The sequence below is a fragment of the Odocoileus virginianus genome, chromosome 30 (assembly GCF_023699985.2).
Source record: "Odocoileus virginianus isolate 20LAN1187 ecotype Illinois chromosome 30, Ovbor_1.2, whole genome shotgun sequence".
Classification (NCBI taxonomy): Eukaryota; Metazoa; Chordata; class Mammalia; order Artiodactyla; family Cervidae; genus Odocoileus; species Odocoileus virginianus.
The window spans coordinates 37,989,150-38,229,864 of record NC_069703.1 but is presented as its reverse complement, the minus strand read 5'-3'; the positions used below and the strand labels follow the sequence as shown (position 1 = coordinate 38,229,864).

General features: G+C 47.8%; 9 protein-coding genes, 2 long non-coding RNA genes and 1 other non-coding gene across 32 annotated transcripts; 5 read left to right on the top strand and 7 right to left on the bottom strand.

Moving 5' to 3' along the window:
* Positions 1-13,661: 13,661 nt before the first annotated feature.
* On the bottom strand, positions 13,662-14,711 carry LOC110147665 (uncharacterized). Of its 2 annotated transcripts, none has more exons than XR_011484775.1 (3): positions 14,572-14,711; positions 13,924-14,475; positions 13,662-13,741 (listed from the first exon to the last, which is right to left on the bottom strand). It is a non-coding gene; the product is annotated as an uncharacterized lncRNA (long non-coding RNA). The 2 variants fall into 2 exon arrangements; XR_002316945.2 differs by having other exon boundaries at positions 14,382-14,475; positions 14,572-14,703.
* Positions 14,712-21,637: 6,926 nt separating this feature from the next.
* On the top strand, positions 21,638-93,369 carry WASF2 (WASP family member 2). Of its 3 annotated transcripts, none has more exons than XM_020909144.2 (9): positions 21,638-21,818; positions 73,258-73,430; positions 79,532-79,666; positions 80,196-80,349; positions 82,464-82,581; positions 83,612-83,736; positions 86,074-86,229; positions 87,994-88,511; positions 89,480-93,369. In XM_020909144.2, the coding sequence occupies exons 2-9, from the start codon at positions 73,301-73,303 to the stop codon at positions 89,635-89,637; spliced, it is 1,494 nt and encodes a 497-aa protein (XP_020764803.2). In that variant the 5' UTR covers positions 21,638-21,818; positions 73,258-73,300; the 3' UTR covers positions 89,638-93,369. The 3 variants fall into 3 exon arrangements, with proteins under 3 accessions (XP_020764803.2, XP_070315107.1, XP_070315108.1); XM_070459006.1 differs by lacking the exon at positions 21,638-21,818 and adding an exon at positions 22,692-22,856; XM_070459007.1 differs by lacking the exon at positions 21,638-21,818 and adding an exon at positions 71,908-72,083.
* Positions 63,635-63,741, bottom strand: LOC139032283 (U6 spliceosomal RNA). Its single transcript, XR_011484818.1, has one exon. It is a non-coding gene; the product is annotated as a U6 spliceosomal RNA (small nuclear RNA).
* Positions 93,370-100,400: 7,031 nt separating the features above from the next.
* On the bottom strand, positions 100,401-103,603 carry GPR3 (G protein-coupled receptor 3). The gene is made up of 2 exons (XM_020909145.2): positions 103,455-103,603; positions 100,401-102,408 (listed from the first exon to the last, which is right to left on the bottom strand). Exon 2 carries the CDS (start codon positions 102,401-102,403, stop codon positions 101,411-101,413), a length of 993 nt encoding a protein of 330 aa, XP_020764804.1. The 5' UTR covers positions 102,404-102,408; positions 103,455-103,603; the 3' UTR covers positions 100,401-101,410.
* Positions 103,604-105,670: 2,067 nt separating this feature from the next.
* Positions 105,671-106,530, top strand: LOC110147644 (peptidyl-prolyl cis-trans isomerase A-like). The gene is made up of 2 exons (XM_020909292.2): positions 105,671-105,801; positions 105,869-106,530. Exons 1-2 carry the CDS (start codon positions 105,733-105,735, stop codon positions 106,292-106,294), a joined length of 495 nt encoding a protein of 164 aa, XP_020764951.2. The 5' UTR covers positions 105,671-105,732; the 3' UTR covers positions 106,295-106,530.
* Positions 106,531-113,698: 7,168 nt separating this feature from the next.
* On the top strand, positions 113,699-117,669 carry CD164L2 (CD164 molecule like 2). Of its 4 annotated transcripts, none has more exons than XM_020909305.2 (6): positions 113,699-113,916; positions 114,305-114,472; positions 114,573-114,644; positions 115,117-115,161; positions 116,657-116,801; positions 117,069-117,246. In XM_020909305.2, the coding sequence occupies exons 1-6, from the start codon at positions 113,829-113,831 to the stop codon at positions 117,082-117,084; spliced, it is 534 nt and encodes a 177-aa protein (XP_020764964.1). In that variant the 5' UTR covers positions 113,699-113,828; the 3' UTR covers positions 117,085-117,246. The 4 variants fall into 4 exon arrangements, with proteins under 4 accessions (XP_020764964.1, XP_020764967.1, XP_020764966.1 ...); XM_020909307.2 differs by lacking the exon at positions 117,069-117,246 and adding an exon at positions 117,535-117,669 and having other exon boundaries at positions 113,701-113,916; XM_020909306.2 differs by lacking the exon at positions 117,069-117,246 and adding an exon at positions 117,354-117,669 and having other exon boundaries at positions 113,702-113,916.
* A 3,044-nt stretch (positions 117,670-120,713) lies between these two features.
* Positions 120,714-126,384, top strand: FCN3 (ficolin 3). The gene is given in 11 exon segments (XM_070458452.1): positions 120,714-120,867; positions 121,191-121,286; positions 121,601-121,651; positions 122,360-122,466; positions 123,867-123,890; positions 124,951-124,982; positions 124,984-125,033; positions 125,036-125,071; positions 125,184-125,217; positions 125,219-125,241; positions 126,041-126,384. Coding segments are annotated over 11 exon segments (951 nt in total).
* A 1,483-nt stretch (positions 126,385-127,867) lies between these two features.
* MAP3K6 (mitogen-activated protein kinase kinase kinase 6) lies at positions 127,868-141,238 on the top strand. 6 transcript variants are annotated; one of them, XR_011484774.1, is made up of 29 exons: positions 127,868-128,636; positions 130,868-131,007; positions 131,096-131,119; positions 131,400-131,590; positions 131,712-131,880; positions 132,200-132,306; positions 132,711-132,881; positions 132,983-133,095; positions 133,495-133,654; positions 133,854-134,016; positions 134,093-134,212; positions 134,324-134,373; positions 134,456-134,551; positions 134,709-134,793; positions 134,876-135,009; positions 135,383-135,510; positions 135,753-135,889; positions 136,516-136,621; positions 137,115-137,272; positions 137,375-137,567; positions 137,671-137,809; positions 138,110-138,269; positions 138,425-138,601; positions 139,100-139,205; positions 139,476-139,653; positions 139,738-139,850; positions 139,975-140,045; positions 140,115-140,225; positions 140,613-140,690. XR_011484774.1 is itself a non-coding variant. In XM_070459004.1 (29 exons), exons 1-28 carry the CDS (start codon positions 128,294-128,296, stop codon positions 140,191-140,193), a joined length of 3,786 nt encoding a protein of 1,261 aa, XP_070315105.1. In that variant the 5' UTR covers positions 127,869-128,293; the 3' UTR covers positions 140,194-140,225; positions 140,613-140,690. The 6 variants fall into 6 exon arrangements, 4 of the variants coding, with proteins under 4 accessions (XP_070315105.1, XP_070315104.1, XP_020764810.2 ...); XR_002316919.2 differs by having other exon boundaries at positions 127,869-128,636; positions 139,972-140,045; XM_070459004.1 differs by having other exon boundaries at positions 127,869-128,636; positions 139,972-140,045; positions 140,143-140,225.
* Positions 141,239-141,382: 144 nt separating this feature from the next.
* Positions 141,383-150,371, bottom strand: SYTL1 (synaptotagmin like 1). Of its 3 annotated transcripts, XM_020909153.2 has the most exons (16): positions 150,224-150,371; positions 148,523-148,635; positions 147,931-148,159; positions 146,793-146,941; positions 146,521-146,593; positions 146,400-146,445; positions 145,868-145,952; positions 145,141-145,244; positions 144,863-144,976; positions 144,479-144,645; positions 144,113-144,209; positions 143,381-143,539; positions 143,030-143,108; positions 142,811-142,910; positions 141,828-142,033; positions 141,383-141,615 (listed from the first exon to the last, which is right to left on the bottom strand). In XM_020909153.2, the coding sequence occupies exons 3-16, from the start codon at positions 148,119-148,121 to the stop codon at positions 141,476-141,478; spliced, it is 1,710 nt and encodes a 569-aa protein (XP_020764812.2). In that variant the 5' UTR covers positions 148,122-148,159; positions 148,523-148,635; positions 150,224-150,371; the 3' UTR covers positions 141,383-141,475. The 3 variants fall into 3 exon arrangements, with proteins under 3 accessions (XP_020764812.2, XP_020764811.2, XP_070315106.1); XM_020909152.2 differs by lacking the exon at positions 148,523-148,635; XM_070459005.1 differs by lacking the exon at positions 148,523-148,635 and having other exon boundaries at positions 144,863-144,970.
* A 3,173-nt stretch (positions 150,372-153,544) lies between these two features.
* On the bottom strand, positions 153,545-164,372 carry TMEM222 (transmembrane protein 222). The gene is made up of 6 exons (XM_020909154.2): positions 164,140-164,372; positions 158,741-158,825; positions 157,433-157,464; positions 155,900-155,996; positions 155,681-155,811; positions 153,545-154,586 (listed from the first exon to the last, which is right to left on the bottom strand). Exons 1-6 carry the CDS (start codon positions 164,334-164,336, stop codon positions 154,499-154,501), a joined length of 630 nt encoding a protein of 209 aa, XP_020764813.1. The 5' UTR covers positions 164,337-164,372; the 3' UTR covers positions 153,545-154,498.
* A 12,262-nt stretch (positions 164,373-176,634) lies between these two features.
* Positions 176,635-238,087, bottom strand: WDTC1 (WD and tetratricopeptide repeats 1). 8 transcript variants are annotated; one of them, XM_070458998.1, is made up of 17 exons: positions 238,067-238,087; positions 223,723-223,870; positions 222,267-222,350; positions 195,406-195,452; positions 194,839-194,950; positions 191,937-192,124; positions 189,687-189,869; positions 188,893-188,987; positions 188,433-188,548; positions 187,025-187,100; positions 186,330-186,438; positions 185,489-185,662; positions 182,236-182,471; positions 180,654-180,831; positions 179,825-180,017; positions 178,434-178,610; positions 176,635-176,985 (listed from the first exon to the last, which is right to left on the bottom strand). In XM_070458998.1, exons 2-17 carry the CDS (start codon positions 223,768-223,770, stop codon positions 176,833-176,835), a joined length of 2,169 nt encoding a protein of 722 aa, XP_070315099.1. In that variant the 5' UTR covers positions 223,771-223,870; positions 238,067-238,087; the 3' UTR covers positions 176,635-176,832. The 8 variants fall into 8 exon arrangements, with proteins under 8 accessions (XP_070315099.1, XP_070315100.1, XP_070315097.1 ...); XM_070458999.1 differs by lacking the exon at positions 238,067-238,087 and adding an exon at positions 237,575-237,904 and having other exon boundaries at positions 186,330-186,435; XM_070458996.1 differs by lacking the exon at positions 238,067-238,087 and adding an exon at positions 237,575-237,902.
* Positions 195,454-221,865, bottom strand: LOC139032241 (uncharacterized). Its single transcript, XR_011484773.1, has 2 exons — positions 215,236-221,865; positions 195,454-197,516 (listed from the first exon to the last, which is right to left on the bottom strand). It is a non-coding gene; the product is annotated as an uncharacterized lncRNA (long non-coding RNA).
* Positions 238,088-240,715: the final 2,628 nt, after the last annotated feature.

Below are 240,715 nucleotides of genomic sequence, written 5' to 3'. Positions count from 1 at the left end.
CAGAGAGACACTCCGTGCCCATGCCCTGGACATTTGGGCCAGACTTCTCTGTTCCACCATGTCTTCCCGGGACCTGCCTCAAATCCCAGCTGCAAGCATCCCTCCAGTGTGCACACACAGTCACCGTCCCCTGGGCACATACAGAGGAGCTCAGACTCACAGTATCATCGTTATCCTCTTGGACACGATGACAAATTCACAGGGGGCCAACACACCCAGACACAAGGTGAATACACAGACTCAGACACGCATGCTGAGCCTTTTATGCACACACCAATTCCTTGTCACTAACAGTTGTCATCTTGTTGTTTTCCCTCGTGCTTACACAAACAACACAGTGGTTCCCCCCCCTACCCTGGGTCTCACAAACCAGCACAAACTCAACACACACAGCATCGCCTGTGCACACTAAGGCAAACACAGACTCACACCAATCACCCCCAACATGCCCCCACCCCGCTTGCACACACAAGCATGCACGCACCCACGGAAAGACCCAGCTGTCTGAAGCTCACACACAGAACACACCAGCCCCAGGCCCGCAGCCCCAGTCTCCTGGCCTCCCTTTCCTGGCTGGTGAGGGTGGGGAAGGACTGGGAATGTTGGGGGCTGGCTCAGCCCTTGTTCCCTCCCTCTGCCGGCTGGCTCGCTCCTTCCTGTCTGGCAGAGTCAGCCAGCCCAGCCGAGCTCCGGCAGCCCTGGCTGTTCTGGGCAAACTCTCTCAGCGGGCTGGTCTCGGCTGATGCCGTAGCAGCAGCAGCAGCAGCAGGGGCGAGAAGGCTGCGGGCGGCTGCCAACGTGGCAGACGGCGGGCAGGGCGGCAGGAAGGAAGCTGGGCCCGTTCTGCGCCCACTCACTGGGGGAGACAAAAGCCAAGGGGGCTGGATGAGTAGGCAAGGCAGCTGGGCAGGGGGACTTCGTGCCCAGCCCGGGCTCTGGGCCCACATTGGCCCCAGACTCACTGGGTGACCTTGGAGAACTTGATCCCCTTCTCTGATCCTGTTTCCTCCTCCTTCAGTGAGTGAACAGTCTGCTCTGGATGCTTCTTCCAGCTCCCAAACCTTGTATCCAATGCAGGGCAGAGAACTCAGAGGAGGGAGAGGTGGCTTCACTCTGTGGCCTCGGGCTAGTCCCTTCCCCTTTCAGACACTTAGCTTTACAGTCCAGCAGTTAAAAATCCCTCCCCTCTGTACTGCTGTCACCGTTGACAGTACGTTTTCATTCTACAAAGGTAGCAGCATTTTCCAGATAAGAAAACTAAGGTTCAGGGAGGTCAAATGATGCACCCTGAGTATGGCAGGGCTGGGACAGCAGCTCAAGACTTCTGAGTTAGTCTCTAAAATCGATGTTGCCTCCTTTATCTTCCAGACATCCCACACACCCCCACCCTGGCTGCCCCTCTGAGGCCCTCCCACCCATCGTCTTACCCTCCCAACAGGGCCCTGAGCACCCCCCCTCCCAGAGCCACCTGGTTCTGCCCTGGGGAGTCAGGGTGCAAAGGCCAGACAGGCCTCCCACCAGCATTCCAGCTGCCACTGGGAACACAGCTGTCAGCAGGGCCAAGAGAGCCAAAAGTCACCTCCCAAACAGGCCCACATAATTGGTACATTGTCAGCTCAGAAACAGAGCTGCTCTGGGCTCTTGGGCAAGCCCTGGTCCTCTCTGGGCCTTGGTTTCTTCATCTGGCTGCAGTGCATTGGACTAGATGATTTCCAAGGGCCCTCTCAGCTTGGAATGTTGCCTGGGGCGTGATGGAGGAGAAGAGTGGCTGGGGGCAGCAGCTGTGGCAAGGTCCAGGCAGCTGTGGGTGGGCCTCAGGTATCTGACCCGAGGAATCTGGCCTCTGCCTCACCTGCTTGCTGGGGTCACAGATGGGCCCTCCCACATCTTTGCAGGATGGCTGGGTGGACAGACAGATGGACAAACAAAGGTATGAAGGAGAGCGTGGGGGAGGAAGGGGGAAGGAGACCCTCAAGCAGTGCTCCAGGGGCTGAGCACCCCCATGGAGGGAGGAAGACAAAAGACAGAGGGAGCACCCCCAACCCTCCTGGCCTCCTTTGTTTACTGGACAAACTCCTGCTGCTCACTCTGCCCAACAGGGCAATCTGTGGGGAGGACCAAGGTGGGACACACGGTTACCTGCGTGGGGTGAATGCTGTGGAATCAGTCCTGGGGGCCGTGGAGGAGACACCCAGGTCAGCAGTGGGAGTGAAGAAAGGCCTCTAGGAGCTGGAGGATTCACAGGTATTGCGCTCGGCCTCCCAGGATACATCAGAGTAAGCCTGGAGACTTGTGCGCCTTTCTTTTTCTTTTTTTTTAAATTCTACCACTTTATTGCTACCAACCCATCTCCCTCCACCCTCGTGCACACATGCTCAGTCATATAACCCCATGGACTGCAGCCCGCCAAGCTCCTCTGTCCATGGACTTTTCCAGGCAAGAATACTGGAGTGGGTTGCCATTTCCTTCTCCAACGTGTGTGCCTTTCAATGTGAGTCTGTGTGGGGTGCAATTAGTATCCCATTTTACAGATGGGGAGGTCAATGCTCAGAGGTGGCAAGACAGAGCCAGGCCTTACATCCTGGCCTGCCTGACCGCAAAGCCAGAGTTGTTTTTGTGTGTGTGTGTGTATGCACGCGCTGTGCCAGGCAGCCTTCCGAAGGAGTGAATTGCTAATGGTAGCATTTCAGATTTCAGATGTAGTGACAGCAAACTAGAGAAGAGGTTCTGGACAGATGGCTCCCAATCGGGTCCCTGCCTCAGGCTAGCAGAGCAGAGGCTTGTCAGGGCAGGCGAAGCACCCCGTCCATTCCTCTCCTGTGTGGGATGCAGGCCGGTCCCCCCCACATACTCTGCTCACCATCCCCCTGCAGCCCTTTGGCCCTGCCTGGGTGACCTGCATGAGCTCAGCTTCCCAGCAGCTCGGCGGAGGAGTCAGCCAGGGCAGAGGCTGCCTCTGCCCTCCCTACTTGGCAGTGCCAAGAAAGGTGGGGCCGTGGAGGGCGGGGTGGGGATTGCCTCCCAGCCACCAGACCTCCAGTCCTGTCCCCCAACTCGGGCGCCCCTGGGGTGTGCTGCGGCAGACCAGGCTGGGACAGGTGGTGCCGGGCTGGGGCACGCTGGTCAGGCCCGTCCCCGTTGCTGCAGCCTTGTTGAGCTGCCATTAACAAGTGGCCGGAGGTTGCCTTGTCTCCATGGAGACCAGACAGTCAGTGCGGCTCTGGGGTGAGGGCCGTGATTAGTGAGTGTCAGCTTTGCCAGCCCTGCTCTTCCCACCACCCGCCTGCCGCTGGGCTCAGAGACAACAGGCCTGGCCGGGGGTGGGGAAGGACAGGGAGGGGGCTCTGGGGCCCCCACAGACATGGGGGCTTCCAAGCCTGGCCCTAGGTACTGTCTTTGTCTCAATTCCTCCCCCCTCCCTCCCCAATCCATCTTCCACACAGCCCCTAGGGCGAGTTTCCTAAAACACAAGCTGAATCCTGACACTACCTTCCTTAAGAACTTTCCATGGCTTCCCATTCCTTGGAGGCTAAGAGTCAAATTCCTTATCATGGCATTCAAGGCCTGCCTTCCTTCTTTCCTTCACTTATTCCTACCAAAAAAAAAAAAGCTTGTTTTGAGCACCTACTGTGTTTCAGGAAGCCTGCCAGGTACACACGTGGTCCATGCAACAAGGTGACAGAGGAGCTTCCCATCTATTGAGAAAGACGTACTACAAACAAAATCCAAATCAATAGATACCTGATGACAACTCTGCAGAGGGCAAGAAGGGCATGGAGCGGCTATGCGGGTAGAGTAATCTATAGGAAGGCCAGCCTGCCTAGGCGGGCTCACAGTGGCCTCTCTGAGGAGGCACCATTTTGACCAAGCCACAGACATTGATGGGGACCCAGCAGTGGGGAGACAGTGGGGGGAGGGCATTCCAGGGTGCAGCCAGCCCCCAGGGCCCCATCTCCTACCCTGGCCCCTCCTCTTCCCCTACCTACTTCTGATCCCACCCATGTTTCCTCTCTTGGTGAAAGGCAGCAGGCTATCAGAGGGAGAAACCTCTGAGTTATCGCCAACTCTTTCTTTTTCACCCTGTGCTCACTTCTCATCAATCGTGCGTCTTGTCAATGCCTCTCGCTCCTCACTGCACTGCAGGCCCCATCATTTTCACTTGACTCTCACACCTGCCCCCTAACGGGCTTGTCCCTTCACTCACGGGTTCTATCTTTCCTCTGCTCAGGGTTGAGCGCCCTCTATGTGCTGGGCCTGGTGGTCCCTGAGCAGGTGATCGCTCCACCAGAGTTCAGTCACAAGTCCCCAAGAGGAGGAGGAAGACCTAGTCTAGGCCTGGCTGGGGGTGGGGGGTGGGGGGGCCCAGGAGGGCTTCCAGGAGGAAGCGTGGCTAGACAGAGACCAGAGGGAGGATAAGGATTAGCTGGTGAAGGGAGAGGGGAAGACATTCCCTGCAGAGGAGAGGGCCTGGGGCAAGCGGGAAGGAAGAGGTCAGGGCCTGATCTGCAGGCTGCTGGGGGAGCCCCTGGGAGACTTTAACCCCCGGGGCAAACGCTCAGATCCGCTCCCGACATCTAGTCTCTCCCCTTCCGGTTCATGCTCCATCCACACTACAGTTAGAATCATCTTCCTAAAATAGGCACGATCATGTCCCTTCCCAGCTCTTAAAGGCCTGCTCTGTCCCCGGCCTTTTAAAGTGCAAACTCGGGCAGTGAGGCACTGGAGGCCCGTGAAACCGCCTTTCCAGCTTCATTTCCAATTGCTCCTCCCAGCTGACTGTGCCCAGCCACACCCAAACAGGTCATATCCTCCTGGTCTCTGGGGCCTTGTCCCTGGAGTGCCTTCCCCCACTTCTCCAGGTGAAGTCATCCTTCAGAGCCCAACTCGGATGTCCCCACCTCCAAGAAGCCTCTCCTGATTCCTGTTGCCCAACAAAAATAGATTTCTCCTCTCCGCCCCCCCCCCCCCCGCCCCGTTCCACTTAATTACAGACAGCTAATAGTCATTGGATGCTTCTTTCTCTATGCTAAAGTAAAAGTCACTCAGTGGTGTCCAATTCTGACTCTTTGTGACCCCAGGAACTATACAGTCCATGAAATTCTCCAGGTCAGAATACTGAAGTGGGGAGCCATTTCCTTCTCCAGGGCATCTTCCCAACCTAGGGATTGAACCCAGGTCTCCTGAACTGCAGGCAGACTCTTTACCAGCTGAGCCACCAGAAAAGTCCCTCTATATGCAAGCATTTCATGTTCATGATATTATTTCATCCTCATGGATATCTTAAAAGAAAATATCTTCTCATCATCTCCATTTTACACACATGAAACTGAGGTTTGGAAAAGTTAGGTGGCTGACCCCCTTTCTAAAGGTAATAAGAGAGAGAGCTGAGGCTCAAACCCAGGAAGCTGGGGGCCACAGTTCAGTGCTTACTCCTTAGTCCACCTTGCCCTAGTAAGGTTTCTAGCCATGTCTCTGTCTTCCCTTGGAGACTAACAGCACTTAGAGGGCAACGTCCAAGTCTGATTCATCCAAGGTCCCCAGGGCCGAGCATATGGCTTTACGTATGGAAGGGGTGTGCAAATGTCTGTAGATGGAATAAATAACTTCAGTCAGAAAGCTACTACTGGGTCTTCCCTGGTGGTCCAGTGGTTAAGAACTACCTTGCAATGCAGTGGACCTGGGTTTGATCCCTAGTCGGGGAACTTAGATACCACATGCTGTGGGATGTGCCACATCTAGAGATTGGCCACAACTAAAGAGTCCCCCGTGTGGCAACAGAAGATCCCATGTGCTGCAACTAAGACCCAACATGGCCAAAAAAAAAAAAAAAAGAATGCTACTAGAGGGCGGAGAGCAGGCTCACAGGCGGGTTTCTGAGGGTAAATCAAACTGTTCTATCCTGAGTGGATCTGGTCATCATCCTGGGACCACACCATGCCCAGTCTAAATCTGGCCCCTGGTCCAGCCCCAACAAGAGTCTGCTGGTGACCTTGGGATTCCTATCCTTTGGCTGGCAGCCCCCTTGGGATCAGACAGATCCAGCTTTGAATCTCAGCTGTGCCCCCTAGATATAGCTCTGTGACCGCCAGATAAGAGGGGTCTTACCTCTCTGAGCCTCAGTTTCTTCATCTTCAAAACGGGCTCAATAGTGCCTGCTTTTCAGGGCTGTTGTGAAGATAATGGATAGCAGTGATTCTTACTATTTCCCAAGGGACCACTAAAGGATTTGTCATTTCTTCTTAATTAGTTTGATCTTTAGGCCCAGGCAACCAGGGAGGTAGGAACCCCCACATTTCAGAGGGTCTACTTTCGCCTCCTCTACTGGCTCCATCCCTCACCGAACGAAGAGTCAGAGAGAAGTCAAGAGGCCATGCCTACCTGAAGCCCACCTCCACCTGCTCTAGACCACCTCTGGGTACCCAGATCCTAGAAGCCCTTGAACTAGGTCCCAGAACCTGAATGGCCCTAGCCTAGACCAAACCCCAGGGTAGATTCCTAGGCCTTTGAGCTGGCCACGGAGCAGCTGTTTGCTGGGGACCGATGACCAGAGCTTGAACAGGCTGATGGAGAGGTAGGGAGGGGATGTGAGAGAGAGGCTTCCAGTGTACTCGTCTTAGGGGTCAGCTCGTCCTGACTAATATTCACATATGACCTGAAAGGCAGGCATTATCAGCACCATTTTAGAGATAAAGAAACTGAGGCTTGGACTAGAGGAGCGACTGCAAAGTCTGTTCGTTTTGCTGCCTCAGAGGTGGCAGTGATTTATATCTAAATGCTTTATACCCCCTGCCTCATTTAATCCTCACAACAACCCTATGCTTTAAGTAATATAATCATTCCACCTTACAGATGAGGAAGCCGAGGCACAGAAAGGGATTTGCTTCAGGTCACACAGCCCACAAGTGGCAGAGCTGGGAGCTGAACCCTGGCAGTCAAGCTCTTAACTCTAAGCTCTGCTGCCTACTACCACTTGCAGAGGTAGAACTCAGTGCCTTAACGTGGCTCCCGATCACTCTGCCTCAGTCATCTGTCTGAGGAATGGGCTTCATTGAAGATGCTCTGAGTGCCCCTGGTTGTAAAGTCAGGAAGAGGCAGAAATGAGATCCAAGCTGAAGGGAGGGCCCTGTGGAAGGAGATGGACTCTGCTTCTCATGCAGCTCCAGGATAGCTGGGCAGGGCCCTGGGGACAGCTCCAAGAGACACCCCTCTAGCCTGAGCTCACAGCCATGCCCGCCTTTGCAGCCTGCGCCCTGAGAAGATGGCGCTATACCAGGGACGAGGCAGAGGCAGCAGCCCCCCGCCCGCGCCCCCGCCTTCCCCTTCAAGACTCAGCTGTGGGGTGGCTGCCCAAGTTCCCGCCTCTCCCACTCCCTGGCCAAGTTGCTGCTCTGTGGTCACCTGGACCCAATTTCCTCCTTCCTGCCTCCTCCCATCTCTGGGAAGCACCCTGGGCTGCCCTGCCAATTTCCAAAGGCTTCTCCCCCAAGAAGCCATCTCTGTCTTCCCTTACCGCCACTCCCAGGTCTCCTACCCCTACTGGGAACACTCCAGTCCCTCCCCTCCAGCCCCACACGTAGAGAGAATCACTTGGACCATCAGCCCATTTTCCATTTGGTTCCTGGCTGAACACTAGGTCCCCCTGGCCAGATTGTGCGTTCCCTTCGCTAGGGTGGTTATCACATTGTGTGCTTTTCTCTCCCCCCATGGTGCCTGGCAAGGGAGGAGCCCAGAGCCAGTTTCCTGTGCTCCAGGAACTGAAACTTAGTGCTCAGAGGCCTGGAGCCAGCATCAGCATTTGTCAGGCTTTGGAGGCCAACCTACTCTTCGTTTTAAGTGAAGAAACCAAGAAGACCCAGGGACGGGAAGGCATTGCCCAGGGTCACCCAGAGGCCAGGCTGGGACTCAGACCTAGTTCTTCTGGCCCAGGCTCCTGATGCTCCATGTGGATTAAGTTTCTAATCCTTCCAGGTCCTCATTTTCAGGCATGAAACCAAAATCGTCCCTCACAATGTATTGTCAGAACCTGAGGGGTTAATTCTGCCTCAAATGCCATATCTGGAAAAGTCCCAAAGGGGTTATTATCCAACCTCCTTCCATCCCCCCAACCCACCCATTTTATAAACAAGCAAACTGAGACCCAGAAAGCAGAAGGACCTCCTCAAGGTCACAGTGAGCTGGAGCTAGAGCTGAGATCAGGTTCCATGTCTAATTCTTCACAGGAGAATTAAGCATCACCAACTAATTCATTCATTCAAAAATTTTGAGAGCTTAATAATGCCAAACTCTGTGCTGAGTATTAAGAATACAAGGGTGAAAAAAGACAGCCATAGCTGGATGAGACATGTGGGGACTCCAGGGTACAGAAAATGTTTAGCGTCATGTCATGATGGTCTGGGTACCGGTCACATGGTGTGTTCCATTTGTGAAAATTTATCAAGCTGTATATCTCCATATGCGTGGTTTTCGGAATGTCTATTTCAAAACAAAGTTTTTAAAGAAGACCTTCACAGGCACTGAGTTCAGAGAGCTACAGTGTGCAAGAGGAGATGAGATGTTAAACAACTAATTACACAAATAATTGTTTAATTACAATTGTGACAAGTGCTACAGTAAAATAGAGGGTGCTCTGGGCTATGGAATGGGAGGAACTGATCTAGTCTTGAAGCAGTCAAGGAAGTCTTCTCAGAGGAGGTGAGGGATAAGCTGAACTGTCAAGAACTTCCCTGGTGTTCCAGCAGTTTAGAATTTGCCTTCCAATGCAGGGCACATGAGTTCAATCTCTGGTTAGAGAACTAAGATCCCACATGCCATGGGGTAATTAAGCCCATACTCCACAACAAGAAAAGCCCAGGCACTGCAGTGAGAAGCCCTTGTAGCCCAACTAGAGAAAGCCCGCATGCCACAATGGAAGACCCCGTGTACCGCAATAAAGATCCAGTGCAGCCAAAAAATTAAAAAAAAAAAAAAAAGAAAAAATGAGTAGGAATTAGAGCAGGAATGAGTCTCAGCCTCTACCTGACAATACACCATGATGAATCAGGGACCTAAATGTGAAAGCTAACACTATAAACTCCTAGAAGAAAACAAATGGACGTACCTTCAGGATCTTGGGATAGGCCAAGATTTCTTAGGCATCAAGAGCACTCAGCATAAAACAAAATTATCAGGGGATGGAGAATAGCATTCAAGACAGAGAAAACAGTATGTGTGAAGGCCCAGAGAAAGGAAGAGGCAAGGTGTGCTGGAATGAACTGAGAAAAGGCAGAAGACATGGAGGCAGTGAGAAAAAGTGCAAGAGGAGGCAGAAGCCAGACTACCCAGGACTTTATGGGTTGGGTTTGGAGTTGGGACTTTATCCTGAGGGTGCTAGGCCCCTGAGAGGAGGGTTCTGAATAGGGGGAGTGGCAGGACCGGCACCTGAAGCAACAGTTGGGGGATAACCTGACCTTAACCTGGGTTTGCAAAGAGTGCTACCTCCTTTGATGTGTCTGGGATTGCAAGGGATTGCCTACACAAAAAGAGAATAAAAGGGAACACTCCCCTTCTTCCCTGCTCAGCAACCAGACAAGGCCAGGCTTGGATTCTGCTTCCTTGCAGATCAAGATGTAGTTTTACAACCTGAAAAGTCACTTCAGGCAGGTGCCAGGATGAGGCGGGGCATGGCAGGCGGGGACTTGGGCTGTGAAGCTCTGTCCTGCAGGGCCCAGCCCTGGTCTTGGAGCAGCTGGAGTCTGCCAGCTCCCACTCACGCCCCAGCTCTGGCTATAGCCCCACCTCACCCCTGCTCAGCACCTGTCCCTCCTCCCCACCTTCTCCCATCTCCTCCCTCAGAGGACTGCAAAGGCCCAGCCGGAAGCAAGAGCACAGAGGTCAGGGGTTTCTTCTACCCACTTCCACTCCCACCCACATATCAACATACCAGCGGCGGAGCTGGAGTGGGACTCAGGCAATCAGGTCCCAGCATCACTCAGGCCTCCTGCCTGCAAGGCACTCAAGAAAGGCACTGAGGGACTTCCCTGGTGGCGCAATGTGTAAGAACCTGCCTGTCAGTGCAGGGGACGCAGGTTTGATTCCTGGTCTGGGGAGATTCCACACGCTGCAGAGCAAGTAAGCTCTATGGTCCTAGAGGCGCAACTTTTGAAACCCTCTCGTGCCTAGAACCTGTGCTCTGCAACCAGAGAGTAATGGGTGCAATGAGAAGCCTGTGTACCCCAAAGAAGAGTAGCACCCGCTCTCTGCAAATAGAGAAAGCCCACACAAAAGCGATGAAGACCCAGTGCAACCAAAAAAAAAACAAAAAACAAAAAAAAAAAACGAGAGAGGGAGAAAGGCACTGAAAGTGGTGCCTCCATTCAATATTACCTACACCTTCTGAGCACCTGCTGCACTCCAGGCGTGGGCTAGTTAAGAAGGTGTTGTTCCTGCTCTCCCGGAACTCTTGGGGTCATGGGGGAAAGGGTGCAACAATATTACAAGTGCTTTACAGAGGTGCAAAGTGCAAGTGAGCCTGGAAAGTCAAGCTGATTTCACTTGGGGAACAGAGTGTGAATATCAAGCAAGATCTCCTCCAAGAGGTGACATTTGAGCTGGGTCATAAAGAATACTAAGACTGACAGTAGGAAATGCTCTTTGTAGCAGAGGAAAGGGTAAGAATTACGGGAACTACTGGGAGTGTTGGGTGCTGTGCTCAGCACCGTATGTATTCATTTAATCCTTACGATGAATCTATGAAGAAGTATATAATTATGCCCATTTTCCCAGATGTGGTAACTGAGGCTTAGAGAAGGAAACTGATTTGTTTACAAACTTCCACATCTGGTAAATGGCAAAATTTAGACTTGAACCTACGTCTTACATGCTCTTAACTTCTATGTAGAGTGGTTTGGGCAAAGGACATGTGGAGAAGGGTAGAAGGTGAGACTGGGGTAGGGGGAGACTGCTGGGGGGAGGCAGAGGTTTGGGTGGTAGAAGTCTTAGTGAGGAGTGCAGGCTTTATCCAGAGAGCAGTGGGGAGCCATGCAAGGTTTATTAGTGAGGGAGGGAGTAAACAGGGATGGGACACACAATTAGCTTTCTGTTTTTATTTATTACCACTTTTAAACTTTATTTATTTTTGGCTGCACTGGGTCTTCATTGCGGTTCATGGGCTTCTCACTGAGGTGCCATCTCTTGTCACAGAGCACAGGCTCCAGGGTGTGAGTGCTTCAGTAGCTGTGGCACATGGGCTTGGTTACTGCATGGTGTGCGAGATCTTCCTGGACCAAGGATGGAATCTGTGTCCCCTGTATTGGCAGGTAGATCCCTAACCACTGGACCTCCAGGGAAGTCCCCAGCTTTATATTTTTGGAGGCCCACTTCGAAGGAGGAGAAATTAGAGACAGAGAACCCTGTGTAAGCGTTGGTACAAAAATTCAAGGAAAAGATGGGGGTTGAAGGATGGAGAAGATGGGGTGCACTGGGAGATGGCAAGCAGACCCTGGGGGCTGAATGGCTCTGGCAGATGAAGTGGAAGGAGGCATCACAGATGATGTCCCAGGTTTGGGGCCTGTTATGTTCCAGAAAGAAGCTCAATAACAGGTCTTTAACAATACATTGGGTACCACCTCCCTTCATCAGGGCTTCGCTCCACACGTGGCACCTGCAAAACTCACCCCTGGATGGTGTTCTTGTTCTGTCGCTGAGTCTTGTCTGACTCTTTGAGACCCCATGGACTGCAGCACGCCAGGCTTCCCTATACTTAACCATCTCCCGGAGCTTGCAAAAACTCATCCATTGAGTCAGTGATGCCATCCAACCATCTTGTTCTCTGTCGTCCCCTTCTCCTCCTGCCTTCAATCTTTCCCAGCTTCAGGGTCTTTTCTGAGTCAGCTCTATATATCAGGTAGTCAAAGTATTGGAGCTTCAGCTTCGGCATTAGTCCTTTCAGTGAATATTCAGGACTGATTTTCCTTTAGGATTGACTGGTTTGATCTTCTTGCAGTCCAAGGGACTCTCAAGAGTCTTCTCCAACACCACTTAGTCTTCTCCAAATACCTGAATGCATTTATCACTTGCTTTTGTCCTTGTTCACCCAATACATATGGAGCACTTACTGTATGCCAGGTATTCTGGAGCTAGGATGGACAAGGAACAAATTGAACTGGCCTCATTAGTGGCTTAATGATTCCAGCCTGGGATCTGCATCTGAATCCCGGTTCTGCTACTCCTTGCACAGAGTTCTGGCTCTGCTTCCAGCTTGCTGTGACTTCAGGTACATTACTCTATCTCTCCTTTTCTCAGTTTCCTCATCTGTAAAATGGGAAAACTAACTGTACCTGGCACAGAGACTAAATGGGTTAATACATGGAAAGTCGCTGGCACTGGGTAAGCATTTTGTGTCAGCTGTTATTATTACAGAGTTCACCTTTTAATGGGGAGACAGATTCAATTACACAATTAATTATTTAATTACAACGGGGATAAATACCTTGAAGGAGCAGCACAGTCTGGAGGTGAGGGAGGGCTCCCCAAAGTGAGGGATGGTCCCCAATGAGCGGCTGGGACTGGCCAGTTTAAGCCTGAGGGAGAGGGGTCTCAGAGGTGGCCGGCCCTCAGGCAGAAGGAGGTGCTGAGAGGTTTGTATTTCTGTTAACTCTCCCTCTTTGAAACCTCAAAATGGTGCTGAGAAGTAGGTCAGGCAGATACTCTGCCCCCATTTTCCAGAAAGGGCACTGAGACCTAGAGAGAAACAGGGACTTAGCTGGTCAGAGACAGGGCCTCCTGGTTGTTGCTCTGATCCAGGGGGCTGGAGGGGACGGGCTGAGAAGAGGCCTTTGTCCCTCTGTCTGCTGGGGCGGGAGCGGCAGGAACTGAGGCTGCAGCTGGCCACCGTTCCTTCCCCTGCCAGCGGAGCAAGTCCAGGCTCATGGCAGGGGCTGGGAACGTTCCTTTCGTCTTTTTTTTTTTTTTAAAGGCACTTTAATCAACATTAAGCTGTGACTTCAAACAGACACAGCTCCCAACTGTCCTCCCTAACCCTGGGTCTCTCCAACTCCCCAGGGTAAGCCCCCCAGGCAGCCAAGTTTCCAGGAAAGGGAATGAGGCCTGGCCTTGGAATCCAAAGACTTTGTGGTGAGTCCTGGCTCAGCCTCCAACTTGCTGTGTGACCTCGGGCAGGTCACCAGCCCTCTCTGGGCCCCAAGTGTCCTCTGCAAAACAGGGAAGGGAGGGTTGAAGGACATCAGGTGGCAGGGGAGGGTGGTGGTGGTAGGTGGGGGGAGCCCAGTAACCGGGTTCAGCCAGCTGCAGCCGCTTTGCTGCCCTTCAAGTTGGAGGCACTGGGGCCTCGGGGGTCCGGAAGCCGGGGACAGGCAGCCTTTCATCTCTGTTGGCCCAGGGTCGCTGCAGGTTGGCAGGCCCCACATCCCGAGATCGCGTTTCAGGCTGGAAGGGGCCTTCCTGTGACCTCAGCCGGCCAGCCTGGCCCCTGCCCCCTCCTCCCCATTCTCACCAGAGGGAAGCAGGCAGCATCCCGCCCAAGGTCACTGGCCAGCAAGTGGCTGTCCTTCGGCCTGCCCTTCCCTCCCACCCGAGCCAGCCCCCACCGGCCTCCCACTGTAAAGCCTCAGGTCTCCTGGGCCATTAGGAATCTGCCAAGCGAGGCGTGGTCTTTTTCCTCTCTCTTGTTTCTTGGCTTGTTTTCCTGGTTCTCCAACAGCCGCCTCCTGCAAAAGCCTCCGGGTGCGTGTACAGGAACATTTTTCTTTAAAAAAAAAAAAGAGAGAGAGAGAGAAATGCAGCCACAATTTGGGTAAAAAAGCAACCAACTCCTTAATCCTTCCCTGTAACCTCTGGCTCCTCAGCAGGGTTGGCTCCAGCCGCTGGGAAGGAAGGCCCCGCTGGGGTGAGAGGCCTGGGCTTGTTTCCCGCCCGCCCCCTCCTCACCCGCCTCGGCTCTCCTTCAGGGTTTCGTCTGACTTCTGGAGCCAGGAGGAGCCGAGCTGCAGGGCTCAGCAGAGCTCAGGAGGCATGGGGCGCTGACGGGGCTGGCCAGGGCCTCTGCCCTCTGCCCACTTGGCCACTTTCAAGGGAGGTTACGCGGAGCAGGAGTTTTCACCCCTAACCCACTGCCTCTCCTCCCGCTTTCATTCCTTTATTCTCCTCTCCTAGACATTGCAGTCTCTCCACGACAAGTCCCCTGCAAGTTCCCTGAGCGCCATCTCCCATCTCACTGCTTCGTCATCCAGCACCAGGGCTTGGCTTTCTTTCTGTGAAAGCCATACACTTCCACACTCCAAGCCTCTATCCACTCAGACTCCTCCGTAGCGGGGCACTCAATGTCCCCACCAGGTCTTGCTCTGTCTGCCGAACCCTTAATTAATTATCTGTTGCAGCCTCAGGACCTGGGTCAGTGCTTGAAACATCCTGGGTACTTGGTGTCTCTTGCATGAATGATTTCAAACCATCAAAAGGTCTCTAGCAATATTCACAGTGATCCTGCAAAAGGAACATTTGATCACGTCACATCCCAGTTAAAACCCTTCCGTGCCTCCCCAGCACCCTTAGAATCCAGTCCAATTCTCCATCCCCCACCTCTTTCCATTTGCCGGATCGCATCAAAGGATTTCCTTCTTCCCCCAACACGCCATCTTTTCTCTTGCCTCTGGGCCTTTGTACTTACAAGAAACTCCCCCCTGCCAGCCACACCCTTCCCCAGCTCTCACCTGGCTGACTCCCTCTGGCCAGTTACCGTGTCAGATTACCCAACAAGCAGAGAGACATGTATTCAGGACACCAGCAAAGCAGGGGCACTAAAAACATTTTTGAAAAATGATTTGATGTTTGATAATTTAAAAAACATTTAAATAGTATTCATGGCAAACATCTGAAGTTTATTGGAGTTCCTTACTCTTATAGTCAGTTTTGTTTTTATGTTGAATTTACATATGGGCTGTGTGGTGGTAGGTTGACATAATCTGGCTCTGATTTTTCCTTTTTTTATTTTTAAAAATATTTATTGGAAACTTACATTACCATATGTAAAATAGATAGCCAACGGGGGAATTTGCTGTATGACTAAGAAACTCAAACAGGGGCTCTGCAGCAACCTAGGGGGGTGGGATGGGGAGGGAGATGGGAAGGAGGTTCAAAAGGGAGGGGATATATGCATATCTATGACTGATTCTGGTTGAGGTTCGACAGAAAACAACAAAATTCTGTAAAGCAATTATGCTTCAATAAAAAATAACTTACAAAAATTTATTTGGCCGTGTTGGGTCTTAGTTGTGGCACATAGGATCTTCTATCTTTTTTGCCGCATGAGGAATTTTTAGCTGTGGCATGTGAATTCTTAGTTGTGGCTTCTGGGATCAAATTCCCTGACCAGGGATCAAACCCGAGCTCCCTGCACTGGGAGCGTCAAGTCTCAGCCACTGGACCACCAGGGAAGTCCTTGGCCCTGATCTTTAAATCTCAGCCTAGTTATCAACTGGCTTCCCAGGTAGTGCTAGTGACAAAAAAACCCACCTGCCAATGCAGGAGACATAAGAGACATAGGTTCGATCCCTGGGTTGGGAAGATCCCCTGGAGGAGGGCATGGCAACCCACTCCAGTACTGCTTGGAGAATCCCATGGACAGATGAGCCCAGTGGGCTACCATCCACAAGGTCACAAACAGTTGGACACCACTGAGGTGACAGCACAGGCATCAACTACTCCTCCAGGAAGCACTCACTGACCCCTTGACAGGTTTACGCTCTTTTTCGGTAGTCCCAAAGCCTCTCTGGATTCTTCTTTAATACTGCTGTTTTTGCTTTACTTATTGCTTTCTTTTTCCTGATTCCAAATCTGTAAACTCCCTGGGGGCCTGGTTAATTTAATTTAATTTCTTTCCACCTCTGTATCTGCAGTGCCCAGAAGACCTAGCATAGAACTTACCCCGGCATGTTTTTATCTAGCCTTTATAGATTCAGTCTCCTTTGCAGGGTTTGCACTATACATCATATTCTATGTCTCTATATTATAACTCTGTTTGAGGAACTCCTACTCACCCTTCAAGACCCCATTCAAATGATCCCTCTTCTGGTAAGCCTGCCCCAATTCTCCAGTTAAGTTCTATGCTTCTGTGGGCTCCCAGCTCCTGCTGCAATTGGTGTTCCTCTCTTTTTTTTAATAATGTATGTGTGTTTTTAAAAAAATACTTGTACTTTTCCTTTTGCTATTAGACAGTTTTATTTATTTTTTAAAAAATATTTATTTACATATTTATTTGGCTTTACCAGGTCTTAGTTGTGGCACTTGGCCTCTTTCAATTGCAGCATGTGGGATCTTTAGCTGTGGTCTGTGGGATCCAGTTCCCTGACCAGGGGTAGAACCCAGGCCCTGTGTTGGGAGCTCAGAGTCTTAGCCACTTGACCACCAGGGAAGTCCTATGTACGTGTAGATTTTATGTATGTGTTTTTCTCCCTCACTAGAGAGCAGAGACTGGGTGGATGGATCCTGGATCCCCACTGCCCTGCACAGGTCTGGCATGTCAGCAGTAGATGCTCATTAAATTATAGACTAAAAGATGTTACAAAGGAGAGAAAATTCAGGCAGGATTTTGAAGGTGGGAGGGAAAAAAAAGAATAACATGTACTTACTGAGGGCATAGAGTCAGTAGAGATAACAGCAAATAAAACAATGACCACTGAGAGCACCAGAGTGCAAAGGTAAGAACAGAACTAAGCTCTGCCTCTTAGAACTAAGCTGTGTGGCCTGGCGCAGGTTACAGAACCTCACTGTGCCTCAGTGTCCTCATCTGTAAAACAGGGATAGTAATGTTGCAGGAAGAGGGACCCCTTCCAGGGCCCCAAACTGGACTCTTGTCTAACACTCAGAAATGACTTGTCCAAGGAGACACATATGCTGACAAAGCAAGAGTTTTATTGGGAAAGGGTGCCCAGGCGGAGAGCAGTAGGGTAAGGGAACCCAGGACAACTGCTTTGCCACGTGGCTCTCAGTCTTGGGTTTTATGGTGATGGGATTAGTTTCCGAGTTGTGTTTAGCCAATCATTCTGACTCAAGAGTCCTTCCTGGTGGTGCACGCCTTGTTCAGCCAAATGAATGCCAGAGAGAAGGGTTCTGGGAGGTGGTCGGACATGTGGTGTCTCCTTTTGACCTCTCCTGAACTCTTCTGGTTGGTGGTGGCTTATTAGGCCCGTGTTCCTTACCAGGACCTCCTGTCATAAAACAACTCATGCAAATGGTTACTATGGTGCCTGGCCAGGGTGGATGTTTTAGTCAGTGTGCTTCCCCTAACAGTAATGGGATCCACCTCACCAGGAATCAAATAGACTAATATTTGCCAAGTGCTGAGAGCTGTGCCAGGCACACGTGGGCACTGGGTGTGTTGCCATCACTGTTACCAACTCCACTGCTGAGCGCTTTGGTTGTGCTGGGCACTTTCATCTGGCTTCCCTATTTATTCCTCACAGCGGCCTGAGAAGAAGGGATTGTTGTAACCTTTTACCAAGAAATGAGGTGTAAGCAGGCCAGACAGCTTGCAGAGGCCACTCCCTGGGTAAGCGGCAGGAATGGGATTTGAACTCAAGGCTTTCCGGCCTGCCCGCCCACCCGTGTTCCTTGACTGTGTGGCACCTGCCTGCAGGAGGAGGGGGGAGGGAGAGAAGATGGCACGGTGGGAAGGCAGGGAGGCTTCGCCGAGCTGGGGCCTCGGGAGCAGAGCGGCAGGCATTTTTCTAGAGCTTTCATTTCCGTCTGCCTCTTCTGAGCAGGTGAAAACCCCACAGAGGGCCCTTCACTGGAGTCCTCCCCCTCCTCCTCCCCCTCCCAGCGCTGTCTCATCCCCCATGCTGGGAAGGGGGGAGGTCAGGCTTGCCGTGTGGGGGTTGCAGGCAAGGGGAATGAGGTGGTGGGGGAGCATCATTCCAGATCCTTCCCCTCCAGCGCCGCCCCCCCCCCCTTCCCCCATCAAAGTCGCTCTGGGGAGGAGAGAGCATTCCAGGTGGAGGGAATGGCAAATGCAAAGGCTGTGGATTCAGGATGTGGAGGCGGGGAAAGCCTGCAAGCTTGGCTGGAACCGAGGTTCGGGGGCCCCCTGGGATTGCTCAGTGGAGAAGAACTTGTTTGACGAGAAGGAGGGAGGGAGAGAGAGAGAGATGCAGTGGACCCAGCCTGCGCTGAGGATGCCAGAGGCAGGGCAGTGGCTTGGAGACCATTCTGCCTCTGAGCACAGTCCTCTCTACCCTCTCGCCCTCAGGCAGGGGTTGCGTGGAGGGGTCAGGGTGATTCTCCCTGCTCCCTCTGCCCCTGAATCCCTGTGCTCCGGCAGTTCTGTACCAGGCACTGGTTCATGGCGTTTGTGCCTTCTTTCACTGTGCATTCCCTCTAGCCCTACAAGATCAGTACAATTCCCTCCATTTTATAGATGAGAAAACTGAGGCTAAGGCTGCCCCAAGGTCACACAGGCGTCAGAGGCAGATCTGGGACTCGAATCCAGGACTTTTCCAGAGATGGCAATCTGCCTGCTATGCGCTATACGGGCTGTGACTGCTTTCCCGGAGTGCTCGCCATCCCCATAGCAACAAGGAGAGGAAGCCTTGTGCTGAAGAGTACTTTATAGTTCATGCAGGACTTGTTTTTTTGCTCCTCACAACAGCCCCAGAGGCAGAGCTATTATCATCCCTATTTTATAGACAAGGAAACTGAGGCTCAAAGACGGGGTGTGACTTGGCTAGGACAGAACCATTAAGTGGCACAGTTGGGAGGCAAACCCAGTTCCTGCTTCCCCTTGCAGAGGCAGAAGTGATATTCCCCGATCTTATCAGCCTCAGAGGACAGGGAACGGGCAGGGGTTATTTTTTAGAACTGGTGGGAAAGGAACAGGGTTTGGTCTTCAGAACCTGGGACTTACGGGCAATGATTATTTCATCGTTCCAGGTGAGAACTCCTTGGGTACTAGAGAGACGGCTTGCTCTCAAAAGCACCATGCCCTCTCAAGTTCCAAGGTTGGGTTTAAATTGCAGTCATATTGTTTCTTTTTTTAAATTAATTTAATTGGAGGCTAACTACTTTACAATATTGTAGTGCTTTTGCCATACATTGACATGAATCAGCCATGGGTGCACCTGTGTCCCCCATTCTGAACCCCCCTCCCACCTCCCTTCCCCTCAAACACCAATACGGTCATATTGTTTCTTGACTGTTTGGCCTTGGGTAAGTCAGTTAAGCTCTCTGTGCTTCCTTTATCTCATTTGGAAAATGATAACAACAGGACCTAAATTATAGGCCTGCTGTAAGAATGTATGAGTAAAGCACTTACCACATGGCTGGCACACAGCAAATGCTCAATGTTAGTGCTTATTATTAGTAACAGTAATTTTTTTTTTTGGCAGCACCACGTGGCTTGTGGATCTTAGGTCGCCAACCAGGGATCGAACCCATGCCCTTGGCAGTGACAGCATGGAGTCCTAACCTTGACTGTCAGGTAAGTCCCAAGATTAGTATTAGTATTAAGATGCACAGCACCTCCCCTTCTGAAAGTAACCTATCTCCATTGCCTTAAAGGAGAAACGAAGTCTCCTGTTGCCAGACAACCTTCAAGCAAAGCCCCAGAATCTTACCTAGTACAGACAGTAAATACTGACATCAATAATAATTATTATTAAGGCGAACATTCAACAACTGCGGCTATGTGCCAATCACTGTGCTAACTACTTCACATTTTAAATACTTATTTATTTACGGCTGCATCAGGTCTTAGTTGCAGCATGCAGGATCTGTCGTTGAAATGTGCAGGTGCCAGAGCACGTGGGCTCTGTAGTTGTGCCCCAGTTGCCCTGCAGCATGTGGCATCTTAGTTCCCTGACCAGGGATTGAACCCATGTTCCCTGAAATGGCAGGTGGATTCTTAACCACTGGACCACCAGGGAAGTCCCCACATTTGAGATAAATAAAGCTGTGATAATCTTCACATCTCTGAGAATCAGGAGCAACTGTCATCCCCTTTTGCAGATAAGGAAACTGAGGTTCAGAGAGGTGAAGTCACCTGCCTAAGGTCACACTGCCAGGAAATGGTACAGATGTGATTTGAACCCAGGCTTCCCTGGCTCCAAAGTCTTTTATGATAATCAAGGTCAGATGACAACTTGCCTGGTGCCCAGGTGCTTGCATCAGCTCTCTCCCAATATCAGTATTAATCAGTTAATACTAATTGCTAATTAGTATTAGCATTATTTATTTACTGGATATGCTACCTTAGGCTCACCTCCCTCCATGCTGTGAAGGCCAAACATCATTTATGAAGTGCCTTCTATGTGCCAGAGTGTCTTATACTCATTTCCACATTGAATCCTCACTCCCTCACCTTAAGCCCTTCTACCACTATCCCCACTGATTGGAATAGGAGCTGAGGTACAGAGAGGTGTGGTGACTGCTTAAGGTCACATGGTTCAAGGTGAGATGGCAGAGCCAAGATTCAAGCCCAGGGAGGTTGATGTCAACACTCAGGCACTACCAGAAAAGAACAGAGACCCTTGGAGAATGGCCTCACTTTCAACGTCAGGTGCCTTACCCTGTAACACCTTATTTGTTTAGACCCACAGCAAGAGTTCTCTCCCCAATGCTGCAATTCACCTGCATGGGCTTGGGCCTAGATGCTTTCAGCACCCTTTCTCTTGGCCTCCAACACTTCTCCCAACCACCTGCAGCTTAGTTAATCCCAATTCATCAACTCAACTCTTCAGGAAGCTTCCTGAGACCCCATCTCAATTCCTGACATTCACTCTCATAAACACATTGTACTTTGCCTCCTTATTCCTTATCATAGCTTTTGATTTGTCTGATCATTTGTTTAACAACTTGCTTCCTTATCAAACTGTAAGCCCCATGAAGGTATGAGTCTGTTTTGCTTACCACTGTAGCTACACTGCTGGCAAGCTGCCATACACATGGTTGGTGTGTAATACTTTTTTTTTTTACTGAATGGATGAATCCATGAATGAATATTTAGCTATCAGGCACTTTACACACATGACTCATTAATTCCACAATTAACTTATTGAATCCTCACAACTGCTATGTTGTCCCCATTTTAGAGAAGACCTGGGTGAGGCTGGGAGTCACAAAGTAGTGGAGCTTGGATTCAATCTTAGGTTAGTCTGCCAGAAAGTCATTGACCTCTGCATAGCACCTGCTGCCTCCCAGCACCCAGTGGCTACAGTCAGGATTTAAATAGTCATCGGTAGTCAGACCACATGGCCCAATTTGAGCCTGGAGGTCACTGACTCAGCCGGCACTGGGGCCTTATGGGCACCACCCACTTGGTGGTTTCTGTCCTTCTAGTGCCTTAGGCTGCTCCCCCCTCGCACTCCCTTTTTGGCTTCCTTCCTTTACAGAGAGGGAAAAGGACTAGGAATTATAGCCAAGGCAGTCAAGGCAGTCCTTCCGAGAAAAACAATCCTGCGGTGAAAAGAGCCCTGTTGTGAGAGCAGAGAGACCAGGACATAAGTCCTGGAATGGAGACTGCCCCTCTTGGAATTTCTGTGTCCTTACTCAGGATTCTACCTGGGTTTTTGACCCACCTGTCATCCCTTACCTACTTCCTGATTCCTAGGCCCCCAGAAACAGTTCGAGTACATCCCTTGGATTACTTTTCCCAGGAACCTCGGTGCTGTGGAGTGGCCTGTACCTGTCTATGGTGACCAGAGAGATGGGGGATTGGCCTGAGGGCACCCTCAAGAATTTCCCTGGAATGCTAACAAGTTGGGGGAGAAAAGTCTTTCTCAGGGGACACTAAACCTGGAAGGGAGAAATACGGAAATGGAAGCCGAAAGATACAGGTTTGAGTCCCAGCGTCATTTCTAATTCCCTGGGCGACTCAGGGTTTAAGTCATGGAGTTTTTAGTTTTCTCTTTCGCAAAATAAGTACAGTATCTGCCTTTAAGAATTGCTCCAGAGAACTGAGGTACAATGTGAATCCAGTCTGCAACCTTTTATGATCGGCAAGACGCGCATATAACACACTCAAGCATGAATCCTTAACAAACACTACAGGACAAGAGGCAGACATGACTGCTCCTACTTTGCAGGACAGACTGAGATCCAGATAAGTCGAGAGAGTTGCCTGAGGTCGCAGAGTGGGGTGGCGGCTGAACCAGGGTCCAACTCACCTGACCCTGGCCTTTCACACCCAGCACCCAATCCCCGGACCCCGGGCCTCAACCCGGAGGGACCCTTAGCAGCAGGCTAGAGCCTGTGACTCACTCTCCCCACCCTACTTTCGGCCGGCCTGAGACCGGCCGGGAAGGAACAAAGTTATCAGTAACTTTAGGGGTGTCCACAGAAACTTTGTAGGATTGGCCCTTACATCCTACCAAAGATCCTGTTTATCTGAACTCTAACAAGAAGAATTTGTCTCTCGATACACTTTGTACGCGTTTTTAGGTGGGACTTTCCTACTTTGAATATAGGCGTTGGTTTAGTTTTAAGGCCACCCCCACTTCACTTGGTTTGCCCCTTGCTGTTTACTCCGATTGCGGAAGTAGCTTGGGTGGAGCTCCCGGGACAGTACCCTTGAGTACGTCGTTTGCGTAGCTTTTAACTGACATTCCACTCAGGCCAATGGAAAGCCCGGAAGCCCCAGGCGGGTGGAGTAGAGAGCCAATCAGGGCGGTTGGCGGGGTGTGGCTGCGACCCAGGGCGGGGAATCGCGTAATGGCGGACGCGGGCCGGGCGAGCGCGGCTGGGGGCGTATCGCGCTGAGTGGGGGGGGGTCCGGCTGTGTGGCAGCCCGAGAGGCGGCCGGAGAGAACAGACCCTGTGCGGAGAAGGGCGGCCGGCCAGCCCTTCTGACGCTAAGGGCAACCACGCGAGACCAGGTGAGCAACAAGTCCCCGCGGGCGGGCCCAGCCGTGAGGCGCCGGTCTCGGTCGGGCTGCCCCTCCCGAGCCGCTCAGGGTTCCGGAGGAGTGGGTGCGGCGCCTCCGGCCGCAGACCGACCGAGACCCAGTGAGCGGTCAGCGCGGGTTGATGTCTTACAGTACCCTCCCCTCCCCAGGGAGGAAGTGTCCCGGAGACCCCTTCGGAGGCTTGGAAGGGCCCGCGAGACTGCGAAAGTACCCCAATCTGATTTATCTGTGCTTCCAACTCGCTGTGTGACCTTGGGCAAGTCACTTCCCTTTCTGGGCCTCGTCTTACCCATTTGTAAAACGAAGCCTTTGCGGGCAGACGTTGTCAGAGATCTTGGGCAAGTTCTTCTCTCGGCGGAGCCTCAGTTTCCATCTCTGGGCCATGAAGGCATTGAAGCGCTTTTTGAGACTTCTGGCCTAAGTTGCACAGTGGCGGAGAAGAATGTGTGTGTACGTGAGTGTAGGTGTGTGTCCAGGATGGTCTGCAGAGTAATGAGGAAAGTTGGCTAAACGGGCCCATCGAGGAAGACTCTGGATGGACCCCAGATTATAATGGGGTGGGGTCTAGTTGTCTTGGTCTTCCAGGACCCTAGAATCTTTGAGATGGGGAAGTTTTGTACAGTTCTTCATAGAATCGGAGAAGAGGAAGGGATCCTTGGAGCCTCTTGGGGGGGCTGTGATTGAAATTTAGGCCCCAAAGAACTCAGTTTTCTTTTGGGTGGATTAATCGGCATATTTATGGTGCTCCTACTGTGTGTCAAACAGGTTCTTGTTTAATTTTTACAGCCACACTTGAGAATTCACACGTAAACTAAGTTTCAGAGGACTTGAGTAACTTGCCCAAGGTCACACAGTAAGGTTCAGAGCTTACTAACAGTAGGGTGTTTCCTTTGAGAATCACTGGTCAACGGGGAATTACTGTCTACTTAAAGGAAGTTTGCTTTGTCACCGATGGGGGAGGGGTTGGGTTCCAGACACTTGATTTGACTTCTGACAAGGAGACAGGCTGGGTCTTAGTCTCTGGATGGTTAATCATAAGTGCATCGCCTTTGTTCAATTTGTGAGTTGGAAAGAACCGTTACCGAATTGTAAAAGTCACTCGGAAGTGTGTCAGAATCTGAGAACTCAGTTTGAATCCTGATTGCATGGCCAGTAGAAGTTCACTAACTATTGGTGCATAGACTTGACTCTTGGTTTGGAATGGTGCCAGCCTAGTACTTTTTCTCTTCTCTAAGAAGGCCAAACTTTCTTGGGATGGAAGAAATTTCCCATTTGTTAGTGCAAGTTTCTTTGGATTCTTGGGGTTAAAGTTTCAATAGCCCGCCTTTTGATTAAGCAAAATACTCCTTTCTTTCTTTTTGCTTCCTGTTATTTGACTTCTAGATGAGTGAAGATTGTGGCCCTAGAGTGGGTACTACAAATAAATTGCAGCCGTTAATTTTTCCAAGTCTCAGAGCTTTTGGTTAATCAAAATGGTAGGACTCAGGCAGCGTGTATTGTTCTCATATGTCAACAGTAGGGAAGAAATTTGGAAGAGGAAGTTGCTGAGAAAGAGGGCGTTTCTTAGCATTGGAGCCAATATGTATTTCTTTGTTTGAAATTCTAAAACCAGAAAAGCAGCAACTGAAGGAGGAAGCAAGGAAAGAACTGTGAAACTCTTCTTCCCGTTGAAATGTTTTTAAGGACTGTTCCTGTTGCTGTCCCCTGTCCAAGGCTCTGCCTTCACAGAAAAAGTCACTTGTAATATGTTCAATGTTCAGAAATTATATTTGAGAATGAAAGAGTTTTAAATCTTAAACCTTCTGAGATAATTTTTAAAAAGTCAGAACTGAATATGTTGTTTATCAGTGAATGATTGTTTTTCTCAACATAATTACCAATTGTAGTCTTTGGGATTTTTATTTATTTATTTTTTCGAGGGGGTGGGATTTTTTTTTAAACTCTGATTTAAATTAGTGGACTTCAGCCTGAGAGGACTTGATCTAGATATTAGATGATGCAAATGTCCCCATCAATTGAAAAACACAAAACGGTGTGTTTTTTGACATTTGTTAAGTCTTTTTTTTTTCCTTGACATTTGTTAAGTCTTTATAATGCTTTATTTTACAGGATTGTATAGGTATGAATAGTTAAGACATTAAATTTATTATCTATTGCATGTAAAGATTTACATTTACTCTTCATATCAGTTATATTTTCTGTAAAAGATTTAGTCTTAATTATATATAGTTTATCAGTCTGTAGTACCGTGGGCAGGGGGAGGTTCTTGGGACTAACTGTGCTTCTAAATTAGAATTTAGAATTTTGAAAAAGAAATATGGTATATATATATTGTAAGTTATGTAACATCCCTGAAAGGTGTGGGGCAGCACCTTGTAATCAAACACACTTCTGTTTCTGCAGTAAAATGTCAGAATGTTCATACCAACTGAGATAAAGAAATGTTAAAAATAGCCTCATGTCATTTCATTTATAGTCATTTCATGTCAGGATTTGCCACCAAATGAATAATGAAAACTTGTTTTTTATAGCCTTTTGGATTTTGGAAATAAGGAATTGTGGAATTTAATGGATATAGTTTATATGATGAACAATTACAAGGACAAATATTGTCAACCAAGCAAATTTTAAAGTCATAGGTCCTTAAGACAGTATTACATAGAGGACACTTTTTTCTTTCATATGATATTCTTATTTTAATATACACCAATATGCATTTTTCCTCAAGTACAAAATTTTGCCTTTTAATACCATTATTGGTCTCTATCTTAGATGTTTGAATGACATCCCTGCCCTCTTTTTTTAAAAAGTAATTTATAGGTCTTGTGCTCGTCAATTTTTAAATAGCAATTAAGAGAATTGTACCTTTTCCCATATAATTCAGAGAAAGACTAATCAGGTGAGGATCTGTAGAATCATGTTTGCAGAATTTAAAGTTTCAAGGTGGTCTTTACTATGAGGTCATTGCTGCTGGATGAGATTTAGATCAAAATTTTTATGTTTTTAACTTTCCAAGCTTCTTAAATTTGTACATCAAGGAGTTTACTAAGATATATTGGATTTAGATAGTTTTGATATATATTTTTACTTTTTTAAAAATTTCAGTTATTTACCATGTGAAAAACTGGAGTTTACCGGCCTTATGAATTTGGGTGGTTTCTTTAAATGGCCAAGGACCTCTAGGAGCACATTTATAAAAATTCAGTCTACTCTTTACTATTCTTGAACACTTCAACTAGGAGTGAGGTGGACTGATACTGTTAGAGGTTAAAGAATTATTTCTCCTATTTAAAAGAAGGCCTTCAACAGCATGAATTTGAGAGATTCTGGGCTTCAGGACAAATTGCCACCTGATTTGAGGGCCTCGATTCATTCTCCTAATTGGAGTGTCTCCATAGTTCCTGAGAGTGGCACTTCTACTTTCTGGGAGATTGAAAGGGTGTGGAATAGTGTATCAGTGTATTAGGTGTAGTTGGTGTTTGATTGAACTAGGGAATAGGAACAGTTCTTATCCAGACTACCTCAGTTTCTTCTCTTTGGTAAGGATTGATAATATTGCAGAAGGGTTACAAATCAGTGAACAAACATACTATTACAAGTTACTCTGTTGTGACTGTGGGTAAGCTCTTCAAAACAAGCACTGTGTGTTACACTTCTTGTAAATTCTGTAAAGCCTAAAGGCCAAGACATTGCACTTTTGTTGCATCAGAATTTACCATCAAAAAGTAAATTATATCTGAGAATTCTGATGTCAGTAAACAACCAGGGTTGAGAACCATTGAGGTAAGCACATGGAAGGTGTTCAGTAAATATATATTGATTAATTTGCTACTGGTTCTGTCATGAATTGGGTAGGGTGGAAGAGGATTTTTTCAAAAAGTAAAATAGCCTTCCAAGATACCAACACGCATCCAACAGTTGGCACATCTGGATGCATAGTTAGTTCATTGGTAGTTACTCCACCAGCATCGCCATCCAGATTGTGATCTAAGCAAGATTAGATAGTCTTGTTGACAGGCAACTGGAAGTTCTCCTGAATCCGTGGATAGTGGCCTTACTGACTACTGTGATAGGTTGGTGACAATTGCTAAATGAAAGAATTACTGGGATTTGAGTTGGGGAGTGGGCTGCTGGGCACTGGCAACGCCAAGGGAAATAGTGGAAAGTTGTATATTTGTTCCTCCAAAACATAACAGAATGTGTGGAACATAATTGGTATTCCATAGTTTTTGTTGAATGGCTTTTTGTCTGGAAAGAGGCATTGTAACCTGTGAAGTAAGATGCTTCCTACTCTTCCTTCAGAACTGAGCTAAGATGTCTTCTAAGATGTGAATCATTCCTAGGAAAAGTTGAGTGACTCCCTTGTATGTCTTCTTCATTAAAGCATCTATCAGATATTGTCAAATCAGATAACAGACAAATTATAAAACTCTTTCCTTTACCTGGCGATGAGCTTCTTATGGGCTGGGCTCTATTGTTCATTTCTGTATGACTGATTGTGAAACACACAATAAAGCCTTTTTTTTTTTTTTGCCATGTGTAATGTCGGATCTTGGTTACCCACCAGGGATCGAATCCATGTCGCCTGTGTTGGAAGTGCAGAGTCTTAACCACTGGACCTCCAGGAAGTCTTAATAAAGGCTTCATAGATGCTAGTAATGTCTAATTTAGGCCTCTGTCTTCTGTTTCATTCTTGTAGTCTTCTCTTTTTTCCAATTTATGATCTTTCCTTTTCAGTTCATTCCAACAAACATTATTGAGAGGTAGGTCTTTATTGTGGAGAAGGAAATGGCAACCCACTCCAGTATTCTTGCCTGGAGAATCCCAGGGATGGGGGAGCCTGGTGGGTTGCCATTTATGGGGTCGCACAGAGTCGGACACGACTGAAGTGACTTAGCAGCAGCAGCAGGTCTTTGTTGAGCCTTGGGGTCAGGTTTCTCATCCTTAGTGCTATGGACATTTTAGGTTGAATAATATGCTGTATAGTGGTAGACTGTCATGTGCATCGTAGTATCTTTAGTAGTATCCTTGGTCTTTACCCACTACCTATTAATGGTAACTGCACCCCTCCCCCTTCTCAGCTGTGACAACCAGAAATGTCTCCAGATATTGTCAAATGTCCTTTGGGGAGAAAATTGCCCTCTGTTGAAAACTATGTTAAGGGTAGGGTAGTAGGGTCATGGAGCAGAAATGAATGTAGGTGTCCTCACATATGCACTGTCCTTCCATTCCTTCTCTCTGGTTATACAGTCTCTTGTCTCTGACTTTTGGATAAGAAAGAAAAATGAGGGAAATCAGGAGGTGACAAATTTAAAATAGCACCATCATTTTTATTCTGCTCAAATTTTATTTTATTTGGTTTAAATATATTAGAGCAGTACAGACAGTTGAATTATTTATGCAGATTTTGTGAATTCAGTTCTGCCACCGATTAGGTGGAGTAAAGAACTACTAGAATATCACTACCTTTAATAAAAGACTCAGCTTTTCTCAGAAAAGCTGTTTTAACATTTAGAGAATAACCAGCATTAGTTTTATAGAGAACTTTGCCAGGACTTGTCAGGATTCTTCTCAGCTAATTTTTGAGCTTCTTGGCTAAGATACATCTTTTAATGTTTCTATATAGATACTTCATAACTCTAAAAAACATGTTTAGCTAATGAGCATGTTTTTCTAAGCTCAGTATTTTTTTGTGATAGGTAGATTGGTCAAGGCAGGGATCCTCTTGGTTCCTTTGGACATTCATAAAAGGATGACAAGTTAGTAGTAACACTGGGGAACTTCACTCCTTTGGCCAACCCTCTACAAGATAACATAATCATTCATGTCTTAGTCACCATTAAAGTGAAGTTGAATGAGTGTGTTTTTCCCCTGTTCCATTTAAAGTTATGAATAGTACTCTAGAGAATTCAAATGTATAGTTATGAATGGTATCTCAGAATAGTTACCATTTATGCAAATGAAGCACACTTCTTAACTTAGAAACCAAACAGAATTGAATTAGAAAAGAGAAGAATAGAAACAAGAATTGTTGAATGCTTACAGAAGAAATAACGTTCAGATATGAAGTACCGCAGAAAAATTTGGTCATCTTCATGATTTCTATACACTAATAAAGACAAACAGTTTGAGATTGATGGGAGAGGCTATTAGACTTTGCCTATGATAATATTTCAAGCTGCTTTTCTTTTTGGGTAAATATGGGAAAGCCTAAGACATACTCTCAGTTATAAGATGAATTCTAGTTGAACAGAATTAAGTTTCTTATTTTTAGAATGTAGAAGCCCTTTTGGGAAGAAGCAGTGGTTTAACTGTGTTCCAATTTGAGTAAATATGTGTATGTATGTGCACAGATACATATTTATACGCATTTATGATATGACTTACGGGGACATTTAAACTTTGTAATTGACGTAGTAAAGTAGTGAGCAACTCTTTTACTCTCACGTGTTTAGAATTAGACCTTTCCCTCCTGTGATTATGCCATTGTTCTGGCAAGTACTCAGTCTAGCAAGCTTTCTCTCAAGTCGTATCTTGAGTAATTTTTTAACTGTGTAGAGGGAGGTCTTAGATCATGTCCATGATGTTCCTTTCCCGTAAGTTTCCCTTTGTAGAATACCGATAGTCTTTAAAGAATAGTATTCCTGATAACAAAGCCATTTGTGGTATTATGAGAAATATAAGATCCACTTTGCCCCCATTTTACCTTTAAAGTTCTTTGAACATTCATTGGGTGATAGTTTGCAAAGCACAGTCTCTGACTTTGATACATGTTACAGTCAGTTCCCAGCATTGAGGTAAATTATGTTAGCTACATTTTATACCCATAAATGGGCTTCCCCATGGCTCGGTGGTAAAGAATCCGCCTGCCAAAGAATCCGCCTGCCAATTAAGGAGACACAGGAGACATGGGTTCGATCCCTGGGTCAGAAAGATCCCCTGGAGGAGGAAATGGCAACTCGTTCCAGTATTCTTGACAGGAAAATCCCATGGACAAACGAGCCTGGTGGGCCACAGCCCCTGGGGTAGCAGAGAGTCAGACGTAACTGAGCTTACATACAGATAAGCAGCCTCAGAGAGGTTAAGTAACTTCCTTAAAGTCATTCAACTAATAAATAACAGATTTGAGATTGAACCCTGTCTTTTTTTAAAAAATGAGATTTCTTTAAAGGTAAAATTTACATATAGTGGAATACATAGAAATACAAGTATGTAATTATTGATAGATGAGTTTCGACAAATGTAAATACGTGTATGGCCAACACCCAGTCGAGAGAGAGAATGTTTCCATAACCCTCTACAGTTCCCTGCTGTCTTACAGGCAGCCACTACTGTGATTTCTATCCTTACATATTAATTTTTCCTGTTCTTGACTCATGCAGTATGTACTCTTGTGTCTGAATTCTACTCTTCAACATAGTTTTTGACGTCCATGTTTGTGTGTATATCAGTGTGAATCCGAGTCCTTCGGTGTATGTATAGAGTTCTTTCCAACAAACTGTAACTCCTTATTTGCTAATTCTTATATCATATCCATTTCTTGGGCTTTGGTATTTGCATGTAATTTACTTCATTTTTCTAATATATTAGATTTATTTGTTTTAAAAATCTCTTTAAAATTACAAAAGTAGTACATGCTCATTGCAACAAATTATGGAATTAGAAGTGACCAAAGAGTGAAAGTATCCTCAGGTTTATTTTTATTTCTTCATTTTTCCAATTATGAAAATAATATGAGCTTTTTTTTTAAAAAAAAAAGCCAAATTAAAAAAATATGAAGCAGAGAAAGTCACCCGTAATCCCATTGGGCTTCCCTGATAGCTCAGTTGGTAAAGAATCCACCTGCAATGCAGGAGACTCCAGTTTGATTCCTGGGTTGGGAAGACCCGCTGCAGAAGGGTTAGGCTACCCACTCCAGTATTCTTGGGCTTCCCTGTGGCTCATCTGGTAAAGAATCTGCCAGCAATGTGGGAGACCTGGGTTTGATCCCTGGGTTGGGAAGATCCCATGGAGAAGAGAAAGGCTACCCACTCCACTATTCTGACCTGGAGAATTCCATGGACTATACAGTCCATGGGGTCACCAGAAGTTGGACACCACTGAGCGATTTTCACTTTCACATAGTCCCACTAGTTAGCATTTTGATATATTTTCCTCTTTTTCTGCAGTTTGTTTAACATATCTGAGACCACAGTTTAGGGATTTTTAGGCTTCCCTTCTTATATTAGGTTTGTTACATCCTCATTAATCAGTTATTTTTTCGTGTTTGTGCTTGTGGTCACCCTAAATCTGAGTGAGTAACTGGTGGTGACCTTGGCTGGGCTGGACTCATCAAGCAGTCTTTTTGAATACTTATTGTATGCTCCTTAATCGCTCGTCTCATTCTTGCATATCCAGCATCCGACATTTCTTGCAGAGTAGTTGTGGTTATGAGTATAGATTCTGGAGTCAGCCCGTCTGGTTTTAAATGTAGGCTCCTCCACTTATTAGCTTTGTGTGTAGCCTTGGGCATTGACTCTCTTAGGTTCAGTTTTCTCATCTGTAAGAGAGGGACCTGTCTGATTAAATTAAGACAGTGAGTGGCATGTTTGGTTGTACATACTAACTAATCCAGAATTCTGCTGCTAATGGGAAAGGGGTGAAAGTGTCAGCTTCAAAGTTTAGGGCTCCGTTGCCTAAAATTTGTAATTTTTCTTAGGAAGAAGGTTCTTATGGAAAAGCTGCCTATGAATTTTTCTAGATTATCTTTGAATGATTTTTTTTTCTTACATTCTGTTCTTGTCATCTGAATAATGAGTTTTATTACTTTATATACTGGATTGGGTAGTAAACTACTACTTTTTATTAGTACTAATAAAAGTAGTAAATGTAGACTATATACCAGGCAGTGTGCATATCTCCATCCTCATGGCAGCCCTTCAAATTAGATATTTAAAGATGAGAAAAGCGAGGCTCAAAGTTAAGTATTATGCCCACTGTCACACAGCTAAGCCTACTGGGATTAAAACTCAATTCCTTCCTGCCTTCATTTTTTTCCCCTTCTTCCCTTTCCCCCTTCCCTTCCCTTTTTTGACATAAAACTTCTGTCTGTCTTATTCTAAAACCTGGGCTTAAATTTTTTTAGAAATATGCTTTACTGTTTGTTTACACTTCTAACTGGATTGTAACTTTTAAGATTTGATGTAGTCTACCATTTCACACCCTCTTTGTTTCATACTAATGTGTCCTAATAATAACTAATATCTATATTTAAAAATATATATACCTACATAAGCTCCTCTGTCCTTTGGCCTTTTTGGATACCTTTTTAGGCCTTCTCTATTTTACCTTTTTGTGTTATGGTGACCACAAATGCACATTCTATTCTAATACAGATACACTTTGCTTGGTACAAGGGCAGGATGATGTGTTCCCTGTTTCCAAAGCTTTCATAATAATAACGACCAGCATTTTGTTGCCTTCTTGTAGTTGTATTCAGCATAAATCCAGGGACTCTGAAATCCTTTTCCTATATTGAAACAGGTAGCTCTAGAGCTCATCATTTGATAATTATAGTTTGGACTACTTTTCCATTACTGCATTACCTTATTTTTGTCTACATGGATGCTATTTTTCACTTTTCTTAACACACAACTTTGTATCATCATACTTCTAGCTACTGCTTTAGTCATATGCAAGCTGAGAAGAGTCACTAGACAGTTTTTTTCTAGATAATTTATAAAGATGTTGTTTCTGATAGGTTTCAGCATTAATCACTGGGGGATCCCCTTGTTTATAGGTCTGTCTTTAGACGGTAAATACTATCTCAGAGCACTCTTTATTTCTGTTTCTAAATGAATTCTCTGGAGGAAAAAATAAGTCTTCTTAAATAGTATTTATTTACTGTTTTCACTAGCCTTTGGAGGAATTAAAAAAAATTTTTCATTCTATTTACATTATATCATGTATCCTCGCACTTCAGATATGCATATGTTACCTGAAGCTTTGCAAACAGTAGGTTCTCTGTAGGACTTTAATGTATTAAATGTTCAACAATAATACCCAGTATTGGGTTACTAGTTTAACATGCAGCAAATAATTATTGAATATCTGTTATGTCCCAGGCATGAAGAACACAGCTCAGTGATTATAAGAGGCAGGGTCGCTGCTCTCATGCAGTTTAAGGAGGCTTGGGTAGGCAATAAGTAAACACATAAATCAAGATTAATCACATACACAAATAAATCATGATAGCCTGGAGAAATATCAGCAACCGCAGATATGCAGATGATATCACTCTAATGGCAGAGAGTGAAGAGGAACTAGAGAGCCTCTTGATGAAAGTGAAAGAGGAGAGTACAAATAGATGGGGAAAAAGTGGAAATAGTGACAGATTTTATTTTCTTGGGCTCCAGAACCACTGAGGACAGTGACTGCAGCCATGAACTTAAAAGACGCTTACTCCTTAGAAGAAAAGTTATGACAAACCTTGACAGCATATTAAAAAGCAGAGATATCACTTTGCCAACAAAGGTTGTATAGTCAAAGCTATGGTTTTTCCAGTAGTCATGTACAGATGTCAGAGTTGGACCATAAAGGAGACTGAATGAGGAAGAATCTATGCTTTCGAACTGTGGTGCTGGGGAAGACTCTTGAGAGTCCCTTAGACAGCAGGGAGATCAAACCAGTCAATCCTAAAGGATATCAACCCTGAACATTGATTGGAGGGACTGATGCTGAAGCTGAAACTCCAGTACTTTGGCTTCCTGATGTGAAGAACTGACTTATTGGAAAAGACCCTGATGCTGGGAAAGATTGAAGGCAGGAGAAGGGGGTGACAGAGGATGAGATGGTTGGATGATATCATGGACTCAATGGACAGGAGTTTAAGCAAACTCTGGGAGATAGTGAAGGACAGGGAAGCCTGGTGTGCTACAGTCCTTGGGGTCGCAAAGAATTGGACACAACTTAGCGACTGAACAACATAAACAAACTCATAAAATATTGAAAGATTGTGATATGTTAGAGAATAAAATAAGGTGTTATAACAGAGATAATGGAGGAACTTAGAGATGGTTGGGCTTCCTTGGTGGCTCAGTCGGTAAAGGATCTGCCTGCAATGTGGGAGACCTGGGTTCTATCCTGGGGTTGGGAAGAATCCCTGGAGGAAAGCATGGCAACCCACTCCAGTATTCTTGCATAGAGAATCCCCATGGACAGAGGAGCCTGGTAATCTCTGGTCCATGGGGTCACAAAGAGTCGGACACGATTGAGTGACTAAGCACAGCACAGAGATGGTCAGAAAAGGCTCCTGTGAGACGGTGACAAACCAAAACTGAAGAATGAAAATGAATGAACCAAATGAAGAGGTGAGGAAAAGACAGGTCCAAGGTAGAAGGAAAGGAACTAAGGGCAAAGGCATTTCAAAGCTTTGTAGGCTTGATAAGGAATTTCATTTTTAAGTAAAATGGGAAGTCTTGATGAGATTTTTTTTTTTTTAATTCAGATGCTTAAACAGTTTTTAAAAAAACTTTTTTCTTTTCCTTTTTTCTTTTTGGCCCCACTGTGTGGCTTGTGAGATCTTAGCTCCCCAGCCAGGGATTGAACCTGTGCCCTTGGCAGTGAAAGTGTGGAGTCCTAACCACTGGACCCGCAGGGTATTCCCTTTAAAAAGTTGTTAATGCAAAATTTCAAGCATATATAAAAGTAAAAAATGGTATAATGAACCCCTGTGTATCTATTTCCTAGCTAAAGTTACTAATTCATGGCTAATTTTTTTCTTCTAATACTCTATCTCCTCCCCTAATGTTTTTTTTCAACAGTTAATGTAACTTTTATTTATTTTTATTTTTTAAGCTTTATCAAGATATAATTGACAAACAAAAATCTTATATTAAGGTATACAACATGATAATCTGGTATATGTATAGATTGTGAAATGATTAACCACAATCAAGCCAATTAACACATCACCTCACATAGTGACTATTAATCATGTAACTTTTGTTTAAAATTGTTATCTAGCCTATAGACAGCAACAGTTTAAATACTTGAATTAACAGCCTTTTTTTTTCTTTTCATTTTTACAACAGCTTTTTTGAGATGTTATTGGCATAAACCACATATTGAAATGTAAAATTTGGTAATTTTTGACATCTGTATGTACCATTAAAGACACTACCATAATCAAGATAATGAACATATTCATCACCCGTAAGTCTTTCCTCCTGCCCCTTTGTAATCACTCCCTTCTGCTCTGATGCTCACCCTCACAGTCCCAGCCACAGGCAACAACTAATACACTATCACTATAAATTATTTTGAATCTTCTAGTCAGCGTGCATGCTCAGTTATGTCCGGGTCTTTGTATCCCTTTGGACTATAGTCTGCCAGGCTCCTCTGTCCATGGGATTTTTCAGGCAAGAATAACTGGAGAGGTTTGCCATTTCCTCCTCCAGGGGATTTTCCCAACCCAGGGATCGAACTCACGTCTCCTTGTCTCCTGAGTTGCAGTCAGATTCTTCACCTGCTGAGCCATCAGGAAATCTAGAATTTTATATAAATGGAATCATACAGTACATGCTCATTGACAGAGATCTGGTGTCTTTCATTTGGGATGATTATTTTGAGATTCATCCATGTTGTGCAAGTTTCACTGGTTGCCAAGTAATAATCCATTACATGAATATTGTAATTTGCTTATCCATTCACCTATTGATGAATATTTGGATGTTTGTAGTTTGGGGCTATTACAGATTAAGCTGCTGTGAACATTTGTGTGCAAGTCATTTTGTGGACATTTCTTTTTGATTTTTAAAAGTGAGATGCAGGGCTACCCTGGTGGCTAAGTGATAAGGAATCACCTGTGAATACAGGAGACACAGGTTCAATCCCTGATTCGGGAAGATTCCACATGCCTTGGAGCAGCTAAGCCTGTGCACCACAAGTGTTGAACCTGTGCTCTAGAGCTCATGGTCTGCAACAAGAGAGGCTACCTCAATGTGAAGCCCGTGCACCGCCAGTAGAGAGTAGTCCCCACTCGCCAAAATCAGGGAAAAGCCCGAGTAATGAAGACCCAGCACAGCCATAAATAAATAAATAAAGATAGATGAGATACAATTCACATACCAAACAATTTACCATTTTAAATATGCAGTTCAGGGATCCCCAGTGGCCTGTGGTTGAGAATCCGCCTTGTGATGCAGGGGACCAAAGTTCAATCCCTGGTCGGGGAACTAAGATCCCACGTGCTGCTGGACAGCTAAGCCCACGCTCCCTGTAGCCGGTGACTCAACTAGAGAGATGTCTGCATGCTGCAAGGAAAATCCCGTGTGCTGCAACTAAGACCCCGACCCAGCCAAAAATAAATATTAACAAAAATAAAATATGCAATTCAGTGTTTTTCAGTATTTTCACAGGGTTATACAGTTACCACCACTGTTTAATTCCAAAATGCAGAATGTTTTTATCACACCAGAAAGAAACCCCATACCTATTAGAAGTCACTCCCCATTTTCCCCTCCCCACTGCCCTAGACAACCATTAATCTACTTGTTGTGTCTGTGGATTTGCCCTTTCTGGACATTTCATGTACATTCAGCCATATACTATACGGTGTTTTGTGGTTGGCTTCTCTCACCTAGCATAAAGCTTTCAAGTGTCCATCATGTGGTAGGCTTGTATCAGTACTCTGTTGTATGGGTGTAACACTTTTATTTATTCGTCAGGTGGTGGACATTTGGTTTGTTACCACTTTTTTGCTATCATGAATAACAGTGCTATAACATTTATATAGAGGTTTTTTGGGGTGGATGTATGTTTTCATTTCTCTTGAGTACATACCTATGAATGGATTTGCCAGGTCATATGATAACTGAGACACTGCCAGTCTGTTTTCCAAAGTGGCAGCACTATTTTACATTTCCAGCAGCACTATATGATTCCAGTTTTTCCACACCCTCACCAATATTTCTCATCTGTTTTTTTTTTATTGCCATCCTAGTGAGTGTGAAATGCTATCTCACACCTTTTGTTTTGTTTTTGAAGTATAGTTGATTTACAGTGTTGTGTCAGTGTTTGGTGTACAGCATTGTGATTCAGTTATGCATGTATATATTCTTTTTCTAATTCTTTTCCACTAGTTTGTCACAAGATACTGAGTATAGTTCCCTGTGCTATACAGTAGGACCTCTTGTTTATCTGCTTTTTATATAGTAGTTTGTATCAGCTAATCCCAAATGCCTAGTTTACCCACCTCCCACATAGCTAATGTTTTGATTTTCACTTCCCTAGTAACTAGTGTGATGTTGAGCACCCTTCATATATTTGTTGGCTGTTTCTGCATCTCCTTTGGAGAATGTCTGTTTAAATGTTTTACCCATTCTTAAGTTGGGTCATTCATCCTTTTTGTTATTGACTTGAATAGTTTTTCATGTATTCTGGATACAATCCCCTTACCAGATAATGATATGTAAATATTTTCTTTTCATTTCTGTGTGTTATCTTTTCACTTTCTTGCCATGACCTTTGAATCACAAAAATTTCTAATTTTGATGAAGAATGGTTTATCTACTTTTCCTTTGGTTGGTTTTTCTGGGTGTCCTGTCTGAGAAACCGTTGCCTAGTCCAGGATTATGAAGATTTACACCTATATTTTATACTTTTAGATCTTATAGTTAAGCCTTTGATCCATTTTGAGTTAATTTTTATTACGGTGTTAGGTAGAGGTTCAACTTTATTCTTTTCAGATGAGTATCTGATTGTCCCAGCACTTTTATTGAAAAGATAATTTGTTCCCCATTGAATTTTTTTGCATCCTTTCTAAAAATAAATTGACCATAGAGGTTTTTGGGAGTTCTCAGTTCTGATCCACTGACCTGAATGTCTGTTCTTATGCCAGTGTCACAGTCTTGATTACTGAAGCTCTTTTATTATAAATTTTGAAATAAAAAAGTATGAGTCCTTCAGCTTTGTTCTGTTTTTCAATATTGTTTTGACTTTCTGAGTCCCTTGCACTTCCATATAAATTTGGGCTCAGCTTGTCAATTTCTGCAAAAAAAAAAAAAAAAAAAAAAATTAGCTGGGATTTTGATAGGAATTTCATTGAATCTGTAGATTAATTTAGGGTGTATTGCCATCTGAACAATATTAAGTCTTTCACTCTGTTAATATAGGGTGTTTTTTCATTTATTTAGGGCTTTAAATTTTTTCTCTATATTTCAAAGTCTCTAATGTACAAGTTTTACACTTCTTTTATTAAATTTGTTCCTAAGTATTCTTAAATTTATTTCGATGCATTTGTAAATGAAATTATTTTCTTAGTTTGATTTTTGGGTTGTTTATTGCTAGTGTATAGAAATAAAATTGATTTTTTAAAAAGAAATTATTTTGCTGCGTTGTGGGTCTTACTTGCAGCACATTGGTTCTTCATTGAGTCATAGGGAATCTTTTGTTGCAGTGCATGGACTCTTAATTGTGGCTCACAGGCTTAGTTGCTCTGAGCATGGGGGATCTTAGTTCCCTGACAGGGATTGAATCCTCGTCCCTTGCATTGCAAGGTGGATTCTTTTAACCACTGGACTACTAGGGGAGTCCCTAAAATTGATTTTGTATATTGATCTTGTATCCTGCTGCCTTGGTTCTAAGAGTGTTTTGATGGATTTCTTAGCATTTTCTATATTACACAGTCATGTCATCTGCAAATAGAATTTACTTCTTCCTTTCCAGTCTCATGCCTTTTATTAATTTTTCTTACCTGATTGCCCTGGCTGGAACCTCCAGTACAGTATTGAACAGAAGTGAAAAGACTGGATATTGCAGTCTTGTTCCTAACTTTAGGGGGAAGTCTTTGCTTTTTTTTCTTTTTTCTTTTTAAATTTATTTATTTGGCTGCACTGGGCCTTAGTTGTGGCATATGGGATTTAGTTCCCTCACCAGGGATTGAACCCAGGTCCCCTTGCATTGGGAGCATGGAGTCTTAGCCACTGGACCACCAGGGAAGTCCCTTTGTCTGGTTTTGATAGCACAGTAGTCCTGGCCTCATAAAATTAGTTCAGACTTGTTTGCCCTTATTATTTTTGAAGCAGACTTCATTTGTAAATATTTCGGCGTATATATATATATATATATGTAGTATATATATATATGTAGTATATATATATGTAGTATATATATATATATGTAGTATATATATGTAGTATATATATATATATGTAGTATATATATATATATGTAGTGTATATATATGTAGTATATATATATATGTAGTATATATATATGTAGTGTATATATATATACATGTAGTATATATATATATGTAGTATATATATATATATGTAGTGTATATATATATACATGTAGTATATATATATATATGTAGTATATATATATATATGTAGTATATATATATATGTAGTGTATATATATGTAGTATATATATATATGTAGTGTATATATATATACATGTAGTATATATATATATATATATACATATATATATATATATATGTATATATATATATATAAATGCAAGTATTTCCCCTACTGGAACATGATTATATTAGCATTGTCACACTCCAGTATCTTTAAATATCCATTTAGTTAAAGTGTTTTAAAGAGGGAGTGGGTATGTGATATGATTTCCATTTTTTATAGATTACTCCAGGGACTTCCCGGCAGTCCAGTGGCTAGACTACCCCAGCTCCCAATGCAGGGGGCCAGGTTCAATCTCTGACCAGGGAATTAGATCCCGCTTGGTGCTCCTGAGAGTTTGCATGCAGCGACTAAAGATTCTGCATGCCACAATGAAGACTGAAGATCCTATATGCCACAACGAAGACCCAATGCAGCCAACTAAATAAATAATATTTTTTAAAGAAAAGATTAATCCAATCGCTGAAAAAAAATGAATTATTTGGGGGGCAAGAATTGATTTAAGGTGAATAGCAGAAGTCCTTACTTACTTTGCCAACAAAGGTCTGTCTAGTCAAGGTTACGGTTTTTCCAGCAGTCATGTATGGATGTGAGAGTTGGACGGTAAAGAAAACTGAGCGCTGAAGAATTGATGCTTTGAACTGTAGTGTTGGAGAAGATTCTTCGAAGTCTCTTGGACTGCAAGAAGATCCAGCCAGTCCATCCTAAAGGAGATCAGTCCTGGATGTTCATTGGAAGGACTGATGTTGAAGCTGAAACTCCAATACTTTGGCCACCTGATGTGAAGAGTTGACTCATTGGAAAAGACCCTGATGCTGGGAAGGACTGGGGGCAGGAGAAGAAGGGGATGACAGAGAATGAGATGGCTGGATGGCATCACTGACTCGATGGACATGGGTTTGGGTAGACTCCGGGAGTTGGTGATGGACAGGGAGGCCTACCGTGCTGCGATTCATGGGGTTGCAAAGAGTCGGACACAACTGAGCAACTGAACTGAACTGAGCAGAAGTCCAGGTGTGGTAGAGACATCAGCTAGGTTAGTGGAAGAAGAAATGAGAGAAGTAGATGTATTTAGTAAGTATTTTGGAGGTAGAGCCGATAGGCTTGATGATGAATTAGATATGTGGGTCAAGGAAGAAAACAAGGATTGAGCATGCCTTCCTTCTAGAAACTCTTCTCTAAACTTTTTAACAGGGCATTGTTCTGATTCTCCTGCTTACCTTGATCTTTCTTCTTTTGTCTGTCTCCAGGTTGTCCTGTGTCCTTAACCTTTCTCTTTATGCTCTTGTGTTAGGAGGTCATCTCTTCTCTCATGTCTTTGCCTATCACCTCCTTTGTTTGGTAACTTGCAATTCTGTATTTCCACCTTTGAACTTTGAACCCCAGTCCCAGAATTCCTATTGAATCCTTCCACTTGATCATCTCTTCTGCACCTTCAGTTTTTCATGGATTGTTTGCTTTTGGGAACCAGTGGTCATATTGGTACAGCTTGTTTCCTTCTTGCTAGGGAGACATTGTTAGAGTTTTTAAGGATAGATTTTATACTTTTTATACAGGTTTTCACGATGGAACCTTTGCTTTTCTGACAGTGATGCTTAGCACACCTGGGCAGCATTTTCCTTCAGCACCTTGACTTCCTCATAAGTTAAAACAGGAAGGCTGAGCTGTTCTTCTGCCCATCCCACCCCCCAAAACCCCTTATTTACTTATTCACTCAATCATTTATTCAGTACATTTCAGAGCTAGTATAGGTCTGCCAACATATCAAACGTTGGCTCCACTGTTTTCCCAGTTCATTGAGATGTAAGGCCTTAGTTGCTGGTTGACTTTCCTGACCTCCCTCTTTTCTTTTTTTTTCTGACCTCCCTCTTTTCATGCCAGGACACTTTTAGGTCCCTCCCTGTCTCTTTCTCCTGCTATTCCAGTTCAGATTCCTTGTTACCTTTGCCTTGACTGTTGCTTCTACTTTCTCTATCGCACCTGTCCTCACTGCCACCGCCCCCCAGGTCCATTCTGTTCTTCAAGCCTCAAGTGAGATGTATGTGTGTGTGCTCAGTCACTCAGGCTTGTCCCACTCTTTGTGACCCCATGGACTGTAGCCTGCCAGGCTTCTCTGTCCGTGGAATTTTCCAGGCAATAATACCAAGTGAGATGCATAGAATCTTCCTAAATATTCTTTATAATCTATAACTTGTCTTGTGTAGCTCCTATCTCTTAGCGACTAAAGTGCAAACTCAACCTGATATTTAAGATTCTATCACCTGGCCATACTTGTCTTTCCAGCCATGTTCCCTGCTGCTTTTGCAATAATGTACTCATCTTCATTCCTCAGAAATGTCTCATTATTTTCTGCTTATGTACCTCTGCTCACACTGTCCACCTTAGACATAATACTCCTTGTCTTTACATGTCCAAATCCTGCCTATTTTAACACCCAGTTATATGACACTCTTCTATTGCCTTTTTGTGATTTACATAACCAGATAAACCATAACTTCATCACTTTTACTTTATTTTATATTTGCGTTCTTTTCTTGTCTCTCCTGTATTATGAAACTCTTTAAACAGAAACTCTTTCTTATATCTACATACATCTACAATGCTTTGGCCTTTGCATTTAGTAATTACTTTACTTAATAAATATTTATTGAGTAAAGTAATATTGCAAGTAACATTCCTAGAAGCAAAAAACTAGATTGACTGACTTCTTGAGGTACTTGCCAACCCCATCATTTATTTTCATAGATATTAGTAGATTCAAGAGCTGGAAATGTCCTTACAGTAAAATTTTCTCCCATAAAGATAGTATGTTTAGAAAATTTCAAACATTATAAATGTAGAGAAGATGATATAAGGAACCTCTATATGTCCATCACTGGACTTCAACAATTATCAGTCTCATGGTCAGTCTGGTTTCATCTGTACTACTACTGTCTCATCCTCACAAGATTCTTTTGAAAGAAATTCCAGGCATCATATCATTTAAATTGTAAATAATTTCATTATGTGGCTTTAAAAGGTAATTACTCTTGGAAAAAAAATAATCACAGTACACAGTAACATCATTGGATATCCAGTTAATGTTAATATTTCCACAGTTGCTTTCTCTTTTCCCTCTCTCCCTTCATTAGTGTTCCCCCCTTTTCTCTAAACATTTGGTTTATTCAAGTCAGGTTCCCAAAAAATATCCATACATTGATTTAGTTTATATGGCTCTGAAGTCTCTTTTAATCTTTAGGTTCTCTTGCCTCTTTTTTCCCTTATATTTTTGTTGTTGTTGATGAAACCAAGTTTTCTCATTCTAGATTTTGCTAATTGAATTTCTGTGATTTATTTATTTGTTTCTCTGCCACTTGTATTCCTTGTAAACTGGTTGTTAGATCTGGAGCAGCATTATCTAATAGGAATATTGAAGTCTGAAGTGAAATTTAAGTTTTCTAGTAGATGCATTTAAGAGGTAAGAAGAAACAGGTGAAATTTGTTTTATTTATTTGTAAGTTACTATCGTTTCACCATGTAATGAATATAAAAATTGTTGAGATGTTTTACATACTAAACCTTTGTGGTTTGGAGTGTATTTTACACTCACAGCACATAGCAGTTCATATGAGCCGCTGCATTTCAAGTGTGCAGTGGCTGTTTACAGCTCGGCACGACTCTGAAGGCTTGAACTGAATCAGCTCCCTGCTTTGACAACATCGTGCTTCGTAAGTGTGGTTGTGTTCTTCTCTCAGAAGGCCTGTAATGGCCAGATGTCTCTTTTTGTGTTGTAAGTAGTCATGGATGATGATTACCTAGATGTTGGCAAAATGGTGATATTCATTCCGGTTCTGTCATTCTTTTTTTTTTTTTTTTTTCCCTATTATTCTTTCTTCATTTATGAGCGGGAATACTTTAAAAAAGAAAAACTTCCCTAATCAACTCTTTGGTTTCTCTGAAGTTTTTGATTTGTACAGTAAAGGCAGGATAAATACTTGATTCTTTACCTTTATTCCTTTATTTGCAAGTTTCAAAATAAATTGGTTCTGTATACACTCCAAAGGGAATGAATGAGTTGTTTAGGTTTTTTTAAAAATGTATCATCATGAATTTATGAGTTTTAACATACTTGATATGTTTTAGTCTATTGTAGTTATTTTTATTGATGTTCAGTTTGTTCATCTTGAGCTAGTGGAAACCTCTTCAGGTTGGTTCTGGATTCCTTTTGACATAGCTGAAGTAGTCTTTGATACTGTTACTTGCTTTCTAGTTATAAGATGTTCCAGACTCATCTTGAACAATTCCTGCCCTTCAGTCAAAGAGCTCTGGATGCTTTTAGTGAGATATGGTATTTTAAAGACCACATTTATTGCTTAGGACTGAAGGCTCTAGAAGTAGTATGATTTAACCAAGGTCACACAGATACAGCAGCATAAGCTGACCTAGAACCCGAGGCTTCTGGCTCTTAACTCTATTCCATTGCCATTTTGTCTTGCTTCCTCTACCTAGCTTCTGTGGCAGGTGTTTTAACTGTGTTTGAGCTTCTACTCTAGGCCATCAGGGGAAGATAGGTTTTGTGGGTCATCATTGGAGGTACAATCAAACCTCATTAATTTGGGCTAATTGGGGTAAATCCTAGTGAGAGTGTTGTGTTTTGTTTTTCTTTAGGTGCAGCTGTTACTTTGAGTCATAACTGAAACTAGGCTAATAGTGTTACCAGGTTATTTTGTTAGGTAGAGGTCCTTGTACCTGGTTTAATGAATAGCTGAGAATGATGTGCAATTTAACTTTAATTGTATGCAAATTAGACTCCTGAAATGCTTAAAAACAGCTTATTAAACATTTCTCCCTGCAATCTTATTTACACCATTTTCTTAGCCAGGCTTTTCTTTATTAGAGTGCAGAGGTTAACTTTAGCTCAGGTCTGAGTTTATCTCAAGTTTCAAATGGGTGTGGAGTCTATGTTAATAAAGTGTTGCCATTAAGTTCAGAGAATTTTAGAAAAAATATTTGAGAAAATACAGAGGAAGAGCATCTGAAAATCAGACGCAACTCCTTGCATTTGAAAGGAAGCTGAAAGTACTTTTGAAAGTCAAAGAGCTTTCCAAAGGCTTGCTCACCTACCTAAGAAGGCTGTCATCCTAGGGCCTGCTCTGCGGTAGCTGTTTGCGTTGAGGGGCAGGGGATCTAGGTGCGCTGGGGCTGTCAGTGTTGCCTGTTGGCTCTGGGGCCTAGAGTAAGCCAGTTGACCTCTCTGAGCCTTAATTTATTCATCTATAATGAGGTAATTAAAATTGGAAGTAGTAATACATCTTCTTTTTACCTCACAGACTTCTTGTGAAATTCAAATCAGCTAATTAATCAAATGACATAGTAGATATTTATTGAATTAATGAGAGATGACATGAAAGTGCCTTTTAAACTAAAAGCCTTGTTTGACCATAAGCATTATTAGAATAATATAGAGTGGGTGCACTAACACACACAAATGATCAAAAGCATGACGGCACAAGGAGGAGATTCAGGATGTCTGTCCAGAACTTTACAGCCATTTCACTGCAGGGCATATAGCACTTCACACCTCAAGAACCTTTGACAGCATCATGGTTTTATAGCACAATACTCCTGCTGGTGTGAAGACCCTGAGTTACTAAGGAAAAGGCTGAATTATATTTTGTGTATTCTGTTTAAGAAATAATGGATATGCACAACATATTTTACAGAGAGTTTTCATTAAAATGACTTTAAGGAGTAGAGTGTGTAGGGACTCCTTGGCAGTCCAGTGGTTAAGACTCCGTGCTCCCAGTGAAGAGGGTAGGAGTTTGTTCCCTGGTTGGGGAACTAAGATCACACATGCTGAACAGCATGCGTTCCCCCCCCCCCCCCCCCGCCCGCCAAAAAAAACAAACAAACAGAACTATAATGTCTAAAGAGTTATTTTCATCATCCAACAATTGTACTTTGTATGGAGTCTGTGTGTTACCTCATGGACTGTGGCCCACTGCCAGGCTCCTCTGTCCATGGGATTCTCCAGGCAAGAATACTGGACTGGGTTGCCATGCTTTTTTCCATCAGATCTTCCCAACCCAGGGATCGAACCCCGGTCTCCTGCACTGCACTGCAGGCAGATTCTTTACCAGCTGAGCCACCATGGAAGCCCTGTACGGAGTCTGTCTCTCCTTAAAAGCAGCTTACACCTGCATTCAATGCCAAAAACTGCTCTCAATTCTATATATTTACTCCTTTATTTATCCCAGTTAATCCCATGAGGGAAGGATTAAGAAACCTGCCCACAATTCTGGATTAGAATCCTGGATTGAGGAAAAAAATTCCCATAAAGAGCATTATTGGGACAATTGGTAAAATTTAGATATGGACTTTATGTTGCATAATAATACTGTATTGTTAAATTTTCTAATGTGATAATTAGACTGTAGTATGTTCTTAGGAGTTGACTTTCTGAAGTATTTAGACATAGAGGCACTGTGTCTACAACCTGTTACCAAAATAGTTGAAAAATTAGTAATGAAATTGTGTGTGGGGAGGATAAAAGTAAATATTGCAAAATGTTCATAATTGGTGAACCTCGGTGACAGTCATAAAGGAGTCCTTTGTACTAGTCTTGCAGTTTTTCTCCAAGTTTGAAATTATTTCAAAATAAAAAAACAGCAAAATTTCTTGAGGTCACATAGCTAGAGTTTATGTAGCAGGGGTAAGATTTGAACTCTGGTCATTTGCTGCTAGAGTCCATGTTCTTAGTCACTCTGCTGTTGCTGTTGTGATCATGGTGCTAGATAAATGAGGGAAATATGTACTGAATTTTAAATAGTTGGGACTATGATTGGATCCTGAACATTGAGGCAGTTCTACCTCCTGGTTCTTTTTTTTTTTTCACATCCTGGTTCTTGAAGGATAGGGTGATCATATAATTGATTGTGTAAACCGATTCGCTTAAAACTTTTTTATGTGAAGTATAGTTGATTTACAATGTTATGTTAGTTTCAGGTGTACAACATGGTGATTTTCTGTTTTTTAAACCAGTTCGCTTCTAAGAGTAAGAGGGAACATTATTAATAATTTCTCTGGGACAATTGATGGAAATCAAGTTGATGGACACCCTAAAACAGGATACCTGTTGGCAGAGTTTAGTTTTAACAAATGTGACAAGACATGATAATTGCTTCACTTTAATTAAATTTTGTTTACCATGGATTCTTATTTACACAGTACCATACTTTTTTCTCCTGCCAACAAACCTCAGGCCTTCACCTGATGCATTTTCATTTTTTCTCTTCTCGATTTTGCTAATTCTTTGCTTCCTTCCACACCACTTGGAAAATAAGCTTTGTCAAATTCCATTTTCACCAAGCCTGAAAAATACCAGCAAAAATTTCTGTAACACTTGTCCAGTTTTTAAAACTACTGACATTTAAAGCCATAAATCCTCAAACATCTTTTTGGTTTTTTTGGCCTCTTGCTGAGCAGCTTGTGAGATCTTTGTTCCCCAACCTTGGTTGGAACCTGGGCCTTGGGCAGAGAGAGCGTGGGGTCCTAACCACTGGACAGCCAGGGAATTTCTCTAAACATCTCTGTTAATGTGATTTCTGTAAGGAGAAGAGCTGGTGAAATACATTGGTATTATGAGATAGGTAGAGAAGTATTACCACTGTCAACTTCTCATAGATATTTGGGAAATCTTATTGTGTAATACTGGAGGCTGTGATAAAATGCTTGTTAAAAAAGGATTATACCAGTTTAGAATCAGAGGTGTCTGTAGTGTCTTACTGATTTGTTGCCCAGGTAGTGTCCTGGACTAGGTCCAATTAAAAAGGTTGACCTTCACTAATAGAAGACTAGTATTTTTCCGTGAGTCTCTAAACAAGCTTTCAAAATTATTCTAATATAATCTGCTCCAGATTTTTAAAGCTCAAACCATCTCTTTGCTTCTCTTTTCTCATACAAAATGTATTTAACCAAGTGCACATCCACTGGGGCAGGAGAGGGTGGGACAGGATAGCAACTCTGAAATTTAAATTAGATAGTTTTCCTTCCAGTTAGTTACTATGTTCTAAGGTTTGAGGAAGAAGTGAATAAAACAAATGACTAACATACTTTTTTTTAAACCACTAAACTGACTTTTTTCTTAAGTCATGAAGTGTGATTTTATAATAACAATAGTCTTAATAATAACTGCATTTTTATTTTTAAAGTAATATGTGTTTTTTCATTTAAAGCTGTATTTTATAGCTCAAATCAGTTCCTGCTGAGGTTTTTTTTTCCTTTAAATTCAATGAATTCCTGTATTTAAATGGATTTTTTTTTAAACAACTAATTTAATGAGTGAGAGTAACCTCTGAAACCAGTTTTTGCTTGATTGAAAAAAAAGTTTTTATTTTAAAGACAACTACAGATATTACTCAGGTCAACCATGTATTAATCAAAATCAACTCTTAAGAAAATACTTGTTGACTTGAACTATCAATTTTGTATTTTTTATTTGATGTAGGAAATCAGGAAATATTATGTACATATTATGTGCAAAAGACTGGTAGACATTATCTCTGTCCAGAGACACATGAATACGTTGCAGTATTGTGAAATCTCAAATCTTTGTTTTGGATCCTTATCTCTGCCCTGATTCTGTCTAGTCTTCTAGATATTTTTTCCTTATAGTAATCATTTTTGCTAATCAAATTAAATAATACTATGTCATTTTATTTTAAAATTTAGATAAAATGGACAAACTTCCAAAAGAAAGCTTATCAAGATGACTTAAGAAGAAATTGAAAACCTTTAACTATTAAATGAATTGAATTTATAGTGAAAACAACTTCTCCTGCAGAAAATACCAGGCCCGAATAATTTCCAGATGAATTTAAAGATACAGCCTGAGGTTTTAGATTCGTTATAAATCTCACTTTTCGATGCTGTTGTCCCCCATTAAAAAGGTGACTGTACAGTTTACATGTTCACTTCCTGACCTACCTGACACAGAGCTCCATCAAGGAGACTGAATTGTCACAGATAATTCTTACTAGTTCCCTGTGCTTTTGTCCTACCTTGCCTTTTCTGTGATTTTTTTTTTCTTCATAATCAGCAGGAATAAGAAAGAACCTTTTCATTGTTTAGAGATTTTTTCTTTTCTTCTTTTTAAGAACTATATTCTTTTTTGGCCGCACTGTGCAACTTTCGGGATCTTAGTTCCCTGACCAGGGATTGAATCTGGGCTCTAGACAGTGAGAGCACACAGTCCTAACCGCTGGACCACCAGGAAATTCCTTAGGGTTTTTTTCTTAGCAGATTCTGTTTATCTTTCTGTCCACTTATCCAGTGTTTTATGAAGAATTGATGGTTGACAGAGTGCTACTCAGCCCCTGAGGATTTAAGAGAGAGTACTTTCCCTCAGAAAGCTTGTAGTCGATCCCTGTTACAACTGTAATATGGGATGGGTGCTCTAACAGAATTATAGAGTGCTGTTGAAGCAGTAGAGAGCTTGATTAATTATTTCTGGGGAATAGGGCGAGGATAGCTTCACGGAAGCAATTACATTTGAACTGGGCAAGGAAGGATTAATAAAATTTCAAGAAGTAGGGGGAGGGAAAGAAAAAAACCTTAAAAAGGTAGGTAGGTATTCCAGGAAGCAGGAAATGTCTCGTATGAAATCACGGGCAGGAGAAGTGTAGAGCATTGTAAAGGTGTGACCAGAAAGGAAGCTGAAGAAGTATGTTGATGTCAGATAGTCAGAGGCCTTAAATATTGCAATGTTTGCCCCTCTGATTTTTATGTCTCAGTCTAGTCCTTCTAAATTCTTTAACTCACCTTCAGTTCTCAGAGGAAAAATCCTAGGTTTGCCTGTGTGTCAGATGTCAGTATGGCTGAGATTTGGTCATACAGTTTTAGCTTTGTGCTAAGAAAGACCAATTTTTGTCTTGTTAGTTATTGGGAGGCAGCATTCTGAAAGACTTCCAGCCATTCTAGGCTTTCAGAGAAGGTTTCTGAAAATAAAAAGTAGCTCCTTTCTACAAAAAGCATTGGGGATGCTCAGCCTTATGAGCAATCAGGAAAACACACGTTAGAACTACAGTGATGTACTGTTTTGTGTCTGTCAGATTGGCAAAAATTAAAGTCTGGCAAAAAATGTCAGCAAGGATATGAAGCAACCAGAACCCAGCAAATGGTAGTGTAAATGGGTACAACTATTTTGCAAAACAATTTGGCATTATCTCATGATTGAAGATGTGCATACCTGTACCCAGCAGTTTCTCTCCTGGATGTCTACCCAAAAGAACTCTTGCACGTGTGCAGTGGGAGATGTGTACAAAATGTCCGTAGCAACACTGTTGGCATTAGCAAAATAAACAAAAAATCCAAACTGGGAAAAAATCCCAATATCCATCAACTCCAGATTGTATAAATAAATCTCAGTGTGGCCATACAGTAGAGCACCGTGTAACCATGGAAATGATTAAATTGCAACTGTAGCAACATGAATGAATCTCAACAAATTGTAGAGTGAAAAGTTGCAGAAGAATATACATTATGATAAGACTCATGTGAAGAAACATGTGAAACTAAAAATGTTTAGACACAGAAGTGATAAAGTTATCACTGTTTGGGATAGTTTTACCTCATGGTGAAAAGAGAAGAAGGTGGGTTTGGGGAGAGACATGCAGGGGACTTTAAAACTAATGGTAATATTCTTCTTAAACTAGGTGGTAGGTACACTGATACTTGCTATCTCACTATACATATATTAAAAAATTTATACTATAAATTTTAAAGCATTAAGAAAAGGTTGATGATACGTGATAGTCTAATGTTCCCCCTAGAACACACAGATGCATTTTTCAGAATGTTAAAACTGAGAGAGATTAGGTAATTTAATTGTTCAAAAGAGAAAGCTTATCAGTGACAACTTGGTCTCAAACTCAATATAGAGCAATTTCTGTCATCTTACGTTGCAACTTTCCCATTATGTAGATTCTATCGATCAATTAGAAGTGCTTCCACTTGGATTACTGCCTCAGTCTTTCTCCCCTTCATGTAATACATTCTCTCTGCTGCCAGAGAGAGCTTTCTAAATGCAAATCCAATCATGTCACTCCCTGGCCTTAATCTTAAATAGTTCGCAGTAGCCATCAACACACTCCCAAGTGCTATAGTAAGGCACACAAGGCTGTCTACCTGGGCCTCTGTCTCTCTTGTTAGCCTCATCACTCATGACCTCCTGCACTTCAGCCACACCAAGCTGTTTGCTGTTCCTGGAACGCTGTTTGCCTCTGCACACATTGCTTCCTTCCTCTGAAACTTCTCTTAGCTAACCCTTTTCATCTTTTAAGACACTCTTTCTTATGACCCCTTCACCCCCAGTGTGAGCTGGATGCCTCCATAACCCTTGAATTTTAACATTTGTGGTCACGTTTATCACTTTATATTATTGTCCCCTCTTTTAATTTGTCTCCTTGAGTAGCTATCAAGCTTCATGAGGACAGGGGCAATGTTGAATTATATCCCCACTGTGTGCACAGTGTCTGGTATGTAAGGTTTGTTGAAGGAAGGAAGGAAGGAAGGAAGGAACAAACAAATGATTAATTGTATATCCTTTATACTGATGCCCCACATGTAGTTTGAAGTTGTCATTTGTTTGCCAAATTCTGATCATCTCTATCAGTATTTGTAAAGGTGGGAAGGTAAAGAAAGACAGGTGGGCAGGCTGGTGGGTGAGTAGCTGATGGGGAAGAAGTATCGAGGGAAGGGAAGCCAGAAGCTGATTTGGGAGGGAAAGGAAAGGTTCAGAGGCTTATTAACGTTTTAGGCTAAGTGCCCAGGGATTTTAATAACAGCCTGGATTTCTTTCAAGCTGTGGACATGTGCTGATTTTCATGACTTACCCTATTTTGACCTTCCCTAGCCTTTTTGGAAATTTATCTTCTTTGGCTGATGACTCTTACCATCCATCTCTCTTTACTTTAGGAAGTAAGAACTTTGAGGTGAGTGAATAAAAAGGAGGTGGCAGATTGATCATATTGGTCAGGGTAACCTTTTGTTTTTTAGTTAATTTTTGCCTTGGTTTTTAATTTTTAATGTCTCACTCTGTACCAGATTAGACCCTTTATATTTTCTAGGGCTTGGAAAGTGTATATAGATTCTGTCTTGTGATCTGGTGTGCTACCAGGACTCTTAATCTAAAATAGAGGTTAAAAAAAAATTAAAAATAAAAAAAATAAAATAGAGGTTAAACTTGGACCGTTCAGATTGGGTTCTCTTCCCTCAGGAAGCAGTGCTATAAGACTGGAGGTCCAGAGACACTCTCCCCACCTGACCTTTGTGAGGACTAAAGCGTAGTAGCCACTTACTGTAGCTTTATTCATTTGATAAATTTTTATTGAGCATTCTCTCTATGTCTCGCATGGCGGTAGGCATTAGAATTAGAGATGATTGATCACTAGCCTCAATTTAGTCTAGTGGAAGAGCAGGTAAGAAAATCAGTCATTTTTAAGCAGCGGGATAGGATGGGCATGCACAGAGTATTACGGAATTTTAAAGAGGGTGTGAGAGAGGGGCATCAAGCTCCTTTGGGGTCAAGGCATGTCAGAAGATGTTTCACTTTAGCTCAGTGGGTGGGTTTTTTTTTTAATATTTAATTAATTTATTTGGCTATCCCAGGTCTTAGTTGTGACATGCAGGATCTAGTTCCCTGATGAGGGATTGAACCCTGGCCCCCTGCAGGGATTGCAGGGTCTCAGCCACTGGACCACCAGCACATTCCCTGAGCTCAGTTTTGGAAGACTCTAGAAGTTGGGGAGAAGACCCTAGAAGCAGGAGGAGAAGGGGACGACAGAGGCTGAGATGGTTGGATGGCATCACTGACTCAAGGGACATGAGTTTGAGCAAGCTCCGGGAGTTGGTGATGGACAGGGAGGCCTGGCATGCTGCAGTCCATTGGGTTGCAGAGTCGGACACGACTGAGCGACTTAACTGAACTGAGAAGTTGGAGGTTGTGGTGGGTGGTTGCTGCTAAGTCACTTCAGTCGTGTCCGACCCTGTGCGACCCCATAGACGGCAGCCCACCAGGCTCCCCCATCCCTGGGATTCTCAAGGCAAGAACAGTTGAGTGGATTGCCATTTCCTTCTCCAGTGTGTGAAAGTGAAAAGTGAAAGTGAAGTCGCTCAGTTGTGTCTGACTCGTAGCAACCCGATGGACTGCAGCCTACCAGGCTCCTCCGTCCATGGGATTTTCCAGGCAAGAGTACTGGAGTGGGGTGCCATTGCCCTCTCCAGTGGTAGGTGGTTAGACTTGAACAAAAGTATGGAGGCAAGAGAGAATGGGATGAGATGGGAAGCCATGAGATCTGTGGGGGACTTCAGGGAAGGGTATGTAAATATGAAGATATGACAGAAGATGAGACTGGAGCCAAAGAAAGGGGCCATATTGTGAATGATCTTTTCTACCTTCCTAAATTAATCAGTTAGACGTGTTTTCATTCAGGTAATGTTAGATGTTTAGTGTTTCTCTTGGTGTTGTCTCTTGAGCAGCTGAGTTTTACCTAATGTTTTATTTCTTTGGTTTGTTCTTTTTATGATACCCCTTGGAGGTATCATATCAATTTGGAGCCCCCTTTCCGTTTATGCTTTAGGTTCACTCCACATTGAGTACCATCTGGTCAAACCCATACTCAGGCATTGTGGAGAGGATGATGCATTGCTTTTAAGGCAGCTTGGAAGGAGGAGGATTTAAATGACCTTCAAAGACTAATGTCAGACCCCCATGTCAATGTCACTGCAATTCATGCATGCATGGAGAGTGGGAAAGGGAACTTAATTACGGAGGAGGGGAATCGTAACCCTGCTTGAATGGGTAGTTGAAAGTCCTGGACCCGCCCCTTAGCCTCAAAAAAGGGCTTTCTTACATTTGCTGCCAAAGAGGTCATAGGGAGAGCCCACATAAATACCACCCTCCCTCTGGGTGTGTGAGCCAGTCTTATTCTTTTGCTTCCACAGGTGCAGAATAGGTTCACCAAAGAGTATTCTGATCTCCATTGAACAGAATTTGGCATCTTATTGTCCTTTTCCAGAAAATCAATCCCCTTTAAAGCATGGAACATGGCAATTTTAGGTCAGCATGCATTTAAAGACACCTTTTAACTTTCAAGGGCTGGCCTAATAAGATGTATTTTGTACAAAAATACCAGTGTTACTAAGATGAGACTTGACTCATTTAAATCCTGAAAGGGGCTCAGTTTTAGCTGCCAGTACACCTTTTACTTGTGAAATTACTTCTTGTTGTCTTTTAATGGCACTGTCCTTCTGGAGTCCTGTGATCATCATCAGATATCAGACTCTATTCCTTCTGCTAACCTTTGGTAACTGTCAGAATTCATTACAGTGTTTGAAATGAGGCACTCACAGTGACCCCTTGTCACTATCCTTTTGGACCATAAAATAGCCTTCCAAGTTAGCCAGGATGACAGCAGAAGCCAGCCTTATGTATTATGTGGTCAGGAACTGCTCCAATGTGGCCACAGTCTGAATGGCGAAAGGAGTTAGTCATAGTTAGGCTTATCCATTTCATTATTTGTTTTGAAAAGTCATATCAGTGAGACACAGATGCACCTTTGGCTCATTAATACTGGAGTCTGAACAGTGAAATTTATTTCAGTGAAATCCTGGAGAGTTGCTGAAAATGCATGATGCTTCTTTGTAGTTTCTTTTGTGTGTGTGACCGCACTGAGTGGCTTGTGGGATCTTAGTTCCCTGACCAGGGATTGAACCTGTGCCCCCTGCAGTGCACGCGGGAATTCTTAACCAGTGGACAGCCAGAGAAGTTCCTCTTTGTACTTTAAATAGAACTTTTCTACTTTGGAGGGGAAGTGCTGTACAAACATGGCCACAGTTGTTACTGCTACAACATATATATTCATTCAGTTCTTGATATTTCTAAAGTTTGGAAAAGTTCCGTGTTAATGTAAACACAATTTTAATTTTTCTAAACACATACTCATATCTTAAACAACACTCATTGATAGATTTTGGTGGGAAGTAGAAAAACAAAGCTCAGTCTTCCTAATTTCTCGTCTATATAGGCCTTTACTCTCCGTTTTAATAGAACTTCTTCTGTGCACAGACCGTGGCAGAGCCCATTTTCAAAGCAGTTCATAGATTTAGCTATGCAATTTACTTACTCTCAGTCATGAAGAAAGAATAAAAATCAAAGAGCCAAATGACTGCTAAGGGAAAATGTTGTAACAGCAAACTTGAGGGGCTAGACCAGAAGGGGCTAGCAAGAGAAGAATGCTTGAGGGTAGTCTCAGAGAACTGTAATTGACAGTAACAGAATAGAAATGAGGTAGTGGAAAATTTAGGCTACTATACCAGAGACATGCTCCTAATTTTGGCTTGAAATTGTCTTGCTAAGTAAAGCTGTTGTGATTATTGGAATGCCACAGAATTCATCTCTTGGCTTTTTGTCCCACAAAAGCATTAGAATTTAAAACAGACCCTTTAACATGAGTTACAGCAGACAAGAAATACCAGTTCAATTAGGGCAGGTGTTATTTAATTACCCTTCTCTATGGGGATGGGGCTGTTCCGACAAAAATTGTTTGTGGGTGAAATCACAACAAAGATCCATAAGGTACAGCTTTATATGTATATATTTAAAATAGACATCAATCTGTTGAATTTTTCTGATATCAAAGGTTAATTTAAAATATTAATACAGAAAAGATTAATTTAAGATAGTGAATCTACTAGGCAAGAATACATGTACATATTGTAATTACTTCCTTTTTACAATTAAAGTAATTGGATTATATTTAATGAGGTATTTACATTTAATAATTAAAAAAGACTTTATCTTTCCAGCATTCCCCATATGCAGAAAGAGATGGGGGGGTGGGACTCACTTCTGAAATATAATTATCTTTACTTGGGCTAAAAAGGAAAAACTATTGTGCTTTTTAGAAAAAGGCTCAGAATATTATTTTAAAACATACATACAGTCATCATCCATTATCTGAAGTTTCAGTTTCCTCGGTTTCAGTTACCAAAATTATTAAATAATAACTAATTTCAGTAGTCCAAAATTATTAAATGAAAAATTCCAGAAATAAGCAATTCATAAATTTTAAATTGCTCACCTTTCTGAGTAGCGTAACGAAATCTCAGCCCTCCTACTCTGTCTTGCCCTGGATGTGAATCATCTCTGTCCAGCATATCCACGCTGTGTATGTTACCTGCCTGTTAGTCACTTAGCCACCATCTCGGTTATCAGATCAGTTGTCAGGTATTGCAGGGTTTGTGTTCACATAATCCTTATTTTACCTGTTAGTGACCCTCAAATGCAAGAGTAGCCAAAGAAAGGCCGAAAAGTGCTTCCTTTAAGTGAAAAGGTGAAAGTTCTCAACAAGGAAAGAAAAAAGTATTTTGTTCATATATAGGGTTTGGTACTTTCAGGCATCCTTGCGGGGCTTGGAATGTCTGACCCTTGGAGAAAGGGGACTACTGTATACAGTTTAGGAATTACCCGTGGGACTGTGTTTTGGTTCATTGTAAAAGAAGATGACAGATTAGGCACTTAAAAAAAAGTCCTTAATGACAAGATTTGATGAGTTCAACAGTGCCCAGAGAATGAAACTTAAAGTGATTTTCAGGGACCCTGTAAATAAAAGTAACCCATCATAAGTGACGGAACCCCAAATGCCTAGCTGTTTGAAAACAGGCATCTGTTTGAAAAGCAGTAACATCTGAACGTGTTATCTGAGGCTGGCACTTTAAATGAGCCAGTGTTTCTGTTATTTAAAGTGAAAGATGTGAAGCCCCTGAGCAGCTGGCTAAAACTGGGTGTAGAGAGGGAGAAAGCAGTGTGTTATTCTCATTAACACCATTGCAGTTCCAGGGTAAATATGTCAGGAAGGCTTTCTTATGTTAGCATATTATTTTTTTTTTGAGGGGAAGAAACTAGTCTGGGGTTTGGTGGCACTTGTGTATGAAAATGAGAAACATGGGCACAGTCTTGGCTAGGGTGTTTTGTGAAGTCAGCATAGTGTCATGGCTGCAGATGGACCTGGGTTTAAAAGCTGTGTTACTGTGATAAAGTTACAGAACTGCTCTTAGTGTTTTAGTTCTCTTAGCTGTAAAATCAGAATGCTACCAGCTACCTTTCAGTAGTGTTTTGAAGATTAGATTTGTTAAAGAAAATGTGAATAAATACGTGACACATTTTGGGCAGATACTATAGGATGCAAAGAAGTTTTTAAAAATCCCACCCTTATAACAGCAGATTCCAATAGCTGCTGCTGTTACTACTGTTTCTGTTAAGTTTAAAGATATTTTGTTTTTCAGTTCCTGTATTCAAAGAATTGTACAGTCCAAAAAGCTGTGCTACAGTATAAAATGTAGTGACTGCCGTAAAAGGTTCAGCATACTTTTTGGCTCCTTTGAAGAGGGAGAAATGACTTCAGACTAGAAGAGTTGAGGAAGGCTTCTTAGAAATGGTGACATTTGCCTTGGGCCTTTAAGATGAAAGAATTTTTTTTTTTTTTTTAAAGAAATGCCACAGTCCAGATAATAGTACCTTTGAGACTGCCTTCAAAATACATAAAGTGAAAATATTGAATTGACTCGACTATGATTTGGAAGACTGATAGACTGATACCCTTTGTCTTAATCCTTAAAATTGGTATAATGTAGGCAGAGGCCATCCATTTCTTTCTTTCTCTTTTTTGACATTGGATACATTTTTATTGAACCTTTTAGTTTACAGCATGAGGTAAAAGGCAAATCAGTTCTCTTCGAGTGATATTTTGCACAGCTGTAGTAAATTATTTTAAATTTCAAGGGTTTAAAATGGATTGCATTTCTTAAAAGTTGAGGGATCAAGTAAACAAGTTCTAACTTGAATTTTCCAGTTGACTCTTCACTTAACAATAGTAACCAGCTCTAATTAGATACATAAGTTTCTTCAGAGCCATGTTTTATTGTTGATGATGTCTTTACTGTTTTAGTCAATATCCACTAATTCCACTTCAAAAATAAGTTTTACATTTGGTGGAATTTTGAGGCCATCCATTTCTTTCTCAGCTCTTGTCTTCATACTCCCAGAGAACCTGTTTCAGAAGGTAAGAGGCCTACCTACCGCTTGGTTTCACTGCGACCAAAGAAAAGAGAACCAATTAGGAGAATTCTGTGTAATGCTCAGTGCTGTTTAATTTGACCTGCTCTCTTTAATTTATTGTATTACCACTAGGAGGTAAGTCCAACAAACTCAGTGCTCCTTTAAATTAGCAATAATGAGAGCTATCAGTTGTTGAGTACCTACTAGATGCTAGATACCCCTCTAGAAGGCTTGTTATGTTACTTCATTTTATCCTGAAAACCATCCTATGAGATAGGTTTTAATTATAGATGAGGTTTGGAGAGATTAACCAGCCCAAAGTCGTATACAACTAGTGACTCAGGGAATCCTTGTCTTTTGACTGAACTTGCCTCTGGATTCATCAAGCTGTATTGATTTTTTTAAAATGTGATAAATACCAAATGAGTACCAACTTTAAAAAAAGAAAAAGGGAAACTTTCTGCCTTTGTTAATTATTATTATTCAGAAAATTAAATGTTATTCAAATATGTTATAGGCATATAGTGGTGATATCCTACCTTTTTGCAGTGTTTTCTTATTTGATTTTGGGATACCTGTTCTTCCTTTTAAGTTTTCCATGGCATATACTTATTGAGGATAAATTGAAATTAATACCTCTTTATGATTGGGGACCTTGCAAAACCAGATGGAAATCAATCCTGACTTACATAGGAAGCGTGTGGCTTTGATCGCTGGGAGAAGGGAAATAAGGAGGTGAGCCCCGTGATTACCCTGATTTTCTGTCTAGTTGTATGTTCTAACCATGGAGCAAGGCCGGGGCAGGGGAAATCCCAAGCAGAGCAGATTCGTCTTACTGAACTGAAGAGACAAATTGCGTTAATAGTTCAAGGGAGGCTGAGGCAACTGGAAGCTGTGGGGTGTGGTTCTGGAAAAGAGGAAGAATACTGTTCTAGAAATCTTCTTAGGGTCTCCTTGAGGCTTGACTGATCACCCATATGCCTGGGGTCAGATTACAGGAGGTTGGAAAAGAGTGACCAGGAATTTATGAGCTAACTGATTCCAAATGCAGGGAGGTGTTCTAATTCCTATCAGCCAGAGTAGAGAGCCCATGTTGCTCACTCTGCAGCAGAGATCCAGTAGAGAGCATCCAGTAGAGATCACTGAAGGGCCACATCTGTACTGGAGCTAAAGAGCCAAGAGAGTGAAAGCTGCTCAAGATCCACCCTGCTGCTGCTGTTGCTGCTAAGTCGCTTCAGTCGTGTCTGACTCTTAGCGACCCCATGGACTGCAGCCTACCAGGCTCCTCCGTCCATGGGATTTTCCAGGCAGGAGTACTGGAATGGGTTGCCACTGCCTTCTCTGCAAGATCCGCTTTAACAAAGCTTAACAAGAAACCTCAGGTGTACCAAATTGAACCAGAAGTCACTTAACTGCCGACCAAAACAAAGCCTCACACTCTTGAAACCAAGACAACAATGTTAGGTACTCAGCATCATAAAATCACAATGTCCAAATGTCCAGTCAAAAGTTACCAGGAAAATGTGGCCCATAATTAGGGAAAAATCAGTTTGTAGAAACACTCAGAAATGACAGAGGTGATAGAATTACCAGACAAAGATATTAAAACAGCTGTTATAATTGTGTTCAAATATATAGAGGAAAGGGCTTCCCAGGTAGCACTTGTGGTAAACCTGCCCTGCCAGTGCAGGAGACTTAAGAGATACCGGTTTGATCCATAGGTGGGGAAGATCCCCTGGAGAAGGAAGTGGCACCCCACTCTATTATTCTTGCCTGGAGAATTCCATGGACAGAGGAGCCTGGCAGGCTATAGTCCATAGGGTTGCAAAGAGTTGGACACGACTGAAGCGACTTAGCACATATAAAAGAAAATATGAACATATTAATTAGCAGGTAAACATTTTAGCCTTGCAATTAAATAGTGGAATTTGGTTTCAGTCTCTCTTATTTTTTATCCTCTTTCTTCTCGTGCTGTTGATGCTTTGGTAAAATTTGAATATTGTAAGTCTAAGTTACCAAATCATATAATTTTCTTTTTTCTTTTTTTATATCATTTTAGAATTGGCAAGAACTTAAAGATCATCTTATTCACCCTCTCATATTACAGAAAAAGAAATATTATGTTTCATTAATTCTGAGGTGTACATTTTCCCCATATTTTAACATCTCTGGAATAATCATGCATCTTAGATTTCATGAAATACCGTAAAAACCCATTAGAGTTGTGACTTTTCCACAAATACTTATGGTAGAATTCAAGCTTTCTACTTATATTACCCCCACCTAGAAAACTTCCCTTCTTTATTCTTTAAATCCAAATCCTGCCCAGTTCCAGTCTTTAGTCCAGGAATTCTGTTCAGTTGAAAGTGATCTTTTCATCCTTTCTTTTGTCATAATTGACTACATTATTCATTTGATAACTTCTGTTTATTATGTTACTTACCTGTGTTTTATCTGTATCCTCAAATTATAAACTCTTGGAGTCATGGGAAGAATTTTCTATTTTTTCTATCATCTAGTGTCTACTTGATAAATGCTCATTGATTGATATGGGTGCTATAATTAGTAGTTAACCACTAAAAGAGCTGTGTCCCGGTTAAGAGAACCACATATCTAACTATATGCCCGAACTAAGCGCCAGATAGACGGGGAATTAGCGCTTCTGTTGCTACTGCTGCTGCAGGGACTGCCATTACTGCTACTGCAGTCTTTACTACTACTATTCTGATTATTCTGTGCCAGGTACTATGTTAAGTATTTTATACATGCGTTATTTCATTTTTATGCACAACAGCCTAAAAAACTAAGGATCATTTTACTGATTTTAACAGGTTAGGAAACAGATGGGGAGAGTACTGCTTGCCAAGGTCCCAGAACTGAAGTTTGGCAGTAGTGGGTTGAAATCCACACCTCTTTCTCTAATGTCCATGCTCTTGCTGCTCTACATCACTGCTTATTAGGTCTTTTGAGGGCTTTGGTAACCTAGTAAACTGAGGATAGAAAGAAAAGAAATGGACACTTACTTTTCCCTCTGTTCAGGGACTTTTCCTTATAAATCCCATGTTTTGAGTGGTGGATAGACCTTGTGAGAGGAAGATGTACCGCTGCCCTTTGCTGCTCTTAGTTGCTGGCAGCTTGGCCGTTAGTGACAGATGAGTGTGTGACACTTTTTCAGCAATGAGTTCTTGTTACAGCTGGCAGAATAGAATAGTTGATACGAAATCTCATGGCAGTTTGCTTCATAATTCCACTCCCTGGTGTACAGATGTAGTTGTGATTGCCAGGTCTCCTCACTTAAGTTGGTGTATTAGCAGTCACATCCATGACCACACAGTGTGTTTGTGTATCGCCTTGAGCTGGCAGCAAAACATTTTGCTGAATTTCCTTTTTTGTTGTTACTTTGTAACCTTTTTTACCCTGGCCTTTCTCATTTGTATAGAACTGGCTTCTTTTTTGGCCTTTTCATCCCAGAGAAGGAGTAGTTACTACAGAGGGATGCTTGAAATATGAAGAGAAGCATCATAGAGATTAAAATGCATGGCTAGAGGGGGGTACTCTTTCTACCCCCTTCTGATGTCTATGTCAGAAGCTTTCTCTGTCTTCTTTATACTTTAATAAAACTTTATTACACAAAAGCTCTGAGCGATCAAGCCTCATCTCTGGCCCCAGATTGAATTCTTCTCCGGAGGCCAAGAATCCCGGCGTCTTTTCGTGGTTCAGCAACAACCTTTCATTAGTTCTAGAAGGTCTTGTAGATCTTCATAGAACTGTTCAACTTCAGCTGCTTCAGCGTTACTGGTCAGGGCATAGACTTGCATTACCGTGATGTTGAATGGTTTGCCTTGGAAATGAGCAGAGATCATTCTGTCAGTTTTGAGATTGCATCCAAGTGCTGCATTTTGGACTCTTTTGTTGACTATGATGGCTACTCCGTTTCTTCTAAGGGATTCCTGCCCACAGTAGTAGATATGATGGTCATCTGAGTTAAATTCACCCATTCCAGTCCATCTTAGTTTGCTGATTCCTAGAATGTTGATCTTCACTCTTGTCATCTCCTGTTTGACCACTTCCAATTTGCCTTGATTCATGGACCTAACATTCCAGGTTCCTATGCAATGTTCCTCTTTACAGCATTGAACCTTGCTTCTATCACCAGTCCCATCCTCAACTGGGTGTTGTTTTTGCTTTGGCTCCATCCCTTCATTCTGTCTGGAGTTACTTTTTCACTGATCTCCAGTAGCATATTGGGCACCTACCAACCTGGAGAGTTCATCTTTCAGTGTCCTATCTTTTTGCCTTTTCATACTGTTGATGGGGTTCTCGAGGCGAGAATACTGAAGTGGTTTGCCATTCCCTTCTCCAGTGGACCACATTCTGTCAGACCTCTCCACCATGACCCGACCATCTTGGGTGGCCCCACACGGCATGGCTTAGTCTCATTGAGTTTGACACGGCTGTGGTCCTGTGATCAGATTGGCTAGTTGTCTGTGATTGTGGTTTCAGTTTGTCTGCCCTCTGATGCCTTCTTTCAGTACCTGCCATCTTACTTGGGTTTCTCTTACTTAGATGTGGGGTATCTCCTCACGGCTGCTCCAGCAAAGCATGAAGGTCCCATCACTTCATGGCAGATAGATGGGGAAACAGTGGGAAAAGTGGCTGACTTTATTTTTATGGGCTCCAAAGTAACTGCAGGTGGTGATTGCAGCCATGAAATTAAAAGACACTCCTTGGAAGGAAAGTTATGACCAACCTAGACAGCATATAAAAAGAAAAAAATGCATGGCTAGAGAGCTAGCAGGATGATGAGACTTAACTCAGTGCCTAATGTATGATTCCTCCTGATTATCTTCTTCCTCATTTTCAAACTTGCTTCGTTGTCTCATCCACCAGTAGGTGCTCCAATGTCTCGTCTGCAGGGAGATTAACCAAGTGCAGTAGACTACTGTTTGCAGGAACCAGGAAAGAAAGGTTACAGCCTAGCTCCATTTTCTCTATCCCTGGGTAAGATAGTAAACTGGGAATTAGACATTCTCCCATAAAAAACAACTTTGTGTTCCTATATGGTAGCACATGTCCAGGTTAGGCTTCCTCCTGGGTATTCAAGCCCAGGTACTTGGAGAGGAATGCCTTTGTATCTATCCTCATCTCAGTTTTTTGGCCACCACCAACTGGAGGTCACTCATTTCTCTCGTTGCCTGTAAATAAAGAAAACTTTTTTAAAAAGATAATACTTTATTAGGGCTTGTGTGAGTTATTGACACATTTCTGATAATCTTGTGCAGTCATTTGTTGAGGTTTTGGCTTTTTTTTTAGGTTTTGGCTTTTTTTAATCTTTTTTTTTGTTGTTGTTGAAGGATAATTGCTTCACAGAATTTTGTTGTTTTCTGTCAAACCTCAACATGAGTCAGCCATGAAAGAAAGTGAAAGTGAACTCGCCCGGTCATGTCCGACTCTTTGTGACCCCATGGACTGTAGCCTTCCAGGCTCCTCTGTCCGTGGGATTTTCCAGGCAAGAATACTGGAGTGGGTTCCTTCTCCAGGGGATCTTCCCAATGCAGGGATTGAACCCAGATCTCCTGCATTGTAGGCAGATGCTTTACCATCTGAGCCATCAAGGAAGTCCATATCAGCCATAGGTATACACATATCCCGTCCCTTTTGAACTCCCTCCCATCTCCCTCCCCATTCCACCCCTCTAGGTTGATACAGAGTCCCTGTTTGAGATCCCTGAGCCATACAGCAAATGCCCATTGGCTGTCTATTTTACACATGGTCATGTAAGTTTCCATATTACTCTTTCCATACATCTCACCCTCTCCTCCCCTCTCCCCATGTCCATAAGTCTGCTCTCTGTTTCTTCATTGCTGCCCTATAAATAAGTTCTTCAGTACCATTCTTCTAGATTCCGTATATACGTTTTAGAATATGATATTTATCTTTCTCTTTCTGACTTTCTCTCTCTCTGACTGACTTCACTCTGTATAATAGGTTCTAGGTTCATCCACCTCATCAGAACTGACTCAAATGCATTCCTTTTTATGGCTGAGTAACATTCCTTTGTGTATATGTACCACAACTTCTTTATCCATTCATCTGTTGGACATCTAGGTTGCTTCCATGTTCTAACTATTGTAAATAGTGCTGCAATGAACAATGGGATGCATGTATCTCTTTCATTTTTTATTTCCTTGGGGTATATGCCTAGGAGTGGGATTGCTGGGTCATATGGTAGTTTTATTCCTAAAAAAATATGGAGCTCTTCATGAATTTGCATGTCATCCTTGCACAGGGTCCATGCTAATCTTCTCTGTATTGTTCCAATTTTAGTATATGTGCTGCTGAAATGAGCACAAGGTTTTGTTCTGTGAGTTTTTTTGGTCCCAGAGCAGTTGAGTTGTTTTTCATGTTAAACTCCTGTGTGAATTTAATGCTCGGTTGATGACTATAGCTGAAAGAAATCTGGTACTTGAGTACCCACGAATGATAGGAATAAGGTTTCCTCACTTATTCATAACGGTGCCAGTGGTAAAGAACCCGTCTGCCAGTGCAGGATACAGAAGAGATGTGGGTTCAATCCCTGGGTCGGAAAGATCCCCTGGAGAAGGGCATGGCAACCCACTCCAGTATTCTTGCCTGGAGAATTCCATGGACAGAGGAGCCTGGTGGGCTACAGTCCATAGGGTCACAGAGTCAAACATGACTGAAGCAACGTAGCATGCATGTAATCAGAGTAAAAGTAAGCGCCCATTTATTTTTTCCAGTTTTATTGAGATGTAATTGTCATACAGCACTGTATATGTTTAAGGTATGCAGCGTAATGATTTTACTTACATCCATCATTTCATATAGATAACAGAACTAAAGAAATAGAAAAAAAGTTTGTGTGTTTGTTGAAAACTCTTAGGATTTACACTCTTAACAATTTTTGTATATAACATACATCAATGTTAATTATATTTATCATGTTGTGCATTATATCCCTGGTACTTATTTATATTATATCTGGAAGTTTATACCTTTTGACTGCCTTCATCCAATTCCCCTCCCCCTGTTTCTGGTAGCTATAAAATTGATCTCTTTTTCAATGAGTTTATTTTTGAAGTATAATTGACCTGCAACTCTGTGTTAGTTCCTATTATACAGTATATGATTTGGTGTTCTGAAACATTTAAAAATGATCACCAGGATAAGTCTAGTTAAGATATGTTACAATACAAATATATATCATAGTTACTGTATTTCCCATACTGTACATTTCATATCCCTGACTTGTTTATTTTGCAACTGGAAGTTTATACCTCTTAATCTCCTTCACCTATTTCTTTCTTTTCCCGTGTCCTCTGGCAACCACCTGTTTGTTCTCTGTATCTATAATTCTGTTTCTGTTACTTTTTTTTTATGGCCCTGCCATACAGTTTGCAGCTTAAGGGATCTCAGTTCCCCAACCAGCCATTGAATCCCAGTCTTCCCAGGTGGCCCAGTGGTGAAGAATCCGCCTGCCAGTGCAGGAGACGCTAAAGACTCGAGTTTGATTGCTGGTTTGGGAAGATCCCCTGGAGTAGGAAATGGCAACCCCCTCCAGTGTTCTTGCCTGGAAAATTCCATGGACAGAGGAGTCTGGCGGGCTGCAGTCGATGGGATTGCAAACAGACGTGACTGAGCACACGCATGCACACACACGGCAATTCTGAAAGCATCAAGTCCTAACCCCTAGGCCACCAGGGAGCCCATTTCTGTTATATTTGTTCATTTCTTTTTTAGATTCCATATATAAGTGAAATCGTACAGCCTTTGTCTTTCTCTGTCTGGCTTATGCACTTCGCATAGTACCCTCTAGGTCCATCCATGTTGTTGCAAATGGCAAGATTTCATTCTTTTGGGGGGGGATAATTTCACTGTCGCGGGTTGACAGTGTTGTGTTAGTTTCTGCTGTACGGCGCAGTGAATCAATTACACGTACACATATATCTGGGAGCCTGAGTCTTAGCATTGGACTACCAGGGGAGTCCCTGTTCAGTCTTTTTTTAGATTCTGTTCCCTATAGATTATTACAAAGTATTGAGTAGAGTTCCCTGTGCTATACAATAGGTTCTTATTAGTTTCCTGTATGATATATAGTAGTGTGTATATATCAGTCCCAAAGGTTTTCGTTCCTTTTTTATGGATGAGTAATATTCCAGTATGTATATGTGTATGTATATATACCATGTCTTCTTTATCTAGTCATCTGTTGATTGGCACTTAGGTTGCTTCCATGTCTTGGCAATTGTAAATAATGCTGCAATGAACATAGAGGTGCAGGTATCTTTTCAAGTTAGTGTTTTTGTTTTCTTTGAATAAATATCCAGGAGTGTAATTGCTGGATCAAAAGTAAGACCTTTTAGATGGATAGTTTGGCATATTTCAGACCATTCCATTTTGATGAATTAAGTTTTGCTAGTAATTGGAATTAAGACTGGGAGAGTAAAATGAACTTTGTGTCTATTATTCAAGTTATCAGTGATAACCATGCAGACCCTGTGTAATTTAAGTGGATTCAAAACTGGGAACTTAGGCAAAGATGCAGATACAGGAAATATTTTATGTGAATAAATCTTCTCTTTGGAGCTAGGAATATTTTGTAAACAAAATCTCAGTTTCATATAGCACCTCTCAAGCATTTTTTTTAGTGCAGCTCACAGCTGAACTGGAAAGATGAATTGAAAGTTTTTTCCCAACTGCTAGTCATCGTTAGGCTAAGAACTAGAACCCAACTCACAGTTTTAAGTGGTTTCCAATGCACAATTTTAAGTGTATTTTCTTTTGGGCAACCAGATGGATCTTACTTAAAAAGAGAGCTTAATTTTGGCCATTTAAAAAGCAGTTTTTTTATTTCTCCTTTGCAAATAAATTCATCTTCACCATTTTTCTAGATTCTACATATATATATGTGTTAATATATGATATTTGATTTTCTCTTTCTGAGTTACTTCCCTCTGTATGTCAGTCTCTAGGTCCATCCACATCTCTGCAAATGGCACAATTTCATTCCTTTTTATGGCTGAGTAATAATAGTCCATTGAATATGTTTACAACATCTTCTTTCCCCATTCCTCTGTTGATGGACGTTTAGGTGGCTTCCATGTCCTAGCTGTTGTAAATAGTGCTGCAGTGGACATTGGGGGTGCGTGTATCTTTTTGAATTCTGGTCTTCTCCAGATATTGCACAGATGTGGAGAACAAACATATGGCTACCAAGGCGGAAGCGGGGGGGGGTTGGGGATGGATTGCGATAGGCATATATACACTTCTGTGTATAAAACAGATAAACTAATGAGAACCAACTGTTAGCACAGGGAATTCTACTCAATACTCTGCGGTGACCTAAGGAAATCCAGGGAAGAGGGGGTATATGTATACGTGTAACTGATTTACTTTGCGGTCCAGCAGAAGCTAACACAACATTGTAAAGCAACTATACAGTAATAATCAAAACAAACCCCAAAACAAAAACCAACCAAAAAAGGCAGTTTTCTATGGAATAGTTGATACTAGAAGATACTAGAAGTTGTGCAGGTCGAAGTTAGCCCCCAATTTTAGCTTTAAGAACAAAGCTATGATTAGAGCCTGAAGAGTAGTAGAAGAAAAAAGGTGGTATTGCCCCTAAAAGATAATAGAAAGTTATGAAATTGCCAGATGTGAGTGGTCCTTGATAGATGTGCAGTATGTTCAAGGAGTAAGATACTGTAGTTTAGAAGTCCTGTTCCCCTGGACTACTTTCCCAAAACCAAATTAGGACAGGAAGGTACTTTACATTTATTGAAGGTAAGTCCATAGCTTGTGTCATTCATTTATGAAATTGGTAATTTCTCCTGGTTTTAGATCACAAGTAAGCTTTTTTACTTGGTTCTCCCAGTCAGATACTTTCTTTGTCCACTCTTGGAGTTCCATTTATCTTGCTAGCTTTTTTGAACATTACTCTGGTGACCTAAACTGATTTGTCAGTAATTTCTTGTGTTTGGAGAGAGTCTGGTTATATTTGTAGCTTCAGCCCCACCCTGTATTTCAACAGGAAGTGGGTAGATGCCTAAGTCTATAAAGAGACATTTCTCCTTGTGATTGTTGCATGATAGTGAGGAACTGCTATATGCAGCAATAAATTTATACTTTAAATATTTTGATGGACCAACTTAGATTACAGTAAACCTGAGTGTTGTGTTTTATTTTGAAATCAAGTGATTGTTTGACTTTTCAATTGAGATTCTTGAACCACTGTGGAATGCATATTCTTTACCATAAAGAAATTTATAGAAAAAAAAAAGAAAAAAAAATTTATCTCCTGAAAGAGGAAACTAGTCTACAAAGCAAGGCACTTCTCATATGCCCCTATCCAAAGTGCTGTTAACTATAGAACAGTGGGAAATGCTGAAGTGAAAAGCAGAAGTCCTAATTGCCACACATACAATATCCCCACATGTTCTCATCCCATGCTACTGCTGATCAGCATTTTGAGGGTATGTTTCAAAGAGGAACTGCCTTGAGAAGCATTTCTGTTGTTATAATTATTGCTGTAGCTCAGATATACTTGCTTTGGGATGTGACCATAGAAATCTGCAGGTGTTATCAGTGACCATGGCTCTAAATGAAGCATTGTTTATTTATTTATAATAAACAGCTAGTAATACATGTCATTGCCAGAATGAGCAGTCATCTGTTTTTTGCCCTGCTGTTAATAGGAATTCGGAATGTAGGGTACAGATGAGTGCATCTTCCCCCTCACATGCAGTCTTCCTTTATTACCTTCTTCCAGCTTCCAAATCTGTCCCTCTCAACCTGCTTCACTCCACTCCTTCTGCAGTCTGTCCGGAGCAGAGTTGAGAGTTCAGAGTGTAGGGTACATGTCAGAGTCTCCTTTTGCCTTAAGACTGACCAAATGTGATATATAAATATCCCATGATAACTTCAAATACACGGACTTGTAGACTCTTACTGTTGTGAAGGGACCTCAAAGAACACCTCATCCAGTTTCCAGTTCAAAGCATGAATCCCATCATGGTACTGGCAATCCAGACTGGTCAGTGTACTCCAAGCCATGGCTCGGAGGGATGGTTGAAGTTTTTGATTTATTCTGACTCATTCTCAAGTCCCTTAAGCTGAAAATAGCTAGGGGTGAAGATGGGGGTTGCTGCTGAGTCTGACTGGATGTCTTTAACTGGTTCCCCCCTCCCCAAACAGAAGTCCTTTTTTTTTTTTACATCTTTGGGTAGCCACCCCCAGATTGGCTTGGGAGGCTCCCAGAGTGTAATTAACTTAACCCCAGGGCACTGTCTGGAATGTCCTTTTTACCATTCTAGATCTATAGGAGAGTTTGATTCGTGGACATGATCCACCCATCTCTACAGTCCCTAGGCCTCCCCTGGCCTTATGTTCAAAATGCAGGTGACTGCTGGCCAATTGGAGGTTATGGCAGCTTTCAGTTCAGTTCAGTTGCTCAGTCGTGTCCGACTCTGCGACCCCATGGACTGCAGGACACCAGACCTCCCTGTCCATCACCGACTCCTGGAGTTTACTCAAACTCATGTCCATTGAGTCGGTGATGCCATCCAACCATCTCGTCCTCTGTCGCCCCTTTCTCCTCCAGCCCTCAATCTTTTCCATCATCAGGGTCTTTTTGATTGAGTCAGTTCTTCGCATCAGGTGGCCAAAGTCCAGCAAATCCAAGAATTTTAGAAATTCTTAAAGATCATTTGGCTTAGTTCTTTTATTTTGCAAATGAGGAAACTGAAGCCCAGAGTGAGAATTCTGTCATCTTTGATTTAGAGGGCATTGTATAAGTCATCCAATCTGACCTCTCCATATCTTCTTACAGTCTAGGAATCTCTCCCCCAACATGTCTAATACCTGGTATCCAGGGGATGATACTGGGGAACTTATCACCTCTGAAGAGAACCCATTCTAATATAGGACAGCTCTAATTAAAAGGGACTAACTTAATTGAAATCTACATCCCTATAACTTTTATCTTCCCAGTGGTTCTAATTTAATTCCTCTCCTATGTAACATCCCTGAAGGTAAGACCTTCTCAAACCCCCAAATTAGCAAATATCACTATAGTGTATAATTTTTCTAATCAAAGTAAAGTATAACTGAAAAAGAACTTTTACTGATTCTATAAAGACAAGACATTCCACTTTTCATGTGTCCAAAACTTCTTTTTCTAGCTAAGAATGACTACTTTCTTGGTTTTCTTCAACTGTCCCTTCATTACTGGCATTAGCATTTAGTTCTTTTCATAGTTCTTTTATTTAAAAAATTTTTTTATAAATGGCAAGATCTCAGTTTCCTGATCAGGGATTGCAACCAGGCCACAGCAGTGACAGCGCCAAATCCTAACCACTAGGCAACCAGGGAACTCCCGCATAATATGTTTAATAAAGAAACATACATTTATCACTTTGTACAAAACAATCAGGGGAGAGCTACAGATAGGGCTGAAGGATTGGACTCACCCTTGCAAACTGTCTGTGGTTTCTCAGTTCTTATTTGCTAGCTGTGGTGGGCCTCTCCATTCTATTGTTTCCTTCTCATCCTGGGAAGAGTTTCCCAACTGGTCTTCTTACCTCCAGTCTTCTGCCCAAATACAGCTTCCTACTTCTGTTAGAATTATTTGTCTAAAAATGCAGATTTGACCATGTCACTTCCTTAATTTAGTGGTTCCTCAACACCCAGTGCTCCAATTTTCCACTAAATGACTACTGATGATCGAGGAGCTTTTCTCAACTGAATTCCCATGAGGACATTAAGCCCTAATGCCATTAGGCATCCATTGTATATAATGCATTAGCTTCTCTCCAGTGCATCTGGAATGGTACTAGTTGTTTACACTCTTGATGAGAATGGAGAAAACAGTCACTCTAATCCTTTTCTCTGTTCTGTGGGTCAGATGAGGAACCCATTGTAAAAGAGTAGAGGAGAGCGAATGTATGTTCTTCAAGAGATCCAGCAACATGGCTGGGAGCAGTTTCCAGAAAAAGAACTCACAAATTTCATTGATGTCTAGGGTTTCATCTTTAAATTTATGTGAATACTGCGTTCTACTACATAATATGTCCATTGTTAAAAGTGTTTCAAAATATTTGTCAGTGAATAAAATTGACTTTACAGGAGGATTTGCCTCAGGTTTGTTGAACTAAAAATAACTACCTTTTTTTCTTAGCCCTGTAGTGGACATTTTATATATGTTACATTATTTAATGTCTCTAGGAAAATTGCCCAAGATCACACAGCTAGTAAGGTGTCAAGACTCAGGGCACTAAGCCAAGTATGTCTCAACTCCACAACTTAAAGCTGAGTTGAGTCAAGACCCTTGGAAGTCTTTGCCTCATTTCCAAGTTTATGTTCACTGGAATGTAGGATTTCTTTCTTGGTTAAGTTAGTATTTTGGTTCAGATTGTGCGTAATTCCATACTTCTTTTGCAGAAAAGTGAGCAGTGATGTGGGTAATTCCATTTAATAAGGAATCTTGTCTTTCTTTGGTGACTCTGAAACATGTAAAAGGACTTTTTTTTTAGTAGGAGATTCACTTTTCCATTTCTTTTGTCTTTATGGATATTGAATACTGAAATTTTTTGATTACTCTAGCTCGATGTGGGAGCTGGGTTTTTTTGGCAAGACGTAGCTAGCTATCTTGGTATTGAAAACTTGCTCCCCCTGCCACCTCCGGATGACACAGGGTTGACTCCATTTGTGTCTTCTTACCCAAGGAACTTGGGAAAACATAAATGCTAAAGTACCAAGGTGTTAAGAGTGGCTTCCCCAGCTTCACCCCCATCTGACATTTACCTAGCTATTTGGAATCCAGTTTCCATTAGGTGTCCAAAGAAAATGTCTGGAATGCCCTGTCAGTAGCCATTCGACACAGAATTTCAAGGGCATCTGGCTCCTGTAGCTCCTCTAAGACGCTGGAACAAGTTCTGAAATGATTGCTCAGGGTGGGAGCCATAGGGGCTATTTTCTGTCATCTTTCGCTGTACCCTGAATTTTTGGTTCTTCTGGCAAGCTTGAAATTTTGGGAATCTGAGGCCATCCAGAGGATGCCGAGCCCTGTGAGCTTCTTTTATGTGTAACCCCTTGTCTCCTTTTCTGTTCTAAACTCTTTTTCAGTTTGAGTTAGTTACTGAAGCTTGCATGTTAGTACCCAATACCCTTTACATTTATGTAAAAGAGGAGAATCGCTAGACTGGAAGGGAAAGTCCAGAGTTTGGATTAGAAAATATGTTGAATCAAAGGGGAAGTTAGCTGAGGAACAGAATGAAAATTATTTCCTTAGACAGTAGACAAATATTCAGGAAACACCTCTGCACCCCAAAGATAGGCCCAGCTGCCACACAGTGACTATTAAAGGGAGGTTCAAAGTTATGAGCAAACAGCTGATTCTCTTGGTTCTTGGGCTGTTGCTGTTGGTGACAGGAAATCTTGTTCCCCAAGCTGCTGGCTTCCTGTTTTATTTTTACTCTTAGCAGATCAGAATGTCCATAACAAGGAGCAGTCTGTTCCAAAGGGTTCTACTCCCTCTTTGAGCTGAAGGGCTTTTTTTTCTTTTGGTCAGACAATATGTTGGTTCACTTTTAAGTTCTATGATGTATAGCTTGCTTTAAGCATTTTGTGTTCACAATCAACTTTTTTGGTGATGAACTGGTGTTTTAAGATTCAATGTAAGTAAACCTATGTGGATTTGTTTTTATGTGTGCATGTTTGTATTTTTTTAAGAGGTGTTTGCAGTCTTGGGGACTTGAGTATATTACCTTTATGCTTTACCATTTAATTTGCCATTTTCCCTAGCACAAAAACCTTTAGGCTGCTTTAGATTTCTTTAGTTTCACAAGATAGGTGAACAGTTCCAGCCCGGTGTGCCTTGGCTATATTCATATCCATTTTGTTGGATAAAAAACCTTCTCCTGTCCTTGTAAAGTTAGGAATTTGGTAATCTAACTCTGAAACAATAGCTCAGCGTGAATCTAAAGTGCTGGGGGATTTCCTAGGGAAAGGGGCTTAGCTGACAGGATAAGAAACCGTAACTGGAAGGTTTCCGGATCTGCTCCAGACACTTCCTGCTGTCTCATGAGCCTTTTGGGCCAGGTGTGTTGAACCGGAAGGGAGAGAGAAAGGGAGCTGTGAGTAGAAGAGAAAGGACTAGGGAATCTTACAGCACAGTGTGCTTGGCATCATGTTTGATATATTGAACATGTAAAATTTTCCTTAGTATTCTTTCATTCTGTCAATTTTACAGACTGAACTTTGGTAGTCTTAATAGATACTGACAGTATTTAGTTGTATATAAGAGTCCTCCATCAGGGAAGAACTGGAGAAGTTATGTCCTGATGTAGATCAGTGGAATCACTTGGCAATGTAATTTCGTGTGGAAACTATCAGATGACAGAAGCTCATTTTTGATTCTTATAATTGATCATCTGAAATCTGATCTGTTCTAATTGTGGACACCCCCAGGTTAGGATCTATACCTTCCAGGACCTGCTGAATGGGCTGTTTTCTGACCGTGCGTCCCTGCCTCTAGAGACTTTTGTTAGCTGGAGCATACTTGTTATTTTAGGGTTTTTAGGTTTTTATGCTGCCTGTGTACCCTCAGCCAGCAGTCACCAGTTCAGAATTTCTAAACTTATCCAGTAAGGCTCTAATAGCAAACCTGTAAAAGGGGGGGTGTGATGGCGGGGGGAGCTTAAAACAGTAAAAAAATGAAAAAAAAGAGAGAGGGAGAGATTTTTAGAAGCTGTTTAGATCAGAGCAAGACAAAAGGAAAAACGACTCACACAGCCTTGGTGTGCCTGGAATTTGTGGTTGAGTAATACTTTCCTGTTATTTCTTTTTTAGGTTGTTTTTCATCATTCAGAACATTGCCTGAAGCAGGTCCACCATGCCGTTAGTAACGAGGAACATCGAGCCAAGGCACCTGTGCCGTCAGACGCTGCCTAGCGTTAGGAGCGAGCTGGAATGCATGACCAACATCACCCTGGCAAATGTCATCCGACAGCTGGGCAGCCTGAGTGAGTGCCGCAGAGAGCCTGTGCTTTGCCCTCAGGGGTCGTTGGTGCTCTTTATTTCCTCCCCTTCTCCTCCGTGTTCCTATTTCTCCCCCATCTGCCTTCCCTAGGTAGTGCGAAAATTTATCCCACCCTCACCCCTCCCCAAAGAGAGGCTTCTTTTTATACAGATTCTTCCCCTCAACCCTTTCTTCATCTACCACCACCCTCTAGGTTCCCTCCACCTCCCCCTCCACCTGCTTCAAAAGAAATCTGTGGGAAGGGTGGCAGGAAGGGCTGCAGCAGAAACTGCAGATGGAATGACAGAGCAGAATTCTCTGTGTAAAGTGGGAGGTTCACAGAGCAGTATCTTGGGTTGGGGAATGTGCCTGTAATTGCACAAGCTATTCCATGTAGCCTGACTTTGTTGACGCCTCAAATGTACCAATAGTCTTTATCTACCCTCCCCCTCCCACCTTTCTTCACAAAGAGGAGTAAAGCAAACACGCATTCAGAGAGATTCTGGCTGACTTGTCTACCCTGGTACACATTTAATTGTGCTGCAAGCCCCCAGGTCCAAGTTCAGGGTACAAATTACTTCTGTAGTCCCTGGGGTATTGGGAGTTTTGCAAGCTGTGTGAACACAGTGACACAGATCGTAGCTGGAGCCATTCTTCTCTAGGAGGAAGATGGGGGTTAACCTAGTCTATTTTGAAGCTGAGGGAAAGCCAGCTCAACTGTAATTTCTTTTTTTTTTAATTGATAAGAATGAATGAGACCGCCTTGAGTGAGGTGCATGCTTGGGTTTGGATTTCATTCTGAATTGAGTGGATTTTGTTTACTTGGAGCCGAGATACGGGAAAGGCAGATGCTTGGATAGGCTCTGCATTTGTCTAGTGCCATTCTAGCTCTCATAAGAACCTCTGTCAAAATGCCATTTTAGTGATCTTCCTTAGCAAAAGAATCTTAGTGTGAATTATTTCAGACATTTAACCCTCCTGTCGCATCACTGCCTTTCATGAAAGCAGTGTAATATCAAGAAAGCGTGCATCCCACCCCCCCACCCCACCCCCCGCCCCCCGATAGTAATAGCCCCTGCCTTGGAATTAGGGGCCTGAGGAGATAGAGGCCTGTGACCAGATGATGTATGGAGTCTGAGATTCCTAAGCCGTCACCCAGCTCAGAGGCCGTCTCAGTTGATCCAGGGCTTAGGGAAACCTGGATGGGGCGTCAGGAAAGAAATGAAGCCCTGCCAGTGTCTGTCTTACACAAAGGAACGTTGACAGCAGTGCCGCAGCAGTACAGCTGACAGGGAAGCACATGAAGACTGCAGAGAGCCTCACTGCTTCTTAAAAGCATCGTTTCTGCTCTGTCACCCTGAGAAGGCCAAATGGGTGGAAGTCAGTCACACGCGGGTTCCTTCTCTGTAGGACAAAGGACATCTAGCTAATGATGCGTCTTCTTCTCTCTCAGCAGTTGTGGTCTCTCTCAGGTGTTTCTCCAGGGTAGTGTTGCTGGATGCCATTGCTTGTGATCTCCCACTTGTGATCAGGCCACTCCTATCTTGAGGAAGCTCATCTGAGGGCCAGGGTTGGCCTGTGTTTATGGAAACAAGATTTTCTCACATTGTAGAACTAGCTGACCATTTATTCATCCAGTAAACATGTATTGAACATATTTTATGTGCCAGATGCTGAGAGGATACAGCAATAATAAGAAGTGGTCTCTGCCTGCTAGGAGCTCATAATCTACCAGAGGAGAAAGAAAGAAATAAGGGGAGAATGAGAGAGGGTGAGAAGAGATCTCATATTTGTTGATTGCCTCCTTTATGCCAGGTTTTAATAGGATCTTGACATATAGACTATCTAATTTAATCTTCTTAATAATCCTTTGAGGTTAGATGTTGGCATTCCTGTTTTTCAGGTGAAGAAACGAAGGCTCAAAAAAGTAAGGTAACTTGCCTGCAGACTCAGTAGCCAGTGAGAGGCAAAGTCAGACTTCCTAAGAATTTCTGAGCTTGTCCCCTGGCTCCCTGTCTCTCCCAGGACTGCCCTGTGTTAGACCTTTGCTGTGCCGTACTAAGTCTCTTCAGTCATGTCTGACTCTTTGCGACCCTGTGGACTGTAGCCTGCCAGGCTCCTCTGTCCCAAGGATTCTCCGGGCAGGAATACTGGAGTGGGTTGCTGTGCCATTCTCCAAGGGATCTTCCCGACACAGGGATCTAAACCACGTCTCCTGCAGCTCCTGCATTGTAGGCAGATTCTTTACCGCTGAGCCACCAGGGCAGCCCAATTGAACACTCACTAAACGATTCTTAGCCCACCTCTGGCCTCCCTTTCTCTGATCAAGCCCTTTAAACTGTAAACCTAAAAATTGTGTAAAATCTTTTAAATCTTAAACTTATATACTCTTGCCAGAGTGGTCTGCCTAAAACTAAAATCTGACTTTTTACTTCATGATTCTGAATTGTTTAAATTTTTAAAAGTTAACTCTGTGTTAACTTTTGCAATTTAAAAAATGTTTTTAAAATAAGAGCATAAATGTTAGCTCTGTATTTTATCTTCTGTCTTCCTCACTATGGAATTATTTAATTTTAAATTCCTTCGCTTGGCATTCAAGACTTTAAGACCTACCTTTCTTTTCAGCCTCATTTTCTGCAATCCATCTTCTCCCATTTTACAGTCTTTTTAAGAGATTCTTTTAAAATTAAAAAAGGAAAAAAGAAGGGGGGATAGCTTCTGAGACAGACCATATACTCTTCAGACTTTCGCACGGTGCCTCTGTTGTTCCCACTGCTAGAGAGCCCTTGCCATCTTTGTAGCAGATCTTTGAGATCCTATTACTTGCCTGTATTATTACCTGCCACATTATATTGAAAATTATCTGTGTCTCCTATACTAAACTAAAAGGTTTTTGAAGGCAGAAATCATGTGTTGTTTTCTTGAACCCCAGTGTCTATCGTGTATAGTACTCGGCACCCGTAGGAGCTCAGTAAGTGTTTGCTAGATGATTCGTGCTTCTGTGCTTCCCGCCCTTCCATGCTGCCAGTGCACAGGGAATACAGGGAAAGAAGGAGTCTTTCCTGTGGGGAGTGGGAACATAGCAGGAATAGGGAGAGTCGAGAAAGCTTCACAGAAGAGGTTACGTATGAAGCGAACCTTGAAAGATGACTGGGATTACATCCAGCAGAGAGGGGTGCAGGAATGGGCTCCTGTGTACTTCGGGCCCATGACCTTGACCTCGTGTATTATATACTCTAGCTGGAAGTGCTTGGTCTAGTAGGGAAAGTCTGATTATGGAATGCATGAAGCACAAAACTAAAAATTTCACAGCCATGGATTGCTCCCCTGATAGCATATCCAGAATTCTTATTTTCCCTCAGGGCAGTAAGATTGGCGTTTCACATATTAGGTTGCCATGTCTTAGAAAATGTGGGCCCAGCCAGCCAACCAGTGCTTCTGAATCGGTATTCTGACCACCTAGGAGAATGGAACCTCCTCTTGGGTCTTTAAAAAGATTTGTTTTTCATTTGAAAAATTCTACTGCTAAGGTATCTTTTGCAGAATGAGATAGATGTCTATTACAAATGTCCTGATTTGATAGTAGATCTGTCTTGGTAATCTGAATGAGTGAAATTTATCTCTGAACAAGATATTTAAGCATCACACTCCTGTTTTCAGAGGTTGGAGTACTTTTTAGTACTTATAGAGCAGGGCTATCACATTACCAACTGGAATTATATTTTAAATTGGAAGATCCCCTGGAGAATGGAATGGCTACCTGCTCCAGTATTCTGGACTGGAGAATTCCATGGACTGTGTAGTTTATGGGGTTGCAAAGAGTCGGACACAACTGAGCGAATTTCATTTTCATTTTCAAGCATAAGTCTTAAGATACCGAGATATTGAGACTCTTAAAAGTCATCAGTATAAGGAAGAATCTCAAATATATAACTGTTTACGTTTTGGGCTCATTTAGTCCTGTGACAACTTGGTGTGATGGATACAGTTGTCCCCATTTCACAGATGATGAAACTGAGGCTGAGAAGAGCCTTGGTGAAGAGTCAGTAAGACAAGTATAGAGAGAAAGAACTGAGACTTAAATTCAGACTTTCCGGTTTGACGACTGTTGCTTCTTCCATGTATTATCTTGAGTTCTGAGTATGGTTAAGTCCTGACCTAACTTGACAATGGGGAAGCCTTTACGCCCCTCATTGCCCTATCAAGTAGCCTTCTCAGTGTCACCATTTTTGTATGGTGGAGTTCTTTGTGTGATTTTTATCTTAACTCACTGAGCTCTGCTCCTGCCGTCACTGCGCCTGTCCTGAGGAGCACGGCAGGTCCCGGGCACTTCCTTTCGGTGATCTAAGGGGGAGTTGACTTGGGTTTTCTTTTCCTCCAGGAGAGTTGGTTGGTTAACAGATATTTTTGAGCCCGGTTTGTTTTCCATACTAATGTTGTGTGTTTCTCAGTCAGTTTTTCATTACCTAGGTAAGCATGATACAGTATGGCTTTTGTTTTTTGTTTTTTTGAATATAGTTGATTTACAATATTATATGTGTCAGGTGTGCAACATAGTAGTTCACAATTGTCAAAGGTTATATTCCATTTATAGTTATTATAAAATGTTGGCTATATTCCCTGTGCTCTACAATATATCCTTATAGCTTTTTGAATTTATTTTTTACCTAGTAGTTTGTACCTCTTAATCCAGTAGCCCATCTTGTCCCTTTCCTCTTCCCTCTCTCCCCTAGTTTGTTCTCTGTATCTGTGAGTCAATACAGTATGATTCTTATAGGAACTTAGCCGTTTTATGGACAGGGATCAGATAGGAATCTTCAACCTGCACAATGGAAATGCAATTTGTTAGCCAGTTTGAGTCCTTTGAGCTCAGGGCTTCCCATCGTTGTTTAGATCACAGAACCATTCAGTATGCAAAGACTTGCTTCTTCCTTGATTAGAAACTTCTTATTGACTAAATTTACTAGCAATCCAGAATATGCTGTTGATTGGTCTTATGCTTACTCTTCAGGTTACACCAGGAAGGTGAGTGAGCTGCAGTTCACCCTGAAGGTGAAGTTTTGGCCTTTGAACTAATTTTTTCCCCCTCGGGTGTGGACTAAGCATAAATATAGTTTAGAAGCTAAAAATCAGATCTACTTTAAATAATTCTCAAAGAAATGATCTGTTGGTTGGGCGCAGTCACTTACGCCTGCCTTCACCTTGCAAGTAACACACTCAGATGGTATATTTATTCGTATGCACCACTTTTCATTCCTAGCAAGAATGTGCTTTGTGGCTTGGAATGACAGTATGGAGGTAGTGTCAGATTGCTGTTATGTTTCTTTGGCTGCAGATTCTCCTTGCATTCCAGGGTTGAAAGTACGGAGCTCTTTCTTTTTCTAAAAAACAAGACATTGTGGAATGAGACCACTGGTATGTTGTTTTTCAGGGAGAGCTTGAATGTTTCAGCTTTCCACTTGTTCCCTGAGATGTAGATTTGAAGAATTATAACCTAAAGCAAAGACTTTCAAAATTGTAGTTTATAAATCGTAAAGTCACCTTTTCACCCCTTAGAAGAAGTTGTTAGTCTCTGCTAGGAGTTGTTAGTGACAGTTCAAGGCCTCTCACAGATACCACACCTCATCATGGATGTTAAGCGTACTTTTTTGGGGCTCCATTGAGGGTGTAACTTCTTATTTTTTATGTTAATTGTAAACACTAACTAACTAACTCACAATTTGTTTCCCAGAACCACTCTCATAGGGTGCTTTTACAGAACAGCGAACAGCTAAGGGCTGTAGGCAAATGTGTAGACATGCTACCCACTCTTCTAGGGTGTTTCTTTGTATCACACCTTTTGATTTTATTCAGCTTGCTTTGAGTTTCCTGGCAGCTCAGTTTGCCAAGAAGACTCTTAGTTACAGAGCACGTTGAAGGCTGCCCAGGCTCTGGAGGGTCTGTCTCTGTCTCCAAGAACAAGCTCTTCCTGTAGCCTGAACCATCTTAGAGAGGCGGGGTCCGTGTGTGTTTTTGGGAGGTGGGGAGTACAGTCTTTAGTAGCCAGTTTTTCTGACCATTTTTGTCACTTTTATGCACTAGTGACTTGGTTCTTTGCTCTCTCAGGTAAATATGCCGAGGACATTTTTGGAGAGCTCTTTACTCAGGCAAATACTTTTGCCTCTCGGGTAAGCTCCCTTGCTGAGAGGGTCGACCGCCTACAAGTTAAAGTCACTCAGCTGGATCCCAAGGAAGAAGAAGGTAAGGAAGCTGAGCTCAGCATTTGCAGGCTCTGCTGAGCAGTTGCTTAGAATTTTTTCCCCTGATTTATAAAAAAGTGAGGGGGGGAATCACAGAGACCTATGGAGTTCTTCTTTGAAATGATACAAACCTGGGTGATGTGAAGAAACCTTTTCATCTCTACCACACCTCCACACACTCCCTTTCTCTGATTTCCCCAATTCTCTTTTTCTCAAATTCCCCTTCCCCCCAGTCGTGTTTTGCTACCATAAAAGTACTTGGAAGATTCGATCCTCCTAAGGAGGGGCCTGCTAGATCTGGCCACATAGTAAACCTTTGTGTTGCCTCGTTTTGTTCAGTCATGAAATGGCTGGGCTGCTGACAGCCTTGTGGGGCTTCCCCAGAGGGGGAGAAGGAAAAAAAAAAAAAACCTGGCTGCAGACAGCCGCAGCCAAGAAATGCAGCAGCTGAGGCCTCTCCGGCTGGTGTGACTCAGTGTTTGCTCAGATAGCCTGTCGTCCATTTTCTAATGCCTTCCATCTTCTTTCAGTATCACTACAAGGAATCAACACCCGAAAGGCCTTCAGAAGCTCTACTGTTCAAGACCAGAAGCTCTTTGACAGAAACTCTCTCCCCATACCTGTTTTGGAAACATACAACACCTGTGATACTCCTCCACCTCTCAACAATCTTACCCCTTACAGGTAACCTGGCTAGCTTCTCCCCTCTTCAGCCTGTGGCTAACAACACTAGATTATCTTTTTAAAGATGTATACGTCAGAGGATTGTAGCAAAAAGTGTACTACCTACGCCAGAGTTGCTTGTGGTGGAAGAAGCTAACGTTTACACATATAAATAGGTGTCACTTATTGCTGGTTGGTTTCTGAAACTCATGTATAATATGAGTGAATATAATATATAATATTGAAAGTTTGCTGTAGCATTTATGCTGCAGAGTTTAATTTGGTATAAGCCAGGTCCATCTTGGACTCTATCCAAGGAATTTAGTTATTATAGAACCAAAAAGACTTTGTTACAAGGCAGTCCTATAGCTTGCATCCCAGGGGCAACATTTTAGCAAGGCTCCCACTTACTCTGAAACCACTAGATTACCAGATGTTTGGGCGTGTTAGTGGGGCCAGCCTTGTGGACTGGCTTCTCTGGGCCCTGAGGGTCCTTCCAGAGCCTAAGGAGTAATTGGCATTCTTCCAAATGAGTGTCGTTCACTTTGTTTTGAACATCCTTTCAACATTCCCCTGTGAAAGGCCCTACGGTGCTATGGTTGGACTTGAAAAAGGTAGCCTTATAGACAGCTTAAAGCCCCTCCCCTCTAGTGGTCTGGTCTGGTAGTGTTATCGTGCAAAAAAAACTTCCAAGCAGGGACAGAAAGCGAATATTTATCTTGGGCGCATCCATAAATATCTTTGGAACAGGTAAAAGTAATTACAGATAGCTGGAGGCAGATGTCTTCTGTGAGACATGGGTGCACTGCAAAGTAGAATGTGTGTGTGTGTGTGAAATTCAAGGACACCCACCTGATCCAGAGAGCCAGAATATGAACATGGCCACTTCTCACACAGATGCAGAGAAAGTGCGTGGTACCTCTCCTTTGTTATTACTGTGTGAAATTATGTCTGCCCCTTGGCTCTCAAAGGGGTCAGCTAACATAGCAGGGCAGAGATCTGACTCTTGAGCCTCCATCCTTGAGTCTGGTTGGATCTGGGCAGAGGGTTTGTAAGAGAGGAAGGGATTACACACTTGATAATATCTAACGGAGTATGGTAAGACGAGTAAATTTTTCAGCTAATGTAGGGTATGTTCCTTTTTAACATTCTCTTCTCAGTATTCTGGATTTAGCCTAACAGAAACGAGTGATGTGGCTAACTCAGAACAAGATTTAATATAAAAATCATTAGTGCTTGATTGGAACTGGTTTCTGTGTATTGTGATAGGATTGGAGGTCAGAAAAGAATTACCTTTCCAATTCATTTTAGTTCAGAATAGTGTTAAAATAACTATCCATCCCTAAATGCATGCTTTCTGAAAAGTGGGAGAGTCTTAGCCATGCCAAAGTGCAGGATGCCAGCCAGGGTCGTTGAATCTGGCGGATGACCCTTACACTGACACTCATCAGCTCACCCTATTCTGTCACAGCCACTAAGAGATGGTAATTAAATCTTGTGGTCATAAACAGCTGGCGTCTTTTCTCACTGGGGCCCCCTTGTGGTTGGGGGATGGGGGGTGGATGCTGAGCGCCTCCAGTAGGTGAGATGCTGTGGTTGCTTGTATTTACAGAGGAATGACAGCTGCACGCATAATACACATTCATGTGTGTATATACATGCATCTGTACACATGTAAAGCTGTACATGTGTACACAGGTTTTGGGTGGGTGGAAGGCCATTAATGCTTGCTGGAGAGTCCTGGGCAGTTGATGGTGATAGGGGAGCCAGTGGCAGAAATCCCATCTGATGTCCCAAGATATCAGAATGTCCTCGGGGAGATGTCTGCAGCCCTGGAGATCATTAGACATAATCAGGATCCCTGCTGCTGTAACCCGTTCTTGCCCTCACCATGCAGATTCCTCCACCAGGAATTGAAAGTAAGGCTACAGTTCTTAAAAAGCTAGATAATGAAGAGGTGCCATGCCATTCGGGGGCTTTGGAATGCTGGTATAGAGGAGGAAATATGCAGTCGATTTGAATGACTTCTTGATTCCTCAGTGTAAAAACTGCTAACTGGTAGGTGTTTGGAATATTGGATTTGGTTGGGAGCTCATCTGTCTACTGACAGCTACTTGTCTTCATTTCTATCCCAGGGACGATGGGAAAGAGGCACTCAAATTCTACACAGACCCTTCGTACTTCTTTGATCTTTGGAAGGAGAAGATGCTGCAGGACACCAAGGATATCATGAAAGAGAAGAGAAAGCATAGGGTGAGGGAAAGGGGCTTCTGTTCTACACATCAGTAGGCACGAGTGTGGAGGGGGGATAAAAAGGAAGCCAGTCTTACGTGAAGTAATCATTCTGAGCGGCTACTTGCTTGGATGCCAGGTGAGACTCTTAAAAAAATGTGTCCACTCCGAGCACAACCAAGATGAAAGTATAAATCACACCAAAAATGTGTTTCTTCCCCCCAGTGCTATTAACAATTGAGTATATTCAGGCTGAGTTTTAGAAATTGACTTTTCTATTCACCATTTATTTCTCTTGCAATTTGCACCTGACTCTGCTGGACACTCAAGCTAGGCTAGTCCCTTCTGCGCCAGCTCTGCAGCTCATTTCTCAGAGATCAGCACATGGCTCTATAGTGTTTGATTTGCAACAGGAGCGGTTTAACACCTTGACTACTGGTTGGGCGGGCGGGGCAGGGGTGGGGGCATAGGCCTAGTTTTGGTACAGATGCTCCCCTCCCCTTATACTCCCAGTGATGTGTGTAAGCATATGACCTAGCAGTTGCAACCTCACAATCCCATTAGCATGGCTGCTGGGAGGCCTAAGAGAGCACCAGGGGCTAATGCAACTGCACAAGCTGAAGAATCCATCAGTTGTTTGGGTTTGTTTTTTAACTATTTCCTTATATCTGTCCCAGATATCTTTGGCTGTCATTATTTCTCTTCTCTCTTGACTGACCTTTGTGGCACAACGAATAATAAATAGCTATTTATTAATTTCCTAACAGTTAGAGTTGCTCAAAAACATGAATGAGTTACCCAAAAAGGTGGTGGATTTCCATTGCTACAGGTATTTGAGTATGGGACTGAAGAAATGTGTTTGAGCCCAGGAGGTGGTTTGGATTAGATGACCTCTAGGTCACTCTAAACCCAGCAGTTTTGTAAATTCTGTGGTTACTGTGTGTTGTCTAGGCAGATTATCTCTAGGGTGTATATCCATGAAGGTGGGTGGAATTTTAATGAAGAACTTTGGGAAATGTTTATTAAGCGTTTCTGTTTCTTTTCATTATAGAAAGAAAAGAAAGATAATCCAAATCGAGGAAATGTAAACCCACGTAAAATCAAGACACGTAAGGAAGAGTGGGAGAAAATGAAGATGGGTCAAGAATTTGTGGAATCCAAAGAAAAGCCTTCTCGGTAGGTGCTGCTTTTGTCCTCTTGGTAGCATTCTTTGAAGAGTTTGGGCAACTGGGGGCAGCATTCTGACAGCTCTGGTGTGACACCTTTCGTACCCCCGAAGTCTGGCTGTGTGGCTTAAATCAATACCACTGCTAATCAGCTACTTTAAAGTACCACCATCTGGTGATTAAAATTTGCTGAAAAAAAGAAAAATTTAGAGGCTCAGCAGTTTAAATAAGGTGACCAGAGTGGTCTGGAAAATAAAGCCCATGGCTTCTAGTGCCCTTACGATGTCTGAGAGCCTCAAAGGAAAGACTGGAAAGGGAAGAAAAGTGGTCTTAGGAGTCCTTTGCCTCTAGAGCATTGATTCGAAGGTCATGACTAAGAACTGGACATTTCATGGGAGTGGGGAAGGCCAGGCAGAGAATTTGTGCACATTACCAAAGCAACTTTTCAGTCAGCCTTTGTCAGTCTTGGGAGAGAGGCTGGCCAAGGGACTGAAAGCAGACCTCAGAGACAGTGTGGGAAAGGTCGTGTGGCCAGTGCTGACGCTATATATCTCTGTAGAGAAATAGTAGATGTCAGTCTGACCCCATTTCCCAATACCAAATCACACGAGAGGTTTAAAAAGGGGGGAAAATGGTTTTAAAGCTTGGTTTGATGCTTATCCTGGTGTCCGACCTGTGTGACATTCAAAGCCAAGTCACCGAGATTGCTTGGCGTAAATGTCGCCCTGGTTTTTCCCCTAAATACCTTGCATCCTGGCTGTTGGAGAACCATGCCAGCCCATGCCGGGTGTCTAGGAATGATAAAAGGAAAGAGTTGAGTTGTTCTTGCTTTTAGGAATAATTCTACCATGAAATTCTTGACTTTTAGAAATCTTGACACTTCTGACACTTGTTCTTCCTAGATTAAGAGATTTGTTTTAAAGAGTGATGAAGATGGTGAGAGGAAAAAAATGAACCTTTCTACAGGGAAATCCGCCCTGAGGGTACTTCCATTACCTTCACCTCCCAATAAAAAGGGGCCATTTTGTTCCATGATCTCATCCTGTTCAGACAGGCCCTTGTCGTAGGAAGGCTCAGTGACTCTTAAGACCAGCAGCTTGTGTGTTCAGAATGCCAACCAGCTATTACGGGTGTGTGTGTGTCTGTGTGTGTGTGGTGATTCTGTTGTCCGAGAGGTTTGGGATCAGGCTGCAAGGCTGTTCTACTTGGACATGCTTGTTGGTGAACCTGTGAAGAGATGTGCCAGGTCTACAGGGCTGCAGGCCTTGGGGATCTTCTACGTCCGAGCATCGTTTGATTTAGTTAGTTTCCTCCAGCTCTGTTCTCCCTGGGGTCTGCTTTAGGTGAGTTCCTCACCAGCCAGCTGTGGTGGGAAGGAGGGCAGCTGGAGGGAAGCGGCCACACTTGGTTAGCTGCTGCCTGGTGTATTCCTGCTTGCCTGGAAGCTTGTTGCTGTTCACCCAGAGCGAATTCCCCCGGCCCAGCGCTGTGAGGGACAGGGGTGCATGAGGCCAGCCCTCGCACCCCACTTGAATCAGCCCCTTGGTTTGTGAGATAAGAGACCACATCCAACTACCACATAGCGACTTGCATTTATCCTCAGCTTGGTTTTGCAGTCAGATGCCTCCTTGGCCTCTGAGCACTCCAGAGGCTTGCCGACCTCAAAACCAGGCTGTGTGCCAGTCACGTGTTTGCAGCTCACTAGCCTTGGGGCCTGGCTTTGCCCTTTGCCGCAAGACAGACTTTGGGATTTGGGTCTGGGCTGCTCCTAACATTTGGGAGAGAATTTCAAAGAACTGCTGGGTGTGACAAGGCCATCACTAGGAAAGGAACAGCATGATTTTGATAAGCTAGGTTGAGTCCCATTTTTGCAGACAATCCAACAGAAATATCTGGGAGAGGGGAGGGGTGGATTGGGAGATTGAGATTGACGTGTAGGCACTAGTATGTATGAAACAGATAACCAGCAGGGGCCTGCTGTGTAACATGGGGAGTTTTGCTCGGCACTCTGTGACGACGAGTAGGGGGTGTGTGACCGATTCACTTTGCTGTGCGCCTGATACTAACACAACGCTGTAAATCTATACTCCGTTAAATTAAAAAAAATAATAAAATAATTACAACTACAGCAACTTGGGGGTGTAGAAATATCTGGGAGATACTTAGCAATAGAATATTTAGTCCTCAAATAAAATTTCAGTACAGCAAAAACTATATGGGAGATATACTAATTTTATTTCTCCCTAATAGCTTTTGTATCAAATGCATTTTTGTGGGCTCTTTTAAGAAAGCGAGAGAGTATCACTCAGGCTTTAAATAACAATTTTGGCATTGGGTTCATTATCAGGTATCCACCCACTTTGGTGTACCAGAATGGCAGCATTGGCTCTGTTGAGAACGTGGATGCAGGCAGCTACCCACCACCTCCACAGTCAGACTCCATTTCTCCACCTTCTCCTTCTTTCGCAGAGGACAACTTGCCTCCCCCACCAGCAGAATTCAGGTAAACAGTGGTACCTCTTCTATTTACTCTGGGTGGTTAAACACTCAAGAACAAAGTAAAAGTTCCAAATCCAGGCCAAGACCACTAAAGTAACTCCAGACAAGTGAGTCAGGATAATAGAAATAATTGATATTTATTGTCTGTAAGGTACCAGGCATTATGCCAAACACTATATATGTTACTTAACCTCCACAAGAGTCCTCTTGAGATAGGTGCCCATTTTACAGATGAGTAAACAGTGAAGCACAGAGGTCAGTGAACTTACCTAAGATCACACTGCCAGTAAGAAGCAGATTCATGATTGGAAAGCAGGCTAGTTTGACTCCGGAGCCTGTGTTCTTAACTACTGGTTACACCTGAGCAGAGAGAGGTCACTAGCTTCTTTCTTGTTTTTTTGCTTAGCTCTGACTCAGCATGAAATAAAGTGGTATAATCTGCTGCTGTCCATAAAATAGTGAATAGCCTTTCTCCCCAGTTGTCAAAGAACCTAGCAAGTAGTCACCTTTTTCTCCTGTTGCCTCTGCTCCATTTCACTGTGGATAGAATCTCCAGAAAGAATGAAACAAGGGAGAAAGAGATGAGACTTAGGATCTGACCATTTTGATATTTGTCAGTGTCCCTGGCAGAGGTGTATACAGGAAGAGTTAGTGTGTGATGGCTGGAAAGGGGAGGGATCTGAGGAGTGTTAGATTTCAGTGTTTCCTGAGGAAGAATAGTTGCTTTTCTTTCTGATGCCTAACAAGTGAGAGCTTTGAAAGGTACATTTGTCTCCTTGGACACTGTTTATCAGAGACTGGATGTTGAGGACCCTTCCAATGGAGACCTATAGCTGTGCTGTCACCCCCACCCCCTGCCCCATTCCTGGTGTCCGAAACCATTAATCCCAAATCTCCTTCTGCCTCCCAAATCACTTCCTGCTGGTTGCCGTGTCTGATGCAGTAAGGCCCCAAGATCTGTGGAAAATTCCAAGATGGATGCTTTCCTAAGGAGTAGCTAGCTATTAGTGTAGGACAGACACAAAGGTGGAAAAAGGGGCCCTTCAGCCTCATACGTGGCTTGAGACCTCGCTGCCGCAGGCGAGCAGGCCTGACCCAGGAGAGGTGAGCCTTAATGCTCCCTCAACTTGGGTCAAGTCTGGCGGCACATTCATTTCCCGTCTCTGCTGACCCTCAGGCCCTCGTTCTCTCTCAAGTTTTTCCACAGGAGCACTGAAGGTGTATTCACCTCAATCTGTACCCCGCTCAGGTTTGCCTAGCTTGGCTTGGGTTTCCTGCCCTCACAAGATCTGGTGAATGTTAATAGCCTATGGAATGGAGCCTGGTGGGTGGTAGTGTTTGAATTTTTATTTCGGTTCGTTCTTACATGGCTTATTAGTCCTGGCTGTAGGATTGAGCTGACCCTTCTTCTTAGAGGAGGACTCAGGAGGGTGCCTTCCCTTGCAGAGCTGAAAGGTTTGAGGGGGACCTAAGAGATGGTCTTGGCCAGCCTTACCTGTTAGAGAACTCCTAAGTCCACTTTTTTTTCAGGCGGTATTTCTCAATTTCTGCTTCTACTCCTCTGCTGATGGGAAGCTTATTATCTTACAAAACTGCCCATTGCAAGGCTGGGGATTTCTAACCATCCCCAGGTTGTTCTTTCTGTTTGAGCCAAAATGAAATGATAGTGTCAACCAGAATGAACCTAGGGTAATTAGATAAGCTTAACATAAAAGTGGGTGTTTGCATCCTGAGAGTAATCATGGGTCTTTTTTCTTTGTCCTTTTAGCTACCCAGCAGACAACAACCAAAGAGGGTCTGGCGTAGCTGGACTCAAAAGGTCCAGTGTGGTCAGCCCAAGCCACCCACCACCAGCTCCTCCTCTGGGCTCTCCGCCAGGCCCCAAACCCGGCTTTGCTCCACCACCTGCCCCTCCGCCTCCACCTCCAATGATAAACACTCCACCCCCACCACCGCCTGGAGGATTTGGGTCTCCAGCGACCCCGCCACCACCTTCACCCCCATCTTTCCCGCCTCACCCCGATTTTGCTGCACCTCCACCTCCTCCCCCACCGCCGGCAGTTGACTACTCGGCTCTGCCACCACCTCCCTTGTCCCAGCCAGCAGGAGGCGCACCTCCGCCCCCGCCCCCGCCCCCTCCTCCAGGGCCCCCTCCGCCCCCTTTCAGTGGTGCAGATGGCCAGCCGGCTGCTCCTCCTCCGCCACTTTCCGACACCACCAAGCCCAAGTCCTCCTTGCCTCCTGTGAGTGATGCCCGCAGCGACTTGCTTTCAGCCATCCGTCAAGGTAAACCCCCAGTGGTGGGTCCAGGATCATGATGCCTTGTCTGGGCAGCTGGGATGAATGACTGGAGGGCGGATGGGGGGTTCTGTGCCCTTCCAGGGGAATGACTTTTGTTGGGTGGAGAGAGATCAGGAGTTCAGACCTCAGATCAGTCTGAAGAAAGGCTCCACTCCAAGAATGCAGAGGTTTGTATTTCTTTCCACCTTGGTTTAAAGTAAAGGCTTCTTAACCTAGGATCTTTGAACTCTTTGGGAATTTATGCTTTGTGTGTTCTTGCGTTCATTCTGTGCCCCAGAGAAAACCAAGAATCACTGTCTTGGAAGGTTCTTCCTCGTCTGGACTCAGGCATTCCCTGTCCTTCACATTTTTGCCTTTCCTATCCTTCTCTGCTCCTCTCCCCCGCCTTCCCACCTCCTTCCTTCCTCCCTTTTTCTCCTGTCTCCATGTCTCCTTCCTTTCACCCTGCCTTCCTCCCCTCCCTCATCATCACCTTCCCATCATGGAGCATTTATTCTCTCTCAGAGGCTGGTTCTGGTCCCAGGAGGCTAGAGTGGTTTCTTCTGTTTGATCCTCCGTGAACTGAAGGGTTGTCTAGAGGAGACAACCTCAGGCAGCTCAACTCCATGAAAATCGCTGACTTTGGCAGACTGAGTGCCTGCTGGATGGGGCATGGCAGCCACTCCTCACTCAGAACCTTGTGGAAGTACCATCCTCACCAGCCAGAGCGCGTGGGAGCCTGAAAGAATGGCAGGCTCCCTTCAGATGCACTTGCGCACTGGGGCCACGGTGTCATAAAGCCTGTCTGACTTCTCATCGGCTTCCCCCTTTCCTCTTTGTTCTCCTCCAGCATCCTTCTTTTTAGCTGTCCTTTCTAGTACCCACCACCACCAGGGGCCACTCCCTCTTCCTCAGTCCTGGATGGATTCAGAGACTGACTCACCTTCTTAACCCTTCTCTCTCTTCCCCACCAGGCTTTCAGCTGCGCAGGGTTGAGGAGCAGCGGGAACAAGAGAAGCGGGATGTTGTGGGCAACGACGTGGCCACCATCCTGTCGCGTCGCATTGCTGTGGAGTACAGCGACTCGGAAGATGACTCCTCTGAGTTTGATGAAGATGAATGGTCGGATTAACTCTTCTGCCTGCCACCTACTTCCTTTTTCTTTCTTTCCTACCTGCCTTTTTTGATGCCTACCCCAACAGTCCCAAGGGGAAGAAAAGGGAGGAAAAAAAGAATTTCAAGGGGCCAGAGCCTTCCCTGAAGCAACCAAAGATATATCCCAAGTGCTTCCTCCAAATCACCATGTATTTCCTGTCTCCCCGAGGTCAGGCCCCATGGGGCTGCTGAGGTTCAGTAGCTGGGATGTTCCCTGTTCCCTTCAAGTGACAGTTGCTCACTGAAAGAAGGGAAGACCCCAAAGCACATCCCTTTGATTGGGTTTAAATTGGAGTTGGTGCCTTCCCCCAGGAGCCATTTTCTGTAGTCTTCCAGAATCCTTGCCCTCAGCTGCTTTGAATAGTGCCAGCCATCTTCTGGTCCTGAAGCCTGCTGGCCCCTTTCCCGTGCACTGAGAGGGCGGAGCAGCCTCAGGCTCAGTGCCTCACCCCTCTGTCCTCATAGGCAGGGTGAGGCTGCCTTTTTCTAAGCCGTCTCTGCGCCTAGATGCCCTTTATTCCAGGAGCCATCAAGCCCCTAAAGAAATGTCGCACCCCTCTCTGCTCAGAAACAGTGCCTTTTTGAAGGCAGGGGTGGTTGCCTCCCTCCCAGGCTCCCTTCCCTGAATGTGTTGTTCCCGTGTCCCTTAAATACCCCTCCCTCGCCACCAGGTGCCTCTAAGCACCGCAGCCCGGTTCTAACTTCTAGAACCCATGACCAAACTAGCCCTGACACCCAGGGATCTGAGCCTCTGCCATGGTCAGGAGCCGAGCAGAGACTCAGAGCTGCAGGACTGGAAGAAGGTGGAAGTCTTTGGGTTGAATGACGCTGAAGCCTGGAGATGGGAAGTGACTTGCTCACAGTCACACCATTGGATGGGGACAGAGCTCAAGCCCGGAGTTCCTGATTCCGATTCCCTGTGCTTTATGGGACCAAATCGTGGGCACTTGCTAGATTCTGGGCTCTGTGCTGCTCCAGACCTCCCCGTAGAGGGGAGTCCCAGGAAAAGGGCGCAGGGCCTGCGCCAGGCCTGTCAGTGCTGCTCAGACCCTCGTGGCCGCTCTTGTCGTTGTTTGCTCCCCCTTTGCCGTCACCAGCCCGGCACCTGGCCTTGAAACCTGCCCTTTCGGGAGACCAGAGGTAGTGAGAGGAGGGAGAGGGTAGGCAGTGTGACGGGCGCTGCTTTCAGTTCCTCTGCATCTCTTCCCCCCCCCCCCCGCCGTTTGTTTCCCCAGTTTAAGCATAGGTCCTGCCAACTGTAGAAACTTCAGTCCCTCAGGCTGGCAGCTGCTGCAGGTAGCTGCCTGGGGAGGTGGCGTGGGGAGGCCTGGCAGCCGTGAGGAGGGCTGAGAGGCAGGACGACTCTGGGTCCTGTTTCCAGCTCCCCTCCTCACTGCACTGTGATGTTCCCTCCCTCCCTCCTCCCTTTCTCCCCAAGCTAATACACAGGTGCTATTCTTGAGGAAAAAAACTGGTCAGCTTTGGCCAGCAATGAGGTTTCTTCTCTTCTGTTGTGTAGCCTCTTAGGCTGAAACCGGCTTTTCCTGGCTTCCCCAGCTCTCCGAGCCCTGAAACAAAGACAAACAGGATCTGTCTCCCCCCCAGCACAGCACATGGTTCTAGTAATTGCCAAAGCCCTCATCAGCCCCTCCAGCTTGAGGAGAGTGTGCAGTCATGGGGACGGAGCCATTAAGAGGCCAGTGTGCCCGCCTGTCTCCCCAGACAGGGCGTCTCGGGCGCCGGGCGGGCACCAGGCTCCGGTGCTGAGAGAGCCAGACACTGTGCACCCCTGCCGTGCCTCCCACCCTGCGCTCCGGAAGCTGAAGGTGCTTTCTTCAGAACTCTAAAATGGCTGTTGAAGGTGCCCCCCAGCTGTCACCCAGCAGTGACCAGGGCAGCAGGCAGAGGGCAGCGGTTCTCCCAAATAGGAGTCCTGGGGCCTGGCCAGGCCAGGCCAGGGTTTGGGCCTAATGGCTTTGACTGAATTACCCCCATCCCCCTCCTTTCCGGAAAAGGGGGAGCCAGCACTGCCCGTATCATCCTGCTCTGACCTTGAAGGGGGCGGTGTTGGCCTGGCTTCTGGAATGGACAGAGCCTGCCGTGGAAGAGGGCTGGGGGCAGGAGGAGGTGGGGAGGGGCGCTGCCTGCGGAAGGTAGGATTAGATCATTAGCTCAGTGACCTCCTAGGGTTTCGATGTGCTGTGTTCTCATCCTACAGCTGGTTTGGTAATGATCTGCAAGTCCCGGAGAGCAACAGCACAGCTCTGCCTGACGCTCTCATTAAAATCTATGCAGCCAAGCTCGGCGCTTTGTAGCAGCCGGCCTTGCGAAGCCTCCTCAGCTCGGGGGGCTGGGGACCCAGTCAGCCGAGAGGCCCTCTGGGCTCTACCTTATGCATATGTGCACACACAAAAAAGCTTCTTTAAACCCAGAGCCCTTTAAGATGATAAAGGACCCTGTGCAGGTAATTGTGTGTCTTTGGAATCCTGTAATTGTAGAAAGCCAAGTTTAGTGGTTATTTAAACTGGACTGAGGCTGGTGAGGGTGTGGAGCAATGGCCCTTAAGGACGCTGAAGGCTGAAGGCAAGGAGCTGCCTCCCTTCCCTGTTCTGCCCAGCCCAGGGGACCTGCCCCCATTCCTGTGGCCCAGGGGCCCAGCTTCCAGTCGGCAGTGTCAGAAGTGACTTGTGGCTCTGCCTTGGTTGTGAGTTGAGTACATTCCAAAGGAGCAGCCACGGGGAGGGGGCAAGCTCAGCGATCCCTTGGAGGCTCAGAGCAGCTGGCCCGAGCTCCAGCTCGCCTCCAACGGAAGCTCGCGCGCCCCTCAGAAACGACCCTGGCCAATGTCACCGCAGAGCCAAGGCGGTGTTGTCAGGGCTAATGTGAAATCTCTTCCCGTGGCGCCGATCCTCCGGCTCTGCAGCGCCAGCTCGGACAGATTGAGGTCTCTGTGGCTTTGGTGACCCTGCTTAAGCATTCCCTCCGTGTTCCAGCTCTGCTCTCTGCCTGCTTCCCACTGCAACCCCTCCTCACCTGTCTTGGGGAGGGGGGCAGTGCCCCAAGGCTAGGGGCTTTTGCTCAGGAGAGATGTCAGGCTTTGAGCTCTACCGGGGTCCAGCTCACCTGGGATACCAGGTGTTGCCCAGAGATGCACCTCATCCCGTGCCTCAGGAAGGGCTAGGGAGCAATTTTGTTATTGTATTAACTTTACTCAGTTAACTCACTTGAGAAACTAACCAATTTTTACTTTCTGTCTAGAATGATGTATGTGTAGGAGAGTGAGCTGTAATGCTCCCAAAGTGCCTTGTTTTCTCTGATATAAATATATTTATAAGGACCTGGTCCGGTGGATTATTCTTGGGTGTGTTTGCCACATGAAGATATTAGGGACTGGGCTTGTATGTCATGGGGTACAGTCTGAAGATGGGGCCCCTTCCCCTGAAGATGGGACAGGAGCTGCAACTGAGATCTGAGCAGTGGGGCTGAGCCAAACCCCTAAAGTGACCCTGTCCTCTTCACCCTGCTCCTCTCGGGTCCTTAGAAGAGAGGGACATCCAGGTTGTCAAAGTCCTGTGCCTCCAAGCCTGGCCTCACCTGAGTCCCTGCCAGGTTCATGTGTGTAGCACGTTAGCACCCCAAGTGACCTGAAGATTCTGTGTAAATGTTATATGTATACTTGCGAATACATAAATGCCAACATTTTAAATAATTGGATGAAAGTCTTTGTAACCACGCAGCCACCTCTGGGGTTTGTGTGTGTGTGCGCGTGCACTTGTATATATGTAATGGGAGAAGCAGGTCCAAGGGGCAACGTTGATAGCCACAGGTGGTAGCCAGAGCTCCAGAGGGAGGTCGGTGTGGGTGGGCTCGGAGGGCGGGGGGCCTCTGCCTCTGACTGGTGCGCCCTCTGTGGGAGGTGGGGGTGTTGATTTAGGAGGAGACTCGTCGGCGGGGATGTGGAGGCCTCCTCAGCTGGCTGAGAGGGGTGTGCTGGGGCCGGGGAGGGTGGGGGTGGTGCCTCACATCAGGCAGGAGAATGCTGGTGCTGCCTGCCAGCATCTGGCCGGCATCTTGTCTGCCTCTCAGACCCAAGCAACTTACCTTAAATAGAACGACTTACAATGGAATCTGATAAAAGGGTTAGGCTGCCGCACGCCCCCTCTCTCTCCTGCCTGGGAAGGCGACAGGTCTGGGTTTCTCTTCTGACCCTAAAAAAATGACCTACCCAGGAAGCAACGGTTGTTCCGAGCACAGCTGCTGCGGGTAGCTGTCCCCGGGGGTAATTGATGAGCGGACTCCCTGTTCCGAGCCCAGCAGACGGTGTGGGGCGGCCCCGGGAGAGGGGTGGGAGCTGGGTTGGTGACTCGGCTGGTCACGCCTGCTGTTTCGAGAGAGTCACCCACTGGCATCCCAGGAGAGGGGGCAGAAGTTTTGAATCGTCAGCAAGTGCTGCGCCAGCCACTCTGAGCTCATCGCTGGGGGTGGGGGTGCAGGGGAGGGGGCGCGGGAGCCGGCTGGCCCCGGCGGAGCCCCTCGCCCCACCCTCCTGCTCAGGCCTGTGTTTAGTCAGCACTTGGCTTCCCGAGGCCGGTGACTGACAGGCAGCCAGACGCCCGCCCTGGGAGAAGACAAAATGGTGGTGTCGGGAGCCGCCCTTGCTGGAGAATTGGAGGGAAGGAATGTGGTTCTGGGCAGCTGGAAGCCTGACTTAAATTCCGGCTCCTCCACTTGGGAGCTTCAGCTCTTTGGGCTAGTCGTGAGAAGAATGAGCATTCAACTACTACCTGCCCGAGACTGCCTACACTTTATTTCACCAACCAAGGGTCTCCCACTTGACACTTGAGAAAAAGATTCAGAGAGTATGGGTTGCCTAAGATCGCAGAGCCGACAAAGAGCGGAGCCACAGTTCGCATGTGGGTCTCTTGTGTTCTGCCCATCACGCAACGTAAACCATTTTCAGAATTTCTTCATCGAGGATCATAGTCTTTGGTGTCAGAGGGGGCGTGTTAAAGGTTTTCTGTTAGAGACTGTCCTACCTACCCGCTGGTGCCTGGTTTTATAAGTGATGGTTAATTTTGCTCTTGCTTTGAAATAAGTGAGCTGGACTGGGGGCCCTGCTGTCTTAGACCTTTAGATTTAGAAGTACCCCGTGCCCTCAACTGCCTGGAACAAAGTGGTCTCCCTGGGTATGGGCTGGGGCTTCCAGCAGGCACAACTGCAGTGTATGCACACACCTGTTCAGATGTGGGCGTTTGTGCACACAGACATGGGGATACATGCACACAGAATCCTGTCTGTGCAAACAAGGGCACAGCAGCACAGTTACAGGGTCACAAGCGCAAGCAAACGGCTCCAAGTCCTCAGGAGCCTCCCCTCCTGTGCCGCCTCGGCCGGCTCCTCACTGCCCCCTCCTGGCCGCCTGGTGGTCGGGGCACCCTGGCACCGCTTCCTGTAAGTGCTGCTCCGGGGCGGTGGTCAGCGAGTTCCCTTCTAGGTCAGGAAGCTAGGAGCTGTCTCAGGTGCTCCCCAAAGCCAGCCGTAGCCCCGGGAGAAGTGTCTTGTGAGGGGTCTGAAGCTAGAGGACAAAAAAATAAGCCTTTCACACCCAAAAGGATCTCCCTGGTAGAATGCTTAGTACCATGGTGGCAGGCATTCTGCAGAGACACCCTCCCACTGCAGCAGCAGGCATCCCCGCCCTTACCTGGGGGATTGTGCGTGTGCATCTGCTCATGCCCTGCATACGTATTTGAAGAGGAGCAGATTGCCTGGCTGAGAAGTCAGAGGCCAGGTTTTCTAGCTCCCACCTTGCGGCTCCCTCTGGGCCTCAGCTCCCTCCCCTGTTCAATGAGGAGTTGAACAGGATTATGTATTCTGCCCAACACTGACCCCCCATCACAACTCCAGTGTCTCACTGTCTTGGGAACTAACCTCTCCCAGACGTGTGCCTGAGTAAAGCACATCCATAAAGATGAACCCATGGACACCTCAGGCGATCCTGGAAGGATGGCCAATGCCAAGCTTTTTATTCCTAGTTTACAGGTGAAAAGGCAGACACACAGAGAGGTACAGCAACTTGCCCAGAGTCACACAGCAGGTTGGCAGCAGGCATGGAAGTAGAAACCCTCTGCTTTCCAATGCCCCTGGCTGTCCACAGGAAAGCAGAGCTCGCTGTGGGCTCAGGCCCAGAGCCACGGAGACAGGAACTAGAGAAGCAAAAGCCAGAACCTGTGTCCTGTCTGAGAGCCCTGAGGCTGAGGAGAACCCAGAGGGGGTACTGGGCTTAAGTATTAGGCTAGTTCCACCACTCCCCACCCCCAACACACACCCATTTCCCTATAGACTGCAGGAACTTCAGACTCCCTTTTCCTCCACAAAGCCGGTGGCTGGCTGTGGGAGTTCTTACTCTTTGGCTATTTGGGAGTCCATCATGGTAGGCACACACATGAATGGTGTGCATGTACAGGTGTGGATGTACTTACATGCCTACAGGTATACCTAAGTGTACATTCATAGGCATGTATAGCATGTAAATTTGTGTTTGCAAGCATGTATACATGTGACACAATTGGGCATTTAGGTGAAGTGTGTTTGGATGTACATATATCAGTGGTCTCTTGTGTGTCTGACAGGTGAATTTATGAACATGTAAGGTTTTGATTAATGGGGTTTTTCCTGAGTGTGGGTGTGTGCAAATGTTCACATGCATTTGTGTGAAGTGTGTTGGAGCATGTTCACCCACATGACTAGTGTGTGTAAAAGTGCGTGCAGTGAAGGCTCAGGTGACTGGGTGCATGTGAATTCTGGAGAGTGCCCTCCCACGAGGGTACAATGCCAGTGCCCCCCCAGTCCTGGTATAGGGGCACCCTGCCTGGCTCCAGCTCAGCACTGAGCTCATAGCACCCCCGCCCTGCCTCGCATTCTATTCCCCAGACCCAACCTGCTTGGCCAATTTGCAGCCTCTCGCTCCCAGCTCCCGAGAAGGCCTGGAGCAAAGTCAAGGGGCTGGTGGCCAATTAGTGAGGGGGTTAATCAGGGATCTGGGGACCCCCGGGGGGTGGGAAGCCAAGGGCAGACATTAGGGTTGGCAGGAGCCGAGCTGCCTGTCATGAGGCTGGGGGGAGGGGAGCCTGAGCCAGCCGGATGGTGCTGGAAACCAAGGGTCTGCCTGTGAATTCATGATTGCTGAACACTGACAGTGAGGAACCTGTGTGACTGTGTGTACACTGTGTGCAAAAGACATGCCTGTATATATATATGTACATGTACAAGTCCTTAAATGTAGTCCTCTATGCAGGACTACATGTGTGTACATGACTCTGGTGCCATCTGTATGCACACAGGCAGTTTTGTGTCTGTATATATGTGGGTGTGCCGTGGTATGCAGATGGGTCTGGGTATGCAAGCATGCCTGGACCTGTGTGCACACATGTATATACAAGGCTGTGTGTCTGTGTGCATACATATTTGTGCAGGGGCATGTGCATACATTTAGGTATGTGCTTCTGCATGAGAACATGTGTACCTGAAGTTGACATGGTCTGTGTACATGTGATATATCTGTGTGCACAGGTGTGCATACCGGTGTGCAGATACACTGGGCGTATGTGCGTGTCTGGGTGTGTGTGCATGTGTGGGTCTTCTCTAAACAGCTAGGAACTTGGACCCCTACATGTGTGGCTGTGTGCACATGCATGTGTGCACATGCCTGTGTGCACACGTCTCCGCATGTAGGGAGTTGGGAGGTGCGGGGTTGGCAGGTTTCAGGCTCCAGGAGAAAATCTGACAGACGAGACTTGCCGCAGCCCCCGGCCCCAGGAGCCTGTTTTCCAGCCTGCAGAAGCTGTGAGCCCGTGAACTCATCTTATATTAATAGCTGCTGTCTCCTCACTTATTGCAGGGAGAAGCGGTCATGGCCCTGGTGGGGGCTGTCCCCTCCATAGGACCTGGGAAGAAGGGGAGAAGAGAAGGGCCCCAGCCCCACCCTAAGGCCTACCCCCGCAGGAGGGCAGGGTTCTGGGCCCCAGCCTTTGCCTCCTCCAAGCCAGGGAGCCCCCACTGCCCAGCTCACCCTCCTGGGCCTCCGTTACTGGGTGGGATCAGGCATGGGGTTGGACAACTGGCTAAGGCAGAGAGGCTGGAAGGCTTGGCTACTCCCCACCCTGAAAAACACAGACACACAGGCATACACGCACACATGCATGCACACGTGATGAACAGCCCCAGGCTGAAAAATCAGGCTGAAAGAGACTAGACAGCTTCAGTTTGAGGGGCACACATGTACCTTCTCTCAGGGGTCCTCGGTTGGAGCTGGGACACAGCCTTCAGAGGCCCCCATTCTGATGAGGATGGTAAAACTTCTCTGTAAATATTTACTAAGGAGAGGTGTAGCAAGGTGTATAAACTGCATCTTCATAGCCACAGGAGGGCTGAGCCAGGGAGGCTTCCTGGAGGACAGACAGACCTAGGGTACTGGAAGGACCTGAGATGTAGCTGCAGAATCCCAGGAGGAAGGAGAAGCCAGCGGGCCCCACCTCGCACACAGACCCCAACCCAGGGATGGGCTCAGACACCCTCGTGTGGGCCCAGGACTCAAGGCCAAGACTGAAGATGCAGGCTTCCAGAAATGCCTGAGCACCACCACACAACCACACGGAGACACAAGAGGACTCGCAGCGTGAGGGTCCACCACAAATGAGGCTGGCCCTGCTGGGCCCTGGAGCCAGAAGTGAGGAGGGGGCCAAGGGCCAAGTCCACCAAGGACCGGATGGGCCCCTGGCCCTGCTCCTTCAAGACCTTGGTGGGTGCTCCTTGGGACTGTGGCGGAGGCAGCCAGGAGGCCCGTTCCTCCACTGCCCCTCCCAAAGGTCTAGGGTGCCTTGGAGACCCCTAAAACTTTCCCTAGCCCAGGACAGGGCTCCCTGCCCTGATTTCCTTGCTTGCTATTTCTGAGCTGCTCCTGAAACCAATTCCCTCACCCAGAAAAGAAACAGATTGGGAGTCACAAGAACCTGGTTCAACCCTCAGGTCAGCTCAGCTCTTAGCTGTGTGACTTTAGGCAAATCAAATGTCACCTTCAGTGAGGATTTTGAGGGCATCCATATCTTTTTTTCACTTTTAGGCCACTCCATATCGCTTGCAGCATCTTAGTTCCCTGACCAGGGATCCAACACGGGTCCCCAGCAGCAGTGGATAAGCTGAACCCTAACCACTGGTTTGCCAGGCAAGTCCCAAGGGGCACCCTCATTTAAAGAGTACATGTGCTCCCTGTGCCCCATCTCTGAGGACTTACCACTCTGACATCGTATTTTAGTTCCTCTCTTTATTACTGTGTACTCCAGCTAGAATTTACACTGCCCACAAGGACAGCAGTGAATAAACGAAAATTCATTACTCTCAGAGCCTCAACTTTCTCTTCTGTAAAATGGGGAAAGCAATAGTACTCCCCCTCCCAAAGGGGCCATGGTGATGTGTGAGATGTTTGGCATGGGACAGGTGCTTCCTGACTGGGAACCTTTTTCCCAGGGACCTTCCAGGAAGGTGGGGCGAGGAGGTAAGCCTCAGCCTGACCTGGTGGTGCCTCCCTACTTTGGGCCTGGATTGGCAGTGTAGCTCAGCCCAGGCCCGCCCTCCGCCAGCTGTGACCCAGCCCTGTTGGTATGCCCACTCCCCTTGGATTCCTGTGGCTACTATTGGGGAGGAGTCTTGAACACCAGGCAAAAGCTTTCTGGCCAGGGAAACAGTTTCCCCATCTGTGCAATAGGGGTGCTCTGAGGGCCCCACCTCCAGGCCTTGCCCATCTGCATAGATGTGGGTTTGGGGTAATCAGAGCTTCCTCTTCAGCCGTACCCCAAACCTACTCCTGCCTATACCTGGTGAACAAGTTCTTTTTGGTTCTGAAACACTGAAATTCAGAGTCCTGCACAATTATGTCCTCAAATGCACACATGGGTACACACACACACTTACCCTCGCTCACCTTTGCATAGAAAAAAAAGTCCTTACAGCTCCTGAGTGAGCAGACCCCATCCAACCACCTCCCAAAATGGGGCCACTGGCTCTGAAAATTAACCCCAACACAAAGCAGGGTCCAGAATGTCCTAAGCCCTTGGCTTGGGAAGGAAGGAGAGGACAGGGCATCGGCCAGGAGACAGTGCACTGGGTCTGGAAACAAATGTGCCTCTTTTGAATACTGGCTCTACCATTTCCTAGCTATATGACCTTGAGCTGACGGCTGAATCTCCCTTGGCCTGTTTCCTGGTCTGTAACATGGAGAAGTTATTACCCGTGCCAGGGGATGCTTGTTAGGCATAAGTGAGGTAACGGATGCAGAACACTTAGTGCAGTGCCCAGCACACAGAAAACACCTGTGAGTGGAAGCAGCTGCTGATGTTAAGAACACCTACATGCCTTGAGCATATTCTTCATGCCAAAACCCCAAACTAAAGCTCATGTAGGCAGGATGTGAGCAACCTAAACCCAAGGGGGTCTAGCACCAGGAGTTCTAGTCCCAGTGGAGGTGGGGTTCTTGTCTAGGGATGCCTGGGTCTGAACAGAGGAACCCATCAGATTGGCATCCTGGGGTGGGAGGTGTCACCTGCCAGCCATAGTCCACCTGGGTCTCCAGCTTCTTGGATCCCCCCATAGGTCCTCAGGACTGGCCTAATCCTCCCATTCCGGGCTGTCACCCATCACACCCCACACCATCCCTTCCACGCACAGACAAATCTTATTTATCACAAAATTATTTTTTTATTGAGGGTTGGGTCAGGGACAGGAATAGGGATTGCATTGGGGACCCTACTCCAGATGGCAGAGGGCTCAGGTGTTGGCTCGCACCCTGCCTCCTGTAGGGCACCGCAGGGTGAGACCTGGCCCCAGGCTCTGGCTATGGTGCTGGACACCAGGCTGGAGTGGAGCTGGGGTTGCTTGGCCTGGTTCCGACCGCCGACCCGGCTGCAGTTCCCCAAAAACGGCCACCAGAGGGCAGCCGGCCCCCAGAGCAGAGGAATTCTCGGTTTCTCAGGTGATGGCTTCTTAAAAAAATAAAAAACCAGAGGCTGGTGTGTTCCCCCTGCAAACCCGAGGGGGGCGGGCCTGGGGAGAAGGCTCTGGTTTCTATGATCTCTTCGATAAAAAGTAAGCAAAAATAATAACAAAATACGTGGTTTCTCTCTCTCCCTTTTCCCCCTCTAGGAACTGAGGTCAGAAATGAGGGTGTTGGGGACTGGGAGTACCCTGGTATGGCCTGGATTTCAAGGTGTGGGTCTCTTTTTTTTCCCCTTAACACCCATAAATAAATTCATAAATAAATAATAAATAGATATTCTCTTTGTATGTGCACATATATACAGATAAATCTTTCTCTTATCTAGGCAACGGAGTAACTAACCTCTCTGACTCTTTAACTCAGAAACGCAAAAGTAAAGTGACATGGTCAAGGTCAAGGGAGGGGGAAGGTCAGGGACTTGGAATGGCACTGTGAAACACCCAGCAGCCTGCTGGAGCTCCAAGCCCATCTGGGCTGTGGGACATTTCTGAGTTGGAACCCTGACCACCGGAACATTCTAGAACCATGGAGCCAGCTGGGCCCTGCAGGGATCTGAACAGAATCCTGTGAAACACCCAAAGTCCTAGAACTCCAGAACCAGCTGGGTCTTGGGGTGTGGAGCTGGGGGTTGGAACAAAGCCCTGGAGGACCTAACATTCTGGAATTCTGTAGTGATCAGGGCTGGAGGGTCACCAGGATGAAACTAGACATCACTGGGGGAGCGGGATCGGAAGAGCGTCTTGGAAGAGGAACAGCAGCAGCAGACAGCCCACAGCACCTTCTGCACGTCCTGGTTGCGGAAGGCATAGATGATGGGGTTGATCATGGAGTTGTAGGTGGCAGGGAGCAGGGTGAGATAGGTATAGAGGGTTGGGGAGTGGGCATCGCCCAATAGGCAGTAGACGGTGAATGGCAGCCAGCAGGCGGCAAAGGCGCCAAGCACCACAGCCAGGGTGGCGATGCCCTTTCGGGTGGCCACGTAGTGGGAGGCAGGCAGCAGGTGTCGCTGGAGGGCAATCTGCTGGGCATGGCGGCAGACGATGCGACAGATCTGGGCATACAGCTGCAGCATGATGCCAAACACCATGAAGAAGGCAACGGCCAGGACCACCAGATGGTTCTTGGAGAGCGGATAGACCACGCCGCATGTGGCCCGGGCATCCAGGCAGTTCCAGGCCAGCACAGGCAGCAGCCCCAGGCCCAGCGCGCCCCCCCACACTAGGGCCAGCATCACATAGGTCCGCGTCACTGTTGTCTCTGAGTAATAGGTGAGCGCATTGTACAGAGAAAGGTAGCGATCAACGGTGATGGCCAGCAGGCTGCCGATGCTGGCAGTAAAGGCCATGGCCAGCATGCCAACCAGCACCAGGCTCATCACTGATGAGCCAATGCAGAAGACAGCAGCAAAGTGCATGACCAGGCCCAGGCCCGCCAGCAGGTCTGCCACAGCCAGGCTGCCCACTAGCAGGAACATGGGGGCACGGAAGGTGGGAGTGCCCACGATGATGGCCACCACCAGCGCGTTCTCACAGGATACCAGTGTGCCCGAGATGCACAGTACTACGTCCCAGGCCGTGGGGGAGGGCAGCTGTGCAGCAGGGCCTGTGGGCCCCTCTGTGGACCCCATGCTGCTCACGTTCATGTTTCTGGGGCCAGCAGAGAGCCAGGCCAGGGGGCTGCCTGCACCCCACATCATGGTACCTGTAGGAGAAAGGCCCTGTGAGAAGCTGGCAGGGCTGGGTGCTAGGTGCTAGGTGGAGGGGTCTGGAAGCAGTGGGGGTCTCTCCTCAGGATATCTGGCTGGGTCCCAAGTTGCCCACCCCCTCCTATGCCCTGAAGCTCCTTCCAGGATACCCTTGTCTTCGACTACGCCCCTAGGCCAGCAGGGGTCTGCGGATCCCTGTGGTGGGTCACTCCACTCTCCCTTCTAACTCACTGAGTCCTGCAGCTCTCTTTCTCCCACGTGTGTGACCGAGGAGGACAAGATGAAGGACTACCATAAGTGGATGGAGGCCCATAGGATCCAGGAGAAGCCGGGAAAGGCCCAGGACGGGGGGAGGGGACATCTCAAGACTGACAGCAGCTCTGCTCCCTCCTCACCAGGGAGGATGACGCTCAGTTTCTGAGGCTCACCAGACCCCTCACGATTCTCAGTAAGGCCAGCCCCAGGCTCCGCCCCCAGAGAATGCTCGTGAAGCTCCCGCCAGCCCCCACCCTGCACTCCTGGGGTAACAACATCTGGGAACTCAGTCCCCCAACACATACTCGCTCAGACTTCTGCCCCTAGCTGGACCCCTCTTTCTGCCTGAACCTCTGGGTCTTTGGGTCAGACACCCACTGTTGGAAGCCAGGATCCCGGAGTCAGATCCCTCCTTCTGCCTGGACACCTGGATCTTGGGCCTGACTCCGCCTCCTGTCCGGACGTCTGGATTTCTAAGTCGAACACCTCCTCCTGCTCGGACGCCTGGGTCCTGGCCCAGACGCCTCCTGTCGGTCCAAACTCAGATGACCATCAGTCCCTTCAGGGCCTCGGGTCCTTGCAGGAGTGCTCACCCCACGCCGGACTACCCAGCTGACAGCTCTTATCACCCAGAACCTGGATCCCCTCCTGTTGGCCCAGACTCAGGGTTCCTGGTCTCAACCTCCGACCCCAATCAACCGCTGGGAGCCTGACCGCTTGCCCAGCGCCCCAGCATCCTGCGTGCCCTCTCGGATGCCTGGTACCCAAGGCGGGGCCCGCTACTCACCTCTCGGGACGGGGCGCGGCCGGGCCGCGGGGAGGCTGCGCTCGGGTCCGGGCTGCGCAGGGTGTGTGAGGACCCCGAGAAGCCCCCGCGGCCGCGGGAGAAGCGGCGTGAGTCACCCCGCCCCGCCCCGCCCCCGACCACCGCTTTGGTGACGTCAGTGGCCCGGCTGGCCAATGGGTGCGTCGCGCTGGGGCGCAGCGCGCGCCGCTTGGCATAGTAATGAGGCCTCGTGCCGCCCGCTCCCCCATTCATAAAAAGCGACCGTGGCTGCGGCTCCGCCCCCTTCTGAGTCGGCCCGCGCTGTCCTTGACGCTGCGCCCTCTACGGGCCGGGGGTTTCGGGGTCGCTGGTGCGAGAGCCCATGAAGTCTTGGGGGGGGGCATGTGTTAGAGGGAGAGGAGGAAAGGGGCCCCGGAGAGTTTGTGGAGGTGATGGGACCCTCGGGTGCAGAGACAGACTGACGGAATTCAGGTGACGGAGAGAGAGTGATGGGGGCTGAATGGGCGTCCCCGGTGAGGATGCAGGGGTTACCAAGACGATGGGGCCCTGAGGTGATGGTGACAGGAGCACGAGGGAGCAGGGAGGTGGGTGGAAGTGACGGTATGAACGTGGTGACAGGATCTTGGGGGGATGGTGGCAGCGAGACGCTGAGGTAGAGAAGGAAGCCCCCAGGGCAACCATAGCAGTGTCAGGGTGACTCTGGGCCATGATGGGGTTCAGGGATGAGGTGGTGGCGAAGGAAAGGGAAGGTGGAGGGGCTGGGGGATAGTTCTTCAGGTCACCGTGACCCTGTCACAAGTGCTGAAGTGACCAGGCTGTGATGAGGGTCATAGGGTCCTGAATGAAGATACCTGGTTACTGCGGGCCCCCAGGTGAGAGGAACAAGGTGGAGGGTCTGGACTGACAGTGACCGGTCCGGCCCTTGTGATGCCCGGTCTGGCAGAAGGAGCCGGGCGACGTCAATCATGTCAGCCCAATAGCGCCCTCACGGCACAGGGAGGGGTGGGCATGGCAAGATTTCAAAACTTGAATTATTTATTCTAGGATCTGGAAAGTCAGCGGGGAGGGGTGGGGGGGGCACTTCCCCGAAGCAGCAGGAGTCGGGGAGCCGGGAAGAACTTGGAAGCAGAAAGCCATCAGCTCAGTCCCCAGGGCAGGCCTCCCATCTTAGGCACCCTGGCAGGGCAGGGCACAGGGAAGGAACTCCCCCTTCCCCACCTCTTCCTGGTCCCAGGGAATGTCTCCCAGCTGACTTCTCCAGATGCGACAGATATGGCCAGTTCTGGGCAAGGGGAAATAGCTGCCTCCTCCTCCCTCCAACTCGAGCTCTGATCCTCATTGGAATCAACCAGGCCTGTGGGATGGAGCTGGGGGGCAGGGACCAGGTGAGGGCCCAGATCCCAGGCCCCATCACTTATTCTCCCAGCACAGAACCACTGCAGTGTGGGGCAGGGAGAAGGAGGGGGTGGGCCAGTGGCAGGGTACATGGGGAGGTCAGGGCTGGGGAAGATACTGTACTTCAGGTTGGGCATGGTGAGTTTGGGGTAGTTAGCAGGTGGTGTGGTCAGCAGTTAGTTTGGGTGGATATCTTAGGCTCTTTGGGCCTGTTTCCTCTAGAGACAGAGACTTCCCACTTGGCCCAGTGGCTATGATGCCTCACACCCAATACAGAGGGCTGGGGCTTGATTCCTGGTCAGGGGAACTAGATCCCACATGCTGCAACTAAAGAGTTTGCATGCCGCAACTAAAAAGATCCCATGTGATGCAACTAAGACCCAGCACAGCCAAATAAATAAATAAAAGTTAAGAAAAAAGATAGAGACCTTGTTAGTATCTTCTGCATGGGATTGTTGGGAGGGGCCTGGTCCATTATCAGCACTGGCTGTGCTGGCTGCCCATCTGTCTGGCAAGAGGAGGACACCTGGGAGGCTTGGGTGTGCAGGGAGGGAGCAGAGAGGAGGAGTTTCAGGGAAACCCACCAGTGAGAGCACAGACTGTGGGTGAGAAGGTTCCTGCTCCTGGGCTTTGCCTGGCTGTTCCCTCTGCCCAGAAGCCCTTTACCCCATTCAAGAGTCTCTGCGGCCAAGTCAATTTCTTCCGGAGCAGGCTTTCCCAACCTCTACCCTAGACGACCACTCCCACCCCATCATTCCCTGCTTTCCTTGATTTATCATTTTTTAGAGCACTTAGCACTCCTGAAGTTATAAATTTATTGTTTTAAGAGAAAATACAGGCCTTGCAGACGCCGCCACCCCGGAGCCTTCCTTGCTGTCTAGCCATGGTCAACCCCACCGTCTTCTTCGACATCGCTGTCGACGGCGAGCCCTTGGGCCGCGTCTCTTTTGAGGTAAGGGACCTGGAAACCAAGAAGTGACTGCTCATCCAATCCGTAAAGCTATGTTAACAGATTGGAGCTGTTTGCAGACAAAGTTCCAAAGACAGCAGAAAACTTTCGTGCTCTGAGCACTGGGGAGAAAGGATTTGGTTATAAAGGTTCCTGCTTTCACAGAATAATTCCGGGATTTATGTGCCAGGGTGGTGACTTCACACGCCATAATGGTACTGGTGGCAAGTCCATCTATGGTGAGAAATTTGATGATGAGAATTTCATCCTGAAGCATACAGGTCCTGGCATCTTGTCCATGGCAAATGCTGGCCCCAACACAAACGGTTCCCAGTTTTTCATCTGCACTGCCAAGACTGAGTGGTTGGATGGCAAGCATGTCGTCTTCGGCAAGGTGAAAGAGGGCATGAATATTGTGGAAGCCATGGAGAGCTTTGGGTCCAGAAATGGCAAGACCAGCAAGAAGATCACCATTGCTGACTGTGGACAAATCTAATAAATTTGACTTGTGTTTTACTTAACCACCAGACCATTCCTTCTGTAGTCCAGGAGAGCACCCCTTCACCCCCATATGCTCGAAATATCCCATAATCTTGGTGCTCTCGCTACAGTTCTTTGGGTTCCATATTTTCCTTATCTCCAAGTTTAGCTGGATTGCAAAGTTAAATTTATGATTATGAAATAAAAACTAAACAATTATCTGTCAAAAAAAAAAAAAAAAAAAAGAGAAAATACATGTCAGCCCCACCAGGATATACGCGCTCCACGAAGGTACAGACTTTGTTCTGGTCTGTGTTGGAGAACAAAGCCTGGCATGGAGGAGGTGTTCAGTAAATACTTGCTGGCTGGATGATTGGACAAAAAGCAACATCCGAGAAAGAGAAGGAAAACACAGAGGGAGTAGTAATATGCACAGTGTCGAGGAAAGTGGGGCATCAAAGAGAGTACAAGGACATCACTGCCCCCAGGAACCCAGATGTTCACTTTCTCCCCTGTCAGAGCCAAGTCCCAACAACTGTCCAGTTGGTCTCAGAGAGGAATGAAGGCTGCTGGGAGGTTGGCATGAGAGGGTGTATGAGAGGGAACCCCTTTGTGGTCCAGTGGTTAGGACTCTACAGTTCCACTGCAGGGGGCATAAGTTCAATTCCTAGTCTGGGAACTAAGATCCTGCAAGTCATGTGGCGCGCGCGCGCACACACACACACACACACACACACACACACACACACACACACAAATAGAGAGGGTAGATGTATGAGAGACCATTTTCTCTTCTGAGTGGCAGTGATCTTTTTTTATTTTCCATAGTTTATTAATCCTCTCATGAAAAATCTGCACAATCACCACAGATAAAGTCACTGCAGGATCTTTAATCCTTCCTTCTGCCAGCACCAACATTGGTCTTTGTGACTCCCCGAGCTCCTTCATTCTGTCCTTGAGTTCTTTTTCTTCTCAGGCAGCCCATGTCTTGCAGGGTGGTGTTCATTTATTTTTCTTTGCATAACCCAAGGAATCGTAAATCACGTCCAAGTCAGTTGTCACCACCAAAATGGGTTCTGACTCCAAATATAAAGATGACATCTGGTGTGGTCTTATATACTTTGGCTAGTTTCCCCCAAATTTCTGTCTTGGATACAGTTGCCCTTCCAGGGTAAAGAATGTCAATGATCACCTTTCCCCTGAAATAGTTGGTTGGTCAGAATTTCCTGATCCAGATAGTTATGGTGTCAGTTCATGATGGAGGTGATCCTCAGCCAGCCAAAAAAGAAAAGAGTGGAGTGATATTTCTAACAATGAGAAACCCCGGAGACCTAAGAGACGCAAGTGAGACTGTGGAGTTTCTTTTTTGTTTGTTTTAGGTTTCTTTGGCTGTGCCATGCAGCATGTAGGATCTCAGTTCCTCAACCAGGGACTGAACCTGCGCCCCTGTAGTGGAAACACAGAGTCTTAACCACTGGACTGCCAGGAAAGTCTGAGGCTATGGATTTTCATGTGAGCACACTCTCTCATGCTCCAAAACTGCCCCATGTCAAAAGGACAATTGAGGCCATCACTGCCAACCAGGTCTGTTCCCCAAAGATCTTCTATCTAGAGGAAAAGGCAACCCTTCCTCTTCTCTCATCCTCAGGCCTGCTTCCCTGTCTTCCCCCTCCAGCCCTTCCCACTTGCCAGGTGCCAGACCAGAGCCCAATGCGTACAACAATCCTACACCCCCATTTCATAGGTGAAGCCCAGAGAAGCCAGACGACTTGCCCAAATCACATTGCCAATGGCAGAGCTGAGATCTGAAGCCATTCTATTTGGAACCAAATCCAGTGTGCCTTCATTCTAGCCTAGATGTCACCATCTCCCCAGAAGGGGCTTGGAGTGAAGTTTGACTAAGGTGGACAATACTTGTAGTTCCCCAGATGACCACCAGATGGCTGTGAGCACTCACCTCCAGGTAAGACTTCTTTCTTTCCCTCCACCAATCCTGTGGGCCTAGACTCTGGAGGGAAGTGTGTGAGAGACACACAGACATAAGTCCCCTGTCCAAGCTCCAAGAATCTGGCCATCATCAGTGCACACATTCTTAGCACAGACCCATTCATTCAGCCAATATTCACCGACAGTTCCTCTGGGCTTGGGTTTGAGAAGGTACTACAGACAGAGATGATGTGGCCGTATCCCTGCATTTTCAACATTCAGTTACTATTTATTGAGTATTTACTACTTGCCAGGCACAGTTCTGGGCATGGAGAATGTAGCAATGAACAGATACCTCCATCTTCATGGTGTTTCCATTCTGATGGGGAAATGGACAATCTACAATAAACACTTAATATGATGTTAAGTAGGAAACCCTTGAGGGTCTCACAGACCAGTGAGATAGCCAAACATGTACACAGTCACAACATGGTACAGCATGGTTATTTAATAAGCACCTGCTTAGCTTTTATGGGTGCAGGGAGTTAACTGTAGATGAAGATAAATAAGGTTTCTGCCTTCCTGGAGCTTATTTATAGACTAGGAAACAACTGAGTAATTAAGTACATAGCTGATACATGTTCTGAAGGGAAAAGGAGACATTGTGATGTAGAATAACCAGGAGATCTGTTTTTAGTAGGGAGGTCAGGGGCAAGTCAGTTGAAAAGAGAATAGAAGAGTTCCAAAGAGAGAGTACAGCAGGTGCAAATCTTAAAAGATGATGCTGTGAAAGTGCTGCACTTAATATGCCAGCAAATTTGGAAAACTCAGCAGTAGCCACAGGACTGGAAAAGGTCAGTTTTCATTCCAATCCCAAAGAAGAGCAATGCCAAAGAATGTTCAAACTACTGGACAATTGCATTCATCTCACACGCTAACAAAGTAATGCTCAAAATTCTCCAAGCCAGGCTTCAGCAATACATGAACCATGACCTTCCAACAAACTGTGGAAAATTCTTCAAGAGGTGAGAATACCAGACCACCTGACCTGCCTCCTGAGAAACCTATATGCAGATCAAGAAGCAACACTTAGAACCAGACATGGAACAACAGACTGGTTCCAAGTATGTCAAGGCTGTATATTATCACCCTGCTTATTTAACTTATCTGCAGAGCACATCACTTGAAATACCGGGTTGGATGAAGCACAAGCTGGAATCAACACTGGCGGGAGAGATATCAATAACCTCAGATACGCAGATGACACCACCCTTATGGCAGAAAGTGAAGGAGAACTAAAGAGCCTCTTGATGAAAGTAAAAGGGTGAAAAAGTTGGCTTAAAGCTCAACATTCAAAAAACTAAGATCATGGCATTCAGTCTCATCACTCATGGCAAATAGGTGGGGAAACAATGGAAATAGTGATAGACTTTATTTTCTTGGACTCAAAAATCACTGCCGATGGTGACTGCAGCCATGAAATTAAAAGACGCTTGCTCCTTGGAAGAAAAGCTATGGCCAACCTAGGCAGCATATTAAAAAGCAGAGACATTACTTTGCCAACAAAGGTCCATCTAGTCAAAGCTAGGGCTTTTTCCAGTAGTCATGTATGGATGTGAGAGTTGGACTATAAAAAAAAGCTGAGCGCTGAACAATTGACACTTTTGAACTGTGGTGTTGGAGAAGACTCTTGAGAGTCCTTTGGACTGCAAGGAGATCCAACCAGTCCATCCTAAAGGGAATCAGTCCTGAATATTCATTGGAAGGACTGATGCTGAAGCTGAAACTCCAATACTTTGGCTACCTTATGCGAAGAACTGACTCATTGGAAAAGACCCTGATGCTGGGAAATATTGAAGGTGGGAGGAGAAGGGGACGACAAAGGATGAGATGGTTGGATGGTGTCGCTGACTTGATGGACATGAGTTTGAGCAAGCTCTGGGAGTTGGTGATGGACAGGAAAGTCTGGCATTCTGCAGTTCATGGGGTCGCAAAGAGTTGGACATGACTGAGTGACTGAACTGAACTGAAAGTCTTAGGAGGAAAGAGTTGATTGTTTGAGGGATAGAGAGGAAGCTAGTGTATCTGGACCAAAGGAGCCAAGGGGAGAGGTAGGAGTTGAGCTCAGAGAGGTGGGCAGGGGGAAGATCATGTAAGTCTTGGAAAGTGGTGAGATGGAAGTCATCGGTGAGCTTAAACATGGAATAATATGATTTGATTTACATTTTCAAAGGATTGCTCTGGCTGCTGAGTGGAGAACAGACTATGGCAAAAGCAGAAGCCCTACCAGGAGGCCACTGCAGCCATCAAAGCAAGAGATGGTGAGGCTCTAGGTGCAGGAAGGCAGATGGGTTTGGATCTACCAGCTGGGACAAGTGCCACGGCAGTTCAGCCTTGCTCCGTGATAGTCACCGAGGGCTTCCTGCAGGTGGTAGCCATTTAGTGTTGTCATGAAGGATCAGTTTGCCAGACACATGTAGTCAGGAGAGGAGGAGGACCCTCCAAAAGAGAGAACTACTACCAGATGAAGGCAAGGAGGTACAAAAGAAGATGCATACTGGGGGGAAGGCCATTCTGTTTTCTCAGAGGGTAAGATGTTGGGGTGAGCACAAGACTTCTGAGGCTTCTGGAGACAGGAATCAAAGGGCTATGAAAGCCAAGTTGAGTTGAAATTTGTCTCATGGTCAAATCCACATTTTCAGGACAGCTCTGCACTATGAGAGGTGAGCTGGGGAGAGGTCTGCAGACTGAGAGAAAGTATGAGATCAGCAAAAGAAAGCTGAGGGAACAGGACCCAAGAGCAGGATCTGCAGGACTTTAGTCTGGGGGCAAGACAGAGGGAGGGGGTGAGGATGAGACCAGGGTTTCCAATCAGGTGCCTGGCAGGATGGAAGGAGCCTCCCTGAGGGGAAAAGAGGGACTGAGCAGTTTCCAGGGCCTGAGGCACAAACTCAGTGGAGGTGCCCTGGAAGCAGATGAACCCTCAGGAGGCACAGTGGACGGCAGAGTAGCCTCTGGCCTCACTAGATCCCAGTCCACATCCTGACCTCCTTCATTGTAACTGTGTGCCCCTGGGAAAATGATTTTACCAGAGGCCTGCAAATCGGAGATAACAAAACTCATGTTTAGAGGGTAGTTGTGGACATCAGAAAAGACCTGATAAGTTAAGCTGCTTAGTAGAATGTACGTTCTGCTAGTAGTGAGTCGTTAATAGTTGCTTTGTTGCTATTCAGTCCCTAAGTCATGTCCGACTCTTTGAGACCCCACAGACTGTAGCCTGCCAGGCTCCTCTGTCCATGGGATAATCCTGGCAGGAATACTGGAGTGGGTTGCCATTTCCCTCTCCAGGGGATCTTCCTGACCCAGGGATCGAACCCGCATCTCCTGAGTTGCAGGCAGATTCTTTACCACTGAACCACCTAAAGATATATTATTACAGGTGTGGCAGCTGGGGAGCGAGCATTGGGTTGGAGATAGAGATGTGGTACTTGTTCACTGAGATGACCCAGGAGAGGAGAGGAATAGGGCTCAGGACTGAACTGGGCCACCAGCGATGAAGAGGGAGAAAGAGGAAAAGGAGAAGTAGAGAAGGGGGAGGGGAGGGGAGGGGAGAGATGGGGAGGGGAAAGGGAGAGTGGAGGATGGGGCGGAGTGGAAGAGGAGCTGTCTTCTAAGGGACCTGAGAAGTGGCTTTGGAGGGAGAAAAGCCCGAAGAGGCAGAGAGGAAGGTTGCGGAAAGACCACTGATCCCAGTACCAATGAGATGGCTGGTTTGGCCAAAGTATGTGGTGGGTCAGAGATAGACGCAGTGTATTGAGGGGCAGAAGAGAATAGGGTGCAACAGGTGAAGCGATACAGGCTGCCAGAGTCTGGGGGCCTATTCTTGCCTCCTGGTTGGAGGATGAACTCTACAGAAGCTCAGAAATCAGGAAAGTGACCTCCCTTCAAATCTAGATTTTGCCACTAACTCTGTGACCTCTGACTCAGTTTAGTTCAGTCATTCAGTTGTGTCTGGCTCTTTGTGACCCCATGGACTGCAGCACACCAGGCTCCCTGTCCATCACCAACCCCTGGAGCTTACTCAAACGCATGTCCATCAAGTCGGTGATGCCATCCAGCCATCTAATCCTCTGTCAGCCCCTTCTCCTCCCACTCTCAATCTTTCCCAGCATCAGGGTCTTTTCCAAAGAGTCAGTTCTTCCCATCAGGTGGCCGAAGTGTTGGAGTTTCAGCTTCAGCAACAGTCCTCCCAATGACTATTCAGGATTGATTTCCTTTAGGATGGACTGGTTGGATCTCCTTGCAGTCCAAAGGACTCTCAAGAGTCTTCAACACCACAGTTCAAAAGCATCAATTCTTCGGTGCTCAGCTTTCTTTATAGTCCAACTCTCATGACTACTGGAAAAAGCCCTAGCTTTGACTAGATGGACCTTTGTTGGCAAAGTAATGTCTCTGCTTTTTAATATGCTGTCCAGGTTGGTCATAACTTTTCTTCCAAGGATCAAGCCTCTTAATTTCATGGTTGCAGTCACCATCTGCAGTGATTTTGGAGCCCAAAAAAATAGTCTGCAACTGTTTCCATTGTTTCTCCATCTATTTGCCATGAAGTGATGGGACCAGATGCCATGATCTTAGTTTTCTGAATGTTGAGCTTTAAGCCAACTTTTTCACTCTCCTCTTTCACTTTCATCAAGAGGCTCTTTAGTTCTTCACTTTCTGCCATAAGGGTGGTGTCATCTGCATATCTGAGGTTATGGATATTTCTCCCATCAATCTGGATTCCAGCTTGTGCTTCATCCAGTTCAGCATTTCTCATGATGTGCTCTGCATATAAGTTAAATAAGCAGGGTGACAATATTCAGCCTTGACATACTCCTTTCTCGATTTGGAACCAGTCTGTTGTTCCATGTCCGGTTCTAACTGTTGCTTCTTGACCTGCATACAGATTTCTCAAGAGGCAGGTCAGGTGGTCTGACATCCCCATCTCTTGAAAAACTTTCCACAGTTTGTTGTGATCCACACAAAGGGTTTGGCATAGTCAATAAAGCAGAAGTAGATGCTTTTCTGGAACTCTCTTGCTTTTTCGATGATCCAATGGATGTTGGCAATTTGATCTCTGGTTCCTCTGCCTTTTCTAAATCCAGCTTGAACATCTGAAAGTTCACAGTTCACGTACTGCTGAAGCCTGGCTTGGAGAATTTTGACCTCTGACTAATCACACACCTTTTCTGAGCCTCAGTTTCCTCACCTGTGAAGTAGGGATAATAACGCAACAGTGTTCATGATCCTGCGAGGGAAGGGGACATCCAGGGACCTGGCCTGCTACTGTGAACAGTTCTGGACTCCGCCCTTTTTGCCAGAGCCCCACCCCAGACCCCCAAATCCCGCACCACCAGACCGCGCCCACAAACCACGCCCCATCGCACACCGTCCCAGACAACAAAGCCCCGCCCTCCCGGTCACGTCACTAGCCCCGCCCTGTTTGGGCCACGCCCACCTGGCCTCGCCCAGGTTGCCCTGGTCTCGCTCCCCACACCCGGGCGAAGCTGAGTCCAGAGGGGCCACGCCACACCCGCTCTCCGCCGACCCCGACCCCCCCCACCCCAGGCCCCGCCTCCGAGCCCATGGCCGCGCCGGGACCCCGCGCCTTACGGGCTGCGCTGTGTGGCGGCTGCTGCTGCCTCCTCCTGTGTGCCCAGCTTGCTGTGGCTGGTAACGCATTTCCTTCACCCAACTGCTTGCCAGGAGCAGTCTGGGTTTAGGGGGAGCGGGGCTCCTGGGCTGGATAGACGGGGGCTCCGACTGTCAGTGGAGCCATATATATAGGCTCCGGGTGTGAGGCAACTTCAGGTGTAGGGAAGTGAAGCGGCCCCAGGTGAATGGGATGGGGGTGGCTCCTGATATATGCAAAGGGAGGGTGTTCTGGTGAATGTCAGGGAGCTTCTAGGTGTGTGTGCCCATGTGTTTGTGGAAACTCCAGGCGTGCGTTGGGGCTTAGGGGATCCAGGTGAGTGTGTGTGTGCAGGGGGGTGAGATCCGTGGTAGTGGGGAAGGGGAACGGTAGCTTGGGTTCCAAGTGTTGCATCCACCTCACGCCCAGGTAAAGGTGCTCGAGGCTTTGGGCGGGGAGCCCTGCTCCGCCTGAACATCTGGTCAGCTGTCCGAGGGTCCTGCAAACAGCTGAAGCCCTGTGAGCGTTGTGTGGAGGGGAACCGAGCGCACAACCTCTCCGGCTGTGTGTGGGAGCAGTGTCGGCCGGAGGAGCCAGGTATGGAGTTAGGCCCTCCCCAAGGTTAGTGCCCCCAGTTCTGAACACCAGAGCCTTGGCCCCGCTCCCTAAACTGCTTCCCTGCTCCTTCTCCCACCAGGACACTGCGTGGCCCAAGGGGAGGTGGTCAAGGAAGGTTGCTCCGTCTACAACCGCTCAGAGTCCTGTCCAGGTAAGGGGGCTCCCACTGGCTTAAGTCAAGTTGGGGGGAAGCCAGAGCCTGCCTCCAGTAGGGAATCAGCCTCTCCCAGAGAGGAGACTGTGCCCACGAGCACCTGGGTCCAGTGTCAGTTCTGCCTTTAGCTCACTGAGAAGTCTCTTCCCCTCTCTGGCCCGCTTCCTCCTCTGAAAATTGGTGCAGCTAGAGGATCTAGGACAAGCGTGTAGAGGGAATGGAGAAACTAGCTCTTCTATTTTAAACCACAGTTAGGACTTTGGAAGTTCAGAAGGGAATGGGGGGAGGGCTTCTTGGAGGAGGCAGCATCACAGATGATGATTAAAGGTAGAGATGGAAGAGAGAGGGCTCCGCTGGTGGAAGGAACTGTATGAACTAAGGCTTTGGAGTGTGCCAGGTGGACCCGAGATGGGGTCTTGATGGGAAGTGGCAGGGGTCTGGTTTAATCATGGATTCCCTGTCTCTTCAGCTGTGCACCACCACCCAACTCATGAACCGAAGATAGTCACAACAGGTAGGTCCTATCTGGGGCATTGGAAGGACAAGAGATGCAGGGGAAAACAGCTGGGCTCAGGCACTGACATGCTCTGTGACCTCAATCCTGTGACTTCTCCCTCTGAGCCTGTTTCCAACATCTGTAAAATGGGTTGAAGAATACCTTACAAAGTGAGGATTTTATGAGAGGGTGTATAGCACCTGGTTCCAATGTATAGAAGGTGATCAAGAAATGATGGTTCCCATCCCTTCTCTCTGACCCCGGTTCTGAGAACTCAGGATGGCCCCCTCAGGACCTGCTTGGTGCTGAGGGTGTGTGTCAGGTTGCCAAGGAGATGTCCTCAGTGACTGCCTACTGCAACCTCCAGGCCCAGAGAGGGTCACAAAGCAGGGTCCCAGCCGAAAAGAGGCAAGAACCCCACCCTTTGGTTCCCACTGCCCCTCAGGGTCTGGAGGTCAGCAGGCTTGGCAAGGATGGCTGAAGAGGCTCTTGGTTAATTAAAGCCAGAAACATGATCTCAGGGGCTGAATTATTGATGGCTCCTCCTCCAGCTTGAGCCCAGCTGGGTCTTGTGCAGCTCATTTCTTCCTCCTCCTGCTCCTCTTTCCCCAGTCCCCTTCTCTGGGGCTCCATGAGCTGCTGCTGGGACCACCCTTCACATTCTCAGATTCCCCTTCTACAAGCTACACCCTCTGGGAGGTGGATCCAGCATCCACCTGGGCCCCTCTCACTGCCCTAGAATGCTCTTCTACCACCAGCCCTGCCCTGCTCTGGGCACCTGGCCCAGGGCCTGAAATCAAATCCCTGGTGGGAGTGGATGGCTAACATGGCACAGCTGGGAGCCACCTAGACATCCTGGCAACCGTGGGCCCTGAGGCGGGGGTGGGGGAAAGGGTCAGGGGATGCCGTGTAAGTCTGGCTCTGCCTTAACGGAGAGGTGACTGTCAGGCCTGGCACTCAGAGCCTGGTTAGTCCCTCCGACACATGTCACCGAGTCTTCATTTATCCCCTTGGTCGGGTGTGGGCCGCCACGTCTTCCTCTCCTCCTTACCTCTCTCTGGACCCCGGGTGACTCCAGGGTCTCGGGACTTGGGAGTCCTGAAAGGAGACCACAGCATCTGCACCTGGGTTTCAAACCTCAAGACCCAAGGTGGAGAGGGACTCTGAGCTGAAAGGGGTGTGGACACCCAAGTTCTGGATCCATTGTCACCCTGTGGGGCCCTGGTGGAAGAGGGAGGCAGGCAGGGAGCTCACTTACCATCTGGGGCCTGCAGTCAGGAAGCTCAGAGAGGGTGTTGAGAGGCATCAAGCCACAGAGCAACTTGGGAGCGGAGCCAGGGCCAGGTGCTTCCAGGCACTTTCCAGCCACCTGTAAAATCTGGGTGGAATGTCTGAGCCTGCTGCCCAAGGCTCCCCTAGTGAGGACTGGGGGCCTCCAGATGACCTGTGCCGGGTTTTGGGGTGGGGCCGGGCCCCTGGCCTACAGTGGCCTGCTGTGGCCTCCACCCTGCAGAGAGCCCCTCGGTCCCTGAGGCCCACAGCCCCAGCTTTGACGGGGCCAGCTTCATCGGTGGCGTGGTGATGGTGCTGAGTCTGCAGGCGGTGGCCTTCTTCGTCTTGCGCTTCCTCAAGGCCAAGGAGAGCACCTACCAGACGCTGTGAGTACCTGGCCTGCTGAGCCCCTGCACCTGCTTCCCCGCAGTCCCCCTGGTGGCCCTCGGTGCCCGTTTGCCTGCTCCTCCATGGGGCAGCCTCAGGGGCCCTGAGGCCCTCCCAGCCTCCTCCATGTAGGCTGCACCTCGTCTCCCCACATCCAGTTGTGGGGTTCTCTTGGTTGGGTGTTGGCCCGCGTGGGACTCGGCCTGGGCCCAGCGTCTGAGAGCCCAGCTGAGGCCCCCTGTCTCTGTCCCCCATGCTGCCAGCAGGGAGGAGAACCAGTAGGTGACTGCCCAGGCCACCTCCGGCCTGCAGCTCTGTGGCCGGGGGCAGGAGCCCGGGCCACGTGTGCGGTTTGGTTTTCCTCTGAGAAGGGGAGCTGCTCTGGCCCCCATGTGTGCTGTGGGGTGGATCGCTGCAACCTCCATTAAAGTGTTTGCTCTTCTGCCCACTGCCTGCTCTCTGCGGGGCGCGGGGGGGGGGGGGGGGGGGGTCCTCAGCCCGGCTGAGGTGGGGCCACCACCCTGAGTGCCTTGTCTGTCTGGCCTCTGCAGAATCTGACCCCCTTCAGGCCTGGATTCCACGCTCAGGGGAAAGAGGATGAAGAGGCGGCCCCCTTGAGGGCACTTGGGGTGGGAAAAGCTTTGGTCACCAAATTGTGGCCCCTCTGGACACTGAGCTGGCTCAGGGCCCCATAGCTGACATCCCTTCCTGTCCTGGGCCTGGTTCATGCAGATGAGAGCATCCTTCAACCACCTTCTGTCTCATCCGTCATCCCTACAGGCCCCCGCCTGGTACTCGGTCTGGGCCTGCCTCTTCCCATTGACCTGGCTTGGACACTGCCCCCCAATAAAGGCGCTCTTTCCAGCACTGTGCTTTATGTCTCATGTCTTGGGCTGTGTGTGAATTGGATGGGGTGGGGGGTATGGCCCACTGCCCTGTCCTTCATGGAAATTCAGCCTTAAATTGACACTGTCACCTTTTAAGTATTTTTATTTGCAGGAATTCCCTGGCAGTCCCGTGGTTAAGACTTGGTGCTTTCACTGCCGGGGCCTGGGTTCAATCCCAGGTCGGGAAACTAAGATCCCGCCAGCTGCACAGCAAGACCAAAACAATATTTTTTGCTGTTATGTGTTTAGTCCCCGCCTCCACTGCACTATAGAGAAGGGTGCAGAGACTTGGAAAGGGAAGCACACCTGCTTAAGATCACACAGAATGGAATGGGGCAGGGCTGGGCATTTAATCCAGGTTTTTCTGACTCTAGAATGAGCAGAACTTCAGAACTCCTCTGCAGAGGCATCTCCAGTTTCTTTTGGCTCCTAAAGTTGGATCTCTGCCCTTCTGCCAAGGTGGAGGTACCCCCGGGGACCCTCCCCAGGGTATCTCTGGCCTTCCTTGAGCGGGCCCTCCTAGAAAGCTCCACCCATGCCCACCTCCCTCTCTTCACCGCCCCCCCAACCCTGGGCCCAGAAGTCTTCTCTAATAACATCTCCCACCCATGGGGCACTTGCTGGAAACCGGCTGAGAGTCTGGCATCAGTGTCTGATTTAGTCCCATGATTGTCCTAGAAAGCTGAGAGGCCGTAGAGGGTCACGGGCAAGAGTTTAGCCTGTGGAACTCGACTGCTTTGTGTGACTGGGAGTTAATGGAGCAGCTCTGGGCCTTGGCTTCCTCGTCTGTAAAGTCCAGTAACAGCTGTTCCATCCCAGCGGGATGTAGGGCAGGCTCAGAGCAGGGGCATGTGCCCCGTCTGCTTCACTCCTGGGCACCCACTCACCCCTCCAGCTGTCCAAACGCTTGCATCTCTTCCTCCCCTCGAGGCCTCCTCTCCTTGCAGGATCTCTGGCTGCAGCTGGAAAGGCAGGGCCTCTGGGCTCCACAGGGAGTTCCAGCTACTCCTTGGCCTCACAGAGGGCTCACCTGCCTACCCATCAATGCCAAACACAGTCCACCCCCTCATCCCCCCCCCACTCACTTCTATCAACAACCCCCCTCCTCTCAGACATCAGCCTCCCCTCCAAGTCCCTGCATCTGTGTCATGTGACCCTTTCTCTCCTTCAAGCCTCTGCACACACGCCATTTCTCCTGCCTGGGTCGCCCTCCCCTGGCTGGAATGATGTCCATCCCCGTCCCCGCCCTGGGCCAAGGGAGAAATGCCGCCCCCCTCCTCCTGGTTTTTCACCCAGTTAAGGACATTTCTCTACTGGATGTTTTCATTTTCAAATGTAGTAAATGCCTGTAAAGAACAAAAGGACTACACAGATGTTTATGTATGTAAAGAACGAGAATCACTCTCCCCAGCGTCCTACTCCCCAGAAATAACTATGCTTAACAGGATGGGTCAGACCTTTTCCTGTGAATTTACAACATACATACCTACACACACTTAGTTTTGTTTTTGTTTTTAATACAAAATGGGGGACTTCTCTGGCAGTGCAGTGGTTAAGAATCTGCCTGCCAATGCAGGGCATGCGGGTTCGATCCCTGGTCCAAGAAGATTCTACCATCCTCGGAGCAATTAAGCCCGTGTGCCACAACTACTGAAACCCACATGCCTAAAGCCTGTGCTCAGCAGTAAGAAAAACCACTGCAATGAGAGACCCACGCACGGCAACAAAGAGTAGCCCATGCTCACCGCAACTAAAGATGGCACAAAGCAACGAAGACCCAGTGCAGCCAAAAATAAAATTATTAAAAAAAAAAAAAAAATGAAGTGGGAGCATGCTTTACATTTTATTCTGCAACTTTGCCCCTTTCGTTAGAGATCAGATTTGCCCCATGACTTATTCAGATGGTGATGGTTGATTTGCCTGCATCCTATCAAATTCCGACTGGGTTATTTCCATTTTATCGTAATCAGCATCATGATAAACGGGCTTGTCTTCAGATCTTGGCAGACCTGCGGCAGAGCATGTGTGGTGGGGACATATTCCTAGAACTGGAATTGGAGCATCCATCCTGTCTTGCAAGCTTGTCCTCCACCTTCCTTGACACTCTCATGAACCTGGTCTTCTCCATCCCCATAAGAACTGGGCCTGGTATGGAGAAGGCCCTCAGAGAGGGTTTGATGAGTGAATAAATGAGTGAATGAATGACCAACGTTTTCCTCTCCTCTGTCACCAGAGGTCCCTCTCCAGCTCAGACCTCACCCCTCAATCTGGTCCAAAGCTGCTGCCTCTTCACTGGCCTCCACGCCTGCCCATGTGATGACCTGCCCATGTGATGGCCTATATCAGCAGCTGTTTCCTAGCCTCTGCCAAAGGCTCCTCAGGGGACCTGAGGGTGGGCATGAAGTCACCTTGCTAAGGATGTTTCTACCTGCTTGGGGGCATGGTTAGGGGCTTGGGCAAAATCTCTGGCAGAGAGAACACAAATCATGTTCTGTCTCTGAGCCCGTTTTTCCTTGTTTATTCATTTATTTAACAAACATTAATGGAACACCTGCTATGTACCAGCCTATAACCCAGTTTCAATAATATTAATAACAACCATCAGTGGGACTGTGTAAGGATGGCAGACCATTTACAAATAGCACCCAGCACGACTTGTCGGGGGGTGGGCAGCAGGTGCCCAACAGATGGTATCAGTTGTCATTCCTGATACAGTGACAAGGATCAGGGAAGAATTCCTAGTGGAGATGACATGAGGGCTGGACCTTCATGCACAGGAGGAGCTTCACAGGGAGAGATGAGGAGGGGGTTCCAGATGAGCTAAGGTACAAAGGTAGAAAGACCCCATGTAAATCCAGAAGTCTGAAGAGATGGCTGCAGAGTCTTGGTGGCTAGGATCAGAAGTTGGACTCCATCCTGGTTGGACTGGGCAGGAATAATGCCCATTCTCTCCAAAGGTGAAGGAGGAAAAGCCCCCATCTTCTGCTGGTTCCAGCCTGGGTGGGGTGTCCCTGGGGAAAGACGATGGAGGAAGTCTTGCTTCGTGTCTTCCCACCTGCCTTGCATCTTTTCTCAGGGCCCCAGCAAATGGGCCCACTGTGGACCCCATTTTCCCTTTTCCTCCTCTTGTTTGGGGAGCCTGCCTGTCTGAGGAGCCAGGACCACCCCAGCTGCCCAGGTAAGGGGCCCAGGGTACCCTCCCCACTCACCCATTCACCCTCCCATCCTCATCCTCTCCCTAGGTATCCTTCTCCCACCCAGGTTCACTGGCCTCAAGGAGCAGGGTGGGAGTTTGATAATCTGGGCTCTCCACACACACACACACACACACACACACACACACACACACACACACGAGGTGTGCAAATAGATGCAAATGATGAAAAACCTGACAGCTAGAATCGGGGGGATGGAAAGAGAAGTGCAGAGGGGTCTGGAAGAGACATGCCCACTACCCCAATGCCCCATCCTGTGCCCACCTGGCCCCATGTCTCCCTGCAGAACCCAGGAAACTGGAAGCCAGTAAAGTTGTCCTCTTGTTCAGTTGTCCTGGAGCCCCAGGAAGTCCTGGGGAGAAGGGAGCACCAGGTCCTCAAGGTAAGAGATGGGGAGGCAGCAATTAGCATGGTCTGTGCTAAGACACCATGGCAAAGGGGCAAGGAACCTACTGTGTGCCAGGCTCCAGGCTGGATGCCCAGCATCCTAAGATTGACCCTGTGAGGTAGGTAGTACCATCCCCATCTCACTGGGCTGGCGGTGGGGGGGAAGGGAGGCTCAGAGAGGATCAGTCATTCGCCCACACTCACAGAGCCAGGAGCCAGGAAAGGCTGCAGCTCGGATCTGACTTCATTGCTTTCTGGCCCCTGACATGTGGCAGGGTGTAAGGCATCTCTCTGTTTCTGGGATGTCAGGGCAACCTGGACCACTGGGCAAGATGGGCCCCAAGGGTGAGCCTGGGGAGTGTGTGGAGCCGGAGGTCTCTTCTTTCTTTGCTCTGTCCCTGGACCAGAGAGGGGGCTGCTTGACTGCTGCTCAGGAATTGGCTGTGATTGATCTCCTGTAGAGGGGGTGGGAAGCTTGTGGCACTAGTGGTTAAGAACCTATCTTCCACTGCAGGAGACAGATGCACGTTCGATCCCTGGATTGGGAAGATTCCCCTGGAGGAGGACGTGGCAACCACCTCCAGTATTCTTGACTGGAGAATCCCATGGACAGAAGAGCCTGGCAGGCTACAGTCCACAGGGTCGCAAAGAGTCAGACACGACTGAAGTGACTTAGCACTCATGCAGTGGGGGTGGAAAGCTGGGAGGAGTGGGGAGAATCAGGAGAAGGGCCTGGGCACCCTCCCCTCTGGTGGTTCAAGAGCCTTCCCTTGGGGGTACTCAGTGCCAACGCTCATCTTTCCTTGGGGCCGGGGATTTAGCAAACTTGCTGTGGGGCCAGGAGGGTTGAGGCCACCCTCGCTGGACCCCAGGTACCTAGAATCAGATGGCGCTGGGGTGTTGGAGGGTCAGCAGGTGAGGCCTAGCCCATCCCAGAGCCCCTCTTCAGGGGTCCAAAGGAATTAAGAGGACTCCTGGAGTCCAACACATGGCCTGTTCCATTGCCTGTGGGCTGGGGCTTCAGAAATGACTTGGGGGGCCCCCATCAGCTCATCTGCCCTCCCCTAGGCCCCGGGAGCTGCCAGGAGCTGCTGAGCTGGAGTACCACTTTGAGCGACTAGTGCCATCTGTGCCTACCTGAGGGCTGAGCCCTCCCAGTCTTTTGTGACAGTTCAGTTCAGTCACCCAGTCGTGGCTGACTCTTTGCGACCCCATGGACGCAGCACACCTGGCCTCCCTGTCCATCACCAACTCCCCGAGTTTACTCAAACTCATGTCCACTGAATCAGTGTTGCCATCCAACCATCTCATCCTCTTTTGCCCCCTTCTCCTCCCACCTTCAATCTTTCCCAGCATCAGGGTCTTGTCAAATGAGTCAGTTCTTTATATCAGGTGGCCAAAGTATTGGAGTTTCGACTTCAGCAGCAGTCCTTCAAATGAATATTCAGGACTGATTTTCTTTAGGATGGACTGGTTGGATCTCCTGGCAGTCCAAGTGACTCTCAAGAGTCTTCTCCAACACCACAGTTTAAAAGCATCAATTCTTCAGCTCTCAGCTTTCTTTCTTTCTTTCTTTTTATTTTTTTTTCCATTTATTTTTATTAGTTGGAGGCTAATTACTTTACATCATTGCAGTAGTTTTTGTCATACATTGAAATGAATTAGCCATGGATTTACATGTATTCCCCATCCCGGTCCCCCCTCCCACCTCCCTCTCCACCCGATCCCTCTGGGTCTTCCCAGTGCACCAGGCCCGAGCACTTGTCTCATGCACCCAACCTGGGCTGGTGATCTGTTTCACCCTAGATAATATACATGTTTCGATGCTGTTCTCTTGAAACATCCCACCCTCGCCTTCTCTCAGAGTCCACAAGTCTGTTCTATACATCTGAGTCTCTTTTTCTGTTTTGCATATAGGGTTATCGTTACCATCTTTCTAAATTCCATATATATGTGTTAGTATACTGTAATGGTCTTTATCTTTCTGGCTTACTTCGCTCTGTATAATGGGCTCCAGTTTCATCCATCTCATTAGAACTGATTCAAATGAATTCTTTTTAATGGCTGAGTAATATTCCATGGTGTATATGTACCACAGCTTCCTCATCCATTCGTCTGCTGATGGGCATCTAGGTTGCTTCCATGTCCTGGCTATTATAAACAGTGCTGCGATGAACATTGGGGTGCACGTTTCTCTTTCAGATCTGGTTTCCTTGGTGTGTATGCCCAGAAGTGGGATTGCTGGGTCATATGGCAGTTCTATTTCCAGCTTTTTAAGAAATCTCCACACTGTTTTCCATAGTGGCTGTACTAATTTGCATTCCCACCAACATCAGCTTTCTTTAAAGTCCAACTCTCACATCCATACATGACTACTGGAAAAACCATAGCTTTGGCTAGATGGATCTTTGTTGGCAAAGTAATGTCTCTGCTTTTTAATATGCTGTCTAGGTTGGTCATAGCTTTTCTTCCTTGTTGGCAAAGTAATGTCTCTGCTTTTTAATATGCTGTCTAGGTTGGTCATAGCTTTTCTTCCAAGGAGCAAGAGTCTTTTAATTTCGTCTTTTGTGACAAGGACACCGCAGGTGGTGGCTGGCTGGTGAAGCAATGTCAGGGAGAGAAAGGACTCCAAGTCAGAGCCAGTGGGCAGTTCTTCCCCTTGGCCCCTAGGGGGAGCCAGAGCCCACTGGAGCCAGGACATCCCTTCGCTGATTTACTAACAAATGCTTACTGAGCTCCCAGAGCGCCTGTAGAAGTCTGAGAAGGCTTCACAGAGGAGATGCCATCTGAAAGGGCCCTGAAGGCTGTGTAGAAGTTCTCAAGCTAGGTGAGGTGCAGAAGGGCATTGCAGGTAGAGGGAAAGACGTGTGGGGAGGCCGGAGACCACGAGGGGGTGGGGGAGAGCGTATAAATGAACTGAGAGCAGGTGGAGTGCTTGGTTGAGGTCTACGGGTGTGGGTCAGGCATGGATGAGGGCCCAGTCTGCAAAGACCCGTTCACAAAGGGCACTGAATGACTGACTCAGTGGGGAGTGGGGAGCCCTGGAAGAGTTTCAAACAGAGGAGGGACCAGGTCAGACATGTTTTAGAAAGAAGACTCAGGCTACACTGTGGAGGATGCATCGGATGGGGACCAGAGTGCAGGTAGAGACACAGTTTAGGACGACTGCAGGGGTCTGGGCAGGAGAAGAGGGTGGGCAGGGGCAGGAACGGAGGTAGAGGCTCTTAGACTGAAAGATATTTAAGCGAGAAACTCTACAGGACCTGGGGACTGCTTGGCTTGAAGAGGAAGCGGGCTGAATGGACCTCTGCTCTAATACCTTGGTTCTTATCATAGTAAATGAAAGCAGGGTTATTTTGAATCTGACCCCCAACTGGACTGACCATCTCCTGAAGGCAGGGACAACGTTTCTACTATTTCAGTCCATCCAGGGACTGCGGTGTGAAATTGAGAGTCAGTAAAAGTTAATAAGGGGGTGTACGGTTGATTGGTATATTCACAGGCAAGGCTCACTTGGACTCACACTTTATCAACAAGCCCCCAAACCAAAGAGGGGGCACCTGCCCACCTACCCCTTGCAGTGCCTCTGCCCCTTGCATCTCCTCATCCCAGGCTCGGCCTGGAGTGGACTGCCATCGTTACCTTCTCTGCCTCCCTAGGTGTTCCAGGGGTGATGGGATGGTTCTGTGGATTCCTTGGTCCTTCTACACAGCAGGTGTGGGGAGCCAGGAGTCTGAATTCTGGTGGGGGATGAGAATTTGCACGAGCTTACTCTCCAGGGTAGGTTTCTCAGTAGGGTCCTGGGAGTCTGAGGGGCCTTTCCCTGGCATTCTGACTTCCTAGCTGGGATCTGAGGATTTCTCCATCTCTGCCTCCCTGTCCCTTTCCCTAGGTACCCTAGAGCTGTGGGTGGAGCTGGAGAACTTTAGGCAACCACACCTTTGTTCCCTGTAGGTCCTTCCTCCTCCTAGTGGAGGCAGACAGACCATCACCAGCTGGTGCTGGACAGGTTCTCAAAGGGCAGGGCAGGTGAGCAAGCCTATGGTGGGGCCCTGGAGCAGTCCAAGAAGTCTAGGGAGGCTGGATGGAGCTTCCCCAGAGCTGCCATGGTCTCCACGAATGACCCAGGACACCTCCTTCCCCTGATGCGAGTCTGTTTCCTCACTGGAAAAATGGCAGTGATGAGACAGGGTGGTGCAGGAGTGAGCAAGTTGGGCTCTGGAGGCAATTGATCCTGAGTTTAAAATCCAGCTCTATCATTTACTAACTGTGTGACCTTGGGCAAGTCTCTTCTGGGTCAGAGCCTCAGTTTCCTCCCCTGTAGAATGGGTAAGGAGGCAGGGAGGGAGGATGTGAGAGCCAGCTGAGGCTCTGTTGAGTGTTATCATTATCTGCTTTGGAAGAGGAACCAAGAAAGGTTTTTTTTTTTCTTTCAGAGAAACACCAACAGTCGAGAAGAAAGTTGAAAGAGGGAAGTGGTTACAAGGAGGTGCCTCAGCGGAGCCCCCTTTCCTGCCTCGGCGTCTGAGAAGCCCCTCCTAGCTCCCCCAGGCACAGTTGCTCAGGCTGCAGCTGGGAGCTGCGAGGAGACAAAGGAGCAAGAGGGAAGCGGAGATTCTGGGAGGGGACGAGGCAAAGGGAGGCGTCAGTGGCTTTAGAGCCACAGTCCTGAGCTCAAGTCCCACTGCCTCTGTGATTAGCTGCCTGGGCCAATGCCCTTGCTCCATGGCACTGCTGTTTTTCCCACAGGGCCTGCAAACACCCACCTTACAGTTGCTCTGAGGCTCCTGCGAGATCATCTCTTCAAGGGTGTCAGGCATGGTGCCCGCACCGAGGTGCCTCCCAACCTCTTCCTGCCAGGGGCCTCCCAGAGCTTCCAAGGCAGGAAACCCTTTCCCACCGACCATGATAAAAGTGGGAGAAACTGCATGGTGACTGTTCCCGGCGCCTGCTGGTACGGATCCTGCTATCAGACCAATCTCAACGGGCGCTACTTGATGTTCAAAGCCCCTGCCCATAATTATGGCATCGACTGGGCCTCATGCCAAGGCGTGGGCCATCCTTACCACAGGGATTAAATGGTGCTTCGCTAGGGCACCCTGGTAGCCAGCACCCTTATCTCTATCACACAGCTTCCGGACTCTCGGTGGTTGTTCAATTGCTCAGTTGCGTTCGACTCTTCATGACCCCATGGACTGCAGCATGTCAGGCTTCCCTGACTTTCACTGTCTCCCAGAGTTTGCTCAAACTCATGCCCATTGAGTCAATGATGCCATCCAACCACCTCATCCCTGCTCCTCTTACTTTTTATTAAAAAATAAAATCATTTTTACTCTTTCCCGACTGGCAGACCTCTTCCAGTTATTGGGAAAAACTCAAGAGGGCAGAGCAGGGACACAGGTTTCAGTTCCATTCAAGGAAGATCTTCTTTCCAGTCAGGAAGATTGCCAAGTTGACCTCAAAAGGTAGTGAGGCTTCCGTCCCTAGAGGTTTGCAAGTTGAGGCCAGAGGAGCATGGATTAGCAGACTTGGAAGAATTCAAGTATCCACTGACAATATTCTTGGGTTCCCTGGGTCCTAAAGTGGATGGTTTCATGGTGGGAACTGCACCGGCATCTCACCTTGTTACCCCCTGCCTGTCCCTTCAAAGTTGTCTGTTTTCCAGGCTCTGTTGTAAGTCACATTTTCATCCTCTGCTACTTCCTGCCTGTTCCATTAGGGGTTAGTTCGAACTCAGTCAAAACAAGGCAGGCACATTTTTCTCCCATGGGGCAACAGGGCAGTGAAACAGCAGTTCCTGAGCTGGCATTTAAGCAGTTAGATAATTTGCCAGAGTCACATTCAAGAAAGTGTTAGAACAATAGTTAAGAGTCTGATCTCTGAGTCTGACAGGGAGTCCTGGGCTTGCATTCTGCTTTGTTATGTAGCTGAGTGATCTTGGACAAGTTACTCAACCTCAGAGTTCCCAGTTCCTGATTTCAGAGTCCACTGAAGTTTATGCCAGGCTGTGGCCTCACTAATTCCCACTAGAAGGTTAGGGATTCTTGGGCATTGGAGCTGGGAAGCCATTGTAACCCAAGGGCTGGGGTTCCTGGGGTTCTCCAGGGAGATGGAGAAACGCTTGCATGAAGATTCTTCTCAGGTTTCATGGTCATGTCCTGGGTGGAGGTCAGGGGTCAGAAGGGCTCCAAAGCAGATTGAGTTCCCGGGAAAGCAGCCCCCTGGCAAAAAAGGCAAAGGACCCAGCTCTGATGCCAAGTCCCATGCTACTGACAGGCTGGGGATCAGGCTTCCCCAGTCCAGTCCCTCCCAGCCTGCCCACCAAGGACGCTGAGGGACGGGCTCTCTCCGCCGTGTTTGTTCTACACACCCTGACATCTCTGAAGATCCCTTCTTCCAAAAGATCCCCGCAGGGCAGGGCCTGCAATGCACTTGGGTCTTAGCTCTGGCCTGGGCACCCATCTTACGAGTGCCTGCTCTGAGTAGTTCACAGTGGTTGGCTGCCCAGGGGCAGAGGCTGTTCCGGAAGCGGTCTGTCTCAGAGGTTCTGGCGGGAGAGGAGGGAGGGAAGAGGCCGTGTCCCAGGCCGCTAGGGAGCGGTGCTGCCCCAAGGCCGAGGGTGGAGCTTTCCCGGTCGGCCGGGAAAGGGCTGGGCCCGGCCTACATGTGGGGGCAGGAGACAGCGACGGCCGAACTTGCGCGGCGGATCCTGGGTGGTGGGTACTGCTGGCCCGATGCCTGGGGCCTTCCACGTGACTCTGAACTGCGGATCACTGGATGCCCAAGATACCCAGGACCCAATCCCCGAAGTCAGATCTTCAGGACCTTGCAAGTCAGAGTCCGGATTTTCGCCCTGCACACCAGATTCCCAAACGGGACCTCTGGCCAGACTCCTGACCTCCAGATCCCGCAGGAAATTCTCGATCCCGGAATCTGTTGTTCTCCGCTCCCGTCCCGCCCCGGGTGCCCAAAGCCCGGCGCCCAACACCCGAGCGCCCCCGCATGGCGGGGCCGAGCCCGCGGTCCGGAGCCCTGGAGCGCGCCGGCAGCTGCTGGCAGGACCCGCTGGCCGAGGCGCTGAGCCGGGGCCGGCCGCTCGCGGCGTCCCCGGGTCGGGGCTGTGCGCGAAGCCGGCCTCTCAGCGTGGTCTACGTGCTGACCCGGGAGCCGCTGCCCGAGGTAGAACCCGAGACGGGAGCCGAGGCGGAGCCGCTGCCTCTGCGCTGCCTGCGTGAGGCCTGCGCGCAGCTTCCCGGACCGCGGCCGCGACCTCAGTTGCGCAGCCTGCCTTTTGGAACCCTGGCGCTGGGAGACACCGCAGCGCTCGATTCGTTCTACAACGCGGGTGAGCGCGCCCGGGGGGCGGGGCGCTGGGTGGAGCTTAGAGTCTGGGGGCGGGGCCGAGGCGGGGCTCAGCGACTCCCGGGGGCTCAGCGACCCCAAGGTGCGGAGTCGTGGGGGCACAAAGTGAACTAAAGCAGAGGGGCTCGAGGAGGGATCCGCAATAAAAGCGGAGTTTAGGGGGTCTGGAACTCGGCTAGACTCGGGCAGGGACTTCACGGATCCAGGTCTGGCTCGAGGTTCAGGGTGGGAGCTTAGGAACTCTGGAGTTGGCACCGTGCCTAGGGAGTGGGGCTAGAATTAGGGAGTGGCTGGGAGCGGGGCAGGGTGTGGTATCTCAGGAATGGGATTGGAGAGCTCAGCCTCGGGATGATCTCTCACGGAGCTCATGACGGAGGATCCTGGAGGTGGAACTTGGACTGGGGGAAGGGGCCCCTAATACGTGGGGCTAGAGTTCAGGGGTCCTAGTATACTACTTCCGGGGATCCGGCTGCAAAGGGAAGCGAAGGGCACTAACGGCATTGGATTCTAGAGGCGGGAGCTTGGTTCATGAGGCCCCAGGAGTTCTGAGAAAAGTAAAAACTGTGGTGCTGGGGAAGACCGTCCCCTGGACGGCAAGGAGATCAAACAAGTCAATCCTAAAAGAAATCAACCTTATGGCGTGGGGGGGGGGGGGGGGGGGGCGGCGGTCGCTGATGCTAATGCTGAAGCTGAAGCTCCAATACTTTGGCCACCTGATGCGAAGACCCGACTCATTTGGATAACACCCTGATGCTGGGAAAGATTGAAGGCAAAAGGAGAAGGCAGGCAGAGGATGAGATCGCTGGATAGCAACACTGACTCAATGTATATGAATTTGAGCAAACTCCAGGAGATAGAAAAGGACAAGGGGAGCCTGGTCGTTCTGCAGTTCACGGGGTCGCAGAGTCGGACCCGACGGAGCGACTGAACAAGTAGCTCCGGGAGAATCGGCAGAGCTGGGGCGGAACTGGAGGCGGAGAAGGGTCTTCCAGGGGCGGGGCCAGAAAGCGGGTATTCCCCAGGGGGATCACCCAGCCCTTTCGCCAGCCCGGATGCCCCGCCCCGATACTAATTTGTTTATCCAGGAGATCAGGAACCCTACTTGCAGGATGTTCATATAACTTCAGCCTAACAATGAAGGCTGGACTTCCCTGGTGGTCCGATGGTTAAGAATCTACCTGCAAGCGTGCTCAGTCGTTCAGTTGGTCCGACTTTTTGGGACCCCATGGACTGTAGCCCGCCAGGCCCCTCTGTCCACGAGATTTCCTAGGCAAGAATACTGGAGCAGGTTGCCATTTCCTACTCCAGGGGATCTTCCTGACCCAGGGATGGAATCCACGTCTCTGGCATCTCCTGCATTGGCAGGTGGATTCTTTACCACAGTGCTGCCACCTGGGAAACGGGACATGGGTTCAGTCCTTGGTCCGGGGAAGATTCCACCATCTGTGGCAGGGCAACTAAGCCTGTGTGCCACAACTACTGAGCCCGTGTCAGCCTGCAAGCAGCAACAAAAACCCATCACAGCCAAAAATAAACAAACATAAAAATGAGGGCTGACTCGACCTTGAGATCACAAAGATACACACAGAATCATAGACAAACTCACAAATTGTGCATATCTTGCTTCACAAAGGCTGTCACAGACACTGTCCCACACAGAGATACAGACAGCAAACGATACACTCACAGAGGCACAGTGTTGTACACACACAAGGCAAGTATGTATACACATGTGTATACGCCAGCACTGCTGGTGCGGCCCCTTTCAAGAGACTGTGTTGAGGATCCAGGGAATGGCACGTCCCTCTTTGCACAACTCTTGCCCCTCATATGGCCCAGAACAGGCTCCGGGCTGGTGCATAGCCTCCCCTTCTCTGTGCCCAGGGCCCGTAGGCTCTGCACAGTGGGATACAAGCAGTTGGGCCTCGGGAGCTCCACTCCTCTCTTTGCAATACTATAGATATAATTTCTGTACGACCCAGAGGGACCCTAAAAGGGAGAAACTGAGACCCAGAGCAAAACTGGACTCTGAGGAGTTACATGGGAACACAGGCCCAGCCAGGATGGATCCCCAGGCTTCTTCCCCACAAGCTGGGTTCGGGACTTAAGGTTTGGGGCTCGGGGCTCAGAGCTTCGGGCTCGGGGCTTCAGGTTCTGGGCGCCGGGCTTGGGGTTCGGGCTCAGAGCTCAGGGCCTCCACCTGTGTGTCCACAGATGTGGTGGTGCTTGAGGTGAGCAGCTCCCTGGCGCAGCCCTCCCTGTTCTACCACCTGGGTGTGAGGGAGAGCTTCAGCATGACCAACAACGTGCTCCTCTGCTCCCAGGCCGACCTCTCTGACCTGCAGGCCCTGCGGGTAGGTGGCCAAGGGGCTGGTGGGGACCAGCCCAGGGCGGGGGTGGCCCTACCCAGAGTGCCAGTATCTGAATGTCTGTCTCCTGCAGGAGGACATTTTCCAGAAGAACTCGGTGAGCCGAATCCACCCCTCCTCCGCGGTTTCCCTTTGACCTCCATTATAACCTCTGCTCTCCACCATCTTTCCTGGCCTCCTCATTCACCTCTGACCTCTCTAGTGCCCCCCTGACATCCACGTGACCTTTGACCCCCTATTGCCTCCTTTCGTGAAGTGGGCCCCTTCCCCGCTATTCTAATCCCCACGGGGGTGGACCTCTGACCCCTCCACTGCCCCTCTCTAATCTAGCCCTGACCGCTGACCTCCTCTGATTCCTGGCCTCTCTCCCACCCTAGGATTGCATTGGCAGCTACACGCTGATCCCCTACGTGGTGACAGCCACCGGTCGGGTGCTGTGTGGTGATGCAGGCCTCCTGAGGGGCCTGGCTGATGGGCTGCTCCAGGCTGGGGTGGGCACAGAGGCCCTGCTCACACCCCTGGTGGGTCGGCTGGCCCGCCTGCTGGAGGCCACACCCACAGACTCTTGGTAATGGGGGCCCCCCTCAGCGAGGGTGCCAGGAGGAGCTGGTGAGGGCCAGGGGGGCCTGGAGTTGGGCAGGCCTGGCAGGCCCTGCCATTCTCTCTCTCTCTCCTGCCCTGGGTGTTAGTGGCTACTTCCGGGAGACCATTCGGCAGGACATCCGGAGGGCGCGGGAGAGGTTCAGCGGGCAGCAGCTGCGGCAGGAGCTGGCTCGCCTGCAGCGGAGACTGGACAGCGTGGAGCTGCTGAGCCCCGACATCATCATGAACCTGCTGCTCTCCTACCGGGACGTGCAGGTGTGCAGGGCTCGAAGAGGCAGGCTGGCCAGTCCAACAAGCCCCAGGCCAGTTTCCGGACCCACTGGAGGCTCTGAATGAATTACCTGACATCTCCGAGCCTCGGTTTCCTGGGCCGTGTGGGAAGCTGGGCACCCATTGAGGTCTCCCTGTACAGAGTGGTGTCTGTACTTCCTGGGGGAAGTGTGCAGAGGATGGTGGGTGGGAAGGTGGGGTGTTGGGTGGGAGGGGACCCCCGCTCAAGGTTTGCCTCAGGGTCTGTGGGCTGAAGGGACCCCCCGGAGGCCCTGAGGCCAGTGCATGCTGTTCCCTCCTGCAGGACTACTCAGCCATCATCGACCTGGTGGAGACCCTGCAGGCCTTGCCCACCTGTGATGTGGCCGAGCAGCATAATGTCTGCTTCCACTACACCTTTGCCCTCAACCGGTGGGTTGGCAGAACAGGCTCAGGTCATAGCCACATGGAGACATGGGTCTCTGCTGTGCAAAGTCACTTCAGTCTGCAATCACGGCTGTTCAGGGAATTTGCGGCCCAGGATCACACTGATGTCAAATGGTCACTAGGGTTCTGTTTCTGCTGCCCAGGGTGGGGTGGGGTGGGGTGGTGGTGCCGACCTTGGAGTAGTCACAGCCGTCTAAGGCCACGGCTCCTCAGAGTCACTGCAGTCACTTCTATCTGGGATTCCCACCTCTCGGAAAGTCAGCGCTGACCAGAGACACCACTCTTCTGGGTTCATGATGGTCAGGCCCTTGGGAAGGTCCCTGCTGTTCAGGGTCTTGGGGTTTCTGGACAGAGAGTGGGTCTCCAGCCTATCTTCCCCTTCCCCCTAGGAGGAACAGGCCTGGGGACCGGGAGAAGGCACTGGCCGTGCTGCTGCCACTGGTACAGGTGGAGGGCCCGGTGGCACCTGACCTGTACTGCATGTGTGGCCGTATCTACAAGGACATGTTCTTCAGCTCTGGCTTCCAGGATGCTGGGCACCGGGAGCAGGCCTATCACTGGTAAAGGGCCCAAACAAGTGGACAGTGGGCTGAGCTAGTGGACTGAGGGATGGGGCTGTGGGCATTAGTCCATTCCCACATCACCCCCACCCTCACCCCAGGTACCGCAAGGCCTTTGACATAGAGCCCAGCCTCCACTCAGGCATCAACGCCGCTGTGCTCCTCATTGCCGATGGGCAGCGCTTTGAGGACTCCGAGGAGCTCCGGCTCATAGGTGAGCCCCAATCCTGCACCCCATCCCCTACCCACAGGCGCTCTGAGGGGCTTGGAGAGAGGGCAGGGAGAGAGGACACTGGGCTAGAGCTGGGGCTGACCCATCCCATTTTGGACCTGTTCTGCCTGAACCCACACCTGGGTCCTCATGGACCCTCATGAGCCCCTGAGGCCACAACTGTTCCTAAGCTCACACCTGTGTTCCTTACACACTGAATTCCATGTACACTTGTTCCCACACCCTCACCTGTGCCTGAGCTTCTACTCCCACCTGAGATCTGGCCACACCTAAGTTTTCACCCATTTCTATCTTCCTACCCATGTGACTTTGGTGGCCTACACCTGGGCTTTGCCAAAACCCGCAACCACATTCATTACAACCCAGGCCCCTCTCTCCTAGGCATGAAGCTGGGCTGCCTGCTGGCCCGAAAAGGCTGCGTGGAGAAGATGCAGTATTACTGGGATGTAGGCTTCTACCTGGGAGCTCAGATCCTCGCCAATGACCTCACTCAGGTGGCACTGGCCGCAGAGCAGCTCTACAAGCTCAACGCCCCCATATGGTGAGCGGCCCACTCTGGGGTCCTGGGCTGGCCTAGGCTGTCGGCTTCTGCACCTATATCCCCTGGCATCTAGTCTGAATCCCTTCCAGACCGGTACCCACGGCAACCGATAGCCTGATTCTGGCTGCATCCAAACCAGTCTAGTACCGCTGGCAGTGCCGGTTGGTGCCTGGACTGAAGACATGCCTGTTGTCTGCAGGTACCTGGTGTCCGTGATGGAAACCTTCCTGTTGTATCAGCACTTCAGACCCACACTAGAGCTTCCTGGAGAAGCCCCCCACGGCGCCCACTTCTGGCTCCACTTCTTGTTACAGTCCTGCCAGCCACTCAAGACGGCTTGTCCCCATGGGGACCAGTGCTTGGTGAGGTCGGTGGGGTGTGGGACCCAGGAGAGGTGCCGGCCCCTTCTGACCAACCCCTCTCCCCTGTCTTCTGCAGGTGCTGGTCCTGGAGATGAATAAGGTGCTGCTGCCAGCCAGGCTGGAGGTTCAGGGTACAAACCCGGTGAGCGCGGTGACCCTGAGCCTGCTGGAGCCCAAGAAGCAGGTGAAGTCGCCGGTGAGCCACCCCCATTGACATCTATGCACCTCTTCTGTCCGGCCTTCCCCCCTCTCCCCAGACCCCTCTCTCTGTCCCCAACACCCCTCTGGGACCCCTTTCTTCTTACAGGACGTTCCCTCCAGCTGGACCTTCCTGGTGGCCTCCATCAGCGGCGTCAGGTAAGAGGGGGCCCTGGAGGAGGTGGGGGCGGGGGCGGCGCGGCTGGGAGGCCGGCTCACCCGGGTCCTTCATCCCTTCCAGCGTCTCCAAGCGAGACGAGCGCTGCTGCTTCCTCTACGCGCCTCCTCCCGCTCAGGACGTCCAGCTGTGCTTCCCCAGCGCCGGGCACTGCCAGTGGTGCGCGCGGCCCCGCGGGGTCGGGGTGCTCCGAGGGCCAGGAGGCCCGGGGCATCGAGGGAGAAGAAGGGACCATGTTCCCCGGGTGCTCTGGGCAGAGAGGGGAACAGTTTCTGCCCCAGGTTGCCCTCCCGTCAGTCTTGATCTCCGCCCTCAGGTTCTGCGGCCTGATCCAGGCCTTGGTGAAGAGTCCGGACTCCGGGGTGCCCGTGGAGACGGAGGGCGTTGGGGAGGTGTTGGAGGTGAGGGTGTGGGTTCAGGGAGCTTGAGGAGGGGGGTGGGCCGAGGGTCCCCCTGAACCCCTCATCTCACACGCCCTCGCAGTTTGATTACGAGTTCACGGAGTCGGGCGAGCGGCTGGTGCTGGGCAAGGGCACGTACGGGGTGGTGTACGCGGGCCGCGATCGGCACACTCGTGTGCGCATCGCCATCAAGGAGATCCCGGAGCGGGACAGCAGGTTTGCGGGCGAGGGGTTGGGCCCAGGGCGCCAGGTAACATGGGCGGGACCGCAAGTCGAGAGGCTCCTGGGGCCAGACTGTAGGCCGGGGCGACGCAGAGGCCCACGTGGTCGGGACTGAATGCTTGCGCTCAGAGAAGCGAGAGTTCGGGCCCCGTGGGCCCAGCCAGGCCTGTGCACAGAACCGCAGGGACCCAGCGGGTGGGCTAGGGTCCGGAGGGGCGTGTGGGCTGGGTGATAAGTTGAGGAAGGAGGAGGTGGGGGTCTGGTGGGGTGAGGGGGGAGAATCTACAGGCCTGTCCTGCTGGCACTGGAGTGGGGTAAGCGCCCCTGCCCCAAGCAGGCCTGTTAGTCACTCCCTACTGGTCCCCAGGTTCTCTCAGCCGCTGCATGAGGAGATCGCTCTGCACAAACGCCTACGCCACAAGAACATTGTGCGGTATCTAGGCTCCGTCAGCCAGGGCGGCTACCTCAAGATTTTCATGGAGGAAGTGCCTGGAGGTATCTGCCCTGTGTGGGAGGCAAATGGAACTGGAGTTGTGGGGCCTGGGGATGGAGCCAAGCAAGGGGTGGAGAACCCTCTGGGGAAAATGACCCCTAGCCTGTGTGGGTGGTATAGCCCAGAACTAGCTGAGGCAGTGCGATTGGGTGATGGAAGCTGGGCCATGGCCTGTCCTTCGAGCAGACAGCTGTGGGCTGGACTAAGTGGGTGCCAATTATGGCCCTGGACTGCACCTTCCCAGGCAGCCTGTCCTCCTTGCTGCGGTCAGTGTGGGGACCCCTGCAGGACAACGAGAGCACCATCAGTTTCTACACCCGCCAGATCCTGCAGGGACTCAGCTACCTGCACGACAACCACATTGTGCATCGAGATATCAAGGTCAGCCTGTAGCTGGCTCACCTTGGTGGGGGGTGGGGTGGGCAAGAGGGAGGAACAGAGAGGGCTCCAGACACAGGCTGGCAGTTTAGACTAAGTGGGCAGACCCTTTGCAAAAGCTTGGGAAATTCATAAAGAAGGTTCCCTAGGGAAGGAAAGAAGTTCAGATTTGAAGCCAACTTCCAGGATTTTCCTGATTCTTCCAGGGGCTAAGAATCCACCTGCCAATGCAGGGGACGTGGGTTCCATCCCTGGGTTGGGAAGATCCCACATGCTGTGGGCCAGCTAAGCCTGTGTGCCACAACTGAGTCCGTGCGCCCTAGAGCCCATGCTCTACAACAAGAGAAGGCACCGCAGTGAGAAGCCCAGGCACCGTAACTAGAGAGTAGCCCCCATTCGATGCAACTAGAGAAAACCTGCACACAGCCACAAAGATCGAGCACAGCCAAAAATAAATTAATAAAATGCAGCCAACTTCCAGGGGGACATAAATGGGATGGCAGGGGGAGGGGGTTGAGAGAGGCAGGGTCAGGCTGGGAGTCTCGGGAGATGGGGTCTGGGATAGAGTCTGGTTCTGGCATCAGGAGCCCAGTCCAATGTCTGCTGAGCACAATGTCCACTCTGCTCAGGGGGACAACGTGCTGATCAACACCTTCAGCGGGTTGCTCAAGATTTCTGACTTTGGCACCTCCAAGCGACTAGCAGGCATCACACCCTGCACTGAGACCTTCACAGGTAACAGGGTGTGGAGTGGTGAATGGGGCTTGCTGATGTGGGGCAGAGAACTCTTGGGACATTCCAGGGAATGACATTTCTCCTGGGCATGGAGTTAAAGTCTTAATGGGGGATGGAACCTGGGGCAGGTCACTGAGCCAGGGGGCAATGATACAATCTAGAACTGGAGCTTGGAGAGCTGATAACTGAATTGATTGAGTTCAGTCCCTGAAATGGAGCCCAAAAGTGTGAATGCGGACCAAAGTTCAGAGCAGATGATGCAGTCCAGGATAGATGATGGCACCTCCTGTGGGTGATGGAGGCCATGACTGATGGAGCCTGAGATGAGTGAGGAGACTTGGGATAGAGGTTTGACGACCAGGGTAGATGATGGGAACTGTTTCGGATGATAGAGTTCAGGGTGAAAGCTGGTGGCCAGAGGATAATAGAGCTCCCTGCCACCCCCACGGTGATACAGCCCAGATGAGCATTCCTGCTACTGCTCCTGTCCTAGGGACCCTACAGTATATGGCCCCAGAAATCATTGACCAGGGCCCACGAGGTTATGGGAAGGCAGCAGACATCTGGTCACTGGGCTGCACAGTCATCGAGATGGCCACAGGTCACCCGCCCTTTCACGAGCTAGGGAGCCCGCAGGCTGCCATGTTTCAGGTGAGATCCTCAGGGCCCGTCTTATGAGGTGGGGTGGGAGTAGACTGAGTCCCGAACACCTCTAAACATGTCCCTTGTTCCCCATCCCTGCTCCCTTCCCAGGTGGGCATGTACAAGGTGCATCCGCCAATGCCCGGGTCTCTGTCAGCTGAGGCTCAAGCCTTCCTCCTCCGAACTTTTGAGCCCGACCCCCGCCTCCGAGCCAGTGCTCAAGCGCTGCTGGCGGACCCCTTCCTGCAGCCTGGGAAGAGGAGCCGCAGCCCTGGTTCCCCCAGACAGGTTCTAAGGTCCTCAGGTACTAAGTGGGTGGAGGGAGTGAGCACCCTGGGGTGAGGGCAGCGGAGGTCTGGACGGATAGGGCTCAGGGGCCCCGGCTGATGGCCTTGTCCCTCCCTCAGAGGTGCCATCCGCCAGCCCTGCTCCTTCAGCGGACTCCACCTCCCAATCCCAGACATTCCCGCGCCCTCAGGCACCCTCTCAGCACCCTCCCAGTCCCCCTAAGCGCTGCCTCAGTTATGGGGACACCAGCCAGCTCCGGTGAGCACCCAGGGTCCCAGGGTGGGGTCACTTCATCTGGTTTTGTCCCCGGGGGACTCCCTCCAGCAAAAGCCCTTCTTTTGGACCCAGACACTTGGACCACGTGCAAGGATGGCATTAGGTGCTGTCCTCCCAAACGCCCTTATTGAAGTTTATTGTGCCTTCTCAATACTGAGTTCATCTCTTTTATCCCTGTGAGGTGGGGAATAAAAGTAAAAGCCAGTATTCAATCTTCTGGGGTGGAGGTGGCTGGGTGGTGTTGCTGCCCGTCCTCCATCGGCCACTCTTCACTGCACCCAGGGTGCCCGAGGAGCCTGGGGCTGACGAGCCCGCGTCCCCTGAGGAGAGTTCGGGGCTGAGCCTCCTCCATCAAGAGAGTAAGCGCCGGGCCACGCTGGCCACGGTACTGGAGCAGGAGCTGCCGGCCCTGGCGGAGAGCCTGCGCCTGGAGCAGGAACAGGTGGGCGGCTCGCCCCAGCGCCCCCTGCTGGTCGAGCCCCGACAGGACGCCTGCTTTTCCTGCGGACGGCCTAGCGCCCACCCCGTACATCCTCCCATGAGCATCTCTTCTGGCTCATCCGTATACTCGCTGAGGACCCTTCTCTTCCTTCCCAGGGTCCCCGTCTGGAGAGGAGTCATGTGGAACAGCTACTGCTCTGCCTCAGGGCGCACATCCACACTCCCAGCCGTCGGCAGCTGGCCCAGGAGCTGCGGGGACTGCAAGGGCAGCTTCGGGCTCAGGGCCTTGAGCCCGAGCTTCTGCAAGGGCCGCTCTTCGCCTTCCCGGATGCGGTGAGGGAGCCCTCTCACAGTACGGCTGCCCAGCTTCCCAGGTGGTGCTTGGTGGTAAAGAACCCACCTGCCAATGCAGAAGGCATAAGAGACTCGGGTTCGATCCCTGGGTTGGGAAGATCCCCTGGAGGAGGGCATGGCAACCCACTCCAGTATTCTTGCCTGGAGAATCCCATGGACAGAGGAGTCTGGCACACTACAGTCCATGGGGTCAAAGAGTCGGACTCAGAATGAAACAACTTAGCACGCATGCACTCAGTAAGGGGTAGTGAGCTCCCAATGCTTGGGCATGTGCAAGGACTTGATGTCACAAGATTCCGCGTCTTCCCCGTGAAGATAGAGCCTTTGGGAATGGGACGCCTGCCCAGTCCTAGCTGCTCTGACCCTCTTTTGATCCCAAGCCCGCCCACCCTACTTGCCTTTCTAGGCTTTTCCAACTCAAACTCCACCCCTACTTGAGGCCCAGCCGTCTCAGCCGCACCCTCCCTCCCTCTCCAGGTGAAGCAAGTCCTCCGCAGGCGCCAGATCCGCCCACACTGGATGTTCGTGCTGGACTCGCTGCTCAGCCGCGCTGTGCGGGCAGCCCTGGCCGTGCTGGCCCCAGGTGGGCGTAAGGGCGGAGCCTACCTGCACGCCTGTCCGTGGGGCGAGGATGTGATCCTTGGGGGAGTGGCGAACACCAATAGGGCAGGTGGGGGCGTGGTCAGCGAGGCCCGGCCTAGACTCGGCGCCAAGGAGGGGGACGTGGCCAAACGGACGTCTCCCAGGCTGACGCGGCCTGGACGGTGCCCAGAGTCCCGTGTCTTCCGCCGAGGGTGGGGTCCTAAATGGGCATTCTCGTCCTGCCTGAGTTCAACACCCCTCGAATTGGCAGAGGCGGAGAAGGAGGCGGTCCCACCGAAGTCTGAAGAGGCCAATAACACAGAGGAGTGCGAGCCCAAGCGGCAGGAGAGCCCAGCCCCAGCCGAGCAGAGCCCTTTCCTGGGGGAGCCGGAGCCGGGCACCCCTTCTCTGACGGTGCAGCTGGGCCGCTTGCGAGCAGAGACTGATAGGTACCGCTCTGGGACTTGCCCATGATCTCTGCACAAGCTTCACCCCTGCTCCCCCTCCATTCTGTGGGCTTCTGCCTTCAACAGGCTTCGAGATGTTCTGGCTGAGAAGGAAAGGGAATGCCAGGCCTTGGTGCACCTGGCCCTCCAGCGGGTCAATGGGGAGGCCAGGACCTGTGCCCTGGCTTCAGACCCCCCAGGTGAGCAGGACCAGGCCGGTGAACATGAAGGTGGGTGGGGGCAGCTTCTTGGCCGAGGCACCCTTGGGTTCAACCTGAATGTGATTTCTCCTTCAACCTCAATATGACTTCTCCCTGACAGCAGCTCTCACGGTGGACCAGGGCCTGGTCCAGTGGCTACAGGAACTGAATGTGGATTCAGGCACCATCCAGACGGTGAGGGGAAATGTGCTGGTTGCCCCTGATACCCACCAACCAAGGACTCCTCTTATGCCCATCTTTCAGCTCTTCTCCCTTTCTCCGTCTGATGCAGAGAATCTCAATACTGAATGAGCACTTTGTATACCCCTGGTGGCTCAGATAGTAAAGAATCTGCCTGCAGTGCAGGAGGCCCAGGTTCGATCCCTGAGTTGGGAAGATCCCCTGGAGAAGGGAATGGCTACCCAGTCCAGTATTCTTGTCTGGAGAATTTCGTGGACAGAGGAGTCTGGTGGGCTATAGTCCATGGGGTTGCAGAGTCAGACATGACTGAGTGCCTAACACTTTCACTTTACCCCCCCCCCCCCCCCCCATCGTACGTATGAGAAAACTGAGGCACAGAAAGGACTGCTGTTGCATGTTGGTAGTATTGGGTTGGCTAAAAATTCATTCAGGTTAAAAAAAACTCGAATGAACTTTTGGCCAACCCAATAACCCAGAGCTAGTTCTTGGATCTTTGGACCTAGCTTCCTCTGATTTTTACCTCTCCCTGTTTCTGTGTGGGGGTCTCTTGTCCACAACCAGCTACTGAACCACAGATTCACCCTCCATGCCTTACTGACCTGTGCCACTAGAGATGACCTCATCTACACACGCATCAGGTATGTCCTGGCCCTCGAGGGATAACCCACACACATGGCCTCATGCTGGCCAGATCCTGACATCACCCCACCCCACCCCACCATTACAAGCCTGTCTGGGCTCCTCCCTGAAAACTACTGGGACACCAGTGTCCACTGGGGACAGAGGGGGCATCACACAGACAGTGGCTACCAGAGAGCGCCCAGGGCCTTCTTCTGGCTGAGCCTCACCGAGCCTGGTACCCCCAGGGGAGGGATGATATGCCGCATCTGGAGAGCCATCTTGGCACAGCGAACAAGATCCACGCCAGTTACCCCTGGCCCCCAGGAGGCTGAATGAGGACATCCGAGGCAGGAGGCCAGACCCAAGGATGGATGAATGGAGGAAACACAAGAGGCTTCTGACACACCTGCCCCAGGACCCAGTGGCAACTGGAGGAGGCCAGGTGGGTGGGGGGTAGGGTAGGGGCCAGGCCTCTAGCCCCAGTGGGGAGAACCAATCACAAACATGCCTCAAGCTCACGAGGGCCACCAGGCAAAGACTATTAAACAATACTTTTGTACCCCTGGGCCTTGGCAATGTCTGAAGTATGGACAGGGGTCCTAGGACCAGCTCCCTGAGGTCTTTATGTCTTGAGTCTAAAATTCCTTCCTCTGGCCCCCTTCACTTTCACCACCAACCCCCTCCCCACTCCCAGGCAGACATCAGCCTCCTTGTTGCCCTCAGAATAGACTTTATTTTTTAGCGAAGGGAAGGCCCTGAGATGGGGATCCCAAAAGAGGGCTTTTGTAGAGCATGTAGGGCAGCTATGTCCTGGGGGCCAGGTTGGTTCTGAGGGGCAGAAGGCCATCCACCCACTCACATGGCCGCTCCAGGAGGCTTTGCCACAGCCGCCTCTCCTCATGCGTGGAGTCCATCCAGGGCACCTGGAGCCCGTAACTGCTGCCTGGGTGTAGTGGGCAGGGAAGGGGTGGAAGGCATGGTCACATTGGACACCCCAGATCCTGAGGAACAGTTCCTGGTCCCTGGTCATGCCCCACCCCACCCCCCAGTTCCCAGTGGACACCAAGCTCAGGAAAGGACAGAGACCTGCCCAAGGCCACCCGCTGAGCCCCTTTCTCTTAGCATCAGGTCCCCTCAGGGCTCTGCCCCACTCACCGGTGCCCAGGCTGAGGCGTGTGCCCCCAAGCTGGCGACTGCCCAGGGCCCCATGGTCCCAGAGGGAGAGCTCTGCACAGGCCTGGCGCAGGTCAGCAGGCCCGAAGCCATCATAGACCATGGTGTGATTGAACATGGGGTTGAGGCTGCGTCGCACCACCCTTGTCCGCTGGCGGCTGGCCCGGCTATCATCAGGCAGCACCGAGCTGTGGGGGAGGTGGGCTGACGTCAAGTGGCCACCCCCTCACACTCCCCAGCACCCACCGGTCACCGAGTCCTACCCACACTCCCTCGCAATGTCCATGTCCTCTGGTTCCTGCCTGAGAACCGGCCTCAAACCCTTGCTGGGACCTTTGCTTCGATCTCCTGCTTTTAAATTACAACTCCTATCCACAGGACCCCAGAGTAATGTCCCTGAAATGCCAGTCTGCTGCTCCTCAGCTCAATCACCTTCAAGACCACCCAGAAGTGATTTCCAAACTTTTCTAAAGCAGGCGCTTGAAGCTCTTTCTGCAAAACAAAATATTACTCAGAAGTACAAAACCTAAAGGGAAACCAAAGCCTCTGGTTGAACCAGGGCTGGGAGCTCAGAACCTCATGGGCCCTGCCTCTGTTTTACTCTCTGAGGGTGGAGCAGCAGATGCAGGTGCCCCTAGAATTCCTCCGGTGCTTACTTTGAAAACCACTGAACTGCAAGGAAAACCACAACCTGGTTTTCCAGGTCCTCCATGGGTGGGCCCCCAAGACCCAGTCTCAGCTCTCCAGCAAGTCCTATAGGCGCCAGTCACTGGAATGCAGCTGCTGGAAGGAGTCCTCACTCTCCTGACTCGAGGACTTTGCTCAAGCGGTCCCCTCCACCCCTGCTCAGTGGTCAAAGCCCAGAGGGGGGGTGGGGGGGAATCAAAAGTGGGTGCATATTGAAGGCGGGGGCGCTCCGTTGCAGGAGAAAGGAAGGGAAGCCGGGAAGTGGCAATACCCCTCACCATTGTACGAAAGTATCCGGGGGCCCTGAGCGCAAAGGGATGAGATCCTGAACCTCCTTCACCCAGAAGTGCAGCTCCCCGCTCGGGGGCAGTCCTGGACCTGCGGAGAGACTCGGCTCAGGCCCTGGCCCGGGGACAGCATCCCCTCACCCTTGTGGGACCCGGGTTCCCCACCTCTCCAATCCCATCCGGCTTGGCCCCTCGGGGGCGGTCACTCACCCTCGGAGCCAGCGGGGATGTACTTGAGGGACAGAGAGAGCAGCCCGCGGCTGGGAAGGTCGTCGGGAGAGGGTGGGACCTGCGAGAGGCGGGCTTGTCAGGGCCTGGGGACGAGGTCCTAGGGAAAGGAGGGGGGCGGAGTCCCCAGAAATTGGTGGGGCGTGTCTCTGGGGCGGGGCTCCGAGAGAACAGCCTGTGGAATCCGAGAGCCACCCAGGCACCAGCCGTCGGAGACCAGACTTCTGCATGGGGCCGTTAAGGTTTCGAGGGCGAAGGGGGCTGGGGGAGAGCCCGGTGGGGTAAAGGCGGGAGATCTGTGCCGGGGTCTCCCCGCGTGGGCCAGCTGCTCACTCGGGGCTGCAGGGGGAGCCAGGTGGGCTCGGGGTCCCAGTCCCACGTGTTCAGGGGCACTTCGACTTCGCCCAGAAAGATGTTGCGACCCAGGCTTTCGCGGTGCCACACGGACAGGCTCAGCACGCGGCCCCGGAGCTCAGTCTGCGGGACAGAGTACTGGGGACAGGAAAGAAAGAAAGGGGAGTCGCTCAGTCGTGTCCGTGAGGTCTTTGCGACCTCATGGACTGTAGCCTACCAGGCTCCTCCGTCTATGGGATTCTCCAGGCAAGAATACTGGAGTGGGTTGCCATTTCTTTCTCCAGGAGATCTTCCTGACCCAGGGATTGAGCCCGGGTCTTCCGCATTGGAGACAGACGCTTTGCCCTCCGCGCCACCAGGGAAGTCCGCTGGGGACAGGAGGTGCACTTAAATAAATGGAGCAGCGTCGAGGCCGCGGCCTCAGTGCTGTCGGAGTGTTCGCTGGGGCTTATCCTACCACGCTCCTTGCTGGAAGGAATCCTGGGGAGCCCCAGAAGGCGTAAATGGGGGTCTGGACTAGCGCCGTGCCCACCCCTAGACCGACATGCCGGCGGGTGAGTTAATTCGAGGCCCTCCCAGCCGTTCCTCCCGCAGAATGGAGGATTGGAGCGACCAGGAGTGACAGTACCATGTCTACCCCTGCCCCCCTGGGGCCGCAGGAAGGGGGGGTTCGGTTCATTAATGGGGCCTGCCCCGTCGTTGAAGCCTCACCCGGAGAATCTCGTTGAAGACCGGGTTCAGATTCCGTTTCTTCACTGTTGTCTTGCGCTTGCTCTGCTTATCTGGGAGGAGGTAGCTTTTGACGTAGCTGGAGCGGGGAAGGTGAGGAACGGAGGTAAGGGGGGGGGGGGGCGCTTTACCCTTCCAGCCCCTTCCAGCACTTGCTCCAGCCACAGCCTGGAACGCGTGGCAGGCCTCGTGCCGCGCTTTATAGGAGTTAAATCACCCAACTCCTGCGTCTCCCAAGAAGGTTATTCCCATTTTGCAGATGGGGAAACTGAAGCCAAGAAAAGCGGCGCGGTTGGACGGAGAGCGCGGCACCCTTAGCGCCCCAGCCTCGCGGGGTCGGGCACTCACGGGTCGGAGCGGCGGCGCCGTGCGGCGGCCAGGCCCTGGCACTGGATCACGTGCACGCGCAGCTCGGCGGCCCCCGGCTCGTAGCGCAGCGCGAAGTGCACGGAGCCGCGCACTTGCACGGCGCCCGCCTCCGGCTCCCCTGACAGGCTCATCTGGCTGCCGCTCAGCTGCGGACGGAGGGTGGGAGGTCAGGGCGGGGGACCCGGGCTCACGTCGGCGCTGGGGAAGCCGAGCGCCGAGGGTTCAGATCGCGGGAGTTGGGGGGGTGGGGGGAAGGGGGGGAAGTGAGGTCAAGGGAGGGGTTATGCAGGGGTTGCGTGTTGGGATACGGGGGAAGGAGGCGTCCCCACCCCCGCCCCCAGACCCTTTCCCTCGTCCCCTCACCGTGGAGGAGTTGAGGCTGGACAGGGAGGAGCTGCTGCTGAGCATGCGGTCGAACGAGGGGTCGGCCCCCGGGGTCTCCTCCCCATTCTCCAGCATCTCAGACGCCGCCTGGGTCTCAGGAGGGGGGTAAGTGACTAAGTGACCGGGGCGCCCCCGTAACCCCTCGCCCCTCCCGCGGCGTTTCCTGGTCCCGCACAGCTCGCAGCCTCGGGCAGAGGCGCTCCCCGCCCAGAATCCGCTCCGGGTCTTGAGAGCAGCCGCGGGCCTCTCCCGCCTACCTGGGCAGGCGGGGGCTGCGGCTCCTCCTCTCCCCTCGACGGCGGCTGCATCTCCGGGTCCGCCTCCTCGCCGGCGACGACCGGAGGGTGCCCCAGGTCAGGGGCTGGGAGGGGCACAAGCTGCTCAGCGAGCCCCTCCCCTGCCCGCCCGCCAACCCGCCCCTGAGCAAATTTGGAGGGACTGGTTTACCAGCCAGGTTCAGGCCCCAGGGCTGCCCTGCGGTCGCCCGTGGAGACCACGCCTCCCCGCCCACAAAACAGGAGGAGAAAGGTGAACACAGGTGTTCGGGGGTCACTTGGAGCTGTCTCTGGGCTTTCCTGGACTGTAGCCTGCCAGACTCCCCTGTCCATGGGTTTTCCAGGCAAGAATATTGGAGTGGGTTACCATTTTCTTCTCCAGGGGATCTTCCTGACCCAGGGATCGAACCCATGTCTCCTGCATTAGCAGGCAAACTCTTTACCGTCTGAGCCACCAGGGAAGATCAGATGGTAAAGAACCCGCCTGCAATGCGGGAGACCAGGGTTCGATCCTTGGGTGGGGAAGATCCCCTGGAGGAGGGCATGGCAACCCGCTCCAGGATTCTTGCCTGGAGAATCCCCGTGGACAGAGGAGCCTGGCGGGCTACTGTCCATGGGGTCGCAAGAGTCGGACACGACTGGGCGACTAAGCACAGCTCGCAGAGAGCTGTCTCTGATCCCCCAGCCTCCCTGTGCTTTGAACACACACCTTCCCGCTCATCTTCTTGGGCTTGGGGCTCCTCCTCCTGCTCTGAAGGCTTTGTGGGGACACATGGTGAGGAGACATCCGGTCCCTGAAAGAAGCAAGGGGTAGAAGTCACAGTGGGGACTGGTAGTGAAGGGCTGAGAGGTTATGATGGGATCAGAGGTCAGAGGCTTCAGCTCCAGATTTTCCACTGCCCTCAGGACCCAGCCAGCAGCCAGCTGCAGGACCAGTCTGGCCCTTTTACTTCACACCCCTTCACACTTCAGGACCTGCCCTGCCTGACTCCCAGGGTCCCCAGCGGTGGCATCTGAGTCTTGGACCTTGCCCAGTTCTGTCCCCCACCCCACCCCTAGTAGCCAGTTCGGTTTCCCTTAGAGGCTGGGCCCAGAGCTCCATGTGACAGAGGAGGAGGACAGAGGCCTAGCCCAGGGTTTCCCAATTAATTCGCAGTCTGGGTTCTTTCCCCCGCACACCCCACCTCCGCTCCAGAGACTGTACACGCACTCGTTAGCCTGCTGAATCACTCATTACTCACCTCGGCCTCGCTGAGCCTCTCTTGGGGGCCCTCGTCTACAGAGAGCCTGGGAGGAGGGAGAGGTGTAGTCAGGGATGGGCCGACTGGAAGGCACCCGCCACTGCCTGCCACACCTCCTCACCTGGGCTCCAGGGCCTCTTCAGTCTCTTTCCCTGCAGCCTCGGCCTCCCCATCGCTGCCTCCAGCCTGGTCTCCTGCACACAGGTGAGACGTTGTGTGGACCCCTGCTCCTGGGATGTCTGACCCTTGGAGATGCCCACCCATTCCCCAGAGCCCATGGGGGGGCGGTGCCCACCCAGAGTCACACAGTACCAGGGGCCCCCTCTCCTTGTCCGCATATACCCAGTGACCTGGGCTGCACAAGGCCTGCCCCCTCTGGGGAGCTCCTCTCACCCCTGCAGCCCTTCTTTCGGCGGATAGAAGCTCGGACCAGGTCAGAGCCGAAGTGGGCGTGCTGGTGCCGCTGGGAGCGTGCTTCCTGGAACCAGTCCCCAGTTAGGATCTTCAGCTGCCCAGGGTCTGCCAGTGATGCCCGGAGCTTGCTGGAGGATGGGGGAGGATGTGGCGGTCACCGCTTATGCAATCAAGCATTCTTGCCACCCACTCTGTGTGCCAGGCCCTGTACCTGGGGCCAGGGATATAACAGTAAATCAGACTTGGTCCCTGCTTTGGAGGTGCTTGGGTTGGCAGGAGACGGAGTCTGGAATAAACCAGGACTACTATAATGTTGTAGGAGTCATATGTATGTAAGAGGGTAAGCTTTGCCTTTGAGAATCCTGGAGAGCTTCCCAGAGGAGGTGACATTTGAATTTCTTCTTAAAGGACAAATTCAGTTCTCCAGGTAGAGAAGGAAAATATTTATTCTTCATTAAATGACTGTGTATAACCCTTCTTAACTCTATGAAGTAGGCTCCTTAACCCCATTTTACAGATGGGGAGAGCAGTGTTGGCGAGGTCCAAGGTTATAGGCTAGGAGGTGTCTGTGTGTCCCCAAACACTACTGACGAGTCCCACGCTCCTCTTCACCGTTCTCTTCCAGGCATGAGGGACAGCACAGAAGTGAAGGGTGTGTTTGGGGACTGTGGAGCAACTGAGTGGCTGTAGCATTACACTTTGAGTATGTCAGGTGGTGGGGTTTACTGGTGAAGGGTGAGATGGGAGAGGCTTCCAGAGACCAACCAGGGAGGCCTTGTGGACCACAATTTGGAGCTTGTCCCTGACGGGATGCTGAGGTTTTAGGAGTGGATACCAAGAATAGATCTGGAGAGTTCTGGCTGCAACATGGCAGGTGGACCCAAAAGGGTGAGACTGCAGGCAGGGAGGCTGGCAGGGAGTGGGTGCAGCCACGCTGGGAGAGGTGATGAGCTGAGGCCATGGGCCTGATGGCCAAGGGCCAAGTATTCCAGGGGGCCAAAGCAAGGCCTACTGAGATTTCTGACAGGCTGCACCTTGAAGGGACAGGGTGGGGGCCACCTGAGCACCCCCAGGGCCAGAGGCCCCTTCCTCCAGGGCTCCCCTTGTTCTGCCTTACCTGACCCGTCCGTCCTCCAGCTGGCGCAGGCGGGCATCTCGCTTCAGGACCTCGGCAATGGCCTCCTGCTCCTCCTCTGTCAGGAAGCTGAGATCCAGGAGCCCATCGGCCTCCGGCTCTGGCTCATGTGCCATGAGGAGGCCAGGCAGGGACCAGAGCCCCTCTGGAGCTGGGTGGCCCCTCTGGGGCATCAGCCGGGGCAGCGCCCAGGCTGGGCACACGTGGCTCCCTGGGGGCACACCAAGGGTCAGGGCACATCCTGGAGCCAGCTGCCTTTTTCTGCCCAAATATACACCCCTGTGGTGGGCAGGGTACAAGCCCAGGAAGGCTGAGATCAAGGTGGCTTGAGAGGTACTCATGGACACATGCTTACAGAGGCCCATGAACATACTCAGGGACACACTTCAAGACATGTACAAAGACATGTGTGTACACACTGATGCCTGTAGATACACTTGCCCCCAATGAGACGTACACCTGGGCACACATGCACACTGACCCTTGTATAAAAACAGGCACATGATACCTGGTCCCACATAAAGGACCCTAGGCAGTCATAGACCCAGATCTATGTGCAGACCAAGAGACGTACCTCACACATCCTCACACCTGCACACAGGCAGGGGCGTACAAGGGCGACAAGGGCCACAGATGGCTTCACCTGTGCAAGGGTAAGTCTGGGAGCAAAGGCGTGTCCCTGGATACCTACAAATCACACAGGCTTTTGCACACACATACTGCACCCCCCCAAACCGGATTGTGACCTTGAAGCTAGGGACCAGAGCCTTCCCGCTAAAGCCAGAATTGTGCACACAGCAGGTAGTCGGTAAATGTTTGACTAGTTAAATGCAGAAATACACCTGCACATACACGGGGAATATACACACGCAAACACGCAGCCAGACACATATCTGGCCTGGGAAACACAGGCTCACACACAGGCTCTGCTTGGCACCCTGCCCTGGGAATCTCCCTACCTGGGTCCCTCCCCTCCACCCTTCACTACCACCCTGCCCTGGCCCAGTGGGCCTTCCTGTCTGAGGCAACCTCCTCCCCAGCCCACAGCCCAACTTCCTCCCCCGGAGGTAACCGCGGCACCCATTCCCCCTGCGGCCTCCAGCCCAGGGATGCCCCTGCTGCCAGCCCTGCCCCCTGACCTGGAGACCCGGGCCGCTCTACTCTGACTGAATGGGATCCCCGCGCCCCGGCCTGGATCTGGCTGGGATTTTGGCCGTGGAGGCCGAGTGCTGCAAAGCAGCTCGGGTACCATGGTGACTCCGGAAGGAAAATATCTCTGCAGCCCCGAGGGGCGTGTGGACATGGCAAGGGGCCTGCGACTGGGCCTGAGCCCATGGGGCAGGGTGGTCTCTCCTGTTCTGCTCCGCTAGTCCCCTCCCTCCCGGGGCACCAGGCAGGACCAGGGTGGGGCGAGGACGCTCAGTAGGCAGGTCCTGGCTTGTGCCCGCGTTTTGTGCCCTCCAGCTGAGTCAGCAAGCCCGTCGAGCAAGCCCCTGCCCCACCCTCCCAGGGGAGGTGGGTGGGTGTCTCGATCAGGTGTCCTGTATGACGCTGGGGAAATGCCTTGTGCCCCACGCTAACAGCATTTCCTGAACGTCTACCATGTGCAGGTCCGGGGTGTTGCAAGGTTTGGGGCTCTTCTGGGGCCTGGCGTGTGAGCCCCTGTGTTACCTGGGGTTGCTATGAATCTCTGCTCTCAGCAGGCGTCTGCATACTGTGGGCCTGGGTGCCTGTGTGTTTTGTGGGTGTGAGTGTTGCAGCTGCGTGTGTCTCTGGGCGTCATGTCACAGCATGCCGCTGCAGAGGGGACTGTCGTCTGGGTGGTGTGTTCTGTGACCTTCTGGTGACAGCGGAGTGGGATGTGTGCCTGTGTGTGTGTGTGTGACGGGGCTGTGTGTGGCGGTGTGTACCCTGGTGCCCCGGGGGCTACCCAGTGTGTGTGTACGAGCGTGGAGGCGGAGGGACGGTCTGTGGAATTGACTCTACCCTGGTCCTGAGGTTGAGGGCTGGGCTGTGGGCTTCTGAGCCCCCCTCCCTGCAGTCCCTCTGGTCTCAGAGGCAGAATCCAGCATCTGGCCCTCCCCATGGTTCCAACCCTCATGGGACAGACCCATTGGTCAGCTTAAGTGTCTGTCCGTTTGTCTGGTTGCTCCAGTCCCAGACGTGTTCCACCTCCCCCCTTCACCCTGAGATCCAAGAGGGTGCTCAGGATGCCAGGTGGAAGTGCCTGCCCCCCTGGGCACAGGCAGGGGACTCCCGGCCCAAGGTGTATTACCTGTAGGGGTCCAGAATGGAGGGGACGCCTTTGAGGGGTAGCCCGGCTCCCCTGGCCGTCAAGTTCAGGGACCAGGAGAAGAGCAGTGAGGGCCTAAGGCTGACTCAACCGGCAGCTCAGCAAAACGGCTGCCCCACGGAGGAGGAGGAAACACCTTCTCACAGGGCCTGATGCAAAACCGGGCCTGGACTCCTGGCTCCCCAGGGGTGCAGTCTTGGCTTTCAGCAAACCCAGAGCTGATCTGGTCAGTGGGAGAGCCCCGGGGCTTGGCTCCAGCTCCTGGGCAGACTTCCTCTATGACTCCTGTAACCCGAGCTGGCTCTCACCCCTCAGAGCCTCGGCTGCCCCTTCTACAGAATGGGTTGCAGCCCCATCCTGCCCACTAAGGAGCTGATAGAAACTTGCTTTGAAAGCAAAGTTAGAAACCTTTCTGAGAACAAGGGCAGTGGAAGGATTGCACACAGCAGCCAGATAACCCCGAAGAGTTCCTGCTCTGCTGCTGTGTGACCTTTAGCAGGTCTCAACCACTCTGAGCTGCAATTTCCTCCTATGCAAAGTACGGGCTGCAGAGCGTGAAGAACCTCTAAGGGAGATGGAAGTGCCTGGAACCAGTTGGCACAGTTACCAGGTCCTCTGGCCAACATAAGGCCCTTTTGACAACCGCTGTCCCTCAGTGTCCACACATGCTTCCCAGGAAGTGCTATTACCCGTCCCGTATCTATTAAATGGGGATGATAATCCCTCCTCAGATGGATCTCACTAGAGTGCAGTGAGATCCCTACAAGCCCTTAATAAACATGTATATGCATGGGTAGATGCAATAGCCATTGAATGTCCACTGTGGGAGCCGTCACTTTGATGCCAGCCTCCTCTGCCAAGTCTCCCCAAATGGAAGGCGAGTGGCCAGCAGCACCCTCACCCTTGCCCATTATTCTGTCCTGGCTCCGCCCAAGGATGCTTCTCTATTCCACTTCTCAGCTTTCACCCTGGAAGGCATCAACCTTCGCTGTCTATTCTGGCTTCTATACTCTCTTCCTCTTCCTGATCTCCTATCCTAGCATCTGTGACTCTCCTCTCTTCTCAACCTCAATTACTCTGTACCCTTCCCACCTCTTAACTTTCTATTTCCACGTTTCCATTTCTGTGACCAGCCCTCCTGTCCTGGCCCCCAGGCCTCCTGACACTTGCTGCCGCTCCCCAGGCTGCCCCCTCTTTCCCATCTGTCCCCCACCTCCACCGCCGTCCCACTGGCCAGGTTTCCGTTCCTGTCCAGTCTCTTCTGGAAGCCTCTTCCTCCTTGCCTCCTGGCCTCCACCCTCAGCACTACCCCCAGCCCTTTATCGCCCAGCTGTCAGAGGGCTCTTTTATCTGTCATTCTTCAGCTTTGGAAGCTGCCAGCAGACAGCCAGGGGAGCCCTCTGACCCTATTAACAAATCTGCTCCAAGCCTGCCCAGCTGATTCTTAGCATCTCCCAAGACAGTCCATCCTCCTTTGGGCTGCCCGGCCCCTCGGCCGACCCTCAGGAATCCTGCCTGGCTTTGACTGGTCCTATATCCTTAGAGCCCACCGACAGGCGCTGCTTCCTGCCCCTCAACACCCCCCTGCCCCCCACTTGGTCCACGTGTGCTCCCAGCTCAGCTGTAGAACTCCTTCCCCACCCGCTGCCACTCCGCGCCTCTGCACTGCGGCTGGTCTCCAGGCAACTCCAGGCTGAGAGGCCCCGGACCTCGGCTAAAATTCTGGCTCTGCCACATGGCTCCCGTGGCCTTGGATCAATGACAATCTCTCTATAGCGTCTACCCCTTTATGAAACAGGGACAATGGCAGCCGTCTCATAGAACGATTGTAAGGAGATTCCTTTTTCTTGCCTCCAGCGTCCATTCTCCCTTTTCATCAGGGACAGCCCCTCCTCACCTGCCCTCCTATGCTCCAGCAGGGCCACCTTGCAGGGTGGTTCCAAGTGGGGGGCTCGGGAGCCCCAGTTGCTGCCTTTGAACGTGGCTCCATGCTTCCTACCTCTGTGACCTTGAGCAGATCACAGCACTTCTCTGTGCTTTTTTTTTTTTTCAAAAAAACATCTTTTATTTTGGCTGCCTCGGGTCTTAGTTGGAGCACATGGGTTCGTTCCTTGCGGTGCATGGGCTCCAGAGTGCAGAGGCTTAGTTGCCCTGCAGCATGTGGGATCTTAGTTCTCTGACCAGGGATCAAACCCACGTCCCCTGAATTACAAGGCGGATTCTTAACCACTGGACCACTAGGGAATCCCTTCCTTTTTTAATCTTCAAATGGGGATGACAGCATGTACCTCATGGAGCTGAGGTGAGAGTAAATGAGACTTTATCAGTGCTTAGTAACCGTTAAGTGATTTTTATGACACCTATTTAGGTCCATCACCGAATAGCTGATTTAAAGTTCTGCTGCGTGAAAGCAGGCCTGAAAACTTTCCTGTCCATTCTGCCTGTGTCCTCTGTACCAGAACTTAACCCCAACCCTTAGGTTGGACCCCAGTATGCAAAACAGATTTTTGAAAATGGGATAGCTCTTAAGAAGGAAGGTGGCACTATCCTAACCCGGAGAACCCTCATGGCTTGCAAACCACAACACTGTAGGGTCTGGGGTGAGCCGACGGACACCTGATCCAGGGCCCAGAGGGCCATCCTTGGGCTTTCAGGATTCAGAGACCAAATCTTTTGCTAGTTCAACTAAAGTGACAACTGGCATAGCGCAAGATTAGGAAAGACTTTGCCAAGGAAGTGGCTTTTAAGCTGGGAAGGAAGGGCATGACTTCAACAGGTGGACAGCAGAGGACCAGAAGCAGGCGGGTGTTGAGTGGGTGCTGGCTTGTCTCGGTGGAGACCAGGAGGCACTGAGAGAGACTGCCGGGTCCCCAGGGCCATGAAGACTCGAGGCACCGTGGAGCAGGGCAGCGACCTGACCCCTAGGGGTCAGCACCAGGAGCTCGGCAACATGATCTGTGGATACGGTGGGGGCTGGACCCAGGGCTCTGGTCTGTCCTGCACTGACTCCCAATACCACTGCCAAGTTCTTCCCAAAAGGGAATATGGGAGGGGATTCACTATTCGTCTGCCTCAGGGAGACAGCTTCGGGGTGGTGGATGAGGTGTGGTGAGGAACCTCCACAGCTCAGGCTCAGAGCGGGATACACCCGAAGGATGCTGATTCTAAGCTCCAGACACAGCCATGTCCTCGGCAACCAGATCCCTTGCTGGGGGCAGAGGATCCCAAGTTCACCCAGAAGACAGGAGCTGAAGGGAGCTCACGTCCTCCGTGAACCCAGGGAGAAAACAAGGACAGGCCTGCTCCGGAGTTCACGCTCTTTATTGTCCTGTCCAGGGAGGCTTGCACAAAGCAATCTGTGCAGCAGAGGTGAGGGGGCGGCATGGCCCGTCCACATCTTGGAGAGAAGGGGGAGCCGTGGGAGGCAGGCAGAAACAGCTCTCCTTCAGCCTTCTGACAGCGCTGGCTGCACCAACGGCCCTGCAACATCTTGGAGCTTGTCCAGTCACCAATGCGAGGTCCACACCGGGGCTGAGGCCAAGCTTTGTGACACTGCTCTGATCTGCAGGGGTCACCCTGGGTATATCACTCATTTCTCCAGCCTGGTTGGGGGAGCCCAGGCCCCGAACTTCAGGGGAAGATAGGCCCAAGGGCTTGCAGGCCCTGGGAGAGTGGGAAGACAGTGCTGCATGGGCTGGAGGCCGCCCGCTCGTGGGGCCCAAACCACCCCGAGTGCAGCTTCTGACAAACATCTGAGGGGGGCCGTCAGTCCTGCTGAGCCATTCTAGTGGCCAGTGGAGAAGGCAGGCCCCAGGGCACCGAGCTCATGGAGACTTCTCAGGGTGCCCTCGTCCCGGGACCAGAGCTCTGGCAGGAGAATGCAGGGCTGCCCTGGCTGGTGGGTCCAAATGCCCTTTTCTCCCCAGCCATGCACTGGGCTGAGGCAGAGGGAGCCCAGCTCCAGAGGGAAACTAAGGCTTTTCCGACAGATGAACAAAGGGTGCCTCGAGGATGGGGGTCTCAGCCTGGGATGGAGGGGTCCGGGAGCTTCTGAGCAACCGGTTAGGCACAAAATGCAAACGCCTCTGCCCTAAGCTCACCCTCAGCCTTTTACTCCATCCCGCCTAGACCAGACCCTGGGTCAAACCCAGCAGGCCCATCCCTGCCTTTCGGGGCGAGGACAAACAATCTGGGACGAAACAGAGGTGGCGGCTGCCTCCTCAGGAGCTGGGTGGGCCCAGGGCCACGGAGCGGCCATCACCGCAGGTTAAAGACCAAGCTGACGGTCAGGATGATGCCCAGGAGGAGGACAAAAGGCAGCCAGGTCTTCACGAAGGCGCCGACGCTGTGGAGAGAGAGAGGAGAGTGTGGGCTGCAAGGGCCTGGGGAGTGAGTGTGCAGCTCAGAACATCGTCCACCTGCACACCAAGACGGGGCTGCTCCCCGCAGGAAGCTCCCGGACCCACCCTCTCAGCCCCGAACTCGGTCAGCTGAGGGACTGGTCCACTACGGAGGCCCACCAGCTCCCATCCCGGGCGGCTGCCATTCCAGGCGCCTGGTGATGGGACACCTCGCTGGGCATGTACGGGAAGACAGGCCCCCCTGTAGGCCTTCATGACTCCATCCACAATCGCCCCTGTGTCTGGGGAGGGGTCTCCGGCAAAAGAACCAGCAAATCTTTAGTCTGTATGGTGCAGACAGCCTACGAGGTGGGGACTGGCTGGCCAGAGTCAGCACAGGGTTGGGGCTGGAGTCAGGGCCCCGGGTTCAACCCTGACTCTGACTCAGCCTCTGTGTGACCGCAGTTAAGGGCTTCCCAGGGGACCTCTAAAAGCCTTTGGATCGAAAGAGTCTTCTGAAAAGAACCCTTTTCGGAAGCTCTGAACCATGAGCGCAGCTGGAGGAAAGCCTGGAGAGGCGGCCAGGTGTGCGCTGGGGCCCCGTGGGTGGGGCACTCCAGCTCCGAGCTCCCTCTGCCTGTGAATCGTGACTACGACCTGTGACCTCACAAGTCATGAGGCCGTGGCTTCAAAGGGCTTCCCAGGCCACCACGGGGGGCCCACCTGCCCAGAACCCTGCCTCTGGCAAGGGAAGCTGGGAGGGGACCCTGTGGGGTCACCCACTCTCATTTGAGGGTCGACCTGAGCACAGGGCTGGGCACGTGTGCAGCGTCCCCGAGGAGCCAGCATCTTTATCTCCGTTTTACCAAAGGGCAGGTGCCGCTTAGGAGAGGCCCAGGCCACTCGCCGAGATCTCGCCGTGAGCAGGGGACAGAGCTGGCCTCGGATGGCACGCCCTCTCGGCCAGCTCTGTGTTTCAGACCCTCCGAGGCTCCCATCAGCACCTGCTTGGCCCTGCTGGCTGGAGGACCCCAGAAGCCGCCCTGCTGGGATGCGTGGCCCTGGTGGGATCTGTGGAAGCACAGTCCTGGGGGCTCACCTGACGTACTTCCCGTAGAGCAGGCAGAAGAAGCAGAGTGTCACCATGTTCCAGTTGGTGCTGTTGTTGTAGCGCATCAGGTTCAGGGCCAAGGCCACGTGTGAGTGGCAGTTGTCACAGCAGAGATTGTGCTGGAGGTGCAGGGAGGGCTGGCTCAGGCCGGGCTGCGAGGGGGCGCCCTCCCACCCTGCTTCCCGCCCCCAGGGGTGGCCCACCTACCATTCGGTGCTTGTACTCCTCAGAGGCGTCGTGCACACCGGTGTCCCACGCGTTGGGCCCGCTGGCGTAGACCTGAGCAGGGTCCAGCTTCCAGTACCTGAGAGGGGGAAGAGGGCGCTCTGGGCACTGGCTCAGCTCCACGAATGTCCCCTGACGCCTGCTCCGTGCGGGGCCCTGAGCGGGCGCGGAGCTGCAGGGGTGAACCAGGCGCAGGCAGAGAGCCACGCAGCTGGCAGCTGGAACAGTGTGACATGCGCGGCCTCGCAGATCCTGGGGAGGACATGGGCTCACTCAGCGGGGGTGTGAGAGGCTTCCTGGGGGCGGGGGTGGGCGGGAGACACGAGTCTTGTGTGAAACAGGAGGGATCAGCCAGGCAGGGCGTGGGGACTGGACGTTCTAGGCAGAGGGAACGTCTGAAGGGAGGAAGCGGCACGGCGCTGTGTGGCACCTACAGGCATGAAGACACTGGAGAGGCAGGGGGCCATGCTGTGGGGACCCGAATGTCCTCCTGAGGAGTTTATCCGTCTTTCCCCTCACCTCCTCACTCGGGAGGCTAGGGTGAGGAGAACACCCGGTGGAGCTTAAAGCTCACAACCCTCAAGCTGGGGGTCGGCCCACAGGGTCTCTCAGGCGGGGGCGCCGGGAGCTCGAGCGCCCTCTGGCTGCTACGTGGGGAGTGGCTTGACAGAGGAGCCGACAGCATGGACGGGAGAAACCACCGCCGTCTGGGGCCGTGGTCTGGGGACTTGGGCTGCTCGGCGGTTCCTCCTTGGAAACGGGTGCCTGATGCCCTTCTGCCTCCTGCTGAAGAGCGGGCTGGCAGCAGACACCCAGGCCAGAGGTCCCTGAGGACGCCAGCAGGGCTTGGGAGTACCGCTCCAGGCTGCCGGCGCTGTGCGGGACACCCACTCCTCCAGGGCTCCACCCTCCCAGACGCTGCCTCGACCAACAGGGCACCTGATGCTCTTCTGAGCAGACCGATGACTGAAGCGCTGTCTCCAGGCCACAAGAGAGACAGGCCCCCAGACAGAAAAACTGAGGTCCCCAAACCCCATGCAAACTAGCAATACTCCAGGAGGGCCTAAATTTGCTTTCGTTCTCTCCAACCGGAACTTCCCAGCAGAGTTCCAAACAACACCTCCCTTTTACCTTAAATGGTGTATTTGTTCCCTGAGGGGCAGGAGAAAGGGTCTAGGTTTTGGAAGGAGACAGACCTGCATGCAAGTTCCAGTTCTGCCACCTCCTTTCCATTTCTCACCTTTTCCTTCTTTCCCTCACCTTTCCGACGCAGCTGAAAACACGACCTTGCACGGCTGAGGCAAGGTCTAGAAGTCCTGTGGGTAAAGGACCTGGCCAGGGACCGGAGCAGGAGATGTGTGGTATAAGGCCAGACCCTCTGGTGGACCCTGGCTGCGCCCCCCTCAACCCCTCCTCAGGCTGCTAGCTTCTGCTGTGCCCCCAGGAGGCCTGGCCTGCTGCTCCAGGCAGAGGAACCTGGCTCCAGGGCCAGTCACACGCATGTTCGTCACTTACTTGGCAGGCTTCCCAAAGGCCATGTTGTCTTCCTGTTGGGGGACAAGAGCAGAGGTCAGTGGGGAGCCTGCATCCAGGCCTAAAGACAGACCTGGGTTGGTGGTGGAAGTGTCGTGACTTAGAAGGAGGTATGTGGGGTGGGCACAAGTGGGGCGTGGGCCCTGCTCTGGGGCTGGTGGGGTATCTCACGTGCCTGCAGCAGCTTTGCTGTGTGAAGAAGGCGACGCGGCAGGGGTGCAGAGTCCTGTGCCCAGAGACCAGATGCTCGGGGTACAGGCATGACCGCCCCTCTCTATGGCTCCCAAGTAATTCTCTCCCCCTCTCCGGGCCTGGGGTTCTCCAGGTTCTCTGGTCAGTCCCTGGTCTGTGCCCATAAGGAGGTGGTTTCCTTGACAGTGTGAATGAGGACGCCCTCTGACCTCCCAACCCGACAGTGCTGGCCCACACGGAGCCTGGCAGTGTGACTGCAGTCGGAGCAGGACGTGGGGTGGGTTGCGGGGGGACGTGGGGTGGGCCTCAAGAGGCCTCCTTTGAGGGAGATGTTAGAGCCGAGTCCTAGACCTGCTGCACAAGACGTGGAGTGCAGGAGTTACACGGGGACAGAGGCTGGGCTTAGCATCTGCTCACAGAGCTCGTCAGAGGTGAATTCTCATCAACGTGTATGACATGGAAAGTAAGGGCTATGAAAGACCTTTGTGGTGTTAGAGATCATGATATATGTGAATCAGACAAGTTGGTACTGTCACACTCGTTTGTCCCAGCCGCTGATGGAGAGGAAGCTGCAACCTCGAAATAGGCAGGATGCTGCCTGCTTATCTGGAGCAAGCCCACTGCCTCTATCTTGGGCCCAACCCCTGGGAACAGACCTGAGAACACAGCTGGTTCATTCTAGAAGGCCTGCCCCTTCTTCTCCATGGCCACACCCAGAGAACCATGTCAGCCTCCCATGTGCCCCCACCTTGTGACTCCCACCTTCTGAAAGTCCAGAGATGTAGTTCCAGGATGGTCTGACTCTCCACTCTTGCCTCTAACCCCTACCCATGTCTTGGTACCCCCGGGGTGGGCCAAGGGCTGGGTCAGTTACTTAAGACTCCTTCTGGCCACACTGCCCTCCCGGCCTGTCCTGGAGGCAAGAGAAGGGGAAAAGGGGTCAAAACACTGGTGGGGAGCAGAGGGCCAGGGCCAGGACTGCGGGGCAGCTGCACTCTCTGGATACTAGGGACATGGGAAGGCTGCCTGCTGGCAAGATAGGCCAGCCTTCCATGGGAGCCTCAGAGCCCTCCAGAGGGCGCAAAACGGGGAACTCACCGACACAAAGTAGGGGCCAGCAAAGTCCCGAATGACTCCTGTGGATGTGCAGATGCCCATGTGGCCAATGATGGGGAAAAACCACCTGTGAAAAACAAGGACATGGAAGGGCAGAGCTCAAGGGAGTCTCCTGGCTGGTCAGACAGAGCTGGGGACACTCCTTCCGGCGTGAGAGCAGATGAATATAATATGTGTGATGAGTGCCCATGAGACTGGTGTGAGGGGCAGGGGGGTAGGGAAGAGGGGCCAGTGCAGATGAATAACAGAGTGGGGAATCTGTGCACCCACAACACAGCTGAACTCCAGGGACAGTAACGCCGAGTGCGGTGTGGATGCGGAGCGACGGGAGTGTTCCTTCGCTGCTGCTGGGAGTATAAACCGTTTCTACAGCTTTCACAAATGGGCACTACACCCTCTACTTCAGCAACTCCACTTCAGAGTAAACACCCAACAAAAGCAATCTTTTGGTGCCAGTGTCCACCAAAGCTGTGGACCAGAACCTTCACAGCACCTTTATTAAAAAATAGCAGGTAAAAAGAAAAAGAAAAAAAGTTTTAAAAGGAAGGAAAAAAAAAATAGCTGGAAATATTTGTCAAAACTCACTGAACTGCACACTGAAAGTGCATGCACTTTACTGCATGTGAATTATACCACAATGAAGTTGATTAAAAAAACCAGAAATAAGCTAAATGTCCAACGATAATAAAATGGGTAAGTAGCCTGGGGTATAGTCACACAGTGGAATAACAGCTAACAAAGAGAAAGAATAAACTGCTACGTACAACACAGACCTTCACAGACATAAGTAAAAGGAATCTCACACAGAAATGCATGCATAGTATTCTGTTTATATAAAGTTCAAGAAAAGGCAAAACTAATCTATTGTGCTGGAGGGAGAAGATGGGTTATTTCTCGTGGCAGAACTGACAGGCACAAGGGAGGCCCCCTGGATACTGGAAATGGCCTTTCTTGACCTGGGTGACGTGAGCGTACACATATGCAGAATTCATTAACCCATACACTTAAGATCTGTACCCTTTATGCTATATCTTATATCTCAATAAAAAGTTTTTTTTCTTTTTTTTAAAGTAGGGGGGAGCATTTAAACCAAAATATATGTGTGTGTGTGTGTGTGTGTGTGTGTGTGTTTGTGTGTGTTGGGTGTGGGGTAAGTTCAGAAGCTTCCTCTGAGAAACTGATGAAGAAACAATACGTGCAAGGGTAGAGAACCGGACAAAAGCACGGTGTATTACAAGAATTGAGAGTTCAGACTTTTAAAAGTCACGGGCATTTACAAAAACCCAAATCTCAGTAGGACCCCTATATGCAAAACACACAGGAACTCTAGATCTGTCTGTAGTCTGAGAACTATGGCTCCACAGGAACTAGGTGGTGGAGAGACTGATCAGTTTAAGAAGGACTCTCAGGGCCAGCAGCCAAGTGTGATTTTAAGGCTGCCTGCTGGAGAGGTGGAGGCAAAACCTGGAGATGCAGCCCCAGGAAACAATTATGTGGGGCTAGGACATCACAGAGGAGGTGACTTTTAACCCAGACCTGTGAAAGGACAGGATGTCAAGAGGCAGAAAGCAGAAATCCAAAGGCAGCAGAGTACTGCATGTGCCTGGAGAATGGGAGGACAGTTCAGAGGCTCTTCTGGAATATTGGCAAGAGGTGACAGTGATCCTGAGCAGAGGAGTGGTGGTGGGGTGGTGAGAAGCAGATGGCTTCAGAAGATCTTTCAAAGGAAACTGGGTTGTTTTATGACGATAGAATAGAGTGATTCTGGTCTGCAGCCTGAGGACCTGAAAGGATGGTGGGGAGCGGTGGTTTGTTTTAAATTTTTTGCTGTCACATGGCTTGAGGGATCTTAGTTCCAGGACCAGAGACTGAACCCAGGCCCCTGCAGTGAAAGGGCTAAATCCTAACCACTGGACCACCAGGGAATTCCCAAGTGGTCTTTTAAGAATGTAATCCAAATTCCGTCATTCCCTTGCTTTGACATCCACTGAAAGCTTCCTGTTACACTTATAATATACTCCAAACTCCTTCCAGTAGTCTTGTCTTGCTTATCCTCTGATGCCACCTCACTCTTTTCTCTAGCTACACTGCCCACTTCTGGTTCATCAAACACACCAAGTCCTCCCACCTCAATGCTTTTTTTGTTTCTTGCTTTGGCTTCCATCCCAAACTCTCTTCTAGAGCTTCGAATAGCTGGTTGCTGCTTATCATTGATGCCTCAGCTCAACCATCAACTTTGGAGGTTTTCCTTCATGATGCCTTCTAAAGTAGCCACACACAACCCCAGGCACCCTAGATCCCATTACTCTGCTTTAATTTCTTTATAGTATCTACTACAATCTCAGATTACCTTGTTCACTTATATGGTCATTGTCTTTCCCTGTGCCTGTGCGCTAAGTTGCTTCAGCCATGTCTAACAGTCATGTCTGCAACCCTATGGACTGCAGCCTGCCAGGCTCCTGTGTCCATGGGATTCTCCAGGCAAGAATATGGAGTGGGTTATCATGCCTTTCTCCAGGAGATCTTCCAGACCCAGGGATCGAACCCACATCTCTATGTCTTCTGCAATGGTAAGCAGGTTCTTTACCACTAGTGCCACCTGGAAAGCCCCTGTCTTTCCCCACTAGCATGTAAACTCCAGGAGAGCAGGGATTTTCTCTTTGGTATTAGAGTAGCCCACAGGCAGTGCCTGGCACATGACTGGAGCCAAGCAGCAATTGACTAAATGCCAAATGAATGAATGTCCTGCATTTAAGAGTGGAATCAGGCTCTGAAGTCAGACCTGGGTGGAGTCTTCACTGTGTTTTGGGCAGGCACTCATTCCCATCTCTCAGTGAGAGGTGAACGCTAATGATAGTGCCTCAGTGTGGTGTAATTGTGAGGATCAAATAGGATATGCTTGCAAAATGCTTGACACTTCCTTGAACTTGGTAGTTGCTCAGTGTTGTTACCATGAGGTGTACAATAAACACTTGCTATATGACTGGTTGGACTGGTGTATAAGTTGCTGAAGATTCATAGTGGCCACAGCATGGACACTCAGGATTACGGGAAAGGCCTCAGATCTCTCAGACCCTAATCTCAAGATCCCTCTTTCTCTCCTCTCCCCAATTTCTTTCATCTGGTTGGGGCAAAGGTATGGCTTTGACCAGTACTCTATATACCATGGCTGCACTGGAGGTTAGAACAAAGCCTGGAGACAACGGCAGGGCCTGCACGTGGGGAAGCCCCAGAGAAGAAACTCTCAAAGTGTTTGTCAGTCTGGAAGCTCCATGAAGGCAAGCTCCAAAGCTGCCTTGTCGACCATCTATTCAGACCTAGTATGTAACAGGGCCTCAAGATCTGCTTATTGAATGAATGAGTTACTGACCCTGGACCCTTACCTAGTAAGGTAGAGTATTTCAGTGGAAAAAGCCCTATGCTGGCTTCAAAGCTTTTGTTTCCTCATCTATAAAATGGGGGTGACAGTATTTATTTTCTTTCTTTAGGTTGACGTGAGGACTGAATGAGACAGTGAATATAAAATGTTTAGAACAGAGCCCAGAACAGAGTAAGTATCTACTATTTGCTGTTTTTTTGTAGTAGCAGTAGCTGTTATCAGGCTTTTCACGCAGAATTATCAACAGTTCTGAGGGGACAGACAGATCTCAGGATTCAGTTGCCTCTTCTGATCCTCCCCCTCCAAAATCAATGACAGTTGCTTGTACCCCATCTGTTCCTAGCTCTGCACTCGAGGTCGGCAATCACCATAATGCACTACAGTGGTTCACCTCTCTCTCCTGCTGGAAGGCAAGTCCTTTGATGGGAACAGGAGCCCTCTGACAGGGGCACTAGATTCATCTTATGAACACCTGTACACAGATCTGCAGAGAAACGGAGTGTGCACTGCTTCTGGCCCAGATGACTGGGGCCTGTGGTGCTTCCACTCAACGTTGCTACCGGCTCTCTGAAGAGCAGAGGACTCTGCAAACGTGTTTTTGAGAACAGGAGAAAACCAAAGAGATCTTGGGATAACAATACGATTTTTAGCAAAACCAATACATTTCCTCCCACTTATTCTTACATTAACATTTTACTTTCTTCATAGCACTAATCACTATCAGTTCTTTTATAGTTCACTTGTTTACGATCTCCTTCCACCATGATTTAACTCTGTGAGAGCAAGGATCATACCTGCTTTACTCACCATTATATTCTTGTCACATAGAACTATTCTAGGCACACAGGGGTCACTAAGCAGGTGTGTTAAAAGGAATATTGAGTTAATCAATGAAAACACTTTCTTAAATATTTTTATTTTTAAAGGACCCATACTTGGATATTCTTAAACAAATGCAAAAGCATTTGAAACAGAAACAACAGAAATATTTTAACATGATGCAAGACTTAAGAAAAAGAGCTCATTTTAGAATCAGAAACACATAAGGACAAAAATGATCCGTTCTCCATACCACCTGGCTGTTTTTGATACAGGGAACAAATAAGTCTATTCCATCAAGTGAGAGGGAACAGGATGTGGTTAAAAGAGAGCAAGTCAAAAAACGGTGCTGGGGACGGCTTTGCTCACTGTCATGTGAACCTGACCAAGACATTTAATGGTAGAGATCCATCATCTGAGACTGTAATTCCTACCTCAGAAAGTGGCTGTGAAATTCAGAGAAAATGGGTGTAAAAGAGCTTGGCCAAGTGTCCAGCACGGTGGGTAATGGTTATCATCAGTTGTCAGGGCTGAAGCACCAGGGCAAACCAGCTCCCTACCTCCCTAACCCCGCGGCTCCTTGCTACAAGGCGCCAGCAATTTCTGGAGCACCTGCTTTCTTTTCTGACAAAGGCTGATCTGATGCCATAGAAAGAACTTTTGTCTGGTGGGCAAACTGCCTGGGACCTAAACGCGCTTTGCAACAGAGATGAGTGGTCATATGTCTAGGAGCCCTTCCAGTGACGACATCCCAGGAGTCAGTGTGGTCCCAACCAAACTCCCATTCTGGGCCTCCAGACCCAGCAGGATGTCTTGCGTACAGGAAGTGACCAGAAATCGTCTGTTTAATGAATGAATAAGCCAGTGAATGAATGAAGATGTCTCTCTCACACTAAGTCAGGGGGCCCCTTTTCTGTACGCCCACAGGTCCTGAGCTTCCCAGCCTCTGAACCTCTCCACAGTCGTCAACTGTCTCTCAGATCAGACCAGGTGTAACGAGGGCGAGGAGCCGGTCCCATCCGTCAGCACCACTGGCAACACGCGGGTGGCGGGGTACTGATGAACCCCGGCCCCTCGGGAGGGCTCTGCTGCGCTTTGGGCCCGGAGGCTGGCCCGGGGCCGCCGGAGGACAAAGCGCCGGCCCATCTCTCCCCGTCCCGGCCGAACGCCAGAGAAGACTCACGTGAGCACCGGGATGGGCGTCCACACCACGCAGTACGGGAAGCGGCTCCGCTCCACGTCCATGGCGCCGCTGCCAGCACCGCTAAGCTGCTTCTTGTCCGTCTCGGCCGCCGTCGGCGCCTCCACTTCCGCCATACCGAGCGGGGGAGGCAGCGGCGGCGGCAATAGGAGCGGCGAACTCCCTTCCGCTTCCGCCATGCTTCGTGCGCCCTACCGGCCCAGCCCCTGCTCCAGTGCAGCTCGCTGGGTGGCGTCACTTCCCGGAGATGGGGTCCGTTCGGCTTGGCTTTCCCCCCGGGAATAGGAGCTGCGTCCCTCTGGGCCCGGCGCCCGCCAGCGCCGCGCCGTTGCGCCCTTGGCGCGCAGTCTAGTGCGGGAGCCTTACCAAGCATTCAGAAATTCAGTGCGCTGAGGGTTTCTGAGAGGTGTGGTGCAGTCTCTACTTATTGAGCGCTCCTTAGGTGCCACGCGCCTGACATACACTGTTTTTAATCCCCACAAACTGGTTAGACATGCGAGAATTACTGGAGTGGTTTGCCATGCCCTCTTCCAGGGGATGTTCCCGACCAGGGAATCGAACCCGCCTCTCATGTCTCCTGCATTGGCAGGCGGGTTCTTTACCTCTAGCGCCACCTGGGAATCCCCTAGATATGCGAACATCAGTTCGATCAGTTTAGTCGGTCCGTCCTGTCCGATTCTTTGCGACCCCATGGACTGTAGCAAGCGAGGAGGTCTCCCTGTCCGTCACCAACTCCAGGAGTTCACTCACTCATGTCCATCGAGTTGGTGATGCCATCCAACCATCTCTTCCTCTATTGTCCCCTTCTACTGCTTTCAATCTTTCCCAGCATCAGGGTCTTTTCCAGTGAGTCAGCTCTTTGCTTCAGGTGGCCAAAGTATTGGAGTTTCAGCTTCAGCATCAGTCCTTCCAATGAATATTCAGGACTGATTTCCTTTATGATGGACTGGTTGGATCTCCTTGCTGTCCGAGGGACTCTCAAGAGTCTTCTCCAACACCACAGTTCAAAAGCATCAATTCTTCAGTGCTCAGCTTTCTTTATAGTCCAACTCTCACATCCATACATGACTACTGGAAAAACCATAGCTTTGACTAGATGGGCCTTTGTTGGCAAAGTAATGTCTCTCCTTTTTAATATGCTGGCTAGGTTGGTCATAAGTTTTCTTCCAAGGGGTAAGTATCTTTTAATTTCATGGCTGCAGTCACCATCTGCAGTGATTTTGGAGCCCTACCCCCCCAAATAAAGTCTGTCACTGTTTCCATTTCCCGCAGGTTACAAGTGAGAAACTGAGGCTTAAGAGGTGAGGTAAGTGGCCAGGACTCAACTCCAAGTCTGTTTCCCTCTCTTTTTCATTCTGTGGTCTTTCATGAGGTAGTGGTAGCATAAAGGAAGGATAAGCTAAAATAATGTGTGGCATATGTGTAGAAGTAGGGAAAACTTGGCCTGGAGATATTAGAGCTGAGTCCTGATGTTTGCTGGGTGGCTTCAGGATGGGTGCATGCAGTGGTGCAAAGCAAGGAAGGCCTTGCAGAGCAATGTGCAGGAGTGTGAATATCATCTTGGCTGGAGTAAATCACAAGCCTTAGATGTGATCCCATCCCTTCATTGTACAATTGGCAAAACTGAGACTCAGGGAGGTTAAGTAATTGTCAGATCACACAGTATCATATGAAGAAGCTGGGCTCAAACCCTGAATTCTTTGGGCTTTTTAAACAGATGCCAAAATACACAAAGGAAATGGAATCTGCTGGAGTGGGAAGGGGAAATGGGAAGACAAAGAAGGAAGGCAGAAGCTCAAAATTAAGCTGGTGAGAGGTACGGCTACATCCACTCAGAAAGGTGGGAGCTGTGTATTTTTGGGAAGATTTTTTTCCATTGAATTACCTTCCTTCAATGCTGATCTATTTTTAGCACCTAATATTTTAATGCATTTGTGGGGCGTACACCTACCTCTGTTATGGAACTCTAAGGTCCTTAATTTCAGTAGCTCGCACTGTTCCTAGTGCAGAGTAGATGCCCACTGGATATTTCCTGATTTACAGAGTGACTAAATGGATGCTTTTATAAAGGCCTCGCAGACATCACAGGTGAAAATGATTCTCACCCATTCAAAATTATTTTGAGTATGTTTGTGCCTCTCTTGTGGCCCATGTGTGTGATCCGTGAAGGGCAACGACCAGCACCTGGCACAGGTATAGAAGAGGTGGGTATGTTTGTGGGATGAAGAAATTGCATCTTGATTCACTGGCTATAGCTGTCTCATCTCTTCTGGAGGAAGGTCTCCGAGGAAAGTCTATACCTCAGACATGCCTCTTCCATCATTGTCAACCCGTAATTCTAGCAAAGGGCTAGTGGGTGCTCTTTAAACATTTATTGTGTATATGGATGAATAAACAACCAAATTCAGCCTTTCTCAGGGTCTACCACAAATCTGGTAGTACTAACACAAGCAGCACATTTACTCTATGGCCTTCAGTGGCTTCCCATTGCACTTTAGACAAACCACAAATACACTGTGGCTTACAAGGCCCTGCATCATGCCCTTTTGCTTACTTGTTCACTGTCATATAGCCTTTTTCAGTTCCTCTCATGGGCCATGCTGTTTCATACCCCCATGGACTTGGCACATACTGTTCTCTTTCACCTGAAATGCCCCTACTGCCTCCAAAACTGGCTAACTTCCATTCATCCTTCAAGTCACAGATTAAATGTCACTTTCTCAGAGAGCTCTTCCCTGGCCTCCCAATCTAAATGAGAAAGCTCCTGGAATACCTTGTTCTTTTCCTTCACAGCACGTTTGTGGCTATGTCTTATTGGACTCCCCTACTAGGCTGGAAAGTCCTTGAAGGAAGACACTGTATTTGTCTTATTTGCTTTTGTAAAACCAATGCCTACTAGTGTCTAGCATAGAGCATTCCTTAGTCAGTATTTGCTAAACTGAATGAATGACAAATACTTACAAGCTTAGTATGACAGCTACAGTCAGTTTGAGGGCAGGAACCTAGCTTGTTAGCTGCTACCTCGCAGTGCCCCAAGAGTTTTAAGGGCCCCGTGGATGTTGGTAGGCACAGTGCTCCGCAGGGTCTGACTAGAGAGCCCCAGCCCCTTCCCCCATGGCCTGCATCCTCCTACCCTTGGTCTAAGCAGCTGCAGCAGGCACACGAGAAGGGGCAGGTACCCGAAGGGGTCCATGTGCTGTGCTAAGTTGCTTCTGTCATGTCTGACTCTTTGCGACCCTATGGACCATAGCCTGCCAGGCTCCTCTGTCCATGGGATTCTCCAGGCAAGAATACTGGGGTGGGTTGCCATGCCCTCCTCCAGGGGATCTTCCTGACCCCGGGCATGGCAACCCACTCCAGTGTTCTTGCCTGGAGAATTGCATGGACAGAGGAGCCTGGCAGGCTATGGTCCATAGGGTCGCAAAGAGTCAGTATTCTTGCCTGGAGAATTCCAGGTACCCGGAGGGAGAAGCCAGCTCCTTCTCTGACTCCTCTGGAGCCTCTGTCCCAGGCTTGTTCCCCATCACAGCCTGTTCACAGGGCCCCCTCACACACGTACACGTCACCTTGGTTCTCTTACCCAATGTGAAAGCCTCCCTGGCCTGTGTCCTTGCCTCCTCTGCTGCTGCCCACCCCTATCACGCACAGACAGATGGGATATCTTCACCAAGGCCTAACACTCCCTTCCAGGCTCAGAGGATCACAGCAGTGTCCTGGAAGCAGCTCCTCTAACAGAGAGCTCAGGAAAGGATTGATAGAGCTCAGAGCTACCCCTCCCCCAACACACACCCCGACCTAAAATAGGAATGACCATCTGGACCCACTTATAGGACTGGCTGGGGGAGGGAAGCATGGCAGAGCTGGAAGCGTCAAGCTGGGAAAGCTTCTAGGGTGAGATGCTGCTTGTTTGAAGGGTGAACTCAGGGCACATCCTCTCTTGGTGTGGGTCAGGACACCCCCTCAACTGGCCCCACGTAGAAGTCCCCAGGGCCCACATCCCTCCTTCCTTCCCCAGGCCATTTCACTCCTCATTCTGGCATTCAAGGTTCTCATGGTCTGGCCCCAACCCTTAACCTTCTTTTTCCATACTCATCTCTCTGTCTCCCTTGGGACTTGCTTGGAGTTAACCTCACCGCGCTGTTTGCCCTTCAGAGAAACGAGTCCTGCACTTCATACCTCGTCTTCGCTCGAACTGTTCCTTCAGCAGAGTGCCCTTCCCCGGCTCTCCTACACCACCTTCAAGGTTTCCAGCAAATCCTCCCTCTTTGCTCCCAGAGCACGGAGGCTGTTTCTGCCTATTGAATATTCATGTATACTTGCATTAGCATTAGCTGTTTACATGTCTGTCTACCCCAGGAGACTGTGAACTCCTTGAGAAGGGGACTGACTAGATCCTTTGGACCTTGGAGTCAGAACGGCACCTGGCAGGTAGGAAGCGCTTCGGGACTGTCCCCGGAGCTGTTTGTTGACCATAGATTGGTCTCTTTCAGGGCTCTGGCAGAAGAGTCACCTCAATCAATAAGCCAGGGAAACGGAGCTGAGCCTAGGGCAATCTCAGCGCAGGTTGGAGGAGCTGCTGAGGGTGACACTCTGTCTGTGTGTGTGTCCCCTCTCTTCTGCAGCCTTTCTGCTTCTGTTCCTTTGGATTCCCCCCATTAAGCCCTAAACTGTCTTCCTGGATGGCTCCAAACCTTTCTGTGGTGGGGGAAGGGTCCACCGGGGTAGATACAATGCAACAAACCATTTGAGAACACACCCTCTAACCCTTAAGACATCAGAGATTACAAAACGACTTCCTTCTCCATTCCATTTTATAGATGGGTAAACTTCCCTAAGAATATAGAAAGCACAGCCAGGCCCAGAATCTAAGTGTTCTGCTGCCAGGTGGGCGATAAATCATGATGGTTGAACACGTGAACTCAGGTGTCAGCCAGCAAGCCCAGTACTGACCTTTAGCTCTGTCAGAGGTCGTCAGACCTTAGGAAAGTAACTGAACCTGTCAGGGCATCAATTTCCTCATCCCTAAAAGGGGTGGGAGGAGTTGCAAAGTTCCTGTAAAGTTTATTGGATAAGCTATAGCTCATCAGCTATTGGCCCAATGTGAACACTCAGTGTTAGCTATTATAGCACTTAAAACCACTCATCACCATCATAAGACTCTTAACCACTTAAAAAGCACTTTGATGTGCATACTCTATGATTTGGTGCCTCCTTACAATGCAGTGAAGTAACCAGAGGGCAGGTATCATGGCATCCATTTTCCCAAAGAGAAAAATAAGCCCAGAAAGGTTCAGGAACTTTTCCAAGGTCTAAACATAAACTGGGCTTCTCAGGTGGTACTAGTAGTAAAGAACTTGCTTGCCAATGCAGGTTAGATGTAACAGACGGGGGTTTGATCCCAGGGTGGGGAAGATCCCCTGGAGGAAGGCATGGCAACCCACTCCAGTATTCTTGCCTGGAGAATCCCATGGTCAGAGGAGCCTGGCAAGCTGAAGTCCATAGGGTCCCACAGTCAGACACAACTGAAGCAGCTTAGCATGCATAAACTAGATAGAGTTGGGGTTCTGAACCTCAACCCTGTTTTTTCTCTGCTGGTGACCCCTTTTAGGGCCATTAAAGAGAGAGGAAGATGAGACCTGAGATTCTGTAAACCATCATAAAATGGTGCAAACTGTGGCCTCACTGGACCAGGACCTGTTTGTGTTAGTCACTCAGTTGTGTCTGACTCTTTGCAACCCCATTGACTGTAGTCCACCGGGTTCCTCTGTCCATGGAGTTCTCCAGGCAAGAATACTGGAGTGGGTTGGTTGCCATTCCCTTCTCCAGGATCTCTTTTCTACCCAGGGACTGAACCTCAGGCTTCTGCATTGCAGGCAGATCCTTTACTCTCTGAGCCACCAGGGAAACCCTAGGACCTATTATATATACAGAAATGGGTCAGATGCAGGAAGCAGACCATGTCTACATGAGTGCCTCATGCCTGCCATCACGTCCATCAGACACAGGGCCTGACACTCAGCGGGGAACTCCATGGCAAAATCCAGCATTCAGGGACCATGCACAACCCCCATAATTGCTACCCACGTCTTCCAGATAATGTGGGGGCTCCAGGAAGGCAGGGGCTAACCCATTGAGTGCATTTTTGTTAAGCCAGTGCTGGGCAAATAGGGGCTCAAAAAGTATCATGACATTAAATAAGAAAAATGATTCTTAAAGAAGTGGACCAGGAAGCAGAGATTAGTGACCCAGTCCTGGTTTTGCTTCTAATTAACTTGGGTTTTAGGCAGCCCATTCCCTCTTCCTGCCCCTCTTTAGAACTTGTCTATACTCGTAAATAGGACTCCATAGATGGTCTGGAAATAGGACTAGATTGGTGGTTCTCCACTATGGCCCTACATTAGAATGAATCTGGGGTTTTCAAATAATGGATGGATGCTTGGACACCTCCCCACCTTCCCTGCAGACCAATTAAAACAGAATCTCTGGGATGGTTAAGTATCCCAGGTGGTTCTGATGTATAACCGGGGCTGGGAACCTCTGAGCTAGATGATCTCTCATCACCTTTTCAGTTCTGCAAGTACATTTCAGCATGGTCCTTAGCACAGAGACCCACCACGGGCCCCTGGGACCACATCTGCCCACCACAAACACAGGAGTTCCAATTCTGAAGTCTCTCTTGCTACACATTCACTGTGCAGGCTTATCTGACTGAGCCCCAGGCTCCCCACCAGCAGGGTTGAGTAACACAGGTGGATGCACATTAAAAATGGAGCACCACAGGTCTTTTTACTATCTCTAGTTTTGCCTTTTCCAGAATGTCATATAGTTGGAATCATATGGTATGGCTTTCAGATTGGCTTCTTTCAAAAGCAATAATGCACTTAAGTTTCCTCCCTGGCTTTGGGGCTTGATTGTTCATTTCCATACACTGCGCAGCTGTACCTATTTTTTTTTTTTCAGCTGTACCTATTTTATCTATTCACATTTTGAAGGCTTCTTGGTTGCTTCCGGTTTTGGGCAATTATTAATAATGCTGCTGTAAACATTTATGTACGGGTTTGTGCATGGACATAACACTTTCAACTAAGGAGAGCAGTTGCTGGATCTTACAAAAAGACTATTTAACTTTGTAAGAAACTGCCAAACTCTTAACATTTTGCATTCTCACCAGCAGTGAATGAGTTCCTGTTGCTTCACATCCTTGTCAGCATTTGATGTTGTCATCCTAATCGGTGTGGTGTGGTATCTCATTGTTGGTTTAATTTGTAATTCCCTAGTGACATAGTGACATAGAAGAACTGTACAAAAAAGATCTTCATGACCCAGATAATCTCAATGGTGTGATCACTCACCTAGAGCCAGACATCCTGGAATGTAAAGTCAAGTGGACCTTAGGAAGCATCACTATGAACAAAGCTAGTGGAGGTGATGGAATTCCAGTTGAGCTATTTCAAATCCTAAAAGATGATGCTGTGAAAGTGCTGCATTCAATATGTCAGCAAATTTGGAAAACTCAGCAGTGGCCACAGGACTGGCAAAGGTCAGTTTTCATTCCAATCCCAAAGAAAGGCAATGTCAAAGAATGCTCAAACTAATGCACAATTGCACTCATCTCACACGCTAGTAAGGTAATGCTCAAAATTCTCCAAGCCACGCTTCAGCAATACATGAAGCGAGAACTTCCAGATGTTCAAGCTGGATTTAGGAAAGGCAGAGGAACCAGAGATCAAATTGCCAACATCCCCTGCATCATTGAAAAAGCAAGAGAGTTCCAGAAAAACATCTATTTCTGCTTTATGGACTATGCCAAAGCCTTTGACTGTGTGGATCACAATAAACTCTGGAAAATTCTGAAAGAGATGGGAATACTAGACCACCTGATCTGCTCTTGAGAAATCTGTATGCAGGTCAGGAATTAACAGTTAGAACTAGACTGGTCCCAAATAGGAAAAGGAGTACGTCAAGGCTGTATATTGTCACCCTACTTATTAAACTTATATGCAGAGTACATAATGAAAAACGCTGAGGTGGATGAAGCACAAGCTGGAATCAAGATTGCTGGAAGAAATATCAATAACCTCATATATGCAGATGACACCACCTTTATGGCAGAAAGTCAAGAAGAACTAAAGAGCCTCTTGATGAAAGTGAAAGAGGAGAGTGGAAAAAGTTGACTTGAGGCTCAACATTCAGAAAACTAAGATCGTGGCATCTGGTCCCATCACTTCATGGCAAATAGATGGGGAAACAGTGGAAATAGTGACAGACTTTATTTTTCTGGGCTCCAAAATCACTGCAGATGGTGACTGAGGCCATGAAATTAAGACACGTTCTCCTTGGAAGGAAAGTTATGACCAACCTAGACAGCATATTAAAAAGCAGAGACATTACTTTGCCAACAAAGGTCCATCTAGTCAAGGCTATGGTTTTTCCAGTAGTCATGTATGGATGTGAGAGTAGGACTATAAAGAAAGCTGAGTGCTGAAGAATGATGCTTTTGAACTGTAGTGTTGGAGAAGACTCTTCAGAGTCACTTGGACTGCAAGGAGATCCAACCAGTCCATCCTAAAGCAGCTCAGTCCTGGGTGTTCATTGGAAGGAGTGATGTTGAAGCTGAAACTCCAATACTCTGGGCATCTGATGCAAGGAGCTGACTCATTGGAAAAGACCCTGATGCTGGTAAAGATTGAGGGCAGGAAGAGAAGGGGAGGACAGAGGATGAGATGGTTGGATGGCATCACCGACTCAATGGACATGAGTTTGGGTAGACTCCGGGAGGTGGTGATGGACAGGGAGGCCTGGTGTGCTGCTTTTCATGGGGTTGCAAAGAGTGGGACATGACTGAGCGACTGAACTGAACTGAAGTGACATAATGCTGGACAGCTTTTGTGTGCTTACTGCTGCTGCTAAGTCACTTCAGTCGTGTCCGACTCTGTGCAACCCCATAGACGGCAGCCCACCAGGCTCCCCCGTCCCTGGGATTCTCCAGGCAAGAACACTGGAGTGGGTTGCCATTTCCTTCTCCAATGCGTGAAAGTGAAAAGTGAAAGGGAAGTCTCTCAGTCATGTCCAACTCTTAGAGACCCCATGGATTGCAGCCTACCAGGCTCCTCCATCCATGGGATTTTCCAGGCAAGAGTACTGGAGTGGGCTGCCATTGCCTTCTCCTGTGTGCTTACTAGTCACCTGTATATCCTCCTTGGCGAGGTGTCTATTCAGATATTTTGCCCATTTTTAATTTGGGGTGCTTGTTTCATATTGTTGAGTTGGAAAAATTCTTCTCTCTTAATTGTTGGCTTGTCTTTTTCATTCTCTTAACAGTGATTTCATAGAGCAGGAGTTTTGATAAAGTCCAGTCTATCAATTTTTTCTTTCATGGGTTGTGCTTTCGATGTTGTATCTAAATACCTGTTGCCAAACTCAGATCTTCTCCTATGTGGTCTTCTGAGTTTTATGGATTTGTTTTACGTTTAGTCCTATGATCAATTATGAGTTAATTTTTGTGGACAGTGTACCCAGTGTTTAGATCCTTTTTTGGGGGGATGGGGTGGGGCATGTAGATGTCTGGGCTTCCCAGGTGGCTCTAGTGGTAAAGAACCACCCATCTCTTGCAGGCTATGCAAGAGATGTGAGTTTGATCCCTAGGAGGGGAAGATCCCTTGAGGAGGGCATGGCAACCCACTCCAGTGTTGTTACCTGGAGAATCCCATGGACAGAGGAGCCTGGTAGGCTACAGTCCATGGGGTTGCAGAGTCAGACAGGACTGAAGCGACTCAGCACACAGCCACACATGGAGATATCCAGTTGTTCCAGCACCATTTGTTGCAAAAGTTGCTTTCCTTTCTCCATTGAGTTGATTCTGCTCTTTTGTCAGAGATCAGTTGACTAAATTTGTGTGGATCTACTTTTGGGATCCCTAGATCATTCCACTGATTTGTCTTTTCCTTTGCAAATGCCAAACTGTCTTGGTTATTGTAGCTTTATGATAAGTCTTGAGGTTGGGTAGTGTCAGTCCTCTGACTTTGTTCTTTCTCTTTGTAATCTGTGTTGACTATTCTGGGTCTTTTGTTTCTCCATACAAACGTTAGAATAAGCCTGTGGATAGTCAGGAAATAATTTGCTGGGATTTTGGTTGAGATTTCATTGCCCAAGTTGGGAAGAAATGACATCTTTATTAATAATAGAGGCTTCCTATCCATGAGCATGGAATATCTCTTCACATACTCTGATTTCTCTTGTTTTCTCTCATCACAGTTTTATAGTTTTCCTCATAAATATCTTGTGTATATTTTTCTGGTACTTAGTAGGTACTAAGTATACAAGTACTTAGCACTTACTTTTTTCCTCTTTTTGTGCTGCTAAGGACTGAATAGGTGGCGCACAGGGGATTTTCATGGCAGTGCAACTATTTTCCACAGTGGATACAGAACATTATGCATATGTCAAAACCCATAAAACTGTACAATACAAAGAGTGAACCTCAATGTAAGCTACAGATCTTAGTTATTAATGATGTATCAATACTGGTTCATTAATTGTAACAAAGGTACACTGATGCAAGATGTTAATAAGGGGAAATGGAGCCAGGGAGAGAGGGGGTATATGGGACTTTGTATTATCTTTTTAACTTTCTGTAAGCCTTAAACTGCTCTAAAAAAAAAGTCTATTAAAAAAAAAATGTACCAATTCAAAATGAAATAGAGCTCCTGAAGAAGTCTTCCAATGGCTAATCCCTGCTCGCAGGACCAAGCCTACAATCCCTCATCAAGCACAGGGAGTCCTCCACAGTTTGGCTGCCCCTGAAGTCCATGGGCCACTCCATCCTCTACCATGCGACTGAACTGAATCCCTCAGGCTCCACGAGGGCACCTGGGACTCTGCCCTAATCCCTCAGTCTGGTATATCACCCCTTCCCTGCATGGTCTGCAAACATCCTAAAGCAGTGTCAGTTTGGGGACACAGAGGAATGATGAGCACCTGCTTCATGACATCACCTATTGCGCTTCTGACAGAATCTCTTCCCTTTCTGTCTCCTGTACTAAACTGAGTATACCCTGCTGGCCTCAGCCTGGTTCTTTCCAAATGTACAAACAGAATAATCACCAAATCTCACTAGTGAAACTATTGTTCCTACAGTACTGATTCCCAAACTGTGCATCAAGACACCTTAGGGTGCCGCAGTCAAGTCACAGGAGCACAGAAGGGTATTTTAAATTCTGAGTTACTTAGCATCTGTTGGCTACCGCGAGGACAAGCACAGGGTAGCTCACTTTTATCCTTAGACTCCACGGCATTCCTTTGATTACGTCGTCTTTCAGAAGCTGAGTTTTTAGAGCTTGCTGAGATACAAAGTAAATGAAAGTCACTGTGGAACACAAAATGAGGGTGGTGGTGTCCAGTCTGATTAGAAAGTCTGACAAGTTTTACAGTACCTAACAAGCACACGGATTCCATTAGTTACTGTAGTCTTTAAGAAGGAAATAGAGTTTCTTCTGATATGTATTTTTTTTCAATTTTTTTTTCTTTTGTGTATTCTTTAAAGACTAACTTGGTAGGATGAAAATTTTTTTAAAAGATTATTATTTTTGGTTGCACGGGGTTCTCATCTCGGGGGCTTCTCTTGTGGAGCACAGGCTCTAGGCACACAGGCTTCAGCAGTTGTGGCTTGTTGGGCTCAGTAGTAGTGCACGGGCTTAGCTGCTCCGTGGCCTGTGGGATCTTCCCAGACCAGGGATCCATGTGGGATCTTCCCGGAAGAGGGAATGAACCCAGGTCCCCTGCATTGGCAGGCGGATTCTTAACCACTGGACCACCAAGGAAGTCCAGGACATAAATTCTTAAGTCATCTTGGCTTAATTGACATGTTGAAATGTTAGGTATTTCTTTTGGCTTAGGGGGTCCAGATAAAAACTACTGAGGCACTGATGGTTCAGTGAGCTGAGAAAGTTTGGGAACCTCTGGTCTAAGAAATCCTCTAATCTAGGGCCCATCAAGAAAACAGATTTTGAAATCAATTTAGTGGGTTATAGACAGCATTTTTTTTTTCCTCCTTCATAAAATAGAATGGTGATTAGAGAACACTGCATGTAGCAAGGCTTAGTCTTATTGTGTAAAACTTATGTTCATTATATACATACGAATTAGCATGGGTATCTTGGGTCACAATGTAAGATGTATATTTGTTTGGGTTGTGATTTTAAAAGTCTGAAAAACCACTAGGAGTTCACCCTCCTTACTTTACAGATGAGAAGACAGCCCAGATAATGAAAGCTGATAACTGCAAATCACAGCCATCAGGGCCAGGCTCTGCACTCGGTCCTGCTGGACTGGTGGCCACGGTCCACAGAGATGCTCCAAGGCCAGACTCATCCCAGCCGGCAGAGGTGTGGTTACTCAAGAGTCATGGAGCTACGGAGATGACATCCTCTCCCTTTCCCCCAGACCCATGGGCAACCCACAAATGCCACCAGCCACACCTAGAACAAAATGGTTTTAATCAGTTGCGTCACCCTCACTCTCCTGGGAGCGGAGCAACAAAAAGGCTCGGCTCCTGCCCCCAGAGGACAGTAAGGCTTCTGTGTCTCTCCACACGGCAGGGCCCAGGCTGGGCAGGCAGGAGGCAGGGAGGGAGGAAATGGCGGGTGGCTGGAACACAGGAAAGCAAAGGGGCCCCTGCTAGTCCTTGGGCCCCAGGCCCAGCCTCAGCGCTCCGGCTCTCCCCTCCCGGCTGGAGAAAGGTCGTGGAGAAGAGACAGGGGAGCGAGTCCCAGCAGCAGGAGAAGCAGCAGCAGCTGTTTCCTTCACCAATAAATACACTTCATTACCAAGCTAGGAGAGAGGGGTGGGGGGGGTGATGGGGGGGGAGAGGAAGGGGGAGAGGCTGCCACCTGTGTCGCTGGGATTAAAGCAATGATGGTGCCAGACCCCCCACCACTATCCTCACCACCCCACCCCCACCCCCATCTTCTTAAAACTGTGAAAAAGCTTTTAACGTGGCCCTGCTGTCTCCAGGGCTTCTCTGTAGCCTGACTGAGAGGAGGCACCTGGCAGAGACAGGGTGGAGGGAGGGAGCCGGGCGGAGGGAGGCTGCAGCTGGAGGCTGGAGCCCGGGGAGCGCCGAGGGGAATGGGGAGGCGGGGAACCAACGACTGGGAGAGCTCCCGAGCTGAGAGCCAAGGGGGCCAAGAGGGAGGCCTGGAGGGAGGCGGTGGGGTGCTGGGGTGACCGCTGCATCCAGTGTAGAGCTCTGGGCTGCTGAGGAGGGGCCGAGTTAGGGACTTTCCATCCCAGGGCTCAGGAGACCCACCCCTCCCCCCAGAGCAGCAGGGGGCAGAGAAAAGCCATCACTTCTTTGGTCTTTGTGGCGGCTCAGCGTGGGGGGGGGAAGGGAGTGCCATCTCAGCAAGAGGAGGCCTGGCTGGGAGCTCTGGCAGAAAGGTCACAGTGAGGCCGGAGAGCGCCCAAGGGAGGAGTGGGGCCCCCCCAGAGTGCAGAAGGGCTGGCACGGGTGGGCGGGGAATGGTGTGGTGCCCCCGCCCACTGCAAGGGCCCATGGGAGAGGCTGAGCCCCCAGAGGGCCGGTGAGGGCGGGCCGCACAGTAAGGACCCAGCACCCTTGCTTGGGGGGTCCAGCAGGGCGGGGGGTGGGGGGGAGGGGTGGAGAGGGAAAGGACGCCGGGCTGCGAGGAGGCAGTGGCCTGACCGTGCCCTCTCCAGGACTCCCTCCTCACTTCTGTTTCCACCCTGACACAGCGGCTCTGCAGGGATGGGGTGCACCCTGTCCTTTTCTAGAACATTCCCTGAAGACCAGGAGGGAGCCAGCCTCGCCCGTCAAGAGCAAGAATGCTAACAGGCCAAGGCCAGCCTGTCCAATTCCACCCCACTCCTGCTGCCAGCCCAAGGGTGGGGCAGTCCCCGGAGACAGCAACAGCGGCAGCCCTGGCCTCCCCACCTGAGGCAGGCCAGAGCCCTCAGGGATGTGGAGGGGGGAGGGGGGTTGGGGGAGATGGAGGAGCTTCCCCTCCTGCTCCTCTGCTCAGGGCTGGGGCCAGTCAAGGGGCAACTGCCCAAAAGTCCAAAAGCCAGCACGTTGTAGCAATCCCCACCCGCAATGCCAAACTAACAAACGTAACGGGGAAAAATAGGAAAAAAAAGGGGGGGGACGGGGAAGACAAACCAAAACAGAACCCCCTGACCTCCTGCCCGGGGCAGAGGATCCAGCCGATAGCGGGGGCTGAGACCGGGGCTAGGAGGGTCTAGCTGGGCCGGCACTGCACCTGGCCCTCGGAGCTGTCCTCGTCGTCAGAGGCCCCGGCACCCCCACTGCTCAGGCCTGTGATCCGGTAGCCCATGTTGAGCAGCATCACCTCCAACGGGTCCGCGTTCATGCGCCGCTGGTTGGCCTGGGAGGCGCCCTCCATGTCCTCCACAACTCGGCCTGTGAGGTCTTCACTCTGCGGAGGGGAGCCAGGGGAGGCACACTTACTCCTGGGATCTGTGTGCAGCGGAAACACACACACAGACTGAGCGACACGTGTGCAGGGGTGTGTACATATGAGGGGTGTGCGTGGGTGTACCCGCGAGTGCCCAGGTGCAGGGCAACGTGTCCTGGGATGTATGGACGGATGCACAGACACACACACACACACACACCAGGATGCATGTGAGGGGGATGACGCATTACACTGGGGGTAGGGGGGCACATAGTCATACACAGTGAGATATATACTGGGGGGAATACACACACCAGAGTGTCTTCTGGTAGGCCCCACACTGGAAACTGACGGGGGGAATGCACGGACATAGGCGAGGGTGGACCCACACCAGGACCTGCTGGGCACACATACTATACCCCCCGGGGGTATACACAACTCCCCCACCCCACTCTTTTGTTGCCACTCCCCACTCAAGGAAAGGTCTTAAAATGTATAGGCAATTGGGAAGGGGGAGGAGGTGGGCAGAGAGCAGGGGAGGCCTCAGGCCAGCCCACCTGACTGCCCACACCATCCCTGTGTCCCCGTGGACCAGACACATCACAGGCATCACTACTTTAATCCTCAAAGCGACCTTCTGAGGTGGTGCTGTCAGGCCCATTCCAATATACAGAAGATAAAAACCTGGGTTGAGTCCCTCAGGCCTAAGTGAAGGGACCAGGATTCAAACTGAGGCCCATCAGGCTCCAAAGCCTAGGCGCTGCCCGTGTGACTGAGGCACTGGCCTCTGCAGGGCTCCTGGGGGACATGACGCAGAGGGACACAAGGGACAGGGCGCGGGGTAGGGGGGGTGGGGAGGGTGGGGGGGGTGGGGGGGGTGGGGCGGGCGGGGCACCGTTCTCGGGAGCTGGTGTTGGGGCAGGGTGGGCGCCCTCCCTTACCCAGTCCCAGTTACTGGGTCACTGCCTCCTGGGTGTGAGGCTCACCTTCACACCTGGCTCACGGATATGCCCCTAGAATTGCCCGCTTCATCTGGAGCTTTCAGAACTCTCTGGCTCCTGCCCTGACGCAGCTTGGACCCCTGGGGAGAGAGCTCCCCTGGCAGCCCCTTGCCCCGTGAGGCTGTGACTCCTTTCCCTTCCCGCCCCCCCCATGAGCTCAGCTGGAGGCCTCGCAGAGGGTACCCCCCTTCTTTTCTCCCAACCTGGCTTTTGCCACCCTGCCCGCCCCCTCACCTCTGGTCGGGGGTTCCAGAGCCGCACTACAGGGTCAATACCACTGGTGGCCAGGAAGCAGTAGCTGGGGTGTGGCTGCAGGCAGTTGACGATGGATTCGTCGCCCTGCAGCACGCGGACCAGGTTGGTGGTCTCCTTTTCCCAGACGAAGAAGGAGCCATCGTCAGAGCCACTGACGATATACTGAGCGTTGCTGGCGGGGGGCAAAGGGCAGGGAGGTCAGGTGGGGGTATGACCCACAGGCTGCATGGCTGAGGGAAAGGGGGAGCAGGGAAGCTTGGAGCCACTCAGGCCCCCTGAATTCTGGGGTCTTCACCTGACTTGGAACTCCCATGCACACGAGAATCCTCTCCACGCTGGAGAGTCGTGTCACTGTCCAACTGTTCTCCTAACCTTGGGGTCACAGACGGCCTAGGTCCCTCTAACTTACTCTCCCTCAAAGTGCATTATAAGCCCCGTGGGTGCCAGGATCGGATCCTGCCTCTCGGGGGTCTCTGGGAACACTCCTGCCTCAGCCTTTCCTCAGTAGTCCTAGCCTCTCTGGATCCAGACCCCCAAATCCTACAGCACACCTGCCCCCAACACACTGTTGATATTTAGAAGGGATCTTGCTGGAGATGCTTGATTCATATTCATGAATCTCACCTATCCAAGACAGTACATCATCTACAGGGGAGGGCTGGGGGTGATGGTGGCTCACAGAGGTGAAGCCATCTGCCCAAGGGCACGGAGCTGCGATTTGAGACTTCTGAAAGCCTAGGTCCCCACACCACCCCCAACCTCCTGTGGCCAACTGGGCTGGGCCCTCCTCCTCTTCAGGGCCTCGGACCTGCCAAAGAAATTGGCCTCCTTGATATCCGTGGTGGTGTTGCAGTGGCCACAGTAGCGGAACTGGTAGTCGTAGCTTCGCTCCCGCAGCACCATCTCGTCCTCGGAGATGGAGTCCTTGCGGCTCATGCTGCGGAGGCGGACAGGGCCGCCGCCACCACCTGCTCCCTTCTTCTCCTCTGGGGCAGAGAACAGGGACCATGAGAGTCCTGCCCATCTCTCCCCCACTCCCCATTTCCTCCCCACCCTTCACCCTGTTCTCTGTCCAAGTGGTAAGCCATGAAGAGCTATCCCTCTCCCCCTACCCTGGAAAACTGGGAACAACTGTGAAAAAGAGGCATCTGTGCATCCTGCCCTTGAGGGTGTTCAAGAGGAGACCGCTGATGCCAGGAGGGCCTTGGCTTAGGTCCCTGAATAATGTCTGGAAGGCCCGAGGATGCACGGCCCTAAGGTCTGTTGCTGTGGAGGTGAGCAGTGGGGCGGGGAGGGCAAAGCGCTGCCAAGAGAGCCTTGAGCAGGTGCTTTTTCTAAATAGATTCATGGCTTTGAAGGCAGTCAAGTCCAAGCCCTCCTGCTCCAGAAGACAAGTCAGCCTGGATCCCAGCGGACTGCTTAAGTGCCTTGGTAAAGTCATACCAGTTCTCTCAGTGCCTTGTTCCTGCCTGCCTCAGGGCCTTGGCACATGCTGGTCCCTCTGCCAGAACGCTTTACCTCTGGCGACACTTTGTACCTAGTCACCTCTTCCTCAGCTTCAAGATCTCCGCCTGAATGTCTCTTCCTCAAAAACCCCAGGCTGCCTTCCAGCCCTCCCCCAGCACTTGCACCCTGTCAGGTCTCCAAGGGCCTTCTTTGCTGCTCCTTCATCGCTCGATTCCTTCACCAGGCTATAGACTCATGAATATAGAAATTCATCTGACGTGCTCCCAGATGTATTCCCAGGACATAGCACAGTGACTGGCACTATCCAGACAAATGATCAATCCACGGTCCAGTGCACTGCAGAGCAGACGAGGAAGCTGCAGTCTGCCCACAGGGAGCTCCCCTCTCATGGTTGCAGCCTGCACAGTTACCTGGTTCAGTCTCCAGCGCCACCCAGGGGAACAGGGCGGGTTCTTCAACACCCTGTACAGATAAGCCAGCAGGTTCGGAGAGGCTGTGCTCTGCCCAAGGTCGCATGGGTCCACACGGCAGAGCTGAGATCAGAACTGAGGCTCCATACCTGTGTCTGAGGCCTTTCTGCTGCCCTGGGTGCTGTCTCTTCTGCACCCATGCAATCTGGAGCAAGTGCATTCTAGCCAACTAGCTGGAGTTCAGATCCCAACGGAACGGCCAGAGGCCTGGCTATGACAGGAGAGGATGACTCCTATCCTGAGCCCCGGGGGAACTACACTGGGTGCCTTAAACACGCTATTGCTAACCCTTGTCTCAAAGAGACCAAGTGACTGTCTCAAGGTCACGTGGTTCTCAGTCAGGGTGAGCCCAGGCCTCTGCAGCCTCAGAACTTCTGTCCTCTCCAGGATGTCACGTGGCACCTCCAACAGGCAGAGTGACAGCAACCCCTCCTCAGCGCGCACTCTACTCACCACCGTCATTTTTGGAGAAGAGGGCGGCCGTGATGTCACGTCCCAGTGCGTCACAGGCGCTGCTGTGGGCCTGCTCTGGGAACTTCCCTTTGAAATCATCCAGGCACTCTAGGGCCTCAGCCACGTACTTGAGCTCAAAGAGGCATCGGGCCAGGCGGAAGTGCGCCTTCAGGTGGCATGGATTTAGGGAGATGGCCTTGAGGCAGTCCCTCAGGGCGTCGTAGTGGTCACCATCCCTGGGAAGGCAGGCAGTGTGGTTTGGAGGTGGGGCCCCATGGCAGGTAGGGCATCCCCATTCAGTCTCGTGGCATCCTGTGGCCACCCCAGCCCACCTTTGAGTGATCTCAGGGCAAAGGTATTTGGGGATGGAAAGAATCCTGGCTCAGCCCAGGCCTTGCTCCCCAGGAGGCAGAGTATGTTTAGGAGGCAAGGCAGGAAGCCCAGGGTCTTGGCAGGTAGAGGGTGGGAGGTGGGCATGAGGCAAAAATCAGTGTCGGGCTGCCCTCTGGTGGACACAGTGCAACTGTGCGCCCGCTCACCCCAGGCACCCGCAGCTCTGCAGCAGAAGGCCTGGCATCTTGCCCGCCTCAGGCTCCCCAGGCCCTCCTTCTCCCTTCCTCCACCCACCTCCCTCCTCAGATCCCCCCGGCTGGCCTTCAAAGCCAGGCCTAAGGCAGGGGGCCCTCAAGGGCACTTCTGTGGTCCAGGGAAGCCAGAAGTGTCAGGCTTGGTCTGACCGGCAGGCAGCAAGTCCTCAGCCAGGCCCCCCTCTGTCCTGGCTGACTGATCCACAGCAGCTGTGGCCTCTACCCCCCGGGGCTGGAGGATGGGGCCCAACAGTCTGGCAGTCACTTTTCTGGAAGCGGATGGCGGGGGTGGGGGCGGGTATAGGCCACAGGAGCTCCAAATTGTCCAACTAACTTCTCCAAACTCCCGAAGCACGGATGTGGGGAAGTGGGAATGGTTTGGGGAGGGGGGGGCGGAGGGTCAGAGAAGAAGCCCCTCTTCCTCCCACCCTGTGCCGGAGTATAGAATACACATCTGCCCAGGTCCACAGATGCCCCACCTCTCGACTGGAGAGCCAGGTGCCTCACAGGAGCCGCTTCTCCTTTTTCCCCTCTGCTGGGGTGAGGCGGGCCTAGGACCCACTTGTGTTAAGAAGCACCCCCACCGCCCCCCCCAAGAGCTGATGGCCTCCCCACCAAGGCGCAGCTCACAACCCTTGTGCACGGGGGCCAGGGTGGGTCCGACGCTGGAGCTGTGCTCCTGACCCTCCCTCCTACAGCACCCAGAGGGAGCACTGGTCCTCAGAGCAGCCTGCTCAGACCAGGGACAAGCGGCTCGGCAGTGCGGAGGCAGGCAGGAGACAGAGTGTTCCGATGGCGCGGCCTGCGTCAGAACGAGTGGCTGTGACGGAGGAGCAGGCGCTGTTCGGAAACCCAATTACCGCCTGCAAGGTGCCCCTCAGAACTCCCGGGGAGAGCCAGACCAGAAAGCAGCCAGGAGCCAGAGGGTGACGGCTCCCACAGCATCCAGGAGCAGATGGCTGCCCTGGGGAGACTGGCCTGGGACAGAACGTGACATTCTAGGGTCACTGGCAGGCACGTGGGATGGGGAGAGAGCAGGCTGGCCCCAGGGCGCACCCATCCGAACTTGCTGCCAGCTCAATCTCCCTGAAAAGACAGCCCTCAACACCTCCCTCTCCTGCTCGAAACTCTTCAGTAGCTGCCCATCATCCACTGAATCGAGGCCAAAACGCCACCGCTCTGCATTCCAAGTCCTTCCCAGGCTGGCCCCAGGCTACCTCACAGACTCATCTCCTGCCAGTCCCTTCTCGAGCCCTCTGCTCCAGCCAAATGGATTTGTTGTTCTGCAAACAAGCTCTCCAGTCAGTCCGCCACCCCCACGCCTTTGTTCACACCGTTCCATCTCCCTGGGAATATCCCTCCCCCACAGCCCCTCCCCCTTCCCTCTCCTGTCTAAGCCTGCCCACACTGAAAGCAGACACCACATCTTCCTGGAGCTCCCTGATCCCCAGGTACAGTGACCCGACTTTTCCTCTGCCCCTGGCACTTCACCTGACCCTTCAAAGACTCACTGCTTCCTGCCTCTTCAGTGATGGACCATGCCCATCTCTTTATCCCCCGTCCAGAGGCTGGGCGCTCTGAAGCACAGGAACTCGGAGGGACAGAACTTTGTGTCTCTAGTTACCAGTGCATAGTAGGGATTCAGAGAACATGTTGAGGGTACCGTGGATTGGGAAATCATCAGTCTCTCTCAGCAAAAATGCAGGAGTGAGAGCGCTCTCAGCCTACAGCCTGTGTGAAGACCACTGCATCCTACCCACCTGCTGGAAAAGAGGGGCAACACACCTCAGGAGGGCCCCCAACTGTCATCTCCTGGGGTTGGCTGCCATCTGATCCCTTGGCCAACTCCTGATGTCTGAGCTAAGGCCTGTGGGGGCAGCATCTTCCCAAACCCCCATCCACCAGCCTGCTGACTTGGGTGGGTTTCTTAAGCTTCCCTCTCTGGCCTGCCGAGTTGCAGCCAGACGATGGCACACCAGCTGGCCTGTCTGTCTGGGCAGAGCCGACGGATGCCAGACGGAGCAGAAATGGCTGTGGGCCCAGCTTTATCCATCTCCCATCCTGGCCCTGGCTGGGGGATGGGGTCTGCCTGCCTGCTTGCCTGCTGGTGCTGCAGGCAGAAGGGCTGGGGGCCCTGGTGGTCTCCAAAGATAAAGGGTTCTTCAGGATATAGACCTACTCCCTTACCACTGGCCACTACCACCCAGCAAGACCCACAGCCAGCTTCAGATGTCTAGGATCCTGCTTGTGCTTGGTCCAAAGGGTCCAAGAGCATAGGACAGCAAACCCCAAGGTCAAGGCACTGCACAATTACTTCAAACAGCAACTGAATTCACCAGGGCCTCATTTCCATCTAGCAAGATTCTACTGCTCCTTCAAAAGTCAAATTCAAGGCCCCATTCTCCAAGGACAGGGATTAACCACTCTCTCAATTCCTGCTTCCAGCAACCACAGCACTAACACGCCGAAGCTACTTGTGAACATGTTCCACTTAACTGTGAGCTTTCCTGGTGTTTGAGGCTTCCTGATTCACAGGTCAGGCACCTGCCTACCACCAACCAGGAGCTGATGAGAGGCCTGGGCCTAACATGACCTGAGGGGCAGCAGGATGCCACTGCTAATGTCCCTGGATGCCTCAGCAACTTGGTTCCATCAGGCTCACTCACCACTTGCGCTTCATGTAGGCAGCAGCTCGGTTCCCGTAGAGCATGGCATTGTGAGGGGCCCTCTGCACGGCCTTGCTGTAAAGCTGAATGGCCTGGGTCCACTGCTGGCAGGCAAAAGCTTCATTGGCTTGCTGTTTCACCCGCTCCAGGTATGGGGGCAGCTCTACCTGGGGGCTGCGGGGGAAGCAGAGTGTCAGGCCAACCAAGGAAGGGCAGAGCAGCCCCTCAGGATGTCTGTGACCCTGCCTGGAGGCCTCTCAGGTTTTCTTGGTCCCTGAGGTCTGCACTGTCATCTAAAAGGGGACACCACTCCCACCCTTGGCCTGAGTAACTGTGGCAGGTCAATGGTCACAATTCCAGATGCTCTGTGCCAGTGAAAAAAACCAAGAGAGGCAGAAATGAAGTTGTCTCAGATAGGTTTAAAGGAATTCTTCACCAAACTGGGCATGTAAGTAGCTGACACCTCCAGCCTCCATGCTGAGCCGAACTTTGTCACCGCCCAAGTCCCGCCCATGGATCTCTCTATAGAGAGGTTTCTCTCAAGGGTTAGAGGACCTGGGCACCTCTATATCCAAAGCTGAGCTCAGGGCCTGGCAGTGAAAGAGGCGTGAAGATGCTATGAATGGAGCAAACACAACGGGGGAGGCCTGTCTATGCAGGACCCTTTAGGAGGGAGCCCAGGGCTAAGAGGAGCTAGCTCCTGGGTCCTGACCCCAGCTACTGGCACCAAGAGACCAGAGCTTCAGCTGGAGCACGACTGGGGTCCCACCAGGCAGAGGTGGCATGGGGACCACTAGCCACATTCCAGAAGCCTCTGTGCCCCAAGTCAGGCTGGCTTTACCTGACATGCCCCCTAGTCTCTGGCAGCCGGAAGCCATTGCTGTGAAGATGCAGGCCATTGGAGACGCCATTGGACACACCGTTGGTGGACATCTTGCCATTCTGAACTTCTGGCAGGGGGTGGTGAGAAAGGAACAGCAACAACTTAGGAGGAGGTCCTCACTTCTCCTCAGCAGCCCTCCAGCTTCCATCTGGGGATCTGACGGCTCCACAGCAGGGCTATCCCTCCCAGGGTAGGTCCACTCCCAGAAAGCAAGTTCTGACAGGCAGGCCGGCAAGCACATAAAGCAAGCCTGTGCGCCCTCTGCTGGCTGGAGAGGGACATAGCTTCAACTTGGCATTATCTGGCTGTGGGGATGCCTAAAAGTGGGGGGGTGAGGAGGGGCCCCAGGAAGAAGCACTGAGGAGACTGGTCTAGGATGGCAGGGGATGGCACAACTACTTCAGGTCCTCAAGAGCCAAACCACGGAAAGAACCTGCTTTTTCTGAGGGAAGTGAAAAGGGCCGCGAGGCAAACCTGTTTTTACAGCGCTCTCTGACCTGGGATTCCCTTCCAGTGCTATTTCAGAGAACCTGCTCCTTCTTGGAGGATCACAGCCACAGCGCAAGGTAAGGGGCAGGCTGCCCGGCAGAGGCAGCGCACATTCACGTTCCCCAGCAGAGATGCCCTGAAGGAGCCGGGGAGGGAGAACTTACCCCCTGAGGAGTGGCATTTTCTAGGCAAGAGGAAGGTGTACGGCCGCTGCTTGTAAGTCAGGTCAAACAAATAGACCTAGAGTGCAGGGGTCAAGAGAAGACGGACACTGTGAGGCAAGAACGTGGCCGGGCCAGGAGTGAGGCCTGGGCAGCTCTCGGGAATGTAGCTGAATGTTGAGCAGGGATCCACCAAGTGACCCAGGACGGGGTGCTTCATGGAGCAAACCTCAGGCAGGAAAATCCTCCCAGTGCCCAGCCCTTGGAGTGGACGGCTAGAAATACTATCATTCCTTAGAATCACATGTGTGTTAGGTCAACAAGGGCCTCAGGGGTTTCATGTTACAAATGGGAAAACCGAAACCTCAGTTTTCAGAGAAGAGAAGCAATTTGCCCAAAGTAACATTGCTAGTTACTTCCCTCAGTAAATATTATTTATTATTACTTAACATGTATTGAATCCTAACTTTGCTCCTCTGTTAAGTGTTTTATATGACTTTTCTCATTTCATCTTAGAAATGAGTACCACAAAATGAGTACCATCTTTAGTACCACAAAAAGGTACTATTATCATCAGCCACCTTTCCAGAAGAAGAAATGTCAGCTCAGAGTTTAATTAATTTATCCAGGGCCATAAAAGCAGCAAGTGGCACAGCCAGCACCCAAAACCAAGTCTGTCTGGCTCTGAACCACTCTGTTAGCCTGTCTCTTCACTTATCCTTATACTACCTTTAAGCCAGGCGATGGCTCAGCAATCTGAATCCAGAGCCCTCTTCTGAACTCAGGGGCTCACCCAGTCTCCACATCCCATTTCGCCTGTATCACACCTTGCCTTTAAATGTCATCAATGGTTTGTTTCACTTGCTATGTCTCTCCCGTCAACCTAGCATGGATCATATTTTGCACCTGTCTCCCTCATGTTTATGATAATGCTACTCCCAGAGTAAGTACTCAGTGAGTGTTTGGAGAGTAAATGAATTTATGCAAGGGTTATTAAACAACCTGACTGAGAACAGAAGGTTTAGCAACTGGCCATTATCAAAGAACACTTCCCAAAGCTGGCCCTGAACTGCACCCTGGCTCTGAGCTGCAGGATTTCCTCCTAGGAAAGCAGCAGATGAGGAAACCAAGGTTCAGGAAAATGAAGACAGGTGTTCAAAGTCACAGCACACAGCTCATAAATAAAAGGCCAGCGTCTGAAGACAGGTCTGTCAGTTCTAAGGCTTACGCTCAAGGCCAGGGTAGTTCTCTGGGAATTCCAACAGTGCCATAGCATTTCTGTATTTCACGGTAACGTCATTTACAGTGAGGTTTCTTATCTGCCTCACGGTAGTGGATGCGGCGGACACAGCCCTGGCTGCCAGATGTGGGGGCAGGGGAGGGGAGGAGCCACCTTGGGCGGCAGCCATACCTGCTCTCCCCCCATGTTGACTAGCAGCTCTGTGCCGTTGGGGCTGAAGGTGACATAGGTGGCAACCAGCACCCTCAGACGGTTGTTGTAGTCAGGCAGCTTCACTGGCAGGTGACCTGCAGGGAACAGAGTTACCTGAGTCTGAGGCTTCCAGTCCCTCCCAAAAGGGGCAGGGAGTGGTGAGAAGTCAGCCTTCCCAGTGATCAATCATCTTCCTCAGAAAAGCAGCTCTAAGTGTTAAGCCCTTACTGGGGCCCCTACTGGGGCAACTCTTATACACTATATCACTGAGTCATCACAATCCCATTTTACAGAAAAGAGACTAAGATTCCTTCAGGGTAAGAAATTTGCCAAAGGTCACGTAAGAGCTGGTGGATGGTAACCAGGATTAAATCCAGGTCTGTACAACCTCGGTCGCCACTGCCTCCTTGCACCGCTCCAGAGACAATCAGCACCCTACCTGCTACGTAATACTGAGCCGCACCATCTGGGAGGGGCTTCTGTCGGTCACAGAAGGTGTGCACGCCTGCTGAAGGGCTCTGCTTCATGCTTTTTCTGGTGGCAAGGCAAACAAAATAGGTTATAATACTGATCAGGACTCCTGGCTAGACTACACTTCCTCGGGAAAAACCCATTTGTGTCCCTGGAGAGATAAGAGGAAGAGGTACCTTTCTTCCTGACCTAAGCACCCCCAAAAGTCAATCAACTAGACAGCTGTGGACACATCACAGTGGCCCTGCCTCCCGTCTTTGGTTCATGGCCACCCTGTTACTCCCATTTCATAGATGAGGAAGCTAAAGCTCGTGGCTCACTCTAAGCCATGTAGTGTGTGAAGAGTAACAACAGTTGTCCAAATCCACAAAGGAAAGTAATGCAGGCCAGAAATTCATATACATGTCCCAGGAGCCCACTGAAAACTCAGACTGGTGGAGCTGCACAGGTCTGGGCCTTCTGTGGAGGTTCTGAGTATACTTTATTTTTTAAAAAATAATAAAGTAAAATTCTATGTACAAATAAAGGAATTTACATGTATAAGATGATAACTATGTACACTATGTATGTACAGAAGATAATATACACAGTGATTTCTTTCAGGTAATGGAGTAAAAATAATTTAATACACTTTTCATAAAAACAAGCATGGATTGAATTATTTTAAAAAATCAAAAAAAAAAAACCCACCTCAAAGAGATGAGGGCCTGGCAATGAGGGTAGGGGGTAGCAGGTTCCCAGGGACTTGCCACATATTCCTACCTGTGGTTGTGGATCATGCGAATGTCATAGAGCCTCACAAAGGGCCCGCTGGCCCCCACGGCCAGGCAGTTGTTGTCCTGGGGGTTGACGGTGAGGCACTTGGCCTCCACCAGCTGACCACAGTACTCTGTCAGGTCGATCAGCACCTCCGAGTGTTTGCTGTTCTCCCGAAGGTCATACTGGCTGTGAGAGAGGACACAGCTGGTTGGGGGTTGTGTCCGTGGGCAGAAGGCAGGGGAGAAGCCAAGGCCTGGAGTGCCAAGGATCTGGGAGGGGTTCTGGATCTGTTTGTAAGTAAGAATGTCAAAAACCACTCCTGTATCTTGAGTGCCCTGTGTGCCAAGCACCCGTAGGAGGCTTCTCATACATTCTTTTTATTCTAACAGAACTCCCTAAGGTAGATACTACTGAACCCTTTAATTTTTTTAACAGATATCAATATTATTGCCACTAAGTACTATTACTACTGACTACTAACACTTCATGAGACATTGCTTGGTGTCCAGTAGTGCTCCCAAGTGTTACACAGGTATTATCTAATTAAATTCTCACACCATCCCTAGGTACCACTAGAAGTTCAAAGAAGTTCCATAACTTGCCTGGATGACACCACAGCAACTGCAGTGCTGGGATGGTGCAGAGCTGGGAAGACTGTGTTTTAACCACTCTGCTCTGCTTCTTGATGCTAATTCTTAATTCTATCCTTAACCTAGTTTCTTGTAGGAAACAAAAGAAGTACAGAGGTGACAGAAAAGAGAATCTGGAGATCATCTACGAGCTTCCCAGAAACGCCAACACCCAGAACAAGCCCGAGTCCCATTCAGATGGTAAAGTGAAAGTGAAAGTCGCTCAGTCGTGTGCAACTCTTTGTGACCCCAAGGACTGTAGACTACCAGGCTCCTCTGTCCATGGAATTCTCCAGGCTAGAATACTGGAGTGGGGAGCCGTTCCCTTCTCCAGGAGATCTTCCTAAAGCAGGGATTGAACCCAGGTCTCCCGCATTGCAGGCAGATTCTTCACCATCTGAGCCAATGGTAAAGGTCAGGCCAAAACATCCACCCAGCACGAGCACACTTCTGCCAGGGACCTGTTTTGCTTCTAGGATGCACGCACATCCAGAAAATGGCCAAGGCATCACCCCTGTGCTCACCCACCCCCACCTAAACACCTGCAATAATTTCTTCATTGTTCGCTTATCTTTCTAAGCCATCCTCACCAGATTGCTCTTCCTAAAATATGGTTTTTGTTACAGATGAGGAAACAGGTCTGAGGGTGAAGTGACTCGCCTGGACACTGAGTGACAGAGGTCGGACTCGACCTGTTCTGAGTTCTGGTTCATCCATGACAGAGATACCCCTTGTCCTCTGTAAAAAGGAAGCGTGCACAAAGTCCCATGGGGTCTCAAGGGAGGCAATTAAAGCAGATTGTGGAGAGAGGGAAAAAGTTCTCAGGTTATAGCTGAAGAAAGGAGTTAAACAAAGGCAATGAGACCATTGTAAGAAAAAGGGAAGTCGAGGCAAAGGTGTGATGATATAGGTCAGTGAAAAGGGGGAGTCCACTTAACCATTTCTGGCTGGTGATCCCCCTCCCAAGAATATGTCCACTGACTGACTGTTCAAGGGAAATGTGTCATGTGCCTCGGTGTGCCAGGCATTGTGCTGGGCTCTAGGGACACAACCAAGGACAGGACAGACAAAAACGTTGACAGAGTTTACTCCTCAGTGAGGGACGCAGACAAAAGAGTGAACCATCAAATAAATAAAGTAACTCCAGATGGTGATTTGCGCTACAGAGGATACAGTGAGGGCACGGAGACAAAAAAGCAATGGTGGGAGGTCTGTGGTAGAGAGGACGGCCAGGGAAGGTGCTTCTCGGGAAGTGACTCTTAAGCAGTCTCCTTAGGGTAAGAGAGAGTTGAGAGAGAGCCGGGACTGAGAAAACCAGGTCGAGGAAACAGCACAGGGAAAGCCCAGAGGAGGCAGACTGTGTGTGTGAGGCGGTGAGGAAGCCAGCGGGCTTGTGTAGCTCAGGAGAGGGTAAGAAGTGAGGGAAGTGAAGAACAGGGTAAGCAAATGCTCCCACTGTATTTGTTCCCTGATAACTGGGCTGGGCAGACCATTGAGGCTGGACCTCTGTTGGAGGGAAGGCACCAGGTCCGTGGGAGGAAGCAGGAGGGCAGATGGGAGGGGGAACCCACAAGGAGCGGGAGCAGGGGAGGCCCCGGCCCCACGCCCTGCCTCAGGCCCTCACCGGATAAGCCCGTCCTCAGCAGCGCTCCAGAACGTGTTGGGCCACATGGGGGCCGTGGCGATGCGTTTCACCCGGTTTGTGTGGTCTCCAAACATGTGGATCGTCTCCTTCACGGTCAGGTCGTGGACATGCACCTTGGAGTCAGCTGCCCCTGTGATCAAGATGCGGTCCCCAGCATGAGGCAGGAACTGCTTGGGAGAGATTGAAGAGGAGGTTGGCAGGTGGTGGGGGTAGGCCACTGAAGGAGACTAGCCTGCATGTTAGCATCCTTTTTCCCCCCCTCTCCATAGCAGATAAGAAAAGGAGCCCATCCAAGACAATCCACCAAGAGAACTTTAGATCTTGAGCATCAGCCTGTAGGCCTAAAGGTCAAAATCAGGGTGTACACCTTTATTTTCCAGAGTGGTTCTGACCCACGCCAAGCTGGACTATCTAAGGAACTCTCTTCTTCTGATTCTTCCCCAGGCCAAGAGCTGAATGGATGATAATCACAGTTGTTACCATTTATTGAGCATTTACCATGTGCTAGACATCAAGTATGTGATTTATCTTATTAATATAATATAAAAATCTCATTAAAATTGAGGTTTAAAATAAATAAATAAAATAAAATTGAGGTTTGGCACTAGCATTCAGCAGGACTGGGTTCAAATTCAAGTCTGTCTGACTCCTAGATGCTTCATGATGACTATTTAATAACCTGGGGGTTAAGTAATAAATTAGTCTTAAAACACAAGTCCCTCAGTGTTTTAAGAGAGTGGGTGTTTTAAATTGGTTTGAATATTTCTGGAGAACAATCTGGCAACAGGTAACACAAAAACTATTTCTATCTTTTGATCCAAAGCTACCACTTCTGAGAAGTAATTCTAAAAGAAAAAAGGGACCCGTGCACAGATGCTCCAAGTAGCACTCCTTATAAGGGCAGCGCTGGAAATGGCTCACAAGTCAGACCCTGGGGAAGGGCTGAGCATCAGAAGGCTACAGCTCTATGTGGCCATCATTCAGAAGGAGAACCCTATCATTCCAATGAAGCTGAGAACAAAATGGTCCAGATCACATATGGCAAGGACAAAACAGCCACAAACATAATTTTGATTAAGACTAAAAGTCTAAAAATACTAAAATTCCACCTGGCTTGAGCTAAAAATTCACTCTTTCCACATCCACTTCTCTGATAGCTCACCAGTATAAGGGCTAGATGAAAGATGGAACTTGATCATTTTTAGGGACAACTAGTAATCTTTAATCCTGTCTGGAAACAACATCACCCCACTTGCATCAGAAACAGAAGAGCCCTCAGGAAGAGCTTGTGGCTGCCGCCCTACTCGTCCTGCATTACAGATGCCACGAGGGGGAGCTCGTGGGTTAGGTACATCTGTGGTTTATCACCAGAAGGGAGAGGAACCCTTTTATAATACAAGAGGAGACTGAGGGTCTTGCCCAAGGTCTTAGTATTAGGAAATATCAAGGCCACTGTCCAATTCTGGTCTCTGAACTCGACATTTTGTGTTCTATGATGCCAAACTGACAGCTTAGGTCCCTTCTCCTCATCTGACCCCGCAGATTTAAACTAGACCTAACACTTTTCAGGGGACGAAAGCAGTTTCTGGTCATCATGTAAGAGGTGAATGAGCATTTCTCAGTCATTAAAAATCACAGAAATTAATCTAGGCTTGGTCCTTGGAACAGCAGATGAGAGTCAGCTGGGAAATAAGTTCTGATTAGGGAAATAAGTTGGTTTTGAGCTCTTGAATCTGTCTTCCTCTTCAGGCTTCTTGATATTAATCAGGAAAAGATTTCTTGGATTAGTGAGGCTTTCCAAAGGACAGCTTCACTCTCACATACACCATTATAGAATTTCAGAACTGGAAACGTCCTTAAAGGTCATTTCCTTTAAGTTCCCAGTGAGGAATACCTCAGTGCTGGGACACTGACTACATCCTCAGAAGGCCCATTTTGCCTTTTTCAAATACCTCTAAGCATTAGACAGTTCTTTCCTTCATCAGGCCTACATCTGCTTCTGGAAAACTCATAGTCAGTAATCCAAGGTCTGTTCTTTGGAACCAAAAGGGTCAAGCCTCACGTTACTTTCACATAACAGGTCTCCCGAGGTCTGAAGAGAGGCCTCACCAGTGGTTCAGACCATAAAGAATCTGCCCACAAGGTGGAAGACCCAGGTTCGATCCCTGGGTCGGGAAGATCCCCTGGAGACGGGAATGGCTACCCATTCCAGTATCCTTGTTTGGAGAATCCCATGGACAGAGGGGGCTGGTGGACTATACAGTTCATGGGGTCGCAAAAAGTTGGACATTTTCACTTTCAGAAATCTGAAGACATTTTTAAGTCCCCTCCCTCCCCTCTCCTCAACTCCCCTCCACCAACAAACAGCAGACTCATTTCCTACAATCACCTGTGCCAGGTGCTTTTTTTAAATCAACCATCTCCTTAAACTGTAACACCAACCCTGTGGATTGCTACTTCCCTTTTTAGTTAAGTTATTTACTCATGAATTTGAGGAATTTTCCTTAGCTACTTCCTTTTTATAGATGGGTAAATAGGCTCAGAGAGGTCAGGCGATTTGCCCAGCTCACACAGCTTCCAAGAGGCAAATAAGGGAGTCAAACATGGGTCTGCCTGCTACGCTATCAAAGTTCATACTCAGAACCATACCTTATATCATCACCACTCACATGCGTATACATTCATTTGGAGCTGACCTCTTGGCTCTGAGAGAGGAATTAGCGCATGGAAAAGAGACAGAGAGTTTTAGAAATCACCAGCAGATGCTCAGATCACAAAGACGTCTGTGACCCCCAGAGTAGGTGGGAGACACACATGCAAACACGACCACACACACAACCCAGTCACACGGTTCGTCTGCTCTGCGGCCTCCCCTGCTCACCTTGACAGAAAAGATATTTGCAGTGTGTCCTGTGTGCATGGAAAGCAGCTTCTTGTGGTGCAGCGGGTCCCACACAATCGTGTGCTGGTCGTCAGAACCAGAGGCCAGCAAGCTGCAAGCAGAGACAGGGAACAGTTTTGACCTCTCCTCAAGTTCCGCTATCCTGTGTGTCCCAGGTGAAAAGGACTTAGGCCACACACAACTTTAAGAACAACAGTAAGTGTCACAGAATATAAGGTTATCTTATAAACAGTGATTGATTCTCTTTTATTTTGTTCTGAGGATTTCTCATTGTTCCTTAAATGCATTAGCTTATCAAAAAAACAGAGTCTGGAAGGTCATCCAACCTTCCATCTATCTGGGATTTATTATTTAACTTTATGCTGCTGATGATGAATGAAACTTAAGGACACAGCAGAGAACAGCAACACAGCAGAGAGCAGAGGACCCAACTTCTCTTTTGGGGCCACTCGTGTCCTTAGATCTACAAAGAGGAAGGAAAACCCCCTCCTCCCAACCTCTCCACATCCTTCTCCAGCACCCATAGGTGCCGGACCTCATACTTACTCTCCTTTCTCGTTCCACTCCAGACAGTTGACACATCCTGAGTGACCCTGGGGGACAAGAAGGGAGCCAATTAGAAGCTCTCCTGGAGAACTCAATGTCAAGAAGTAGAAGTGAACAGATAAAATAGCCTTTCCATCATCAGTGTTTTCTAGGTGTATGTGACCAGGACTGAATCAAACCACCTTGTGGTTCACAATATATAAGGCACTTTCATACGCATAATTCCACTTGATACTGAACCCCTCTGAGCCACAAAAGGAAGATTCTATTGATTTTATTTTGCAGAAAAGTAAACCGAAGTTCAGGTAATAGTGGAAGTGTATCCAAACAAATTTCTGCTCCTACCACTAGAGGGGTATCTATTAACAGTCGCTACCAGGGACAGCCCCTCAGCCACAGAAAATCTGGACAGAGGAGCCCAACTGACTGAAAGGCAGCCAGTTAGCTAGAAGCTTGATCTTGCATTCATCTGGTACATATTTATCCAGCACTCACTGCATGCCAGGTACTGCTCAGATGCTGGGGGTATAACAAAGTCCCTGGTCTTCTGGAGCTTACTTCAAGTACGTGTAAAGTAAGGTAAATTAAGCACAGGGGTGTGAATTGAGAAACATGGAGAAGTGAGGCACTTAATGACAAATGCTGAAGTTGAAAGCATTCACAGAGAGAAGTCATGGCAAACTAGAATTATGAGGAAACAGAAACCATGAAAAGCAGAAGGTATGAAGTAGCAGAAACAAGTCTTACATGGGAGAAGAAGAGAAAAAGTCACTTCCATTCCTACATTCTGTTCTTCTTTCCTTCATTCCTAATGGGATCTTGATTTTCATTTCATCATCTGTCCAGCCCAAAATAAGACCATGTATTTCAGGAAGTGTAAGTTTATTGTCCTTTCCACAATGGTGGGTTCAGGAACTTAGATCTAAGCCAAATTGGACATGGCATTCACCCAGACATAGGGACTGGCTCAGAAATGAGCCTGTAACCCCAACTGGATGCAAGGGGGCCAGGAGTTGAGAGCGTGTAGAAAAGAAGTTTTCTCCTTTTCAGAAAAGAGTCTACAAAAGGGACACCTTTCTTCCTGTGGACGCTGAGTGTCCTGATGTGACTCTGAGAACTGTGACCATGAGGGTGGCCAGCCTGACAGTGAAATAAACATGGAGAGGAAAGCCCAGCCAAAGGAATCACAGAAAGATGGAGCCAGAATGACCAGAGTCACCCACCCTGATGCCTACCCGACTCCTGGGCTCCAGTCAGGAGCCAGTCTGCTCACTGGTTTAAGGTCACCAATGGGCTGGGCTGTTACCTGTGGCTCAGAGCATCCTGACCAACTCATTCTTCAGGTCTCAGTTCGTGGGCATTTCCCTCAGGAAGCCGTTCCCACCCCGTAAGCCTGGGAAGGAGGCACACCCTTTCTGTGGGCTCCTACTGTCAGGCTGTATCACCGCTCTGTGTTGACATGGCTGTCTGTTTCACCAGACTGAGTCGGGGTGAGTGGCCTCTGTGACCATGCTCACTGTATCGCCGAGGCCAGGAACAGTGCTCAGCACGTATCTGCTGCACAGTGAACAAGTGGGTCCAGTGGAGCTTGTGGGAAGACTTGAGAGACATGAACAAACCCCTGACTCTCTCGTCAGCAGAGGCTTTTCCTCTGCCTTTTCCTTCCCTCTCACCCCGTGTCCTATAAAAATTCTCATGTGGGTTGAACCTCATGTCTTTGTAGGTTCTGCACTTCAATACATTATTAACACATTCACTCTGTCCAACTTGCCAGACCACTGGCTGACCTGTGGCCTCTCACTTTCCCATGGCACTAGGTTGAAATCCCATACATGGCTCTGGTCACTCTTCCTGAATCAGATTCATTTCTGTCCTCACCCCTCTCATTTTCCCACCAGGCTTTAAATTACTTGTGCCCAGGGGTTACATCTTCAGCTTGCAGTTTCCCAGAGTGCTGAGGGCTTTCAATGTTCATCACTTACCAGGGGCTTACAAAGAGCTAGGCATAGTACCTTGCAACTGTGGTGGGCAGAACAACGGCCCTCTTACAAATGTCAATGTCCTGGTCTTCTGAAATCCATGAATACATTACAGTAGATGGCAAAGGGACTCTGCGGATGTGGTTAAGGTTAAAATCCTTGCGATAGGGAGATTATCTTTATCCAGGGTAGCCCAATACAATCACAAGAGTCCTTAAAATCAGAGAACCTTTCCTGGCTGCAGAGAGGAGAGAGATGTAAGTGTGAAACAGCCTTGACTGACAACTGCTGGTTCTGAAGATGGAAGGTTTCTTCTAACCAAGAAATGCTAGAAACTGGGAAGTGCAAGAAAACAGATTCTACTCTACAGCCTCCAGAAGAAACAAAGCCCTATCAAGACATTAGGCTTGTGAGACCCAGGTCAGACTTCCGACCTACAGAATTAGAATATAATACGTTTGTGTTGTTTTAAGCCACTAAGTTTATGGTAATTTGTTACAGCAGCCTTAGAAATTTTACAGCATTCTACATCCATTATCTTGTTTAAGAAACAGGTAACATTACTTATTTCATGGATAAGAAAAACTTCCCTGGAGGTCCAGTGGTTAAAATTCTGTACTTCCAACACAGGGGGTGTGGGTTTGGTCCCTGTTCAGGGAACTAAGAATCTGCAAGCTGAGCAGTGTGACCAAAAAAAAAAGGAAAAAACAAAACAAAACAAAACAAAGAAACAACTCTCCCCTCCCCCCAGCCAAAAAACCCACAAGAAAACCCAATACTCAGAGAGGTTAGGTAAACTGCTGCGATTCTATAATTTATATGTATTTATTGTATGTCAGAAAGATATAGTCTTGATCCTTCTGTCTGGCACAGAAGTCCTAAAACCCCTTGGAATTTTCTAAGTAATAAAAGTAATAAAAATATCATGATATCCATAACAAACCTCTTTTAACTAACACCTGAGTTTCTGTTAATGAAGAGATTTTTGGGAAGCACCTAAGGGAGCAGGCTGGTTAGCCGGAGAACCAAACATATGACTGGAGGGTTGGAACTTTCAGTCCCACCTCCCTGACCGCCAGGGAGGGGGAAGGGGCTGGAGGCTGAACTGATATCAATGGATGAAGATTTAATCACAGCCAGGCAGTGTAATGGGATACCCAAAAGGACAGGGCTCAGAGAGCGTCTGTGTTGGGACGCATGGAGGTCTGGGGGGAGTGGCATGCCAGGAGAGGAAGTGGAAGCTGTGCATCCCACTCCATGGACCTTGCCCCCTGCACCTCTTATCTGGCTGTTTTCTGAATTATACCGTTTTGTAATAAACCAGTAATCTAGTGAGTAAAATGTTTCTCTGAGTTCTGTGAGTCACTTTAGCAAATTAATTGAAACCAAGGAAAAGGGGTTTGGAACTTCTGAAATGTTAGTCGCTCAGTCGTGTCTGACTCTGCGACCCTATGGACTGCCAGGTTCCTCTGTCCATGGAACTCTCCAGGCAAGAATACTGGAGTGGACTGCCATTTCCTTCTCGAAGGGATCTTCCTGACCCAGGGATCGAACCCAGTCCTCCTTCAATGCAGGCAGACTCTTTCCTGTCTGAGCCACCCGGGAAGCCCCTTGGAACTTCTAATCGACAATTAGTCAAAAGCACAGGTGACAACCTGGATTTGCAACTGGTGTCTGAAGTAGCTGTTGGGGCTGAAGGGCAGCAGGGTTGTTTACAGGACTGAGCTTTTGACTTCCTTGGTGGTCCAGCCGTTAAGGACTGAGCTCCTAACCGGAGTGATCTGATACTATCTCCAGGTAGACAGTATCAGAAATGAGTTAAACTGTAGGGAACCAGCTGGTATTGGAGAGTTGCTTGGTAGTTAGTATAAACCAAACCAACACACACCCACACGTTGGACATGGCTAATGTAGCACAGCTAAGCAGTGGTAGCAGGAAGCATTTTAACTCAAGGGCTCGGGCTCTTAAGCACTGTCTGAAAAGTGCATGAATGCTTCCAGGATTATTATATTTGTCCTCAAATCAGTAGCCCATCCAAAGTACAGAAGACAGGCCACAGCAGACAAACATGATACTTATGACTCATTTTTACAAAGTAAAAAGCAGCTCAGAGACAGGTAAGTTGGAGAAAGTATAGAGACAAAGTTCAAATCAGATTCTATAAAAATACAAAGTAACTATCTACAAAAAGCATTAATAAAGGGCTCTATAAGTTAGAATATGTGTTTGGGAAGCTAATTTATATAAGGCATGGGATGTTTAAGAGGATTTGTTTTGGCCTTGATAAATAAGGCTGGCTTAGATGAGGTACGTGATCTAGGATTAAGTTGAAGAATACAGTGGAAGAAAATATGCCTATGACATATCAGAATTAAATAGTAGGTAAAAAAGAAGGAAGAAAACCTCAAACTTTAAAGAAATAGAGAGGAGTGGCTGTTTACAGATGGCTCCCAGAGAGGAACAGACCTCTGTGTGGCTGGTTCCCTGGAACCCTGGACATGTCTCTACTTTTACGGTGAGCTTTGCATACCAGGAATAAGGAAGAAACAAACTGCACAGAGAACGAACCTGCAACAAAAGTCCCAAATCGCACTCAAGTTCCAAATTCCAACCTCTTACTACCTGCTTAACTTGATTAAAGATTGATTATAATTACTATTTATTATAAATTCCTATAATTGCTAGGCAGCATAGTATACAGGAGGAAAAGGAGGCAAGGAGATGCATTTTATCACTGACACTGCTTAGACCTGCAGGTGCATAATGATGATAAAAAGCAGATGGACACTTAGGTGGTTTTCTTACTGCTTTTAAATTCTTTACAGACCACACACCCCCTTACAAGTCTGCACTACTCCCCCAGCTTGGTATGCCACTGCTGGGTAGAATACTAGATAGCAATATACATGACCTTACTGTCATCTACTCTTTACAGGTAAGACTAAATCTCAGAGATATTAAATTAAGTCACTCAGACTGTTAACACCAGAGCCTGGATAGGAACCCAGGTCTATATAACTCCAAACATTTCTCTGTGCTGGATTACCTCAAATGCCGCCCTTATTCCCACCCAAGTTAAAAAGAGATCTCACAGCTACTATCACCTTAGAAAACTGTCAGTTTGATATAAAGTCAAATTCATATCTACCCTATGACCCAGCAATTCCATTTCTTAAGTATTTACTCAAGGGAAATGAAGAAATTTGTCCACCTAAAGACTGGTATAAGAATATCCCTAGATGCTTTAATTTTCAAAGTCCCACACTAGAAATAACCCAAATGATCATCAACAGGAGAAGAGATACACAAAATGTAGTGTATTCAAACAGTGTAATCCTACTCAGAAATAAAAAGGAACTACCATAGATACATGAAACAATGTGGATGAAACTCAAAACACATGATGCTAAGCAAAAGAAGCCAAACAGAAAAACATGCATACTGTTTAATTCCAGTTTCAGAAAGTGTATGAACAGGCAAAACTAACCTATGGGGAGAAATAGAAAACAAACAAACTAATCTTTGGAGACAGAAGCCAAAAAGTGGTTGCTCTGAGAGAGGAGTGTTGACTGGAAAGGGCACCATGGGAAGGTCTAGGGTGATGGAAGTATTTTCTGTCTTGTCATGAGTAGTAGTTACTCAAGTGTCAAAACTCATCCAACCTGAGACCTATGTACTTTATTTTTATGCAAATCATACCTCAATAAAGGGAAGAAAAAAGGTAATCATAATAATAGTGATAGTAGTAGCTAATATATAATAAGTGGTATCTCACCATCCTCTAAGGACAATATTATGCCCTTCACTTATGCTGAGTTAAACTTTACAACTGCCTCATGATGGAAATACTACTACTATTCTCATTTTTTTAAATGAGAAAAAGGATAATATCCATATTGCATAAACAGTATAGTAAGAATGTGAATCCATGTCTGACAGACTCCACAGCTTGGCTCTTAACCATGGTGTCATACTGCCTTTTTAAATTCCGGGGTATCTCCCTCAAAACTGAAATGTCTGCTATGTGCCTATAAGTGCTAAGCTTTCATGTATACCAATTCATTTAAACTTTATAATACATGTTTTGTTTATTAGCCTTAATGTATTAAGATTACACAGTTGCAATATAACAGAATGTAGTGAGTCCTGAAGGCAAATAAAACTCAGTTATCTTAAAGGCAGAATGATGTGAATACACAAACATTTCCATAAAATCCTTCTGTTGCTTCTTTAACCGAGTTCAATGCTTTCTCAAATTTTAGTGTGACTGAAAATTACCTACTAGAGTAGTAAGAGAAACAAGAGTAACTAAAACTCATCATACTACGTGTCAGGCCCTGTCCTAACTGCTTCACATAATTACTCTTCAAAGTTCACTAAACTAATGTGTTTCTGGGTTCACAAGCTGTGTTTCCTTGAGGAAGTCCTATAGCTTCCCTGTGTTTCAGATTTTACATCTCTAAAAAAAAAGGTGATAATATACATAACCTCATAGGATTGTTGTGGGGAACAAATCTGTATTTGTAAAACACTGTGATAGCTGAGTAACAAAATTGGAAATCAAGTCCAAATATGTTCTGTCCACTGCACCATGATAATTTAAGACTTACAGTACAGCCTGATGTGAACTATGATTAGTGGGGAAGGAAAAATCCTTCTAGAAGTCATTAAAAAGAACAATTAAAACATATTTCTAAAAAAATAAGGTAAAATATATTTCAACTGCTATATGTTTAAGTAAAAGTCTAAGTATGAATATAGTGGGGTGAGTCAACAACCATAATTCATATGAGAAACTTTTTCCTTATGCTGACCTATATCTGCTGTCTATCCCAGCAAATTCACTTTATTTGACTGATGGACTGATTTATTTTTATTTCTTATATGCTAGGCACTCTTATATATGCAAAGGCTATGGTGGTAAATAAGATAGAGAGCTCCAGTGATGAGGGAGACAAAAAAACAAATAAGCACAGGAATCAGTATAATGAGTTCAGACAGTGATAAGTGCTATGTAGAAAATAAAACATGGTGGGACTTAGCTGGTGGTGCAATGGATAGGAATCCACTTGCCAATGAAGGGGACATGGGTTTGATCCCAGGTCCAGGAAGATTCCACATGCCACAGAGCAACTAAGCCCATGTGCCACAGTTATTGAGCCTGTGGGTCACAACTACTGAGGCTGCAAACTCTTGGGTCTGAGAGCCACAACTGCTGAGCCTATGTGCTGCAATTACTGAAGCCCACGTGCCCTAGAACTATATGCCTCGCCTACTGAGCCCACATACTGTGACCACTGAAGCCTGTGCGCCTACAGTCCGTGCTCTGCAACATGAGAAGCCACAGCAATGAGAAGCCCACGCACCACGAAGAGTTAGCTCCCATTTGCTACAACTAGAGAAAGCTCCTGCATAGCAATGAAGATCCAGTGCAACCAGAAAATTAATTAATTAAAAGAAAAGAAAACATGGTGATGGGTTATACTTTAGATACACTGGTCAGGGAAACCCTAGATATGTTTGAGAAGAAATTTGAACGCTGAGAAGGAAAAGCATGCCAGCACAGGAAAGCACAAGTACAAAGGTAAGATCAGGCTTGGCATGCTATAGATATAGAATTAAGGCCAGTGGCTAGAATATAGGGATAAAAGGGACAGAGTAAGGCAAGCTAAGTTTCGGAGGTGAGCAGAGGCAAGATTCTAGCGGTGTCACATAGGCCACAAATAAACCCTTACATTTATGTAAGGTTAGCTGCTTTCCAACAAGAGTGCCAAGACAATTCAAATGAGAGAAAGAGTAGTCTTTTCAACAGATGATGCTGTAATAACTGAATGCCACTGCTGCTTGGTTGCTTCAGTTGTGTCCAACTCTGTGTGACCCTATGGACAGCAGCTCACCAGGCTCCTTTCTCCATGGGATTCTCTAGGCAAGAGTACTAGAGTGATTTGCCGTGCCCTCCTCCAGGGAATCTTCCCAACCCAGGGATCGAATCCAAGTCTCTTACGTCTACCCGCTGTGGCAGGTGGGTTCTTTACCACTAGCGCAACCTGGGAAGCCCACTAACTGAATGGTGGTAGTAGTTTAGTCGCTAAGTTGTGTCTGACGCTTGCAACCCCGTGGACTGAAGCCTGCCAGGCTCCTCTGTCCATGGGATTCTCCAGGCAAGAATACTGGAGTGGGTTGCCATTTCCTTCTCCAGGAGATCTTCCCAACCCAGGAATCGAACCTGGGTCTCCTGCATTGTAGGCAGATTCTTTACCAACTGAGCTATGAGGGAAGCCCATATACATAACTGAATATGTATATGCAAAAGAATGAAACTGGGCCTCGATATGACACCATATATAAAAATTAACCCAAAATGGATAAAAGACATACATATAAGACTTAAAACTATAAAACTTTTAGAAGAAAACACAAGTGTATATCTTTGTGATCTTGTATTAGGAAATGGCTTCTTAAATATGACACCAAAAGTGTAAATGAAAAAAGAAAGAAAATAACTTGGACTTCAAGAAAATTAAAAGTTTTGTGAGTCAAAAGTGCTCTCAAGAAAGTGAAAAAATCCACAGAATGAGAGGAAAATTTTCAAATCACATAATCTGATAAAGGTTTATTATCCAGAACATACAAAGAATTCTTATGACTCAACAATAAATAACAGTTTAAAAATAGTCAAAGCACAAATAGATGGAGAAATATACCATGTTCATGGATGAGAAGAATCAATATAACAAAAATAAGTATACTACCCAAAGCAATCTATAGATTCAATGCAATCCCTATCAAACTTCCAACAGTATTTTTCAGAGAACTAGAACAAATAATTTCACAATTTGTATGGAAACACAAAAAACCTCGAATAGCCAAAGCAATTTTGAGAAAGAAGAATGGAACTGGAGGAATCAACCTGCATGACTTCAGACTATATTACAAAGCTACAGTCATCAAGACAGTATGGTACTGGTACAAAGACAGAAATATAGATCAATGGAACAAAACAGAAAGCCCAGAGATAAATCCACGCACCCATGGACACCTTATTTTTGACAAAGGAGGCAAGAATATACAAAGGAGAAAAGATAATCTCTTTAACAAGTGGTGCTGGGAAAACTGGTCAACCACTTGTAAAAGAATGAAACTAGAACACTTTCTAACATCATTCACAAAAATAAACTCAAAATGGATTAAAAATCTAAATTTAAGACCAGAAACTATAGAATTCCTAGAGGAAAACAGGCAAAACACTCTCTGACATAAATCACAGCAGGATCCTCTATGACCCACCTCCCAGAGGAGGAAATAAAAGCAAAAATAAACAAATGGGACCTAATTAAACTTAAAAGCTTTTGCACAACGAAGGAACTATAACCAAGGTGAAAAGACAGCCTTCGGGGGAATGGGAGAAAATAATAGCAAACGAAGCAACTGACAAAGAATTAATCTCCAAAATATACAAGCACCTCATGAAGCTCAATTCCAGAAAAATAAACAACCCAATCAAAAAATGAGCCAAAGAACTAAACAGACATTTCTCCAAAGAAGGTATACAGATGGCTAACAAACACATGAAAAGATGTTCAACATCACTTATTATAAGAGAAATGCAAATCAAAATCACAATGAGCTACCATCTCACGCCAGTCAGAATGGTTGCTGTCAAAAAGTCTACAAATAATAAACGCTGGCAAGGGGGTGGGGAAAAGGGAACCCTCTTACACTGCTGGTGGGAATGCAAACTAGTATACCCACTATGGAGAACAGTGTGGATATTCCTTAAAAAACTGGAAATAGAACTGCCATATGACCCAGCAATCCCACTGCTGGGCACACACAGCAAGTAAACCAGAACTGAAAGAGACACGTGTACCCCAATGTTCATCGCAGCACTGTTTACAATAGCTTGTAGTATTACAATATTACTCAGCTATTAAAAAGAATGCATTTGAATCAGTTCTAATGAGGTGGATGAAACTGGAGCCTATTATACAGAGTGAAGTAAGCCAGAAAGAAAAACACCAATACAGTATATTAACACATATATATGGAATTTAGAAAGATGGTAATGATGACCCTATATGTGAGACAGCAAAAGAGACATAGATGTAAAGAACAGACTTTTGGACTCTGTGGGAGAAGGCAAGGGTGGGATGATTTGAGAGAATAGCATTGAAACATGTATATTACCATATGTGATATAAATCACCAGTCCAGGTTTGATGCATGAGACAGGGTGCTCAGGGCTGGTGCCCTGAGAGATGGGATGGGGAGGGATGGGATGGGGAGGGGGGTTCAGGACGGGGAACACATGTACACTCATGGCTTGTACACTCATGGCTGATTTATATCAATGCATCACAAAAAACACTACAATATTGTAAAGTAATTAGCCTCCAGTTAAAATAAATAATTAAAAAAATAAAAATTGTCAATGGATCTGAATAGACATTCCTCCAAAGAAGAAGATATACAAATGGCCAATAAGCACATGTAAAGAAGTGCAACATCATTAGTCATTCAGTTCAGTTCAGTTCAGTCGCTCAGTTGTGTCTGACTCTCTGCGACCCCATGAATCACAGCATGCCAGGTCTCTCTGTCCATCATCAACTCCTGGAGTTTACTCAAACTCATGCCCATTGAGTCGGTGATGCCATCCAACCATCTCATCCTCTGTTGTCCCCTTCTCCTCCTGCCCCCAATCCCTCCAAGCATCAGGGTCTTTTCCAATGAGTCAACTCTTCACATCAGGTGGCCAAAGTATTGGAGTTTCAGCTTCAGCATCAGTCCTTCCAATGAATACCCAGGACTGATCTCCTTTAGGATGGACTGGTTGGATCTCGCTGCAGTCCAAGGGACTCTCAAGAGTCTTCTCCAATACCACAGTTCAAAAGCATCAATTCTTCTGTGCTCAGCTTTCTTCACAGTCCAACTCTCACATCCATACAAGACCATTGGAAAAACCATAGCCTTGACCAGATGGACCTTTGTTGACAAAGTAATGTCTCTGCTTTTAAATATGCTATCTAGGTTGGTCATAACTTTCCTTCCATTAGTCATTAGGGAAGTGCAAATCAAGACCACAATGAAATAGCACATCACCCCCACTAGGAATGACTATAATAAAAAAAGACAGTAAGTATTGGAAAGAATATGGAGAAAATGGAACCCTTGTACATTTCTGGTGGAAATGTAAAATGGTGGTGCCACTTGGAAAAACAGTTTGGCAGTTCCTCAAAAACTTAAACATAGAGTTGCCATATGACACAGCAATTCTACTCTTAGGTATATAACTAAAAGAACTGAAAATAAATGTCCACACAAAATCTTCTACACCAATTGTTCACAGCAGCATTATTCACAACAGTCAAAAAGTGGAAACAAACAAAATATCCACTAACTGATGAGCGGATAAATAAAATGTGGCATATCCACATAATGGAATGTTATTTTGCCATAAAAACGAATGAAGTATTATTCATGCTTCAACATAGATAAATCTTGAAATTATCATATTAAGGAAATGAAAAAGATGTTAGTCACTCAGTCGTGTCTGACTCTTTGTGGCCCCAAGGACTGTAGCCTGCCAGGCTCCTCAGTCCACAGAATTCTCCAGGCAAGAATACTGGAGTGGGTAGCCATTCCCTTCTCCAGGGGATCTTCCTGACCTAGGGGTCAAACTGATGTTTCCCACATTACAGGTAGATTCTTTACCTGTCTGAGCCACAAGGGAAGCCCCCATATTAAGGAAGTCAGATACAAAAAGCTATATAGTATATGATTCCATTCATGTGAAGTATCCAGAACAGGAAAATCCATAGAGATAGAAAATAGATGAGTGGTTGCCAGGGGGTGGAGCCAGGGGCAGGAGATGGGGAGTACTATGGGTAAAGAGCTTCTATTTTGGGGTAATAAAATGTATGGAATTAGGTAATGGTGACAGCTGCACAACATTGTGAATATACTAAAAATAAAAACAAAAAACCCACTGAATGGTACACTTACATAAAACATATAAACGTAAAAAAAAAAAAACCAAAAAGCTCAAGTCAACAAAAAGGTGGCATGCTGGATTTGGCCTGCCAAGTCATAATCCGCTGACTCCTTATCTAAAGGATAGTCCTTGAAATCTGTCACAAAGTCAGATCTCTGCTCCATCTTTTTCTTTCAGGGTGACTACTTGATAAATGTTGTCAAATTTCCTTCTCTAAACTGATATTGTAAAAAAAACTCTGACAAGTCTTCATTAGGATCAGGTTACTCTATCAAACTATCCTGGTCTACCATACCAACTATATTCAAAAAGAAAACCTCACTAGTTTGATATGACTTGTTTCCAGTGAATTTATGCTCAAATTCACACAAGAAACAAAACACAAACAAAAAAGCAATCAAACCAATTGTGAAGTTGGGATATATATAATGTATGCAACTTAAAAGGTCATTATTAATAAAACTAAAAAAGCAGAAAAATAAATCCACCAAGCTAAGAACTATTTGTTAAGGACTTTAAAAAAAGCAGGCACATGGGTGAGGTGGGAAAGACTATGAACTTTAAGGCCAGAGAGCCCTGATATAAATCTTACTAATCTTATTTCTACCACTCATGTGAACTTGGAAGTGCTTTTTTACTCTCCTTATTTGTAAAGAGAGGGTACTTTCTTCTCCCTCTCTCTACCTTAGTGTTAATGCCAAACATTGTGCCAAGAAATCCCATGAGTGGAAGAAAGAGAATGGATCAAAGTATGATCAGAACTTTTTAAGGCAGACCTGGAAAACCCTAGTGATGTTGAAAGCAAACAGCTCCCCGCCTCCAAAGTGAGGACTGCAGGTCACAAACTGAAATCCCAGGGTATTTGGTCCTGTCTGGTTAGGATAAAACTCACTGAGACAAGATGAGCTAGCACATAAAACTAGATGGGGATAAGGAACGCTCAGCAAAGGTGTCCAAGGAATACAGAGAAGTGTTTTGGTCTATATGCCAGAACACCTTACAACTTATGCTAATCAACGTTAAACTTAAATCTTGACCTCCCTTTGGTCTCTCTTAATCAGTTCCTGCCACTGCAATACTTCTTCATATTTTCTTAATGAACATTTTAAACTCTCTATTTGAAAAAATAGATGGGTGCAAAAACACCCATATACATCTTTCCCCTAATTCATTAACTGCTAATGTTTGTCTCCCCCTCTCCTCTCTCTCTCCACACACACACACACACATACACACACTTTTCTTTTTCCCCTTGAACCATCTGAGAATAAGTTACAGACTTCAGGACCCTTTATATACTTAAAATTCAGTGTCCGGAAATTTGACACTCACACAATACTATTATTCAATATACAGTCTATATTCACGTTTCATCAACTGTCCAATATTATCACTTTGAATCTGTGGATTGAGGATCCAATCCAGAATCACATGCTGCATTAATTGTCATTTTCCTTTTAGGCTCCTTTAATGTGGAACAGTTCCTCAGTCCTTTTTCTGACACTGACATTTCTGAATAATATGTCAGCTGCTCTGGAGAACGTCTCTGAGTGTGGATTTGTCTGATTATTTCCTCATGATGACTTTTAGATCACGCATTTTGACAGAACCACCACCCAGGTGATTTTGTGTCCTCCTCAGTGCACACTATCAGGTGGCACCTGATGTTAAGGTGGCGTCTACCGGGTTTCTCTGGCTTCCCAGCTGGTGCAGTGGTAAAGAATCTGCCTGCCAATGCAGAAGATGCAAGAGACATGGGTTTGATCTCTGGGTCAGGAAGATTCCCTGAAGTAGGAAATGGCAACCCACTCCAGTGTTCTTGCCTAGAAAATCCCATGGACAGAGGAGCCTAGCAGCTTACACCCTACAGATTTGCAAAGAGTTGGATGAGATTGAGCACAAACAGACCAGGTTTCTCCACTCTAATGTTATTATTTTCCCTTTTGTTTGTAAGAAAATAGTTTTACATTGTGCAAACATCAATTTCCACCCAAAGGTTGGATAACTCACTGATTATTTTTGTCTGAATCAATTACTGATTTGGTATGATGCTTATAAAACTGATTTTTCCAACATTTCATTTCTTCATTTAGGCTTCCCTTGAGGCTCAGCTTGTAAAGAATCCTCCTACAATGCAGGAGACTTGGCTTCTATTCTTGGGTTGGGAAGATCACCTGGAGAAGGGAAAGGCTACTGACTCCAGTATTCTGGCCTTGAGAGTTCCACAGACTGTATAGTCCATGGGGTTGTAAAGAGTCGGACAAGACAGAGTGACTTTCATTTTGGGCTTCCCTTGCAGCTCAGTTGGTAAAGAATCTGCCTACAGTGGAGGAGACCTGGGTCCTATTCTTGGATTGGGAGGATCCCATGGAGAAATAAATGGCCACCCACTCCAGTATGCTTGCCTGGAGAATCCAATGGACAGAGGAACCTGGCAGATTACAGTCTATGGGGTTGCAGGAGTCAGAAACGACTTAGAGATTAAACCACCACCACAATCTACTAGAATTAAGTGGATTTTTTTCCCCTTTCTCTCCTCCCCTTCTTCTCTCTCTCTCTGTCTTACCAGCACAAACTCAGGTATTTTTTATTCAGTGGGTTTTAATTCATTAATGTCATTATTCATCCTGATGCTCAAACTGCAACGGGTTTGGCCAGTAGCATGCCTTTCAAGCTGGCTTCTGTGTCCTTATGATAAGCCCCTATCATTTTTATTTCTTCACTTTCTGTTAATCCTCTGCCACAAGATGTTGTAGGCTCATGGCTGTCCCAGTCTTGAACCAGTCACTCCTCCAAGAACTGCTAGTTATTTTTAGAAACCAGTAACTTATATGGCTATTGAGGTACCATTGCTTCTTGGACCCTCTCAGAAGATAGAGCTAGAAATAATATATAAATGTATGTTAAAATAGATGTATTTTTAAACGATGAGTTCAGGAATTCCCTGGCAGTCCAGCGGTTAGGATCTGGTGCTTTCACTGCTGGGGCCCACGGTCAATCCCTGGTTGGGGAACTAAGATTCCACAAGCTGTGTGGCCAAAAAAAAAAAAGCAAAACACCCATGAATTCATACTTATACTAATAATTCCAATTCAATACCTCAGAGTTCTTCTTTTGCCTAATCCATATTTGAATTTCCCTTTTCCTACAGCGAGACAGGAACAACACTGATAATATTATATCAATATTATAAATATTATATGTATTATACATTGATAAATTTACCCCAACAACATCAACATATTTACTCATTTGCTCAGTTCTGCAACAAACACAAAATAGTTAATAGAACTGCTACAGAAATAGCACTACAAAAGACAAATTTACTAACTAGAGTTCAATCAAGATTTCTTTGTCTTCAAAATATACACAAAGAATATTATATATAGTCTAAGTATTATGTCAAAAATTACCTGAGTTAGTTGACATCCCTTTCCCCATCTCTGCCAACTTTATTTTACTTTTTGAATGTGTAAAACCTCAATGTGGTTATAAAAGTAAAAATTTTACAAAAAGGTCTAGAAGCATTTCTCCTTTTCTCTACCCCTCCATTCTATGCCTTCTATCCCCTAGAGATGACTAATTGCATTAGTCTCTGCTTATCCAGTCTACGCTTATGTTTGCAAAAATATGCAGTTACATATATAAATTCTTACTCTCCTTCATTACACCAAACTTGGCAAAATTATATTAAAACAACCCTTACATACATTAAAAAAAAGATATTCCATCTCACTCATGTGTGTTAATCACTTAGTCGTGTCTGACTCTCTAAGACCCCGTGGACTGTAGCTCTCCAGGCTCCTCTGTCCATGGAATTCTCCAGGAAAGAATATTGGAGTGGGTTGCTATTCCCTTCTCCAGGGGATCTTCCTGACCCACAGATCCAACCTGGGTCTCCTGTATTGCTGGCAGATTCTTTACCATCTGATCCACCATGGAAGCCCACTCATAAGAGAAATGTAATCTGAAACTCTATTGAGATACCATGTTCTATCAGTTAGAATGGTAAAATATTCTAAAGCTCAACCCCCCAATCTGTTGGTAAGTTGTGGAGAAACAGGTGCTGTCATGCACTCATACTAGGAAGGCAAAATGGTGTAACTCCCATGGAGAAAAATTTGGCAATAGCTAACAAAACCACATATACATTTACCCTTTGGTCAGCACTCCCACTTCTAGGTTTTTACCTTGAAGATGTATCTCCAGCAATACTAAAATCCCTATACACAAGTTTATTCATTATGGCATTGTAATTACAAACTATTAGAAACAACTGTAAGAGCCCATACATGGGAAATTCACTGACTTAGCCTTGCTTTATCTACCTACTATTAATAGACTACCATGCAGCTGTGAAAAAGAGCTCCATGAGGGATTCCCCAGAGGTCTAGTGGCTAGGATTCAGCACTTTCACTGTCATGGGCCTGGGTTTGATCCCTGGTCAGGGAAGTAAGGTCCCACAAATTGCAAGGCAGAGCCAAAAAACAACAAAAAAAAGAACTCTCTAAACCGACCTGGGTGATTTTCAAGATATATCAGTAAGTGAAAAAGAGAGAATATATATCATTCCTCAATGATTCTTATCCTTAACAAGTCCTCCAAGTCCAATCACTCCATTCTTCCCTTACAAGCTACTTATATCTTGACTTCCTTCCCATTCCCCTAAAAATCTATGATTCATCACCACAATCATTCTCTTCCAACCTTCATCTGACAAAATCCCAACCCTAGATGATCTTTTAACTTTTCTGTATCTTCAACTTCCCCTTTCTCTACTGATTCTTTCCCGTTGAGATTAAGTGTGCTCAAGGTTCTCTAATCTAAAAAGTCCCCCTTGATGCCAAATTCACATCTAGCTGTGGCCTTCCATTTTTCTTCCTTCATAACCATACTGAAAGAGCATTCTATGTGGGACATCTTTACTTCCTCGTTTTCCAATAATTTCTCAACCCACTTTTATTGATACCACAAAAGTAGCCCTTGCCGAGGGGACCATGAGGCTTCCTTGCCCTAAATCAAAGGGACACTTCTCAGTCCTTATCTTACTAGTCCCCAGCTGTATTTGATGATGCTGACTACACTTCCTCCTCAATGAAACTTTCCTCTTCTGGGTTCCATGGCATCATCCTCTGTTTTTCTTCCCACTCCTCTAGTTATTCTTTCTTTTCTTTTTTAAGGTGCTCTTTCTTGATACCCTTTGCATGTTCTTCTTTGTCCCCCTGGCTCTTATACTGGTCTTCTTATGGCTCTATCCTAGGCTTTCTTCCTACTCTATACACTCAATGGCAATCATACCTTACTTTTATTGTTCCAATGTATATGTTGCTCACTGCTCCCAAATCAACATCTCCACTGTGTAACTCATTCCTAAGCTCAGACTCAAGTATTCCAAATACCTATCTAGAAGCAACAGTTAGAATCAGACATCAAACAATGGACTGATTCAAAATTAGGAAAGGAGTACATCAAGGCTGTATATCGTCACTCTGCTCATTTAACTTATATGCAGAGTACATCATGTGAAATGCTGGGCTGGATGAAGCTCAAGCTGGAATCAAGATTGCCGGGGGAAATATCAATAACCTCAGATACGCAGATGATATCACCCTAATGGCAGAAAGCGATGAGGAACTAAAGAACCTCTTGATGAAGGCAAAAGAGCAGAGTGAAAAAAGCTGGCTTAAAACTCAACATTCAAAAAACTAATGATCCAGTCTCATCACTTCATGGCAAACAGATGCGGGGAAAATGGCAACAGTGGCAGATTTCATTTTCTTGGACTCCAAAATCATTGAGGATGGTGACTGCAGCCATGAAATTAAAAGACGTTTGCTCCTTGAAAGAAAAGCTATGACAAACCTAGACAGCATATTAAGAAGCAGAGGCATCACTTTGCCGAAAAAGGTCTGTACAGTCAAAGCGATGGTTTTTCCAGTAGTCATGTACAGATGTGAAGAGCTGGAACATAAAGAAGGCTGAGCGCTGAAGAATTGATACTTTCAAATTGTGGTGTTGGAGATGACTTTTGAGAGTCCCCTGGACTGCAAGGAGATCAAACCAGTCAATCCTAAAGGAAATCAGTCTTGAATAGTCATTGGAAGGACTGATGCTGAAGCGGAAGCACCAATACTCTGGCCACCTGATGCAAAGAGCCGACTCAGTGGAAAAGACCCTGATGCTGGGAAAGACTGAGGGCAGGCGGAGAAGGGGGCAAAAGAGGATGAGATTGTTTGATGGCATAATCGACTCAACGAACATGAGTTTGAGCAAGCTCTAGGAGATAGTAAAGGACAGGGAAGGCTGGAGTACTGCAGTCTATGGGGTCGCAAAGGGTCAGACAAAACTCAGCAGCTGAACAGCGACAACAATCTAGAAAGCACTAGACGACACGTGGCCTAAGCTCCAGAACAGCCATAACCAAGCTCATCATCTTTTCCTTCAAAATTATTTCTTCTCCAGTGCTCTTCAACTCTGTGAATGATACTATTATTTACTCTGCTAAAAAGAAACTTAACTTCATCCTTGACTCCTTTCTTTTTCTAACTTTTCACATTCAATCACCAAGAATTCTGTTAATTCCACCTCTATGTCTTTCAAATTCACTGACTTCTCTCCATCCAAACTACCATTATCTAGGTTCAGGTAACCAATTACTTCTTCCTGAATCACAACCATGGTCTCTTAAGTGGTTTAGCTGTCCACAGTTTAAATGTCAGCAATCTTCATTTTGAAGGCAATTTTAATTAAAAAACAAAAACAACCTTAACTCTCATCATGTTGCTTACATGGTACAGACCACTCTATAGCTCTCCACTGCTCTGAGGATAAAATCAACAATCTTCAATACAGTTTACAACACCCTTCATTATGGAACATCCCACTCACACTCATCTCACCAACCTCATCTATATCCTTTTTCCATTTGTATCTATGACTATCTGTTCTCTTGAACCAAGTACCCTCTACTCCCTTTTTTATCACTCAAATGCTGTATCCCAGTCCAGAAATTTTCTCTTCCTGCTGCTGCTGCTGCTAAATCACTTCAGTCATGTCTGACTCTGTGAGACCCCATAGACGACAGCCCACCAGGCTCCCCTGTCCCTGGGATTCTCCAGGCAAGAACACTGGAGTAGGTTGCCATTTCCTTCTCCAATGCATGAAAGTGAAAGTGAAGTCGCTCAGTCTCTTCCTGTCTCACCCAAATCTAGTTAGCTCCTTCCATCCATATTTCAGGTATCAGCCTAGACTACATTTCTCTTAGGAAGCCAAGTTGAGATCTCTCTGGCCCACTGTATTTCACTTGTATGTAAAATTTCTCAGAATAATGATGGACATGTGGGGGAGAAGAGGTTGGGATTGAGAGAACAACTGTTTGTTGAATACTATGTTTAAGAGTGAAGAAGTGTGATAAGAATGTAAATTGATGCTTTGAGTATAAACAGATAAATTGTGCAAATTCCATGAAAGGCAATTTTGTTAATATTTGTCAAAATTACAGGTGGATATACTCTCTGACCTGCTAATTTCATTTGTAGGTATATATTCTAAAGATTAACACCCACATATGCCAAATGATGTTGCAAGGAATAACACTGTTCATACAAAAGATTGTAAGTAATCTATATATCCAACAACAGGGACAATTTAAATAATTTATACTACACTCATACAACACAATCTGAAGCCATGAAATAATTAGATATAGAGACGTCTTTATGTACTGATATGGTAAAATCAAGAAAGTATATTTTTAAATTCAAAAGTAAGATACAAAGTAGTAAATATGTTAGGCTAACATTTGTGAGAAAAGGTAAGAATCTACATAAAAAATGAATAAAATTTCTCTGGAAGGATACTGAAATTGAGTATGTTAGTTGGTTCCCGGAGAGTGCATCTGGTGGATGAGAAAAACACTGGAAAGGAGATGATCTTTTTAAACTTTTAAGCTAGCTCTAAAATAGAAAATTTTAAAAGCCAATCAAACCAATAGGCTTTCAGTGAACCTCTACTAAATGCTCAGCATTATATCCTAAAACTTCTCTTGGAATTTCCTTTTGCCTTTTTCAAAAACTATACAAAGTAGTAAGTTAGGAAATCCAGGAGAAAAAACTCCCCCAGACAGTAAGAGGAAAACATTACAATCAATAACTACAAAAGGCAGGAGCTTTTACTGTTGATTTTACCTCTTTTATTCCACCCCCCAACCCTTATAATGTCACCTCTTAATGCCCCAAATCAACTCTGGTTAAATGAAATGGGGTCCATATGTGATAAGGGATTCTGTGGTAGCTTAGATGGTAAAGAATTTGCCTGCAGTGCAGGAGACCCGAGTTCAATTCCTGGATTGGGAAGAGCCCCTGGAGAAGGAAATGGCAACCCACTCCAGTATTCTTGCCTGGAGAATTCCATGGACAGAGGAACCTGGTGGGCTATAGTCCATGGGGTTGCAAAGAGTTGGACACAATTGAGTGACCAACACACACATGTGATAATGGCTGGGAAACAAAACAAGGGAAGAAAATGACCGTAAAGCATTTTTAAAAGTAAGATGTCATCAAATCAGCATCTTAGGAAACTTTAAGAACTTTCTATAAATAACAATAATAGCAGCTATTATTTGAGGACTATATACCATGAATTTTACAATATACTAAGCACCATGCTAAATACTTTACATACATAAATTAACTATTCCTTCTCTTAAACCTAGAAGACAAGCAGGATGTGTATCTTATTATACAGATGAGGAAATGAGTCCTAGAATTTAAAGGGCTTATCCAAGGTCATATGGCTTATAATAGCATTTTTATTACTATAGTTGGGGGGTTGAGGGTATCAAAAAAGGTTATCCTTTTCAACCTCAAATTAGGAAAGAGGGAAATAAGATAGCCTTTTGAGATTAGGATTGTAAAAATCAGTACAGCTGAATATTTTTCCTCCTTGACTTCCAAGATATCATGTTCTCCCACCACTATGCTATTCTTTCTGTCTCCTGTGGGTAGAGAAAGAGAAGATACAGTTAATCTCTAGATGCTGAAAATGCCTTGTTCTTGGTCTTGGGCCTTCGTCTCTCTTCTTTCTTTTTTTCCCCAGTGACACTATCGAGTCACTCAGCTTCATGTCTTTATAGACCACTGGTTTACAAACTTTTTAGTCTCAAGACCTCTTTGCACTTTTAAAAAGTACTGAGGATTTTTTTTTAATATAGGTTATCAATGTTTACCATATTAGAAATTAAAACTGAAATATTAACTTCATTTAAAAGTAACATTATTAATTATAACTTTAATGAAAATAAAATTATTAATTTCACTTAATAATAATAAAATGATACGTTAAAACATTTTAAATAAAAAGTAACTATATTTTCCAAGGCAAAAAAATTTAACGGGAAGAATGGCAGTGCTTTACATTTTTGCAAAACTCTTTAATGTCCAGCTTAATGGATTCTCATGACTGGGCGCTCATATCTACTTTTGTATTTACTTTGGTGCAAGATGTTATTTCAGTTGAAGTATATGAAGAAAATCCAGCCTCACAAAGATAAGTAGTTGGAATCAGGAGTAGTATTTTAATGGCCTTTTCAGATCATTGTAGGTATCCTTCTTTGATACTACACCAAAACTGGATAAATAATGGTTTTTTAATGTTACAATGTGGAATCTGGATCCACATAAATGAGCTGTTGGTAACCTGCTACATTAAAATGTGCTGGTTGATTTTACATTATGCCTGGGTCTTTTACACACGTATGACTTTTGTACATGTATGACTGTTTGGAAAACAGCAACTTATTGAATTTGAAGATCTTCAAGTGCTAACATTTATTATACAATAAAATATTGCTGACATTTGTTAATATTACCACAGATCTCATCAAAAAGTCTTTTAAGAAGTATTAAGAAGGGACTTTTCCAGTGGTCCAGTGGCTAAGACTCTGCGCTCCCAATGCTGGGAGCCCAGGTTTCATCTCTGGTCAGGAAGTTAGATCTGATATGCCACAACAAAAGATGCTGCATGCTGCAGCTAAGACCTGTTAGAGCCAAATAAATAATTTTTTTTTTTTAAGTATTGAGAAGCTATCAAGCTCTTGGTGGCAAACACAAGTTTTCCTATATTCTTTTTTTTTTTTCTCTTTAAAGTTCAAATTTTATCCTTGGCAACAAATACTGTCAGTTGTTCTTCTTGAAGTGACAGTTTACTTCATTCATTTTAAAGAAAATGTCTGCCAAATACCCATATTTGAATAACCACAGTTTTCGTCTGCTAGCCATTCTTTCAGATGGTGTTCCATGAAAAAAATGTCCAGTTGAGCTTACAACTCAAAACAACTGAACAAGTGCTTTTCCTCAAGACAACCATTATAATTCAGTATGCAGCAGTACTTTATAGATTCTTCCTACCCCATATACTGAAGAGATCTATACTTACGGGTTGAAATTTAAAATTAGTTAAGTTTTATTGCACTTACATCAAGGGCATTTTAAGTAAGACTTGCTTGTTTTGGGGGGGGGTCACTGCAAATGCATAGGGTGAATAATTCAATGAATTTGACGTTACTTGTCTTGATTCGCACTAAAGTGACAATAGTTTTACCACTTTTTCACAAACTTTTAAACGAATTAGTTTAGTTTTACAAATAATGTCTTCGTATTACTATGAAAGTAGTTTTGACCTCATGGACTCCATTGAAGAGGTCATGGGGATCCCAGGGGTCTGCACGCCACACTTTGAGAACTGCTACTGTACAGACTACTACAATGACGTTCTGGTTTTTATCCCAGTCTATTCTTCCCTGGTGACTCAGCGGGTCAACAATCCATGGGCAAGGAGCCGCAGGAGATTTGGGTTTGATCTCTGGCTCCGGAAGATCCCCTGGAGAAGGGAATGGCAACCCACTCCAGTACTCTTGCCTGGAGAATTCAATGGACAGAGGACCCTGGGGGGCTACTGTCTATGGGGTCGCCGAGAGTCGGACATGACAGAGCAACTGACACTTTCACTTTTCATGCTTCTTTTGGTTCCAGGCCCACTGGACCTTGAAACAATGATAGAAATGTCTTTGCACTTATCAAAGGCTGAGCCCTCTGCTTCAACTGTGAATCCTAAACCCTCCAATCTTCCTTAGAACTTTGCTCCTTCAGTTATTCTGTCCTAATCCAGCATCCTCAATCCCTTTCTCTCTTATCAACATACAAACAAGCTCTAGTATTTCTTCCCATTCTTACAAATCCCTCCTTTGATCCCATAGGCCCCTCCCGCTACTGTCCAATTTCTCTGCTTCCTTTGGTAAACAAAGCCCTTCAAGAATTGTCTACACAGCTCAATAGAGCTGGAAAACAAATACAAAAACAAAACAAAAGTGACTTTGAAGGGTGGAAACAAGGGGAATAAAAACAGATATCTTCTTCCTCCAAACTCCTGAAAGATTCCCCACTGGTTAAAGTCAAATAGAAGAGAGACTCGATACATCTGTGCAAGTCAGCTGTCCAAGCAGTGAGCAAAAGATAAAACAGTGAAGAGGAGGTATAGCGACAAGAGAAGGTTATCTTTTACAATTTTGTTAGGGGAACCACTTATCGAAACCTCCCACCATGACCAGGCACAACAGTAAGAGTTTTCTTACAATAGGAGGTCCTGGTGAACAAAACAGAACCAACAAGGTACCACCAGCTGGAAGGGTTTAGGAAAAGTCAGAAGGAGAGAGGGGATGCCAGTCCGTATGTCCCATCAACCTCTAAAAACCCTTCTCATGGAATTTATCCTGGCTGAGCATTGAGTGTGCCAGTGGGAAGGACCCTGGGTCAGAATGACTGGCCAGGGACAATCCAGGAAACTGCGGTGATAGGATTATATCACCATAAAACCTGAGACTGTAAGCCACGGGGCAGAGCAATTCTCTTGGGTTCCTTTACCCTGCTATTCTCTGCCTGGGTGCCCTTTCCCAATAAGGTCTCTTGCTTTTTCAGCATGTGTGTCTCCTTGCATAATTTGTTTCTGTTAGATAGGAGCCCACTCTCTGGCCCTGGAAGGGGTCCCCCTTCCTGCAACTGTTTACCCTTTTTACTGCTTACATCCTATCTTTCCTTTCATCTAGGGGAAAAGTTTGTAATAACTAAATAAATAGATAAATAAAATTTAATAACCCTCTTTAAAATTTTGTGCAGTTGTGGGATCTCAGCTCTTCATCGAGAGGATGAACCGAGGCCCACCGCAGTGAAAGCACCATGGACTTATGAGTCTTAACCATGGGACTATGAGAGAATCTCCTAAAAAAATTTTTTTTAAATATAGAGTTATCTACTTGATATGGGCTTCCCTTGTAGCTCAGTCGGTAAAGAATCTGCCTGTAATGCAGGAGACCCAGGTTTGATTCCTGGATTGGGAAGATTCTCTGGAGAAGGAAATGGTAACCCACTCCAGAATTCTTGCCTGGAGAATCACATGGACAGAGGAGCCTGGCAAGCTACAGTCCATGGGGTCGCAAGAGCTGGACATGACTTAAGTGACGAAACCATTACCACTACTTGCTACTGCACTCCTTCAAGTCCCACTTACTGCTGTCTAGTATCTATTCTCACCACTCCAATAAAACTGCTCTAGTTAAGGCCACAGTCATTGTTTTGCCCTTACTTATTCAAACTTTTCAAAGCACTGAGGAAAACTGACCACTCCTTTCTTGAAATGCGCTCCTTACACTCTCCTGGTTTTGTTTCCGTTCTACTTCATGGACTCTCTTCAGTGGTTAACTTTTCAATCTCCTTAGGTTGTAATCGATTCTGACAGTCGGAGTATCTCTAACAGTTAGGTATTGGACTCTATTCTTTAAGACTAAATGGGTAGCTGAAGTCTCTGAATTTCTCCCTATGGTCCAGAGCTCTCCCCCACAAAGCTATCCAACAGGCTTCCCAACTTTACAGGTCCAACCCCCTGATTCTCTCATAAGCATATTTTTTCTCCCAGTCTTCTTTCCATCTGCTCTGACTTCTCTAAGCCTCACAAGTGGCAAAGCTGCGATGTTTGTTTTAACATCTAAACCTCTGTGCATGCCTTCATACTGTGCACTGCTATTACAGGTCCCCAACAAGGCTGACTTCAGCCAGGTGTAAGTTCAAACAGTTCATCCACATTAACATATTTTTGTATTTGAGTGCCAAATCTTTGGAAATCATAGAATCTTGTTTTGTGTTCACCAAAGTTTCCAAGTCTATTGTGGACAAAGTTATCAAACCAGGAAGAGATAGTAGAGACAATATGGGTTGGGTGGAGGCACAGCTAAAAGGAGAACCCCAGCCAGCTAGCGGGAACTGTCTACTCAGCATCCACCCGAGCAGGGTTTCTCAGCCTTGGCATTAATGGCACTGGGCACTGCATAATCCTTTGCTGCACGTTCTTTGTTGTACTCTGATTGTAGGATGTTTAGCAGCAACCCTACACTCTATTCACTATATGCCAGCAGTGCTCTTCTAGTTTTCACAGCCAAAATTGTTTCTGGACATTGCCAAATGTCCCCTCGGAGGTAAAACTTTACATGCACCATCCCCAACTGCACTAAACAGATATACTTTATCCTCTAAAGGAAATATGGAAAGAAACAAACAAAGGATAAATAATACAATATATTTACAAACTTATGAGTTCAGAGACTTTTTAGAGATATGTGTGTATGAGCTAAGTCGATCCAGTCGTGTCTGACTCTTCAACCTTATGGACTGTAGCCCACCAGGGTCTTCTGTCCACTGGGATATGGGGAAATAAAAGTATAAACGAGTTTAACAAACCGTGCAAATGGTGTAAGCCCAATTTTGTAGAAAAAAATTTACATAAGCATTAAAAACACTGGAAGACTTAAGAATAATAATTGTTATTTACTGAACTACCTATTTTCGATAAACTACTATTTTTTGATTAAAAAAATAATTTCAAATATCAATCAAATGATTACAATTATACAAAAATATGCAAGAGATGAAAGTATATAAAATGCTAATAGTAACTGTATTAGGGAGGTGGGAATAAGATGCAATTTCTAGTTCTCTTTTCCATATTACTATTAATGTAGTCATATTTTATAAGGGATAAAAGTTTATAATGAAAAGAAAGCAATAACGATCATCTATAATTTCACTACCTCCAGATAACACTGTTAGTTTTCAATAAATTCCTTTCTAATCTTTTTCTAAGATCAACACAATCACTTACAAACATTAATGTGAAGGAACCAAGGATGACACTAAGTTGGATAGGACAATTAAAAGTTGGATTCAGAACATGATCTTGAGGAAGGAAAGGGAATGAAACTAACATTATGGACTGTTTTGGGTCTGACACAACGAAAAAGCTCAACTTCTGGATTCTTGACCTGACTCTCCATGAACTGAACAGGACAACACTGGACAAGGTGCTTAGATTTTCTAAATCGTTTTTAAAAATATACATATCTATCTCCTATCTACCTCCCACAGCATTTCTTTGAAGCTAAAATGAGAAAGCATGTGTGTGTGTGTGTGTGTGTGTGTGTGTGTGTGTGTGTGAGAGAGAGAGAGAGAGAGAGAAAACACTTTGTAAACTCTAAATTCACATACAAAGGTAAGAATCTTAACTGTCCAAGCCAACAGTAAAATCAGCGGTATGAAGGAAATTCAGTAGTCTTTTCCAAGCACCAAGGAAATAATATGACAAAAAACAACTTCTGTGTGACCATGTGAATCACTAATCTTGATTCAGATTTCTGTGCCTAATAAAGCTGCTGTAAAGGAGAGGTAACCTTCAGGTATGACCTACAGAGAAAAACTGTTTATGCCTTGAACAGTGCCAAGAGGATTCTCAGCAGGCAGAGAGTGGAGAACCAGTCGTCTGCATCAAGGGTGCAAACTGGATCTCTTACCTGCAGCTCTGCTTCCAGGCCCAGCCGTCTGATAAAGGGATCAGTGACATGGTACCGTCGCTCAAAACTCAGGGCACCCCGCTCCTGGGGGACAGAAACAAGCTCATAGGTTCACTGATTCAAATGTAACATGATTTACTATGCTCCTATTACACATACAGCATTGTGCTGGGCTAGAGCTAGAAAAAGAGAACAAGAAACTGGCCTGCAGGAAATTATACTATACTTCGGCAGGGATTAGAGAATAGAAGCGAGTATGTAATTAAGCACTAAGTCATAATTGTTAGGTTCCAAAAAAGAAACCTGAAACAACAAATAGGGAATGTTTTCATATTTAGGTTAAAGAAGGTGGGCAACATCTTTAGGACACATATTGCAGGATATATACAAAGGAGAAAAATAACTTGCATGGTCCTCCAATTCTGTGACTCTGTGCTTCTAGGAATTAGTCCTGGCCCCTGAGGGCCACCCAATCTAATGAAATGAAACCAAAAAAGCATCCTGACAAGTGGACAAAGCTGCAAAAGGATGCAGGGCAAAATACATGAAACACAGAATAATGTGCACCAAGTAATTAGCTCATGTAGAAGTATATACTCAGTCCTTCTAGATGGTGACCACACCTTATGCTGCATGCCACTTAATTTTTAAAAGATTTTTGGCACCTAACCTTTACAAAGAACTTTCTTGGGTTCTTTTAGATTTTATCCTCAAGATTAGCCTGCAGGCAGACAGACATTATTATTGTTTAACAGTATAAAACCACGGCACAAGGAGGTGAAATGACTAAAATCATACAGGTAGTTAATTAGGGCAGTGAGATTATAAGCTCCTGACCCCAGCCTGGGGTTCTTATTTCAGAAGCACATCTTGTCTTGGTTGAATCTCCTCCATTAAACCCCTGTGTTTCTTTACTGAAGGCCTCCCTGACAAAGTCTGGGCTACAAAGCTAAATGAGTGTGACTGCCCAGTCACCTATTCATCTCACAGTACTAGAGTGTTTTCCATGTACAAACCGCAGAGAAGAGGTGCAGGCTTTGGTACAGGAGACCCTCGACGAAAAGAAGAGCAAGCTTAAGCTAAAGTGAGATTAGGACTCTCCCAGGTTCAGCTGAGCAGCCGCAGCAACATGAAGAAGCTCTACTTACTTACTTCTGCTGCACCCCCACCCTCAGAGATGTGCACACTCATGCTCCCCTCCTCACCAGACTCCATCAATCTCAGGAGCCCAGGTACAAGTGCTTGGACAGAGGAATCTGCATGCATTCCATGTTCTTGGATAAAAGAAGATCAGAGTCAAGAGACCTTGGCTCTAGTCCTGGGTCTGTCACTAATTAAATTATTTGTGCAACTTCGGGCAAGTCAGAGACTCTAGTCATCAGTTTACTCAGCTATAAAAGAAACCTGTGGGGAAAAAAGGACCTCATGTTCTGGATCATGGGCCTGGGTTGCTTACCTTTATCTGCCTACGGATGAGGTCTCTAGTTATGTTGACTTTTGCCATCTTCTCTTAATGGGTTCAACAGAGGGACGCTATAGAAGGATCTTCAGGACCCTTGAGCATTCCAGCCAAGCCCAGGTCCACAAGACACACATTTAATTACCTGGGGGGAGAAAAAAATCATCAAACATTGGGGGATGGGAAAAGGTAGCTTTGGAGCCCTGATTCCACCCCTAAAATACCCCACCAGCCTACCCAGTAAACTGGCTATTGCCTGTGATTTATGACATGGTGCACTGGCCCTGCTCCATAGTGGTGAAGAACCTCTGGAGGGTCAAGCGGGCAGAGGAGAAACAGTGATTCAGAGCCACAGGGAATACTGGAACAGACACTGAAGGAGGGTGTGCTTCTCCAGAAAGTGTGTGTGTGTGTGTGTGTGTGTGTGACTATGAGGATGAAGGAAGATGGAAACACATCCTGAGACACTGAAGGAGGGTGTGCTTCTCCAGAAAGTGTGTGTGTGTGTGTGTGTGTGTGTGTGTGTGTGTGTGACTATGAGGGTGAAGGAAGATGGAAACACATCCTGAAAGGAAGAACAAGGCATACAGTGAGAAAGATGTCAAGTTTCACTTGCTCAGTATGCATCTGTGGCCACCAGTCTGTAACTTTTAATTATGCTTCAAACTCCTTGACCTTCAGCTTAGCTTTCCCCTGACCCAAATCAGTATCACAGACAGAACATTCAACTTTCTGACAGATTCACCGAGTCAAAGAGTGGAGAGGAAATGTAATGGTGACCATGTCCAACTTTAAGAAAACCTTCTTCAGTATCCTCATAGGTAGATTTTCATATTCAGAACCTCTTGAAGCAAACTATTTCTTTGTTATACAACTCTGACAGAGAAACCATTTCTGATAATTTACCATTAAGAAAGCACAAAATATGGGAAATAAAAAAGTTCCAAACTGAAGCACACTCATCACAGAGTTTGGAAGAGCAAAATAAATAAATAAAGCCACTCAGGTTTCCAATGATAGAGGAACAGCTAAATAACGGATAGCCATATGATATAATGCAGCATTAGAAAGGCTACTTGTGAAAGAAAAATGCTTATATCACATTGCCTGTATTTTCTTTTGCAATAAACACTATCACCACAGCTATGTTTAAAAAAGGAAATATAAAAAATAACAATTGCCATCTTTACATAGTGGTATGACTGAATCTTTCCTTCTACTTTTTGATGTTTTCAAATTTTTTCTATACAAGCACATTAATTTTACAATCAGAAAAAAAAAAACCAGCTAGAGAAAATAATCCCACGAAATTTTAAAGAAAGTTCTGCCTCTTGTTATGCCCACTTTTTGGTCCTGTTTCTACCTCTGGAGTCACACAGGAGGTCCAGTCTTTCTTCTCCGTGATGGCCTTATGACAATGGCTTGGGGACCCATCAGGCCTCTCTGCCAACACTCCTGAGTCACCCCTGAAGCCACTTCTGGATCTTCTGGCCCGGGCTTTCCTCCTGCTGGCCTCCTGCAGATCCCTTGTACACCCTCCTAAAACCAAACATTCCCCACCTGAGCTGTGAGCAGACTCCTTCCCTTCCTTTTGGCATTTAACCACAAAAGGAGACTCCTTTTATAAACACTATGTTATTGGAGATAGCTTTTTTCCCCTTTAGTACTAGGCACACAGTAGGACAATAAAAAAAACTTGCTGCCTGATTAGATGTTCCCATTCAGCTTGAATTCTTTGGGGTTTATGTCTCCATGATCTATTTTGGGATTACAAGCTCTTAAAAGGGCAAGAACCTTCCCTTAGAATGTGGAAGCCAAACAGCACTGCATCTCAGTAAGCACTACCCGGGATATACGGAAGTCATGGGCACTACCGAGGATCACAAGACCTACAAGCACCAAGAACATCCAGGGATGCTATTTAAGAATTACAATTCTGTCAGTTCTAATGAGATGGATGAAACTGGAGCCCATTATACAGAGCGAAGTAAGCCAGAAAGATAAAGACCATTACAGTATACTAACACATATATATGGACTTTAGAAAGATGGTAACGATAACCCTATATGCAAAACAGAAAAAGAGACTCAGATGTATGGAACAGACTTGTGGACTCTGGGAGAAGGAGAGGGTGGGATGTTTCAGGAGAACAGCATTGAAACATGTATATCTAGGGTGAAACGGATAACCAGCTCAGGTTGGGTACATGAGACAAGTGCTCGGGCCTGGTGCACTGGGAAGACCCAGAGGGATCGGGTGGAGAGGGAGGTGGGAGGGGGAACTAGGATGGGGAATACATGTAAATCCATGGCTAATTCATATCAATGTATAACAAAAACTACTGTAATGATGTAAAGTAATTAGCCTCCAACTAATAAAAATTAAAAAAAAATAAAATTAAAAAAAAAAAAAAAAAAAAGAATTACAATTCTGGGATGGCTTTTCCAGGGGCCCTTGGCTATCAAATTAAAATTATGAATTTGAACAAACTGACATGAATTAAGCACTGGCCTGCAATTGTGTTTATGGCTCTGATTTGTGTTATAACAGTCAAAGCCAAAATATTAACAGTAATTGCCCCCACAATCACCAAGAATATGTGATGGGGCTTATCACAATGGAAAACACCAAAGTCAGTGAGTATATCTGATATAAAGTAAGACCAGCCATGTGTCCTTGGTCAAGTCTCTTAATCTAAGTAGGCACTCATTCCTGTGACTCACTGGCACAGGAAGCATTGAAATAAACACGAAAGGGGCCACGCATGCTTCACCAGAAGAAGGCTCACTTTTTCCTCCCAACACCCTTTTCCTTAGAAGGTTACTGGGAAGGTCAAATAGAATAATGTAAGTATAAAGCCTTTTCCCTAATTTTATTTTGAAAGGAACATAAATACGTGTATCTGCTAAGAAATAGTAAGTTGCCAAATATTATGTACTTACTATGTTCCAAAAATTGTGCTAAGTGCTTTATATTTATTCATCCATTCATTTATTCACTCAACAAGTGAGCACAAGAAGCTTCTACTATATGCCAGGTACTATTCCAGGCCTAGGAGACATAGCAGTGAACAAAACAGATAAATTCCTTATTTTCAGGGTACCTATATTCCAGCAAGAGGGGATAGGTAACAAATAATACAAATAAAACTATATCCAATAGTGAAAAGTGCTATGATGAAAATAAAACAAGCTGACCAGAGAGTGACTGATGAGCTACTTTTAGACTTGAGGTTAAAAAAGATATGGTGCATTTTGGAGTTGTCTGGCTGCTCAGCATGTGAACTTCCTTCCTGTATTTTGGGAATTTCCCATCTGATGAGGCTGGTGGGAAGTGGAGAGCCCTCTCACTATGAAGTGAGAATGGTGGAGACAAGATTCTCTTTCTAGGCTCTCCTACACCTAGTGTGTGTGCGTATGGCCCAGGCTACGTCAATAGACACATGAGCCCCAGACCTTAATTGAGATCTGCTGTCACAGAATCAGAGGATCATGGGGAGTCCATGCCGGCAGGAAGCAGTGCTACAGTTGCTATTAAGGTCCAGTCAGCTGGTGGTGGTGTAAGCTATGCAATGGCGGCAGTGACTTCATGGACTGGTTCTGTGAATTATTTTGGCTGTGGGTCCTGGCTGCTAACTAATTCCCTTGTTCCAGTCCATTCTTCAAGCCTGGCTTTGTGGCCTTCCTTAGTATTTTGTTGAGTTTCCTTAATATCCTTTCAAGAATCAGCTAGAATTGGTTTCTGTTGCTGACAACTACAAATCCAGTCTGATATAGAGGAGTTCTCTGAGATGACAACATTTAAGCTGAAATGTGAATGGCAAGAAGTCACAAAGATCTAGGGGGATACAAATGAGAAGGGAGACAACCAGTGCTAACATCAGCTCAAAAGCTTATATGGTAGATGCTGCTCCTATCGTCACTGTCCTATCATCACACAAGGAGACACAGTCATAGATAGGAAACAACTCCCACAACGTCACATAGCTGATAAACCGGAGCCGGAGCAGGGACCCAAACCTAAAACTGTATGTACAGTCTTAACCACTATGTATACATAAATAAATTACTATGGTATGCAGTTTCCTAGAGTAATGATCACTACAAGAATCCCCAAAGTGAAAGTTGCTCAGCCGTGCCCGACTCTTTGTGACCCCATGGACTATACAGTCAATGGAATTCTCCAGACCAAAATACTGAAGTGGGAAGCCTTTCCCTTCTCCAGAGGATCTTCCCAACCCAGGGATCAAACCCAGGTCTCCTGCACTGCAGGCAGATTCTTTACCAGCTGAGCCACAAAGGGAAGCCCAAGAATATTGGAGTGGGCAGCCTGTCCCTTCTCCAGCAGATCTTTCCAGTCCAGGAATAGAACTGGAGTCTCCTGCACTGCAGGCAGATTCTTTACCAACTGAGCTATCAGGGAATCCCCAAAAGAGCCAAATAAATTGTCATTATTCATCCACTAATGTTCTTAAAACGTAAACTGAATTTTTACCAAGCACCAAGCACTGTGCTAGTCATGAGGGAATACTGAAGATGAAAAGATACAGTACCCATGCTGAGAAGCAAAGAACCAAAGGCAAGGCACTTTGGGGGATTCCTGGTGGTCCAGCAGTTAGGACTCGGTGTTTTCACTGCCAAGGGCGTGCGTGCAGTCTCTGGTGGGGGAACTAAAATCCCACAAGCCACAAGGAGCTCTAGCTAATATTGGTGTGTGGCTTGGAAATACTAAAAGGAACAAGAAGGGTAAAAGCAGAAAAACCAGGCAAGCAAAAATCACTGGTATTCAGGTAAATGGTAAAATGGAAACTGGGATTTAAAACAGTATCAGACTGGTAGGCAGAGGTTTAAGACCCCAAATGTCAAATTTAACACAACTGCTGCTCAGGTGGTATTTTGGTAAACAGCTCCATCCCCATCCTGAGAAGAAATGATAGCACACTGGCAGACAGCTTGTTCTGTAACACAGCCCACCCTCTCTTCTCTAAGCAAACAGTGCCTTTTCATAAACTTTTAGAGGCAGACAAGCATAACTGGAAATGCTTCTAGGTAGAGATCATTTAAAAGGCTCACCTCAGGAGAGAAATACACTCAAATGTACAGAGGGCATAACTAGTTTCATACTTCTCAAATACAAATAATCAGAGCAATAAATAAAAGTTATATGAATACGAGATTCAATCATGGTCAAATTTTAAAAGCATTATTTTAAGGAATGTTCAGAAATAGTCGATTCTACAGAGTAAAGAACTTATAGACATGATATGAACGAAATATTGAAATTGGCAAAAGGAAGTTACATGTGTGTGTGTGTGTGTGTGTGTGTGTATGTATGATTAAACACTAGAAAAGTGTTTAATTCAAGAGAATTTCTATCTCTGGTGCAGTATGCAAATTACATAATGTTCAGTTCTGTTGAGGGGTAAAAAGACCAAACTAAGTGACTGCAAGAATCCATAAAGTAACAACTTCAGTGTCTACTCTGCCAGGTACAGTGCTACACTAAGAGCACACAATGTAGTCAAAGTTACTTGAGTATCAAAGGCACCCAGGCCATAATCAGAACTCCAAAGAGAGACTGAAGAAGGCTAACTTTAACTTAGTCAAATGATCAAAATGAATAGCTAGGACAGTAAGTTCAGAAGGAACATGGAATAATAAATTAAATCTTATTTATACTCATTTATTCACACATCTAAACATATAACAGTAGGGCTAGACAGACTCCTGGGAAATCACTAGTGAAGAATGAAGAGTTTAACAGTCGACAAACAACTTTTTTGGGGCTGCGCGACACGGCTTGTGGGAACTTAGCTCCCCAACCAGGGACTGAACTGAGGCCATCACAGTGAAAGGGCTGAGTCCTAACCACCAGGGAACTCCCAGACAACAAGAAACTTAATGTACCTTCTTCATCCTAAGGATAGCACAGTTAATAAATAAACTCTGATTTTCACACTTAAAGCTCTCATAACATTGAGGGCTAATTTGCTGGCAGAACATGAAAGTTCAAGAAAACGTTCTCCAGCTAGAATACAAAGGTTTAGGAATGTTATTTACTTGTAATTTAAGATACTACAGGCAAACTCCAGCTGATATTCAATGGAAACGAGGAAGAAAGAAGCCAGTTTTTGTGAATCAGGAATATGAGAAATATAGAAACACCTAAGGCACAGAGGAAAACGTCATAAAGAAAACGTGAGCTTCTATGTAGATGTTGTATCTTCCAAAAGGTATTCTGTTCCTGGAGCTCTAAAGCACCCAGAACTTAACACCATCACTTCCACAAACTTTTAATTCAGGCTACTGGGATACTTTCTTCAATGGGCCTATATCTGTTACAGTTAAAGCAAGCTAGTAAAATTCAGTTTGGAGGACTTAAACGCATACTTCATAATGCAAGTGTTAGTCACTCAGTCATGTTCGACTCTGTGTAACCCCATGGACTGTAGCCCACCAGGCTCCTCTGTCCATGGGACTCTCCAGGCAAGAATACTGGAGTGGGTTACCATTTCCTTCTCCAGGGCCATAATGCAAAGGGTACCAGTAATATAACAGCTTGAGGTTAACAAACCCTAGAACAAAGTACACCTGGAGAAGATTACTCACCTGGAACCAAGGATTAAACGGTAACATGCAAACACGAGGAGCCACCCATTTTAGGTGTGCCTGAGTCCTTGTCTGGGCTCTGGTTAATGCAGCAGAAAGAGAAGCAGACTTAAAACACACAGGCACCCGGGCCTGAATTTCAGCCTCTGGTTGGGCAAGTTACTTAATCTCTCCGAGTTTCAATTTGCTCACTTGTAAAAGAGGGATGCTAACCTACTTCAATGGATCATTGTGAGGAATAAATGAAGTATGTATGAAAGGGCAAAATATATACCTGGATCATAGTAGGGCTTAATAGATGGTTAATTGAAGGCTTAGTTGGACACGACTGAAGTGACTTAGCAGCAGCAGCAGTAGTGAAATGAAAGTCGCTCAGTTGTGTCCGACTCTTTTGTGACCCCACGGACATTCTTCAGGCTAGAATACTGGAGTGGGTAGCTGTTCCCTTCTCCAGGGGATCTTCCCAAGCCAGGGATCAAACCCAGGTCTCCCACGTTGCAGGCAGATTCTTTACCAGCTGAGCCACAAGGGAAGCCCAAGCTGGAGTGGGTAGCCTATCCCTGCTCCAGAGGACCTTCCCCACCCAGGAATCGAACCGGCCTCTCCTGGATTGCAGGCAGATTCTTTACCAACTGAGCTATGAGGGAATAGAAGGTAGCCAAACCTAAATTCTAAGACCGGATAACTCCTGTTATCTATGCTCAGTGACACGTGTTACAACATTTCTTCCACATTTCCTTTCCTACTAGAGAGACAAAGCTGACATTGAGGATTCCATTGTGTGTGGTATGGTGAGGCATAGAGAACAGGATGTCTTTATCACCTCTGCTAGCTTTGAAATACAAGATCAGGAGAAAAAAAGTGACTTTGTTGAAAACAAAGAAATTCCATACAAAACTTGTGTAAGAATGCATATAGTAACATTATTCACAATAGCTAAAAGGTAGAAACAACCAAAATGTCCATCAACTGATGAATGGATAAACAAAATGTGGCATATCCATACAATGGAATGTTATTTGGTCATAAAAAGGAATGAAATATTGATTCACGCTGTAACATGGATGAAAACTTGAACACATTATGCTTAGGGAAAGAAGCCAGTCCCAAAATGCCACATATTGTGTGAATTCATTTATATGAAATCTCAAGAATAGAAAAAGCTATAGAGACAGAAAGTAGATTAGTGGTTGTCTAGGGTTGAGAGAGAAGATGGGGTGATTGGGGGTGGGCAGTGATAGCTAAAGGGTATGGTTTTCTTTTGGGGGGGGGGGATGACGAAAATGTTCCAGAATTAGATGGTTATACAACTGTGACTATATCAAAAAGTGAAGAACTGCACACATTAAAAGCATGGGTTTTATGGTAAGTAAATTATATCTCAGCTGTAAAGGAGGAAAAGTCCCAAAACCCTTTCTTCGGTTCTCTACCTCAAAACCACAATTTAAGAAAATTTAGTTCTCACCCTTTCCTTCATTTGTCTCCTAACTCGAATAGCAGTTATTTATGTGGCTTCTTTTCCTTAACAGACTGAAAACATCCTGAGGGCCAACTCTACCTGATTCATCTACTGACCCCTCCTGGGTCTCCCAAGGAGTTATGTGGGCTTAGCAGGTACCAATATATTAAAACTTGCTGAATGAATAACAGCATGACTGCCCTGCATACAAACATTATACCTATCACAATGCTTCTGTTCATGCTTTTATTTGAACTTCACAATATCTTGAGAGGAAGCTGGAAAGTTCCTATGATCCCCTTTTAACAAGGACGAACTGAAGCCCACTGCTACGTGGTACTGAGGGAGAGGCACTGAACTGGGATTAGGGTCTTGTGCTCCAGGCCAAGACCTGCCTCTAACTGGCTATGTAACTCGGTGAGTATGGCATTTCATTCCCTCAGCCTATTTACCCATCTGTAAAATGAGAGGTAGACTGAGATGCACTGCAAAATTCGTTCCAATTCCATTATCCCAGGACACACTGCTAGGAAGCAGTAGAGTGGAGATCAAACCCACATCATCTATATTCTCTTTCCTCTGGACTTGCTGCCTCCCACTGCAGGGAGGTGCCCCCAGCTGAGTGACAACTGACCGACCTCCCTGTCAACATCCTGAATTATGCAAAAAGATATATGCAAGTTTCCTCTCTATTTGCAATGGTTTTCCTACTGGAGCAATCCTATGGGGGGAAAAAAAGCACTTCCAATGCATTAAGGTAATCTGAACTAAAATAATAAAATAAAAAGTTGGCTGTGGAGTCCAACAGACCTCAGGTTCAAATTCCAGTTCTGCCACTTACTTTCTCTGTGACAGTATTTCTAAACCTCAGTTTCCTAATCTATAAAACAGGGATTATAAAGCCCACCTTCACAGAGTGATGAGGAATGGGAGGAACCACATATGTAAAATGCCTGACACTGAGTCTGTAAATAGTATTTATTGGACATTCTAAGCACTTTATAAGTACTATCTGACAGACTTCTCTTCATTACAGCCCTATGAGATGGGTACTACTATAATTCTCATTTTATAGATGAAGGACTGAGGCATGGAGAAGTTAACCTGCCCAAAGTTACAGTCATTAAATGAAGAGTCAAACTAGGTAGTTTATCTCCAGAACCCAGGCTGTTGACCACTAAAAAAGAACTACTACTACTATCTTTATTTAGAGCACATCCAAGCAGTCTTTGCCAGAAGAAACTCTGTCTCTTATCATTTCTTAGGGTTAAGCTAAGGCATCAAAATCACCTTGACTCTGCTGGTCTCAAACACAAACTTAAAGGTTGCATTTCAGGGTCATGGACTAAGTTGGCACAAGAACATCTGAGAAAGGTGTGGATGGCAGGACAAGTCCATCAGCCAAGCATCAGTGGAAAAGTTCTTTGCCATCTTTGAGGCTCCTGGCTTAAATGATTCCGTGTGGGGCTGACTGAAGCATTCTCTGGGAAAGGCCATCCTAAGAAATGCTCCACTTTGTGGGAGCACTGGATGAAAACTCACCTTGATGTCTTCTCTGTCTGTAGAGTTCTCTATCGCCATCTGAGTTTTTAAAAGAATTTCCTGTTCTCAGAGCTTTGCTTTTCAGTGACCATACTAATTTATCTGTGATGTCACAGGGCCACAATTATCTTAAGGTAGTAGAAGGGAACAGAAACAGAAATAGGAGTATTCTGATAACGTTATCCTTTCTCACTGAATTCAAGAGCATCCAGTCTTGCATTTCACCTTTAACTTGCATCGTCCCAAATCCTGCCACAACTCAATGTACCTCTCATAGGGAAGACCTTTAAGTTTCACCCTCTAATTTCACTCCTAGTAGAAAGGTCAAGGAAAACTAAGTCAATCAATTTGGAAAGGTTTCCTTTTTGATTCAATTGCAGTTGTGTTACATCCAGATGTCCAGCTCAAAAGGGAACCGGAAGAGCCACTGGCACCCTTCATCAGGCCTCAACTGATGAAGCTCTCTGACCAGAAACGCCTGACTCCCATTCTGAGAAAGGCTCTCTAAAAGGTTTACGAATAAGCACAGTTTTATGTTTTCTGAAAATAAAATCTGGAGGTTATGAACAAGGACAAAATTTTACCAAGGTCCTGATCCTAACACTGCCTCCAAAGAGCTTGTAGACAGCTACCTGGGCAAGGACTGATCCTCCTCTGCCCCCTTCCCCAAGAAAATGGGGTTAATACCTCCCCAGATGGCTACAGGGAGGATTAAGGGTTATTATTCTTTGCATCCGACTCTGTCACAGCTCTAGCAGTTATGACTTTGTTCATTCTAAAATAAAACATTAAATATAAAGATGCAGCAGTGATCCCAGAATCTGACTCTACAACAGGGTGAGAATTTCCTTTCCACATGGCCTCCAACACTGCCTCCTATACCCCAACCTGTTGGCTGAATCCTCCTCTTATTCAGGCCTCAAGTTTTTAAGGTATTAGTCACTAATGCCACAAAGCCCTTTGTGGAGTCAGCAGCTGTTACTAATAGCATCAAGAATGAACCCCAGAACTACTCTCAGGGTTTCTGACAGGCCTGAATTCACCCTGAAGAAACCAAAGTCCCTTCACCCCCAAACCCAGGCCCTTGATGGGCAATAGATGAGATCTAATGAAAAGCAAATATTACATCCGTGAGTCCTCACAAACCCACTGTAAAGTAGCTGGTCATTTCACAGATCAGAAAAGCATAGCTCAGAGAGAACATGTGATTTGCTCTAGGACACGCATCTAAGAAGGTGCACACATAGGATCAGCATCAGCCCTACTATTACTCCCTGTGTAACCTCCAGCATATCTGTCAACTTTCTGGATCCTCAGTTTCCTCATCTGTAGAGTGGGAACAGTGATAATACTTATCACTAGGACTAAATGAAATATTGGAGAAAAAGTGTCCAGCAAGTGCCAGGCACAAAATATTCAATACATATTAGTTTTTTATGGATCAAAACAGCAGGAATTTTATATAATTTTCATATAGTAAGTTTAAAATACTAAAAAAAAAAAACAAAAACACCACCTTCTCCAGTTAACTACATAAGTATGAACTCCTCTACCATATCTTTGATAAAAAGTGGCAAAGCCTCTGCTTGAATACTTCCAATAATGGGTAACTCACTCCTTCACAACGCAGCCCATTTTGTTTTTAGAAAGCCAAATTCTCTCCTGTCAAGCCAACATCTACCCTCTTGGGATTCTCATCCTCTGATCTTAGTGCTGCATTCCAGAATCACACAGAGGAAAGTCCAGTTCCCTTTCCAAGGACAGTTCTTCAAGTATATGTCCCCCAGACTCTTAGCTCTGGTCCCTTCAGCTCCTGATTAAGTGTCACAGTCCCCCAGGAGAAGAGCTGGATCTGAATTCTGATCCTTTCACTTACTAGCTGTGTGGCCTTAAGCAAGTTATTTTGCCTCTCTGAACCAGTATCTTCATATGTATGCCAGGAAAAATGATTTTTGCCTCACCGGGTAGTCATGAAGGTTAAATTAGATAAAGTAAGAACACTACTGAGCATAGAGTCTGACATATACCAGGCCCTCAATAAATGTCAGTCACTTTTTAGGATGTATTCCAATTAGCAAATATCCCTCACAGTAAATGAGCCAGAATTAAATGTAACACAAGGGACTGGTTTCTGATGGGAACTATCAAGGCTTGGGTTTTTGAAGAGCTTTCTTATTATACAGCTGAGAAGAAAGCAAAGCCCAAGAGTTATATGGGTTTGGCAGCCCAAAGATGTGGTGGAGAATCTGGAAAGGTGACGATGAAAGAAGAAAGGAAACAGAATGGATCATTAAACCAGTCGCCCAAAAGAAAAGGTATCACCACACTATGTGTTGTCTACGACTCCCTCTTTGAGACCCAGGACTGCACATGCAGGCTATATTCCTTAATCCAAACGAGAGAAGAAAAATAATTAAAGAATAATTAAAGTCACAGTTCTGGATCGTCCCAGCAGTTAGCCTCTTCAGAGCTACAGATGTTTAGCAGGGGGCTTCTTCAGTTGTAACCTGCCAGATTCTGAAGCCCAGGTGTGTGAAAATATCCTTCACAGGATGTCCCATGAGTTCTTTCCAGCTAGGAAAGCAGTTTGACAACTTTAAAACTGGCAAAACGTCAATGATATCATCACCACAAGCATTACACATATGCTCTTTCCTTCAGTGACCCCAAGGGAAGGAATCCCAGGCACAAATATAAATTGCTGTTCAGTTATTCCTCAGAGTTGACCCCAAGCACTGCTTCTACAAATGGGAATGTGACTTGAACATAAGTGCCCCCAAACAGATCAAAAGAGGGAAGGATCGCTAGACTCCAGAACTAAAGCAGTGTGATCGCAAACTATGGCAGAAAAGGTTGTTTTCCCACCTACCAATGAAGCACAACAGCTTACAGTGAAGAAATTCATTGTCAGTCTTAAGACTCGGCCCAAAGAAGCCCTTCTAGTTACTCCTTGGCATGTGATAGAGGATCTGGTTATTACTATACTCAACAGCCAAGACTCAATTCAACCTCTTTAAAAACAGAAGAATTACAAAGAAGAAGCCAGAATTCAAAACAAAATAGCCTTAAGTAGTTCCTTCAACTTAGGAACAAAGACTAGCCACTCAAGAAGGACTGCAAGATACAGGAAAGTTGAGTGAGGCCACTGGGCATACCTGTGCTCTAGGTGGGGATTTCATAATGCCTCTGAGTCAGGAGGTGACCTCAGAATAGTTTTCTCAAAACTGTTTCAGGCTTTATTAAAAGTGATGACTTAACTGCCACTTTGCCCTAACCACCTACCCATCTTTAGGAAGAATGTGGAAGCTACAGCCACCCTACCAGGCTTTTAAACTCACTAACTTGAGAAGAAAACTTTAAAGTTGCTCTACCAGTTAAAGAAAGTCATAGAAGAAAAGGCCTTTGGGTGAAATAGTCAAATTAGGTTGTTAGACATGAGTCGTAAGTCCCGATATCTCTTTTCTAGAGACCCTGGTAGCACACCTGCAGAGGAGAGCCAGAGGGCACTGAGCAAATTCAACCTGGCTGGCAAGGGGGCGTCTCACTGCAGCTTTCAGCAACGAGTACTGGAACCTGCTGGGTCGCAGTCTCTCTCCTACTCCACACTTCCTACTTGCCCTTTGAAGTGGGTACTGAATAGCCAGTTCCCAAGTAAAGGCCCTTTTGTACGGGCGCTACAGTCGCCTGGTGGAAACACCTCGGCAGAGTTCAGTTTGGTGCCAGGATGGGCCACTGAAGGCATCTGAGGCTGCCAGAAGCCTGGACTGGACACGGGGACGGACACAGAGAGAGAGAGAGAGAGAGAGAGAGAGAGAAACTAAGAGAGAGCAGGAGGTCAGGTCAACGTTGCCCTCTCGGCACTTCCACCTGCCCCCTTCTTCCTGAGACCCGGGCCAGATCAGATGTCAAACAAAAACTCCGCAAAAAAGTCCCGTGATGGGACGACTTCCATCTCTCCCTCTGCTGAGGCTTCCCGAACTCCCAAAGCCTCCCCCCCGTCCCCCACGTCCCAGCCAGCCCTCCGTCCCCACCTCGCCCCCGGCTCACTCTGCCCCCCGCCCCGGCGAGGCCTGCCCCTTCTCGGGACACCCAGGGCCCCCCCCAGGCGGACAGGCTCAGGCCCCCGGGCAGGCAGGGCTGGGGCCGGCCCAGAGCAGAGGCGGCCCGTGCGCCCAAGGCTGCCGGAGCCGGTCCTCGCCTCGGCGCGAGCGGAGAGCAGGGGGCGGCGGCTACCCGTACCTGTCAGGCCTCTTCCTAGGACCGGTGGCGGCGCAACTTCAGGAGCCCATGTCCGCCCGGGGGGCCCGGCCCCTCTCCCCGGAGGGGGGGCGCGGATCCCGGGGAGGGGGCTGGGGAACCCGGGCTGCTCTAGCCCCTTCCCATGCTCCCCGCCCGGCGCCTGGCCGGGGCCGGACAGCGCCTCCGCCCGCCCCTGCGCACCGCCTCACACCCGCGCTCACACACACACTCACACTCCCTCGCGCGCTCTCACACACGCACTCCCCTCCCTCCTCCTCTGTTTATCTCCTCCAGCTGTCTGGGGACCCAGGAGAAGCCCAACACCGCGCCTGCGCCACGCAGTCTCCGCCCCCGCCCCGCGCTACACAGCCAGCGGCTACGCTACGGAGACAGCGCCCGGCAGTTTCCAGAATGGCGATCAGGCCCCCCCCGCCCCGACACCCTCCACTCCCCGCGCCCGGTCAACGTCTGCTGCCGGCGGCGCCCACTAACCTGCTAGTGGGGGAGCCCCGCACAGGCGCGGCCAATCCGCTTCGCCGCTCGCCAGACCGGCAGCCAGTGGGCGGGCGGAAAAGCTGGGCTAGGCCCTGGGGCATCCTGGGAGTAGTAGTTTTTCTCCGTCGAAGAACTCCCGCAGCGCGGGCTCACCCCGCCCAGTTGCCATTAGTTACCCGGACGCGCCTTCTACCCTGTATCCACGTAAAATGCTCGCTGCTGTCGCTTTTGGGACACTCCCCTCATCCATTTCCCCACAGAGCCCGACACAACCTCCTAAGAGCCTTCTCAAGACTTCCTCAGAGCCCCTTAATCGCGGGACCCCTGAAGGCTGGGGCCCCAGGTTCTCCCCCAGAGCCAAGTCTCAGCTCACTCCATCCTATTCTTGGGGGCTGCTGAAGCGGCACATTCCTCACCGTTCTCTCCCCGCCTGAAGGAGGAGGATAAAAGGTAATCAGCCTACACCGGGTGGCCTGGAGGGGAGCCAGTCATACACACACTCTTGGAAACCCTCAATCTGTTGGGAGAGACAAGATGCCTCTGAGATCGGTGGAAGTGCTGCTGGTTCCACCTCTGAGAGGCCGTTCCAGCCTTGTGGAGTCCAAGCCTAATGGGGGAGTCACTTCTTCTCTAAGGCAGTTCCCAAGGTCACAAGGGAGTCATCATGCCTAACTTCTGAAGGTAGAGACCGGGACCCACCCATGAGGAGCCTCCAGTCAGAAAAAGAAGACAAGGTCATCTTCTAAGAATGGAAACTTATCGCTCACCCATAGAGTGCCCTCTGTCAGACAATAACAATAATGTGCTTTTGCTGAGCATTTACTTACTATGTCAGCACTGTACATGTACAGTTCCTTGAAAAGCAAAAGTTAGTCGCACAGTCGTGTCCAACTCTTTGGGATCCCATGGACTGTAGCCCACCAGGTCCTCTGTCTGTGGAGTTCCTCAGGCAAGAGTACTGGAGTGGGTTGGCATTTCCTTCTCCAGGGGATCTTCCTGACCCAGGGATAGAACCTGGGTCTCCTGCATTGCAGGCAGAATCTTTACCAACTGAGCTACTAAGGAAGATGCTATTCCTTAGATAGGTACTATTACTGTATCTGTTTTGCAGGAGAGGAAACTGAGGCATAAAAAAGTTAAAAGCAAGTTGCCCAGGTTCACATGGATGATAAGGAACCAATCTGAGAGTCTGAACTTTTGAACAGTACCTGTCCCTCCAGTGAGAACCAGGAAGCACTTGTCCTCAGGAAGAACTATATATATGTATTTAGCATTTATAGTGTTTGCCCCGTGTTTATCACTCTTCTGCTCATATCAAGAGCTGAATTAGTCTCTGAGCTCCCTAAGTGCGATTTCTCCCCATTTGGAGGCATTAAAGCCTACCCTTGTCAATTCAGCTTTGTGCAGTGCCTTTATCCTAAAAATGTTGTGGATCATTCCTCCTGATCTCTCTCTTATAGATAGATGTTTCACTAAATTTAAAAAATGATAGGGGACTTCCCTGTCAGTCCAGTGGTTAAGACTCTGTGCTTCCAATGCAAGGGGCACGGTTTCAGTCCCTGGTTGGGGAACTAAGATCCTGCATGCTGGATGGTGTGACTAAACTTCAAGACTGGGAGAAAGCTTTGAGATCACTTATGTATAGTTCCCAAGGTACAGGCTGAAACATTGGGTCAATTCAAATGAATAATAGCTAACATTTATTGAACATTTACCATGGGAGATAAGTACTTATCAGTGAATTAAGCAATACTGTCATGAATCATATATCTAGTTGGAGTTAAGACCCAGCTTATTTGAGTCCAGAACCCCCATTTTAAACCCTGTTCTGTGCTGGCAATCACAGAGGGTCTTAGAAATACTGATAGTGAAGTATGGTTGATGTTTCTGTGACTCTTAGCACAGTATTTTGCAGAGAGCAGACATTCAGTAAATATTTGTTGTCAGTTGTTTTGTTGTTAGGGAGTGGATGATAGCAAGAAGAATATTAATAATAGCTACATCTATTATTTATTATTTTCTATCAGGAGCTCACTTGTTCTCTCACGCACTCTTTTTCTTTTCTACATCTATGAATATATATGAATATATGACAGGTTTATATATTGCACATGTATACACATATACAGATATGTATCCATGTCAACATATACATGTGTACACATGTATAGATACATATACATAGGTATGCACATATATACACATATATACATACATATATACATGTATCTTTGTATACACACATGTATACATTCACACACACCCTAACTCATTTGATCTTCACATTATGAGGTAGGTATTATTCTTATTCTGGTTTTACGTAGAGGAAATAGAGACTCACAGGGGAGTTCAGTTCAGAATGAGACCCCTCCCAGCCATAGGTGTTTTCAGATCAATTTAACTTTCTAACCACTAGAGTTGGGCTACTTTGGGAGGTTTGGCGCTCTCTGTCTTGGGTAGTATTCATGTATAAGATATATTATATAGTCATCTGTCCAGGATACTCTAGAATTACTTTATTGTATAGATATTTAATTATATGACCAATTCTAATATTTTCTGATTTGACTTTTGGAAGTGTACAAAGATTACTCAAATATGGTTTGTGGTAGTGAATGCAGCTTCTTTTCCTCTCCTAAAAGCATC

Excerpts from the sequence above, each read along its gene's own strand:
- WASF2 (XM_020909144.2), top strand. The coding sequence starts at position 73,301 with ATGCCGTTAGTAACGAGGAACATCGAGCCAAGGCACCTGTGCCGTCAG. Across the intron at positions 80,350-82,463 it reads AACAATCTTACCCCTTACAG|GGACGATGGGAAAGAGGCAC; the intron begins GTAACCTGGCTA and ends TTTCTATCCCAG. Across the intron at positions 82,582-83,611 it reads AAGAGAAGAGAAAGCATAGG|AAAGAAAAGAAAGATAATCC; the intron begins GTGAGGGAAAGG and ends TTTTCATTATAG.
- GPR3 (XM_020909145.2), bottom strand. The coding sequence starts at position 102,403 with ATGATGTGGGGTGCAGGCAGCCCCCTGGCCTGGCTCTCTGCTGGCCCC.
- LOC110147644 (XM_020909292.2), top strand. The coding sequence starts at position 105,733 with ATGGTCAACCCCACCGTCTTCTTCGACATCGCTGTCGACGGCGAGCCC. Across the intron at positions 105,802-105,868 it reads TGGGCCGCGTCTCTTTTGAG|CTGTTTGCAGACAAAGTTCC; the intron begins GTAAGGGACCTG and ends AACAGATTGGAG.
- CD164L2 (XM_020909305.2), top strand. The coding sequence starts at position 113,829 with ATGGCCGCGCCGGGACCCCGCGCCTTACGGGCTGCGCTGTGTGGCGGC. Across the intron at positions 114,473-114,572 it reads GTGTCGGCCGGAGGAGCCAG|GACACTGCGTGGCCCAAGGG; the intron begins GTATGGAGTTAG and ends TTCTCCCACCAG. Across the intron at positions 114,645-115,116 it reads CCGCTCAGAGTCCTGTCCAG|CTGTGCACCACCACCCAACT; the intron begins GTAAGGGGGCTC and ends CTGTCTCTTCAG.
- MAP3K6 (XM_020909150.2), top strand. The coding sequence starts at position 128,294 with ATGGCGGGGCCGAGCCCGCGGTCCGGAGCCCTGGAGCGCGCCGGCAGC. Across the intron at positions 131,008-131,095 it reads CTGACCTGCAGGCCCTGCGG|GAGGACATTTTCCAGAAGAA; the intron begins GTAGGTGGCCAA and ends TGTCTCCTGCAG. Across the intron at positions 135,890-136,515 it reads TTGTGCATCGAGATATCAAG|GGGGACAACGTGCTGATCAA; the intron begins GTCAGCCTGTAG and ends CACTCTGCTCAG.
- SYTL1 (XM_020909153.2), bottom strand. The coding sequence starts at position 148,121 with ATGCCCCAGAGGGGCCACCCAGCTCCAGAGGGGCTCTGGTCCCTGCCT. Across the intron at positions 144,210-144,478 it reads CGGCGCCGCCGCTCCGACCC|CTACGTCAAAAGCTACCTCC; the intron begins GTGAGTGCCCGA and ends TCCCCGCTCCAG. Across the intron at positions 143,109-143,380 it reads GGCTCCCCCTGCAGCCCCGA|GTCCCACCCTCTCCCGACGA; the intron begins GTGAGCAGCTGG and ends CGCCTCTCGCAG.
- TMEM222 (XM_020909154.2), bottom strand. The coding sequence starts at position 164,336 with ATGGCGGAAGCGGAAGGGAGTTCGCCGCTCCTATTGCCGCCGCCGCTG. Across the intron at positions 155,997-157,432 it reads GCCTTTGGGAAGCCTGCCAA|GTACTGGAAGCTGGACCCTG; the intron begins GTAAGTGACGAA and ends TCCCCCTCTCAG. Across the intron at positions 154,587-155,680 it reads CTCTACGGGAAGTACGTCAG|CGTCGGCGCCTTCGTGAAGA; the intron begins GTGAGCCCCCAG and ends CTCTCTCCACAG.
- WDTC1 (XM_070458998.1), bottom strand. The coding sequence starts at position 223,770 with ATGGCAAAAGTCAACATAACTAGAGACCTCATCCGTAGGCAGATAAAG. Across the intron at positions 180,018-180,653 it reads GAGGCCAATTTCTTTGGCAG|CAACGCTCAGTATATCGTCA; the intron begins GTCCGAGGCCCT and ends GCCCCCCGCCAG. Across the intron at positions 176,986-178,433 it reads AGGACAGCTCCGAGGGCCAG|CTTGGTAATGAAGTGTATTT; the intron begins GTGCAGTGCCGG and ends CCTCTCTCCTAG.